Genomic DNA, 243,793 nt, shown 5'->3' with positions numbered 1-243,793 from the left:
GAATGTGCAAAGCGTGGACACAGGGACATGCAGGGTACAGGGCGAGTGTACGGAGGCACAGAGAGTACAGGACAATACAAGGCATGTACACGGGGGTGCGCTAGATACAGGATAGTGCAAGACGGGTACACAAGAGCACGTATGGAGTGCACCGACTAGCACGCCCGGGTGCGAGCAAAGCAGGACGCGTGCAAAGGAGCACGTCAGAGGACAGAATTAGGCAGCAGGTGTGCCGGGAGGCGTAACAGAGTACAGGATCGGAGTGTGTGCCAGGAGGCACAACTGAGCACAAGGCAGAGGACAGGATCAGAGCGTGTGCCAGGAGGCACAACTGACCACAAGGCAGAGGACCCGAATACAGTGCACAGCCAGCAAGGACAAGCAGACCAAGCCAGGAAGCACAACAATAATCAGGCACCTCCCATAGGAAGAGGTAGCCTGATATAGCACATGATCACTAGGACTTCCGGGTCAAGTCCTCCAATACCATAGAGAGGACAGGCCTGGAGACAGAGCAGAGAAGAGCGCATGTGCGCACAAAAAACATGGTGCAAACATGAACCTAAGTATGAGAGGTGCGTGTGCGCACCCGACGGGACCCCCGGAGCGTCCGCGGTTCCGGAAGAGGTGACGTCGGGCCCCCAGGTGAGAGTGACGTGACAGGCGGCGTGACATTAGGGATGAGTTAGAATTGAGGGGTTTCCACTATTTAGACACATCAGGGAGTCTCCAAATGCGACATGACGCCACCATTGATTCCAGCCAATTTTGCATTCAAAAAGTCAAACGGTGCTCCCTCCCTTCCGAGCCCCAACGTGTGCCCAAACAGTGGTTTACCCCCACATGAGGTATCGGCGTACTCAAGACAAATTGCACAACAACTTTCGGGGCCTAATTTCTCCTGTTACCTTTGGGAAAATAAAAAATTTGGGGCTAAATCTTTTTTTTGTGGAAAAAAATATTTTTTATTTTCATGGCTCTGTGTTATAAACTTCTGTGAAGCACCTAGGGGTTCAAAGTGCTCACCACACATCTAAATAAGCTCCTTGGGGGGTCTAGTTTCCAAAATGGGGTCATTTGGGGATTTCTACTGTTTAGGCACATCAGAGGCTCTGCAAACGCAACATGACCCTCGCAGACCATTCCATCAAAGTCTGCATTCCAAAACGGCACTCCTTCCCTTTCAAGCTCTGCCATGCGCCCAGTGGTTTACCCCAACATATGGGGCATCAGCGTACTCAGGACAAATTGCACAACAAATTTTGTGGTTCCTTTTTGTCTTTTTACACTTGTGAAAATAAAAACAAAATTGGTTCTGAAGTAAAATGTTTGTAAAAAAAAAAGTTAAATGTACGGTAATTTTTTTCCTTCCACATTGCTTCAGTTCCTGTGAAGCACGTAAAGGGTTAATACTCATTGAATGTGGTTTTGAGCACCTTGAGGGGTGCAGTTTTTAGAATGGTGTCACTTTTGGGTATTTTCTGTCATATTGACCCCTCAAAGTGACTTCAAATGTGATGTGGTCCCTAAAAAAAAAATGGTTTTGTAAATTTTGTTGCAAAAATTATTAATCGCTGGTCAACTCTTAACCCTTATAACTTCCTAACAAAAAAAAATTGTTTCCAAAATTGTGCTGATGTAAAGTAGACATGTGGGAAATGTTATTTATTAAGTATTTTGTGTGACATATCTCTCTGATTTAAGGGCATAAAAATTAAGTTTGAAAATTGCAAAATTTTTGCCATATTTGCATTTTTTTCATAAATAAACGCAAGTCATATCAAACAAGTTTTACGACTAACATGAAGTAAAATATGTCACTAAAAAACTTTCTCTGAATCAGCGGAATCCGTCAAAGCGTTCCAGAGTTATAACCTCATAAAGTGACAGTGGTCAGAATTGTAAAAATTGGCCTGGTCATTAAGCTGCAAATTGGCTCCGTCACTAAGGGGTTATATGTTCATTTATTATACCATCCTGTCTTTTTTTGTTGTTGTTTGTGTATACATTTGTGTTTCTTCAGAAACTTTGTTATACCATGCCTGAGCAAGGGACCTAAGAAGTTCCAAAAGCTTGCTTTGTATCATCATTTATTTTATTTTTGTTAGCCATTAAAATGTATCATAACTACAAGATTATCTTGTTTTCACACTGAGAGCATTATTTTTTCAACTGGCTAATAGGGGATCAAACCCCTTTTTTTCTTTTAGTTCCAACAGCACTTTTTTTCTTAGTGTATTTCTTAGTATCAGCCTCCTGGTGGCAGCAGCATACACTCATGATTTTCGTCTCCCAAAGAAGGCTATCTTTTCTCTTCCTAAAATAAGAAAATAAATATGGAATGACTGAATGGAAATGTGACGCAGCCTAATGACATATCATACACGGCAATTTCTGGCCCGCAGACCATATTTGGCCCGTAATGCCAGCATTGGTACCCTTCCCCCTGGCATCATACTCAGTTGTATGGCCATCCTGGATGCCCATACAGTTGAACGCAATGATGGGAAGAAGGAAGCCTTCCGCTCCCTCCCCCATTATTCTCCCTCTACATCTGACGTTTCAGCGCAGCGGACATGATGACGTTACTGTTTAGCACCCACTGTCCCGAGCAGTGGAGAGGATCAGAGTGCTTGCTGACAAGACCAAAGCAGCGACTTAAAGATTTTTTAATGTGGGTCCCTTTATTCTGTATGGAGGCCTATGTGGGGTCATTATTCTGTACGAAGGACTATGTGGGTCCCATTATTCTGTACGAAGGACTATGTTAGGCTGGAGTCTCACTAACCTGTGCAAAATACGGTATTTTACATGCGTAATACGGATCAATGACCACTAAATAGTGGTCCGTAGGTAATCCGTAAGCAAGGTGAGGTCGCGTATTTTGCGCATGTGTGTCTCCGTATGCAATCCGTATGGCGAGATTTTCTCGCAGCCTTGCAAAATGGACATTTAACGGTTTTGAGGCCTGCAAACAATTTAAATCATTAGCCTGCACCCTATTTAGACACTCAGAAACAGGTGGCTGCCTACATTCTGTACATTTCTCACCTTGCTTTCACGAGGTGTGTTGGTGTTCTTTGTGCAGCATGGCAGAGGGTCTGACATTCAATACAACCGAGCAGGTTCTCTTTACCTGGCTTTTGTCACGGCGCTTTGGCCAACCATATCCTGTGATAGTGGATCCGCGGAGGAGGAGACGCATGTGGGTACATCCACTTTTGAGGCAACGACTCACAAGAGGGCATTTTCACCGCCTCTATTCGTCTCTGCGGGAGCATCCGGACAAATTTTACCAGTACTGTCGAATGAGCATTTCCACATTTGATCGCCTCTTGGAGACAGTGCGCCCTGGGATCACCTTTCAGGACACTAGGATGCGCAAAGCCATATCTGCAGAGGAGCGACTTCTACTCACAATACGGTATGTACTCCACAACCACATTCTCTATGTTCATAATGTGTGTTAATTTATGTTTTTTGGCCTTCTTGGACAATGTTTAATACCCTCATCTTACTCAAAATATGTTTCACCTGACACACCAGAATGTTACATCTAAAATGTCCTGCATATCACTTAGTCATTGTGCCACCACATATGTGTGTGTTGTTCTCTCTCATTTCCTACCAAGTTTGGTCGGCTTGTAACTGATTTTTTTTTACTTTAGCCATTCTAACCTGTACTATTTCTGTTGTTCTACAGCTTCCTGTCCACTGGCCTGTCTTATGCCGCCCTCCACCATGAGTTTCTCATTGGAAAGTCCACCATTTCAGGCATAGTGAGGTCTACATGTGCAGAAATCTGGACAAGACTCCATCAGGTGGTCCTACCCGAGCCCAGGATGGAAGACTGGTTAAGGATTTCAAGGGACTTTGAGGAGGACTGCCAGTTTCCAAATTGTATTGGGGCCCTGGATGGCAAACATATCAGGGTGCGTAAGCCGCCGAACTCAGGGTCCCAATTCTTCAATTATAAGCAATACTTTTCTGTTGTATTGTTGGCTCTGGTAGACCCTCAATACAAGTTTATAATTGTTGACATTGGGGCCTATGGAAGGACGGGAGACTCTAGAGTCTTCAATACTTCCATAATGGGTCGGCGGCTACGCACCAACCAGTTGGATCTCCCACCACCACGCCAGCTACCAGGCTCCCCCGAACAATCAGTCCCTTATGTCCTTGTGGCAGATGAGGCCTTTCAGTTATCACGTAATGTCATGAGGCCATATCCCCGGCGCAACCTTGACCACAGGCGCAGAATTTTTAACTTGCGCCTATCACGTGCTAGGCGACTGGTGGAGTGTTCCTTTGGGATTCTTTGTGCCAAATGGCGGGTACTCCAGTCTGCCATTCAGTTGAGTGAGCAAAATGTGAATGAAGTTGTCAAAGCCTGTGTTGTTCTGCATAACTTCACCAGGATACATGATTGTTCCTCCTCTGATGGTGTTGTGCGTAGGCCGGACAATGTGCGCAGGGTGAGACCACCTATCATCCCTCAACGTAGACCGCTCTCTGGCCTCAAAGTGCGTGATATATTCACGAATTACTTTATCTCACCTGAGGGGGCAACGTCTTGGCAAGAGAATGCTGTGTCTATGTTATAATTTCTTTTTTTCAAAGTGTGTCTAAATATATATTACTCAAGCCTTTTTATGATTCTATGAGTGTTTCTTTGCATTGGTTGGTGTCTGTAAGTATGTTGTGATGGATTGTGAGAAATCACACAGAGACGTTAAGTAGAGTAGACAAATTTTTAGTTTTGCCTTTTTTTTGTTTGTTTTGCTTAAAGGCAAACATAATTTTGCCAGAACACAAATTTGGCAATGGCCAAAAAGACCTTTTGGGCCTTCTTTAACTTGGTGTAACATTAACATTACGGAAAAAAAATGCACCAAACATTATGCAATTACAACATTGCTGCATGCCTACATTAACCTTGATTAGGCAACAAAGGGTGAGCTCCATCACCAAAATAAAGTGAATAAGATAACACTCACATTTCCTCATAATGTTTTCCAATCATAGAAAGATTCCACCATGACAGGCAAGGCTACCTCACATCTTTCACACAGATATTACCTGTCTGTAGAACAGACAATATTTAAGCATGCTATACTGGAAAGGATGAAAATACAAAAATCACTTGTTAAGACATTGAGAGCGTGATATTGGGAATGCTGGTCGCCTCAAATTGGTTTACTAGAGAATGCTAATAACAAAGTTGACTACTTAACTAAAGGCAAGCACACCTTTCCTATGCATTAGCAAGTGATTAGTGTATTTTCATCTTTTCAGGTAAAACAGCATAGCGCATTTAAATATTCTTTTTTATACACACATGTAATATCTGTGTGAAAGGCGTGAGGTAGCGTTGCCTGTTATGATGGATTGTTTCATATGTTTGGAAAACATTGTTTAAAAATGTGAGTGTTAAATTATGTTCTAAATGTTGGTGAAGGAGAACACCTGTTTTTTTGTATAGATTAGAAGCACCAGTTACATGTCACTGGACATCTCCAAATTTTTGATTCATAAATCCTCATATGTAGGGGAAGGGGAACGTGGAGGAACAGCCTGTGGGTGCTGCTGGACATTGTGGCCAACATCGCCCTGTGTGGGGCCATACTGTTGCCCATGATGCTGTTGTTGTCCAGCCTCCTGGGCCTGTTGGTGATACTGCCCAGAGTAATAATGATGATGGTGAGGGGCTTCTTGTTGACTCTGGTAGGCCCGTGGCTCATACCCACCAAGATAGCCAGATCGTCCCCAACCAGGTTGGGACCAGCCTCCAACACTGGGTGGGTACAAGTGGCCATATTGGTGGGGTTGGCTTGATGAAGACATTTGGGGCTGCGGAATAGAAGGATGGGTAGGGGGAGGAAGGGGTTGAGGTGTTGGCCCACGTATTAGCGGCTGTTCAGACCCTGCTTGAGCAAGCATCTGTGTGGATGGTCTCATGCGCATTAAATTTCTTGGTGAGAGCTGCCACCTCTCCAGAAATTCAAACACCTCATATGGGGTATTGGGGGGGGTGCTTGCATCAAGCAGGATCTGAATACACCCCCTAATACGGAGCCTGACCTCACGGGTAAGGGCACGGAGATAAAGGGTGAGGCTACGTGCATAGGCCTCCTCACCATCATCTGTAGTGACTCTGGACAAGTAATTCAGCACCCCAGTGTCCACATGGGTCCGGCTCTCTTGAATGGCGACCTGGCGCCGCCTTCTTATTCGCCGTGATGCAAGAGCAGCCTGTGGGGAGGGCCTGATCTGGGCAGTTGGGCTGCTGCTCAAGTTGCCCATCTCTTCCAGGATGGGTGAGGTTGCAGCTGCAGACCGTCCTGGTGGTGTGTTGTGTCGGGCACCCATTGGGTGGTCTTGTGATGCCTCCTCTTCAGACATCCTTCTTGTAGGGGGAGAAGATGGGCCAGCCACCTCATCCCCTACAGGATCAATAATGGGCTCTGCCTCTGAGGCCGTTCCTCGATCCATAAGGTTGGATTGAGTTCTGTTATGAAATAGAACAGAGGCAAAAATACATCAATATTTTTGTCCCGGTAAAGTATTTGTGTAATGTTTTTGTGTCATGTGGTGTGAGGTATGTACTTACGGTCTCAGAGCCAGAATTGGGGCTAGGAAGTTCAGCCGGTCATAATATATATATTTCCGCTTGACATGGCCAGCATCCCCACTCCTGGACCGCTGCTGGCGTTCCCGGCGGTACTGGTCCCGGATGCTTCTCCACCGTTTCATCACATCTTCCACTGCAATGTGACAGGAAAGATTGTCAAAATCACATATTTGAGAGGTCACATTTTCAAACAGTAGTCTAGGCATGGGGCCTTCTGGGGTGTGCGTTCTACCCATGGTGGCATATGTATTTGGGCCGATACCCAGGGTCTCATTAGCTCCCCTGAAACTAATTTTAGTGGCTAGGAGGATGAGGAGCTTGTGGCCTAACCCCTAATTATGGCTGTGTGAAGCCACGTGTCACATCCTAATGTAACGGCCTCATGAGGCTAAAATTACATGCCCAGGAAGGGGGGGGGGGGCTGATTGCAGAGTCATTTTATAGCGCGCGCTAAGGTTGATGTTTTTATGGTTGCACTTACGAATTTTCTGCTGCTCATCACGTGGTCTGTCACCGAAGTCATGGTACATCTGGCGACAGATGCGCCTCCATGACGCCTCCTTTCTTGTGCGGTTCGCATAGTTTGCGTCGCGTGGGTCCCATATTTCTGGACGCTCCTGCACCAGCACAATGAGCATCTCCACATTTATGTAAGTGGACGCCATGCTGCTGCTGTACTCCGTGGAGGCTGACTTCCTGGATGTCTGGAGCGCTTTTTGAGCTCATTTGCATGTCTACGCTTCCTGATGATGGATTGGCCCATTTCCTGTTCACCAGCCAAAAGACCTGCGTATTGCTCGCAGGTCACACGCACCCATAGACTTGCATTGGCGTACTACGGGCGTAGTACGCTGACAATCGCAGCATGCTGCGAGTGGCACGGAGCGGAGGATACGGAGAAATATACGCCTGGTGCGAGTGACCCCATAGAGAATCATTGGTCCGTGTCTAATGCGTGCTTTTTGCGCCTCTCACGCACCCGTATTCCTCGCCAGTGTGACTCCGGCCTAAGGGCCATTATTTTGTACGGAAGACTATGTGCTGGCCATTATTCTGTATGGTGGACTATGTGGGGCCCATTATTCTGTATGGTGAACTATGTGTGGCTTATTATACTGTATAGAAGACTATGTGGGGCCCATTATATTATATGGATGACTATGTGGGGCCCATTATACTGTGGAGGGCTGTATGTGGGGATTACAGTTGGGGAATCACACTGTGTTGGAGTCACACTACCTTGCTGGGTGCATTGGGGAACAGTAGGGTCAGCATATTGTACGTTTGGAGGAATTCACTGTGGGGATATCATACCTTGTTTGGGGAGTCACTTTTATTGGCATCATGACTTACGGGGGCAACAAAAGGGCAATCTAGGTCTTTCAATAGGAGGAAAAATACTTTGTAAGGGCCAAAAAATTGTGAGAATATTTTGTGGGGTCACAGGTTTTTTTTTGTTTTTTTTTGGGGGGGAGGGGGGGGGGCAATTGGAACATCTACTATGGGGCCCCATAATTTATTGCTTCATATGTACACCCCTGCCTGTCAGGAAATACCCAATGCTCCAGTCCTGTGATCTCACTCTTAAAGTACATTTTAATTCTATAGATCTTGTTTGTGGAACAACCCCTTTTAAGTTTGTTTTCATATGAAATGCCTCATCGTTACATTTGATGATAAATATAAACTTCCTCAATTGTAGACATTTTTTAAATAAATATTAAGGTTGGCCTGTGACTTTGGCCAAGTTGTTAATTTTGGCCTCTGCGTATTTGAGTTTGACATCTCTGATTAGGTGGATACACGCCCGGATTCCATGCTCGTTGCAAAGTCATGTACAGTGGTGGCCAAACGTTTTGAGTCCGATACAAATTTTAGTTATCACTACGTTTGTAGATTGAGTGTATTTAGATCTTTTAGTCAGATGTTTCTAGGGTTTACTTAAGTACACATATAAGCTTATTTCACAAGACTGTCCAAAACAGTCTGAAGGAGGCTTCATCAAATAAAATAACTTTACTCAAGTCCTCTGCAGGCCAATCCCTGTACAGGGGTACTGCTATTTTCTCTGATGAAGCCCCCTTTTTACTGTTTAGAACATCAGGAATAATGATTGTCAAGAGAAGGAAAAGTGAGAGCTACCAGTAGTCCTGTGTCATACCAACAATAAAACATCCTGAGTCCATTTATGTGTGGGAGATTTTCACCCGAGGGAGTGCGCTCTTTCACTATTTTGTCATAGAACACTGCCATGAATAAAGAGTGGGATCTAAATATCCTCCAAGAGCAACTTCGGCCAACAACCCAGGAGTAATTTGGTGATGAACTATGCTTTTCCCAGCACGATGGAGACCATGTCACAAGGCAAAAGTGATAACCAAGTCGCCCAGTGAGAAAACATGGAAATTTTGGGTCCATGGCAATGTTATAAAAAATCTAAAAACACTGAAGAAGCAGACTTTGTAAAAATCAAAATTTGTCTCAGTCTCAAAACTTTTACCCGCGACTGTACAAATCCCTGAACAACAGCCGACGCTGCAGCTCTCTGGCTGAAAGAAACGTCCCACCAGCGGATACGGACCCATTCAGACCATTTTATTATTTACATACCTGATAAGGCAATCAAATTTCACAATTTTATTGTAAGAAAATAAAACAAAGTGTGTGAGTATAACAGGTTCCTGTCACAAGAGATATCCATTGCCACATTACCTACAGGAAGGGAATAGTGAGTTGCGCAAGATTGTATTTCATAAATGCCTCTTAGGGCAATAGAGAAACACTGGTGGTCCTACACGGAGATTGTGGTGTTGCATTGTGACATCCTAACCAATAGTTGTTAAAGGAGTCAAATTGTTGCCTGCGACACATCCATGACAAAAATCAACTTTGTTGGCTGTTTGGACAATCGACAATGCCCCAACAATTTTGATGTAAGTCATAGACAGGTTGCACATACGTTTCTGGTCACGAAACAAGTTGTAACCATAACCTAAAGGGAGTACCGAAAACATCATAAATGTGGCATATGCTGCAGTTGTATCAGAAATGTTTTACATTTTGCGCCAGATTGGCCGTGGATTTAAAATCCATACTGCAGGTCAAGCTACGCACAGACATCTGAGGATGAGGTCTTGGTATTTTAATACACTGCAGATTTACAACTTGAAAAATCTGCATCATATCTGTAACATGTGAACATATCCTTAGGATGCACAATGTGAGCTTAGACTTTCTTGGGTAACTGTCTTTTAAAAATAGGTATAAATCGTCATTCAGATGTCCATCCAATATTTTCGATGTACGGACTGCCGGCAGCAGGTCTCAAGACCTGGATTTAACAGCCTCAAACATTCCTACGAGTTCGGAACAGGAGACCCATTCTTAGTCCGTGCATCACGGTCCATGTTATACGGAGGCCTGAATGAAGCTTTAGCTGGATACATCATCAACCATATGCAGCAAGTAGACAATTTGGGCCCCTTCACATAGCTCTACACTGCAACCAGAGATTCACACATGATGGATCTGAGTCATCAAAGCTCGAAAGCTTCAAAAAGTCACAAAGATTTTGCGACTTTTGTCATTTTCTCACCAATTTGAATCAGCTTTGCGATTTGATATATTTGGAGCAGTAAGTTTACACCAACTATTACTTGGCTTACTTTGATGCACCAAGTTCCGGTGAATTATGGCACACTTTTTATGTCACACCCTTTCGTGCCCACTTTCCTTTAGGCAGCACCACCTTGTTAAGTATTTCAAAAAAACATTTCTTAAACATATAATAATTGTGGTGCAAAGAAAGAAACAGTTTTATTTTTTTTTGGAGGGGACAAATTAAGAGAGGTGTTCATAAGGAATAAACCTTTTTTTAAAGGCTGCAGCCAATCATAAGCCGCCGAACGGCTGCAGGAGTCACGTGACATAACAATCCTATGTGATTGCAGTGAGTGTCACCAATCCGGAAGGCAAATATACAATATTTTTTGTATTTTCTGCAACAGACTGCAGCGATTAAGAAATGGTTGTACATTAGTGCACAAAAACCTTAAGCCAGAATTCTGGAGCATGGAACATAGTCATTAATTTGTGTGAACTTTTCCCACATTTACGCTGATTGACTAACAACCAAGCTCAAGAAACCTGTTTTACAGCTAATACACATGGGTCATACAATGGCACCGATTAGCCATATGCATACTGCCAAGCACAATCCTGTTCAGATCTCCATTATCTGTGATATGCCATGTTTGCAAGCCAATAAATGGAATCTGACAGCAGCATGATGTACGGAAAGAGACCCTGATTCCAGCGATATGTCACTTAGCTTACTGATTGCAGCAGTTGGTATAGAATCTGTTTTTTTCTCCGCTGCAGATCTGGAATGCTGAGCCCTGAATAACCACGCCCACACCACTGATTGGAGGCAATCTGTGGTGGGGGCAGGGTTACACAGCAGTTGATTAGGAGGCATGAGACAGCTAGTCCTGTAGTAATAATCTCCTGCTAATAAAACACTGATTTTATGTACACAGCCTAATAAGTGACGTATCACTGGAATCAAGGTCTCCTTCGCTACATCATGCTGCTCTCAGATAACTTAGCAAAAACCTGCTGACAGATTCCCTTGAAGATTACAAATGGAGTCCACACTTTGTTGCATTAATGCTTCACAGCCGCTTGAGATGCAAGTGTGCCAGAATTAGGATCACATCTAAATCAGGGTAGCAGGATCTCCCCCAATATGCCTGGACCTGTACTGTAATGGCGCTCTTTATTGCTGTATGAGTGCACTTCCATTTCACTTTGTGACTGCAACACAGAATAAATAGAAACAAACACTTCTTTTACACACAAGTCAATGCTGGAGCCATGGTCAGTCGAAGGTGGCTGTCTCGCAGTCTAGAGTGATGAAAGCCACCCTTTATGAACTGGATAACCTGGATAAATAATGTAAAATGTGTGGGAATAAGCTGTTGCGAGTGATAAAATATAAAAACAGAGTTCAACTGGTTAACAACCAACGCTTACCAGGCCTAAAAATATAAAACGCCTAAAAATATAGATAGCTTTCCATATGGAAATTAAAAAAAACATACATGAAATAAGTCAATAAATGATGAATCTAATGTCCGGTATACAAAATTTGGCACCAACGTTTCGCATTGTCACCTGCAAAGTCTTAGCACCCACTTTGTGCGCAAGGAGTGAAGATTAGAACCTTGTAAGGGCCGAAGCCACTTATTCTGCAAATGTCTAGCAATCTTCTCCAGGTCGGCATTCATCCAGAGTTTAGTAATACTATGGACAATACATGATGGCATTCGGACATTAGAACTAACGGTAGAGTAATGGCTTGGCACCAACACCGAGAAGGTGGCTTATTCAGATGTTATCGTATATCTAGAAGAGGAGAAAGTGCTCATAAGTGTGAGATTTCTCCAGCAACCTATAGAAAGGAACACGTGAAAAAAGTGCGGAAAAACGCTTCATATTTCCTGTCCCCCAAAACGAGAAAACAATGGGGTCCGATGTAAGGTTCAAAAGCTAAGTGATTGCAGCCAATTCATTCCTACTTGGAAAGCCATGAGAAATGCTGCAGCGGGCTCTCAACTACTGGAGACCCTCTTTTTTATTCACTTTTCCGAATTAAAAAAAAAAGTAATCTTTTATTTGGAGCAATTTTACTCCATTAACTGCTCATTGCTATCATGAAGGTATTATAAAGCACAAATGGCTGGAGGCCACGGGACTGCCGTGAGTGATCGCTCGGATTGCTGGAGCAGTGCACAATCTCTAACACTGGTGGGAAATAACACACGCAGGCGTGGAGCTGTGGATCCAACGGCTGATTGCTTCAGATTTCCTTGTGCGATCACAGCCGCAGACAATCTGGGTAAAGTCAAACTTTTTTTTTTTTTTTTTTTGTGTCAATGAGACAGGAGCGAGCAGTATTTCTTCTTATACGTCCACTGGAGACGTAATCACTCTGCTTCCTTTACAACTTCCCCGCTACAATCAGAGCTATGGCTGCTGGGGATCGGCTTCAATCCTTCATCTGTACACATAAATGCAAAAAAAAAGAAAGAAGTTTTTATTAAGATTGTCTGAAGATTAAAATATGGAGATTGTAGGATCTTGGGGGATTTTTTCCCTACATGTATTTAGAATATATCCGGGATCAATTAAATGAAATGCACCCGTCCTAAAGGTATGGCAGATCACTAGGGGCGGCTGTGTAGGTGGTGAACGGTAAAGAGGACACTACACCATGCCCTTTATTCTCAGAAATGGCAGCACTTCACTATATGCCAGCACATTAGGAGATTGGAAAGCCCCTTTTAAAGGAATCTGTCTGCAGTTTTTTTTTAATGAAATCTGATAGCAGCACAATGTAGGGGCAGAGACTCTTATTCCAGCGATGTGTCACTTCTTGTTTTGAATGCTGTCATTTTGATACAATCACAGTTCAATTAGCAGAGCTCAGAATGCTGAGCTGCGTATAACCCTGCCCACACCACTGATTAGCACCTTGCTGTGTACACTGTGCATAGCCAGAAAGCTGCTAATCAGTGGTGGGGTTACACAGAGCAGTTGACTATGAGGCAGGAGACAACTAGTCCTGTAGCGATAATCTCCTGCTGATAAAATACTGATATTATTGAAAAAGCAACACATAGCCCAGTAAGTGACACATCACAGGAATCAGGGCCTCAGGCCCTACATCACGCTGCTCTCAGATTACTTAGTAAAAACACTGCAAATTTCCTTTAAATATCATGTTTCTCTATCCACTGTGGCAGCACTGGGGTTTATATGGGAGAGACAGACTTCCATGTTGGTGAAATTTCCAAAACTTTATTTAAAGCAGCTATCTTGGGTATTCTAGACTGCCCAGTCATCAGATGGTGGTCGGGGTGCTGACCAAAAGAATTTTCAGAATCCTATTTAGGACTCCCAGGCTTTTTATGTGTATAGACAACTTGTAAATAGCTCTTGGTATGGCGTTTAATATCAGAAGAGGATGGCTGCTCCACGGTGACTACAGTGGTAGGGAGATGTAGTCACTTCAGTTGGTGCAAATAGATTTACCAGACCCTGTCTACCGGCCACGTCAGTAATCTGTAACCTCTGAATGAGTGCCTTAAAGGGGTTTTCCCAAGAACAAGGCATTTTTTAATTAATAAATCTTGGAATAATAATCATTTCCACACTTGGATGTGATGAAAACAGGATTTTTGGGTTCGTACCGTAAAATCTGTTTCTCGGAGCCTTCATTGGGGGACACAGAAACCATGGGTGTATGCTGCTGCCACTAGGAGGCTGACACTATGTACGGAAAAAGGTTAGCTCCTCCTCCACAGTATACACCCCACCGACCGGCACTAATTTCGTCAGTTAGTGAGAAAGCAGTAGAGAAGTAACAAAACAGAGTGAAACAGGGGCATCACTATGTAGCGAGCAGGAGAAGACGCTGCTGGGAGAGATCCTCAGAATCCTGAGAAAACCTGGTATCTGGACCCTTTTTTGTGCGACTTACCTGTGGCCATTTGGACCTCCTGGACGTTGGGACCCCCCCTGGTGCCCCGCAGAGGATGTGAGGTGATTTCTGTAGACGGGCGGCTGGAGAGATTGGAGCGGGCGGCTGATCCTGCTCCTCCACGAGGCGGCGGCCATCTTGGGCACGCAGCTCTGCTGCTGAGAGCTGCAGCGCCGGTCCACACAGCTGCACCGCGGGCAGTGAAGATATCGGCAGACAGAGGGGACACGCGGTGAGTGCCCTGAAAAATTGGGCCCTGCGTGTCATTCCCCCTCCATTAACTCCTCACTGCGCCGGCTGGCGCCATTACTGAGGGAGGCTCTGAGCACCCTCCCCCACTGCTGCTGTCTCTGTGGGGCTCCCTCTCCCTCCCCTGGCCGCAAGGAACTCTCCTGGAATAGTGCTCACAATTGTATGCGGCCTCCCATCTGCAGCCTGAACTAGAATTATAACTATTAATAACCCTGCTGTGATTGTCCTCTGTGGTGGGAAGTGTCCGGGGCACACATTTCTGTCTGTCTCACTTGATCATATTGCAATCAGTCATGAGTCGATTTAAGGGGCCAGGAGCGGAAGAAAAACTAAAAGAGTTTGTAAGACCTGATCCCTCCGAAAGTGCACAACCCCATAGAAATACCTCCTCTCAAGTTCAACGCAAAAATCACCCTTCCGGGGGTGAGGAGGAGACGGAGCAGAAGTTGACCCTTAAACAGGCGTCTGAGCAATTGATGCAGGCTCTCTCTCTGACCAGGACATCCCTGACGGAGAAAATTGAGGATGTGTACACGGAGGTGGGGAGATTTCGTCAGGATATGCAAGTCATGAAGGGACGTATAACGGAGGTGGAGACGAGGGTGTCCAGGGTGGAGGATACCTTTACACCTATGGAGGCCAAGTTAACGAAGGTGGCGGGCTCCATGAATGCTTGGAAGCAAAAGGCGGATGACTTGGAAAATAGAAAGCGTAGGAATAATATCCGCATTATTGGTCTGCCTGAACGCTCGGAAGGTCAGCATCCTGAGCAGTTTCTGGAGGGCTGGCTTAAGACCTCCCTGAGAGATGAATTCTCTTCAGTGTTCGCTATTGAAAGAGCTCATAGGGTCCCTACAAAACCCCTGCCTCCGGGGGCTCCGCCTCGGCCTTTCCTGGCACGCCTGCTTAATTGTAAAGACAGAGACACCATTCTGCGTCTTGCGCGACTAAAAAGTCCCATCACGTTCAATAATGCTGTAATCTCAATCTTCCCGGACTTTTCCATGGGACTGCAGAAGCAGCGGGCACAATTCATCGAGGTCAAGAAACGGCTCAGGGACAGAAACATTGTGTACTCGATGATACCCCCGGCCTGGCTCCGGGTTGTTCACGGAGGTACCTCCGTGTTTTTCACGGATCCAGCAGAGGCGGCTGAGTGGCTGTGGTCCCATGGGGGGTCCCCTGCGAAGGAATCCTAATGTGAAGGCTGTTAATTTGGATCCTTTCAGTTACAGGTCTAATTGAAGCTCTTTCGGCGAGTATCCAGTTACCAACAATATCGGACGCTGTGTTCAGTGATGGTATCCCCTTATTTTTTGATGGGGGCGTGAGACTGTGCTCCTATATCACTAAGTTCTTGTTCTATTTTTTCTTTTTCCAAGGTTTTAGTTTTTATAGTTATTTAGGTAAATGCTGCAGCCGATGCCAACTTTGTTCTCTAGGTGATATCTCTGCATTCTGTTCGGGTACCACAGTGCAATATATCCAGATGGGCGGGAATGGGTTCTGAATTGATCTGTATGACCTGGAATGCAAGAGGCATAAACCCCCCCCCCCCCCCGAAAGAAAATTAAGGTGTTCTCACAAATTAGACAATATCGCCCTCATATTGTGGCTTTGGTTGAGACGCACCTGACCAGGGATACGGTTCGGTGGGTGCAAAAACCATGGGTACAGTGGTTTATACATGCTTTTCACACCAGCTATTCGAGGGGAGTCTCGCTGTTGATACATAGGGATGTTCGGTGGGAGACCAGGGAGGCCCGGAAAGATCCTGAAGGACGGTTTGAGTTTGTACATGCGCTAATTAACTCTCAGAAATATATTATTCTGTGTATCTACAACAGGGGCGTATCCAGGGGGGGGCAGCCGGGGCAGTTGCCCTGGGCGCAGCCAGCAGGGGGGCGCAGTCGGGCCGCCTAATGCAGCGGTCTGCAGTGTCTCCCCCTGGCGGCTGCGTTCTGCCGCCCCCCGTCCTGTGTGTCGGCTGTTCTCTGTGTCGGCTGTCAAGCTGACAGCCGACGCAGAGAAGGAGGCCGCGCCGGCTCCCAGGCAGCAATTGTACTGGCGTCTACATCGACGCCAGTACAATTGAAGCTCTGACCAGAGCGCCGGGTCAGAGCGACGTCAGCAGCGTGATCAGGTCATGTGATCACGCTGCTGACGTCACTCCCCGGCGCAAAGCGAACGCTGGTGCTAAGTATGCTCCTCTGTGGAGCTGAAGAACCACCAAAGATGGGGGGTGTTCATGAGTGGAGATGGGGGCTTAATGTGGGGATGGAGGTTAATGTGTGGGGATGGGGGTTAATGTGGGGATGGGGTAAATGAGTTGGGGGGTTAATGAGTGGGGATGGGGGTTAATGAGTGGAGGGGTTAATGAGTGGAGATGGGGGTTAATATGTGGGGGTTAATGAGTGGAGATGGGGGTTAATGTGGGGATGGGGGTTAATGAGTGGATGGGGGTTAATGAGTGGAGATGGAGTTAATGTGTGGGGGGTTAATGAGTGGAGATTGGGGTTAATGTGTGGGGGGTACATAATGTGTGGGGGGATTTGGGAGTAGGGACGGGGGTTATTGAGTGGGGATGGGGGATACTTAATGTGTGGGGGGATTTGGAGTGGGGATGGGGGGTTATTTATTGTGTGTGAGGGATTTGGAGTGGGGATGAGGGATTTAATGTGTGGGGGGATTTGGAGTGGGGATGGGGGTACTTAATGTGTGTGGCGGATTGGGGATGGGGGATTTGGAGTGGGGGGATTTAATGTGTGGGGAGATTTGAGGACACAATGAAGAATATGTATGTTTGAGGGCATGTATGAGGAAACAGTATTGGGGATGGGTACAGACAGGAAGGGGTGTGAATGGGTAAATGTATGTGGACACAGTATGAGTAGCGATGGGAAAATTGTATGTGGACACAGTATGGGGAGTGAGGGTGATGGGATGTGTGCAGACACAGTATGGGGAGTCAGGGGAATGTGTGAGCCGACAGTATAGAGAGTGTGGGGGTAAATATATGAGGAGACAGTATGGTGAACAGGTGGGATGTTAGAGGAGAAAGTATGAGGAGGGAGGGGAACAGTGTGAGGAGACAGTATATTGCAGATATTTTTATTTAGGAGCATTATAATGACACTTCTATCTTTAAGGGCATCGTGTGGAGATTTGCTGCAGAAGACCGGAGAAGATGGAAGTCTGCAGAGACGAGATGTGGATGAGAAAACGCATCATGGGGTCTGGACATAAAGAAGGAGGACGACTCCAGAGACGACGTCATCTATAAGGTACCTGGATGTAAATAATATTTGTGACACTGACTTATTCTCTTAATTTTTATTTATGTTAGGAACATTAAAGGGGTTGTCCAGGTCGGTGATGAGTCTGCAGTCATTCTATGTGACTGCAGACTTCTGAATACTCACAGTGCTCACTGAACGCTGTTAGGATTCTCTTGTGCTGGTAATATACATACATACGGTCACATGCTGACTAGACATGGCCTCACTCAATGAAAATGAACGGAGCGAGGCCGGACACGTCTAGTCAGAATGTGGCCAGAAGTATATAAATCACATACTTGTGCTGTGCTGACTGTACATCGGCAAAGGAGAATCCTAAAAGTGTGCAGTGCATTCGTTGTGAGAATTCAGAAGCCTGCAATGTCAGGATTCAGCTCTGCAGGTTCCAGTGTCATCACATGGACACTTCACTCATATGCGATTTTCATAGTTATGGTCTTGCGACAACGAGCTTCTCATCCTGCTTTCAGTTTTTTACTGAACATTGAGAGCATTAGGGAGAGCAGCTCGTGGGTACATGGCTAAGTGTGCAAGTCGCCGAAACAAATTCTTGCCCCGTGTGCCAAAAAGCCTAGATACGCCTCTGATCTACAACCCCCCTGGCTAATATGTCAATTATCCAGAAGGCATTGAGTTTTGCCCTGAATTACCCAGATGCTCACGTCATTTGTATGGGAGATTTTAATTTGGTAATGAATAATCATCTGGATAAGTTGAGACTAGGCGATGGAGTACAGAGTGGGACACCCCCTCGGTTGCATCCCAGCTGTCACAATTTATGGCGGGAAGCGGGTGGCTGGATCTATGGAGAATACGCCATCCTGAGACGAGGGAGTATACATGCCATTCCTCCACTAAACGCTCTCTGTCTCGCATAGACTACATTTTTGATCCAGCAGCCTGGCGACATGGATATATGTTACTGAACATGGCAGTAGGGGGATTTCAGACCATAGTCCGGTCGTTCTTAAACTTAAATACGGCCCATCGACCAATAGGATAACATGGAAATTGAACCCTTTTTGGCTGAAGTTGATAAAATCGCCTGATAGAACGATAGATCAGTTACGTTGCTTCATCTCGTCCCACCCTGACCCCGAAGTGTTAATTTATTTTGGGACGCTCTTAAAGCCTATCTGAGGGGTTGTTTGTCCTCTACGATCTCTTATATGAAACGGGTGACATAGGAGGAGGATGGCGAGATGGAGCGATCCTGAAAGATTCGGAGGCAGCCTATATATGTGACCAAACTAACAGTAATAGGGTGGAGTGGTTGACTGCTCAAAGTTACATACTCAATATATTGACACTAAAACTAAACGTAAACTATTTTTTACCAGACAATCTTATTTTGAGATGGGGAATCAGGCTAGTAAATTTTTGGCTTATTTGGTGCGACAGCATAATACAACTAACACAATTCTACAGGTTCGCAACTCGGATGATACTCTGGTTTCTTCAACTGAGGAAATACTGAAATGTTTTTCTGATTATTATAGTTCATTGTATAACTCTAAGACTGATGTAGATGGCTCGGGGTGTCTAAATTACCTGTTAGACAGAGCTTCCCACGCTGAGTCCTTCCCAGCAGGTCTTCATGGATGCTGAATTTACCCTGGAAGAGGTGGAGGATGCCATAAGGGAAATGGCCTCTGGGAAGGCCCCCGGGCCGGATGGATTCCCTGTCGAACTGTATAGGAAATACCAGGAGATACTGGCGCCTCTTTTGTTGACGGTGTTTCGTGGGATTTGGGAGGGGGGATGCATGCCGGAATCCTTCTATGAGGCTAATATAATAGTTCTTAAAAAGGAGGGGAAGGACCCTTTAGATTGTGGATCTTATCGGCCAATATCATTGGTAAATGTGGATTATAAGATTTTTACAAAAATCTTGGCCAAAAGGTTGAATTCAGGCATATTAGATCTCTCACACTCTGACCAAACCGGCTTTGTGCCTGGTAAGAGCACCTCCATCAATATTAGACGAGTCCAGTCAGTGGTCCAATATAGCTCTCTGGTGCCGGATAATGAATGGGCATTGGCATCGCTGGATGCGGCCAAGGCCTTTGACTCTCTTGAGTGGCCTTTTCTCCGTGCATGTTTGCAGAGGTATGGATTCGGTGATAGATTCCAAAAATGGGTCAGTATTTTATACATGAAGTCTAAGGCCCAGGTCATCGTAAATAATTCTATATCTGAGCCTTTTTCAGTACATAGGGGAACTTGTCAGGGGTGTCCCCTTTCCCCGGCCCTTTTTGCTCTTGCTATTGAGGCACTGGCTGTTTGTATAAGATCTTTCCCTAATATTGCTGGTATAGAGAAAGCGGGTCGGACAGACACCTTAGGCCTATATGCTGACGATATGGTGATATTTATGGACAAAGCAGGGGAAACCCTAACAAGAGTAATCACTATTATAAATAAATTCGGTAAATATTCTGGCCTATATATAAATTGCTTTCATGCCTCTTTCCCATGCTCCAATGCCACGGCTTGAGACTCTCTCCCTGCTACCCATTGTAACCAGTTTTAAGTACCTGGGTGTCCATATTTCTCAAGACAGTAAGTTTGATTTGAAACTTAATATATATCTGCTGCAGGAGATAGTTAAAGTCAAATTTGCAGTCTGGGGTAAACTTCCACTGTCTGTGGCCGGACGTATTAATTTAATTAAAATGGTATTACTCCCCAAGCTTAGCTACTTTCTCCAACATAGTGCTGTAGTGGTGCTCAGATCCTTTTTCGCTAATTTGAATTCCCAGATCACATCTTTTATATGCGGGAAAACTAGGCCCAAACTTAAACTAACCACTTTGCAGAGACCCAAAGGGGGAGGGGGGGGGCGGCGTTGCCCGATTTCTTTCTGTATTATTTGTCTGGGCAGGCCAAAGCCATAAGCACATAGATGTCCGGCGGTCACCTCCCTAATTCTGAAAACCATCTACTTCATGCCGCACAAACTAGTTGCCCGTTGGGATTTTTGGAAATGAGGAAAACAAATGTCTCGCGACTGTTGCTCCTGCTTTGTCTGGCACGATCAATATGGAAACAGATTAAAAGGGTGGTTGGATTTGAGGATATTGTAGCTGAAATGCCCCTATGGAATAATGGTTACCTTCCGGCGTTACTTTAACATCCATGTGCCGAGTTTTCGACTCAGTATAGTATTTCTACGATAGGTGATCTATATGATTATGGAACTTTGATCTCTCTGAACAATTACAAGTTAATCGCAGGGTCCCAAGGTCTCAGTTCTTTCGTTATTTACAGCTAAGGTCAGCGTTTCAATCACACATGAGAAGTATAGGTATAGATAACGCTATTTCATCTCTACCCTTGATAGGGATCCTTAAATCACAGGGCCCCCAGGGTCTCATCTCTTCTCTATATACATATATGTTGTCAGTAGGGACAGAGTCTACCATGAACTCCGTTAGGAGGAAGTGGGAGAGGCTCATCCCAGATACACGAGGAGAGGAATGGGAAGAAATTCTGGAGTCATTCTGGGGGCGACACGAAAGGGCCGCCAATTCCGACACGCGCCGGATGGAGGTGATGGCCACTAGAAAGGCTACTTTCCAGGAGAGAAGGGATAGGGAAAGTTCTCTGAGAGGTTCAAATGGTGAACCTTGTAGAGCGTCCAGGTCCAGATTGACATCCCATGGATCCACGGGAGCGCGGTACGGAGGAGCCGCATGAGCCACTCCCTGAAGAAAAGTCTTGACCTGCGGTCGGGAGGACGTCTTCTGGAAAAGAATGGAAAGCGCCGAGACTTGACCCTTTAAAGAGCTGAGGGCAAGGCCCGCATCTAGGCCTGCCTGGAGGAACGCCAGGATAGAAGGGAGAGAAAAGGACATGGGCGGAATGTCATTGGCCTCGCACCAAGTGAAAAAGGCCTTCCATGTACGATAATAAATTCTGGAAGACGATGGCTTTGGGGAGAAAGACCCTCGATCGACGGGTGTCGAACAACAAGCCTAGAAACACAAGACGTTGAGTCGGAACAAGGCAGGACTTCCTTTTGTTGACGAGCCACCCGAATCTGGACAGGGTGTCGAGAACGATGGTAAGACTTTGGAGAGCCTGGGGAAAAGACGGAGCTTTGATTAGAATGTCATCGAGGTACAGAAAGAGGACGAGACCTCTGATCCTCAACAGGGCCATCAACGCCGCCATGATTTTTGTAAACACTCTGGGCGCGGTGGCGAGACTGAACGGCAGGGTGACAAACTGGTAGTGGTCCTGATGAATAGCGAAGGAATTTCTGATGCCCGGGAAAGATGGGGACATGCAAATAGGCATCTTGAATGTCTATTGAGCACATGAATTCCCGCGCCTCCATGGAAGCGATTACTGAAAGGAGGGACTCCATCCTGAAATGTCGCAGGCGGACCCTTTTGTTCAGTAATTTGAGATCCAGAATGGGCCGGACCGCGCCGCCTTTTTTCAGCACTACAAACAGGTTTAAGTAAAACCCTGTGAATCGTTCTGTTTCGGGAACTGGCACAATCACCCCGGAACAGAGAAGAGAAACGATGGATGAAAAAAAAAACCCGGAACTAAGTCGGGGTCTTTTGGAGGTTGGGACTCGAAGAATCGATACCGGGGCCGAGAAACGAACTCTATCTTGTATCCTGAGGATACATCTTCCCTGATCCAAGCGTCTTCCACCGAGGCAAGCCAGATGTCTCTGAAGAAGAGGAGTCGGCCGCCCAGTTGGGACTGGGAACTTTGTTGATAGTCATGCCGATGTAGACCGTCCAGTTCTGGACCTGGAGGATCTGCCCTGGGAGGAGTGAGATCTCCAGGAGGGAGTGGGCCTAAAGGAGACCTTCTTCCTATCCTGGCGGGCTTGCGGCCTTTGTTGGTTGGAAAAAGGTTCTGTCGTTGCGATGCTGCGGAAAGACTGAAAGGGACGAAACCGACGCCTTGGAGGGGGTCTACGAGGCTTGGACTGGGGGAGAAGAGAGCTTGTGCCCCCAGTGGCGTCTTTAATGATCTGGTCCAGCTGGGATCCGAAGAGACGCGCTCCCTGAAAAGGCAGAATGGTAAGGGACTTTTTTGATGAGAAATCCGCCTGCCAAGCCTTAAGCCAAATTGTACGCCGGATTGCAACTACGTTGCTGGACGCTTGAGCTGCGCAAGACGTGGCATCTAACGAGACAGAGACCAAATATTCCCCTGCATGGGAGATCTGGTTGGCTAGCTCGGCCAGTCGCTCCGGTTGGGCTCCATCAAGAATGCCTTGGCGGAGTTCCTCCGCCCAAGTAGCTATGGCCTTTGCTACCCAAGTGGAAGCAAAAACCGGGCTTAGCAGCGTCGCAGCTACTTCGAATGCTGACTTTGCTAAGGATTCGATGATCCTGTCACTAGAATCCTTCAGAGATGCCACACCTGAGATCGGAAGGACCGTGTTGTTAGATAGTCTGGACACAGGAGCGTCTACAGAGGGGGAAGCCGATCAGTTGTCGGTGAGCTCTTGAGAAAATGGATACAGCACGCCGGACGTTTCCCTCTTTGAAAGCTCCTGGTAGGATTTTCTCTTTCCCTGGTAAGTAGCTTGTCAAACTCAGAGTGAGAAGCGAAGACTCTGGAAGGTGCTTCTGCCCGTCTGAACGAAACCTCCTGATCTGAGGGTTTCGCAGTGGAGTCTGTGATCTCGAAAGTGTGGTTGATCGCTGCAATGAGGTTCTGTACCGTAACCTTCATGTCCGCAACATGGTCCGAATCCAGCTCTAAAATCCCTTCGGATGGCGCATCCGAGAATGCTTCACCTGACTCGGGGGAGGAGGCACGGGAAGGAGACTGCTGGGAAGGATTATGTGGTGAGATGGGGCGAGGGGAGGATTCCGGCCAGAGATCCTGCCTGGGCCTTTTGCGGCTCACGCTGGATGGTTCAGATGGAGTCTCTTGTGACCTGCTGGATCCTGCAGAAGTGTCCAGGGGCAACTTATCAAGAACGGCCACTAGGGACTGAGACACCCTGATGAGATCCGCCACTGATTGTGATAAAGAAGAAGCCCACCCAGGAATGGGGGATTCACTCTCACGTGGAGCAATAGGGGGCTCCTGGGCGGCGGGCTCAATGGGATTGCTGCAGTCGAGGCAGAGGGGAGTGGACCGACCTGGGGGAAGTTTGCGTTTGCAAGAAGAACATGCAAAGTACTTGACTAAAGTGCAAGTGGAGGAAGCAGGAGGATGAGCACGATCAGGCTTAGAGTAAAGGGCATGTCACACTAAGCGATATCGCTAGCAATATCGCTATAACTTGTGACGTTATAGCGATATTGCTAGCGATATCGCTGTGTGTGATACTTACCTACAACCCGCTACCCCGCTGGTTATCGCTGATCGCGCGAGAACGTTCAGGACCGCTTCTCATCGTCAGCTTCCTGCTGTGACGACGAGCGACGCGTGGAGCCGGGCGGGAGGACGCAGGATCGCCTGGTGTGACAGGTAAGTAGCGACCCCCGTCCCCAGCGATGTCGCTGGTGAGATCTGCCTGTGTGGCAGCTCACTAGCGACCACTTAGCGATGTACCAGCGATCCTGACCGCGTCATATCACTGGTCGGGATCGCTGGTACATCGCTAAGTGTGACAGTACCTTTAGACATAATGAAGGAAAGTCACTGAAGCAGTGCTGGAAGGTTGGGGTCAGGAGGCAGAGGAGGGTGTCAGTCTGCAGTGCAGAGCTACTCACGGTCCGGTGTCCTGTAGATACTTCCAGCAAGCGATGCTGCACAGCTCGTCTGGACCTGCAGGGCCACAGATAGAGGAGACTGAGTCCGGCTGACAGGCTGAGAAAATGGAGGCAGCCTGAGAAGAGCAGGGTAGAAAAGCGCGCGCTTCCCTGCTGAGACCGAGGAAGAGGAAGGGCGGAGCTAACCGCAGTTAGGAGGCTGAAGATGGCGCTGCCCGCTGACAATAGGCAGGCTAGGAGTGGGTGGGCCGAGCGCCGCCTCAGGAGCGCAAGACACCAAGGGAGAGAGCGGTGGGTGGGCCTAAAACGGGCGGGAGAGAAGCCCGCCTAAGGAAGAAGGCGGGGGGCATGGCAGCGACACAGAGCAAGGCCCAAATTGAAGCCGGGGCCTGGAGTAAATGCAGCAAGCACGGGACGGCGCAGAGAGATATCGCTGCACTGCCGCGGCGACCGCTCCCGAATGGATCCCTGCCTGAAGCCCGGCTCCAGAGATGAAATAAGATAAGTGCAGCCCGGGGGGGTACAGAGAGGAAAGAGACTGTCACGGGGTGCTGAGAGGAGCCGTGATTCCTTGTGATATGCGACTCAGGGGCCCCATACTTACCCTCTACCTGTTCCTGTCTTCTGAGGAGCAAAAACCTGGGGGAGGAAGATGGTACCTTCATCATCCCGTGGCGTTCATGAATCCTGTAGAAGAATGTCCGCGTCTCTTCTAAACCGACAGGCTCTGATGGGCGGGTGGGTGGGAGACGGGGGACGAGGACCAGTCTGGATCGCCTGACACACATCCGTGTTAGGGGCTCTTGGTCCTGCTGTGGAGAGCTATGAGGATACTGGGTGGCAGTACACGCCATACTCATGGTCTCTTTGTGGGACTACATATGTGACCATTCACTCTGTATCCCTCCGGAAACCTGAAAAGAAACGACGCACACTGAGGTAGATATGGGTCTAATGAAAGACCCGTGTCCACCTCCTACTGACACTAAGCTAAACTGACGAAATTAGTGCCGGTCGGTGTGGTGTATACTGCGGAGGAGGAGCTAACCTTTTTCCATACATAGCGTCAGCCTCCTAGTGGCAGCAGCACACACCCATGGTTTCTGTGTACCCCAATGAAGCGATAGAGAAATAAAATGTTCCTGTGCTGAGATAATCTTATAACTGTGCCCCTGCTGTGTACTGTGTATAATCGCTTTAATCAACCAATACATAGTACCCGGCAGGGGAACATTTATAAGATTATCTCAGCACAGGAACATTTTATTTCATCACATCCAAGTGTGGAAATGATTATTATTCCAAGATCTACTGATTAAAATTAACTTTGTTCGTGGGAAAACCCATTTAAGAATCGCCTTTCTTACCAAATGGCAACCACAGCGTCCTGTGATCAGCCAGCCTCAGGCAATAGCAAATGTGCATCGTGCTACAACAATAACGTCACGCTAGGACGGCTAATCAAAGGAAGAGCCGCGGATGCCGTCAAGAGGCTGATCTCAGCGCTCCCGTCCTGCAGTCACAAATCACTGAAGAAGAAAACACCGTGTGCACTACTGTAGTGGTGCCAAGTTAGGTTCCCAAACCATATATGATAAAATGAAAACCTGGCACTCAACTTAATGCTTGGTGAGGCAGTTTATTGTAGTACCAGAAAACGTTTCGGTCAATATAGACCTTCATCCGTTACTACACTGTGAAAAAAATAAATAAACAAAAATAAATAAAGTATGTACAAAAATCTCATAGAATGCAATTCGGTCGTATACAATATTATACAAGAAATACTACAACAGAGACCAAAAAATATATCTTGGGTGCTCAGATTGAAGGAGAAAAGGATAAGACATACCGTGCTAGTATGTTTGAAAGTAGCTTGAAGGAGGGCGCTTTTTATGTTATGTTGACTTATTCAAATCCAACGCTCTTCTGTGGAAACGCTATATCGATGATGTCTTTTGCATATGGGGGGGCACGTTGGAGTCCCTTCTCTCCTTCTTTGATATACTCAATTCCTCCTGGCCAGGTATTTCTTTTACAATTAGTCACGATTCACACAAGATGAATTTTCTGGACACCATGATCATCAAGGATCCTAACGGCATACTGACCTATATACTAAGTCTACAGACCGTAACAGTTTGTTACATTATCAGAGTCTACACCCTTCATCCACAAAGAATGCGATTCCAAGATCACAATTTCATAGGGTGTCCAGGATTGTCTCTGATAATACTATCTGTTCAGTACGGCTTAATGAGATGTCTGCACGATTTTCAGAAAGGGGTTATCCCCCTTCAGTACTAGATGAAGCAAGGTCTGAAAGAACCTCCTCCCAAAATAGACCCACCAACCGGATCCCGTTTGTCCATTCCTTTCATCCTTTCTCCTTTATCATCCACAAGTCTATCAGGAAAAATTGGCATCTTCTCTCTACCGCCCACTCTGACATACCAGAATTCCAGCATCCTTTTCTACCCTGTTTTCGGAGAGCACCAAACATCAGAGACAGCCTAGTCAAAGCTGACATAAGCACTACCATTCACAAAACACAACGTTTTCTACAGAGACCAAAGACAGGTACTTTCCCCTGTCTGCATTGTATGCAGTGCAGCAACGTACTTAAAGGCAATAAATTCCATCATCCCCTTACAGGAAAAAGCTTCCCTATAAATGGATTTTTCACATGCGACACTTCATTTGTCGTGTACCTTATAAAGTGTCCGTGTGGACGACTATATGATGGCGAGACTACCCAGGCCATTCGGGATAGGATCTCAAAACATAAATCCACCATTCGTGCAAGAACCTTCTGCTTCCCATTCCTTCTCATTTCATCACCTTTGGCCATAATATCTCCCAGTTACAGTTCCACGTCATTGAACACGTCCCTTAACCCAGATGAGGTGGCAACAGGATCACCACTCTAAAACGCCATGAGGCCTTTTGGATACACACCCTTGAGACACTTGAACCTAAAGGTTTAAACCGAGATTATGATTTATTATCTTTTGTATAATAATTTTGTACCATTGTCTCATAAGAATGTTGACTATGATTACGTTTCAAACATGACTAACTTTTATCTCTTTTATAGAGTCACTTATATTGATGTGATCTGCACCTTGGCTCTGTTGTACTGCACCGATCTTATACTATATGCTTTCCATGGAAAATTCCATCTCTATTCTTGGATCCATCCTCAGTATCTTTGTTTGGTGTATTTATTTATTCATCCTCTTTCCCACTTGTTTCCATATGTAATAATGTCTCATGTATTCATGTACATATATTTTCTTCCCCCACATAGTGATACACAATCACCCATCATATGGATAAAAACAGTGTCACATAATTAATACATTCTGATGTATACACATTCCTCATAGTCTCCCCCCTATACCGCTATGAATTTCACACAGAAAAAAAGTGCATCCTGACTCTATAACCCTTTATTACATTACAATGCATCCTATTTTGCTTCTGTGCGCGCAGCCATCTTAGTTCAGCTGACGTCACCACCCAGCTCTCTCCCATTGGCCCTACCCTCCTGTCCGTCAAGGCCATAGACCCGCCCTTCCTCCTCTTAAGCTCAGCTCGCCTCTGTCTCTACTGACAAGTGGTGTTTACCCACGTCCAGGAGGAGCAGGCTGCGCTGATATTTTCAACTATTAAGGTAACTACCTCACCATTTATAGCGACACTCACAACTTTGAACTACAGCATACCTTACCGCTGTCTTATGTCATCCTACATGACGTTTACCTTACAGATTATCCTGCGTTACAGCAGCATTCTGACTATTTGATTACTGGTATGTACCATTCTGTAACACCACCTAATTGACCTTATGTATACACTTTAACAGCGCCAATCACTTCTTTTTAGGCGTTATCAGTGAATAACATAAAAAGCGCCCTCCTTCAAGCTACTTTCAAACATACTAGCACGGTATGTCTTATCCTTTTCTCCTTCAATCTGAGCACCCAAGATATATTTTTTGGTCTCTGTTGTAGTATTTCTTGTATAATATTGTATATATCCACGACCAAATTGCATTCTATGTGATTTTTGTACATAATTTATTTTTATTTTTGTTTATTTTTTTCTCACTGATGAAGGTCTATATTGACCGAAACGTTTTCTGGTACTACAATAAACTGCCTCACCAAGCATTAAGTTGAGTGCCAGGTTTTCATTTTAACAAATCACTGAAGTGGCTGATGTCCAGAGTCCTGCGAATCAATTAGTACCCACTCTAATAATCACATGTTCTAAACTTAATAAGCAATGGACAGCAAATCTCCAACATACGCAAACAGAAATACAAACAGAATCAATAGAGTTTCTTATAGAGGTATCTGTATCGTATACATCTAATATACAAATGATTTTTTATGAGATCCCGTGCATTGTGTATGTGAATATACTGCCGTACAAAAGATAGACATCTTCAGATAAAAGAAAAACAGGGATTTTTGTGAGTACTCACCGTAAAATCCTTTTCTCCGAGACGCTCATTGGGGGACACAGAGACTGTGGGTGTATGCTACTGCCGTCTGGAGTCCGACACTAAGTATACAAAAAAACAAGTTAGCTCCTCCTCCGCCGCATACACCCTCGCCCCGATAGCGGGCGGAAACCAGTTTAGTGCCAAAGCCGTCGGAAAAGCTGACAGCAATTTAGCTCTACCGCAGAAAATTATATGTCTGAAAAAAAAAGGACCAACCTACAAAATAAGGGTTTATACCCATCAAAAATAAACAAAAGCCAACTGGCTATCAGGGTGGGTGCTGTGTCCCCCAATGAGCTTCTCGGAGAAAAGGATTTTACGTTGAATACTCACAAAAATCCCTGTTTCTCCTTCGTCTCATTGGGGGACGCAGAGACTGTGGGACGTCCCAAAGCAGTCTCTGGGTGGGAGCAACTCATCAATCTACACCGCATGCCTACCTGTTCAAAGGTGTGCCACTGCTGCCTGGAGAATCTTTCTACCCAGGCTCGCATCCGACGAAGCCTGCGTATGTACGTTGTAATGTTTAGAGAACGTGTGCAGGCTTGACCACGTTGCCGCCTTGCATACCTGCTCTGCCGAAGCCTGATGCCGAAGCGCCCAAGAGGCGCCCACTGCCCGAGTCGAGTGCGCCCTTATTCCAGGTGGAACCGTCGTGCCTCTAATACGGTAAGCCTCTTGAATAGTAAGGCGAAGCCATCTCGCTATGGTCGACCGTGAGGCTGCGAGCCCCTTCCTGCGCCCTTCAGGGATCACAAACAACGAATCTGTCTGGCAAAAAGGCGCTGTCCTCGACACATACCTCCTGAGGGCCCTCACCAGGTCCAGCATGTGGAGCGCCTTCTCAACTCTGTGTACTGGAGCTGGACAAAATGAAGGCAAAACGATGTCCTCATTAATATGGAACGAGGACACCACCTTCGGCAGGAACGGCGGAGGTGGTCTCAAGACTACCTTATCCTTAAAAAAGGTCAGAAACGGTGCTCTACAGGATAGGGCTGCCAGCTCCGAGACCCGCCTAATAGAGGTTATCGCTACCAAAAACACGACCTTCCTGGTAAGGTATGGCAATCTGACCTCCTGCAATGGCTCAAAAGGAGCTTCCTGCAGGGCCCCCAGCACCAGATTAAAGTCCCAGGCGTCTAAGGGAGCTCTAAAGGGGGGCACTAGATGCGAGACTCCCTGAATGAAAGTTTTGACCTGCATAATGCTAGCGATCTTTCGCTGGAACAGAACAGACAAAGCCGAGATCTGTCTCCTCAGGGAACTCTGAGCCAACCCTGCGTCCAGGCCTGACTGCAGAAAGGCCAGAATGTTGGGAACCGAGAAGGACAAGGGCGCAACCCCGTGCTCTCGACACCAGAGAAAGAAAACCTTCCAAGTACCATGATAGATCCTCACCGAGGCCGGCTTCCTGGCGTTAATCATCATGGCTACCACCTCACGCCCAAACCCCGCCTGGGTCAGGACCCAGGACTCAACGGCCATGCCGTCAAACACAGGGCCCCTAAGTTCGGGTGGTAGATCGGCCCTTGGGACAGTAAGTCTGGCCGTTCCGGTAGACGCCATGGCACGTCTGCGAGGAGCTGTACCAGATCCGCGTACCAGGCTCGACGGGGCCAGTCTGGGGCCAGCAGAATTGCCGGAACCCTCTCCCTCTTGATCTTCCTGATTAGCCTCGGGAGAAGAGGCAGAGGGGGAAACAGGTACGGGAGCCGAAACTGGCTCCATGGAAGAACCAACGCATCCGCTGCAATCGCTCGCGGGTCCTGAGACCGGGCAACAAACCTGTCTACCTTGGCGTTCTCTCTGGAAGCCATCAGATCCACGTCCGGAGTTCCCCACCGTTGGCAAATCTGCTGGAAAACCTCGGGGTGTAGGGACCATTCTCCGGCCACGACCCCCTGCCGACTCAGGAAATCTGCTGCCCAATTTTCCATGCCTGGTATATGGACCGCTGAAATTACTGAGTGGTGCCTCTCGGCCCAACGGAGTACGTGTTCTATCTCGCGCATGGCTGCCCTGCTGCGCGTGCCTCCCTGGTGATTCACATACGCCACTGCCGTGGCGTTGTCTGACTGGACCCGGACTGGGCGACCCACTAGCCAGTGCTTAAAATGCTGCAACGCCAACCGCACTGCTCGAATCTCCAACAAGTTGATCGGCAGAAGGGCCTCCTGGGGAGACCACTGCCCCTGTGCTGTGTGATGACGAAACACTGCTCCCCATCCGATAAGACTCGCGTCGGTTGTAACCACCAGCCATTGATCTGGAGGAAAGGGTTTCCCCTGAAGGAGAGAGGAGTCGCGCGTCCACCATTGCAGTGCCCGCCGGACCTGAAGGGACAAACTGCACTGATGATCCAGGGAGAAAGGACTCCTGTCCCATGCTGCTAAAAGAGCATGCTGCAGGGGGCGAAGATGAAACTGCGCAAACGGGATTGCTTCTATTGCTGCTACCATCCTCCCTAGCACCCTCATCCCAAATCGAATCGTGTGAGGGCCTGGCCGCTGAAGACTCCGAACCCCCCGCCGGAGCGCCTGGGCCTTGTTTTGAGGGAGAATTACCAACCCTTGGGAAGTGTCGAAGATCATCCCTAGGAATGGAATCCTCTGAGCCGGGGTAAGACATGACTTCTTCCCATTGACTAACCATCCCAGGCGGGATAGGGTATCCAGCGTGATGCCGACATTCTCCTCGCATGCCTGAAAAGACGGTCCTTTCACTAACAGGTCGTCCAAGTATGGCAGCACTACTATGCCCCGAGAATGAAGAATGGCCATAACGACCGCCATCACCTTCGTGAAAACCCTGGGTGCCGTGGCCAACCCAAACGGCAGAGCCACAAACTGGAAATGCCGGCCATTTATCGCAAAACGAAGGAACTTCTGATGCGGAGGAAAAATAGGGATGTGCAGGTAGGCATCCTGAACATCGATTGAGGCCAAATACTCTCCCGGCTCCATGGCCGATATCACTGACCGGAGGGATTCCATCCGAAAGTGCCTGACCTTGATGAACCTGTTTAGGAGCTTTAGGTCCAAAACCGGTCTTACTGTTCCGTCCTTCTTGGGGACTGCGAACAGGTTGGAATAAAATCCCTGGGCCTCTTCGCCCTCTGGTACCGGGATAATGACCCTGTTGTACCGAAGAATCCTGATGGCCCCTAGCAATGCCTCTGCCCGGGATTGCAATTTGGGAAGACGGGATTGAAAAAAATCTCCTTGGAGGGTGTCCGATAAACTCTATTTTGTACCCGAATGACACCAATTCCGCCACCCATGCGTCGTGTGCCACCTTGACCCAGACGTGGCGGAACCTGACCAGCCGACCGCCTACTCTGCTGTCCTCGGGTACCTGATGCCTCAAGTCATTTTGTAGAGGGCCTTTGGGACCTAGCTCCCCTTGACCTGGGTGGACGGCCCCGCATCCTCCCCAGCGGGTTGGCTCTATACGTGACCTGGCGCTCTCTGTCTTGGTTGTGACGAGCCGGGGCAGTAGAACCGGCCGCTGACGCCCATCCTGGGGCGCGAAATGCTCGAAAGCGCGCCTGTGACTGACGAAAGGGCGGTCTGCTCTTCTGCTGTGGGAGAAAGCTACTCTTTCCCCCTGTGGCATCTGAAATAAGCTTGTCTAGCTTCTCTCCAAAAAGCCGATTACCCTGATAAGGCAGAGATGTTAACGACTTTTTAGAAATCGAATCGGCCCGCCATAGCCTTAGCCACAAGGCTCTCCTAATGGCGATAGCGTTTGCTGCGGCTAGCGCCGCGCAATTAGCCGCATCCAAGGATGCATTAATTAGATAGTCTCCTGCCATCGAGATCTGATTTGCTATCTCAGACACCTCTACCGGCAAGTCTCTGTCCTGCAGGACTTTGTTCAAAGACTCCTTCCACGACATCATGGCCTTGGCCACCCATGTTGCTGCGAACGAAGGCAAAAGCGCTGACCCCGATGCCTCATACACCGAGCGGGCTAGACCCTCTATGAGCAGATCCGTGGGGTCCTTAATGGAAGAACCACTAGGCACCGACAACAACGATCTTGAAGCCAGGCGTGACACTGGGGGATCCACAATCAGAGATTCTGCCCACTCTTTACAGAACTCTGGTGCAAACGGGTACCTTGTCTCTAGCGTTTTCTGTCCTGAAAAACGCTTGTCTGGGCGTTCCCTGTGCCGCTGCACCGTGTCCTCGAATTCTGGATGAGTGCTAAACACCCTATGAGGGCGCCTGGCCTTTTTAAAAGATATTTTATGCCCTGCGGTCAGGGAGACGTCCTCCTCAATACCAAGAGTCTGATTGACGGCCTCAATGAGACTGTCTACTGTCTCCCGACACCCGGGAATATCCAGATCGAAGGCTTCCTGCCTGTCCTCATCCGAACTCTGCTCGCTCTCAGACAATGGTGATGGAGGGCGAGACGCCGCACTCACAGATGCCGAAGCACCGGAGGGGCCCGGAGAGTCGGAGACGCCATATGGGTTCTTTCCCTGTACGTCTCCTTAGAGAGGGTACGGCCCCTGCAGGCCGGCGGCTCATGTGAGGTGGATGAACCTTCCCAAACTGGAGAGCCGTTGTCTCTACCCCTATCCGGGGCCTGAAGGGTCTCGATCGCCTTCGTAAGTGAAGCCATAGACCGAGACAGTCATAACGCCCATTCCAAGGGGGGCTCCGACCCCCTTGGCTCCGTTGGCGGGGAGGGCTCCTGGGCGCGTTCGGAACTACAGGCCTCACATATCTTAATAGTCTGCGCTCGCGTGAACACAGCCCCACAGGAAACGCATGCGGTATAAAGGAAGGTGTGTTTCTTCCCTTTTCCAGACATACTGCGGAACAAACGGCCATAAAAAAACCTTTTTCTATTTTTTTTTTTTTTTTTTTTTATGGCATCCAGGGGTATGAGGAGGAGGACAACCTGCCCTAGTGTGGCCAAGACAGGGTCGCACTTACCCAAGCTCCTGCTGTCTCCCCGTGCTCCTGTGCTGCTGCTCGCTCCCAGCTACTGGTCTCCCTGGGTAGGCTGCGATGCTTCCTGACCGCGGCCTACCCCATTCTGACGCCGGGGCCTCCATTTTATCCAGCACCCGCCCAGTATCCGGGGGCGGCGCTGGATCTGACGTCACGCTGGGGGGCGGGCCTTCCCCCTGCGTCCTAGGTCAAAGCTGCGGGCTAAATTTCGGACCTGCCCGCCGCACCAGGGGGCGGGCCTTCCCCACAGCCTAGGCCGAAGCCGCGGGCTAAATTTGAGCCCTCTTCCCCGCGGCCTACCTCGCCCCGGAACTGGCGCTCTAAACGGCACCTACTCAGCCACGCGCGCTCCTTCCCCAGCCCGGCCACTGCAGAGGGCCATGGCAAGGGAGAAGGGGAACACGCCGCTGCCCCTGCCGCGCCGAGGAAGTCCTCCTGCTCTGCCTGCAGGCAGGTTAGGGGAGCCGCTCCAGCCCCTGGAGAGTACGCCGCAGCCCTGGCCTGGAAACCTCCCGCTGCCCAGGAGCCCTGCTTACCCTGAGGTAACCCATATCTTCAGACGGTGCAGGCACCCTAGCTCCGTCCGCCTTGGCTGGGCGAGGAGAGGGACCGTCCGCCACCACGCAGTACCGCCACCTGGCGTTGATGTAGCCGTGGGGCCGCACAGACTAGTCTTGTGCCTCTGTGCAAGCCCATGGTTTCGCTACCTAGGGGTGGAGAGGGCTAAGTGTGGCCTATTGTCCCACGTCGCGGGAGAGAGAACGTGGAGGGACACTCGCACGTGGTCGCCCGTTGATGGTTTGGGGAAATCGCATCCTTTCAATAGGATGCGTTGCCCCTGTCATATCTTTTTTAAAAGAAAAAAGAAAAAATAGATGTCTGGGGAAAAGTCCCAGAGATGTCCCTCGGTGCGGGAAAGAATACGCGGAGGGATACTCGCGCGTGCTCGCCCGTTGATGTTTGGGGGAGATCGGACCCTTTCAATAGGGTCCGTCGCCCCTGTCTCCTCTTCATAGTAAGAAAATGTTAAAAAAAAAAAAAAGAAAAAAAAAAAAAAAAGAGTCTGGAGAGATCCAGACTGCGTGTGCCTCCATCAGACACTAAGCAAAAACTGGTTTCCGCCCGCTATCGGGGCGAGGGTGTATGCGGCGGAGGAGGAGCTAACTTGTTTTTTTTGTATACTTAGTGTCGGCCTCCAGACGGCAGTAGCACACACCCACAGTCTCTGTGTCCCCCAATGAGACGAAGGAGAAAAAATATATATTTACTCACCAATTTGAGTGCAGGTGGGTGGATACACCTCCTCCCACGTATATTCTGCAAGGTTGACAGGCTGCGTCACCCAAAGGTCCCTGAGGAGCTCATCCAGAGTCATACGCATCTCTGGATCACGGTGGAGAAGGCCAGAAATAAGATCATGTAATTCTGAAAGGCGAAATAATTACATATTAAAATATTTCTCTAGACAGCCACATTTCCAGTAGATTATATAGGACTCGGTCAATGTGATAAGACACTGGAATGGATTTACTACTAATATGATATTAATCAAAATAGAAAAAAAAAACTTAATAACAGTTTTGATAAATTCTGGAAAATCAGTCTGGAATGACCTGTAGACTGTGAGCCCTCGCGGGTAGGGTCCCCTCTCCTTATGTACTTGTGTGTCCCTTGTCTTACACATGTTTATTATACTTGTCTATATTTCCCCTTTTCACATGTAAAGCGCCATGGAATAAATGGCGCTATATAAATGAATAATAATAATAATAATAATAATAATAATAATAATAATGATGAGAAAAAAATGAATGCTATAAAAGTAGGGGTGTCTGCTGTGGGTACAGTTCTTTTCAGGCACTCCTGTCCTCAAGTTCGTATATTGCTTTAATTAGCATGAAAATAAGCAAGTTTGCAATTGACTTGCTTTTTCTAATCTGCTGTTATTCTCCTGCAATGAGAACCTTTATCTTTCATAGTGTATAGCTGGTTTCCATGGCGCTTGGCCACCAGAGCTTGTCCAGACCCTGGCTGAGAATGCACAGTAGTAACAATCCAGGAGATGTGTTAACTCTAAACATCCCAGTCAGCTCTCTTCAGTCTATGGATGTTTAGTTACATGCTTACCTCCCTCTCTCCTTCTGAAAAGATGCAGTTATAAATCACTAACCTGCAGATTTCACAGCAGGTCTCCTAATGTTCTCAATGTCTGGAGTGGTTTTCTCATACAAACGCCCTGTTATCTCTATGGGTAAATACAGTGATAGCTGTGTAGACTCAGAACAAACCATTGATAGCTGAATATGTTACATCAGAACTGTCACTGAAGGAGGAGAGCCCGGCCTGCTAGAAACCAGAAAGTGAAGAGACTGTGAGGAGACTGCATAGCGGGCAGCACGGTAGCTCAGTGGTTGGCACTGCAGCCTTGTAGTGCTGGGGTCCTGGGTTCAATTCCCACCAAGGACAACATCTGCAAGGAGTTTGTATGTTCTCCCCATGTTTGCGTGGGTTTCCTCCCAGATTCCAAAGACATACTGATAGGGAATTTAGATTGTGAGCCCCATCGGGCACAATGATGATAATGTGTGCAAACTGTAAAGTGCTGCGGAGTATGTTAGCGCTATATAAAAAAAAATAAAGATTATTATAGCTCTGAGCTGCTCAAGGCACAACTTCTGAATAACCATTTAAAAGTAGCAAACACATCTACAATACAGAATGAATAGTAATGGCTTCAAACCTTGCGAAACGGAGAATGGAGGATTCAGCTCTGCGTCCAGTATCTCTTCCACCTCACAAAAAGGATTCTCTCCAAATATCAATGTGTACAGAGTCACCCCAAGAGACCACATTTCCAGCTCTGGGCCTGGATACCTGAATGAATGTTCAGATTTGTACAGTAAATGTTAATAATAATAAAGAATAAAAGAAGATACAATAAACATACAGAAATTAGAAATGGCACATAGCAATAACAACATTTAGCCGTTACAATTGTATTAGATTCCACCACAACATTTTATTGGGTCCTGGTGTCTCAATTTAGTGTGATTGATTAATGAGCAGAGAGAGCCACAAAAAAAAACAAAAAAAAACAAAAACTTAGCCTTAACCTCCTATATATTCTGACCTAGCTAGGGGGAGCATTTATGCAGGGGTGGCATTTATGCACATGTAATCTAAGTACATGTATCAAAGTACTTCTGGCAGTTATAACATGGCAGTTAGACAGGGCAGGAGACAGGTAAGACATTTATATACATCTACTCTCTGTACATTTGGAGTACAACAAATATATACCATATGCATTTGTGTAATTTTTATCCTGGCCGCTGCATTCACACACATCCACCGCCCTGGCATTAACTCTCCACACTCCATCCATATTGGCCCCTCGCTTCTTTCCTCTCCTATGTATAGCACTCATGCTCTTTTCACATTGTTAAATTGCACAGATCCAGCCAGTCCCACCATTCAACACCAGAGACGCTCTCACAAATCACTATCTGCTCACTCTTTCTATCCTCCTTCTCCTAGTTGCAGGAGACATTGCTCCCAACCCTGGTCCCCCATGTTATAGAAAGTCAAACCCCCCACTGCTACACTCAGAAACCCCTCTAATCTTATTAATATTCCCTGCATGCCATCTGTCTCTCTTAATTGTGCACTTTGGAATTCTCGCTCAGTGTGTAACAAACTCTCCTTCATTCATGACTTCTTCCTTTCTAATTCTCTTAACCTTCTGGCTCTTACTGAAACCTGGATCCAGCAGTCAGATACTACCGCTGCTGCTGCTCTTTCATACGGGGGGCTACACTTCTCTCATACCCCAAGATCAGACAATAGAGCTGGTGGAGGCGTTGGTCTGCTCCTATCACCAAAATGTACCTTTCAGGTTATCCCTCAAGTACCCTCACTTGTCTTCCCTTCTTTTGAGGTCCATGCCGTCAGACTCTACACCCCCTTCTCCATGCGAGTGGCGGTGGTGTATCGTCCTCCCGGCCCCTCCCATCAGTTCCTGGATCATTTTGCCACTTGGCTTCCACATTTTCTCTCCTGTGACATCCCTACCCTCATCATGGGAGATTTCAACATCCCCATTGCGCTTCCCCTCTCCCCATCTGCTACTCACCTTTTATCTCTAACCTCCTCATTTGGCCTTTCGCAGCTTACTAATTCTCCAACGCATGAAGACGGAAACTCCCTCGACTTGGTCTTCTCTCGGCTTTGTGCAGTGGATGATTTTGCAAACTCCCCTCTCCCGCTCTCTGACCACAATCTTCTTTCATTCTCTATAAAGAACTGCCAGGCTGCTCAGGTCACCCCCACTGTCCAGACTTATAGAAACATACAGGCCATTAACACCCAGAAACTTCTGAAGAACTTGCAGTCTTCATTGGCCCCTATCTCCTCCCTCTCATGTCCTGATTCTGCATTGAAGCATTACAATGAAACACTTCAAACTGCCCTGGATGAATTTGCACCCCCTATAAATAGAACACCACAACGCAGACGGCGACAACCCTGGCACACAGTGCAAACACGTTTCCTGCAGCGGTGCTCCAGGTGCGCCGAACGTCTGTGGAGAAAATCCAATCTACACGAAGATTTCATCCATTTTAAGTTTATGCTTAGAACATACAACACTGCCCTTCACCTCTCCAAACAAACCTATTTCAACACCCTCATCATCTCACTGTCCAATAACCCGAAACGTCTCTGACACTTTTCATTCTCTACTCAATCCAAGAGTACAGGCCCCAACCACGGAGCTCCGAGCTGACGATCTGGCCAATTACTTCAAAGAAAAAATTGACCAGATCCGACAGGAAATTATCTCCAAATCCCCTCATACCATGCACTGTCCTCCCTCCCCCACTGCATCTAACTCACTCTCTGATTTTGAACCAGTCACAGAAGAAGTAAGCAGGCTCCTTGCATCTTCTCGTCCAACTACTTGCACCAGTGACCCATTTCCGTCACATCTCCTCCAGTCCCTTTCCCCTGCTGTCACCCCTCACCTAACTAAAATATTTAACCTCTCTCTCTCTTCTGGTATTTTTCCCTCCTCATTTAAGCATGCCATCATACATCCACTACTTAAAAAACCATCCCTCGACCAAAACTGTGCCGCTAACTATAGACCTGTCTCTAATCTTCCCTTCATCTCTAAACTCCTGGAACGCCTGGTCCACTCCCGTCTTATCCGCTATCTCTCAGAAAACTCTGTTCTCGACCCTCTCCAATCCGGTTTCCGCTCTTTACACTCCACTGAAACTGCCCTCACTAAAGTCTCTAATGATCTGCTAACAGCTAAATCAAATGGTCATTACTCCATGCTAATTCTCTTGGATCTCTCTGCAGCATTCGACACTGTGGATCATCAGCTCCTCCTCACTATGCTCCATTCCATTGGCCTCAAGGACACCGTTCTCTTCTGGTTCTCCTCCTATCTCTCCGACCGCTCCTTTACTGTTTCTTTTGCCGGTTCCTCCTCCTCTCACCTTCCCCTTACTGTTGGGGTTCCTCAAGGATCGGTTCTAGGCCCCCTCCTCTTCTCCTTGTACACTGCCCCTATTGGTCAAACAATCAGTAGATTTGGTTTCCAGTACCATCTCTATGCTGATGACACCCAATTATACGCTTCTTCTCCTGACATCACGCCAGCCTTTCTAGAAAACACTGGCGATTGTCTAAACGCTGTGTCTAATATCATGTCCTCACTATATCTGAAACTGAACCTGTCAAAGACTGAACTCCTTGTGTTTCCTCCCGCTACTAATGTACCTACACCCGACATTGCCATTTCCGTCTGTGGTTCCACTATTACTCCCCAGCAACATGCCCGCTGTCTTGGGGTCATACTTGATTCCGAGCTTTCCTTTGCCCCCCACATTCGATCACTGGCTCGCTCTTGTCATCTGCACCTCAAAAACATTTCTAGAATTCGACCTTTTCTTACTTTTGACTCTGCAAAAACTCTTACTGTTTCTCTTATTCATTCTCGTCTCGACTATTGTAACTCTCTTCTAATCGGTCTCCCTCTTACAAAACTCTCCCCTCTCCAATCTGTCTTGAATGCTGCAGCCAGGATCATATTCCTCACCAATCGTTACACCGATGCCTCTACCTTGTGCCAGTCATTACACTGGCTACCCATCCACTCCAGAATTCAGTATAAACTTATTACCCTCACCCACAAAGCCCTCCATGGCTCAGCACCACCCTACATCTCCTCCCTTGTTTCAGTATACCACCCTACCCGCGCCCTCCGTTCTGCTGATGACCTGAGGTTAGTATCCTCAATAGTCAGAACCTCCCACTCCCGTCTCCAAGACTTTACACGTGCCGCACCAATTCTTTGGAATGCACTTCCCAGGTCAATACGATTAGTCCCCAATCCCCACAATTTTAAGCGTGTCCTGAAAACGCATTTATTCAGACTGGCCTATCGCCTCAACACATTAACCTAACCTATCCCTGTGTGGCAGAGCCAAAAGTTTTACCATAACCAGGTTCCCAGCATCATGTTCCCACATGCTTTATGCATCCATTAGCCCTCTGTGTCTGTACTGTTACACACTTAACATTATGGCTGGTCCATACAATCAGGGCAACTGTTACCACCCAACTTTCGTGTCTACCTCTTTCCTCATAGACTGTAAGCTTGCGAGCAGGGCCCTCACTCCTCTTGGTATTTGTTATAATCTACTGTATGTGATTATTGTTATGCTGTAATGTCTATTGTCTGTACAAATCCCCTCTGAAATGTAAAGTGCTGCGGAATATGTCGGCGCTATAAAAATAAAATTTATTATTATTATTATTACTTACAATTGTAGAGTGACAATAACTACAGAGACAATATTAAGGGTAAGGCTAAAATCAGACATCTGTGAAACACGGTCCATGTGCAGATCGTGATTTATGGACCGGCTGCGGAATAATTGCTATATTCCTGCCTGATATTATACCAGATTATGCGAGTTTCTGCATAGAATATTAGTAAAAAATTAATTTGAGCAAAATGACAATAGAGGCCAATAAAATCTTATGCAAATGTAATTAAATTACACATAAAACAAAGGATTAGCCCTTGTTCAAAGTCAATATGTGTCCAAATGTACCATGGTTGGTGATGGCTATTCTGAGGACTATAAAAATATATGAATTTTCAATCACATTTTATTATAACACTTACATTGGATTTGTTAATGAGGAAAAAGCCAGAAAAGAATCTCGGCCTAAAGATATCATGAGATCATGGATTTCACTGGACTTTCCTTTTAACCAATAGTTACCCTTTTTACGGGTTTGCACCTTCAAGTTGCAGGTCCTCTAATAGATAACTGACAAGCGATGTTTGGTACATTATGTGACTTCACTTTATGCGAGGATTTAGAAATCATTTGGTTTTATGCACAAGAATCGTTTGTTCCGGCTCATTATTCTACTATGGGCAAACTTTTATGAAACGCTACAACAGGTAGGTGGGGTCCGCAACAATAGCAAGTGAATTACAGAAGCCAAACAGACGTACGGATTGCCGAGCAGCACTTCTGGAGCACAGTATTCAGTGGTGCCACAAAACGTGGAGAACAGCTTCCCTGGTTGCAAACGAGTTGCAGATCCAAAGTCCACCAGCTTTATTGTGAAGTCAGGAGCGATGATAATGTTTTCATCCTTAATGTCACGGTGCAAAATAGAGTGACTATGTAGGTAACCCACTGCCGACACCAGCTGCAAGCAAAACAAAAAATACAAGTTAGCACTTCAACTAAAAACAAAATAGACAACTTTTCACTGGGAGACACAGGAAATCACAGAAGGGCAGTGGACTTGTTTTTTTGAGCCAAGTCTTCGCTTCCACTTGGGCTGCCAATACTGTTACTAGCAGTACACAAGTGCCAAGGCATCCTATATCGGGCTCCTACAACGCGAGAAAAGAGACTTTACAGTAACAAAAGAGGGATTTTTGGTACTCACCGTAAAATCTCTTTCTTGGAGCCTTCATTGGGGGACACGGGTAACCATGGGTATATACAGCTGTCGCTAGGAGGCTGACACTATGCAAAAAAAGGAAAATAGCTCATCCTCAGCAGTATACACCCACCGACGGGCACCAAGTACCTCAGTTAGTGTAAAAGAAATAGGAGAAGCAACTAAAAAACATATGTACCAACCCAATAACAAAAGGCCGTAGACCCAAACGCGGGACAACCAGTTAGGGAGGGTGATGTGTCCCCCAATGAAGGCTCCAAGAAAGAGATTTTACGATGAGTACCAAAACTCCCTTTTTCTTTATCTCTTCATTGGGGACACAAGTAACCATGGGACGTCCTAAAGCAGTACCCCAACGGTGAGAAACAAAGAAAACACCTACAGCACCTTCCCTCCCAGACCTGCATCAGACTAGGCATGGATATGAACCCCATAAAACCTAACAACGGTATGCAAAGACGAACGGGTTGCGACCTTACAAATCTGCAAGGCTGAAGCCTGGTGACGAACCGCTCAGGAGGCTCCCACCTACTGGGTTGAGTGAGTCTTTACCCCCGGAGGAGGATGTTTGTCCTGAACGCGGTATGCCTCCAAAATTGCCGAATGAATCCAACGGGCAATGGTGGACTTAGAAGCTGGGAGCCCCTTACGACAACCTTAAGATGACAAAAAGGGAATCGGAATGGCGAAAGGAAGCAGTCCTTGAAAGGTAGACTCGAATAGCTCTGACCAAATCCAGTTTGTGGAGGGACTTCTCCAGGAGATGGACTGGAGAGGGACATAGAGAAGGAAGAACAATGTCTTCATTGATGTGAAATGAGGAAACCACCTTTGGGAGGAAGGAAGGAATGGGCCTGAGAACCACCTTGTCCTAATGTAGAATCAGGAACGGAGAACGGCAGGATAATGCCGCTAACTCAGAAACTCTCCTGATGGATGTAATTGCAACTAAGAAGGCCACTTTCCATGACAGGAGAGAAAAATAAATGTCTTGGATGGGCTCAAAAGGAGCGCGCTGAAGTGTTTCAAGGTAAAGATTAAGATCCTATGGGCCTATCGGACGACGATAAGGGGGTGCCAGGTGAAGAAAGGTCTTTACCTGAAACGGGAAGAAAGATCTCCCTGGAAAAGAATTGACAGAACGGAAACCTGACCTTTAAAAGTACTGAGAAATAGACCCGAGTCAAGACCCGCTTGAAGAAAACCAAGGATGGAAGGAAGGGAAAAGGACATCGGAAACAAATTGTTCTCCTCACACCACCAGAAGAAGACCTTCCAATATCTGTGGTAGATGCGTGAGGATGCTGGTTTTCTTGCCTAATCATGGTCTGAATGACCTGGTGAGAAAACCAGCCTCCCTCAGAACTGCGGCCTCAACGGCTATGCCGTTAAAATCAGAGACTGAGAATTCTGGTGGAAGAGGGGGCCTTATAAGAAAAGATCTGGACTGTCTGGAAGCCTCCAGGGATCATTCATTAGCATGTTCACCACCTCCGCGTACCAGGCCCGTCTTGGCCAATCCGTAGCTATTGGGACTACGGGAATTCCTTCTGCCTTTATCTTTTTCACGACCCTTGGAATCAAGGGGAGAGGCGGAAAAAGATAAGGCAGTTGGAATTAAGACCATGGAATTACTAGAGCATCGCAACCAATGGCCAGAGGGTCCTGAGACCTGGCTACGAACTGAGGGACCTTGTGGTTCATGCAAGACGCCATCAGATCGACGTACGGGGTGCCCCATCACTGCAAATCTGGTTGAAAATGGCAGGATTGAGAGACCACTCGCCTGATGCGAGACCCTGACAGCTCAGAAAAATCGGCAGCCCAATTTTCCACCCCCGGAATGTGAACGGCTGATATGGCAGGGACGTGACGCTGTGCCCATCGCAGGATCCTTGTCATCTCTGTTATAAACTGCTTGCTGTGAATCCCATCTTGGTGACTTATGTAAGCCACGGCCGTGGCCTTGTCCGATTGAATGCGGACCGGTTTGCCTGCAAGGAGGGACTGACAGTGGAGAAGGGCGAGAAAGATCGCCCTGCTCTCTAGAAGACTGAGGTGGAGATCGGCTTCCTGAGCGCTCCAGCGACCCTGCGCTGTGTGATGAAGGAAGACCGCTCTCCAACTGAGGAGACTGGTGTCGGTGGTGATGACCTGGGAAGGAAGGATCTCCCGCGCAGGACTTGGACAGATAGCGTCCACCAGGTCAGGGATTGCCTCACCTTGAGAGGCAGAAGGATGGCTCGGTCCAGGGAAACAGTTCTCTTGTCCCAAGCAGACAAGAGGGCCAGCTGAAGGGGATGGGTGTGGAACTTGGCAAAAGGCGCGGCTTCCATGGAGGCAACCATCTTTCCCAGAAGTCTCATGCAAGACCGCAAGGGGAGAGGAGCTGGTTGCTTTAGAGAGCGGATTCCCTGGTAGAGAGATGAAAACTTCTCCTTGGGAAGGAAGACACGGGCTTGGGCCATGTCGAACCTCATACCCAAAAACACCAGGTGCTGAGCTGGGGGTCAGGGAGGAATGCTCTCTGTTGATTATCCAACCGAGATGGACCAGCGTGATCTCAAGACTCTGGACGCAGTCTCGGTGGGACGGTTCCTTGATCGTCCAGGTAAGGGATTATGAGAATCCCCTTGGAGCGAAGAATGGCAATGACCACTGCCATGACCTTCATGAAAACTCTGGGGGCAGAGGTGAAGCCGAAGGTAAGAGCCGTAAACTGATAATGATCCTCCTGGATCGCAAACTGAAGGAATCTCTGATGCTGAACACAAACAGGAACGTGAAGATAAGCATCCTGAATGTCTACGGAACAAAGAAACTCTCCCGGTTCTATGGTGGTGATCACGGAGAATAAGAACTCCATCCTGAAGTGGCGGATCCTAATGTGGTGGTTCATCTGTTTGAGGTCCAGGATCTTTCTTTGGGACTACGAAAAGAATGGAGTAGAACCCTGAAAACCATTCGTTCCAGGGAATGGGTATGATTACTCCTGAGCGTAGAAGGGAGGAGAAGGCCTGAAGAACCCCTGGTTCCTGAGACGGGAGTCTTTGCGGGTGAGACAGAAAGAAACGTCTTCCTGAGAGGGAAGAAAAGTCGATTATGTAACTATCTCTCTGACCCAGGTGTCGTCGACCACCGACAACCTTGCGTCCTTGAAGAGAAGAAGCCGGCCTCCCACCCTGGAGAGATTCCCAGGTGGGGGTGACCTGTCACTTAGAAGAGAACCTGTGAGAGCGGTACCCAGAGAGCTTGGAGGAACGACCCTTTGGCCAAGAGTGAGGTGCAGGTTTGAAGGATGGTTTCTTCCTTTCCCCCAGGGCGGAAGAGTGGTCCTGCTGGGAGGAAGTACCTGAAGAAGAGAAGGGTTGAAAGGAATGAAAAGGCAGAGGCCTTTTCCTATTGAAAGTACGTTTAGGCCTGGACTGAGGAAGAGAAGTACCGTATATACTCGCGTATAAGCTGAGATTTTCAGTCCATTTTTGTGGGATGATAGTCTCTCTCTCTCTCTCTCCCCCCCCCCCCCCTCTCTCGGCTTATACGCGAGTCATATACGCCAGGGAGTCGGAGGGGGAGCGGGGGTGTCAGGTCATACTTAGCCCCCCTGATGTGGTCTCTGCAGCCCCCTGCTTCTCCCGGTCTCAGGCTCCTTCCTACAGCGGTCACGTGGTACCGCTCATTAAAGTCATGAATATGCGCACATTTATGACTTTAATGAGCGGTACCACGTGACCGCTGAAGGAAGGAGCCTGAGACCGGGAGAAGCAGGGGGCTGCAGGGACCGCGCCAGGAGGGGGTAAGTATAAGCTATATTCACCTGTTCCCGGTCCATCGCTGCACGCTGCTCTGTCCTCTCCGCCGCGTCCTCTGTCTATGATGCTCAGGTCAGAGGGCGCAGTGACGTAGTTAGTGCGTGCCGCGCCCTCTGCCTGAATGTCACTGACAGAGGGACCCAGCAGACAGATCGACGTGTAGCCATGGAGCGGGGATCGGTAAATATCGCCAGTGCCGGGGTCCTGAGCCAGCGGTGACACCGGCACCTGTCCCCGCCTGCTCAGGACACCGGCACCGGGCCCCCAGCAACAAGAGGTGAGTATGTCAATTTCTTTTTTTGCAGCGGCAGCAGCAGCATATGAGGGCCTAATCTATGGAGAAGCATATGGGGGCCTAATCTATGGAGAAGCATATGGGGGCATAAACTGTGAAGCATTTTATGGGGCAGCATATGGAAGCATAATCTATGGCGCAGCATATGGGCGCATAATCTATGAAGCATCTTAAGGGGGCATAATCTATGGGGCATAATCTATGGAGCATTTTATGGGTACAGCATATGGGGGCATAATCTATGGAGCATCTTATGAGGCAGCATCTATGGAATATCTTATGGGGCCATAACCATTATGGTGCAGCATATGGGGAATATTATTCTATGGAGCATCTTATGGGGGCATTATTAACCTTTGTGCAACATTATATGGGGTGTATTTTGTATGGAGCATCTTATGGGGCCATCAAGAACTGTATGGAGCATTATATGGGGCTACTGATTCAATATGGATATTCAAAAACATTTAACCTACTGATGTCTCAATTCATTTTACTTTTATTGATATCTATTTTTATTTTTGAAATTTACCAGTAGCTGCTGCATTTTCCACCCTAGACTTATACGCGATTCAATAAGTTTTCCCAGTTTTTTATGGCAAATTTACACGGGTCAGCTTATACACGAGTATATACGGTTCTTTTCTGCCCTCTAGCCTCCGAAATGATCTGATCCAGTTTGGACCAGAAAAGCCTAGAACCCTGAAAGGCCAGGTTAGTGACTTTTTTGAGGATGGATCTGCATTCCACGCCTTCAAATAGAGGATGCGGCGTATTGCAATGATGTTGCTGTTAGCCCTGGCGGAACAACCAACCGCATCCAAAGAGGCAGCCAGAAGATATTTGCCGGCATGGGCAATCTGGTCTGCCAAATCTGCCATCTCATCAGGAGGAGCTGCCGCCAGGATGCCCTGGCAGAGCATTTTGGCCCAGGCAGAGATGGACTTTGCCACCCAGGTGGAAGCGAAGCTGGAGCAGAGGGAGGCACCAGCCGCTTTAGCCAAAGACTCCATCTGCCTGTTCATAGCGTCCTTAAGAGACACACCATCCGGTAGAGACAGAACTGTCTTGGAAGACAGGCGAGAAACTGGCGGTTCCAGCTTAGGGGACTCTGCCCATTTACCGACAATGTCTGGGCTAAAGGGGTAAAGGATGTCTAGCTGCTTCCTTCCAAGGAAGCACATTTCAGGATTTCCCCAATGTTTAGCCATAGTCGCTTCAAACTCTCTGCGATTGGTAAAGGTCCTGGGAAGGACGTGTTACCCGTTTGAAGGAAATGGAGTGCTCCTGAGCGGGAACCTTGTCCTCTTAGTTTAAGAGTTTAGGTAATAGCCAAAATAAGGCTATCTATCATGTCCTGCATTTTTGAGGTCTGGTCTGAATCAGACTGGGAATCCACATCCGACCCAAAAGTCGCCTCCAAGGAGCCGGCATGGGGAGATGAAGGCATCCTGGATGATGCAGAAAGACCCAGGGAACTGGATGATGAGCTAGAGAGAGCCCGCTTCCTAGGCTCTGTACCCAATCTGCCCTTGCAAAGGTCGTGGTCAGGTGTCTGCGAATCACCGTGAGAGGCGTTCGGAGCACTGGTGGCAGCAGATAGATGTGGAAGATGCTCCAGAACCTGTTTCAGGGACTGTGATACTTTAGTCAGGTCAGAGAACGACTGTGACATAACAACAGCCAACTCCGGAGGGACGGGTGTGCTCTCATCCGGGGCGTTAGAGTGCTCCTGTGGGGCAGACATGGTGGAAGGGCTGCAGGATGGGCAGAAAGACCTGAAGACCACTTTCTTTAACAAAGAGTACAGGCGTAATGAACGGCTTAGAGGGACAACGAGAAGCCTCTGCAAGGTTGGGCATAAGTCGAGCCTTGGAAATACTGCTGAGGATGGCTATATAGGAAACGGAGATACAGGAGAGGGAAAAGGTAGAGCCTACCCGACGCCCGTGAAGGTAGCAGATGACTGCGAGGTTAGCTGTGTCCCCCTGACGCGGATGTTCTCAGGATGAATGCAGGACCGACGCTAAGAGAGGAAAAGACATTCTGGAGAAAGCAGTGTCTCAGATAGAATATCTGCTGAGGCACCAGAGACGATGAAGCATCGGCTACAGCCAGCACGATATAGAGTGGAGGGCGTGAAAAGGAAAGTAGGAATCTGATTGGCTGGCGCGCCAGGAGGCGTGACCAGCCAGGAGGATAAGCCGTCCGGCATGAAAAAGAAGGTGCCTCTCCGATTGGAGAATTGTGGGCGTGTCCCAGCAGAGACAGGGAGCTCCATGATAGGAGCAAAACCGTGCGGGGAAGATGAGCGCTGTGGATGGGGGGAGGGGGTCGTGACAGACTGCAGCCCGTCAAGCCTTACCATTGGCTGAAAAGGGCGTGCAGTTCAAAAACACCCTAGTGAGTGGCCGGAGGGGGTGTTGTGAAAGGGAGAGCGGCAAAAGGAAATGGCCGCCGCTATACAGGCATAAGATTAATAAAAGACCTGCCCCCTAACAGAGAAGTCATGGCCATCGCTATGCAGGGCGTTCAGAACTACAACAGCCCTGCTACCCGGGCCTAACGTGCTACGGGGAATGGGGTGGGGGATTCATACATATCCACGGGGCACTCTCCTGAACACAGACCACATCAAAATTGAATGTGCGAAGAAACAAAGACTATGAAAGGAAGAGGTGCAACATTTTGATGACAGCATTGAAAAAAGGAGATTTTTGTGTACTCACCGTAAAATCTCTCTCTTAGCCTCTAATTGGGGGACACAGAACCATGGGTGCTATGCTGCTGTCCACTAGGAGGCGACTATGCATAATCTGAAAAAGATTAACTTTGGCTCCTCCTCTGCAGTATACACCCTTAGACGGCGTCAGCCTTCTCTGGTTTTGTGCAAAAGCATTAGGAGGAACATAACAGAAAAAAACAACATAACCATGCCTGTAAGAAGGCTACTATGTACGAGCTCAAAGAACAATATGAGAACTCAACCATAACAACGGCCCGTAAGGGCAACAGGGTGGGAGCTGTGTCCCCCAATTAGAGGCTAAGAGAAAGAGATTTTATGGTGAGTACACAAAAATCTCCTTTACTCTGTCGCCTCATTGGGGGACACAGAACCATGGGACGTCCCAAAGCAGTCCCTGGGTGGGAAGCAATGGACGAATATTGTGCTAGCAGGACCCTAAACTTGGGGCACTGCCGCCTGCAGAACCCGTCTACCCAGGCTCGCGTCCGCTGAGGACTGGGTATGAACACTGTAGTGTTTCGTAAACGTGTGTAGGCTAGTCCAAGTAGCCGCTTTGCACACTTGTTGTGCCGAAGCCTGGTGCCGAATCGCCCAGGAGGCCCCTACTGCCCGTGTAGAGTGTGCCGTGATACAGGCCGGAAGAGGGGAACTGTTTAGTCGGTAGGCCTCGTGTATGGTGGACTTGATCCACCTGGCAAGGGTAGCCTTGGAAGCTGTCAGGCCCTTGCGACCGCCTTCTGGAAGAATGAAGAGGGAATCAGACTTCTGGAAGGGTGCAGTCCTGGACACGTAAATCCGCAATGCTCTGACGAGGTCAAACGTATGCAGAGCCTTCTCCACTCTATGAACCGGAACCGGACAAAGGGATGGCAGTGAGATTTCCTCATTCAGGTGGAAGGTGGACACAACCATCGGAAGGAAGGATGATACAGTACGGAGAACCACCTTGTCCTGGTGAAAAGCTAGGAAAGGCCGTCTGCAGGAAAGTGTTGATAATTCAGACACTCTGCGTAGAGAGGTGATTGCCACTAGAAAAAACACTTTCTGTGACAAAAAGCAGAATGGAACTTCTTTAAGGGGTTCGAAGGGTGGTGCCTGCAATGCTGTCAGGACCAGGTTGAGGTCCCACGTTTCCAGTGGACGTCTGTAGAGGGGAACCAATCGCGAAACTCCCTGGAGAAAAGTCCTTACTTGCGGTTTGGTAGCAATGCGCCTTTGAAAAAGGACTGAAAGCAGTGACACCCGACTCTTGAGCGAGCCTAGGGATAGCGTGGCGTCTAGGCCCGATTGAAGGAAACCTAGTAACTTCGGGAGGGAATAAGGGAGTGGGACTTGTCCATGAGAGTCGCACCAGGAAAAGAAAGCTCTCCAGGTACGATAGTAAACCTTGGCGGAGGCTGGTTTCCTTGCCATGATGATGGTCGCAATGACATCCGGAGAGAACCCTGCCTGGGTTAGAATCCAGGTTTCAAGGGCCATGCCGTCAAATTGAGAGCCCCTGAATTCTGATGGTAGAACGGACCTTGTGACAGAAGGTCGTGACGGTCGGGGAGACGCCAGGGGGCGTCTGCTGTAAGTTGTACGATGTCGGCGTACCATGTACGTCTGGGCCAGTCCGGCGTGATCAGGATGGTTGGAACTCTCTCTTGTTTGATCTTCCTCACGACCCTGGAGATCAGGGGGAGGGGTGGAAAAATGCACAGGAGCTGGAACTGGGTCCAGTCCTGGACCAGGGCATCCGCTCCGAGCGACCGCGGGTCGTGTGTCCTGGCCATGAATTTGGAGACCTTGGCATTGAGATGGGATGCCATTTGGTCCACATCCGCGGTTCCCCAGCGTTGACAGATCTGGTAAAAAATTTCGGGGAGGAGAGGATTTCCAGGATATTGATGGGCAAGGTCACTTCCATTGGTGACCACTTGCCTTGTGCCCTGTGATGGAGGTGCACCGCACCCCAACCTGTTAGGCTTGCATCGGTGGTCAGGACCTTCCATTGACCTGAGAGAAAGGGTTTTCCTCTTGCAAGCGAAGTTGGCTTGAGCCACCAATGTAGGGACCTCCTGGTTGACGATGTCAACTGGAACTCCCTGTCGAGGGAGAAGGGGTTCCTGTCCCAAGATCTGAGGATGGCTAGTTGAAGAGGCCTGAGGTGAAACTGGGCAAATGGCACTGCCTCTATTGCTGCTGCCATCCTGCCGAGGACTCTCATGGCAAACCGGAGAGATCATGGAGGATTGCGGAGGAGTGTGCAAACTCCCAGACGGAGGGCCAGTGTCTTGTCCTTGGGAAGGAGCACCAGACCCCTGGAGGTGTCGAATAACATCTCCAGGAAGGTTAGAGTCTGACTCGAGGTAGTCGATGACTTTTGTAGGTTGACTAACCATCCCAGACGACTCAGTGTGTCTATTGTGATTGAGCCACTGACCTCGCAGTCCTTGAAGGTGGAAGACTTGATGAGAAGGTCGTCCAGGTACGGAACGACTAGAATGCCTCTGGAGTGTAGAACTTCCATGGTGGCTGCCATGACCTTGGTAAATGTTCTTGGAGCCGTGGCGAGTCCGAACGGGAGAGCGACAAACTGGTAGTGGTTTTGGTTGATCGCGAACCTGAGAAACCTTTGATGGGCGGGAGCAATTGGTATGTGCAGATATGCGTCTTGTATGTCTATGGAGGCAAGGTATTCTCCCTGCTCCATGGATGTTATGATGGACCGGAGGGACTCCATGCGGAAATGACGGACCCGTACAAATTTGTTGAGCTGTTTTAGGTCTAGTAAGGGCCGGACGTTGCCTCATTTCTTGGGCACTACAAATAGATTGGAGTAGAACCCTCGGAATCTTTTGTTCGCGGGAATCAGCACTACGACTCCTGCTTGAAGGAGAGAGGAGACCGCTTGGTGGAAGGCACGAGCCTTGTCTGGTAGTGTTGGTGGAACAGAGAGGAAGAACCGGTTCGGTGGAGTGGAAGTGAACTCTATCTTGTATCCGGAAGAGACTATTTCCCTAACCCACCTGTCTTCTGTAATAGGCAGCCAGACTTGCAGAAAGAAGTCGCCCGCCTACTGGTGGGATGTCTTCCGGAGTTCGTGAGTCATGATGAAGCGAAGTTCTGAGGTTTTCCTCCCTTGGGTTTCGCTTGGCCTGCTTTCGACTGCCAAGTCCTGTCCGGTCTCTGCGCCGTCCGTGGGTTGTCCCTGCGTGGAGAGCGGTTACGATTTTGCGCTGGGCGCGAGACGGACCAGCCCGAAGAGTTCCGACAGGATCGGAATCGTGTTTGGTTTTTCCGTTTAAACGTGCGTTTAGGTTTCAGTTGAGGGAGAGAGGTACTCTTACCCCCAGTGGCATTGGATATCATTGTGTCCAACTTTTCGCCGAAAAGCATTCCACTAAGGTACGGAAGATGCGTGAGGGACTTCTTTGAAGCTGCATCCGCTTTCCATTCCCGCAGCCAGAGGATACGCCGAATCGTAATGGCGTTTGGTCCGAGAGCCCGGTATTTGAAGCTTGAAGACCCTCCTGCAGTTGTTTGGCCCAAGCCAGGATGGCCTTGGCCGCCCAAATGGAAGCGAACGCAGGGGCCAGGGAGGCCCCTGCCGCTTCGAAAATGGAACGAGCCATGCGTTCTACTTGTCGGTCTGCTGCGTCCCTGAGGGTTGAGCTATGTGGCAGTGAGAGTAGGGTCTGTGCTGGTAGTCTAGATACCGGGGGGGTCCACTTCGGGTGGATCTGTCCACTGCTTGGTGTCCTTCTGTGAGAAGGGGTACTTCGCTTCCAAATATTTGCGATTGGCAATTTTTTTCTCAGGTTGTGAAAACTGCTTAGTAAGTATAGTTTGAAACTCATGGTGATTAAGGAAGACCTTAGGTGGTTTCAGAACACTTTCGAAGCAAATCTTATGTTCTGGGGCTGGCTCTGAAATTTCCAGCACCCGATGGATGGCAGAGATTATGTCCTCAATTAGCGCTGTATTGCTAGGGGGACAAGGTACCACAGACCTCTCCGTTTCGTTGTCTGAGTCACAGATGCCTTCCGAATCCTGCGTATCGCTAAGGCGTTTCCTGGTGGGCGACCTGGGGCGGGGGTCTTCTGTGGTCAGGGATCGCTGTGGTGAACTGCATTGTCTGTCTCTGATAGGGGACTGTCTAGGTGACCTGGAATGACGGTGTCTCTCCCTGGAAGGGGATGACCGTGTGCTATAGGATGACACAGTTGACCGCGACCTGTGGGTCCGCTTACGTCGGTGAGTGTCGGAAACAGCATGTTCCTGAGACAAGCTGTCCTTTTGCTGGGTAACGTTCATAGCCGAGACATGACCCTGCAGAGCATGCAGCAATGTAGCAGTTAGGCTATCTATGGACTGTGTCATAGACTACGACATCTGAGTAGCCCATTCCGGCGTGGTATCTGACACTGAAGCATTGGTAGGGACTCCCTGGGGTTCTGACCCAGAGTTCTGGATGCAATCCCGACAGTGCGGATACGTGCTGCCACTGGGGAGAGTGGTTTTGCAGGCTGTGCAGAATGCATAAAAACACTCGTGCCTGGTTCTCTTTCTTGAGCCCGGCATAGTGGCTACACCGAGGAAACCCACAGAGAGCCTTATAGATAATATAGATTCACAGCTTGAGTAAAGAGGACCCAGCTGTGATCTTACCCCACCAGTGTGCCCCTAGGTCCAGCGCCGACAAATCACAGTTCTGTCCCCCCGGAGACTGCTGTGGCTCTCTTCCCTGCTGAAGGCGTCCATTGTCAGGTATGGCCTGCAGCCAGAAAAATGGCCACTGGGACGCTGAGGAGAAGAAGGAGGCGGAGAGCTGTAAAGGGCACGCAGGGCTATGTAAAAAACGCGCCTTGTCTCGATCCGCCCCTTCTATGACACTATAGAGTGTCATATTAATCATCTGAGGGGCGGGCCGGGGGGCAGGGAAAAAGGCGGCGGCTTCAGCTAGGCCGATGCCGCGGTCTCAATTAGAGACCTGATGCCCAGGAGGGCTCCAGGGCGGCGCGGTAGTTCGGGAGGGGGTCGGATCTGCACCAGACCCCCCGGAATGGGCGACTGGCTAGCGGTGGGGTCAGCAGGGGTAGCGGTGCCTGTATGGGGGGGTCCCCCTGAAGCGCTATGGAGCCGCTGCTGCTGCAGAGACAGGGGCGCAGAGAGCCCTGTCTCTGATGTGCCATGTCTGCCTGCACCTTCCCCCGGCCCCAGCGGGATTCCACAACTGGTCTGGGGTCCCTGTATGCTGCAGAATGCTGCCTGTTCTCCGACCCCACCTGAGGCGTCTCAACCTAATGCCCCCTGAGGGGGATTAGGGAGGGTGCATCTGTCACCGTCAGGGGTCTTCATCCTCGCTTCGACCTCAACCCAGACCCCAAAGGGGTTGGGGAAGGAGGGGGGTCTCAACTTCGGACCAGTACCCGAGGGACTGGGGAAGGAGCGTCATGGGGAACCGCCATCTCAACTTCAACTGGGCACCCCTAAAAAAGGGGGCCCAAGGAAGGAGCCATGCCGGGAGTCTCGCTGGAGACCCACTTTTCTTCATCTGTATTCCGGAAGAAAAAACGGAAAAAAATCCTTAGCTGTGCCTCCTTGCGACACTAAGCAAAAACTGAAGGCTGACGCCGTCCAAGGGTGTATACTGCAGAGGAGTAGCCAAAGTTAATCTTTTTCAGATTATGCATAGTGTCGCCTCCTAGTGGACAGCAGCATAACACCCATGGTTCTGTGTCCCCCAATGAGGCGACAGAGTAAAAATATATTATTTTTGGCACCAAATATGTGTATCTAAGTATGAATTCCATAATTATATGGGTTGTCCACCACTTTTTTTTTTTTTTTACAGTTATCTCCACTCAGTCTTCGGCTTTCCATGAAATCTTACACTATATTGCAATACTGCATTATAGGTAGGGATAAACTTTTTAAAAAGTGTAAGAAATCTGAGCGAGAACCCACAAATCCACCCTGACTAATGTCTTCTTCTACATCTTACCATAAATGAAGTCGCCTTAAAGGGGTTGTCCGGGCTTTTCACATAATCTCAGTGCATATCTGGGCTGCAGAATGGTGACAATAAGAAATTTACCTTCTGTCACCAGTTTGCAGGGTTTTCTAGATATCACTCTCTTGCTTCTGATCAGAACGTCCAAGGGGGGGGTGTGTTCTGGCATTGAAATGAGAACTGGTCGCTTACTCCTACTCTACTAAAAACCTACCCTCTATAGCAACAACCCCACCTGTTGTGAATTCATTTTCTGGTCTACCAGTTGTGAGTTCTCCTTCCGGGCTCCCTCTGGTGGTAACAGGAGGTAGTGAGGTTGATTTAATTAGTAGAGATCTGCCACCTGATGATGAGGCTAACGATTGGATCTCTGGAATCTCAAACTGGATTTAAGACAGCCGATGCCCTATTCTGGTGCTGGTGATTCCTTCTGGCTTTTCAGGTCTTGGTTTTCAGCTCTGTTCCAGTCATCTCAAGCTAAGTGTTTCTGCTAATGTTCACCCTTGATTTTGTTGGCTTATTCAGTTTTTTGTGTGGTCAGCCAGCCCCGGCTGGGGCTGTGCTGAATTTCCACTCTTATTTATCTGTATTTGCCAATTTGCTTTTTGTCCCTTATTAGATTGGCCTCTTTTTTGCTCTGTCTCAGAATATTTCAGAGTGCTGATATAGTGGGAGAAGTTTAGTGACTTCAGGGTTAATTTTGTTATCAGAAGTGTTGGACATTATTTTTGTAGGGTTTTTTGGGCAGATTGCAGACAGTGTCTTTCCTTTTCTATCCTTTCTAGTTAGTTTGGGCCCCATTGTTTGCTCAGCCTATTTTCCTGCCTGTGTTTGTGTTTTCATCTTGTTTCACCATCAATACATGTGTGGGGCCTGTCTATTCCTTTGGGGTCTGCTCTGGGGCAGTTAGTTTTCCCCTTTTCTTGCTTTAGGCTTATTTAGTCCTCCGGCTGTGACGAGGCATCTAGATTCATCGTAGGAACGCTCCATGGCTGCTGCTAGCTGTGTGGTTAGGATCAGGGGTCTGTAATCTGCATAGTTACCAACCTCTCTGGTTTTCTGTGACTTAGCTTGTTTAGTTTTCCTCCTCGGTGACCCATTCATAATAACCACCCTCAATAGCAACAGGCCCTCCCCGTCTTCATGAACAAGCCCTCCTCGCAGAGGAGCTTGGTGGAGCTTCACACATACACTGCACCAAATCTGCTGCTGTGTGAAGACATCAGTGACACAGAGCTGTCTCATTCACACAGCAGAGGCTTTGTCACAGAACAGATTACATCAGTGACTGCCATCCCCTGTGCAGATTAGAAGCTGCAGACCCCCATCACTGGCCATCACCCAGTCTGTTCTCACTGCTGCCAGCAGCCGAGCCCCATCATTACCAGCCCAAGCCCCATCACTGCCAGCAGCCTGGGACACTGAGGGAAGGAATCACTGATAATGAGTGAGTTATGTATTGTAATCACGGAGTGGCCCAGAATACAGGACGATTTTCCCTCCTCACTAGAGTTTCACTTTCCATAGATCACTGTTCAGTGTGTGTCTGGGGGAGGAGCAGCAGGGTGGTTCTGCTCTCTGCACTGAGGCTGCTAGAGGGGGAGGATTTGTTACTGTGTGAGGAGGGCTTGTTCATGTGGACAGGGAGGGTCTGTTGCTATGGAGGGTGGGGTTGTTGCTATAGAGGGCAGGTTTTTAGTAGAGTAGGAGGAAACGACCAGTTCTTATTTCAATGCCAGAACACCCCCCCCTGGATGTTCTGCACAGAAGCAAGAGAGTGATATCTAGAAAACCCTGCAAACTGGTGACAGAAGGTAAATTACTTATTGTCACCATTCTGCAGCCCAGATATGTACTGAGATTAAGTGAAAAGCCCGGACAACCCCTTTAATCATTTAGAACAGACTCTACAGAGGACCTCACCTGTCGAAAGATGTAACTGGCCAGAGGTTCATCCAAATTCGGCTGATTGTCAATGAAGTCAAAGAGGTCAAGTGCATCACCGTGGAGCTCCATCACAAGCTGAAAGAACTTGTCATTCTCAAACACGCCAAGGACCTGGGATGTAGTAATTATAGTGAAGAATTACTTACACTACACCGGAGGTGTTCTCAATGTATTGTGTCTGCACTAAACTGTTCTTTCTTTCCATCAAACAAGGATAGAAGAAACATTACATTGTGGCACAAGTTTTTTGACCTGAGGAAGGTCACATTACAGGTTGGACTTCCTCTGTCCAATGTTTTGCCAAGACCTCCCTGACAGGCGGCGGAAACCGCGTCACAGGACACTGAGCAGCGCTGCTGCCTTGTACGGCCATAAATGCGGTCACTGACCACCTATGCCTATCAGCATTAATAATAAGATTAACCTACTTGCAAATACCTTGTGAGATTTTCACATGTTCTCATATACTTAACCTAGTACACTGACGAAGGTCTACATTGACCGAAACGTTTGTATCTAGTGGCTACTGTATGTATTAAATTATTTTCACACACCTGCAATTCACGAGTGTGCCCAGTATTTGTTACAATGCTCCATAACTGACCGGTCATAAGAAGAGTCCTAATCCCAAAATGCCTTATTGGATCCTTATAACAAGCAAACATTAAAGGGATATTCTCATCTACAATATCCTAGTCCAATATGTAGTAGGTGTAATAATGATAATATTAGCAAATAACCCCAATTAGAAATGTAGAATAGTTCTTCTGATTCACTTTGTCACTCATCCCATGTGCAGGGCATTGCAGTAGCTTAGATATCCATGGTTAGGACCACTAACAAATCACTTTATGAGTGGTCATAACCATGGATATCTAAGGCTAATTTCACACTAGCGTTTTTTTTGCACTGCACTGCGTGCACAGTCCAAACGCATACAAAAAACGCATCAAACGTTTTGCATGCGTTTGCTTATTTTATGCGCATGCATTTTAACCAGTTTGTAGCCATACTGACTCCTAAAAACGCATGCGATTTTAAACGCTGACGTTCCCATAGACTGCAATGTGATTTTTTTGCCGTATTCCGTGCGCACGCGTTTTTTTGAGACAGGTCGGACGGACCAAAAATGCAACAGGTTGCGTCCGGCGCGCCTGGGCGCACACCACAAAAAACGCATGCGCACGAAAACGCATACGAACGCGTGCAAATGCTAGACCATGCGCCCCCATGTTAAAGATAGGGGATCAGGACACATGCACATGTACGCGCACGATGCGCTGCGCTAAAAAACGCTAGTGTGAGACCAGCCTAAGCTACTATTAATATTATATCTACTACATATTGGGATAGGATCTTGGAGACTGGACTACTCTTCTAATACTCACCATGATGATATTGGGGTGTTGTAATCTGGATAAAATAGCAATTTCTTGTGTAACTCTCCCAAGCTCAGGATCCTGAACCCAGCAATCATCCAGCACACGATCCTTACGGATAAACTTCACTACAACCTGTTGTAACAGAAAGACACTTTTGTAATTATATTATATAAGCTCAGCAGACAGGACGGGGTTCTGGGATCCCTAATTCAAGCAATGCCGTCCGCACACAAACCAGTCAATGCCTGCAACGCTGTCCAATAACTCCTTGAAATGTCACGCAATGTTCTCAGTGGAATACATACATAATGGATTTTAGAAGTCTACAGTTGTGGAGCGCACACTGTCTCTTCCTGGAATCCCGGCTACGTGCAGCGCACCATTTTCACTGTGTGTGTGTGTGTGTGTGTGTGTGTGGGGGGGGGGGGGGGGTCTCAACACGTTCTTCATCCATGTTCCAGAATGACAATGTCATGTCTGACCGATTCTTAGACTGTTTGCGATTTTTCTCTTACAACATAATGAAAGGTTACATGTTTCCTTAACCGCTTAAAGGGGTTGTTCGGCCATGGGCTACAAGTCTGTAGTTACTCTGTGTAACTGCAGACTTGTGAATCCTCACATAGTCCTGCGAGGATGCTCCAATGCCGCCACCAGAAATAAGGGGGATGTGTGACCGAAAGTATACGATTTGCATACATGTGGTGGCATGCGGACTAGACGTGAACAATTTCACTCAAAGCAAATGTATTGAGCGAGGCCAGGCAGGTCTAGTCGGAATGTGGCCGATATTATGCAAATCGCTTACTTGTGGTCACATGACCAACTGCTCCCAGCGCTGGCACCGTAGAATCATCACAGCACGTAGAGCATGCAATGTGAGGATTCACAAGTCTGCAGTCACATAGAGTGACTGCAGAGTTGTAGCCTGAGGCCGGACAACCCGTTCAACGATCCATGACAGATATATAAAACATGGAGTGTGTCAGGTTGTTGGGAGAAAGAGAAAAGAAAGCACTACCATAACATGCACACTACACCAATTTGTTTATTAATTGCTGTAGTGTGCATGTTATGGTAGTGCTTTCTTTTCTCTTTCTAGCATATATTTTTACTACCAATTTGCACCTCCCTCCATTTGCTACATCAATAGTGCGCCCTTCTTCTTATATATACACAGGTTGTTGGGAGAAGGCACAAGAGCTGAGCTCGTCCCACATAGGGCACATGCAGGAACCTGCCTTTAATCAGAACTATTGCTGATATTAACATCTTAAGTGCCACTGTTAATCACCAAAAAAACTGCGATACGGCCCTGGTGTTCGTCCGTTTGCCCAATGGCCATAACAGCTGGGTACCGGCTGAAGACTCCTGTTCCTGTCATGTTAATTCTCCTGTGATGTCCTTCAACAGGGGGAGCATCACAAGGGACTGTGATTTCTACTATATACAGCAATACAGGGCTATGGCTGTCTATAGTACAAGCCTTATGTATTGTGGGTTCAAGTCCCCTAAGGGAACTAAGTATTAAAGTAAAATATAAACTTTTAAAAATATTTAAAAACGGCATAAAAATGTAACTAAAGGTTGTAATGTTGCTTGCAAACAAAGAAATGTAACAAATAGAAAAACAAATATTTGATATCAGAATGTCCGTAAAAGTCTGATCTATCAAAATATAAAATTAATGAACCCAATCGGTAAACGCTGTAAAAAGGAAAAAGTATCAAAAACAACAAAGTTGCAATAAGAAGAGACCTAAATAGTATCAATAAAAACACCAGCTCGCCACACAAAGAACACAGGTTTTCACACTGGTCCATTGACATAAAAATAAAAAAGGCATGGGTTTTGAAAAATGGCGAGACAAACCAATTGTTTTTTTTTACAATGCTCAAAACTACAACCTGTACCGCAAAAAAGCAAGATCTTATATGTTGTTGGAAGAATAAAAAAGCAATTGTTATTTGAAAAAGGGAGGAAAAATTAGACCCACAAAAGCAAAAATTGGCAGCATTACTAGGGGTTAAAGATATTAATCATAAAATAGGGATTTTTGTGTACTCACCGTAAAATCCTTTTCTCCAAACCAATCATTGGGGGACACAGAGACAGTGGGTGTTATGCTGCTGGCCACCAGGAGGACACTAAGTAAACCAGAAAAAAAAGTTAGCTCCTCCCCTGCAGTATACATCCTCTCGCTGGCTGAGATTTCTCCAGTTCGGTGAAAAAAGCAGTAGGAGCATAAACAGTCAATAATAACCATAACTAAGTCAAAGCCTAAGAATGCTACAGTGAGCCAATAGGCTAAACAGGGTGGGTGCTGTGTCCCCCAATGATTGGCTCGGAGAAAAGGATTTTACGGTGAGTACACAAAAATCCCTAGTTCTCCTACGCCTTATTGGGGGACACAGACAGAGGGAAGTCCTAAAGCAGTCCCTGGGTGGGGAGCATACATCTGCTAATACCCCATGTACCACTGAGTCAACAGTGAAGTACTGCCGATTGCAGGCTGCATCCGCAGAGGCCTGAGAATTAATTAGGCAATGTTTGTAAAGGTATGCAGGCTGGATCAAGTCGCAGCCTTGTGGACAGGCCTGAGAATGAAATTGGCAATATTTTGTAAAAAGTATGCAGACTGGACAAAGTCGGAGCCTTGCAGACCTGCTCTGCCGAGGCCTGGTGCCGAATGGCCCAAGAGGCGTCCACTGACCAGGTAGAGTGCGCCTTAATCCCCAGTGGGACAGGTGCGTTCCTGATACAGTAGAACTACTGAATCGCCATGGGAATCCACCTGGCTAACGTTGCTTTGACACGGCTAGACCCTTCCTATGCCCCACTGGAAGCATGAACAGGGCATCTGACTTGTGGAAGGGAGCCGTCCGCGAGATGTACTGTCTCAGCGCCCTAACCACATCCAGGGTGTTGAGGGCCTTCTCAATGCGATGGACTGGCGCCGGACAAAAGGAAAGGCAAAACAATTTCCTCGTTGAGATGGAAAGAGGAGACGAAATTGGGCAGGAAGGATGGGGACGTCCTGAGAACTACTTTTTCCTGATGAAAAATTCAGGAACAGAGAACGGCAGGACAGAGCTGCCAATTCAAAAACTCGTCTGATTGACGTAATTGCCACTAGAAAAACCACCTTCCAAGAGAGGACGGACAGCGACACGTCCTGTGGCGGTTTGAAAGGAGCCTCCTGTAAGGCCCCCGAGAACTATGTTAAGGTCCCATGATTCTAATGGCCTTCTATAAGGAGGCGTCACATGGGAAATTCTCTGAATGAACGTCTTGACCTAAAGTTTGGTGGCAATTTTGTGTCGGAAAAGCACTGACAAGGGCAAAATTTGGCCCTTGAGCGAGCTAAGCAGGAGGCCTGATTTTAAACCAGATTGAAGGAATTCCAATATGGCCAGAATGGAAAAAACACCAGAGGTGATCGACCATGATCCTTGCACCACGAAAAGAAGGTTGTCCAGGTGCGGTGAAAGATACACATGGACACAGGCCTCCTAGCACTAATCATGGTGGAAATCATGTCGTGAGAGAACCCAGCCTGTGCTAAAATCCAGGATTCAACGGCCACGCCGTCAAAGACAGGGCCCCAGAGTTCTGGTGGTAAATCGGGCCCTGCGAGTGTAGATCCATGCAATCTGGAAGTCGCCAGGGGACGTCGGCAACTAGTTGTATTAGTTATGCATACCATGCTCGGCGTGGCCAATCAGGCGCGACAAGGATCACTGGTACCCCCTCCGCTCTGATCTTCTTAAAGACCCTCGGAAGCAAGGGAAGAGGAGGAAAGATTACGGGAGCCGGAACCGGTGCCATGGCAGAACTAGGGCGTCCACTCCGCACGGATAACGCGATCGGGAAATGAACCGAAGAACCTTGTTGTTTAGTCTTGAGGCCATGAGATCCACATCCGGAGTCCCCCAACGATGACAAATCTGTTGAAAGACTTCCGGATGAAGAGACCACTTCCCCGAGGCAATACCTTGGCGACTGAGAAAAAAACTGCCGGCCAATTTTCTACGCTCGGCCCAATGGAGGATTTGACTCGCTTTGTGCATGGCCATCCTGCTCCGGGTACCTCCCTGGCAGTTGATATACGCTACAGCCGTGGCGTTGTCGGATTGGATCCTGATGAGACCTGCGAGGAGGCAGTGGAAACTCCGTAGAGCTAATCTGATAGCTTGCATCTCCAAAATGTTGATGGGGAGGCTGACTCTCGGTTTGACAAATGACCCTGTGCCCTGTGGCGACGAAAGACCGCTCCACAGCCGAGGAGACTTCCGTCGGTGGTTACTACCAACCATCTTACTGGGAGAAAAGACATCCCTTGATTCAGGAAGGACCTCAGTGTCCACCACCTGAGGGATTGCCTGACCCGCAGGGACAGAGGGATCCAACGGTATAGGGAGAACGGGTACTTGTCCTAAGCTAACAGCAACGCGTGTTGTAAGGGACAGAGGTAGAACTGTGCAAATGGAACTGCTTCCATTGCTGACACCAACTTTCCTAGAACTCTCATGCCGAAACGAATGGAGTGAGAAAACAGTCGCGCTGCCTGTTGTAAGGCTTGGGTCTCTCCTGGAGGGAGAATGACCAACCCGCGGGAAGTGTCCAAGATCATCCCTAAAAGGGAAATCTGCTGAGCCGGTTTTGGGAAAGACTTTTCAAAGTTTATCTTCCACCCCAGGCGAGAAAGTGTATTTATTGTTATCCATGGATTCCTCGCAGGCTGGAAGGGATGGACCCTTGATGAGAAGGTCGTCCGGATACGGTAACACCACCACTCCTCGAGAGTGGAGAATGACCATGACAGCCGCCATGACCTTGGTAAAGACCCTGGGGGCGGTGGTGAGTCCGAAGGGCAAGACAACGAACTGACAGTGTGCCTTGTGAATTGCAAAACGCAGGAACTGCTGGAGGAACGGGCAGATCGGAATGTGAAGGTAAGCGTCCTTGATGTCGATGGATGCTAGGAACTCTCCTTTTTCCATGGAAGCGACAACTGATCGGAGAAATTCCATTCGGAATCGCCGTACCCTGACAAACTGATTTAACAGTTAGAGATCCAGAATGGGTCACATCATCCCGTCCTTTTTTGGAAACACAAAAAGGTTTGAATATAATCCTCTGAACCTTTCATGATGAGGGACCGGAATGATGACTCCGACCCTTAACAGAGCCTGAACAGACCGAAGGAAGGCTCGTCTTTCTCTTCGGGGGGGTTGGAAAAACCGAGTTGGAGAGGGAGAAGAAAATTCTAACTTGTATCCAGAGGACACCAGCTCCCTGACCCACTTGTCGTCATTGGGTAGATCTATGAGATCTGGTTCCCCTAGATCCAGAAGCCCTAGGCCTGGGTTTCCAAGAGCGGTTAGGTCTGTATGAGACCTGGGAGCCTGTGTCTCCACGCGGGGACCGACCTGATCTGGAAGAGAAGGTAGAAGAGGACCAACCGGAATTGTTGCGAGAAGATCGAAAACTCGTCGGCTGTTGATTGCGAAACGGCCGAACAGCCCCTATTGTTGAGGAAGGAATTTAGTTTTTCCCCCGGTAGTATCAGAAATGAGTTGGTCCAGTTTCTCTCCAAAACAATGACCCGTTTGAAAGGGGAGAGAAGACAACGATCTTTTAGGTGTGGCATCCGCCCGCCAGCCACGGAGCCATAGGGCTTTTCTAATGGAGATCACATTAGGGGCAGTTTGAGCCGCGCAATTGGCGGCATCAAAAGAAGCATCTACTACAAAGTCAGCTGTGTGAACTATCTGCCTGGCGACAGTGGTTGCCTCCGGAGGAAGATTGGTGCCTTGGAAGAAAGTGATCAGAACTTCTGCCCAAACATCCATTGCCTTAGTGACCCAAAATGCAGCGAAAGATGGAAAAAACTCTGCTCCTGAAGCTTCAAAAAACTGAACGGGCAAGGTAGACAATTAGACAATCGGAGGGGTTTCTGACTGAGGAACCCTCAGAAACAGATAGGAGCGTTTTAGAAGCAAGACGCGATACAGGAGGGTCCACCGGAGGGGACTGTAACCGATCGTACACTAGGTCTGGATGAAAAGGGTATTTAGCCCGAGTAGACTTTTGCCCTATGAACCGCTCATGTGGCCGATCCCTATGTTTCAGGACGGCTGGTAAATAACGTGCGCATCCACTAGGTTTTCTTAAATGAACTAGGGTGTGCTGGAGCGGGAATATATTCCTCATTCAACCTCAGAATCCTGTTGACTGATTCTATAAAAGAATCAAGCGACTCTTGATCAGTTGGGGGATTCTGAGCGGCTGATGTGTCAGATTCGAATTCAGAGCCGTGCTCGCTGTGAACCTCAGGAGAGGGCGAGCGAGAGACAGGGGTCGCCGATGCTGAGGCGCTGACTGTCCCTTGGACGAGTATGGCCCCTGCTGGGGGATGGTTCCTGGCCGACGCCAGAGACCTCCTCGGGAGGTAAGGACGCTGTCTGCCTGGATCAGAGACTCCACCGACCGTGACAGGGATGCAGCCCACTCAGGGTTATTAAACGCAGGAGGCCCGTCAGCAGCGGTGGCGAGGGACATTGGAGCGCAGGTCAGGGCGCAGTGCAGGTCGCAGTCCGAGCATAACGGATTAATCTGTGCACTGGGTAAGGCAGACTTGCAGGTGGTACACACGGTAAAAAACGCAGTGTGCTTTTTAACAGCCCGTTTAGCCTCCTTAGATTGATGCATAGCGCTCCTGAAAGGGTTAACGGCAGAGTCTGTCTGCAACTGCAGGGAATGTGCCGTGAAGGGGTTAAGCTTTAATCTGAGGGCAGATGCAGCTTACCTGGTCCTGTGCTGGGTCCCCCCGGGAGGAAAAAAAAAGGTGGCCTTGTGGTGTCACCCGGTATCCGGCTGTCCAGAGCAGGCATAGCGCTCATGAAAGGGTTTCCGGCCCAGTAGGCCGGAAACTAAATTTTTGGCCTACCCGCGGTAGGCGCTGGGGGCGGAGAGGGCCGTGCTAATGGGCGGCGCCATTCAAATTGCGGCCTAGCAGGCCGGAAAAGCCGGGGACTAAATTTTTGGCCTTCCCGAGCGCAGAGCGGGGTGGGGGGGGAAGCCGCGATGGAGCGCCGGTGCACTGCCGCTGACATTAGGTCAGCGTTGCTCCCGGGGGGGCAGGACCCGACCCCATACCTCCACTCCTGTGCTCAGGCAGGCCGTCACTGTCCGGGGTCTTCTTGTCTCATCCTCCGGGCGATATAGCAGAGCTGGAAGAGGTCTTAAAGGGGTATGCTCAATCGATCCACCCTGTGGTAGGGGGATGGAGAGCTCTGGGGCTGATTTAGGGCATCCGAAAAAGCGCTGCTCAAGTCCTTCTCCATGCACTCCGATGCTATGTCCTGTTGCGCTTTCCCTCGTATCCGTGGAGTACCGACCATAAGGGAACCATCGTCAGAGGAATCAGCCCCATTCGTCGCAGGAAAGTGTACGGGGAGGTATACTCCGCGTGCTTGCATGTTGTTGGTTCGGGGGAGAGCGGGCCGTAGAAAGGAACCGTCGCCCCCTTCAATCCATTAATTAAAAAATAAAAATTTACAGAAAATTCAAAAATGAAATAAAAACGATGGGGTCTGAAACAAGACCCATGTGACTCCTACAGACACTAAGCAAAGAACTGGAGAAATCTCAGCCAGCGAGAGGGTGTATACTGCAGGGGAGGAGACAACTTTTTTCTGGTTTACTTAGTGTCCTCCTAGTGGCCAGCAGCATAACACCCACTGCCTCCGTGTACCCCAATGATGCGTAGGAGAAATCGCATCAACATGAAGGAAAGCAAGGATTAATGGGTAATGGAAACGGTGGACCAAGTCACAAATCAAAATGGTTCATAAAGCTCTAAAATGAAAATAACAGTGAGTTTACACTAGGGAGAACGACTGCATGGAGACAATCACCTCCTTTGCGTCTTTCTGGTGTTTTGCAGACCAAACAAAGCCGAAGGCTCCTTTACCGAGAGGGAACAGTGTCTCATATTGCTCCTCGTACTGACCGTCACAGGCACCGAGCGTCTGGAGATCTTGGATTTCTGTGCAGTGTCCGGCTTCAGCATTGCTGCGGATCAGCTGCAATGAGAAACAGTAAAATGTTCTGACTATACAAGCAAAAGAGAACCTGTCTTCATCTAAAGGATAAACATCCACTGACTGATATTTAGATATATGGTGGCATGTAAACGTTTGGGCACCCCTGGTCAAAATTACTGTTATTGTGACCAGTTAAGAAAGTTAAAGGTGAAATGATCTCTTAAAATGGCTAAAGGTAAAGATGACACATATATATAGTCAAATTTTTACATTTTAAAAATGTACAAAAAGGAAAATAGGCTGATGCAAAAGTTTGGGCACCCTTGGAGATTTGTGTGCTCAGATAACTTTGACCAAGGTTTCAGACCTTAATTAGCCTTGGGTTATGGCTTGTTCAGTAATCATTGTTAGGAACGGCTAGGTGATGCAAGTTTCCCAGCTTTATAAAAACCCAGCCTCCTCTAACCTAAACAGCAGCCAAAAGACCTTCAGAAAGATTTTGCAGACTCTGGAATTGTTGTACATTGTTCTAGTGTTCAGAGAAACAGAAATATGGCCTTCATGGAAGAGTCATCAGAAGAAAAACTCTCCTGCATTCTTACCATAAAATACAGAGTCAAGATTATGCAAAAGTACATCAAAACAAGCCTGATACATTTTGGAAATGAGTCCTGTGAACCGATGGGGTTAAAACAGAACTCTTTGGTCACAATGATCAGAGGTATGTGTGGAGAAAAAAGGACACAGAATTTCAGGAAAAGAACATCTCGCCGACCATTAAGCATGGGGGTGGATGAATCAAGCTTTGGGGTTGTGTTGCAGCCAATGGCACGTGGAACATTTCAAGGGTAGAGGGAAGAATGGATTCAGTGAAATTTCAACAAGTTCTTGATGCAAACATAACACATCTGTAAAAATCTGAAGTTGAAAACAGGATAGCTTCTACAAATTAGTAATGTTCCTAAAAACAAGTCAAAATCCAGAATAGACTACCTCAAAAGAACCAAGCTGAAGGTTTTACAATGGCCCTCACAGTCCCCTGATCTGATCATCATTGAAAATCTGTGGCTAGACCTCACAACAGCAGTGCATGCAAGACGACCAAGGAATCTCACAGAACTGGAAGAATTTTCCAAGGAAGAATGGATGAAAATCACTCAAACAAGAATTAAAAGACTTTTGGCTGGCTACAAAAAACGTTTACAAGTTGTGATACTTGCAAAATGGAGTGCGACTAGGTACTATCTCAAACTTTTGCATTTGCCCAGTTTCCTTTTTGTAATTTTTAAAATGTAAAAGATGAAAATACTTTTATATTTTTGGCCTAAAATACAAAGGAAATGTGTCATCTTTAGCTTTAGGCCTTTCAGAGATCATTTCATCTTCAACTTGCTTAACTGGTCACAAAAACAGTAATCTTGACCAGGGGTGCCCAAACTTTTCCATGCCACTGTATATGTATATGGAGTGAGCTGCCTTATACAGGACTGCAGCAGTATATTATAATGGCCATATGTCATTGCACCCCTTCCCATCCAATGAGGACATGACTCTGCTGAACCGGTCGACGCAACAGCAAAGCTTAAAGCTATGAAAATTAGTAAATGTCAGCCTACTGTGTGCTCTCTAGGTCATCAGTAAGTTAGTTCAGAACGACGCCTTTAAGTTACCGTATTCCATAATTTAAAAAAAAAAAAAAGCATTAACATAGATAAATATCTGTACCTGCTGTGTATATTTTTATGAAGATACAGTGTCACCAAAAAAAAAAATATTTCCATGTAAAATCTGCGTCATGATTTCACTTCTTAAAATGTGACACAATGGGAGAGGTAATGAAAAACTGTCTAAGAGCAAAACTGACCTAAGTAAAATAAAAAACTAATTAATACAAATTAATGACTAAATAAGAATTGCAATGAAATACCCACAATAAAATCCTTGAATGTTAAGATTTTGTTGCTTCATTGATCTTAGAAAGATTTTTTTTTTGTCGGCACTGTATACACTTACAAAATGTTTTGCAACCAAATATGCACAAGAAGGAACCACATGTGAACAGTTGTCATAAACTACATAAACGGCAATAGTATATACTGTAGTGGTGACATGAAGATGTTGTCTCACCACTCGCTGTCACAGCCAAAGCATTACCCCAGTCACCAAACATGTGCAGGATAGTAGTGATGAGTGAGTATACTCGTTGCTCAGGTTTTCCTGAGCATGCTCGGGTGTTCTCCGAGTATTTTGGCGTGCTCGGAGATTTAGTTTTCGTCGTCTCAGCTGCATGATTTGTGACAGCTAGACAGCCTGAGTACATGTGAGGATTGCCTGTTCGGGAATCATGCAGCTACTTTTTGACAAAAACAATCTCCGAGCACGCCAAAATAATCGGAGAACACCCGAGCATGCTCAGGAAAACCCGAGCAACGAGTATACTCATTCATCACTACTGCAGGATGCTCGGCTGTGGTGGTAACGCTGCACAGGATTACTACTACACTAGTCACTTGGTTGGCATAGATGCGTGAATCATTGCAGACCTTGTCTTAGTCTGTAGATGGTTTCCTAAGTGTTGGCACCCACCTCTCCAAGACTGCGCTCAGATTGCTCCAGAAGGGACTGCGATGAACTAGCCAAACTGGAAAGCAGAAGCCGAGTTCTGGCAATGGCTTCTCTCTGTCCCTGCATCATATCTTTACAAACCCAAACATTGAATAATGGAAAGCCAGAGCAGCACGCAGCATGCACATCCAACTGAATATCTGCAGGTCACCAAAAAAAGAAAAGAAATTAAATAGGCATCATGTCTATTTTTTTTTTTCCATTTGACTTTTTAAAAATAATGCTGGAAAGTGAACCCTGGCCGGTTTCACATTAGCGCTTTTTAAGCGCACACACGGCCGGGGGTAGCTCCGCCCCCGAGCCGGCTCTCTGCCCGGCGTGCCCGCCCCTTGCTTGTAGCGCCGCCTCCTAGCGCACAGCGGCGCCTGCGATCGGCGCACCCTATCTTTAGCATAGGGTGCGCAGATCGTGCGCAGGCCGTGCGCTAGTTGCGCTTTGACCTCCGCTGCGCACTTTTGACGGTGCGCCATGCGCGCCAAAATCCGAAAAGTTTGATTTTGGCGCGCATGGCGCACCGTCAAAAGTGCGCAGCGCAGGTCAAAGCGCAACTAGCGCACGGCCTGCGCACGATCTGCGCACCCTATGCTAAAGATAGGGTGCGCCGATCGCAGGCGCCGCTGTGCGCTAGGAGGCGGCGCTACAAGCAAGGGGCGGGCACGCCGGGCAGAGAGCCGGCTCGGGGGCGGAGCTACCCCCGGCCGTGCGTGCGCTTAAAAAGCGCTAATGTGAAACCGGCCTAAGGCTGCGAACATCAGTAGAACATCTGTTCTCCAGCGATGGCTGATCAGTCGTACGTCGGATCCCACTGACTTACAACTGGGTCAATCAGGACTCTAGCATGTCTACGCCGAAGAACAGAGCTGGAGGCTTTTCTATTATTGCTGTTGTAAACTCAGACATCCCGACAAAAAGAACAAAAGCTGAACAGGGATTTTGATTTTTAAAGGGAATCTTTCATCACTGCAGCTTTTGTTGTGTAATCTGAGAGCAGCATGATGTAGGGGCAGAGAGCCTGACTCCAGCTATGTGTTACTTACTAGGCTAGGTGTTGCTCTTTCGATACAATATTACAGTACAATACAGTATTTTATCAGCAGGAGAGGATCACTACAAGACTAGGTGTCTCCTGCCTCCTCCCACCACTGATTAGCAGATTTCTGTCAATATACAGTATACACAGAAAGCTGACAGTAGTGTGGGCGGGGTTATACAGGGCTCAGCATTCCGAGCACTGCTAGATCTGCAGCACAGAAACTGTGATTGTATCAAAGTGACAGCATGCAGACCAGCAAGTGACACATTGAAATCAGCCTTTCTGCCCTTACATAATGGTGCTCTCAGATTAAAAAGAATCAGGTTTTGCTGTGTAAGGTGGAAGCCATAAAGCAACTTTACATTATAGGACGGCTCTGAATAATCAAAGCTTTTATTCAAAATTTCTGGCATAAAGAGTTGCAATATTTTTGTGCTATGCAAGGCTGAGCAAAAAAATATCAAGACCCTGGTGAAAGATTTGTGGCGAGCTGGATGCCACTTCACGCCTAACCTAATTCAGAGGCGCGAGTTTCTTAATCAGGCGCCTTGCACTCAACCCCAATCACCTCCTCAAGATCAGCGTGGAAAAAATATTTATTGTATTTACTATGAAATCCCTGTTTTGTAGCTTTCATTGGTGGACACAGGAAACCATGGCGTATGCTGCTGCCACCAAGAGGCTGGCACTAAGTATTACAACACAAAGAAAAACAAATGTTGGCTCCTCCTCAGCAGGTTACACCCGCCTACTGGCAACCAAGCTACTCAGAAAAAGAAAGAGGGATGTATACGGCACATTGACCAGTAGCTTAAAATCAAAAAAACTTTATTGAAGTGTCAAGCCATATTAAAAATTTGTTAAAAAAAAAAAAAAACACCTGACGCTTTTCAGGCGCAATAGTAGCGCCATTAGTCATGGGTTATAGAGAGAAGGCAAGGTATACACTTATATACACAAGAAAAAAAAGGAGATTTTTGTGCACTCACCGTAAAATCTCTTTCTCTTAGCCTCTAATTGGGGGACACAGAACCATGGGTGTTATGCTGCTGTCCACTAGGAGGCGACACTATGCATAATCTGAAAAAGAATAACTTTGGCTCCTCCTCTGCAGTATACACCCCTGGACGGCGTCAGCCTTCTCCAGTTTTGTGCAAAAGCATTAGGAGGAACATAACAGAAATAACATAACCATGCCTGTAAGAAGGCTACTATGTACGAGCTCAAAGAACAATATGAGAACTCAACCGTAACAATGGCCCGTAGGGGCAACAGGGTGGGCGCTGTGTCCCCCAATTAGAGGCTAAGAGATTTAACGGTGAGCACATAAAAATCTCCTTTACTCTGTCGCCTCATTGGGGGACACAGAACCATGGGACGTCCCAAAGCAGTCCCTGGGTGGGAAGCAATGGACGAATATTGTGCTAGCAGGCCCCTAAACCTGGGGCACTGCCGCCTGCAGAACCAGTCTACCCAGGCTCGCATCCGCTGAGGACTGGGTATGAACACTGTTTCGTAAACATGTGCAGGCTAGTCCAAGTGGCCGCTTTACACACTTGTGCCAAAGCCTGGTGCCGAACGGCCCAGGAGGCCCCTACTGCCCGTGTAGAGTGAGCCGTGATACCGGCCGGAAGAGGCGAATTGTTAAGTCGGTAAGCCTCTTGTATGGTGGACTTGATCCACCTGGCAAGGGTAGCTTTGGAAGTCGGCAGACCTTTGCGAACGTCTTCCGGAAGAAGGAAAAGGGAATCAGACTTCCGGAAGGGTGCAGTCCTAGACACGTATATACGCAATGCCCTGACGAGGTCAAGCGTATGCAGAGCCTTCTCCACTCTATGAACCGGAACCAGGCAAAGGGATGGCAGTGAAATTTCTTCATTGAGGTGGAAGGTGGACACAACCTTCGGAACGAAGGATGGTACTGTACGGAGAACCACCTTGTCCTGGTGAAAAGCTAGGAAAGGCCGTCTGCAGGAGAGTGCAGACAATTCAAACACACTGCGCAGTGAGGTGGTTGCCACCAGAAAAACCACTTTCTGTGACAGAATGCGGAGTGGGACTTCTTTAAGGGGTTCGAAAGGTGGTGCCTGCAACGCTGTCAGGACCAGGTTGAGGTCCCACGTTTCCAGTGGGCGTCTGTAGGGGGGAATCAATCGGGAAACTCCCTGGAGAAAAGTCCTTACTTGCGGCTTGTTAGCAATACGCCTTTGGAAAAGCACTGAAAGCGCTGACACCTGGCTCTTAAGCGAGCATAGGGATAGCCTGGCGTCCAGGCCCGATTGAAGAAAACCAAGTACCTTCGGGAGGGAATAAGGGAGTGGGACATGTCCACGAGATTCGCACCAGGTAAAGAAAGCTCTCCAGGTACGATAATAAATCTTGGCAGAGGCTGGCTTTCTTGCCCTGATCATGGTTGTAATGACGTCTGGTGAGAGCCCTGCTTGGGTTAGAACCCAGGTTTTAAGGGCCACGCCGTCAAATTGAGAGCCCCTGAGTTCTGATGGTAGAACGGACCTTGTGACAGAAGGTCGTGATGGTTGGGGAGACGCCAAGGAGCGTCTGCTGTAAGTTGCACGACGTCGGCGTACCATGTACGTCTGGGCCAGTCCGGCACGATCAGGATGGTTGGAACTCCCTCTTGTTTGATCTTCCTCACGACTTGGGAGATCAGGGGGAGGGGTGGAAGAATGTACAGAAGCTGGAAGTGGGTCCAGTCCTGCACTAGGGCATCCGCTCCGAGCGACCGCGGGTCGCGTGTCCTGGCCATTGAAATGGGATGCCATTAGGTTCATGTCCGGGGTCCCCCAGCGATGGCAGATCTGGTGAAAAATTTCGGGATGAAGAGACCACTCCCCCGCATCCATTCCTTGTCTGCTGAGGAAGTCGGCTTCCCAGCTGTCGACCCCGGAATGTGGACCGCTGAGAGTACCGACCTCGTCTCTTCCGCCCAGTGGAGGATATGTGCCACTTCTCTCATCGCCTGGGCACTGCGGGTCCCGCCTTGGTGATTCACATATGCCACCGCCGTGGCATTGTCCGACTGTATCCTTATGTGAGGCTGCCAGCAAGCTATGAAAGGCTCTCAGTGCCAGGAAGATGGCCCGAATTTCTAGAATATTGATGGGCAAGGTCGCTTCCGCTGGTGACCACTTGCCTTATGCCCTGTGATGTAGATGCACCGCACCCCAACCTGTCAGGCTTGCATAGGTGGTTAGGACCTTCCAGTGACCTGAGAGAAAGGATTTTCCCCTTGCAAGCGAAGTTGGCTTGAGCCACCAGTGTAGGGACCTCCTGGTTGATGATGTCAACCGGAATTCTCTGTCGAGGGAGAAGGGATTCCTGTCCCAAGACTTGAGGATGGCAAGTTGAAGAGGCCTGAGGAGAAACTGGGCAAATGGTACCGCCTCCATTGCTGCTGCCATCCTGCCGTGGACACTCATGGCAAACCAAAGGGATCGGGGAGGATTGCGGAGGAGTATGCGAACTCCCAGATGGAGAGCCAGTGTCTTGTCCATGGGGAGGAGCACCAGACCCCTGGAAGTGTTGAATAGCATCCCCAGGAAGGTCAGGGCCTGACTCGGGGTAGTCGATGACTTTTGTAGGTTGACTAACCAGCCCAGGCAACTCAGTGTCGATTGTAATTGAGACACTGTCCTCGCAGTCCTTGAAGGTGGAAGCCTTGATGAGAAGGTCGTCCAGGTATGGAACGACTACAATGCCTCTGGAGTGTAGAACGTCCATGGTAGCTGCCATGACCTTGGTAAACGTTCTTGGAGCCATGGCAAGTCCGATCGGGAGAGTCACGAACTGGTAGTGGTCCTGGTTGATCACGAACCTGAGAAACCGTTGATGGTCGAAAGCAATTGGTATGTGCAGGTATGCGTCTTGTATATCTATGGAGGCGAGATATTCTCCCTGCTCCATGGACGCAATGATGGACCGAAGGGACTCTATGCGAAAATGACGGACCCGTACATATTTGTTGAGCTGTTTCAGGTCTAGTATGGGCCGGACGCTGTCTCCTTTCTTGGGGACTACGAATAGATTGGAGTAGAACCCTCGGAAGCGTTCGATCACGGGAACCGTTACTACGACTCCTGCTTGAAGGAGAGAGGAGACCGCTTGGTGGAAGGTACGAGCCTTGTCTGGTGGTTTTGGTGGAACAGAGGGGAAGAACCGGTTCGGTGGACTGGAAGTGAACTCTATCTTGTATCTGGAAGACACTATTTCCCTGACCCACCTGTCTTCTGTAATAGGCAGCCAGACTTGCTGAAAGAGTAGAAGTCACCCGCCTACTGGTGGGGTGTCTTCCGGAGTTCGTGAGTCATGATGAAGAGAAGTTCTGAGGTTTTCCTCCCTTGGGTTTCGCTTGGCCTGCTTTCGACTGTCAGGTCCTGTCCGGCCTCTGTGCCGCCCGTGGGTTGTCCCTGCGTGGAGAGCGGTTATGATTTTGTGCTGGGCGCGAGACAGACCAGCCCGATGAATTCCGAAAGGATCGGAATCGTGTTTGGTTACGCCGTTTAAACGTGCGTTTAGGTTTCAGCTGAGGGAGAGAGGTACTCTTGCCCCCAGTGGCGTCGGATATCATTGTGTCCCACTTTTCACCAAAAAGCCGTCCATTAAGGTACGGGAGATGCGTGAGGGACTTCTTTGAGGCCGCATCCGCTTTCCATTCCCGCAGCCAGAGGATACGCCGGATCGTGATGGCGTTTGCTGCTATCCCCGCTACACCGCATGTAATCTGCTACCACTGCTATTTGAACCGCTTGGTCCAAAAGCCCGGGATTTGAAGCTTGAAGACCATCTTGCAATGCTTTGGCCCAAGCCAGAAAGGCCTTGGCCGCCCAAACTGAAGCGAACGCGGGGGCGAGGGAGGCCCCTGCCGCTTCGAAAACTGAACGAGCCATGAGTTCTACCTGCCGGTCTGCTGTGTCCCTGAGGGTTGAGCTATCTGGCAGTGAGAGTAGGGTCTGCGCTGATGGCCTAGAGACTGGGGGGTACACTTCGGGTGGGTCTGTCCACCCCTTGGTGTCCTTCTGTGGGAAGGGGTACCTTGCTTCCAAATATTTGCGATTGGCAAATTTCTTCTCAGGCTGCGAGAACTGCTTAGTAAGTATCGTCTGAAACTTCGGGTGATTAGGGAAGACCTTAGGTGGTTTCAGGACACTTTCAAAGCAAATTTTGTGTTCTGGGGCTTCCGGGGTTGGATCAAAAATTTCCAGCACCCGATGGATGGGATGGAAGAGACTATGTCCTCAACTAGCACTGTAGTGCTAAGGGGACAAGGTACCGCAGACCTCTCCGTTTTCTTGTCTGAGTTGGAGTCACAGATGCCTTCCGAATCCTGCGTGTCACTAAGGCGATCCCTGATGGGCGAACTGGGGTGGAGGTCTGCTGTGGTCGGAGATCGCTGTGGGGGATCTGCGTTGTCTGTCTCTGGTAGGGGACGGTCTAGGTGACCTGGAATCACGGTGTCTCTCCCTGGAGGGGGATGACCGTGTGCTATGGGATGACGCAGATGACCGCAACCTGTGGGTTCGCTTACGTCTGTGAGTGTGGGAAACGACATGTTCCCGAGACAAGCTATCCTTTTGCTGGGTAACGTTCATAGCAGAGACATGACCCTGCAGAACCTGCGGCAGCATGGAGGTTAGATTATCTATGGACTGTGTCATAGACTGCGACATCTGAGTAGCCCATTCCGGCGTGGTAGCCGACGCTGAAGCATTAGTAGGGGCTTCCTGGGGTTCTGACCCAGTGTTTTGGATGCAATCCCGGCAATGCGGGTACGTGCTACCACTGGGGAGAGTGGTTTTGCAGGCTGTGCAGAATGCATAAAAACAGTCCTGCCTGGTTCTCTTTCTTGAGCCTGGCATAGTGCACAGAGGCTGGCTATCAGGGACCCTACAGGGGTGGCTATGCAGAGGAAACCCACAGAGCCTTATAGATAATATAGATTCACAGCTTGAGTAAATAGAACCCAGCTGTGATCTTACCCCACCAGTTTGCCCCTAGGTCCAGCGTCGACAAATCACAGTCCTGTGCCCCCCAGAGACTGCTGATGTTGCTGTGGGCGTCCTATCAGAGATGGCTTGCGGCAAAGATGGCTACCGGGACGCTGAGGAGGAGAAGGGGGCGGAGAGCTGAAAAGGGTGCGCAGGGCTATGTTAAAACACGCCCTTTCTGCCTCGATCCGCCCCTTCTATGACACTAGAGAGTGTCATATTCGTCATCCAGGGGGCGGGCCGAAGCCGCGGTCTAGATTAGAGGCCTGATGCCCAGGAGGGCTCCAGTGCAGCGTGGATGTCCGGGAGGGGGTCAGATCTGAACCAGACCCCCCCCGGATTGAGAGACAGTAGCGGTGGGGCCAGCAGCGATAGCGGTGTCCGTATGGGGTCCCCCTGAGGCGCTATGGAGCCGGTGCTGCCGCAGAGACGTGGCGCAGGCAGCCCTGTCTCTGTATGTGCCATGTCTGCCTGCACTCTCCCCCGGCCCCAACAGGAGCCCGCAGCGGGGTTGGGGTCCCCGGCTGTTTAAGCTGCAGAATCCTGCCTTATATAGACCCTACCTGAGGCGTCTCAACTTAACGCCCCCAGAGGGGGATTAAGGAGGGTGTGTCTGTCACCATCAGGGGTCTTCATCCTCGCCTCGACCTCAACCCAGACTCCAAAGGGGTTGGGGAAGGAGGGGGGTCTCGACTTCGAACCAGTACCCGAGGGACTGGGGAAGGAGCGACATGGGGAATAACCATCTCCACTTCAACTGGGCATCCCATAATAGGGGGCCAAGGAGGGAGCCATGCCGGAAGTCTCGCTGGAGACCCACTTTTCTTCATCTGTGATCCGTCGAGAGAAAAAAAAAAAAACGGAGTAAAGAATAAAAAATCTTCAGGTGTGCCTCCTTGCGACACTAAGCAAAAACTGGAGAAGGCTGACGCCGTCCAGGGGTGTATACTGCAGAGGAGGAGCCAAAGTTAATCTTTTTCAGATTAAGCATAGTGTCGCCTCCTAGTGGACAGCAGCATAACACCCATGGTTCTGTGTCCCCCAATGAGGCGACAGAGTAAACAATAGGAAACCAGCAAGGTAAGAAAAGAAAATAATTCTTCCATGGTGGGAAGAATTATTTATTTTTACCAATTGCAATCCTTTCTATGATTCTATTTCTCTGAAAAAATAGACATGGCTGAGATCTGGCCTTTGAGGGACCAGAGGGTTAAACCAAACTGAAGATTCAACTGCAGGAAGGTGAGGAGAAACAGGACAGAAAAAGCCAAAAGGGGTGATCTCAAAAGATTTGCATCAGCAGAAGAAGGCTTTAAAAAAAAAAAGGACATGGGAAGAACCCAAGAGGGACTATGTCGGGCTAGCGAGGAGTGACTGCAGCAGAGGATGTGGGCCAGGAGTTAGCACTACACAGTGGGATATTGGATTAAGATCTACTCTTCTGCTGTCCTTTAGAGACTTGATCCAGTAGTCCAGGTCTTGACCTTGGTCTTCACACCATGCAACGCACCAGGCTGGGGGGGGCAGGCAGGAGACCAAGTGCAAGGACCGTTCGCAAAAGTATTTGAATGCCAACAGCGTTAGGAGAAGACAAGGTCCTGCCATTCAGATGTGAGAGTATACCGCATGACCCCTGGAAAACTGCACGCTCCATCTTTTTGGTCAAGACCACACACAGGTCATTCCCCTATATTTAAATATCTAAAGGAAAAAACAGGAACAAAATAGTAAACTACACTATTGGCAGAAACTGGTCTTGAGACTTCGGACCCATGTGTGCCTCCATCGTGACACTTAAGCTAATCAAAATAGCTTAATGCCAGTAGGCGAGTGCAGCCAGCTGAGGTGGAGCCAACATTTTTCTTTAGGTTGTAATTCTTAAGGCCCCTTTACATTTAGCGATGCACCAGCGATCCCGACCATGATACGACCCGGTCAGGATCACTGGTGCATCGCTAAATGGTCGCTAGTGAGCTGCCACACAGGCAGATCTCACCAGCGATGTAGCGATGCTCGGCGGTCGTACTTACCTTTCAGACAAAGCGATGACCGCAGTCTTCCGCCCGCGTCCATAGCTCGTTCGTCGGCGCCAGCAGGAAGCCGACGACGAGAAATGTACGTGGACGATCTCGCGCAATCAGCGATAGCCAGTCGGAGGTAAGTATCACACGTAGCGATATCGCTGCTGCATCACAAAATCGGTGACGCTTTAGTGATATCACTATGTGTAAAGCCCCCTTTAGTGTCAGCCTTTTGGTGTAGCGTACATCCGTGGTTCCCTATGTCCACAAATGTAGCGTCTGAGAAATACAGCTTTGCATGGCGACTATTCAAATAACCGGCCAACCATGCAATTCCTAACAGAATCTGGTCTGTAATATCAAGTTTAGCTCTTACATAGCAACTGTAATTTTTTTAGGGTAGTTTTGAAAAAGACAGCAGAACTCTAATTTACATCTACAGACAACAACACTATTCTTCCTCTCAAACAGTCTTGATACAAGAGGTCAAATACACCAACAATAGCTATGCACTCTAATAAGGGTGCACTTAGGCTGTGTGCCCACGTTGCATTTTTTAAGTGTTTCCGCAGCGGTTTGGCCGCTGTAGAAACGTTTAAAAAATGCTAACAAAACGCATCACATTGATTTTCAGTGCAATCCACAAATGCTGTGCCCATGCTGCAGATTTTTCTGCTGCGGAATCGCATTGCGGAAGAATCTGCAGCATGTCCATTAATTCTGCGGAATCGCGGTGATTCCGCCGCCGTAGGATTGCATTGAGACGCTCGCTTTACGCATGTGGCTATGCCCACCATGCGAAAAGTGAGCGTATCATGTGTGGAAGGTACCCAGGGTCTGGAGGAGAGGAGACTCCTCCATGCCCTGGGTACCATATTCCTGTAAAAAATAGAATTAAAATAAAAACATGGATTTTTGTGAGTACTCACCGTAAATTCCTTTTCTCCGAGACGCTCATTGGGGGACACAGATACTGTGGGTGTATGCTTCTGCCGCTAGGAGGCTGACACTAAGTGAAAAAAAGAGGTTAGCTCCTCCTCCGCAGTATACACCCTCGCCCCTATTGCGGGCGGAAATCAGTTTGGTGCCAAAGCAGTAGGAGGACAAAAAATCAGCCTTAATACAGGTACAACATGTCCAAAGGAAAACACCACCCTTATATCAAATAAGTAAACACATTCATTTAAACAAGAGCCAACTGGCTAATAGGGTGGGTGCTGTGTCCCCCAATGAGCGTCTCGGAGAAAAGGATTTTACGGTGAGTACTCACAAAAATGCATATTTCTCCTTCGTCTCATTGGGGGACACAGATACTGTGGGACGTCCTAAAGCAGTCCCTGGGTGGGAGATTGACTCACCGATCCAAGCTACATGCACCTCCTGTTTAAAGGTGCGCCACCGTTGCTTGGAGACTCCTTCTACCCAGGCTTGCATCCGCCGAGGCCCGAGTATGGATATTATGTTTGGCAAAGGTGTGCAGGCTGGACCAGGTTGCTGCCTGGCAAACCTGTTCTGTCGAAGCCTGGTGCCGAAGCGCCGACCGACCGGGTAGAGTGCGCTCTGATCCCTGCCGGAATCGGCGTGCCTCTAATGCAGTAGGACTCCTGAATAGTCCAACGAATCCATCTGGCTATGGTCGACTTTGCGGCACCGAGTCCCTTCCTGCGTTCTTCAGTGAGCACGAACAGCGTGCCCATCTGAGGAAAGGGTGCCATCCGTGACACGTACCTCCGGAGGGCTCTTACCAGGTCTAACGTGTGAAGAGCCTTCTTCCACACTGTGCACTGGAACTGGACAAAATGAAGGCAAAGCAACATCCTCATTGATGTGACAAAGAGGACACGACCTTCGGCAGAAAAAGAGGGGCTGGTCTGAGGACCACCTTATACCTATGGAAAGTGAGGAACGGAGCTCGGCAGGATAGAGCCGCCAGCTCTGAAACCCGCCTGATGGAAGTGATGGCCACTAGGGGAACAACTTTCCAGGAAAGGTACCTCAAAGAGATATCCTGAAGCGGTTCCAATGGAGCTTCCTGCAGAACACTTAGGACCATGTTAGGAACTCAGGCGTCCATCGGCGCCACATAGGGAGGTATCAAGTGGGACACTCCCCGGATGAAAAGTTTTTACCTGCAAATTGGTAGCAACCCTGCACTGGAACAGGACGGATAAGGCCGACATTTGCCTCCTGCGGAAACCTGGGGCAAAGCCCGAGTCTAATGCTCTACCGACTGAGCTATCCGGGCTCTCTGAGCCCGACTGGAGAAAAACCAAGATGTTGGAGATCGAGAATCTTAGCGGAGAAACACCGCGGCCTCGACATCAAGCAAAGAACATCTTCCAGGTGTGGTCGTAAATTCATGCTGAAGCAGGCCTCCGGGCGCTAATCGTTGTAGCGACCACCTTGCTCCCGAACCCTGCCTGGGTTAGAATCCAAGATTCAACGGCCCTGCTGTCAAACACAGGGTCCCTGAGTTCGGGTGGCAAATTAGCCCTTGAGACGGTAGATCTGGGCGCTCTAGCAGGCGCACAGGAACATCGGCGAGCAGCTGCCTTAGATCTGCGTACCACGCTCGACGGGGCCAGTCTGGGGAAAGTAGAATCGCCGGCCCCCCTTCCGTCTTGATCCCTTTGCTGACTCTCGAGAGTAGTGGCAGTGGGGAAAATAGATATGGGAGGCGATACTGGTTCCATGGTAGAACCAACGCGTCCACCGCGAATGCCTGCGGGTCCCTGGCCCGAGCGACATATGTGGGCACCTTGGCATTCACTCTGGAAACCATTAGGTCCACATCCGGAGCTCCCCACAGTTGACAAATCTGTTGAAGAACTTTGGGATGTAGAGACCACTCTCCGGATGCAAGACCCTGCCGGCTGAGGAAGTCTGCCGCCCAATTTTCCACGCCCCGGGATGAGGACAGCCGAAATCACCGAGTGGTTTGCTTCGGCCCACTGAAGACTGTGCTCCACCTCGCGCATGTTTGTTCTGCTACAGGTGCCCCCCTGACAAATTATGTAAACCACCGCCGTGGCGATGTCCGATGGAATCCGGACGGGGAGGCCTGCTAGAAAGTGATGAAACTTCAGCAGAGCCAGCCGAATTGCTCGTATCCCCAATAAGTTGATCGGGAGGCGTGCCTCCTGTGGCGACCACCGTTTCTGGGTTGTGTGGTGGCAAAACACCGCTCCCCAACCGAGGAGACTGACGTTGATTGTCATTATCAGCCCATGACATGGGGGGAAAGGTTTCCCCTAGGCAAGAGAAGAACTGGTTATCCACCATCCGAACGACTGCCTGACTTGAGAGAACAGTTTGCACCGCCGATCGAGCGTGAAAGGATTCTTGTCCCAGGCTGACAAGGCGTGCTGCAGGGGGTGAAGGATGGAACTGGACGAAAGTTATCGCTTCGATTGCTGCCACCATTTTCCCTAGGATCCATATCGCGGATCGGATGGTATGAGGGATTGGTTGGCGTAGTGTCCGGACTCCCTGCCGGAGACTAGCGCCCTTTCCTGAGGGAGAATTATCAACCTTCAGCAAGAGTCGAAGATCATTCCTAGGAAGGAGATCCTCTGAGCTGGCACAAGGGATGATTTCTTTGCATTGACCAACCATCTAAGCGGCAAGAATATCTAGCGTGATGTTGACACCTTCCTCACATGCCCGTATTGCCGGGCCCTTGACCAAGAGGTCGTCCAGATAAGGCAAGATGACTATGCCTCGAGAATGTAGTGTGGCCCTGACAATTGCCATAACCTTTGTGAACACTCTGGGAGCCGTGGCTAGCCCGAAGGGTAGCGCTACGAACTGCAAATGCTGAACGCTGATGGCGAAGCGTAGCCGCCTCTGATGAGGAGGAAAAAATGGGAATATGCAGAAATGCGTCCTGGCTGTCAATTGAGGCCAAGTATTCTCACTGCTCCATGACCGCTATGACTGAACGGAGACTCCATCCGGAAATGTCTGATCCTGATGAATTTGTTCAGAAGCTTCAGGTCCAAAAAACAGGCCTGACAGACCCGTCCTTTTTGGGAACCGCAAAAAGGTTGGAATGAAACCCCTGAGCTCTTCTGTGTTCCGGCACTGGAACAATGACTCCGTTGTGCAGGAGCGACTTGATGGCTCCCAATAGAGCCCTTACCTGGGTATCCACCCTGGGAAGCCGGGAAAGAAAAACCATCTTGGAGGGTATCTGACAAATTCTATTTTGTAACCGGAGGACACCAATTCTTTTACCCATGCGTCGTGAGCGATGTTGGCCCAGACGTGGTGAAAACAGAGTAGGCGGCCGCCCACTTTGCTGGTGTCATCTGGTAAAGACCTCGAGTCATTTGGCTGATGATCCTTAGGATCTGGGTCCCCTCGATCTGGCCTGTTGAGCACGCATTCTCCCCAATGGGTTGGCTCTATATGACCTGCCGCTCCCTATCCTGATTGGGGCAGCCTGAGGTGGCGGAATTGGGCCCCGTAGTCCCCCCGGAGTCCTTTAACGCATGACCCCGGACCGGTCTCCTATTCGGGTCCCGGACCAGGCTCAGGCTGCTTAGCGCCCACCACCTGACCAATGCCGTCACGCCCGGCCTAGAATGGCCAGTGGCACTGTGAAAGGCCCGAAAACGTGCCTGAACCGGGTGACGAAAAAACGATTTAACCTTCTGTTGAGGGAGAAACCCGCTCTTTCCTCCTGTGGAGTCGGAGATAAATTGATACAAAAATTGGCGGCCGCACTGATAAGGCAGGGAAGTCAAGGACTTCTTGGAAGTAGAATCGGCCCGCCATGTCCTCAACCACAGGGCTCTTCAGATAGAGATTGCATTAGCGGCAGCAAGTGCTGAGCAATTGGCCGCATCCAAAGACGCATTCAATACATAATCTCCGGCTATCGTCATCTGACATGTGACCTCCGAGATCTCTGCAGGTAGATCCTGCTCCTGCGCGACCTTGTTTAATGTTTCTGACTATGATATCATAGCCTTGGCTACCCAAGTTGCTGCGAACGAGGGAGCGAGTGCAGACCCTGACGCCTCATATACTGAACGACCTAGGCTCTCAATAAGGCAGTCCATGGGATCTTTAATCGAAGAAACCCTAGGGACAGATAACAGGGTCTTAGTGGCCAGGCGTGAAACCGGAGGATCCACTGTCGGGGATTCCATCCATTGTTTACGGAGGTCCGGAGCAAACGGATAACGTTTCGAGTGCCCTTTAACCCGAGAAAAAAGCAATTTTGGACGTTCTCAAAGTCAGGGTGAGAGGAAAAAATTCTGTGCTTCACCCGTTTACATGCCACTTTATGCCCCGTAGCCGCTGCAGTATCATCCTCAATCCCCAGGGACTGATTGATGGCTTCTATGAGGCTGTCCACTGCTTCACGTGACCCTGGAGTGTCCAGGTCCATGGGCTCGTCTGAGTCGCAATCTGAGGTCTGCTCGCTATCAACCACTGGTGACGGGGAGCGAGAAGCAGACCTTACGGATGCCGAAACACCGGATGAACTGGGCGACACCGTGTGGATTCGTTTCCCCCGGGTCTGCCTGGAGTGAGGGTGGCCCCTGCAGGCCGGAGGCTCCTGTGAAGTGCAGGTTCCTTCTAAAGGCGGCGAGACCCTGTCCCTGCCCCTATCTGGGGCTTGAAGGGATTCTATTGCTCTCGTAAGCGACGCCATGTACTGTGACAGTGATCGGGCCCACTCCGGGGCATTTGACACATTGGTCGCGGTCGCAGGGGAGGGCTCCTGGGCGCATTTGGATTCGCAGGCTTCGCATAAATGCTGCTCTGCACCCGCGGAAACGCAGCCCGACAAGAGATGCATGCCGCGTAAAAGAACGTGTGCGTCTTTGCTTTTGTTCGGACATGCTGTATTTGTCCGCTGCTGGGGATATGGGGAGGAGGTAGCCTCTCGGGCAGCACTTACCCCAGTCCTGCGCCCCCCGACCTGGATGCTACCTTTAAATCGCGCGCCGACATCTGTGGCGCGCACCAGCCTGGAAAAATCGCTCTAGGGGCTGTACTCCCACTTTGCGGCCTAGCCCGTGCTCCGAAGCCGGGGCCTCGATTTTTACCGCTGTCGAGTGCGGGGTGGGCTGCCGGAAGTGACACGCGGCCCCGAGGGCGGAACTTCCGGCCGCAGCCTAGCTCCGGCCGAAGCCTCAATTTTTCCCCTACCCGACGGGGGGGGGGCGCGGTACCAAAAGTGGCGCTACTGACCGGCGCAGTGTTCCTGTCCTGACGGATCCAGCCCTTCTCTTGCATGGCTAGTGGTCACCGCGAGGCGTGCTGCGGGCTCCAGCCACTAAATCTTCGCAGGAGCCCTCCCCGACCCTCTCCTCTACAATGGTCTTCTTCAGCCTGAGCGCAGGTATGTGAGGGGGTCTTTGATAAAAAATAGGACGGTGCAGGCACCCTAGCTCCATCTAACCCCTTCAGGGGGTGAGGAGAGGGACCGTCCGCCACCTTGCAGCACCGCCGTCTAGCGTTGGTGGAGCAGTGGGGGCCGCACAGACTAGTCTTGTGCATCTGTGCAAGCCCATGGTTTCAATACCTAGGGGTGGACAGGGCTAAGTCTGGCATAATGTCCCACGTCGCGGGAGAGGATACGTGGAGGGATACTCGCACGTGGTCGCCCGTTGATGGTTTGGGGAAATCGGATCCTTTCAATAGGATGCGTTGCCCCTGTCTTATCTTCATAAAATAAAAAAATAGATGTCTGGGGAAAAGTCCCAGAGATGTCCCTCGGTGCGGGAAAGGATACGCGGAGACGATACTCAACGCGTGCTCGCCCGTTGATGGTTTGGGGAGATCGGACCCTTTCAATAGGATCCGTCGCCCCTGTCTCATCTTCATAGTAAACTAGAAAAAAATAGTCTGGAGAGATCCAGACTGTGTGTGCCTCCATAGGACACAGTAAAAACTGATTGCCGCCCGCAATAGGGGCGAGGGTGTATACTGCGGAGGAGGAGCTAACCTCTTTTTTTCACTCAGTGTCAGCCTCCTAGCGGCAGAAGCATACACCCACAGTATCTGTGTCCCCCCATGAGACGAAGGAGAAAATAGGGATATACTTACCCTCTGTCGGCCCCCGGAGTCCTCAGGGGCGCTGCCAGCAAGTTCAGTTCACAGGGATGCATTGCGCGAATGACCTCTGCTGACGTCGCGCTTGCATGACCACTACGTCATAAGAGGTCATTCGCGCAATGCATCCCTGGGAACGGAACTTGCCAGCAACGATGCTGAGGGCTGGGAGGACTACGGGGGTCGACAGAGGGTAAGTATATCTCTATTTTTTTTTTTTTAATTATTTTATACATTCTATCTTTTGCTACTGATGCTGCATAGGCAGCATCAATAGTAAAAAGTTGGTCACACTTGACAAGCACTATGCTTGACAAGTGTGACCAACCTGTCAATCACTATTCCAAGCGATGCTTCAAATCTCTTGGAAAGCGCTAGCATTCTGCAAGCTAAAAACGCTTGTGTTTTGCGGGAAAACGCATGCGAATTCTGGATGTGTTTTACCAGAGGCGGGGAGTTGCGGAAATGCTGCGGACAATTCCACAGCATTTCTGCAACGTGAGCACATAGCCTTACACTGCATAACCATAGGGAACGAGCATTCGTTTCTCAATAATCAGGCAGTATAAACAGGCTGCCAATTTTCTGACTAATGAGCAAAACTTTTGTTTGTCGGTTGAAACGATCTATTGCCCGGCTTGTTCTCGACAGCACATTGTCCAATGTAAACATAACCTCTGTGCTGTCGAGAATAATAACAGCCTATACGACCCAGTGATCTATTACAGATTGTTGTGTGTGCAGGAGAGATCCGGTCTTCCTGCCATAATAGCCTATTTATATGATTGCTGGTTGCTTAATTGGCTGATCGTTTAACGTCACAGATCATGTGATCTAAACGAGCCCTAATTCTTAATTAAAGGCAGATTATGACATACCAGATAAATAACAATGCTTCTTACAAAGTCTGGAGCCGTCCCGGTGATAGCAGCTTCCAGTGAAAATTCCTTCCCTAATTTCCGAGTTTATGTATTGAGTTGAAAGCTCCTGAGCGTGGGTCTTATTGGCACATGGCGTCATCAGTGATTGGGTACTGCCATCTTTAACAGGTGTAGAGGTTGCATGGGAAAACTCCTTCCTTGGAGCCTGCACTTCTTCATCGTGGCCAGAAGCTTGTCCTGGACATATATTGGGCGAGTCATAAGGCTCTTGCTCTGAGTAAGAGTTCCCAGAAAGACACGGTCTCAAGACTGAGGAGTTGTCGGGCTCAGGCTCCATAGTATTGGATGGGACTTCATTACCAGCACATTCTTCATTATGGTCTGGATACACTACACTGACTAATGGGGATGGATTATGCCTTGGGGATGTATTTTGTGAAGAAGGTTGTGATTTCTCAGTGACTGGCCTGCTGTGACACAATGGAGGAGGACTTGAGATTACAAGTGACCTATCAAGCCTGGGTGCACAAGGTTCTGTGATGGCACAATTACAAGGTAGAGTGCTGCTTGTGCCATCTTCGTGGTTTTGGGCATTAATGGTGGGATCAGAGCATTTAGGAAGAGCAACAGCTGGGAATACTGGAGATGCAGGTGATGGAGCGACCTGTACTGTAACAGGTGAGGCATTGTCCACAGGAGGAGGCTGTGTTTTCTTCACGGTGGAGGCACAAGTAGAAGATAAAGTGGAGTTATTTGCACTAGCTGTTGCCTGCTCACTCCGGCTGCCTGTTAAGTTCATACTTTGCAGGCAGTGGGTAAGAGGTGCCAAGTCCAGCTCCATTCCCAATGTTGGAAGGAGGTCATGTAAGTTGCACTTTTCGGTCTCCTGACCTCGCTCCCACAGCTCATCTTGTCTAGGTGTCCCAGGTGAGAAGCAACATGTAGGCAAATTCATGGTACAAGGGTCTCCATAGCCAGATTTATGGTGGCCAGTAATTGTCCTAAGCAGGCAAAGGAGAAGGAGTCACAATGATGTCCATCACCACCATCTCACTCATCGTACACGACTTTCCCCCATACACTCTTATTTACATGCACAGAAAGAAAACTGCATGACAATAAACTAGATTCATTTTAAATGGAGAAGGATACACACTTGTAATTTTGCATAAGAGAGAGATGGTCAAATAGAAGAGACCTCAGGCTTTTGCCATCTTACCCTACTTACATAACTTCATCCTGGCCCTAACATGCACATTCGGTCGAGCTGAGCGTGCATGTGTGTGTTCAGTGGGGAGTAAGCCGCTGCCAGGCTCATCTGACTCGTCTCCAGGGAGAATGAAAAATAAAAAAAATAGTGTGTGGAATGTCATCATGCCAGATCCTCCTGAAGTCAGAAGGTGAGAATCTGACCTAGGAGATCACCATCGATACTGAAAAAAAAGGATGCTTGGTCCCCATTCCTAGCTCATAAGTGTTATTCTCTGTAAATCTAAACACCACCTATTAGTAACTGTGTAATTACAATAATTTCTGCGCTCCCTAGCTACAATTTTAAATTACCACGGTACACCCCCCCCCCACAAGAAAGATCGACTGGAAGATCATAAAAAAAGATTTAATAAAAGCCTGCGGTAATATTAGGAGAATATCCCAAGTGCAATAGTGGCTTGTAAATCACTGCTAAGACTGGCAGGCTTTTATTTATTCCTCCAGCTTTTATGACCTTACAGCCATCCAGCCATATATATTCTGATAAACTTCCATTATTTATTTGATTTTTGTTCCAATTTATTGGCACTTTATTACAGACAATGAATTATATATGTTATCAACTGCGTGTTCTCAAGCCCGATCATGTTCTTTGATCTTGTCGTTATTTCTACATGTTGGTATCTTCCTGCCTAATTTTTCATCAAGTTTTTTTTTCATATTAGTATTTATTTTATATACAGTAAGTATTTTTTTCATACTAATAAAATGATGGATAATATATGTATTTAGATTGTTTCCATAGTTTTTTTTTGGATACCAGGGTCATTAGTGGATTTGTTTTCATTCTGTATATCTAGGCATATTTTTGGGAATATTTTTTAATTCTCTGATATTAAGATAGGTAGGGGCAGGTTAAGTAGATGGCTGGAGAGACATCATTGGACTTGTCCGATGCTGGACTAGTCATGTTTCTCCTTATGGTCTGCAGCCGAATCTTCAAATTATGTATTCTTTGAAAATCTGGAGTGTTTCAGCGTTAGACATACTTGGCTGCCATAGAGCAACCAGGCTCTGATTTATGCAACCCTTGGATCGGGAAGCATGAAAGATTCCGTTTGAAATTAAATATGTGAGTAAGTTTTTTTGGCTACGTGATCTGAGAACAGAATGATGTAGATGAGACCCTGAATCCAGTGATGTGGCACTTACTAGGCTGTTTCAGTAAAATCAGTGTTTTATCAGCAGTAGATTATCACTATCTGACTAGCAGGCTTGTGCTTCCTAGTCCAGCCTCGCCCCCAGCACTCATTAGCAGCTTTTTGTCAATATATCCAAGTACAGAGAAAGCCAACACTCGGTGGCTCAGTATTTCAAGCTGTCCTAGATCAGCAACAGAGAAAACTGATTCTATCACTACTGCTGCTCCCAGTAAACTGATACATTGCTGGAATCAGGATCTCAGCTCCTACACTATGCTGCTGTCAGATTACATAGTAAAAATCTACTGACATATTCCCTTTAAAGAAGTCATAAGCTAACTAGTGTCAAACTGTCTAAAAACATTAGAATATTACAACACAAGACAAATGTAATCTGTAGTACCCAATTTCTCTGTTCTATATAAAAATATTACTAAAAGAGAAAAGGATACCTCGCAGATAAGGGAGAGGACGGGCTCAGTACTATAGAGCAAGCAGGGTGCTGGTATACCTCCCCAGTCGTCAGCAGATCCTCAGACTTGCATTTCTGGACAGATTTCTCTACAAGTCAGAGCACAAAAAAAAAAAAAAAAAAATGTAATATCATGGCAAGGAGCAGGCATCTGCTATTTAAGGGGTTGCCCTCTACTAGGACGACCCCTTCTCATTCCTCACGTTTGGTCTCGTTAAAATAAAAATACCTATACTCACCTCCCATGTCGTTCCAGCGGTGCCGGCACTCGCGTTATCGGGGCTCACGATAGGTTGTTACATCACATGAGCCCTGCAGCCAATCAGAGCTGGCGTCACTGTCCCTGCATCCGGACAAATTGAACATCAACAGGAAGCCATGGCTGCGGCTGCTCTCCGACTTCCTCTTGATGTCTGATTTGTCCGAAGGCGGAGACAGTGCCACCAGATCTTATTGGGCTCAGGAATCACGTGACATGTCGTCACATGAGCACCGGGAGAGCGAGTGCCGACACCGCTAAAACGGCGCTGATACCGGAGGCGAGTATAGGTGCTTTTACTTTAACGGAGCCAAACATGAGGAATGAGAAGGAGTTGTCCTAGTAGTGGGCAACCCCTTTAATTCTAGAAAAAAATTAGAAGTAGTACCTAACATTAATAATAAGTAGTAAAAAAAAAAAAAAGTAAATGTCCTTATTTTAAGACATCATTCTTACCGACAGCACCATTGCAAATAATATCACAAGATTTGCTTCTAACTTGTGCCTCTTCTGGTGGGGACAGAAAAGAAGCCTCGTCCTCAGCACTCCGCATATAATGGTAAAATCCAGGAATTAGAAAGGAAATGTTCTGTGAAAAAAGAGAGAGATTCTAAAGACAAATAGGACAAAACTTCCTTGCAGCTGATCACATGCAGTTCACTCAGGTGACCACTGCAGCCAATCACTGGTCTCAGCCGTGAGGGTCTCTGTAGGGCATCAGGATGCTAAAACTAGTGATTGGCTGCAGTGATGACATAAGCAGACGCTACACCTTTCCCGCAGATTCTCTAACACTAAACCTTTCAGAGCGTTTTTATATTTGGGGTCTTTGTGTGCAGCGTCCCCCAGAAAATCTACAACAGCTCTATAATGTAAACCACTAGAGAAATAAGGTATAAAGGCTCCAGTACAAGCAGCATTCTTACCTTTCCCAAAAGCTGCGTCCTGTCATATCCAAAGAGGGAACGTGAAAACGTTCCATTAATTCCCTGGATGATTCCATCCGGAGAAAGAGTGATCAGCCCGCTGATAGAGGACAGGACACTGAGGCTGGCGTAGTACTCGTCCACTGGCGTCACCTCATCAGGAAAGTCCTTTATTAGGGTCACACTCAGAGGGAACGTAGCTCCGTTACGGGTCACGCCAACCACTCGCTGCTGCTGAATGCTCTGGAAGAAAACAATCCACCGCTTCATGCATCACATTACTGCATCGTCTCCGCCAACGTTACAGAACCATTAGTGCAGCCGGAGGGGTGAGCCATCTGCGGCATTGGCAGGGCAGGAGAGGTGAGAACTTGCTGATCGGAGTGGCTCCGACCACTGGGACTCAAACTGATTGGCAGAAATGATATCCCCAGAGCGGCAGTAACATGTCCGACTGCTCTCCATTCATTCTCTATGGGGCTGCAGAGAATGTGTCGCCATTATGTGGTCATAGACTGAAACTCGTAGGAGCCATAGAGCAGGATGATCGAATGGCTTTTGTCCGGAAAAACTGAAGCCAGGCTCACTGTAAAGGAAAGCTGTGAAGATGATTTAACTACTAAAACTATTAGTATGGCTGTGTGGGTCTTAGAACAAGAAATAAAAATAACACCCGCTTTGTAGAGATCCGATGTGCCAGCGCTGAGAAATCAAGGTTTAAAGTCATATGCAAATGAGCCATAAAGTGCATTGGGGGCGTGTCACGACGCATACAAAGAAAAACAAGACAACCCCCAAGACATGACACATCCGTGGTGAAGCAAACAAAGTGTGGAGATGCAGTCAAGTGAACAGGGAGCCCTGGCCTGGCGGTGGCTTCCATGAAAGCAAAAGCAAGGCAAGGTCTTGGGGGTCGTCCATTTTTTTCTATGCAAACATTGTATCAAGCATGTGTCGCTTTTGCTTCATTGTAAGGGTGGGCTGGGTCAGCAGAATGGGGCACTTGTATAATGGAGCGGCAGTGAGCATGCTGACCCTCTGCTCCATTCATTCCATATGAGGCTTTCCAGGCAGCCCCATAGAGAATGAATGGAGCCGATTTCAGGGATCCAACCTGCTGCGTCATTTTGCAACTGGAAAAAAAATTCTCCATTCTGTTGACTGGTGCAAGTCCCCGCAGTCGGACCCCACAAAACAGAAAGCTATCACCTATCCACTGGATAGGTAAGAACTTATTTTAAGCAGACAACCCTTTTAACACCATTTTATGCTGTGATTCTAAACACACCGTAAGAGGCTTTCAGCACTAATAGTATTAACGCAATGACTGGAGCAGATTACACCTGCCATTTTCAAGGCGTGACTTTACATGAAAGCAGCGATCTGATAATTCCTCCCTCCTCACAAGCAAATTGACTCTTCAGAGAGGAAGAGCACTCGTACTCAATAGCGCCACCTGTTGGAAACAGCATCCTGACACATCAGAATCGACCCTTTAACTAGCCTTGCTAATATCACTTAGGGTAAAAACCAAATCAGAAACTCAATTTGCAGACACGGTGTTTCGGGGTACTGGCCCTTTTCAGTGCAAAGTATGAGAACCGACTTGGCTAGGTGAAAATCTTTGGACTGAGGACTAAGGGGTAACATTTCTCCTTGTGGGGAGTGACATACCGGCTCTGGCATGCCAATGTAAGGAGGCTTATTCACTCTGCAATGCTACTTTGTGAAATTTAATATGCAAATTGCCCCTTCAGAGAGGAAGAGGACTTGAACTCTAACGCCATCTATAGGAAGCAGCGATCCTACAAGTCACTATCGATCCTTTAATAAGTCTTGCAATATGACTTAGGAGAAAAGCCAAATCAGAATCTCCATTTGCAGAAACGGTGTTTTGGGGTATTGCCTGGAGAATAAGCCTCCTTACACTGGTATGCCAGAGCTGGTATGTCACTCTCCACAAGGAGAAACCTTACCCCTTAGAACTCAGTCCAGAGTCTCTCACCTAGCCAAATCAGATCTCATACTTTACACTGACGAGGGGCAATACCCCGAAACACCGTGTCTGCAAATCGAGATTCTGATTTGGATTTTCTCCTAAGTCATATTGCAAAACTCGTTAAATGGTCGACAATAACTTGTGGGATTGAGGTTAAGACAGGTGGCGCTACCGACATCAACTCCTCTTCCTCTCTAAATAGGCAATTTGCATATTAAATTTCACAGAGGAGCACTGCACGGTGAATAAGCCTCCTTACCTTGGTATGCCAGAGCAAGTATGTCACTCACCACAAGGAGAAATGTTACCCCTTATACCTCCCTCTCCACAGCAACTCATGTCGTGTATATATCTCAACTGATTATAGCAAAAATACTTGTGATGAAACCCAACAAGTTTGGCTTTGTGGACTTTGTAGTGTTGCGGTTGCAATGCGACCACATTGACTATTCTTGAGATTCTTGTCTTCTGATGGCACAGCCAGTCACTGTGTAGCCCTAACCTTACAGAGGGATCGTTGCAAGTACTTCAAGAGGGCACGACTCCCATATAACTGCACCAGAAAGAAACGAGGTGACGATCATACAAGCAGTTGGTGTGAATGCCTACTCAATGTAAACTAGCCAATATGCTACAACCTTGGTAAGAACAATCACAACTGCCCCCATGACTGCATTTAGCATCTAGCCTAGGGAAAGGTTTTTGACTAAAGGACCTCAATATATAAATCCTCTTTATCCTCTGGCTATTATGCATCTTTAAAAGCTGTTATCTATGAAGTAGGGTTCTTCTCATCTTCAAGTAATGGATATCATTGGATAGTGCATGTAAATACAAGTAATTTTGAAATTAACTGCTTGTGAAAATTTTCAACCGTTCTCCAGATATTAACACGTTTCTGTTTTTTCCCAGCTAGTTGTCTTGACAACCAACCACCTCTGCTACACAGCAGAATCTGCACAGCGCTCACAAATATGTTTCTATAGAGCTTGTAAGCACTACTTTGAAGCTGGTGGGATCACTGGGGGGTCACTATTACCTCCTAATCCCAGACAGTTTTAGTGAAGTGCTTACAAGCTAGACAACAGTGGTAGTCGGTCTCCTAGGCAACAAGTGGAAACCAAAAGATAAGTGTTAATATCACAAGAAAATCTACAAATCTTAATGAGCAGTAATCTACAAACACTATCCAACAATATCCATCTATGAAGATGGGGATAACCTTTTAACAGAACTAGCACCCCTCACCTTCAGGTGCCGCACTTATTTCCTACCAATAGGTTAAAATCTCAATGATACTTTAGCAGAAAAGGGATTATCACACAGGATTAAGAGAAAATCTGGGGGAAAAGATAATCGGATCAAGCGGCAGCCAAACATTACCTATCTTTACATGTCACATGCAAACATTCGGCTCTGTTATACAGGGTGTTCTGCACGAATGGGTCACAACGTCAGAATGTGCGAGAACTTGTACTGCTTTCTTTTATACTTATTACAACTTCCTAAAAAATGTTTGTGGAGAATACAGTATCTAGTTTTAATTAGCAAAAAATATATATATATGCAATACATTGCCTTTATGTGTCAGATTTAGCGTTTGTAGCTGCCTTCACGACCGTGGCACTAATGCTGAGGCTGCTTTCGTTAATTTATGTAGGTATATATGAGCACAATAAATTGTAATTGTTCACACAGACGCTTAAAGGGAAACTGTCATGTAAAACAACGTTATTAACCTGCAGATATGGGGTGAATATGTAGGTTAACGGCGTTCTGACAACATGTGGCACTGAGAGACCCGCTGCCAGGAGGAAATTAACTTTATTCATCCCGTCTTGCTCTTTCAGTCACCGCTCAATGCCTAGACAGCGACGGCTGTAAGTGCACCCCTGCAGTGTCCGACAGCCGGCCCTAATGCTGAACTGCTGTCAGTCACTGCTGAGGGTGTGGTTATAGCCGCCGCTCTGTATACACCAAGTGGTGACTGAAACCATGAAGGCGCCACCCCTGTGACTGAGAGCGAGCCTGCTCGGAGGAATCACTATATGTCATGTTATGTATATTGTTGGCTGGCTGGGGATACTCCTTACAGTACCTGTGACATCTCCTTTCTATGACGGGGGATATGAATCGTTGGCATTAAGTCTGTAATATGCTGACCCAAAAGCTCCTCTGGATCCATATAGCCATATAATTGTGCACAAGATGGATCACAAGACACAATCCTACCCTAGAAGACACAGAAAGGGTACATTATTAATAAAACTCTTGCGATGAGATAACAGAATATCTAAATCCTTATTTACACAGCATTATAGATCATGCAAAGATTATTTCTATTCTCATGATACATTTTTATTTGTTGCAAAGTATCTTTGTGTCACTCTGGATAAAAGAGATTCACTAAGCTTTACTCTAATGTAATAAAATACCATTAATCCCTGGGCCATTTCCACACTCCATCTTCCCAGAGCCATATTTTATTCTCTATCGCTTCATTGGGGGACACAGGACGCCATGGGTGTATGCTGCTGCCACAAGGAGGCTGACACAATGCACAAAAAAATTAGCATCTCCTCAGCAGTATACACCCCACCGACTGGCACTAAGTTAATCAGTTTAGCTTAATGTAGTGTCAGTAGGAGGTGGACACCGGTCTTTTACTAGACCCATATCTACCTCAGGTTTTGCCGTTTTTCAGTAACTTTTTCCCCTTTTCTTTTTCAGAAGGTTCTTCTCTTCTACCTCTGGAGGGATATAGTGTGAACAGTATCACTCACTAGTTTAGGCCTCGGCTTCGCTGTGGCCTAGCCGCGGCACTCTTAAAGGGAATCTGTCACCCCTTTTTTCAAATATGAGCTGCAGATACCGACATAAGGGGCTTCTGTAATGCTGTAGATAAGCCCCAGATGTAACCTGAAAGATAAGAAAAAAAGTTAGATTATACTCACCCCGGCGCTCATTTCGGTCCGATGGGTGTCGCGGTCCGGTCCAGGTCCTCCCATCTTCTAGCAATGACGTCCTCTTCTTTCCTTCCTGTCGTGGCTCCTTCGCAGGTGCACTGCTCTACCGTGTTGATGGCAGAGCAGAATACTGCAGTGCGCAGGTGCCGGGAAAGGGCAGAGCAGTGCACCTGCGAAGGAGCCACGACAGGAAGGAAAGAGGACGTCGTCATATGAAGATGGGAGGCACTGGACCGCGACACCGATTGGACCGAAACGGACGCCGGAGTGAGTATAATCTTTTTATATCAGGTAATTTTTTATTAAACATTTTCAAAAACTGAAAAACCAGGTAATTACATACAGGATAGTTCCCAAATAGTGTATTGCATAAACACAATAGAACCCCACAAAAATCCCTCCCATCTTACCCCCAGCCCTCACCCGACAAAAAAAAAACCTCTCTTCTCTCTCGATCCATTTGGTCTCTCACAGCCAGAGTTTTCCAGTTATATCCTCCTCAACGCTCTCATCCACGTTAATCTAGAAGGAGCCAACCCGGGTGTGTCTAACCAAGGCGCCCATATATCCTCTCATTTCTTAATTGTTCGTCTCTTTTGGTACACATATTTCTCCATATCTATATTATTATTAACTGCATCAGTAACTTCCGTGATTGTGGGTACACAAGATCCCTTCCAGTGAGCCGCCACTCTCTTACGAGCCTGATGTAATATTTGTGAGACTGACAGCTGATGTCCCTCCGAGAGCGGCAAATTCTCCACCCGACCCAGGAGAGTCATTTTGGAGTCTAGTACTAACAGGTCAAGGAAATTCTTATCCTCTCTTGCTGACAACTTTATCTTCCAAAAGGTAGGGGAGAAAACAAGGGGAACTGCTACCTTGGATCTAATCCTTATAAACAGGCAGGAAATGGTTGAGGAGGTAAAAGTGGCTGGGACCCTAGGAGGTAGCGACCATGCTATTTTAGAATTTTGGATAACTAGAGGAGGAAGACCTGTGAAGACTCCGACGTCAAGGTTAGATTTCAGAAAGGCAGATTTTAAGGGATTCAGAAAGAGAATTGGAGGGATCCAATGGCTGGATATCCTTAAAGACAAAAATGTCCAGGAAGGATGGGAAATCTTGAAAAATGAAGTTCTCAAAGCATAATTGTTAACAATTCCGAAAAGAGGGTAGAATAGGAAGCAATTAAGGAAACCAGGATGGATGAACACAGAACTTAAGCACATGCTAAAAAGGAAGAAATAAATGTTTATAAAATGGAAAGAGGGAGGCATATCTAAGGAAGAATATAATGCTGTCTGCAGAACCTGCAAGGCACAAATCAGATTATCTAAAGCTGAGAATGAATTGAGGCTTGCAAAAGATGTCAAAAGCAATAATAAAGGATTTTGGGGATATGTCAAAAGTAAAAGAAAAGTCAAAGATGCTATAGGATTTTTACAGGATGAAAATGATGAAATGGCAAGACAGGATGTTGAGAAGGCCGAACTTTTAAATTCCTATTTTGCATCTGTTTTCTCTCAGAAAGGAAATGTAACATCAACTGTTCTTCACTGTCCTATTAACGGAATAGAAGAATCCAGGATATCTATAAACAGAAAGATAGTGAGGAAACACTTAGCTAACCTAAATGAATTCAAGTCTCCAGGTCCAGATGAATTACACCCCAGAGTACTAAAGGAGAGAGCAGAAGAAATTTTTGAACCCCTCTCCATAATCTTTGAAAATTCTTGGAGAACAGGAGAAGTCCCAGAAGACTGGAGAAGAGCAAATGTTCCTATCTTCAAAAAGGGGAAGAAGGTGGACCCAGGCAACTATAGGCTGGTAAGTCTGACTTCTATACCAAGAAAGATCTTTGAACAAATTATTAAACAACATGTATGTAAGTACCTGGATAAGAATGAAGTGATTAAACAGTCAGCATGGGTTTGTAACTAACAAGTCATGTCAGACTAACTTAAATTCCTTCTATGACGGAATCACTGATTGGGTGGATCAAGGAAATGCTGTAGATATAGCATATCTTGACTTCAGCAAAGCATTTGACAAAGTATCTCATACAATCCTTATTGAAAAAATGACTAAGTATTGAATGGACAAGGCAACTGTTAGGTGGATTCATAACTGGCTTAGTGATCGGACCCAAAGAGTGGTCGTAAATGGCTGCACATCCAGTTGGAAGAATGTCTCAAGTGGGGTACCACAGGGCTCTGTCCTGGGCCCTGTATTGTTCAACATCTTTATCAACGATTTAGATGCAGGAATTGAGGGTAAACTGATTAAATTTGCTGATGACACAAAGCTAGGAGGGATAGCTAATACTAGAGAAGAGAGAGGATTCAAAAAGATATAAATAAACTGGAGCAGTGGGCAGCAACTAACAGAATGGTTTTTAACAGGGAAAAATGCAAAGTACTACATCTGGGCAATAAAAATGAAAAAAGTATATACAGAATGGGAGGAATAGGGCTAAGCAACAGCACATGTGAAAAAGACTTGAGTATACTAATAGATCACAGACGGAATATGAGTCAACAGTGTGATGCAGCAGCAAAAAAGGCAAATGCAATTCTAGGATGTATTAACAGAAGCATACAGTCTAGATCACGTGAAGTCATTATTGCCCTCTACTCCTCTTTGGTCAGACCTCATCTGGAATATCGTGTCCAGTTTTGGGCACCACATTTTAAAAAAGACATCAACAAACTGGAGCAAGTTCAGAAAAGAGCGACCAGAATGGTGACCGGTCTGCAAACCCTGTCTTATGAGGAAAGGTTGCAGGATTTGGGAATGTTTAGCTTGCAGAAGAGAAGACAGAGGCGACTTAATAGCTGTCTACAAATATCTAAAGGGCTGTCACATTGTAGAAGGATCATCTTTATTCTCATTTGCACAAGGAAAGCCTAGAAGCAATGGGATGAAACTGAATGGGAGGAGACACAGATTAGATATTAGAAAAAACTTTTGACAGAGTGATCAATGAGTGGAACAGGCTGCCACGAGAAGTGGCGAGTTCTGCTTCAATGGAAGTCTTCAAACAGAGGCTGGACAGACATCTGACTGGGATGATTTAGCGAATCCTGCTTTGAGCAGGGGGTTGGACCAGATGGCCCAGGAGGTCCCTTCCAACTCTACGATTCTATGACACTGATAGACAGTATTAAGTAAATCAGTCACATCCCCCCCCCCAAAACCTACGTAGTCGGGGACAGTTCCAGGTCATGTGTATCAGATCCGCATTGGGCGTTCCACATTTCCAACAATCTGCCTCTCTAGCCCATTTTCAACAGCCGTACAGGAGTTCGATAACCTCGATGAAGCAAATAAAGATGTGACACTCTCTGCACCTCGCTGAGACTTTTGTGACTTCATGCAATGCATCTTCCCATTCATCAGCTGTTACATCACCTACATCAACTTGCCACTTATTCTTCAGTGTCTCCAAGCTTGCCACTCTCTTTTCCAACATTGTTGCATATATCATATATATAATACCTCTTGATCCTCCTCCCATCACTACTCTATCCAACAGCGGAGTTTTAGCTGGGTTACCTAGTGGAATGAGTCGCCGTGGTGTTTCACAAGCATGTCTCAGCTGGAGATATTGAAAAAATCTTACATTAGGAATGGAAAACGTCTGTTTAAGATCCTCAAAAGATCGAAACTCCCCTTCCGAATAAAGCTGTGATATTAGTTTAAGCCCTTTCCTCTCCCATAGCTCAAAACCCTCCAAATTATTTAGCTCTGGAGATGTCAAGTTTCTCCAGATCAGGGCATGACCCATGACTCCCTGTATACCCAATATTTCTTTGGCCATGTTCCATACCTTGTCCATGCACTTCATTGTCGGACTATTGATAGCTCGACCCTGACGGAACCGCCCCGAGTACAGGGCCTCCACCAGTAAGTCCTTTCCCACTACACATGTAAGCATACACCCCGAGGAACTTCGCATGATGGAATCCTCCTTCCCCCATCCTCTAAAATGCTGCAACTGCGCTGCAAGATAATACAGATACGGGTGGGGTGAGTATAATCTAACTTTTTTCTTATCTTTCAGGTTACATCAGGGGCTTATCTAGAGCATTACAGAATGCTGTAGATAAGCCCCTGATGTCGCTACTGGCAGCTCATATTCGAAAAAAGGGGTGACAGATTCCCTTTAACAACGCCCCTTCCTCCTTGTCGCACAGGCTGCTACTGCCTTTTTTTTTTTTTTCGCACCCAGTGCAGAGACACCCCCTTTCCTCCCTTAGTGTTGCCGGGACACCAAGCCTTCATCCTTCACATGAGGCCCGCATCTTAACCCTGCTGCACCATTTTCCAGCATCCGGACTAGGACAGATTGTGCACTACTTCAGAAGCCTCTCCAAGATGGCCTTTCCAAGCCCTCAGCACCGCAGAACCCTGGTCAGCTTGCTGTTCCTCAGCTGTCCTGTGGGTAATAATCTTTATTTTTTTAATAATAACCTTTATTTTTATATAGCGCTAACATATTCCACAGCACTTTACAGTTTGCACACATTATCATCACTGTCCCAATGGGGCTCACAATCTAATTTCCCTATCAGTATGTCTTTTGGAGTGTGGGAGGAAACCGGAGAAAACACAGGGAGAACATACAAATTCCTTGTACATGTTGTCCTTGGACTCCAGCACTGCAAGGCTGCATTGCTAACCACTGAGGGTAAGCTCTTCTCTGCAGACTGACACTCTTCTCAGCAATTCTTCATTTATGTCCCCTAACCTCTGGAATTAGTTAGCGATTCTGCCTTTGTCTGTCATGTCTAATTCTAAATGACAGCGCTCTTGTCCTCCTGTCCCTACTATCCTAGTAAAGCACTTTGTCTGTTCTTCCTATAAGTGAAGACTACCCTCAGGTAAGTCCTCTTCCCTCTGTCAGGATTGTAGCAATGCCTCTGTCCTTACCACCTAGGAGTCCGTCACCGCTTCTGGAGACAGTGGCCCCCTTATCCCAGCGTGAGCAAACTCTCTGTCTCAATCCGTTGCGGAGCTTACCAAGGTGTCTCAGACATTGGTGTCTGTGCTGTACAAATTGCCTATCCCATTCCCTACATGCTGCTTCTTCTCAGTCGTCATCCTCAGATTCGCTGGGGGAACTGGACTCGGACAGGAGTTCTGAAGCTGATTCGGACCTGTACCCTGACTAGGCCTCTAATATGAGAGACATGGTTGAGAGTCTCATTGTGGCGGTCAACCAGACCTTTAATATCAAGGATGCTCCTATGGAGCCCTCGATGCAGGCAGAGTACTTCAGGCAGACAAGACAAACTCCTAGAGTTTTTACCGCTATATGGAATTTGAGGGGGTACTCTCCAGAGAGCGGGAAAACCCGATTAGACGCTTCCAAAGAGGAAAGCTGCTTGGTATCCTGTACCCTTTCACTTCAGATCTCACATAAATTTGGACTGTTTCTCTGACTGTGGACTCCCCGGTCTCAAGACTAGCAACAAATGGGGTCCTCCCCTTACAAACGGGGCATCACTCAAGGGCCCCAATGACAGACTCATGGAGTCCTTTGCGATGTCAGCCTTTGAAGCGGCAGGTTTCACTATATGCCTTGCCTTTGCCACCACATGGGTGTAAAAGTCTATATCTGCATGGGCTAATCAACTCCATTAGGGCACCCTTTTGGGAGCCACGTCTGATGAATTAGCTGACTTAGCGGACCAGATCTCACAAGCGGGAAAATACTTAGTGGCCACCTCCTTGGACACCACCTCCTGTTCAACGCAAGCATCCAATAATATAGTAGCCATCCACAGGACCATCTAGTTAAAGGTGTGGCAAGCGGACTTGTCTTCCAAGAAGTCTCTGACTAGTCTTCCCTTCCAGGCATCACGACTGTTTGGAAGCAGGCTGGACCAGATTATAATGATGGCCACTGGTGGGAAAAGCCCTCTTCTTCCTCAGGATAAACCTTGGCATCCCCCCTCCCTCACCCCAAGCGAAAACTTCGGACCTTTTTGCTCTTCTCTTAGACCTAGTAGTTTCTCCTACGCATGGCTCTACACCGTCTCCCTAGGAGTTTCCCAGGGCGGGCGCCCGTCTCCTATTCCTCAGGGACTCTTGGCTCGCCTCTGTCGAGGTTGCCAGGGTCAGAGAGGTGGTATCTTCAGGATACAAAATAGAATTTATTTTGCGACCACAAGATCGTTTTTTTTCCACATCTCGCCCACCAAGGGACCCCTCCCTGGCCCCGTTTTTTTTTTCCAGTTATAGCCTCTCTCCTCCGAACAGGCGTCATCGTTCCCATCCCACCTCAGGAACATTTTTCAGGTTCCTATTCAAACCTCTGTGGTTCCAAAGAAGGACAGGTCTGTTCAACCTATCCAGGATCAGATCTCAAGTTTCTGAACAGGAGATTCCGCCTACGTCATTTCAGGATGGAATCCCTTCGTTCAGTAATAGCTTCCCTGGAATCACAGAAGTTCCTGTGTTAGGTGGATATCCAAGAGGCCTATCTCCATGTCCCGATTTTTCCGGGTCATCAGAGATTCCTTCGGTTTGTGGTACAGCAAGACCACTTTCAACTAGCTGCTCTCGCTTTCGAGATGGTAACAGCACCCAGAGTCTTTACAAAGATAATGGCAATGAGAGCGGTGATTGCCATCTTATGGACCTGTTATGCGAGGCTTAGGTCGAAGGAGGCTGACAAAACCCGGGCCCCTGCGGAGTCCCTCAAACTAGGGAAAACCCTGTCTGACCCTCAACCCAGGGTTTTTGCTAAAGGTGCAAATGCCTGAGCCTCCAGCCTCTCCTTATCTCCTGCTCAGCCCTAAGCTGAACCCTCCACCCTCCACCCAGTGAGTTGTCAAACCACCAAAACCCACACAGTAATGACAGACAGGGAGAACTCAAACCACACCGCAACCACACAGGACAATACTATAATGTGAACAGGGCAAAACAAAGCACAAATATAGGAAGACGAAAAGGTAACAACGGATCATACGACACCAGCTATGAATTTCTCTCTCCAACACCTCCACTCCAGACAGGAACCACTTGGCACAAAACACAAGCTATAATCGTCGACGCCCACAGGCCAGCACGACTATTTAAAGACCGTGGGCGTGACCAAACATCCCACCTGATTTCCAGCTAGATTAACCCCAGATAACCTGAGTAAAATCAAGCCGGCGCCACTGAGGCTATAGTGGACGGAGATGGAACTACCGCTGCCTGCCGGACGCTGTGGTGTGAACAGCGTCCGACATGACAGGACCATGGGTCTGGTGGTCATACTCTAACTCAATAACATCTTTGTAAAAGCTCCGTCCTTCTCCCTAGCCCAGTAAAGCCTGTCCATCATTCTCGACACCCTGTCTTAGCTAGGTTGGATTGTCAACACGTCAAAGTCTTGTCAAGTTCCAACCCAGTGTTCATTTTCCTGAGAATGATTTTCAGCACCCTCCAGGCAAGGGTCTTTCTCCTCAAAAAAAGAGAATAGCTCTCCATCGGGGGTTCGCTCTCTTCATGCCCCGCAATCTCCATTCTTCTGCTTGGCCATAGCGGTTCTGGGCAGGATGGCAATACCCTTCGCCGTTTCGCACCAGGTCGCTTAAGCAGACAATCCTGTCCCAATGGAACCAGTCCATTCTTTCCCTGGATTGTCCTGTCCGGATGTCGTCTTGAGTCAGGGTGTCCCTAACTTGGTGGCTGCCCTCCCCCCTCATTCAGCAGGGTCGATCCTTCCTTCCTATTCACTGGCAAGTGGTTACAATGGATGCCAGTCTCCACGGCTGGAGAGATGTCTTCCGCAACCTCAAAGTCCAGGGCTACTGGTCGCCGTCATAGACCTTACTGCCAATCAACGCTCTCAAGATCAGAGCCATTCTTCTGTCCCTTCTCCACTGGCAGGACATTCTCAGGGCCTACCAGTGTGAGTCCAGAAGGACAATGCCACGGCGGTGTCATATGTCAACCACTAGGGAGGAACTCGGAGTCCTTTTAGCCATGAATGAAGTCTCCTAGAAAACATAGTTCCGGCATTTTCAGCAGTGCACACTCCCGGCGTAGACAATTGGGCTGCCGACTTTCTCAGTCGCGAGGGTCGCATGGCGGGAGAATGGTCTGCATCAGTATGCCTTCCATCAGATTTGTCTACAATGGGGATGAACAGAAAGTTCCCACAATTCATCTCCAGGTCCCGCAATCCCATTGCCGCGGGCATCGACGCATTGGCAATACCCTGATCACAGTTTGCTTTTCTCTCTTTGCCTCTTCTCTGTTGGAAGGTGTTTTTTCTTGTGGCCATCACTTCCATTAGGCGGGTTTCGGAGCGGTCAGCTCTTTCATGTCGCTGAACCTTCCTTATTCTGCACCAGGATAAGGTGGTTTTGCAGCCTGTTCCTTTCTTTCTTGCCAAGGTAGTCTCTGCTTTTCACAATAATGATGAAACCATCCTCCCCTCTTTCTGTCCATCTCCGGTACACCCTTTAGAGCAATCTTTGAACAGGTTGGACCTTTCTAGGACCGCCCTCTTCCGGAGGGCAGATTCTCTCTTTATGATCCCTGATGGCCCTCGAAGATGCCTTCTGGCGTCCAAGACTACAATGAAATCAGCTGTCATGTGCCAGAAAAGATGCGTGCTCAGTGTCAGAGCCCGCATCAAGGGGAGAGACAAGACACACACATACATAATACACATACATATATATATATATATATATATATATATATATATATATATATATATATATATATATACACACATACATATATATATATATATATATATACACACACGCACACACATACACACGTCGTGAAGGGGTTAAAGAGTTTGTGCAAAACTCAATAACCAAATTGCCCCAAGTAAAATAAAAACAGCCTGTACTCTCCTCCAGTACTGCTCTAGTGAAGTCAGCACTGAGGCTTCGGTGATGGTATTCTGTCACGGCCGCCCTGCAGAAAATCAGTGCTCGCTAATGGTTCACTTTATAATCCCTTCCTTCAGACAAAACTTACATGTGGAGAAAGCGAGAACTACTGTTGCTGTTGTACATCCTCTGGATGAAGTTTCGTCTGACAGAAGGGAGTGTGAAGCTGCCCATTAGTGATCACCGATTAGCTGCAGGGCTCACATGACATAAGATGGTCAGGCAAGCACTAGGAGACCTGGTTCAGGCATCACTGGAGAGGTCCAGCACTAGAGGGGAGTACAGGCTTTTTTATTTCCAGAGTGAAATACAGTAATTGAATAAGAGGGTGTCCAAGTAGCAGACAACCCCTTCAAAGGTGGTTTTCCAGTGAAGATAAGTGATCAACTGTCCATAAAATAGGCGATAACACATTGATCGGTGGGGATCTAACAATGGGTTTGGCAGAACGGGGAACTCTTATCCCCGATAGAATGGAGCAAAAGTGCACGTTCAACCAACCACATCTCCATTCATTCCCTTTGGGTCTCAGCTTTCTACGGCAACCCCATAGAGAATAAATGGAGAGGTGGTCAAGAGTCTGACCTGACGCTCCATTTTGTAACGGAGATAAAAGCATTCATTGGGGACAAAAATTCACTTTTCTGACAATCAGTGAGGGTCCCAGCGGTAGGACCTCCCCCACACTGATCAGTCAGTTTGTTTTCACTTGGCAATGCCTTTAAATAATAAAGTATCTGTCTTCGGCAATATTCACCACATTTCTAATAGGCTATGCCAGAAGTGCACCAGTCTTAATGTGGCGGCATGTTCCTACGCACCATTATTCTTGTCAAAGTACCGAATACAACAGATAGACAATGTTCCAACCTAGACCGTCTTAGCAAAGACCACATCCACTAAACTATTTCATTCCCAATTTGTTTCATATGTGGTGACCACTTTGCACATCTGCTCACCCAAGATAAAAGGAGTAATAAACTTTTTTTTTTTTTTTTAATCATTAGCACAGACTAGTTTATATTGAAATGTGACAATTTAGGGGACTGTGGTTGTTTACACACCTAATAAAAAAAAATTAGGAGATATACAAAATCTGGCAAAATGTGAGGCATTTTCCATCTAGAGAGGGATATGTCCCACATACGTCTCAAGAACGGAGGAGCTATGATAATAGTGCACCGTAGTGGTCCAAAAAAAAGCTAGAGAGACTCACATCCTGCTGAAAAGATAGAACTGTGCTGATGATCTGTACTGTATCCAAAAACAGCAGGCATTGGCTTTTTACTTTTCGTATCCAGAGACATAACACTATCACCTCTCCGTCATGTCGCACTGCTTCAACCTGTGCAGAGGAAGGAAAAAAATATGTTGGGATCAAAAGCACATTTTCTCAAAACAAAGCAAAGGTAAAAGTGTATGCTTTGAACGCCTAAACTGATAACAAACCAATTTGTTGCTAGGATCTTCAACATGCAGCTCTTAATTGTGCACCAAGTGTGCAATTCTAATAGAATACCACTGCAATGAAAATAAAGGGGTTGTCCCGGCTTGGGGCTTAAGTCATTTTATGTGACCGTAGACTTGTGAATCCTCACAATGTCAGGATTCTCCAGGTGCTGGGAGCAGACGGTATGCCATTTGCATACTTAATTAACGACCACACTCACTTCACTTGTATTGAGCGAGCCGGCACACGTCTAGTCCGCATGTATGCATATCGCACCTCTCCCTGCGCCAGAGAATCCGGACAGCGCACAGTGTGAGGATTCACGAGCCTGCAGTTACACAGAGTGACTGCTGACCTGAGCCCCAAGCCTGGACAACCCCTTTAATCATTAAAAAAATGGTCATGAAATAAGACGCACTTTTTTCCCAAAAAATTTTTGGGGAAAATGAGAGTGTGTCTTATAGTCGCAATATACTTACAAATCCTGTTGCAGCGGTCCCGTGGCGGCGGTCCCAATGCAGCCTCCCTGTGCTCTGTGGTGCGGTGGTGTCGGCGCTCTGTAGTGTGGCTGCAGCGGGGCTCTGCCGGCATTTCGTTAAAGCCTGAAAGCCCCCCGCAGCGAAGTTGCTGCAACACGGTGGTCTTCAGAAAGATGGTCGCCGGGAGCGGCGCATACTCAAATTCAAATCTCGGCAATGAGATCTCGCGACAAGATCTCGTTGCGGAGATCTGAAACTGAGCAGCGGCCATCTTTCCGGAGGCCCCTGGCGGCCATCTGTCCGGAGGCCTCCGCGTCGCAGCAGCAGAGCTGCGGGGGGCTTTCAGGCTTTAACGAACTGCAGAGCCCCAACACCACCGCACCACAGAGCAAAGGGAGGCTGCATTGGGACCACCACCACGGGACCGCCGCAACAAGATTTGTAAGTATATTGTGACCAGAGCACAGCCACCCCACAGAGCACAGCCACCCCACAGAGCACCCCTGCAACACAGAGCACCACCACCGCACCAGCATGGACCACCGAACGACCCCTGTGACCACTCCTCTACCTGTGCTGATCCCTTCGCTGATAAGCTGAATTCAGACTGTAAGACAGACCCCCATTTGACACATTTTTTTCCCCCCCAAAATTTGGGGTGCGTCTTATGGTCCAGTGCGTCTTATAGTCCGAAAAATATGGTACTCTTTTTTTCTGAAATTGGCAACTATTTAAATATCACTTACCACTTCTCCAGGTACTCGGGAAATCCCATCCGCCTCAATCAGCTCTTCTTCCAGAGTCTCAGAAATTCTGTGGCTGGAAGCAGGGATCAACATGGGCAGGCTCATGCCAATTAACTCAAGACTACTGTACCCAAACATTCTGCAGGCTTTATCATTTGCCATTAAAACCTTAAATAAACAAAAAAAAAAAAAAACACAAAAAACATCCTAAAATGCATAAAGAAACTATGTATCGTGCTAATAAAAGAAACACAAATATACCAATTTATGAATAAATGCTGGAACAAATAAACATATGGATGAATAAGAGAAGTCTTATGAAAACTACAAAACAAGGGAAACGGATGAAGGAACACTTGAAAATGAAAACAATCCCTAATCATTCATTTTTTTTATGAAGAACAGACACAGATGAGAAAGTAATTAATGTGGTTCACCTGTGGATTTTAGTGGGTTATTCAACTGAAAATCCAAAACTAAAAAACATTAAAAATATGGGGTTTAACAAAACTCTATGACCCTTTGATGATATTGGTGCCCCTGCATCAGTTTTCACGTGCACTGCTTAGTTTTGTTATCAGTGTAGCCTTTAAAAAAAATCATAGGGATACAACAGTTTCCACCTGAATTTTCTTAAGTGCTACGTTGCTACAAATCGCGGAATTTAGTCATTAAGCTGATTTCCACTTGTTTGCATTTAATATTTAAGCTGGTAAAAGGTGTTTTACCGATAAATTAACTTATCAATAATCTATGACACAAACAGCAGAACATTTAGCTACATGAAGGAGTGGCACAGACTCTACAACCGCAAAAAGGAAACTTGTTTAATACTGCAATTAAAAAGCTAATTTTAAACAAATCTGTGCAAAAGTGTTATTAGTAGAGTCCTAGGAAATAAGCCTGTTTTATACTCATTTTGGATTCCCACACTGACATACGTAATCCACATCAAAAGTCTTTAATAATCCTTGCTTAATCAGTGTGCTCTGCTTCATCAGTTGATGCGGTGCTAACAAGTGAACTCAACTGGGAATCAAATTTTCTACTGGACTGCAAAGAAAATGAGCTGCCTGGAGTGTTGTGTGCATATTCAGATAACAAGTACCGCCAGTCCCATGTTAGGGTACCGTTACACATAGCGATGCACCAGCGATCCCGACAACGATATGGATCGCTGGTGCATCGCTAAGTGGTCGCTAGTGAGCTGCCACACAGGCAGATCTCACCAGCGACATCGCTGGGGTCGGGGGTCGCTACCTACCTGTCAGACGCGGCGATCCTGACGTCCTCCTGCCCGCATCCACGCGTCGCTCGTCGGCGCCATAGAAAGTCCAGCAGGAAGCGCCCGACGAGAAATGGTCCAGGAGCTTCTCGCGCGACCAACGATGAGCAGCGGGGGAGCCGGTCAGAGGTAAGTATCACATGCAGCAATATCGCTGCAACGTCACAAAATCGGTGACTTTACAGCAATATTGCTAGCGATATCGCAGTGTGTAACGGGGGCTTAACACCATCAGGAGACATACCAAGATATGTGTTAATTGTCTCTCCAAAAAGGAAAAGGACTAAAACCCTAGCACCACCTATTGGAAGCAGCAATCCTAAAAGTCAATATCGACGCTCTAACAAGCCTTGCCACATGACTCAGGATAAAAGCCAAATCTCAGTTTGCAGACACTGTGTTTCAGGGTACTGTAACTCATCAGTGCGAAGTGTGAGATCTGGTTTGGTTATGTGATAGGCGTCTGATTGGGATCCAAAGGTTAATGTTTCTCCTTGCTGAAATTGACATGTCAAGCCTGACATGCCAAGGTCAATATTGACTTTTAGGATTGCTACTTCCAATAGGTGGCACTAGAGCTCTACTCCTCTTCCTCTCTGGAGAGACAATTTGTTATTTCCCAGAGAATTGCAAGGCTTAAAAGTCATGTCAGGCTTGACATGCCAGTCTCCGCAAGGAGAAACATTACCCCTTGGATCCTAGATATGTGCTGTAATACCTGTGTGGTCTTGGTGTTCACAGTCAGTACAGCTCTGCTTGAGCTGCGTACACATGATGGTAGAGAGTGGATGGTGTCGTCTGGGGTAGGTAGACCGCTGGGTGAGCGCAAAAGATTGTTGCTAGTAGTTGAAGAGAGACTGTAAGAGCTCCAGTCTTCCCCTGTGAACATAATATATAACATAATGAGATTCCACAAGCAGAAACTTGCTAGGATGGCAATGTAAATGGTATCTGCTGACTAGAAATTCAGTTTAGACCTTGTTTGCAGTCACAATTCAATGTAAGGCTGGAGTCACACATAGCGACTCACCAGCGATCCTGACAACGATATCAATGTGTCAGGATCGCTGGTGAATCGCTATGTGATCGCTGGTGAGCTGTCAGACAGACAACTTCCCCAGCAATCAGTACAGCGACGCCCAGCGTCGCTGTGTTCGTTAGCAACCAGCGCGCTGATGCAGGAAGCTGGTAACTAACGTACACATCGGGTATCCAAGGGAAGTGCGTCCCTAGATACCCGATGTGTACATTAGTTACCAGCAGATCGCTGGTCTCCCGCCTGTCACACGCAGCGATGCGTGGTGGCCAGCGGGAGACCAGTGACCAAAAAAAAGTCCTAGCCTTTCCTGCAGCAATCAGCGATACCGGCAGGGGGGCTGGTCGGTGATCGCTTTCACACACAGCGATCTCCCTGGTGAGATCGCTGTTGTGTCACAAAAATTGTGACTCAGCAGCGATCTCGCTGGCGAGATCGCTATGTGTGACGGGGCCTTAAGTGTCACTTGGTCTGTAAGTATACACACCTTATCTGAATGGCCACAGAGGCTGCCACACCATTAAGCAAGAGGCACCACTAACCAAACACCATCATGAAGACCAAAGAGATCTCCAAACACGTCAGGGACAAAGCTGTTGAGAAGCACAAGTCAGGGATGGGTTATAAATGAATATCCCAATCTGTGATGATCCCCCGGAGCACCATCAAACGTAATATCAAATGTAAAGAACATGGTGCATAACAAACCTGCCAAGAGAGGGCCACCCACCAAAACTCTCAGCCCAAGCAAAGGAGGACATTAATCAGAGAGGCAGTACAGAGACCAAAGATAACCCTGAAGGAGCTGCAGAGTTCCCAAGCAGAGACTGGAGTATATGTCCATACGACCAAAATAAGCCATACACACCATAACGGTGACCTTTATGGAAGAGTGGGCAGAATCAAAACTTACTTACCCGCAAAAATTCTAAGGTTCATTTTGCGTTTGCCAAAAGACATATGGGAGACTGCCCAAATGTATGGAGGAAGGTGTTGTGGCCAGATGAGACCAAAATGTAACTATTTGTCCGCCAAGGTAAACGCTGCGTCTGATGCCAAACCAACACAGTTCATCACCCCAAGAACATCATCCCCACAGTGAAACATGGTGGTGGCAGCATTATACTGTGAGGATGTTTTTCGCCAGCCGGAACAGGGAAAATGGTGAGAAGAAGGATGGTGCAAAATACAGGGATAATCTTGAGCAAAACCTGCTCCAGTCTGTAAATGGTTTTTGAGACTGGGACGGAGGTTCACTTTCCAACAAAACAATGACCATGCGCTTAGTTACCCGCTGTTTACCTTGGATACCAGCTCCCAGCGCGAGCACGCTGGTATCCAAGGTACACAGTGGGTAACTAAGGGACATGCGCACTTAGTTACCCGCTATTTACCCTGGTTACAAGCATCCTCGCTGGTCCAGATCGCTGGTGAAGCTGCCTGTTGGAGAGCTCACCAGCGATCATGTAGCGACGCACCAGCGATCCTGACCAGGTCGTATCGTTGTCGGGATCGCTGGTGCGTCGTTTAGTGTCCAAAGTGACTTGCGGCTGTAATTGCCACAAATGATGAATACTTTATAAAAGCCGCTGTAGTTGATAAGAGCCACTGCATGAGAACATACAGGCTCCGAATCATCAAGCAGTTTTCACCATTTTATTGGCATCAAGCCGAATAAAATGTTGCAAAATGCCAGTCATAATGAATCGGTCCCATAGTACCTAAACTTTACCTGTGGGTGACATAAGGCCCAGACACCCATCAGGAAAAGTAAGAAAAAGACAAACTGATAGGGAATTTACATTGTGAGCTCCAATGGGGACAGTGATGACAATATCTGTAAAGCGCTTTGGTATTAGTGGCACTATATAAGTGAGAAAAATAAATCAAATCAAGTAAGATAAGAGAGGGAAATCTGAATCGTTTGCAACAGTTTCTCTTCACGCTTCAAACAGGAAAAAGGGATATTGATATTATGTGGTAGATCTAGGAGTTTTCTAGCATTATGTATGGTCGTGTTGACCTGCTCAGAGAAACCATGTGCTCTCCATACGAAGAGAGAAGAATTTCCCAGAGGGGAAGATGCCGAGAGTGCTGACCAGTGATGAAAACCAGTTGCACATACTAGGCATTCTGGAGTACTGAAAATCACTCCTGCCTGCATCTTCTTGAGAACCCAGGGCAGGAGCAGAAGAGGTGACTAGAACAGAAGAATGGTTCCAAGGGAAGACCGGATCATCTACTGACAATGCTAGGGGAGCAGCCGACGTGGGGAGCAGCTGATCGGCGGGATTGTCAAGAATTACATTCTCGCCCATTAGATATTGTTGATCTATATGTGACCCATCCTAAGGATAGGTCATCAATATAAAATTTCTAGAAAACCCTTTAACTATTCCTATATTGTATGCATTAGTATTAAAGAGGTTGTCCGATGCAGATCAGTAATTCTACAGTCACTCTCTGTGACTGCAGACTTAGGAATCCCCCCAGCGCATGCACTGTGCGCTGCGGGGATTTGCCAGATTCTGACCTGGGAATGGAGGGTATAAGTTATACATACCCCTGGCCAGTGGGCGCAGCTTTGCTTGCACACAGTTGTATGGCGCGACACCACACCCACTAGATGGGCCCTGGCCGGGAGCATGTATAACTCATACACACTCTCTGGTCCTGGGTCATTAACCTTCAAATCCTCGGAGCACACAGTGAATGCGCTGGGGGAATTCATAAGTCTGCAGTCACATAGTAACTGCAGACTGATCGATTTGTGTCGGACAACCCCTTTAAGACCAGTGGTGAGCGTTACCTGTCAGGCTGGCTGTATTCCAGTGGCTTCTTGCTCGCCCACCATGTCTTCTTCTTCTTGGGCTGGGGAGCTGGGGAAAGGACTTGCTCAGCAGTGCAACACTATGCAGTGGAGAATTGGGGGATTGTGGTACCACTGAAGCTGCCATCTTTAAAAATAATGCGGTCCCTAGACAGAAAAATAACATTATAGGTGAAAATAATCAATAAATAACCAAAATAATCTGAGACAGAATAAAGAAAACAAAATGTTCCCATAACAGATGAGCACAGTACCAAGTCATGGAATATTTGTCGCACGTATCACAGCTCCTGATAAAATTACTTTATCACGCTATTCACAGAATTGCTGAGATGCTTTTAAAGCAGATCTGTCACCAGAGTTCACAATTCAATCTGCAGACATTATTAACTAGCTCTTGTAAACCTGATGAGGCTAATGTACTTACTGTGAAAATCCATATCAGCATGGCTGTATAATTCTATATAGGTCCAGTGAGCAAAACCAGGCTTGTCAGACACCTTGTCACATATCAGTGATTCACCTTCTTAAGTATTTGTTAAGTTGTGAGGACTAACCTCCAGGACACGTCACCCTTAGGTATCCTGATGCTCCAAATCCAAACTGCTCAAGACTGATTTTCTTGAGGCGTCTGAGCTTTCCTGCACTGATCTACATAATTAATAGAAGAAAGGGACCAGTCCAAACTGAGAAATGATCTGCGCCTGATGACAGAAGGTGAAGAATTAGTATCCTGGCGTGTGTCTTCCCACACAGCCAAAGTGAGAAGCCAAGCGTGATGCAGGCTAGAAGAAAGCAGCGCCGTCACGTGCGCGCACAGCTGTCACCGCGCGATGTGTCAGCCGGGTGTCGACAGATCTTACTAGTATGTAAGAACGCACTGACAATACGGAGTGGAGGGCAATACGCTCTATGTGAATATCAAGAAACACAGGGTTTACATGTCGTTATGTCATAGAATGACCACAACAACCAGACGTCTGGAATAAGCCGCTCACAATCTAATATATGGCGGGGACTGCGCAAATACTATTTTTCATTACATAAAAATGTCTATGCTGCGTGTTTAGAGAATTGCACCCCACGACTGTAAGAAAAGTAGAGCTCAGGTTGGTCCATGTCGGAGTGACACTGGTTTCTGTTCCACTACCGCATGATGCTACATTCTTATTATGGAGGTTGTGCCTTACAGTACAAGTCTGCGGTTACAGTAGTAGAGGCGGGAGATGATGAGGGCATTCACTAACATTTTAGTAGATTTGGAGGTTGAGAAAAGGATGAATTCTGGAAATATTTTTGGAGCTGGAGGCAGAAGGTTACGGTAAGAGCTTGGATGTAGGGTTTGAAGGACAGGGTAGAGTTGAGGGTTACTCTGAGGCAGCGAACTTCCTGTACAGGGGATAGAATTGTGTCATTTATATTGGTAGATAGGTCTGGTAGGGGGCCTGATTGTGATGGAGGAAAGATGATGAGTTCAGTTTTTGTCCACATTGAGATTTAGGAACCATGATGAGAAGAAAGATGAGGCTGAAAGACACTATGGGATTCTGGAGGGTAGAGAGGTGACGTCTGGGCCAGAGTGGTAGATCTGAGTGTCACTAGAGTATAGGTGGTACTGGAAGTCATGGGACTTTATAAGATGTCCCAGGCTAAAGGTACAGTGGGTACGGAAAGAATTCAGACCCCTTTCAATTTTTCACTATTTCATTGCAGCCATTTGGTAAACTCAAAAAAGTTCATTTTTCGCATTAATGTACACTCTGCACCCCATCTTGACTGAAAAAATAGAAATGTAGATATTTTTGCAAATTAAAAAAGAAAAACTGAAATATCACATGGTCATAAGTATTCAGACCCTTTGCTCAGACACCCATATTTAAGTCACATGCTGTCCATTTCCTTGTGATCCTCCTTGAGATGGTTCTACTCCTTCATTGGAGCCCAGCTGTGTTTAACCCCTTAGCGACAGAGCCAGTTTGCAGCTTAATGACCAGGCCAATTTTTACAATTCTGACCACTGTCCCTTTATGAGGTTATAACTCTGGAACGCTTTAATGGATCCTGCTGATTCTAAGACTGTTTTTTCGTAACATATTGTACTTCATATTAGTGGTAAAATTTCTTCGATAAGTCTTGTGTTTATTTATGAAAAATATGGAAATATGGCGAAAATTTTGAAAATTTTGCAATTTTAAAACTTTAAATTTTTATGCCCTCAAATCAGAGAGATGTGTCACACAAATTTCTTAATAAATAACATTTCCCACATGTCTACTTTACATCAGCACAATTTTGGAAGCAAAATTTTTTTTTGTTAGGAAGTTATAAGGGTTAAAAGTTGACCAGCGATTTCTCATTTTTACAACAAAATTTACAAAACCATTTTTTTTTAGGGACCACATCATATTTAAAGTCATTTTGAGGGGTGTACATGACAGAAAATACCCAAAAGTGGCACCATTCTAAACACTAGACCCCTCAAGGTGCTCAAAACCACATTCAAGAAGTTTATTAACCCTTTAAGTGCTTCACAGGAACTAAAGCAATGTGGAAGGAAAAAATTAATATTTAACTTTTTTTTGCAAAAAATTTACTTCAGAACCAATTTTTTTTATTTTCACAAGTGTTAAAAGAGAAAATCAACCACAAAATTTGTTGTACAATTTCTCCTGAATACGCCGATACCCTATATGTGGGGGTAAACCACTATTTCAGCACACGGCAGAGCTCGCAAGGAATGGAGCGCCTTTGACTTTTTCAACGCAGAATTGGCTGGAATTGAGATCGGATGCCATGTTGCGTTCGGAGAGCCCTTAATGTGCCTAAACAGTGGAAACCTCCAACAAGTGACCCCATTTTGGAAACTAGACCCATTAAGGAACTTATCTAGATGTGTGGTGAGCACTTTGAACCCCCAAGGGCTTCACAGAAGTTTATAACGTAGAGCCGTGAAAATAAGAAATCTATTTTTTTCCACAAAGATGATCTTTTCGCCCCCAAATTTTTATTTTTTACAAGGGTAACAGGAGAAATCATACCCGCACAGTTATTAGGCGATTTGTCCTGAGTACGCCGATACCCCATATGTGGGGGGGAACCACTGTTTGGGCGCATGGGAGAGCTCGGAAGGGAAGGAGTGCCATTTTGGAATGCAGACTTTGATGGAATGGTCTGCGGACATCATGTTGCGCTTGCAGAGCCCCTGATGGGCCTAAACAGTGGAAACCCCCCACAAGTGACCCCATTTTGGAAACTAGACCCATTAAGGAACTTATCTAGATGTGTGGTGAGCACTTTGAACCTTCAAGTGCTTCACAGAAGTTTATAACGTAGAGCCGTGAAAATAAAAAATCCATTTTTTTTCCACAAAAATGATCTTTTCGCCCCCAAATTTTTATTTTTACAAGGGTAACAGGAGAAATCATACCCGCACAGTTGTTATGCGATTTGTCCTGAGTACGCCGATACCCCATATGTGGGGGGGAACCACTGTTTGGGCGCATGGGAGAGCTCGGAAGGGAAGGAGTGCCATTTTGGAATGCAGACTTTGATGGAATGGTCTGCGGGCATCATGTTGCGCTTGCAGAGCCCCTGAAGGGCCTAAACAGTGGAAACCCCCCACAAGTGACCCCATTTTGGAAACTAGACCCATTAAGGAACTTATCTAGATGTGTGGTGAGCACTTTGAACCCCCAAGCGCTTCACAAAAGTTTATAAACGCAGAGCCGTGAAAATAAAGTCTTTTTTTATTTCCACAAGTGATTTTTTAGACCCCAATTTTTAGACCCCCAAAGTTGGCAAATAGTGGAAACCCCTCAATTCTTGCTCCAACCCTAACCCCAACACACCCCTAACCCTAATCCCAACCCTAACCCTAATCCTAGTTCGCCCTAACCCTAATTCTAACCCTAGTCGTGACCCGAGCCCTAACCCTAACCCTAGCCCAACCCTAACCCTACCCCTACCTTAACCCTAACCCTACCCTAACACTGAAAAAAAAATTATTTTCTTTATTTCATTATATTGGCCTATATAAGGGAGTGATAAACGGGGGGGTTATGTACTATTTTTTTATTTTGATCACTATGATCGTTTATCATAGTGATCAAAATAATGAATGGAATCTGCCAGCTGGAGCTGGCAGATTCCCGGCGGGCGCACTGCGCATGCGCCCGCCATTTTCAAGATGGCGGCGCCCATCGGAGGATGCCGGCGGGACGTGGGACCACCGGGAGGGGACGGAGGGCCACGGAGAGGTACCAGGGGGGGGATAGGGGACCCTATTTCTCTCTCCTCTCATGTGCGATCACATCAGAGGAGAGAGAAATTAAATGTAAAATCGCGGCTTTTTTTTTTGCGGTCGCCGTTATAGGGTTAATAACGTCGATCGCAAAAGCGGGGGTCGGTAAAAACTGACCGATTCATGTTCTCTGGGGTCTCGGCTACCCCTGGCAGCCGAGACCTCGGAGAAAATCCAACACTGGGGGGCGCTATTCACTTAAATCACAGCGCCGTGAATTAACAGCGCTGTGGTTTTAGTACCCTTAATTACCGCCGTTAAAAGGCGTATCGGCGGTCGTTAAGGGGTTAATTAAACTGATAGGACTTGATTTGTAAAGACACACACATGTCTATATAAGACCTCACAGCTCACAGTGTATGCCAGATCAAATGAGAATCATGAGGTCAAAGAATCTGGCCAAGGAGCTCACAGACAGAATTGTGGCAAGGCACAGATGTGGCCAAGGTTACAAAAGAATTTCTTCAGTACTCAAGGTTCCTAAGAGCACAGTGGCCTCCATAATCCTTAAATGGAAGAAGTTTGAGACCACCAGAAGTCTTCCTAGACCTGGCCTTCCAGCCAATTTGAGCAATCGTGGGAGAAGAGCCTTGGTGACAGAGGTAAAGAAGAACCCCAAGATCTCCTGAGAACTTGGTGCCGAGATTTCCACCTGCACATGCGCCGCCTCCCAGCGGCCATTTTCCTGGAGTCCACCGCACAGGAAAGCATGGACGAACTGCTGGGGCTCTGGCCTTTCACAAAATGTCAGCAGAGCCCCCCCCGCAGCACCGGACAGAGCGCGGCGGCAGCACCAGACATATGCACCCCTATTTTCCTCCCCAAATTTTGGGGGATAAAAGTGCGTCTTATAATCCTAAAAATACGGTAAAAGCTGTGGGTAAGGCAAAATTTGGGAGACAGAGTATCGCCTGGTATGGGGGCAGTGGAACTACCGGCCCCGGGTTGGGATCTTGTGGACTGGGGGGCACTGCATTGTGGCCATCTCCCCAAATTGTTGTAAGTTCATAGATGTAAGTAATAAAAATAGCCGAATGGTTATTACAACCCAAAACCTCAGATCTTCACACCCTCGCTATACTGCTTGAGGGAGGGTGGGTTACCATAATAATAGCTCATAACAAAGTGAAGGAAAGGTGGTAGAACACATAATTCAATGAAGTATCAAAATGGATGGAAACTGCAGCAGAAGTGACGAAAATGATGCCAAATCCAGAACTTGTCTCATCTTACTAAACTCGAGTGCCTTTTCTCTGCATTTGGCCCTTACATAGTTGGTGTCAAGTAAAAATGACTTGTCACCAGGTCATAAGTGTCCAGTTCTTGCTCTTATTTTATTCCCGCTGTTCCCTGGAGTATTCTGGCTTTAAATCCACCATACAGTCCCAGATACATGGGGAATCGTTATTTAGGGCCAGTTTTCATGGTCTTTATAAAGGAGCGTGGCTGAGATTAATTATGCAAAGCAATACAAACCACACGCCCCCAGAGAATCTTGTGAGCCACATCCCCTTAGAAAAGAAGGTAATATTTTGTCATCCCGATTTGGTAAGAGAAACAATTGCAGCGTGATACGAGTGCATCCGAGAATTGGACCATGCACCCATACAAGTCTATGAAAGCGTGTGAAACATTGGACTGCACTCAGAGGTCATCAGAGTGCAATCCGACATCTGCGGACTCAGTCAATGGAGAAATTAAGTTCTCTGTCTTCTCCTCACCTGTACTACAATTCTTGCTTGCAAGGGAATCGGATCAGACTCAGATATAACACTCGGATCAGACTCTGACAGAGTTTGAGAAAAGTGTCATCAGCATAAATGGTCCGATTCTCTCGCATGAGAAAATCTACGCCAGTGTGAGCGAGACCTAAGAACCAGCACTAAATGAAAAGTACCATATCTCTGAAACCATATGACGGATTTAAAAAAAAAAAAAACATACAAAAACAATACACAGAGAGCAGTAGGAATAAAATAAGAGCAGACATGTCCTCTTCTAACCTGGTGCCAGGTCCTCTTTACAGGCGTCATCTCAGGTCTGCATCAGGGAAAGGCAGTGGCGATGTGCATGGTCGGCAGATATGTGGGGTTGTAACATCAGCACCGCTCACCTCCAATGCACATGTGCCAAATAAGCCTTTTAAGTTTTATCATTTAAATTATATTGCGGTAATTTTGCAAATACTCTTCCCTTTAAATCTGTCAGCAGGTTTTTGTTATATAATCTGAAGACACCAGGAGATAGGGGCTTAAAAACAGAATTCAGGGATGTGTCACTTAGCAAACTCTGTTCTATAGATAACTGTGAAGGATTTATCACTAAGAGATTAACATTGCTGACTACACTAGTCCGGCAACACCCCCTCCTGTGATAAGCAGCTCACTGTCTATGAACTTTGTACATACAGATCCTGGTGTGGGCGGGGCAGCTTTCTCAGCTCTGCTTCATGTTAAATTTAAAAGCTCTGTGTAAGAACGGCTGCACCCAGTAATCTAAGTCATACATCCTTGGATTCAGCTTCACTTTGCCTACATCATGCTGTTCTCAGTTGGGGTATCAAAAACCTTCTGACAGATTCCCTTTAAAGCACCACTCCAGTGTTTTTCTTTAGTGCACCGCTGGAGTGGTGCTTGAAATGTAATTCCCCAGCCCCCTGTCTGATACTCAACTGCCGCCTTGGATTTCCAGAGTTGCTCCCCGGTGAAGTGACCTGCCGGCAGCTCCAGTGCTTCATGGAGCGGCGCAGGTCACTTTTCAATGCAAGTCTATGAGAGCCTTGCTCTGACTCTCATAGCCTTGCATTGAGAACTTGTGTCGTTGCTTCTGACTTCCGGACAGTCAGAAGCTGTGCTCACAAAATGGTGCCACAGGATCGGAGCAGTTTTGAAAGCTTGTGAAGAAGCCGGAGGGTGAGTATACGGCTGGGGGAAGCGGGCTTACATTTGAAGCTTCACTCCAGCAAAAATAAACATTGGAGTGGTGCTTTAAGGCCATGTCCCCACAATGAGCTTTTGGTGCGCTGTATGTGACTCTGCACGCTTTTGCTGTGTCTTACAGTTCCAGCAAATGGATGGGATTTAGAGAGATCTCCTGGCTCCTGTGCTTCTTTCTACTCTGCAGAAACTGACCTGCGGTGCGAGTCTCATATTACAAGGGAATATAAAACATAACGTTTAATGAAAATAGTTTAAAAGGGACTAACAACGAGCAGACACCACACTTAAAAGTGCAATCTGAGTTCACCCTGTGAGAAGCGCCCTAAACTCAACACCTGCCTACCAGTAGAGGTTGGCACCCCAAGTGATACTGCCCACAATAGGCACCCCTGTTCCCAGGCGGCTATCCCTCTCTGCCTGGCACACCCTATAAATAAGTGATGGCAAGCGTACACTTCACCTTCCAACAAGACAATGACCCCAAGCACACAGCTAAAGTAACAGAGGAGTGGCTTCAGAACAACTCTGTGACCATTCTAGACTGGCCCAGCCAGAGCCCTGACCTAAACCCAATTGAGCATCTCTGGAGAGACCTGAAAATGGCTGTCCACCAACATTCACCATACAACCTGATGGAAGTAGAGAGGATCCGCAAGAAAGAATGGCAGAGGATCCCCAAATCCAGGTGTGGAAACACTTGTTGCATCGTTCCCGACGTCTGACCCTGGGAGTCCCTGATGTTGATATCTTGTCCCAGGGGCAAAGAGCCGCTGAGTAAAGGCAACAACATATAGCCTCACTTAAAATCAGCAGGTGGATCCCCCAATGATCTAGTGTAGATCCGTCCCCCGTCTATGAAAAGATGGGTACAAGTGATCAAGCGATAATTAGGAAACAGACAAAAACCTTCGCATGTTATCCGGTATCATTTAGGTGCCAATCTCCACTGGTAGGCAGGTGTGGGGGGCGATTATCACCAGATGAACTCAGACTGCACTTTTCATTGTGGGGTCTATGTTCATTGGTCATTGTTTGTCCCTTTTAATGTATTTTCATTAAAAGATATCTTATATTTCCTTGAGGTTCCTTCAAGTTAACTGTTCTTTAATTGAACCTCCTTAATACAGCATTTCATTTGCGAGTTTCATATCCGCAGCATATCACTCTCTCCTGCAGTTACGCTGATTTTTCGGTGCGGGAACACAGCCAAAGGCATTTCCCATAATATAAAAAAGTCGAGCTCAGCGGCCCATAGAGAATGAATAGCGCGGTGGTCGGGCATGTGCTCTACCGCTCCAGTCTACCGATTGGGGTCTGAGCCAGGGACCCTGCACAATCAGCGGTCTGACTTTGCACAATGATCAGCGGCCCCTTATACCAATCATGCAGGGTCCCAGGGTCAGACCCCAATGATCAGCAGCCCCTTTTACTGATTGGGGTCTGACCCCGGGACCCTGCACAACGACCAGCGGCCCCTTCATCGGCCCCTTCTACTGATTGCGGTCTGACCCCGGGACCCTGCACAATGAGCAGCGGCCCCTTTTACTGATTGCGGTCTGACCCCGGGACCCTGCACAATGAGCAGCAGCCCCTTTTACTGATTGCGGTCTGCCCCCGGGACCCTGCACAATGAGCAGCGGCCCCTTCTACTGATTGCGGTCTGACCCCGGGACCCTGCACAATGAGGCTGTGTGCACACACTGCGGATTTTGCTGCGGTTCCGCAGCGGTTTCGGCCGCTGCGAACCCGCAGCAGTTTCTACTGCGGTGTACAGTACCATGATTCCCTATGGGAATCAAAAACCGCAATGCAGACGGTGCGGAATTTTCCGCGCGGATTATCTGCGGTTTTCAATCCGCAGAAAGAATTGACATGTCAATTCTTTCTGCGGATTCTCCTGCGGTTTGCCATCTCCTCTATTGAGGAGATGAAAACCCGCAGGGCAAAACCGCAGAGCAATCCGCAGGTAAAACCGCAGGTCTTTTGACCTGCGGTTTCACCTGTGGAATTTACAAAATCCGCGCGGATGAATCCGCACCACAATCCACAGCGTGTGCACACAGCCTGAGCAGCGGCCCCTTCTACTGATTGGGGTCTGACCCCGGGACCCTGCACAATGACCAGCGGCCCCTTCTACTGATTGGGGTCTGAGCCAGGGACAGACCCCAATGATCAGCGGCCCCCTCTACCCACTGTGCAGGGTCCCGGGGTCAGACCCCAATGATCAGCAAGTTGTTATCCTGAGGTCACATGACAACTGTACTGATGGGGACATGATGTGACCACATAAAAAGATGTTGGCACAGAGACTACTACTCTTAGCATGCCCTCACAGCTGTATGCTGGGGGTTGTAGTCCCCATACAATGGACTCGCCGTCTGCTGTCAGCTCCGACCCTGCACCACTCACAAAGAGCCAGGCGGCAGCGGAGCAGTGTGACGGGCACAGCCGTGTGTGCTGCGAGGGTCAGTGCCCAGCCCGGGGGGAGCTCGCCCGGATGGCCGCGCCACTGATGATGCAGCACATAGGTGTCCCCTGGCCCCTCCGCGCGGCGCACTACTCACACGATCACACCTCTTATGTCATCCTTCCCAGGGATAGCGTTCAGTTCAGTGATGTGTCGTTCGTGAACGATCCGATACAAAGAGCCGACTCCCTGCTGTGAACGAAATGAGCCGGCTCTGCAGGGTGAAGAAGCCGTTTGTTTTTTTCTGGCGCCTGGAAGTAGTGAATCCTGACTGTGACTCATCTGGGGGGAGGAGGAGATGTGAATAAATGCACGAGAGTTAACCCTTCAGTCCCAAATATATCCTGCCAGTTCCTCCATGGCATATATAGTGTGTGACTGTGTGTAAGAGGGGGGACGCAGCACATTGTCATCATCATCATCTGCAATGGCCTGTGCATTACCTTTGGCTGTGTGCACACACTGCGGACCTGCAGCAGTTTTTGCTGCGGTGTACAGTACCATGATTCCCTATGGGAATCAAAAACCGCAGTGCAGACGGTGCAGAATTTTCCGTGCGGATTATCTGCGGTTTTCAATCCGCAGAAAGAATTGACATGTCAATTCTTTCTGCGGATTCTGCTGCGGTTTGCCATCTCCTCCATTGAGGAGATTAAAAACCGCAGAGCAATCCGCAGGTAAAACCGCAGGTATTTTGACCTGCAGATTTTACAAAATCCGCACCTAATCCGCAGCGTGTGCACACAGCCTTAGTCCCAAATAAAGCTCCACTTTCCTGGCCCCTCCTCCCTGGCGCATACATACAGTATATGGTGTGTAGGAGGAGAGGCTCCGCACATTGTTAGGTATATCATCATCTCAGTGTTAGGCCGGGTTCACATTGCGTTTCTGGCCCTGCGTTCTACCGGATCGTTACATAGCGGCACTAACGCTGTAACGGATGAGGTAACGCCCCCATTGGCCGCAATACTACTAACGCATCCACAATCGGCCTGATGCGTTACTTCATCACGCCCCTGGAACGCGGTCTGCAGCATTTGTGGGTGCGTCATGAAGTAACGCATCAGGCCGATTTTGGATGCGTTAGTAGCATTGCGGCCAATGGGGGCGTTACCTCATCCGTTACAGCGTTAGTGCCGCTATGTAACGATCCCGCTGATCGCAGGGCCAGGAGGATTCAGGACACTACAGGGAGGAGGACAGATGGCGGCAGGTGTTGCTGCTAACGGCTTACACTCACTTGTGAGAGACGCACGTGATTCTCGTGCAAGTCTCATGCATGAAAACCCGGCACTGCCACCAGCACTCGGACCGGAGCGTGTGGTTACATGTACTTCTATGCAGCCGCACGCTCCAGTCCCAGCGCCAGGTTTTCATGCGTGAGACTCGCACAAGAATCGTCCGAGTCTCTCGCTAGTGAGTATGAGCCCTAAGGGGAGGGGAAGATAAAGTGATTTTAGGTAAAACCTGTGGAGAGATCTTGGGCCAGCCCCAATCATTATATAGGGTTAAGCTGGTGTCACACTCGCATATTTTGGCTGCACACAGATTCGTTTTCGTCTCCATTGACTTTCAGTGGTGACAGATGGGACTTGCGTGTGCATCCAGTTATCTCCGTTTTCCCACAGATCCGCATGTCTGCATATTTTATCAGATGCACAAAAACACAACTTGTTGCAGTTTTGTGTCATCTGAAAAACACGCAGGCACAGGGAGACGCACGGATCCGCAGCTACACGTCTGGAATTAAAATGGAGTTCTATGGAGCACGGATCCAGGACAACATGGATCTATGTGCTTCCGTGTGCAGGGATCTGTTTTGCGGCACTGAGCGTGCTCGGAAGCGAGGGATGTGCTGTATGGGACCAGTCTGCAGACATAATATAGACTATGCCCGCATGCTGCTCTGTCATACAGTGATCTTTCCTGCCTCACTAAAAGGGCTTGTGCACTGTGCTATAGTGTGGTAATGATAATAAAATGTATTGGGAGCATGTATGGGGGCTCCTGGTTAGGGGCTGCATGAGTGGGGCTGCGTTCACACTAGTGCAGGGGACGACATAGACTGTAGTGGGCCCCTGTGCAAGAAATTTTTGCCCCCCCCCCCTTCATAGGGCAACAAAGTTATTTGTTATCTAATATTGAGTCTATGCAGGGCTGGATATAATATCTGTATAGAATATAATGTAACCCCCCATAGAATATAATGCAGTCCCGCCCATATAGTATAATGCAGCCCCTCCATAGAATATATGGCAACCCCCTCATAGGATATAATGCAGCCCCTTATATAGTATAATGTAGCCCCTCCATAGAATATAATGCAGCCCCCATAGAAAATAATAAATATAATACAGCCCCCCTATAGAATATAATGTAGCCCCAAATAGAATATAATACAGCCCACCTCCCCATAGAATATAATGTAGCCCCTCCATATTATATAACACAGCCTCCCCTTATAGAATATAATGTAAAATGTACCCCCATGGTATATAACACAGCCGCATAGTGTATAGCCCAGCAACACATGGTATACAACCCACCATGGTATATTGCCCCCCCCAGAATGGTATAATACAACCCAGCATGGTATAATACAGCCCAGCATGCTATATAGTCCCCCCGAGCATGGTATAATACAGCCCAGCATAGTATATAGCCCCCCCAGAATGGTACAATACAGCCCAGCATGGTATATAGCCCCTCCAGCATGGTATAATACAGCCCAGCATGGTATATAGCCCTCCAGCATGTTTATACTAGTATTGTCCAGACAAAATGTTATTCTAGCACTTCAAAGACATATGAAATCAACAAAAAACCTACCGGACTAGCATAATACCAATTGCCGGAATAATGAAGAGATCCAGAAAAAATGAATAAAAATAATCATTTATTAATAATACACAAAAACATAAAAAACATGAAAAAAATGAAAAAATGCCCAAAAGAAGGCGCAACTAGCCCTATATCAATCAGATGTGAACAGGCATAATAATGAGGCACAGAAAATCACATATAAAGGTAGAGAATGAGCACTCAAGAGGTAAAAAGTGCAAAAAAGCCTTCAAAATACACTGCTGTATATAAATAGTTAAATATCTAAATGTATCAAAAATATCCTGGACAGCATAATATATATGAAGGATAAATGTACCGGCAACATGACATAATTGTCTAAGTCCACAAATAAATCAGCCTAGGATAAACCGCTAAAAACTAGACCCAAAATGATCTACTATAGGTGTCTTATTATATAACCTTAAATGGCATAATACATGTAGCAGTTAAATATGGAAACAGCATGACGCTAACGTCTAAGTCCTCATGCAGATCTATCTAAGCTGACCACTATAAAGTATGTAATAAGGCCAGAAAAATATACTATAAAAATACCTGATCACAGTGGACTCAATAAAACATGGGCACCGCAGCCTCCTCCACCCCAACGCGCGTTTCACAGCAAGCTTCTTCCGGGGGCGTGTTCAGGTAACGGGCGGGCTGTGTTAAATAGCACCAAGAACCAATCACCAAGCGCCGAGTGAATGTGAAGTGACTGACGTATCATCTCTCTCTGATATTGGCGGCGCATGCGTGGTCAGACACCTCCGTATGAAACTCACTTCCAGGGACGCGCTCATCAGACCGCCGGCTGAGTTAGCCCGTGGTCCAAGTACCAGAGCACTCTCGGAACTGAACGGCAGTTAACAGATCTCGCAGGCGCACAATCAGAAGAGAGATCAAATACAATAATAAACAAAAATAAATGTTAGTGAATAACATATATAAATATATTTATATAAGTGAATAATTAATTATCCAATAATCCACATATATATACAATACAAAAAAGTGAATAGATTATATATAAAATTATATTTAAACAAAGTGAAAAAATCCCAATTATCCACTAATGAATAAAATGTGAAAAAGTGAATAATGTTATAATATATCTAAAAAAGATAATAAGTTTATCTTAGAAATATGAAAAATTCCAAGGACTAACAAGTTGAAGTGCAAAAGTGCATTAGTGCAAATATACGTCAAATACAAAGAGGCGCTAATTTTATCGCAGAGATCCATTCCATCATACCCAAAATTCTAATTGGAACCTCCAGTCTCATATATATAGTCACAAAAATACATAAACTAATACCAGAAAAAACTCTCTATAAAAAATAATATAAAGAAAAAACAGAAAAGCACAAAAAGTAGAGAGGTATCCTGAGGGAAACAAATGAACATATCCATGCATTTTTATCTATCGAAGACAAAAGTCCATCAATTCAAGAAATATCTTGCACGAATTTCGGAAAGATGGTCCACACAGGTGCAGAATGGATCCCGCGATTAGAAAGCCATACATCACCAAACGGCACAATCTAAAGAAATTACAAAAAAAGAACAAATAAGTAAAAATTAAAAACACCAACCCACCCCTAAAAAGGCCACAGAATAGACCAAATAAATGACCAACCAATAATTATAAAAAAGAAACAAACCCAAAACTCTCATTGAGACCTAAATCGCTTTTAATCAAATTAAGACAACCTTTGCACATGCCGCATGGAAAAAAACCCAGTTTACCTGAATTTTTGATCATTTTCCTCTTATTGTCACTAGATACATAGTGACTATGCACCAAGATGTCCTTCAAATTTTAAGATCGTTTAGCCACAAATGTGGGGACAGCTGGAAGTATCTTCTTCAAAGTTGATTCCACTGATTTTGATACTGATAAGATCTATAAATGGCAATTTAAAAAACGTCTACCACAGACACATAGAACTAGGGAATTCTCTGAGACATCTGCTTCAGGTGCGGAGAGTAATACCTCATTCAGTGATGGTGAACATAGAAGAGATTTTTCATTAAGAAGTACTAATCAGAGGAAGAAGTTCCCGAATATGTTCAATAAACCCCAACGTGGACATAGAGGAAAGGATCACTTTAAGGTAGTTAATCTATCTCAACATATTTTGTCTCCAATTCAATTGAATGTTTTAGAAAAAGGTTTAACCTTCTCACCCTCTTCAAATGTTGATTCATTTACAGCGGTAAAAGATACACACTTATTCTCCAGAAAATTGATATTGAAAAAACTTCATTTTAATAATCAAAATTGTGATACTTTGACCACTAAAGAGGAAATTGAGGCCTTGGAGATTCTTGAATCTCTGGAAGGAGAAAATTCTACTAAACGTGTAAGTATGATTCCCAGCCATTTATTTGACAAATCTAAAAAATTTCCAGCGTTAGGGATTTGTCCTACTATTGATATATTTACACAATTAGTAACTAGTGATATTGAGGCATTGTGTAAATCTAAACACAACGAATCAAACCTGACCTTGAAAGAAAAAATGGCTATAGAGGACTTTAACCCCTTCCTGACATGAGACGTACTATCCCGTCCACGGTACCCGGGCCCGTATGACCGGGGACGGGATAGTACGTCTACCGCGATCAGCGGCGCCCACGTGGTGAGCGCCGCTGATCGCGGCCGGGTGTCAGCTGATTATCACAGCTGACACCCGGCACAATGTGTCAGGGGCGGTCACGGACCGCCCCCGACACATTAACCCCTTGCACACCGCGATCAAACGCGATCGCGGTGTACCGGGAGTTAAAGGGAAGCATCGGCAGGGAGGGGGCTCCCTCCGTGCTTCCCTGAGCCCCCCACGGCAGCGCAATGTGCAGCGCTGCTGCGGGGGACTCCTATCCTCCAGGCCCCCGAATCCAAGATGGCGACGGGGGCCTTCGGGGGCCTGGGGAAGCTGGCTTCCTCAGTGCCTGCAAAGCGCAGGCATGAGGAAGCCTTGTGCACTGCCTGTGACAGATTGCTGATCTGTCACAGTGATCTGTGATGTGACAGATCAGCGATCTGTCACAGGACAGTGATGTCCCACCTGGGACTATGTAATAAAGTAAAAAAAAATTTAAAAAAAAGTGTAAAAATAAATTAAAAAAAATCGCCAAATAAATTAGTAAAAAAAAAAAAAAATATTCCCCAATAAATTCATTTTTTTAAAATAATAAAAAAAAAAAACAATAAATGTACACATATTAGGTATCGCCGCGTCCGTAACGACCTGCCCTATAAAACTGTCCCATTAGTTAACCCCTTTAGCGAACCCCTTAAAAAATAAAAATAAAAAACGAAGCAAAAAATAATGATTTATTATCATACCGCCAAACAAAAAGTGCAATAACGCGAGATCAAAAAGACGCATATAAATATCCATGGTACCGCTGAAAACGTCATCTTGTCCCGCAAAAAACAAGCCGCCACACAGCATCATCAGCAAAAAAATAAAAAAGTTATAACTCGCAGAATAAAGCGATGCAAAAATAATTATTTTTTATATAAAATAGTTTTCATTGCATAAAACCGACAAAAACATAAAAAAACGACCTAAATGAGGTATCGCTGTAACCGTACTGACCCGAAGAATAAAAGCGCTTTATCAATTTTACCGCACGCGGAACGGTGTAAACGCACCCCCCCCAAAAGAAATTCATGAAACGCTGGTTTTTGTTCATTCTGCGTCCCAAAAATCGGAATAAAAAGCGATCAAAAAATTTCACGTGCCCGAAAATGGTACCAATAAAAACGTCAACTCGTCCCGCAAAAAATAAGACCTCACATGACTCGGTGGGTCAAAATACGGAAAAATTATAGCTCTCAATATGTGGTGATGCAAAAACTATTTTTACAATAAAAAGCGTCTTTTAGCGTGCGACAGCCGCCAAACATAAAAACCGCCATAAATAGTAAATCAAACCCCCCGTTATCACCCCTTTAGTTAGGGAAAAATAATAAAATAAAAAAAATGTATTTATTTCCATTTTTCCATTAGGGTTAGGGCTAGGGTTAGGGCTAGGGGTGTGTTGGGGTAGGGTTAGGTTAGGGTTAGGGCTAGGGTTAGGGTTAGGGCTAGGGTTAGGGTTAGGGCTAGGGCTAGGGCTAGGGTTAGGGCTAGGGTTAGGGCTAGGGTTAGGGCTAGGGTTAGGGCTAGGGTTAGGGGCGTGTTGGGGTTCGGGTTGGAGTTAGAATTGGGGGTTTCCACTGTTTGGGCACATCAGGGGCTCTCCAAATGCAACATGGCGTCTGATCTCAATTCCAGCCAATTCTGAGTTGAAAAAGTCAAATGGTGCTCCTTCCCTTCCAAGCTCTGCTATGCGCCCAAACAGTGTTTTACCCCCTCATGTAGGGTATCAGCCTACTCAGGACAAATTGCAAAACAATTTTTGGGGTCCAATTTCTCCTGTTACCCTTAGGAAAATAAAAAATTGGGGGCAAAAATATCATTTTTGTGGAAAAAAAATGATTTTTTTATTTTCACGTCCGAGTGTTATAAACTTCTGTGAAGCACTTGGGGGTTCAAAGTGCTCACCACACATCTAGATAAGTTCCGTGGGGGGTCTAGTGTCCAAAATGGGGTCACTTGTGGGGAGTTTCAATAGTTTAGGTACATCAGGGGCTCTCCAAACGCACATGACAACCGCAGACCATTCCATCAAAGTCTGCGTTCCAAAACGTCACTGCTTCCCTTCCGAGCCCCGACGTGTGTCCATACAGTAGTTTTCTCCCACATATGGGGTGTCAGCGTACTCAGGACAAATTGGACAACAACTTTTGGGGTCCAATTTCTCCTGGTACCCTTGGGAAAATAAAAAAAATGGTGACTAAAAGATCATGTTTGTGGAAAAAATACGAATTTTTTATTTTCACGCCCGGGCGTTGTAAACTTCTGTGAAGCACTGGGGGGGTCAAAGTGCTCACCACACATCTAGATAAGTTCCTTGGGGGGTCTAGTTTACAAAATGGTGTCATTTGTGGGGGGTTTCCACTGTTTAGGTACATTAGGGGCTCTCCAAAGGCAACATGACACCCGCAGACCATTCCATCAAAGTCTGCATTCCAAAACGTCACTACTTCCCTTCCGAGCCCTGACGTGTGCCCATACAGTAGTTTTCTCCCACATATGGGGTAGCAGCGTACTCAGGACAAATTGGAAAACAACTTTTGGGGTCCAATTTCTCCTGGTACCCTTGGGAAAATAAAAAAAATGGTGACTAAAAGATCATGTTTGTGGAAAAAATACGAATTTTTTATTTTCACGCCCGGGCGTTGTAAACTTCTGTGAAGCACTGGGGGGGTCAAAGTGCTCACCACACATCTAGATAAGTTCCTTGGGGGGTCTAGTTTACAAAATGGTGTCATTTGTGGGGGGTTTCCACTGTTTAGGTACATTAGGGGCTCTCCAAAGGCAACATGACACCCGCAGACCATTCCATCAAAGTCTGCATTCCAAAACGTCACTACTTCCCTTCCGAGCCCTGACGTGTGCCCATACAGTAGTTTTCTCCCACATATGGGGTAGCAGCGTACTCAGGACAAATTGGAAAACAACTTTTGGGGTCCAATTTCTCCTGGTACCCTTGGGAAAATAAAAAAATGGTGACTAAAAGATCATGTTTGTGGAAAAAATACGAATTTTTTATTTTCACGCCCGGGCGTTGTAAACTTCTGTGAAGCACTGGGGGGGTCAAAGTGCTCACCACACATCTAGATAAGTTCCTTGGGGGGTCTAGTTTACAAAATGGTGTCATTTGTGGGGGGTTTCCACTGTTTAGGTACATTAGGGGCTCTCCAAAGGCAATATCACACCCGCAGACCATTCCATCAAAGTCTGCATTCCAAAACGTCACTACTTCCCTTCCGAGCCCCGACGTGTGCCCATACAGTAGTTTTCTCCCACATATGGGGTATCAGCATACTCAGGACAAATTGGACAACAACTTTTGGGGTCCAATTTCTCCTGGTACCCTTGGGAAAATAAAAAAAATGGTGACTAAAAGATCATGTTTGTGGAAAAAATACGAATTTTTTATTTTCACGCCCGGGCGTTGTAAACTTCTGTGAAGCACTGGGGGGGTCAAAGTGCTCACCACACATCTAGATAAGTTCCTTGGGGGGTCTAGTTTACAAAATGGTGTCATTTGTGGGGGGTTTCCACTGTTTAGGTACATTAGGGGCTCTCCAAAGGCAATATCACACCCGCAGACCATTCCATCAAAGTCTGCATTCCAAAACGTCACTACTTCCCTTCCGAGCCCCGACGTGTGCCCATACAGTAGTTTTCTCCCACATATGGGGTATCAGCATACTCAGGACAAATTGGACAACAACTTTTGGGGTCCAATTTCTCCTGGTACCCTTGGGAAAATAAAAAAATGGTGACTAAAAGATCATGTTTGTGGAAAGAATACGAATTTTTTATTTTCACGCCCGGGCGTTGTAAACTTCTGTGAAGCACTGGGGGGGTCAAAGTGCTCACCACACATCTAGATAAGTTCCTTAGGGGGTCTAGTTTCCAAAATGGTGTCATTTGTGGGGGGTTCCACTGTTTTGGTACATCAGGAGTTTTCCAAACGCGACATGGTGTCCGATCTCAATTCCAGCCAAAAACGTCAAATGGCGCTGCTTCCCTTCCGAGCTCTGCCATGCCCCCAAATAGTGGTTTACCCCCACATGTGGGGTATCAGCGTACTCAGGACAAATTGCACAATAACTTTTAGGGTCCTGTTACCCTTGGAAAAATAAGAATTGAGGGTGAAAAGATCATTTTTGTGGAAAAAATATGATTTTTTAATTGTATGGCTTTATGTTATAAACTTCTGTGAAGCCCATGGGGGTTCAAAGTTCTCACCACACATCTAGATAAGTTCCTTAGGGTGTCTAGTTTCCTAAATGGTGTCATTTGTGGGGGGTTTCCACTGTTTTGGTACATCAGGGGTTTTCCAAACGCGACATGGTGTCCGATCTCAATTCCAGCCAAAAACGTCAAATGGCGCTGCTTCCCTTCCGAGCTCTGCCATGCGCCCAAATAGTGGTTTACCCCCACATGTGGGGTATCAGCGTACTCAGGACAAATTGCACAATAACTTTTAGGGTCCTGTTACCCTTGGGAAAATAAAAATTGGGGTGAAAAGATCATTTTTGTGGAAAAAATATGATTTTTTAATTGTACCGCTGTACGTTATAAACTTCTGTAAAGCCCTTGTGGGTTCAAAGTTCTCACCACATATCTAGATAAGTTCCTTGGGGGGTCTAGTTTCCAAAATGGGGTCACTTGTAGGGGGTTTCCACTGTTTAGGTACATCAGGGACTCTCCAAACGTGACATGGCGTCCAATCTGAATTCCAGCCAATTTTGCATTGAAAAAGTCAAACGGCGCTCCTTCCATTCTGAGCTCTGCAATGCGCCGAAACAGTCGTTCCCCCCCACATATCAGGTATCTGCGTACTCAGGACAAATTGCACAATAACTTTTGCAGTTCAATTTCTCCTGTTACCCTTGGTAAAATAAAAAAAATTGAACCTGAAGTATTTTTTTTATGAAAAAAAGTTAATGTTCATTTTTTTTTAAATATTCAAAAAAATTCCTGTGACGCACCTAAAGGGTTAATAAACTTCTTGAATGTGGTTTTGAGCACCTTAAGGGGTGCAGTTTTTAGAATGGTGTCACTTTTGTGTATTTTCTATCATATAGACCCCTCAAAGTGGCTTCAAATGTGATGTGGTCCTAAAAATAAAATGGTGTTGTAAAAATGAGAAATCGCTGGTCAACTTTTAACCCTTATAACTTCCTAACAAAAAAAAATTTTGGTTCCAAAATTGTGCTGATGTAAAGTAAACATGTGGGAAATGTTAGTTATCAAGTTTTTTGTGTGCCTTATCTCTGTGATTTAAGGGCATAAAAATTCAAAGTTGGAAAATTGCGAAATTTTCAAAATTTTCGCCAAATTTCCGTTTTTCTCACAAATAAACGCAAGTTATTTGAATGAAATTTTACCACTAACATGAAGTACAATATGTCACGAGAAAACAATGTCAGAATCACCGGGATCCATGGAAGCGTTCGAGAGTTATGACCTCATAAAGGTACAGTGGTCAGAATTGTAAAAATTGGCCCGGTCATGAACGTGCAAACCACCCTTGGGGGTGAAGGGGTTAAAACATGGGATGATGTCGTTTTTAAAGCGGCTAATAAAGGAGGTAATTTAGTTATCTGGCCAGTCGAATTATATGAAAAACAGGCCAATTCAACTCCTTAACGATAAAAGATGTTATCGGAAACTAACCCATAATCCAATATCCTCTTTTCAGGCTAAATTAGTTGATATTCTTGAAGATGCATTTTCTCAGGGAATTATTTCAAAGAAACTACTGGACAATGTACGGAGTTTTCACCCGAGATTGGCTACTTTTTATTTGATCCCTAAATTGCACAAAGATCCTCTGGACCCTCCTGGGCGCCCCATTGTGGCAGGTAACTCCAGTCTATGTGAAATTATTTCTGGTATCGTTGATTTTTTTCCTTAAACCATTGGCCGCAGAACTACCATCATTCGTGAGAGACACCACATCTGCATTACAGAGAATTGATCAGATTCAGTTAGACCGTGACATGGTCCTAGTGACTGCAGATGTGGAGTCTCTATACACGTCTATTAGACATCAAGATGGATTGGCTGCGGTCAAACTTTTTTTGAGCTCCAGTAATATTGATCACTCCATTGCTGATTTAATCCTGGTGTTTTTGGAATTCCTCCTTTATCATAATGTTTTTACATTTAATGGAGGTATTTTTTTACAGTTACAGGGTACAGCAATGGGGGCTTCCTGCGCCCCGGCTTAAGCTAATTTGTTTCTAGGTGCATGGGAACGGAGCATTTTTCAGGGTGATCTCATTCCAGGTATGGACAATGTCCATAACTGGATGAGATATATTGACGATATCCTATTCATATGGGACGGATCCAGTGATGATCTATGTGCTCTCATTGACAGGCTCAATCAAAATGACATCAATGTGAAACTCACCTTCAAATATGGACGTAGTTTGGAATTCTTGGATATTTTCATATCTGCTTCTCCGGATGGTCATCTATCTACAGATGTATTCCGCAAGCCCACGGCTACTAATGCCTTTCTGTTGGCGCAGTCATCACATCCAAGATCTATGATCAATGGAATACCTATTGGTCAGTTTCTTCGTATTAAAAGAATCTGTTCTGATACTCAGACTTTTGAGAAACAAGCAGTGGACCTTTCCAGGAGATTTATTGAGAGAGGTTATAGTAAAAAATCCATCAGACGTGGATATTTGAGAGCTTCCAAGTCTAATAGAAACCAATTACTCTATGGCTCTTTGAAGAAACAGGAGGAATCCACCAATTCTAATACCGTATGATTTATATCTACGTTTAATAATCAATGGCAAAATCTTACTGATATTGTACGGAAACATTGGAATGTACTTTTGGTTGATCCAACTTTGAAGAAGATACTTCCAGCTGTCCCCACATTTGTGACTAAACGATCTAAAAATTTGAAGGACATCTTGGTGCATAGTCACTATGTATCTAGTGACAATAAGAGGAAAATGATCAAAAATTCAGGTAAACCGGGTTTTTTTCCATGCGGCATGTGCAAAGGTTGTCTTAATTTGATTAAAAGCGATTCGTTCTCTAGTCAGGATGGGACTAGGATTTTTGAAATTAGGAAACATATCAGTTGTTCGTCACATGGTGTAATTTATTATGCCCAATGTCCGTGTGATAAGATATACATTGGTCTTACCACGCGTGAACTTAAAATCAGAGTTCGTGAACATGTGAGGGACATTGAGAAAGCCATCTATGTAGAGGATGATTCCAGTCTTAAAACTTTACCTAGACACTTCAAACGTTATCATCAGTGTAATGCTAGGGGACTAGCCATTAGGGGGATAGATTTGGTTTCTCTTGATATCAGGGGTGGGGATTTGAGCAGGATTCTTGCTCAAAAGGAAAGTCAATGGATTTACCGCTTGGGCACTAAGAGCCCTTTAGGTCTCAATGAGAGTTTTGGGTTTGTTTCTTTTTTATAATTATTGGTTGGTCATTTATGTGGTCTATTCTGTGGCCTTTTTAGGGGTGGGTTGGTGTTTTTAATTTTTACTTATTTGTTCTTTTTTTGTAATTTCTTTAGATTGTGCCGTTTGGTGATGTATGGCTTTCTAATCGCGGGATCCATTCTGCACCTGTGTGGACCATCTTTCCGAAATTCGTGCAAGATATTTCTTGAATTGATGGTCTTTTGTCTTCGATAGATAAAAATGCATGGATATGTTCATTTGTTTCCCTCAGGATACCTCTCTACTTTTTGTGCTTTTCTGTTTTTTCTTTATATTATTTTTTATAGAGAGTTTTTTCTGGTATTAGTTTATGTATTTTTGTGACTATATGTATGAGACTGGAGGTTCCAATTAGAATTTTGGGTATGATGGAATGGATCTCTGCGATAAAATTAGCGCCTCTTTGTATTTGACGTATATTTGCACTAATGCACTTTTGCACTTCAACTTGTTAGTCCTTGGAATTTTTCATATTTCTAAGATAAACTTATTATCTTTTTTAGATATATTATAACATTATTCACTTTTTCACATTTTATTCATTAGTGGATAATTGGGATTTTTTCACTTTGTTTAAATATAATTTTATATATAATCTATTCACTTTTTTGTATTGTATATATATGTGGATTATTGGATAATTAATTATTCACTTATATAAATATATTTATATATGTTATTCACTAACATTTATTTTTGTTTATTATTGTATTTGATCTCTCTTCTGATTGTGCGCCTGCGAGATCTGTTAACTGCCGTTCAGTTCCGAGAGTGCTCTGGTACTTGGACCACGGGCTAACTCAGCCGGCGGTCTGATGGGCGCGTCCCTGGAAGTGAGTTTCATACGGCGGTGTCTGACCACGCATGCGCCGCCAATATCAGAGAGAGATGATACGTCAGTCACTTCATATTCACTTGGCGCTTGGTGATTGGTTCTTGGTGCTATTTAACACAGCCCGCCCGTTACCTGAACACGCCCCCGGAAGAAGCTTGCTGTGAAACGCGCGTTGGGGTGGAGGAGGCTGCGGTGCCCATGTTTTATTGAGTCCACTGTGATCAGGTATTTTTATAGTATATTTTTCTGGCCTTATTACATACTTTATAGTGGTCAGCTTAGATAGATCTGCATGAGGACTTAGATGTTAGCGTCATGCTGTTTCCATATTTAACTGCTACATGTATTATGCCATTTAAGGTTATATAATAAGACACCTATAGTAGATCATTTTGGGTCTAGTTTTTAGCGGTTTATCCTAGGCTGATTTATTTGTGGACTTAGACAATTATGTCATGTTGCCGGTACATTTATCCTTCATATATATTATGCTGTCCAGGATATTTTTGATACATTTAGATATTTAACTATTTATATACAGCAGTGTATTTTGAAGGCTTTTTTGCACTTTTTGCCTCTTGAGTGCTCATTCTCTACCTTTATATGTGATTTTCTGTGCCTCATTATTATGCCTGTTCACATCTGATTGATATAGGGCTAGTTGCGCATTCTTTTGGGCATTTTTTCATATTTTTCATGTTTTTTGTAAATGATTATTTTTATACATTTTTTCTGGATCTCTTCATTATTCCGGCAATTGGTATTATGCTAGTATGGTATGTTTTTTGTTGATTTCAGCCCTCCAGCATGGTATAATACAGCCCAGCATGGTATATAGCCCCCCAGCATGGTATAATACAGCCCAGCATGGTATATAGCCCCCCAGCATGGTATAATTCAGCCCAGCATGGTATGATACAGCCCAGCATGGTATATAGCCCCCCCCAGCATGGTATGATACAGCCCAGCATGGTATATAGCCCCCCCGCAGCATGGTATAATACAGCCCAGCATGGTATATAGCCCCCCAGCATGGTATAATACAGCCCAGCATGGTATGTAGCCCCCCCAGCATGGTATAATACAGCCCAGCATGGTATATAGCCCCCCAGTATGGTATAATACAGCCCAGCATGGTATATAGCCCCCCAGCATGGTATAATACAGCCCAGCATGGTATATAGCCCCCCCAGCATGGTATAATACAGCCCAGCATGGTATATAGCCCCCCCAGCATGGTATAATACAGCCCAGCATGGTATATAGCCCCCCAGCATGGTATGATACAGCCCAACATGGTATATAGCCCCCCCAGCATGGTATAATACAGCCCAGCATGGTATATAGCTCCCCAGCATGGTATAATACAGCCCAGCATGGTATATAGCTCCCCAGCATGGTATATAGCCTCCCAGCATGGTATAATACAGCCCAGCATGGTATATAGCCCCACAGCATGGTATAACACAGCCCAGCATGGCATATAGCCCCCCAGCATGGTATAATACAGCCCAGCATGGTATATAGCTCTCCAGCTTGGTATTTAGCCCTCATCATTGTATATAGCCCCCCCAGCATGATATATAGCCCCCCCAGCATGGTATACTACAGCACAGTTTGGTATATAGCTCCCCAGCTTGGTATATAGCCCCCCAGCTTGGTATATAGCCCCCCAGCATGGTATGATACAGCACAGCTTGGTATATAGCCCCCCAGCATGGTATATAGCCCCCCCAGCATGGTATAATACAGCACAGCTTGGTATATAGCTGTGCAGCTTGGTATATAGCCCCCATCATTGTATATAGCCCCCCAGCTTGGTATATAGCCCCCCAGCATGGTATGATACAGCACAGCTTGGTATATAACCCCCCAGCATGGTATAATACAGCACAGCTTGGTATATAGCTCTCCAGCTTGGTATATAGCCCCCATCATTGTATATAGCCCCCCCCAGCATGATATATAGCCCCCCCAGCATGGTATACTACAGCACAGTTTGGTATATAGCTCACCAGCTTGGTATATAGCCCTCCATCATTGTATATAGCCCTCCATCATTGTATATAGCCCCCCAGCTTGGTATATAGCCCCCCAGCATGGTATGATACAGCACAGCTTGGTATATAACCCCCCAGCATGGTATATAGCCCCCCAGCATGGTATAATACAGCCCAGCATGGTATATAGCCCCACAGCATGGTATAATACAGCCCAGCATGGTATATAGTCCCCCAGCATGGTATAATACAGCCCAGCATGGTATATAGCCCCCCCAGCATGGTATAATACAGCACAGCTTGGTATATAGCCCCCATCATTGTATATAGCCCCCCCCCCAGCATGATATATAGCCCCCCCAGCATGGTATACTACAGCACAGTTTGGTATATAGCTCACCAGCTTGGTATATAGCCCTCCATCATTGTATATAGCCCTCCATCATTGTATATAGCCCCCCAGCTTGGTATATAGCCCCCCAGCATGGTATGATACAGCACAGCTTGGTATATAACCCCCCAGCATAGTATATAGCCCCCCAGCATGGTATAATACAGCCCAGCATGGTATATAGCCCCACAGCATGGTATAATACAGCCCAGCATGGTATATAGCCCCCCAGCATGGTATAATACAGCCCAGCATGGTATATAGCCCCCCCAGCATGGTATAATACAGCACAGCTTGGTATATAGCCCCCATCATTGTATATAGCCCCCCCCCAGCATGATATATAGCCCCCCCAGCATGGTATACTACAGCACAGTTTGGTATATAGCTCCCCAGCTTGGTATATAGCCCCCCATCATTGTATATAGCCCCCCAGCATGGTGTAATACAGCCCAGCATGGTATATAGCCCCCCCAGCATGGTATGATACAGCACAGCTTGGTATATAGCCCCCCTATCATTGTATATAGCCCCCCCAGCATGGTATAATACAGCCCAGCATGGTATATAGCCCCCCCAGCATGGTATGATACAGCACAGCTTGGTATATAACCCCCCAGCATGGTATATAGCCCCCCCAGCATGGTATAATACAGCCCAGCATGGTAGGATACAGCCCACTAGTGTTGTGGTACGGTGCGTTGTGATGTGTAGCAATCCTGATGCATCCTGATCCAGATTAGATCCCTATACTTAACATAGGGATGCAGGGACCTGCGTTTGCATCAGGATCAGGAGGCATCAGGTGCACCAACACATATCACAGCACTTACTAATTCTCAGAGGACATTAACAAAAAATGCCACAATACATGGTAAGACTACAACCGAGGAGGAGCCGGGGCCTGATCACAAGAGCTGACAATCTGAGGAAGCAGCAATGCTGAATAACAGTCTACACTGCGTCATACGGGGAGAATGAGGCCCTCACTTCACAGGCAAAGACCTAGAACGAGCACTGTGGAAAACGGATTTCTGTTTAAAAAAAGAGCCGTTTAAAGAGCCAAAAGAGCCGGCTCTTTATGGTGAGCGGAGCCGAATGAGCCGGATCACCAAAAAGAGCCGAACTTCCCATCACTAGTTCAGTTCAGCGGAAAAGGCGGGACTAACAGGTTTGAACGCGTCATCCAATCAAAACGCGTTGTCATATGATCGCCAGATGTACTGACCAATCGGCGTGCAGAAAATGTTGCCAGGCGGCGGGGCTATGCCTTCAGCCTTCCAGAAAAGAGCGGGCGAGCGGTTGCTAGGGACGCGCTCTGTAGATTAGTTTACAGGGACGGTTCCTATCTGCTAAAGTGTGGGCGGGATCTGAGGACCGAAGTCCCTCCCCCAGACGGATTACAGTAACATCGGCCGACCCCGCCTGTTGATCTGAAGAGTCTCCACTGCGGCGGGGCTTACCCTGCTTCATGGGTGGGAGAGCTGAGGCCTGGGCAGCTGTGTGAATGGCGCTGTCACTGAGAGTCTCCAGGAAACTGGCGACCATCGCTGAGATCAGATCGGAGGCGATCACAGGAGCTGCTCCCAGTAACTCCGGGCTGCAGTCTCCTCACTGCCAATCACAGTCACGACTGACAGTAATGCTGGAACACGTGACAGTTAATAAAAACTATATATACAGATTTGTTAACTTAATTATTTTTATGGAGCTGCAACTTTTCTGCATTTTTCAATCACTTTTGTAACATAAAAATTACACAAAACTCATTGAAGTCCGTCTGTCACCGTGACACTGGGCTCTGCGGCCAGGCTGCGGCACAGCGGGAGGGATGAGCAGATTCCTGGACACTTGTGGGGAAAGATTCACTAAAACTATGAGTCACTATGAGTCCAGTGGGCGGTCCTACTAATGAGTGACAGTCTTCCCTGTGTGACTGCATGGAGATGTAAATCACTGGTAGGACCACCCTCTGGCTGTAATGATCCCAGAGGGGGCAACTGGACCAGTGCTGGACGCCCCCCGCCGTCACCATCGCTTATTTCAGCTGGATGTGCGTCTGAGGATGCACAGTCAGGTGAAACGCATTGCGGCGCAGAAACCCGCCGACTCCCTGCATCTCAAATATCATATACAGTTGTGGCCAAAAGTATTGACACCCCTGCAATTCTGTCAGATAATACTCAGTTTCTTCCTGAAAATGATTGCAAACACAAATTCTTTGCTATTATTATCTTCATTTAATGTTTTAACCCCTTAGTGACAGAGCCAGTTTGCAGCTTAATGACCGGGCCAATTTTTACAATTCTGACCACTGTCCCTTTATGAGGTTATAACTCTGGGACGCTTTAATGGATCCCGCTGATTCTGAGACTGTTTTTTCGTGACATATTGTACTTCATGTTAGTGGTAACATTTCTTCGATAAGTCTTGTGTTTATTTATGAAAAAAATGGAAATCTGGTGAAAATTTAGAAAATGTTGCAATTTTAAAACTTTAAATTTTTATGCCCTTAAATCAGAGAGATGTGTCACACAAATTTCTTAATAAATAACATTTCCCACATGTGTACTTTACATCAGCACAATTTTGGAACCAACATTTTTTTTGTTAGGAAGTTATATGGGTTAAAAGTTGACCAGCGATTTCTCATTTTTACAACAAAATTTACAAAACCATTTTTTTAGGGACCACATCATAAAGTCATTTTGAGGGGTGTACATGACAGAAAATACCCAAAAGTGGCACCATTCTAAAAACTAGACCCCTCAAGGTGCTCAAAACCACATTCAAGAAGTTTATTAACCCTTTAAGTGCTTCACAGAAACTAAAGCAATGTGGAAGGAAAAAATTAACATTTAACTTAACAGTTAACTTTTTTTTGCAAAAAAATTACTTTAGAACCAATTTTTTTTATTTTCACAAGTGTTAAAAGAGAAAATCAACCACAAAATTTGTTGTACAATTTCTCCTGAATACGCCGATACCCCATATGTGGGGGTAAACCTTTTTCAGCACACGGCAGAGCTCGCAAGGGATGGAGCGCCGTTTGACTTTTTCACTTTTTGGCTGGATTGGAATCGGATGCCATGTTGCGTTCGGAGAGCCCTTAATGTGCCTAAACAGTGGCAAACTCCAACAAGTGACCCCATTTTGGAAACTAGACCCATTAACCCCTTCACCCCCAAGGGTGGTTTGCACGTTCATGACCGGGCCAATTTTTACAATTCTGACCACTGTACCTTTATGAGGTCATAACTCTGGAACGCTTCCATGGATCCCGGTGATTCTGACATTGTTTTCTCGTGACATATTGTACTTCATGTTAGTGGTAAAATTTCATTCAAATAACTTGCGTTTATTTGTGAGAAAAACGGAAATTTGGCGAAAATTTTGAAAATTTCGCAATTTTCCAACTTTGATTTTTTTTGCCCTTAAATCACAGAGATACGGCACACAAAAAACTTGTTAACTAACATTTCCCACATGTTTACTTTACATCAGCACAATTTTGGAACCAACATTTTTTTTCGTTAGGAAGTTATAAGGGTTAAAAGTTGACCAGCGATTTCTCATTTTTACAACACCATTTTATTTTTAGGACCACATCACATTTGAAGCCACTTTGAGGGGTCTATATGATAGAAAATACCCAAGAGTGACACCATTCTAAAAACTGCACCCCTTAAGGTGCTCAAAACCACTTTCAAGAAGTTTATTAACCCTTTAGGTGCGTCACAGGAATTTTTTTGAATATTTAAAAAAAAATGAACATTAACTTTTTTTCATAAAAAAAATACTTCAGGTTCAATTTTTTTTATTTTACCAAGGGTAACAGGAGAAATTGAACTGCAAAAGTTATTGTGCAATTTGTTCTGAGTACGCAGATACCTGATATGTGGGGGGGAACGACTGTTTCGGCGCATGGCAGAGCTCAGAATGGAAGGAGCGCCGTTTGACTTTTTCAATGCAAAATTGTCTGGAATTCAGATTGGACGCCATGTCACGTTTGGAGAGTCCCTGATGTACCTAAACAGTGGAAACCCCCTACAAGTGACCCCATTTTGGAAACTAGACCCCCCAAGGAACTTATCTAGATATGTGGTGAGAACTTTGAACCCACAAGGGCTTTACAGAAGTTTATAACGTACAGCGGTACAATTAAAAAATCATATTTTTTCCACAAAAATGATCTTTTCACCCCAATTTTTATTTTCCCAAGGGTAACAGGACCCTAAAAGTTATTGTGCAATTTGTCCTGAGTACGCTGATACCCCACATGTGGGGGTAAACCACTATTTGGGCGCATGGCAGAGCTCGGAAGGGAAGCAGCGCCATTTGACGTTTTTGGCTGGAATTGAGATCGCGTTTGGAAAACTCCTGATGCACCAAAACAGTGGAAACCCCCCACAAATGACACCATTTTGGAAACTAGACCCCCTAAGGAACTTATCTAGATGTGTGGTGAGAACTTTGAACCCCCATGGGCTTCACAGAAGTTTACAACGCCCGGGCGTGAAAATAAAAAATTCGTATTTTTTCCACAAACATGATCTTTTAGTCACCATTTTTTTATTTTCCCAAGGGTACCAGGAGAAATTGGACACCAAAAGTTGTTGTCCAATTTGTCCTGAGTATGCTGACACCCCATATGTGGGAGAAAACTACTGTATGGACACACGTCGGGGCTCGGAAGGGAAGTAGTGACGTTTTGGAATGCAGACTTTGATGGAATGGTCTGCGGGTGTCATGTTGCCTTTGGAGAGCCCCTAATGTACCTAAACAGTGGAAACCCCCCACAAATGACACCATTTTGTAAACTAGACCCCCCAAGGAACTTATCTAGATGTGTGGTGAGCACTTTGAACCCCCCAGTGCTTCACAGAAGTTTACAACGCCCGGGCGTGAAAATAAAAAATTCGTATTTTTTCCACAAACATGATCTTTTAGTCACCATTTTTTTATTTTCCCAAGGGTACCAGGAGAAATTGGACCCCAAAAGTTGTTGTCCAATTTGTCCTGAGTACGCTGACACCCCATATGTGGGAGAAAACTACTGTATGGACACACGTCGGGGCTCGGAAGGGAAGCAGTGACGTTTTGGAATGCAGACTTTGATGGAATGGTCTGCGGGTGTCATGTGCGTTTGGAGAGCCCCTGATGTACCTAAACTATTGAAACTCCCCACAAGTGACCCCATTTTGGACACTAGACCCCCCACGGAACTTATCTAGATGTGTGGTGAGCACTTTGAACCCCCAAGTGCTTCACAGAAGTTTATAACACTCGGACGTGAAAATAAAAAAATCATTTTTTTCCACAAAAATGATATTTTTGCCCCCAATTTTTTATTTTCCTAAGGGTAACAGGAGAAATTGGACCCCAAAAATTGTTTTGCAATTTGTCCTGAGTAGGCTGATACCCTACATGTGGGGGTAAAACACTGTTTGGGCGCATAGCAGAGCTTGGAAGGGAAGGAGCACCATTTGACTTTTTCAACTCAGAATTGGCTGGAATTGAGATCAGACGCCATGTTGCATTTGGAGAGCCCCTGATGTGCCCAAACAGTGGAAACCCCCAATTCTAACTCGAACCCGAACCCCAACCCGCCCCTAACCCTAGCCCTAACCCTACCCCAACACACCCCTAGCCCTAACCCTAACCCTAATGGAAATAAATACATTTTTTTTATTTTATTATTTTTCCCTAACTAAGGGGGTGATAACGGGGGGTTTGATTTACTATTTATGGCGGTTTTTATGTTTGGCAGCTGTCGCACGCTAAAAGACGCTTTTTATTGTAAAAATAGTTTTTGCATCACCACATATTGAGAGCTATAATTTTTCCGTATTTTGACCCACCGAGTCATGTGAGGTCTTATTTTTTGCGGGACGAGTTGACGTTTTTATTGGTACCATTTTCGGGCACGTGGAATTTTTTGATCGCTTTTTATTCCGATTTTTGGGACGCAGAATGCACAAAAACCAGCGTTTCATGAATTTCTTTTGGGGGGGGGTGCGTTTACACCGTTCCGCGTGCGGTAAAATTGATAAAGAGGTTTTATTCTTCACGTCAGTACGGTTACAGCGATACCTCATTTAGGTCTTTTTTTATGTTTTTGTCGGTTTTATGCAATGAAAACTATTTTATGTAAAAAATAATTATTTTTGCATTGCTTTATTCAGCGAGCTATAACTTTTTTATTTTTTCGCTGATGATGCTGTGTGGCAGCTCGTTTTTTGCGGGACAAGATGACGTTTTCAGCGGTACCATGGATATTTATATGCGTCTTTTTGATCGCGCGTTATTACACTTTTTGTTTGGCGGTATGATAATAAATCATTATTTTTTGCTTCGTTTTTTATTTTTATTTTTTAAGGGGTTCGCTAAAGGGGTTAACTAATGGGACAGTTTTATAGGGCGGGTCGTTACGGACGCGGCGATACCTAATATGTGTACTTTTATTGTTTTTTTTTTATTATTTCCAAAAAATGGATTTATTTTGGGAATTTTTTTTTTTTTTTCCAATATATTTGGCGATTTTTTTTAAATTATTTTGACACTTTTTTTATTTATTTTTTTACTTTATTAAATAGTCCCAGGTGGGACATCACTGTCCTGTGACAGATCGCTGATCTGTCACATCACAGATCACTGTGACAGATCAGCGATCTGACACAGGCACTGCAGAAGGCTTCCTCATGCCTGCGCTTTGCAGGCACTGAGGAAGCCAGCTTCCTCAGGCCCCCGAAGCCATCTTGGATTCGGGGGCCTGGAGGAAAGGAGCCACCCGCAGCAGCGCTGCACATTGCGCTGCCGTGGGGGGCTCAGGGAAGCACGGAGGGAGCCCCCTCCCTGCCGATGCTTCCCTTTAACCCCCGATACACCGCGATCGTGTTTGATCGCGGTGTGCAAGGGGTTAACGTGTCGGGGGCGGTCCGTGACCGCCCCTGACACATTGTGCCGGGTGTCAGCAGTGATAATCAGCTGACACCCGGCCGCGATCAGCGGCGCTCACCACGTGGGCGCCGCTGATCGCGGTAGACGTACTATCCCGTCCACGGTCATACGGGCCCGGGTACCGTGGACGGGATAGTACGTCGGATGTCAGGAAGGGGTTAAGGAACTTATCTAGATGTGTGGTGAGCACTTTGAACCTTCAAGTGCTTCACAGAAGTTTATAACGTAGAGCCGTGAAAATAAGAAATCTATTTTTTTTCCACAAAAATGATCTTTTCGCCCCCAAATTTTTATTTTTACAACGGTAACAGGAGAAATCATACCCCCAGAGTTATTGTGCAATTTGTCCTGAGTACGCTGATACCCCTTATGTGGGGGGGGAACCACTGTTTGGGCGCATGGGAGAGTTTGGAAGGGAAGGAGTGACATTTTGGAATGCAGACTTTTATGGAATGGTCTGCGGGCATCATGTTGCGTTTTGCAGAGCCCCTGATGGGCCTAAACAGTGGAAACCCCCCACAAGTGACCCCATTTTGGAAATTAGACCCTCTAAGGAACTTATCTAGATGTGTGGTGAGCACTTTGAACCCCCAAGCGCTTCACAAAAGTTTATAAACGCAGAGCCGTGAAAATAAAAAGTCTTTTTTATTTCCACAAAAGTGATTTTTTAGACCCCCAAAGTTGGTAAATAGTGGAAACCCCTCAATTCTTGCTCCAACCCTAACCCCAACACACCCCTAACCCTAATCCCAACCCTAATCCCAACCCTAATCCCTAATCCTAATTCTAACCCTAATCCTAGTTCGCCCTAACCCTAATTCTAACCCTAGCCGTGACCCGAGCCCTAACCCTAGCCCTAACCCTAGCCTAACCCTAGCCCAACCCTAACCCTAGCCCAACCCTAACCCTAGCCCAACCCTAACCCTAGCCCAACCCTAGCCCTAACCCTACCCCAACCCTAACCCTAGCCCTAGCCCTAACCCAACCCTAACCCTAATGGAAAACTGAAAAAAAAAATATTTTCTTTATTTCATTATATTTGCCTATATAAGGGGGTGATAAACGGGGGGGTTATGTACTATTTTTTCATTTTGATCACTATGATCGTTTATCATAGTGATCAAAATAATGAATGGAATCTGCCAGCCGGAGCCGGCAGATTCCCGGCGGGAGCACTGCGCATGCGCCCTCCATTTTCAAGATGGCGGCGCCCATCGGAGGACGCCGGCGGGACGTGGGACCACCGAGAGGGGACGGAGGGCCACGGAGAGGTACCGGGGGGGATCGGGGACCCTATTTCTCTCTCCTCTGATGTGCGGTCACATCAGAGGAGAGAGAAATTAAATGTAAAATCGCTTTTTTTTTTTTGCGGTCGCCGTTATAGGGTTAATAACGGCGATCGCAAAAGCGGGGTCGGTAAAAACCGACAGATTCAAGTTCTCTGGGGTCTCGGCTACCCCTGGCAGCCGAGACCCCGGAGAAAATCCGACACTGGGGGCGCTATTCACTTAAATCACAGCGCCGTGAATTAACGGCGCTGTGGTTTTAGTACCCTTAACTACAGCCGTTAAAAGGCGTATCGGCGGTCGTTAACCCCTTCACCCCCAAGGGTGGTTTGCACGTTCATGACCGAGCCAATTTTTACAATTCTGACCACTGTCCCTTTATGAGGTTATAACTCTGGAACGCTTCAACGGATCTAGGCGATTCTGAGATTGTTTTCTCGTGACATATTGTACTTCACTTTAGTGGTTAAAATTTTTCGCTATAACTTGCGTTTATTTATGAAAAAAACAGAAATATGGCAAAAATTTTGAAAATTTTGCAATTTTCAAACTTTGAATTTGTATGCCCTTAAAACAGAGAAATATGTGACACAAAATAGTTACTAAATAACATTTCCCACATGTCTACTTTACATCAGCACAATTTGGGAAACATTTTTTTGTTAGGAAGTTATAAGGGTTAAAATTTGACCAGCGATTTCTAATTTTTAAAACAAAACTTACAAAACCATTTTTTTTAGGGACCACCTCACATTTGAAGTCACTTTGAGGGGTCTATATGTCAGAAAATACCCAAAATTGACACCATTCTAAAAAGTGCACCCCTGAAGCTACTCAAAATGACATTCAAGAAGATTAATAACCCTTCAGGTGCTTCACAGGAGCAGAAGCAACGTGGAAGGAAAAAATGAACATTTAACTTTTTAGTCACAAAAATAATATTTTAGCAACAATTTTTTTATTTTCCCAAGGGTAACAGGAGAAATTGGACCCCAAAGGTTGTTGTCAAATTTGCCCTGAGTACGCTGATACCCAATATGTGGGGGGGACCACTGATTGGGCACAAGGCAGGGCTCAGAAGGGAAGGAGCCCCGTTTGACTTTTTCAACCTAAAATTGGCTGGAATTGAGATCGGATGCCATGTCGCGTTTGACGAGCGTCTGATGTGCCTAAACATTGGAAACCCCCCACAAGTGACCCCATTTTGGAAACTAGACCCCCTAAGGAACTTATCTAGATGTGTGGTGACCACTTTGAAGCCCCAAGGGCTTCACAGAAGTTTATAACACCCGGGCGTGAAAATAAAAAATCATATTTTTTCCACAAACATGATAATTTAGTCCCCAATATTTTGTTTTCCCAAGGGTAACAGGAGAAATTGGACTCCAAATGTTGTTGTCAAATTTGTCCTGAGTACGCTGATACCCAATATGTGGGGGGAACCACTGTTTGAGCACATGGCAGGGCTCAGAAGGGAAGGAGCCCCGTTTGACTTTTTCAACCTAAAATTGGCTGGAATTGAGATCGGACGCCATGTCGCGTTTGGCGAGCGTCTGATGTGCCTAAACAGTGGAAACCCCCCACAAGTGACACCATTTTGGAAACTAGACCCCCTAAGGAACTTATCTAGATGTGTGGTGACCACTTTGAACCCCCAAGGGCTTCACAGAAGTTTATAACGCCTGGGCGTGAAAATAAAAAATCATATTTTTTCCACAAACATGATCATTTAGTCCCCAATATTTTGTTTTCCCAAGGGTAACACGAGAAATTGGACCCCAAAGGTTGTTGTCAAATTTGTCCTGAGTACGCTGATACCCAATATGTGGGGGGGAACCACTGTTTGGGCACATGGCAGGGCTCAGAAGAGAAGGAGCCCCGTTTGACTTTTTCAACCTAAAATTGGCTGGAATTGAGATCGGACGCCATGTCGCGTTTGACGAGCGTCTGATGTGCCTAAACAGTGGAAACCCCCCTCAAGTGACCCCATTTTGGAAACTAGACCCCCTAAGGAACTTATCTAGATGTGTGGTGACCACTTTGAACCCCCAAGGGCTTCACAGAAGTTTATAACGCCTGGGCGTGAAAATAAAAAATCATATTTTTTCCACAAACATGATCATTTAGTCCCCAATATTTTGTTTTCCCAAGGGTAACAAGAGAAGTTGGACCCCAAAGGTTGTTGTCAAATTTGTCCTGAGTACGCTGATACCCAATAGGTGGGGGGGAACCACTGTTTGGGCACATGGCAGGGCTCAGAAGGGAAGGAGCCCCGTTTGACTTTTTCAACCTAAAATTGGCTGGAATTGAGATTGGACGCCATGTCGCGTTTGGCGAGCGTCTGATGTGCCTAAACAGTGGAAACCCCCCACAAGTGACCCCATTTTGGAAACTAGACCCCCTAAGGAACTTATTTAGATGTGTGGTGACCACTTTGAACCCCCAAGGGCTTCACAGAAGTTTATAACGCCTGGGCGTGAAAATAAAAAATCATATTTTTTCCACAAACATGATCATTTAGTCCCCAATATTTTGTTTTCCCAAGGGTAACAGGAGAAATTGGACCCCAAAGGTTGTTGTCAAATTTGTCCTGAGTACGCTGATACCCAATATGTGGGGGGGAACCACTGTTTGGGCACATGGCAGGGCTCAGAAGGGAAGGAGCCCCGTTTGACTTTTTCAACCTAAAATTGGCTGGAATTGAGATCGGACGCCATGTCGCGTTTGACGAGCGTCTGATGTGCCTAAACAGTGGAAACCCCCCTCAAGTGACCCCATTTTGGAAACTAGACCCCCTAAGGAACTTATCTAGATGTGTGGTGACCACTTTGAACCCCCAAGGGCTTCACAGAAGTTTATAACGCCTGGGCGTGAAAATAAAAAATCATATTTTTTCCACAAACATGATCATTTAGTCCCCAATATTTTGTTTTCCCAAGGGTAACAAGAGAAGTTGGACCCCAAAGGTTGTTGTCAAATTTGTCCTGAGTACGCTGATACCCAATATGTGGGGGGAACCACTGTTTGGGTACATGGCAGGGCTCAGAAGGGAAGGAGCCCTGTTTGACTTTTTCAACCTAAAATTGGCTGGAATTGAGATCGGACGCCATGTCACGTTTGACGAGCGTCTGATGTGCCTAAACAGTGGAAACCCCCCCTCAAGTGACCCCATTTTGGAAACTAGACCCCCTAAGGAACTTATCTAGATGTGTGGTGACCACTTTGAACCCCCAAGGGCTTCACAGAAGTTTATAACGCCTGGGCGTGAAAATAAAAAATCATATTTTTTCCACAAACATGATCATTTAGTCCCCAATATTTTGTTTTCCCAAGGGTAACAGGAGAAATTGGACCCCAAAGGTTGTTGTCAAATTTGTCCGGAGTACGCTGATACCCAATATGTGGGGGGGAACCACTGTTTGGGCACATGGCAGGGCTCAGAAGGGAAGGAGCCCCGTTTGACTTTTTCAACCTAAAATTGGCTGGAATTGAGATCGGACGCCATGTCGCGTTTGACGAGCGTCTGATGTGCCTAAACAGTGGAAACCCCCCACAAGTGACCCCATTTTGGAAACTAGACCCCCTAATGAACTTATCTCGATGTGTGGTGACCACTTTGAACCCCCAACGGCTTCACAGAAGTTTATAACACCCGGGCGTGAAAATAAAAAATCATATTTTTTCCACAAACATGATCATTTAGTCCCCAATATTTTGCTTTCCCAAGGGTAACAGGAGAAATTGGACCCCAAAGGTTGTTGTCAAATTTGTCCTGAGTACGCTGATACCCAATATGTGGGGGGGAACCACTGTTTGGGCACATGGCAGGGCTCAGAAGGGAAGGAGCCCCGTTTGACTTTTTCAACCTAAAATTGGCTGGAATTGAGATCGGACGCCATGTCGCGTTTGACGAGCGTCTGATGTGCCTATACAGTGGAAACCCCCCACAAGTGACCCCATTTTGGAAACTAGACCCCCTAAGGAACTTATCTAGATGTGTGGTGACCACTTTGACCCCCAAGGGCTTCACAGAAGTTTATAACGCCTGGGCGTGAAAATAAAAAATCATATTTTTTCCACAAACATGATCATTTAGTCCCCAATATTTTGTTTTCCCAAGGGTAACAGGAGAAGTTGGACCCCAAAGGTTGTTGTCAAATTTGTCCTTAGTACGCTGATACCCAATATGTGGGGGGGAACCACTGTTTGGGCACATGGCAGGGCTCAGAAGGGAAGGAGCCCGGTTTGACTTTTTCAACCTAAAATTGGCTGGAATTGAGATCGGACGCCATGTCACGTTTGACGAGAGTCTGATGTGCCTAAACAGTGGAAACCCCCCACAAGTGACCCCATTATGCAAACTAGACCCCCTAAGGAACTTATCTAGATGTGTGGTGAGCACTTTGAACCCCCAAGTGTTTCACTAAAGATTATAATGCCCAGGCGTGAAAATATAAAATCCTGTTTTGTTCCCACATAAATTATCATTTAGTCCCCAATTTTTAATTTTCCCAAGAGTAACAGGAGAAATTGGACCCCAAAAGTTGCTGTCCAATTTGTCCTGAGTACCCTGATACCCCACATGTGGGAGAAAACTACTGTTTGGGCACACGTCAGGGCTCGAAAGGGAAGTAATGACGTTTTGGAAAGCAGACTTTGATGGAATGGTCTGCGGGCGTCATGTTCCATTTGCAGAGCCCTTGATGTTCCTAAACAGTAGAAACCCCCCATAAGTGACCCCATTTTGGAAAATAGACCCCCTAAGGAACTTATCTAGATGTGTGATGAGCACTTTGAACCCCCAAGTGTTTCACTAAAGATTATAATGCCCTGGCGTGAAAATATAAAATCCTGTTTTGTTTCCACATAAATGATCATTTAGTCCCCAATTTTTAATTTTCCCAAGAGTAACAGGAGAAATTGGACGCCAAAAGTTGTTGTCCAATTTGTCCTGAGTACCCTGATACCCCACATGTGGGAGAAAGCTACTGTTTGGGCACACGTCAGGGCTCGAAAGGGAAGTAATGACGTTTTGGAAAGCAGACTTTGATGGAATGGTCTGCGGGCGTCATGTTCCATTTGCAGAGCCCTTGATGTTCCTAAACAGTAGAAACCCCCCATAAGTGACCCCATTTTGGAACCTAGACCCCCTAAGGAACTTATCTAGATGTGTGGTGAGCACTTTGAACCCCCAAGTGTTTCACTAAAGATTATAATGCCCAGGCGTGAAAATATAAAATCCTGTTTTGTTCCCACATAAATGATCATTTAGTCCCTAATTTTTAATTTTCCCAAGAGTAACAGGAGAAATTGGACCCCAAAAGTCGTTGTCCAATTTGTCCTGGGTACTCTGGTACCCCACATGTGGGAAAAAACTGTTTAGGCACACGTCGGGGCTCGAAAGGGAAGTAGTGTTGTTTTGGAATGCAGACTTTGATGGTCTGCTGGCGTCATGTTCCATTTGCAGAGTCCCTGATGTCCCTAAACTGGAAAAAAATCCACATATGACATCATTTTGGATACTAGACCCCCAAAGAACAAATCTAGATGTGCCCCCAACTAATCTAATGTAAATTAGTAGTGCATGGAGGTGTGGTACAATTTGAAGCAATCCTTCATGCACAGGCCAGGTTTTTCGGGGCAGGTGTCGCATTGATAAGTGGTGTCCCTGCGTATTCCTTTTTTGTAACACACTCGACACCTTTTTTGCGGCTTACCTTTTCTTGGGGTTGGCGGGACCACCCCCGGAAAATGCTGACCTGGGACTATACGAGCATCTTCAGTTCCTGAAGTACTGGGGCCCGCTCCTTCCTGAGCGCCAAACATCAGGGCCTTAACCACTACCTCCTGGAACTGAAGTTACGACGTATCGCTGGGGCATGCACATTGTGACAGCAGGAATGCGTTGAGCATTGCCATTTGGACGATGTGCACGGCCAGCTTTTTGTACCACGCCTTGGCCTTCCTCAATGCATTGTACGGTTGGAGGAGTTGATCGGAGAGATCAACTCGCCCCATGTTTTTGTTGTACCCCACTACACATGTCGGTTTGAAGACCTGTGTAGAGGTACCCCGTACAGTGCAGAGGGTACTGCCATCACCGTGTATGGTGGTCAAGAGATGGACATCTCTCTTGTCCTTGTACTTGACCACCAGCAGGTGGTCGCTACATTGGGCTCTGCTCTCACCTTTTCGGAGCATCTGCCCAAGTAGCGTCTTCGGGAGGCCTCTCTGATTTTTGAGGACGGTACCGCAGGCTGCGGTACGTCGCTCAGAGAGGGATTTGTAGAGTGGGATGCTGGTATAAAAGTTATCAGTGTAGAGGTGATAGCCTTTATCCAGCAGTGGGTGCACCAAATCCCACACAATTTTCCCACTCACTCCCAGGAAAGGAGGACACTCAGGGGGTTCAATCCGGGTGTCCTTCCCTTCGTAAACTCTAAACTTGTGGGTGTACCCTGAGGTACTCTCGCACAACTTATAGAGTTTGATTCCGTACCTGGCCCTCTTACTGGGCAGGTATTGACGGAATCGCAGCCTTCCCTTGTAGTGAACCAAGGACTCATCCACGCAGATGTCCCTTTGGGGCACGTACGCTTCAGCAAACTTTTTGTTGAAGTGTTCGATGACCGGCCGAACTTTGAACAGACGGTCAAAGTTGGCGTCATCTCGTGCGGGACACTCTGCATCATCAGTATAATGTAGAAACTTGTAGATGGCCTCAAAACGCGTCCGGGCCATGACCATTCGGAACACTGGAGTGTTGTATAAAATATCAACACGCCAATATTGCCGAATTTCCAGCTTCTTCAGTATCCCCATATGGAGGACCAGGCCCCAAAACTGCGTCATTTCAACTGCGTCTACAGGAGACCAGTTTGAAAATGTTGAACGCGGGTTTTGCTCCAAAAATTGACGAGCGTACAAATTAGATTGCTCCACCATGAGGTTAACAAAATCCTCAGAGAAAAAGACTTTGAAAAAGTCAATTTCTGTGAGGCCGGTGGTGTCAAACTTGATTCCTGATTCTGCCACAAAATCAGGAATCAGTGGCTCGTAATTTTCGGGGGCGAGGTCCATACGGGGAGCACTAGGTCAGCTGCGGGCATGGTGGGCGCTGCCTCATCTTCTGTCCTGGAGCATCTGCGTGGCGGTTCCGCAGGACCCGAGGAGGAAGATGAGAAGGGGGAAGAGGAAGAAGAAGAGGATGAAGAATCCGAAAAATAAAGAAAAGTCGGATCGTCATCCAAATCGCTATCAGTGTCGGAGGCAAGTATAGCATATGCCTCCTCCACTGAATAGCACTGTTGGGATGAATTTGATGACATTTTTGTGTAAATATGGTGCTTGGGTGTACACTTTATTGAAAACTGTATGTGTACGTGAGGGGGGGGGGAGTGATTGGTCTAAACTTTCTGTAAAGAAAATGCTGTGGAAAAAAGTCTAAAACAGCAGGCCCTAGCTGATAAGTGTCACTTATCAAAACTAGGCTGCTGGATGTGCGCACGGGGTGGCGCAAGGGGGGGGTGGAAAAAAAAAAAGGAAAACGGCAGGCACAAACTCTGATAAGTGAACTGTGTCACTTATCCAAGTTTCGCAGCTGCGGGATGTGTGTACGGAGGGGCTAAGGAAAAAAAAGCGAGCTCGAGTGTTGATCGGTGAACTGCGTCACAAATCAACGCTCGGCGGCTGCGCACGGAGGTGGCGCAAAAGTGGGGTGGAGGGGGTAAAAATAGGGAGAAGGGGGATGGGGGGATTGGGGTGGATGAAGAGAGATTGGGCAGGGATCAACAGTTAGGGTTGTAGTTAGGTGGCACAAAGGGGGGTGAAAAAAATGAAAAACGGCAGGCACAAGCTTGGATAAGTGACGTGTGTCACTTATCCAACTTTTGCGGCTGCGGGATGTGTGTACGGAAGTGGCGCAAAGGGGGATAAGGAAAAAAAAGCGAGCTCGAGTGTTGATCGGTGAACTGCGTCACCAATCAACGCTCGGCGGCTGCGCACGGAGGTGGCGCAAAAGTGGGGTGGAGGGGGTAAAAGGGGGGTGAAGGGGGGTAAGAGGGGGAGATGAAGATAGATTAGGGGGGTGAAGATAGATTGGGCAGGGGATCAGGGATCAATTAACACTTACTGTTGTAGTTTTCTTTCTTCTTTCTTCTGCAGGGATTGTGATGTTACAAGCTGTGGCACCACAATACCCAGCACAGGAGCTCTTGCTGCGTCCGACCTCTCTGCAGGAATCCTCAGCTAGAGTGAGGACCCCTGCAGACAGGTCAGAGGCAGGTCAGGGGGCAGGTCACAGAGCGGTCACATCGCTGCTGTGACCTGTCATTGGTGAGATCGAATGATTAAATCGATCGCACCAATCCCTGATCTGCCTGGTGACCATGGCAACTGCCTAGAATCGGAGCTCACAGCTCCGATTACTAGGCAGGTCATGCCCAGGTCACCAGCAGGGCACAGAGCGGTCACATGGTGACCGCAGCTGTGCCCTGTGGTTAGCGCGATCGCCGATCTAATCGATCGCGCCAGCCAACTCCTGCAGGCCCTGCTGGGCCTGCATCAGGCTCCAGCCTAGAATCGGTGCTAATATAGCACCGATCCTGGCCGGTACTGGCAGGGCAGAGCGGCGATATAGCGCCGCTGTGCACTGCGATTGGCGCGATCGATCACATCGGCGATCGCACCAATCCGGGTGCGCTTTGCCAGGCACCGGCTCTAGGATCAAGTACATCAGTACTCGATCCCAGCCTAGGACATCATTGTTTCAGCCAAGCTGATTGGCTGAAACAATGAGAAACGCTGCGATTGGCTGTTCAGAATTGAACAGCCAATCACAGCGCTCTGGATGCCGGGGGGGCGGGATCGCAGCCCGGGATGCCGACGCCATCTTTTGTAAGGTGAGATGGCGTCGGAATTTTAATGCGATCACCGCGACTTTAGTCGCGGTATCGCATTAAAGGGCCCGACGTACTATCCCGTCCACGGTCATATGGGCCCGGGTACCGTGGACAGGATAGTACGTCGGATGTCAGGAACGGGTTAAGGGGTTAAATGAAAAAACACAAAAAGAATTGTCCTAAAGCCAAATTGGATATAATTCCACACCAAACATAAAAAAGAGGGTGGACAAAAGTATTGGCACTGTTCGAAAAATCATGTGATGCTTCCCTAATTTGTGTAATTAACAGCACCTGTAACTTACCTGTGGAACCTAACAGGTGTTGGCAATAACTAAATCACACTTGCAGCCAGTTGACATGGATTAAAGTTGACTCAACCTCTGTCCTGTGTCCTTCTGTGTACCACATTGAGCATGGAGAAAAGAAAGAAGACCAAAGAACTGTCTGAGGACTTGAGAAACCAAATTGTGAGGAAGCATGAGCAATCTCAAGGCTACAAGTATATCTCCAAAGACCTGAATGTTCCTGTGTCTACCGTGCGCAGTGTCATCAAGAAGTTTAAAGCCCATGGCACTGTGACTAACCTCCCTAGATGTGGACGGAAAAGAAAAATTGACAAGAGATTTCAACGCAAGATTGTGCGGATGTTGGATAAAGAACCTCGACTAACATCCAAACAAGTTCAAGCTGCCCTGCAGTCCGAGGGTACATCAGTGTCAACCCGTACTATCCGTCGGCGTCTGAATGAAAAGGGACTGTATGGTAGGAGACCCAGGAAGTCCCCACTTCTTACCCCGAGACATAAAAAAGCCAGGCTGGAGTTTGCCAAAACTTACCTGAAAAAGCCTAAAACGTTTTGGAAGAATGTTCTCTGGTCAGATGAGACAAAAGTAGAGCTTTTTGGGCAAAGGCATGAACATAGAGTTTACAGGAGAAAAAAAGAGGCATTCAAAGAAAAGAACACGGTCCCTACAGTCAAACATGGCGGAGGTTCCCTGATGTTTTGGGGTTGCTTTGCTGCCTCTGGCACTGGACTGCTTGACCGTGTGCATGGCTTTATGAAGTCTGAAGACTACCAACAAATTTTGCAGCATAATGTAGGGCCCAGTGTGAGAAAGCTGGGTCTCCCTCAGAGGTCATGGGTCTTCCAGCAGGACAATGACCCAAAACACACTTCAAAAAGCACTAGAAAATGGTTTGATAGAAAGCACTGGAGACTTCTAAGGTGGCCAGCAATGAGTCCAGACCTGAATCCCATAGAACACCTGTGGAGAGATCTAAAAATGGCAGTTTGGAGAAGGCACCCTTCAAATATCAGGGACCTGGAGCAGTTTGCCAAAGAAGAATTATCTAAAATTCCAGCAGAGCATTGTAAGAAACTCATTGATGGTTACTGGAAGCGGTTGGTCGCAGTTATTTTGGCTAAAGGTTGTGCAACCAAGTATTAGGCTGAGGGTGCCAATACTTTTGTCTGGCCCATTTTTGGAGTTTTGTGTGATATGATCAATGTTTTGCCTTTTGCTTCATTCTCTTTTGTGTTTTTTCATTTAAGACAAATTAAATGAAGATAATAATACCAAAGAATTTGTGCTTGCAATCATTTTCAGGAAGAAACTGAGTATTAGCTGACAGAATTGCAGGGGTGTCAATACTTTTGGCCACAATTGCATACTGCCAGCCAATCAGAGGCCAGCAGCAGATGGTGCCTCCTGTGGTAAGCAAAACAAAATCTGCTGACGGCCTCTACTGCCGCTATGGAAGAGGATGCCGCTTGTCATGGGAGTGGTACAAGGTAAGAAGATTTTTTTTAAATGTGTTGGACAGGACCAGCCAAACTGGGGACATTATCACTGGAAGGGGCCCAGGATGGAGAACATTATACCAGGACGAGGGACAGTATTACTGGAAGGGGCCCAGGATTGGGAACATTATACCAGGACGAGGGACAGTATTACTGGAAGGGGCCCAGGATTGGGAACATTATACCAGGAAGGGGGACAGTATTACTGGAAGGGGCCCAGGATGGAGAACATTATACCAGGACGAGGGACAGTATTACTGGAAGGGGCCCAGGATTGGGGACATTATACCAGGACGAGGGACAGTATTACTGGAAGGGGCCCAGGATTGGGAACATTATACCAGGACGAGGGACAGTATTACTGGAAGGGGCCCAGGATTGGGAACATTATACCAGGAAGGGGGACAGTATTACTGGAAGGGGCCCAGGATGGAGAACATTATACCAGGACGAGGGACAGTATTACTGGAAGGGGCCCAGGATTGGGAACATTATACCAGGAAGGGGGGCAGTATTACTGGAAGGGGCCCAGGATTGGGAACATTATACCAGGAAGGGGGACAGTATTACTGGAAGGGGCCCAGGATTTGGGACATTATACCAGGATGGGGGACAGTATTACTGGAAGGGGCCCAGGATTTGGGACATTATACCAGGAAGGGGGACAGTATTACTGGAAGGGGCCCAGGATTGGGAACATTATACCAGGAAGGGGGACAGTATTACTGGAAGGGGCCCAGGATGGAGAACATTATACCAGGATGGGGGACAGTATTACTGGAAAGGGCCCAGGATTGGGGACATTATACCAGGAAGGAGGACAGTATTACTTTGTATTAGTATTGTATTTGTATTTGTAGTATTGTATTAGTATTTGTATTTGTATTAATACTTTGTATTAGTTTGTAACTAATAAGTCATGTCAGACTAACTTAATTTCCTTCTATGACGGTATCACTGATTGGGTGGATCAAGGAAATGCTGTAGATATAGTATATCTTGACTTCAGCAAAGCATTTGACAAAGTCTCTCATACAATCCTTATTGAAAAAATGACTAAGTATGGAATGGACAAGGCAACTGTTAGGTGGATTCATAACTGGCTTAGTGATCGGACCCAAAGAGTGGTCGTAAATGGCTGCACATCCAGTTGGAAGAATGTCTCAAGTGGGGTACCACAGGGCTCTGTCCTGGGCCCTGTATTGTTCAACATCTTTATCAATGATTTAGATGAAGGAATTGAGGGTAAACTGATTAAATTTGCTGATGACACAAAGCTAGGAGGGATAGCTAATACTAGAGAAGAGAGAGAGAGGATTCAAAAAGATTTAAATAAACTGGAGAAGTGGGCAGCAACTAACAGAATGGTTTTTAACAGGGAGAAATGCAAAGTACTACATCTGGGCAATAAAAATGAAAAAAGCATATATAGAATGGGAGGAATAGGGCTAAGTGACAGCACATGTGAAAAAGACTTGGGTATACTAATAGATCACAGACTGAATATGAGTCAACAGTGTGATGCAGCAGCAAAAAAGGCAAATGCAATTCTAGGATGTATTAACAGAAGCATACAGTCTAGATCACGTGAAGTCATTATTTCCCTCTACTCCTCTTTGGTCAGACCTCATCTGGAATATTGTGTCCAGTTTTGGGCACCACATTTTAAAAAAGACATCAACAAACTGGAGCAAGTTCAGAAAAGAGCGACCAGAATGGTGACCGGTCTGCAAACCCTGTCTTATGAGGAAAGGTTGCAGGATTTGGGAATGTTTAGTTTGCAAAAGAGAAGACTGAGAGGAGACTTAATAGCTGTCTACAAATATCTAAAGGGCTGTCACATTGTAGAAGGATCAACTTTATTCTCATTTGCACAAGGAAAGACTAGAAGCAATGGGATGAAACTGAATGGGAAGAGACACAGATTAGATATTAGAAAAAACTTTTTGACAGTTAGAGTGATCAATGAGTGGAACAGGCTGCCACGAGAAGTGGTGAGTTCTCCTTCAATGGAAGTCTTCAAACAGAGGCTGGACAGACATCTGACTGGGATGATTTAGCGAATCCTGCTTTGAGCAGGGGGTTGGACCAGATGGCCCAGGAGGTCCCTTCCAACTCTACGATTCTATGATTCTATGATTCTACTGGAAGGGGCCCACGATTGACGATATTATACCAGGAAGGGGAACAGTATTACTGGAAGGGGCCTAGGATTTTGAATATTATTAATGGAAAGGGCCAAGAGCGAGCTACATTATTATATTAAGAGATCCAGGATGGGGGACATCGTACCAGGATGGCGGACATTATTACTGTTAGGGGCCCAGGGTGGGCTAACATTATTACAGGAAGGGGGCAGGATGGAGGACAATATACCGTGAAAGGGGCCAGGATGGGCACGTTATTAAAGGAAGGAGCCAAGGATAGGTGACATTATTTCTGGATAGGGCCAAAGATGGGTGACATTATTACATTAAAAGGTCCAGCACAGGGCACGTTATAGCAGGAAAGGGCCCAGGACAGGGGACATTATTACAGGAAGGGGCCCAGGACCAAGGATGTGGGACATTATTATAGAATTGGGGACATTATTAATGTACATAGGGAGTGAATATGTTTTTCTTGATAGGATCTAGACTGCTACAAGAGCCCATACATCTGACTAACATGCAGGTGCAGCCCAGGTCCAAATTTTACATCAGGGCCCATTGGACTTTATTGACACCACAGGTTATACTGCCTCTTTTACAACAAACCTATACATCAATGTGCTCAGCTTGTCCATACCATGGCGTCCACAGATCTTGATGTACAACATCACAGATTCCCTTTTAAACAGATTTGCTAGAATTCGACTTTAGGAATTTTTATGCCAGTCACAGCCAGCTCTGCCAACATTTTGAAAAGGGACATTTTTGGAGTTTCACAGGAAAGGGCATGGCCGAGCGCAGATAGCAAAGTCCTTGTAATTTAAATGAATAATTTGCCGTTCATGACAAATGGCATGACGCATGTTCCTTCTGCCTCCTCTACCATGTTACATGAAAAAGCACGCCCCTCAGTTTACAGCTGCCTCCTCAATATATCACTCCTCTCACCTCCTTTATAAACAGCCCATCCTGCATTGCATCACTCCTTTCTTCCCCTCTATATACAGCCCATCCTGCAGTACAATACACCTCTTTGCCCCTCTATAATACAGCCCCATCCTGTAGGACATCACTCTGCTCCTTTATATTTGAATACCCTATTATATTGATAACTGGACCTTACAATACAAGCACTTTTTACCATCCACCTTTGTGCCTCCTCTATTTCCTCATAGATTATATGCTTGTAAGCAGGACCCTCAGTCCTCTTGGTATTTTTTGGATTATGCGTACTGTGTAATGTCTTTTTTGTCTGTACAGATCCTCTCTGAATTGTAAAGAACAGCGGAATATGTTGGAGCCATACTGCAGCATATCACTCTTCTCTTCTTTACATCTCTATGTAAAATGTGCAGTACATCGCTCCTCTTAACCCCTTTATATACAGTCCCCTCTCGTATTACATTAGTTCTCTCAGCCACCTATATATATAACCCCACTGTGCAGTACATGAGTCCTCAGCCCCCTATATATACAACCCCACTGTGCAGTACACGAGTTCTCAGCCCCCTATATATACAACCCCACTGTGCAGTACACGAGTTCTCAGCCCCCTATATATACAACCCCACTGTGCAGTACACAAGTTCTCAGCCCCCTATATATACAACCCCACTGTGCAGTACACGAGTTCTCAGCCCCCTATATATACAACCCCACTGTGCAGTACGAGTTCTCAGCCCCCTATATATACAACCCCACTGTGCAGTACACGAGTTCTCAGCCCCCTATATATACAACCCCACTGTGCCGTACATGAGTTCTCAGTACCCTATATATACAACCCCACTGTGCAGTACACGAGTTCTCAGCCCTCTATATACAACCCCACTGTGCAGTACACGAGTTAGCAGCCCCCTATATATATAACCCCACTGTGCAGTACATGAGTTCTCAGCCCCCTATATATACAACCCCACTGTGCAGTACACGAGTTAGCAGCCCCCTATATATACAACCCCACTGTGCAGTACATGAGTTCTCAGCCCCCTATATATACAACCCCACTGTGCAGTACATGAGTTCTCAGCCCCCTATATATACAACCCCACTGTGCAGTACGAGTTCTCAGCCCCCTATATATACAACCCCACTGTGCAGTACACGAGTTCTCAGCCCCCTATATATACAACCCCACTGTGCAGTACGAGTTCTCAGCCCCCTATATATACAACCCCACTGTGCAGTACACGAGTTCTCAGCCCCCTATATATACAACCCCACTGTGCAGTACATGAGTTCTCAGCCCCCTATATATACAACCCCACTGTGCAGTACGAGTTCTCAGCCCCCTATATATACAACCCCACTGTGCAGTACACGAGTTCTCAGCCCCCTATATATACAACCCCACTGTGCAGTACGAGTTCTCAGCCCCCTATATATACAACCCCACTGTGCAGTACACGAGTTCTCAGCCCCCTATATATACAACCCCACTGTGCAGTACATGAGTTCTCAGCCCCCTATATATACAACCCCACTGTGCCGTACATGAGTTCTCAGTACCCTATATATACAACCCCACTGTGCAGTAAACGAGTTCTCAGCCCTCCATATATACAACCCCACTGTGCAGTACACGAGTTCTCAGCCCTCTATATACAACCCCACTGTGCAGTACACGAGTAGGCAGCCCCCTATATATATAACCCCACTGTGCAGTACATGAGTTCTCAGCCCCCTATATATACAACCCCACTGTGCAGTACACGAGTTAGCAGCCCCCTATATATACAACCCCACTGTGCAGTACATGAGTTCTCAGCCCCCTATATATACAACCCCACTGTGCAGTACATGAGTTCTCAGCCCCCTATATATACAACCCCACTGTGCAGTACACGAGTTCTCAGCCCTCTATATATATACAACCCCACTGTGTAGTACACAAGTTCTCAGCCCCCTATATATACAACCCCACTGTGCAGTACGAGTTCTCAGCCCTCTATATATATACAACCCCACTGTGCAGTACGAGTTCTCAGCCCCCTATATATACAACCCCACTGTGCAGTACGAGTTCTCAGCCCCCTATATATACAACCCCACTGTGCAGTACACGAGTTCACAGCCCCTATATATACAACCCCACTGTGCAGTACATGAGTTCTCAGCCCCCTATATATACAACCCCACTGTGCAGTACACGAGTTCTCAGCCCCTATATATACAACCCCATTGTGCAGTACACGAGTTCTCAGCCACCTATATATATACAACCCCATTGTGCAGTACACGAGTTCTCAGCCCCTATATATACAACCACACTGTGCAGTACACGAGTTCTCAGCCCCATATATACAACGCCCTTGTGCAGTACGAGTTCTCAGCCCCCTATATATACAACCCCACTGTGCAGTACACAAGTTCTCAGCCCCTATATATACAACCCCACTGTGCAGTACACAAGTTCTCAGCCCCTATATATACAACCCCACTGTGCAGTACACGAGTTCTCAGCCCCCTATATATACAACCCCACTGTGCAGTACACGAGTTCTCAGCCCCCTATATATACAACCCCACTGTGCAGTACATGAGTTCTCAGCCCCCTATATATACAACCCCACTGTGCAGTACGAGTTCTCAGCCCCCTATATATACAACCCCACTGTGCAGTACATGAGTTCTCAGCCCCCTATATATACAACCCCACTGTGCAGTACGAGTTCTCAGCCCCCTATATATACAACCCCACTGTGCAGTACATGAGTTCTCAGCCCCCTATATATACAACCCCACTGTGCAGTACACAAGTTCTCAGCCCCCTATATATACAACCCCACTGAGCAGTACACAAGTTCTCAGCCCCCTATATATACAACCCCACTGTGCAGTACACGAGTTCTCAGCCCCCTATATATGCAACCCCACTGTGCAGTACACGAGTTCTCAGCCTCCTACATATACAACCCCACTGTGCAGTACATGAGTTCTCAGCCCCCTATATATACAACCCCACTGTGCAGTACGAGTTCTCAGCCCCCTATATATACAACCCCACTGTGCAGTACACAAGTTCTCAGCCCCCTATATATACAACCCCACTGAGCAGTACACAAGTTCTCAGTACCCTATATATACAACCCCACTGTGCAGTACATGAGTTCTCAGCCCCCTATATATACAACCCCACTGTGCAGTACGAGTTCTCAGCCCCCTATATATACAACCCCACTGTGCAGTACATGAGTTCTCAGCCCCCTATATATACAACCCCACTGTGCAGTACATGAGTTCTCAGCCCCCTATATATACAACCCCACTGTGCAGTACATGAGTTCTCAGCCCCCTATATATACAACCCCACTGTGCACTACAGAAGTTCTCAGCCCCCTATATATACAACCCCACTGAGCAGTACACGAGTTCTCAGCCCCCTATATATACAACCCCACTGTGAAGTACATGAGTTCTCAGCTCCCTATATATACAACCCCACTGTGCAGTACACGAGTTCTCAGCCCCCTATATATACAACCCCACTGTGCAGTACACGAGTTCTCAGCCCCCTATATATACAACCCCACTGTGCAGTACGAGTTCTCAGCCCCCTATATATACAACCCCACTGTGCAGTACATGAGTTCTCAGTCCCCTATATATACAACCCCACTGTGCAGTACACGAGTTCTCAGCCCCCTATATATACAACCCCACTGTGCAGTACATGAGTTCTCAGCCCTCTATATATACAACCCCACTGTGCAGTACACGAGTTCTCAGCCCCCTATATATACAACCCCACTGTGCAGTACATGAGTTCTCAGCCCTCTATATATACAACCCCACTGTGCAGTACACGAGTTCTCAGCCCCCTATATATACAACCCCACTGTGCAGTACATGAGTTCTCAGCCCCCTATATATACAACCCCACTGTGCAGTACACGAGTTCTCAGCCCCCTATATATACAACCCCACTGTGCAGTACACGAGTTCTCAGCCTCCTACATATACAACCCCACTGTGCAGTACATGAGTTCTCAGCCCCCTATATATACAACCCCACTGTGCAGTACACGAGTTCTCAGCCCCCTATATATACAACCCCACTGTGCAGTACACGAGTTCTCAGCCTCCTACATATACAACCCCACTGTGCAGTACACGAGTTCTCAGCCCCCTATATATACAACCCCACTGTGCAGTACACGAGTTCTCAGCCCCCTATATATACAACCCCACTGTGCAGTACATGAGTTCTCAGCCTCCTACATATACAACCCCACTGTGCAGTACATGAGTTCTCAGTACCCTATATATACAACCCCACTGTGCAGTACATGAGTTCTCAGCCCCCTATATATACAACCCCACTGTGCAGTACGAGTTCTCAGCCCCCTATATATACAACCCCACTGTGCAGTACATGAGTTCTCAGCCCCCTATACAGTATATACAACCCCACTGTGCAGTACACGAGTTCTCAGCCCCCTATATATACAACCCCACTGTGCAGTACATGAGTTCTCAGCCTCCTATATATACAACCCCACTGTGCAGTACGAGTTCTCAGCCCCCTATATATACAACCCCACTGTGCAGTACGAGTTCTCAGCCCCCTATATATACAACCCCACTGTGCAGTACATGAGTTCTCAGCCCCCTATATATACAACCCCACTGTGCAGTACGAGTTCTCAGCCCCCTATATATACAACCCCACTGTGCAGTACATGAGTTCTCAGCCCCCTATATATACAACCCCACTGTGCAGTACACAAGTTCTCAGCCCCCTATATATACAACCCCACTGAGCAGTACACAAGTTCTCAGCCCCCTATATATACAACCCCACTGTGCAGTACACGAGTTCTCAGCCCCCTATATATACAACCCCACTGTGCAGTACACGAGTTCTCAGCCTCCTACATATACAACCCCACTGTGCAGTACATGAGTTCTCAGTACCCTATATATACAACCCCACTGTGCAGTACATGAGTTCTCAGCCCCCTATATATACAACCCCACTGTGCAGTACGAGTTCTCAGCCCCCTATATATACAACCCCACTGTGCAGTACATGAGTTCTCAGCCCCCTATATATACAACCCCACTGTGCAGTACGAGTTCTCAGCCCCCTATATATACAACCCCACTGTGCAGTACACGAGTTCTCAGCCCCCTATATATACAACCCCGCTGTGCAGTACACGAGTTCTCAGCCCCCTATATATACAACCCCACTGTGCAGTACATGAGTTCTCAGCCCTCTATATATACAACCCCACTGTGCAGTACACGAGTTCTCAGCCCCCTATATATACAACCCCACTGTGCAGTACACGAGTTCTCAGCCTCCTACATATACAACCCCACTGTGCAGTACATGAGTTCTCAGCCCCCTATATATAGAACCCCACTGTGCAGTACACGAGTTCTCAGCCCCCTATATATACAACCCCACTGTGCAGTACACGAGTTCTCAGCCCCCTATATATACAACCCCACTGTGCAGTACACGAGTTCTCAGCCCCCTATATATATACAACCCCACTGTGCAGTACATGAGTTCTCAGCCCCTATATATACAACCCCACTGTGCAGTACACAAGTTCTCAGCCCCTATATATACAACCCCACTGTGCAGTACACGAGTTCTCAGCCCCCTATATATACAACCCCACTGTGCAGTACACGAGTTCTCAGCCCCCTATATATACAACCCCACTGTGCAGTACATGAGTTCTCAGCCCCCTATATATACAACCCCACTGTGCAGTACGAGTTCTCAGCCCCCTATATATACAACCCCACTGTGCAGTACATGAGTTCTCAGCCCCCTATATATACAACCCCACTGTGCAGTACGAGTTCTCAGCCCCCTATATATACAACCCCACTGTGCAGTACATGAGTTCTCAGCCCCCTATATATACAACCCCACTGTGCAGTACACAAGTTCTCAGCCCCCTATATATACAACCCCACTGAGCAGTACACAAGTTCTCAGCCCCCTATATATACAACCCCACTGTGCAGTACACGAGTTCTCAGCCCCCTATATATGCAACCCCACTGTGCAGTACACGAGTTCTCAGCCTCCTACATATACAACCCCACTGTGCAGTACATGAGTTCTCAGCCCCCTATATATACAACCCCACTGTGCAGTACGAGTTCTCAGCCCCCTATATATACAACCCCACTGTGCAGTACACAAGTTCTCAGCCCCCTATATATACAACCCCACTGAGCAGTACACAAGTTCTCAGTACCCTATATATACAACCCCACTGTGCAGTACATGAGTTCTCAGCCCCCTATATATACAACCCCACTGTGCAGTACGAGTTCTCAGCCCCCTATATATACAACCCCACTGTGCAGTACATGAGTTCTCAGCCCCCTATATATACAACCCCACTGTGCAGTACGAGTTCTCAGCCCCCTATATATACAACCCCACTGTGCAGTACATGAGTTCTCAGCCCCCTATATATACAACCCCACTGTGCACTACAGAAGTTCTCAGCCCCCTATATATACAACCCCACTGAGCAGTACACGAGTTCTCAGCCCCCTATATATACAACCCCACTGTGAAGTACATGAGTTCTCAGCTCCCTATATATACAACCCCACTGTGCAGTACACGAGTTCTCAGCCCCCTATATATACAACCCCACTGTGCAGTACACGAGTTCTCAGCCCCCTATATATACAACCCCACTGTGCAGTACGAGTTCTCAGCCCCCTATATATACAACCCCACTGTGCAGTACATGAGTTCTCAGTCCCCTATATATACAACCCCACTGTGCAGTACACGAGTTCTCAGCCCCCTATATATACAACCCCACTGTGCAGTACATGAGTTCTCAGCCCTCTATATATACAACCCCACTGTGCAGTACACGAGTTCTCAGCCCCCTATATATACAACCCCACTGTGCAGTACATGAGTTCTCAGCCCTCTATATATACAACCCCACTGTGCAGTACACGAGTTCTCAGCCCCCTATATATACAACCCCACTGTGCAGTACATGAGTTCTCAGCCCCCTATATATACAACCCCACTGTGCAGTACACGAGTTCTCAGCCCCCTATATATACAACCCCACTGTGCAGTACACGAGTTCTCAGCCTCCTACATATACAACCCCACTGTGCAGTACATGAGTTCTCAGCCCCCTATATATACAACCCCACTGTGCAGTACACGAGTTCTCAGCCCCCTATATATACAACCCCACTGTGCAGTACACGAGTTCTCAGCCTCCTACATATACAACCCCACTGTGCAGTACACGAGTTCTCAGCCCCCTATATATACAACCCCACTGTGCAGTACACGAGTTCTCAGCCCCCTATATATACAACCCCACTGTGCAGTACATGAGTTCTCAGCCTCCTACATATACAACCCCACTGTGCAGTACATGAGTTCTCAGTACCCTATATATACAACCCCACTGTGCAGTACATGAGTTCTCAGCCCCCTATATATACAACCCCACTGTGCAGTACGAGTTCTCAGCCCCCTATATATACAACCCCACTGTGCAGTACATGAGTTCTCAGCCCCCTATACAGTATATACAACCCCACTGTGCAGTACACGAGTTCTCAGCCCCCTATATATACAACCCCACTGTGCAGTACATGAGTTCTCAGCCTCCTATATATACAACCCCACTGTGCAGTACGAGTTCTCAGCCCCCTATATATACAACCCCACTGTGCAGTACGAGTTCTCAGCCCCCTATATATACAACCCCACTGTGCAGTACATGAGTTCTCAGCCCCCTATATATACAACCCCACTGTGCAGTACGAGTTCTCAGCCCCCTATATATACAACCCCACTGTGCAGTACATGAGTTCTCAGCCCCCTATATATACAACCCCACTGTGCAGTACACAAGTTCTCAGCCCCCTATATATACAACCCCACTGAGCAGTACACAAGTTCTCAGCCCCCTATATATACAACCCCACTGTGCAGTACACGAGTTCTCAGCCCCCTATATATACAACCCCACTGTGCAGTACACGAGTTCTCAGCCTCCTACATATACAACCCCACTGTGCAGTACATGAGTTCTCAGTACCCTATATATACAACCCCACTGTGCAGTACATGAGTTCTCAGCCCCCTATATATACAACCCCACTGTGCAGTACGAGTTCTCAGCCCCCTATATATACAACCCCACTGTGCAGTACATGAGTTCTCAGCCCCCTATATATACAACCCCACTGTGCAGTACGAGTTCTCAGCCCCCTATATATACAACCCCACTGTGCAGTACACGAGTTCTCAGCCCCCTATATATACAACCCCGCTGTGCAGTACACGAGTTCTCAGCCCCCTATATATACAACCCCACTGTGCAGTACATGAGTTCTCAGCCCTCTATATATACAACCCCACTGTGCAGTACACGAGTTCTCAGCCCCCTATATATACAACCCCACTGTGCAGTACACGAGTTCTCAGCCTCCTACATATACAACCCCACTGTGCAGTACATGAGTTCTCAGCCCCCTATATATAGAACCCCACTGTGCAGTACACGAGTTCTCAGCCCCCTATATATACAACCCCACTGTGCAGTACACGAGTTCTCAGCCCCCTATATATACAACCCCACTGTGCAGTACACGAGTTCTCAGCCCCCTATATATATACAACCCCACTGTGCAGTACATGAGTTCTCAGCCCCCTATATATACAACCCCACTGTGCAGTACACGAGTTCTCAGCCCCCTATATATACAACCCCGCTGTGCAGTACACGAGTTCTCAGCCCCCTATATATACAACCCCACTGTGCAGTACACGAGTTCTCAGCCCCCTATATATACAACCCCACTGTGCAGTACATGAGTTCTCAGCCCTCTATATATACAACCCCACTGTGCAGTACACGAGTTCTCAGCCCCCTATATATACAACCCCACTGTGCAGTACACGAGTTCTCAGCCCTCTATATATACAACTCCACTGTGCAGTACAAAAGTTCTCAGCCCCCTATATATATACAACCCCACTGTGCAGTACACGAGTTCTCAGCCCCCTATATATACAACCCCGCTGTGCAGTACACGAGTTCTCAGCCCCCTATATATACAACCCCACTGTGCAGTACATGAGTTCTCAGCCCCCTATATATACAACCCCACTGTGCAGTACATGAGTTCTCAGCCCTCTATATATACAACCCCACTGTGCAGTACACGAGTTCTCAGCCCCCTATATATACAACCCCACTGTGCAGTACACGAGTTCTCAGCCCCCTATATATACAACTCCACTGTGCAGTACAAAAGTTCTCAGCCCCCTATATATATACAACCCCACTGTGCAGTACAAGAGTTCTCAGCCCCCTCTATATACAACCCCACTGTGCAGTACACGAGTTCTCAGCCCCCTATATATACAACCCCACTGTGCAGTACACGAGTTCTCAGCCCCCTATATATACAACCCCACTGTGCAGTAGAAGTTCTCAGCCCTCTATATACAACCCCACTGTGCATTACACGAGTTCTCAGCCCCCTATATATACAACCCCACTGTGCAGTACAAGAGTTCTCAGCCCCCTCTATATACAACCCCACTGTGCAGTACACGAGTTATCAGCCCCCTCTATATACAACCCCACTGTGCAGTACACGAGTTCTCAGCCCCCTATATATACAACCCCACTGTGCAGTACACAAGTTCTCAGCCCCCTACATATACAACCCCACTGTGCAGTACACGAGTTCTCAGCCCTCTATATATATACAACCCCACTGTGCAGTACACGAGTTCTCAGCCCTCTATATATATACAACCCCACTGTGCAGTACACGAGTTCTCAGCCCCCTATATATACAACCCCACTGTGCAGTACATGAGTTCTCAGCCTCCTACATACAGCCCCATCTGACATCACATCACTTATCTCTGCATTCTCCACCTGCACACAGTGCATCACTTCTCTTAGCTTTTCTTTATGCAGCCCCATCCTTCAGTACATCACACCGTCGGCTGACTCTATATCTGGGGTGCACAACCTTTCTTAGTCTAGGGGCCGCATTGTCATCTTTTTCTACTTTAAAGGGCCACAGTATAATTGAAGCTGCTTTGCGTCGTACTAAGGTGGCACAACCTACCAGTTCAAGATGGGGTGATTGCTTAGTATTAAAAGAGCACACGAAAAAGGCTTGTATAGGGCGCTAGTCACACACAGGTGGTGCACAGTGTCTGGCTTACATCCTACTAGTGACTCCCATACTGGTAGATTTGGTGGGCAGAACACCACTATCTAAGTGAGCCGCATAAGGACAGAAAACCTAGTTTCTAACTATTTCCTAAATGTTGATCCTTCGGCTCAAGAAGGCTTCTTTGGACAGACTTGGAACAAAACATTTGATATCATCTGATTCCAAAGGAACCCTGTCCTACACCCTTGAACTGCAATACGGGGATAGTTTCATAGTTTTAAGGTTGAAAGACACAAGTCCATCAAGTTCAACCTAAAAGCTAATGTGTTGATCCTGAAGAAGGCAAAAACCCCATGAGGCAGATACTAATTGCCCCCATTATTAAGGAAAAAATGCCTCCGTGACTGCACATATGGCAATCTGACTAGTTCCCTATATCAACGTCCCATAGCAAAATCTAGTACCAATAATCTGCAATACTATATTATTCAAGAAAGGCACACCGAACATTTTTTTTTTAAAGAATTAAGGATTACAAGATTATGTGGCAGAGAGTTCCATAACCTCATTGCTCACACAAAAAAAATTATGAGTTTGATGCTAGAGTGGTTGAATTAACTGAATAAACCCAAACTGAAATAACCTAACTAAATCTTTTTTTTCTGAAAGGTTAGGAACTGTCAAAACCCATCAGCTTAAAAAGGCTTCCTCGGACAGACTGGGCGCAAACTACTCCATTCTGCAGGTCCCAAAGGAACCCTGGCCTTTACCATTACCACCCTGTACAGGGATAGTCTTACCTCAGGCCCAGCGTCGCATCTACAGTGTAGCTGCTGGCCGGAGGAGCGAGCTTGAGGCTATAATGATAGATTCAACTCTAACTAAAGCTTTTTTTTCTAAATGTTAGGATCTGCCTAAGGGGCCTGTCACACTAAGCGATATCGCTAGCAATATCGCTATAACTTGTGACGTTATAGCGATATTGCTAGCGATATCGCTGTGTCTGATACTTACCTCCGACCGGCTCCCCCGCTGGTTATCGCTGATCCCGCGAGAACGTCCTGGACCGTTTCTCGTCGTCAGCTTCCTGCTGGGCTTCCTGTGGCGCCGACGAGCGACGTGTGGACGCGGGCGGGAGGACGTCAGGATCGCCTCGTCTGACAGGTAAGTAACGACCCCCGACCCCTGCGATGTCGCTGGTGAGATCTGCCTGTGTGGCAGCTCACTAGCGACCACTTAGCGATGTACCAGCGATCCTGACCGCGTCATATCGCTGGTCGGGATCGCTGGTGCATCGCTAAGTGTGACAGTACCTTTAAGCCATCAGCTCAAAAAGACTTCCTCGGACAGACTTGGTGCAAGCTACTCCATTATGCAAGTCCCAAAGGAACTCTGGCTTTTACTATTACACCCCTGTACAGACTTACCTCAGGCTCAGGGTTGTAGAGGCTCAGCAAGATGGCGCCGCCTGCGCAGTAGCAGCTATCGGCGATCCAATAGCAGCTACTGGTGCGGCCGGCGCCATTATCAGACTGATTTTTTTTAAATAGGGGGTAGCTCACCAAGGGATCAGTGACCTGTTAGAAGCCATAAGTATGAATACCTAATCAGAGCACCACATGAAGACTCCCACAGGCCGTCCCAGAACACGAGCATATCATTATCTCAAAACTGAAAATATTAAACATCAACCACAAGACGGATTTCACCAACCAAGGTATCATTGTAATCAGTATAACGGCGCCGACCTGACACTGTCTGTAGGTTACTGTGCACAATCCTGCTGACAGGTTCCCTTTAAGGTTGACAGACACAAGTCCATCAAGTTCATCCTAAGGCTATGTGCACAGGCTGCGGATTGGTCTGCGGATTTGTATCTGCGGAACCGCAGGTAAAATGACCTGTGGTTTTACCTGCGGATTGGCCAGCGGTTTTCCCCTGCGGTTTGACACCTGGACAATGGAATAGGTGGCAAACCGCAGCGGAATCCGCAGAAAGAATTGACATGTCAATTCTTTCTGCGGGTTCCAAACCTCAGCTTTTCCGCAGTTAAAAATCCGCAGCATGTGCACTGCGGATTGTAAGTCACATAGACTTACATGGTACTGTACACTGTCTGCAGATCTGCAGCAAAAACTGCAGCGTGTGCACATAGCCTAAAAGTTGATTCCCACAACCCATTTGGGCCAGGCTGGAGTGACCTGAATTTGATGCGGGCATCACTATGCATGTAATGGTGGTGTGAAATCAGTGGCCCAAAGTATTTTAACCCTTTCCATAGCGCCTTTCAGTGCCCACTTTGATGTCAGTTTTATAACTTTTGTAGCTGCTTTTAAGCGTATTCACATCAGGGCACTTTGCTGCATTGTACGCTATTATTCTAAAAAACAGAAAAAGGAAATTGCCGAATAAGGCTACGTGCCCACAATCAGGAATAGTAGTGTTTGCGCTGCATCCAAACGCCACAGTCTACATTACAAGCACAGCGGATGGGATTTATAGAAATCCCATGCCCACTGTGCTTCTATTTAAAGCTGCGTAAACTCATCCGCAGTGCAGGTTTACAAGCCTCAGGATGTCAGTTTCTGTAGTGGAGACGCTAGTATCCGCTGCACATTTTGACCAGTTGAATGTCATTACATGCGGTGAATCCACATGTACTGACAAACAAATGTGGTAATAGAACCCAGCATTTTGGAGGTAGCGAAAATATGGTATGTCCAAAACGCTACTATTCCTGATCGTGTGCACGCAGCCTTAGAAACCAACTTCAGCATAGTTCTACTGCAGTACATCTCTCCTCTCAGCACTACCTGCAGTACATCTCTCCTCTCACACTACCTGCAGTACATCTCTCCTCTCACACTACCTGCAGTACATCTCTCCTCTCAGCACTACCTGCAGTACATCTCTCCTCTCAGCACTACCTGCAGTACATCTCTCCTCTCACACTACCTGCAGTACATCTCTCCTCTCACACTACCTGCAGTACATCTCTCCTCTCAGCACTACCTGCAGTACATCTCTCCTCTCAGCACTACCTGCAGTACATCTCTCCTCTCAGCACTGCCTGCAGTACATCTCTCCTCTCAGCACTGCCTGCAGTACATCTCTCCTCTCAGCACTGCCTGCAGTACATCTCTCCTCTCAGCACTGCCTAAAGTACATCTCCCCTCTCAGCACTACATCTCACTGCCTAATCCTCCCCTCCTGCAGTACATCGCACTCCTACCTACACCTTCACCTCCTGCAGCACATCTCTCCCTTGCCTAATCCCCATTTACATTACATAGCACCAAGCCTATCCTCCTCCTACAGCACATCGCTCCCCTGCCTATCCTCCGCCTCCTCTACAGCACATCCCTCTCCTGCTGCACATCGCTCCCCTGATTTCCTCCTGCAGGACATCTCTCCTATCAGTGAGAAGTACCCGTTGTCTCCTATGAGCAGAGCAGACCAAAGCAACACATCAAACACTGTAGTTCTAGGAGACATACTGACACGGCGCCTGCGCGGTGGATTTCAGCTGTCACTAGTCACGAGGTTGAGCAACTGTCGCTGATTGGTGGAGACGAGCACTTCCGGGAGCGAGAGGAACAGACGCACAATGTAGTGATGGGAAGTTCGGCTCTTTTTGGTGATCCGGCTCATTCGGCTCCGCTCACCATAAAGAGCCGGCTCTTTTGGCTCTTTAAACGGCTCTTTTTTTAAACAGAAATCCGTTTTCCACAGTGCTCGTTCTAGGTCTTTGCCTGTGAAGTGAGGGCCTCATTCTCCCCGTATGACGCAGTGTAGACTGTTATTCAGCATTGCTGCTTCCTCAGATTGTCAGCTCTTGTGATCAGGCCCCGACTCCTCCTCGGTTGTAGTCTTACCATGTATTGTGGCATTTTTTGTTAATGTCCTTTGAGAATTAGTAAGTGCTGTGATATGTGTTGGTGCACCTGATGCCTCCTGATCCTGATGCAAGCGCAGGTCCCTGCGTCCCTATGTTAAGTATAGGGATCTAATCTGGATCAGGATGCATCAGGATTGCTACACATCACAACGCACCGTACCACAACACTAGTGGGCTGTATCCTACCATGCTGGGGGGCTATATACAATGATGGGGGGGCTATATACCATGCTGGGCTGTATTATACCATGCTGGGGGGCTATATACAATGATGGGGGGCTATATACCAAGCTGGGCTGTATCATACCATGCTGGGGGGGCTATATACCATGCTGGGCTGTATTATACCATTCTGGGGGGGCTATATACAATGATGGGGGGCTATATACCAAGCTGTGCTGTATCATACCAAGCTGGGGGGCTATATACCATGCTGGGCTGTATCATACCATGCTGGGGGGCTATATACCATGCTGGGGGGCTATATACAATGATGGGGGGCTATATACCAAGCTGGGCTGTATCATACCATGCTGGGGGGGCTATATACCATGCTGGGCTGTATTATACCATGCTGGGGGGGCTATATACAATGATGGGGGGCTATATACCAAGCTGGGCTGTATCATACCATGCTGGGGGGGCTATATACCAAGCTGGGCTGTATCATACCATGCTGGGGGGGCTATATACCATGCTGGGGGGCTATATACAATGATGGGGGGCTATATACCAAGCTGGGCTGTATCATACCATGCTGGGGGGGCTATATACCATGCTGGGCTGTATTATACCATGCTGGGGGGGCTATATACAATGATGGGGGGCTATATACCAAGCTGGGCTGTATCATACCAAGCTGGGGGGCTATATACCATGCTGGGCTGTATCATACCATGCTGGGGGGCTATATACCATGCTGGGGGGCTATATACAATGATGGGGGGCTATATACCAAGCTGGGCTGTATCATACCATGCTGGGGGGGCTATATACCATGCTGGGCTGTATTATACCATGCTGGGGGGGCTATATACAATGATGGGGGGCTATATACCAAGCTGGGCTGTATCATACCATGCTGGGGGGGCTATATACCATGCTGGGCTGTATTATACCATGCTGGGGGGGCTATATACAATGATGGGGGGCTATATACCAAGCTGGGCTGTATCATACCATGCTGGGGGGGCTATATACCATGCTGGGCTGTATTATACCATGCTGGGGGGGCTATATACAATGATGGGGGGCTATATACCAAGCTGGGCTGTATCATACCAAGCTGGGGGGCTATATACCATGCTGGGCTGTATCATACCATGCTGGGGGGCTATATACCATGCTGGGGGGCTATATACAATGATGGGGGGCTATATACCAAGCTGGGCTGTATCATACCATGCTGGGGGGGCTATATACCATGCTGGGCTGTATTATACCATGCTGGGGGGGCTATATACAATGATGGGGGGCTATATACCAAGCTGGGCTGTATCATACCATGCTGGGGGGGCTATATACCATGCTGGGCTGTATTATACCATGCTGGGGGGCTATATACAATGATGGGGGGCTATATACCAAGCTGGGCTGTATCATACCATGCTGGGGGGGCTATATACCAAGCTGGGCTGTATCATACCATGCTGGGGGGGCTATATACCATGCTGGGGGGCTATATACCATGCTGGGCTGTATCATACCATGCTGGGGGGGGCTATATACCAAGCTGGGCTGTATCATACCATGCTGGGGGGGCTATATACCATGCTGGGGGGCTATATACCAAGCTGGGCTGTATCATACCATGCTGGGGGGCTATATACCATGCTGGGGGCTATATACCATGCTGGGCTGTATTATACCATGCTGGGGGGCTATATACCATGCTGGGGGGCTATATACCATGCTGGGGGGGCTATATACAATGATGGGGGGGCTATATACCATGCTGGGGGGGCTATATACCATGCTGGGGGGGCTATGTACAATGATGGGGGGGCTAAGCTGGGCTGTATCATACCATGCTGGGGAGCTATATACCAAGCTGGGCTGTATCATACCATGCTGGGGGGGCTATATACCAAGCTGGGCTGTATCATACCATGCTGGGTGGCTATATACCATGCTGGGGGGGCTATATACAATGATGGGGGGCTATATACCATGCTGGGGGGGCTATATACAATGATGGGGGCTATATACCATGCTGGGGGCTATATACCATACTGGGGGGGCTATATACCATGATGGGGGGGCTATATACAATGATGGGGGGCTATATACCAAGCTGGGCTGTATCATACCATGCTGGGGGGCTATATACCAAGCTGGGCTGTATCATACCATGCTGGGGGGGCTATATACCAAGCTGGGCTGTATCATACCATGCTGGGGGGGGCTATATACCAAGCTGGGCTGTATCATACCATGCTGGGGGGGGCTATATACCATGCTGGGGGGGCTATATACCATGCTGGGCTGTATTATACCATGCTGGGGGGGCTATATACCATGCTGGGCTGTATTATGCCATGCTGGGTTGTATTATACCATTCTGGGGGGCCATATACCATGCTGGGCTGTATTATACCATGGTGGGCTATATACCATGGTGGGCTATATACCGTGCTGGGCTGTATTATACCATTCTGGGGGGCTATATACCATGCTGGGCTGTATTATACCATTCTGGGGGGGCTATATACCATGCTGGGCTGTATTATACCATGCTGGGGGGCTATATACCATGCTGGGCTGTATTATACCATGCTGGGGGGCTATATACCATACTGAACTGTATTGTACCATGCTGGGGGGGTTATATACCATGCTGGGCTGTATTATACCATGCTGGGGGGGGCTATATACCATGCTGGGCTGTATTATGCCATGCTGGGTTGTATTATACCATTCTGGGGGGCCATATACCATGCAGGGCTGTATTATACCATTCTGGGGGGGCTATATACCATGCTGGGCTGTATTATACCATGCTGGGGGGCTATATACCATGCTGGGCTGTATTATACCATGCTGGGGGGCTATATACCATACTGAACTGTATTGTACCATGCTGGGGGGGTTATATACCATGCTGGGCTGTATTATACCATGCTGGGGGGGCTATATACCATGCTGGGCTGTATTATGCCATGCTGGGTTGTATTATACCATTCTGGGGGGCCATATACCATGCTGGGCTGTATTATACCATGGTGGGCTATATACCATGGTGGGTTGTGTACCATGTGTTGCTGGGCTATACACTATGTGGATGTGTTATATACCATGGGGGGTACATTTTACATTATATTCTATAAGCGGAGGCTGTGTTATATAATATGGGGGGCTACATTATATTCTATGGGGAGGTGGGCTGTATTATATTCTATTTGGGGCTACATTATATTCTATAGGGGGGCTGCATTATAGTCTATGGAGGGGCTACATTATATCCTATGAGGGGGTTGCCATATATTCTATGGAGGGGCTGCATTATACTATATGGGGGGGACTGCATTATATTCTATGGGGGGTTACATTATATTCTATACAGATATTATATCCAGCCCTGCATAGACTCAATATTAGATAACAAATAACTTTGTTGCCCTATGAAGGGGGGGGGGGGGGGGGGCGAAAAATTTCTTGCACAGGGGCCCACTACAGTCTATGTCCGCCCCAGCATTAGTGTGAACGCAGCCCCACTCATGCAGCCCCTAACCAGGAGCCCCCATACATGCTCCCAATACATTGTATTATCATTAACACAGCACAGGGCACAAGCCCTTCTAGTGAGGCAGGAAAGATCACTGTATGACAGAGCAGCATGCGGGCATAGTCTATATTATGTCTGCAGTCTGGTCCCGTACAGCACATCCGTGTGCAGCCAAAATATGCAAGTGTGAGACCAGCTTAACCCTATATAATGATTGGGGCTGGCCCGAGATCTCGCCACAGGTTTGACCTAAAATCACTTTATCTTCCCCTCCCCTTAGGGCTCATACTCACTAGCGAGAGACTCGGAAGATTCTTGTGCGAGTCTCTTGCATGGAAACCTGGTGCTGCCGCCGGCACTCGGACTGGAGCGTGCGGCTGCATAGAAGTACATGTAACCACACGCTCCGGTCCGAGTGCTGGTGGCAGTGCCGGGTTTTCATGCGTGAGACTTGCACGAGAATCACGTGCGTCTCTCACAAGTGTAACCGTTAGCAGCAACACCTGCCGCCGTCTCTCCTCCTCCCTGTAGTGTTGTCCTGAATCCTCCTGGCCCTGCGTTCAACGGGATCGTTACATAGCGGCACTAACGCTGTAACGGATGAGGTAACGCCCCCATTGGCCGCAATGCTACTAACGCATCCACAATCGGCCTGATGCGTTACTTCATGACGCCCCCACAAATGCTGCAGACCGCGTTCCAGGGGCGTGATGAAGTAACGCATCAGGCCGATTGTGGATGCGTTAGTAGTATTGCGGCCAATGGGGGCGTTACCTCATCCGTTACAGCGTTAGTGCCGCTATGTAACGATCCGGTAGAACGCAGGGCCAGAAACGCAATGTGAACCCGGCCTAACACTGAGATGATGATATACCTAACAATGTGCGGAGCCTCTCCTCCTACACACCATATACTGTATGTATGCGCCAGGGAGGAGGGGCCAGGAAAGTGGAGCTTTATTTGGGACTAAGGCTGTGTGCACACGCTGCGGATTCTGCTGCGGTGTACAGTACCATTATTCCCTATGGAAATACAAAACCGTAGTGCAGACGGTGCGGATTTTTCCGTGCGGTTTTGAAATCGCAGAAAGAATTGACATGTCATTTCTTTCTGCGGATTCCGCTGCGGTTTGCCATCTCCTTCATTCTGGAGATGAAAAACCGCAGAGCAATCCGCAGATAATACCGCAGGTTTTTTGACCTGCAGATTTACCTGTGGTTTTTACAAAATCCGTGCGGATGAATCCGCACCCCAATCCGCAGCGTGTGCACGGAGCCTAAAGGTAACGCACAGGCCATTGCAGATGATGATGATGACAATGTGCTGCGTCTCTCCTCTTACACATAGTCACACCCTATATATGCCATGGAGGAACCGGCAGGATAGATTTGGTACTGAAGGGTTAACTCTCGTGCATTTATCCACATCTCCTCCTCTCCTGACCGCTCCTCCCCCCAGAAGAGTCACAGTCAGGATTCACTACTTCCAGGCGCCAGAAAAAGAAAAAAACGGCTTGTTCACCCTGCAGAGCCGGCTCATTTCGTTCACAGCAGGGAGCCGGCTCTTTGTATCGGATCGTTCACGAACGACACATCACTAGCACAATGGCGACGGCGAGTGGCGGGGGTGAAGTGCAGGACATGGAAGGTAGGGATGGCGGGCAGCTCGGGGCGGCCGTGGCGCGGACCTGTGTGGGAATTATAGGACTTGTATTTATGGTCGGTTTAGTGTTTAAATGTGGAACTCCAAGTTCCAGTGTGAGCTGTCAGTGATGGAGGAGCAGGTGAGACGTGGAAGATGTGCTGTGCAGGTGAATGGTGGCTATTATTCTCTGGTATCATCAGGATCACTGTAGAAGGATTTGTGACCGGTCCCTGCCCCCAGTATCTCTGACAGCCCCCAGACACACATGCAGACTGCTGGCTGTGGTTGTCAGGGGCACTGCCTCCCTCAGGTGACAGAGAGGTCACTGGGGCAACTGCCTGACACCCACAGGTGCAAGCGGAGCCCAGTCCTCATTTGGTGTCAGCTGGTTGCCTTGGCAACTGTACCATCTAGCCGAAGAGGAGCCTCTCCCCATCTGATGTCAGATACCTGGACATCCCCTTTACTTGAGCGTGCATGGTTATGGTGCAGTATGAAGCAGCCATTGGCCAAACAATTATTACTGGTGTTGGCTCTGATATTTGTGTCACAGGGTGGATGTCATCCTGCGTGCGGAGTGCCAGCTCCTGACAGGTCTGCTGTTATCAGTCAGGATCCAATCATTGTAGAAACCTTGGTAATTGGCTATTGATTCCTGTGATGCTGATTTCTAACCCATTAGTATCAGTAAGGAATCTCAACTCTTCCCATGTGGTGTTATTTGGTGTGATCCTAATGCGCCCCCCCCTGCTGTATTAGGGAAATGTAACCGCTAATAGTGAGAGGGTAACGCTCCCCACCCATTATTGGTGGGGACATGGCTGGTTCTGTTGTAACTTTTAATGACACCTTACTTTTTACCATGCGATGTACTGGAAAACTGGGCAAAAATTACAAGTGCAGGAAACGTAGTAATAAACACCCCAGTAAGTGTTTTTCATGTTTTTGGTGGTGGTTTTTAACACAAAATGAACGTGATAATCTGATTCTCCAGCTCAGTACATTTACGATGATACCAACCTTGGTTACATAGGTTGAAAAAAGACTGCGGTCCATCAAGCTCAGCCTTTTTCCACCAATTATAAATTTTGTCACTAAATTAGCTATAACCCATTTCCTATTTAGCGGCCAGAATCGCCATTCTTCCACCCATAATGCATGCCCCTTAGTATGATCTTAGGAAGGAATAAGTCATCTGTCAGTGTTTTGTACTGGCCACACATATATTTATACATGTAAGGCTAGTTTCACACTAGCGTTTATTCCCTGCAGCGCACGGCGCCGCTAAGCCCCGCCCCATCCGGTCATCGCCGCCTACTATCGCACACGGCTGCATGCGATCTGTGCACCCTATCTTTAGCAGAGGGTGCGCAGATCGTGCGCTGCGCACTTTTGAAGGTGCGCCGGTGTGCGCCAAAAGCAGCATGTTGCATTTTAGCGCGCACGGCGCACCTTCAAAGGTGCGCAGCGCATGCTAAAATCCTACTAGCGCACGACCAGCGCACGATCTGCGCACCCTATGCTAAAGATAGGGTGCGCAGATCACATGCAGCCGTGTGCGATAGTAGGCGGCAGGGGGCGGGGCTTAGCGGCGCCGTGCACTACAGGGAATAAACGCTAGTGTGAAACTAGCCTAAATGAGATCTCCTCTGAGGCGTTTTTTTTTTTTTTTTTTTTTTCTTAGCTAAACAAGCCCAACTTTCCAACCTTTCATCATATGAGAGGTCTTCCATCCCTTGTAATAATCTAGTTGCCGCCTTTGACTTTAATTTCTGAATGTTCTTTTTTAAATGTGGAGCCCAAAACTGGATCCTATATTCTAGATGTGGCTTCACCAGTGATCTATAAAGGGGTAACATTACGTTGGATTTTATCTCTTTTTTTTTTTATACATCCTAAAATCCTGTTTGCTTTTCCAGCAGTAGTATTACTCTACATTCAGCCTCATTTGCCTAGTGTTTGCCCATTCAGTTATCTTATCCTGATCATTTTGCCATACTGTAATGTCGAGGTCTGATTTTAGTATCCTGCATAGTTTGGTGTTGTCAGCAAAGACTGACACTTTACTCTCAATCCCATCCAACAGGTCATTAATAAAGAGCTTAAAAAGTATCGGTCCTAGCACAGATCCCTGCCACACCCCACTGCTGACTATATCCCAACTAGAGAACATACCATTTATGACGACTCTTTGTTTCCTCTCCTTTAGCCAGTTCCTTACCCATCTGCATATAGTTTCCCCCAGGCCTCTGTAGCTTCAGTATAAGGCTTACATGGTACAGTATCAAATCACATCAGCTTTCATACCAACATCCAGATTTGCACTTGCCTCCTCACAGAAACCCAACATTCCAAGACATGGAAGTTATTTTTTATATTTTCTGGTCCGTGGAGCTGTGTGACGGCTTGTGGCCTTATTTGTGAGACGAGCTCATGTTTATAATAGCAATTTGGGGTAGATACAAAATTGCGGGGTTTTTTTTTGCTTTACAACAGTGGGAAAAAATGATTTAAATATATATATAAAATTGTCATCCCCTCCCCCCTCTTTCCTACATATAAAAATGCACTAACAGTAAACATGTAGTATTGCTGCATCTATAAAGTCTGATCAGTCAAAACCACAAAAAGGAAAAAAATAGACATGGCAGAATTGCGGGGGTTTTTTTTCAGTCCCCTCCCTTAGTGAACTCAAACCTATATATTGTAATGCACGGTCTCCGATGTACGCCAGCCATTGGAGCACCGTCATGACATGCACAGGGGTCTTCAGGCGACCCCCAGCTGTCATTGCAATCTATGCTTGTCGTCAAAAGCACCGCTCAGTTAGAAAGGCAGCAGCGCTGGGCAACCCCTTTAAATATAAAATTGCTCTTAAAGATGTCCTTATACTTTAAAGGGAAGCAGTCGGCAAAAAAACACCTGTATTCCTCTGTTAGTAAATGCCGTTCTAAACATATGCAGGTGTCTAATGGGAGGAGTGGCTAAAGGGAGAAAATGAGGTTCTATTCTCCCTGCCAGTCATCGGGGGCTGTGGACAGTTTGTCATCTCTCTACACTGAGCACAATGTAATCACGTCCACCGTTCCTTGACATCTGCCGTGTGTGTGTGCAGTGTGACTGTGAAGTGTGTGCGCCCAGTGCGGAGCAGTGTGAAGTGTGTGTGCGCCCAGTGCGGAGCAGTGTGAAGTGTGTGTGCGCCCAGTGCGGAGCAGTGTGAAGTGTGTGTGCGCGCCCCCAGTGCGGAGCAGTGTGAAGTGTGTGTGCGCGCGCCCAGTGCGGAGCAGTGTGAAGTGTGTGTGCGCGCGCCCAGTGCGGAGCAGTGTGAAGTGTGTGTGCGCGCGCCCAGTGCGGAGCAGTGTGAAGTGTGTGTGCGCGCGCCCAGTGCGGAGCAGTGTGAAGTGTGTGTGCGCGCGCCCAGTGCGGAGCAGTGTGAAGTGTGTGTGCGCGCGCCCAGTGCGGAGCAGTGTGAAGTGTGTGTGCGCGCGCCCAGTGCGGAGCAGTGTGAAGTGTGTGTGCGCGCGCCCAGTGCGGAGCAGTGTGAAGTGTGTGTGCGCGCGCCCAGTGCGGAGCAGTGTGAAGTGTGTGTGCGCGCGCCCAGTGCGGAGCAGTGTGAAGTGTGTGTGCGCGCGCCCAGTGCGGAGCAGTGTGAAGTGTGTGTGCGCGCGCCCAGTGCGGAGCAGTGTGAAGTGTGTGTGCGCGCGCCCAGTGCGGAGCAGTGTGAAGTGTGTGTGCGCGCGCCCAGTGCGGAGCAGTGTGAAGTGTGTGTGCGCGCGCCCAGTGCGGAGCAGTGTGAAGTGTGTGTGCGCGCGCCCAGTGCGGAGCAGTGTGAAGTGTGTGTGCGCGCGCCCAGTGCGGAGCAGTGTGAAGTGTGTGTGCGCGCGCCCAGTGCGGAGCAGTGTGAAGTGTGTGTGCGCGCGCCCAGTGCGGAGCAGTGTGAAGTGTGTGTGCGCGCGCCCAGTGCGGAGCAGTGTGAAGTGTGTGTGCGCGCGCCCAGTGCGGAGCAGTGTGAAGTGTGTGTGCGCGCGCCCAGTGCGGAGCAGTGTGAAGTGTGTGTGCGCGCGCCCAGTGCGGAGCAGTGTGAAGTGTGTGTGCGCGCGCCCAGTGCGGAGCAGTGTGAAGTGTGTGTGTGCGCGCGCCCAGTGCGGAGCAGTGTGAAGTGTGTGTGTGCGCGCGCCCAGTGCGGAGCAGTGTGAAGTGTGTGTGTGCGCGCGCCCAGTGCGGAGCAGTGTGAAGTGTGTGTGTGCGCGCGCCCAGTGCGGAGCAGTGTGAAGTGTGTGTGTGCGCGCGCCCAGTGCGGAGCAGTGTGAAGTGTGAGTGTGCGCGCGCCCAGTGCGGAGCAGTGTGAAGTGTGTGTGTGCGCGCGCCCAGTGCGGAGCAGTGTGAAGTGTGTGTGTGCGCGCGCCCAGTGCGGAGCAGTGTGAAGTGTGTGTGTGCGCGCGCCCAGTGCGGAGCAGTGTGAAGTGTGTGTGTGCGCGCGCCCAGTGCGGAGCAGTGTGAAGTGTGTGTGTGCGCGCGCCCAGTGCGGAGCAGTGTGAAGTGTGTGTGTGCGCGCGCCCAGTGCGGAGCAGTGTGAAGTGTGTGTGTGCGCGCGCCCAGTGCGGAGCAGTGTGAAGTGTGTGTGTGCGCGCGCCCAGTGCGGAGCAGTGTGAAGTGTGTGTGTGTGCGCGCGCCCAGTGCGGAGCAGTGTGAAGTGTGTGTGTGTGCGCGCGCCCAGTGCGGAGCAGTGTGAAGTGTGTGTGTGTGCGCGCGCCCAGTGCGGAGCAGTGTGAAGTGTGTGTGTGCGCGCGCCCAGTGCGGAGCAGTGTGAAGTGTGTGTGTGCGCGCGCCCAGTGCGGAGCAGTGTGAAGTGTGTGTGTGCGCGCGCCCAGTGCGGAGCAGTGTGAAGTGTGTGCGCTGCTGTGAGATACACATGTACTAATTGTATATTTAGGTAATTGATGCCCAGAAGGGAGCAGGGGTAAGGGGGTGGACAATATTGGTTCATTTGTATCTGTTAAAATGTTTTTTTTAATTTTTTTTTTTTTAATCTGATTTAAAAATAAAAAGTGAATGGGGTCACATTGTGACAACTACACGACCACTTCATGCATAGAGTTTTATTTATTTTTTACAATTTGCTTCTACATAATACTAACTTTTGCTTCTCAGTTGATAAACGGGCAGAGTCTGAGGAGTCTACAGATGATGACATTAAGGAGAAGCGGGCGCCCCCAGATGGCGACGTGCAGAATGGTGACCAGCCTGCAGGTACCAGCCTTATTCACTCCAGAGTCTTTGCCTTTTATACAAGATGTCATGTTTGTCAGATTATGGTAAAATAAACCCGACGGCAGACTCGTGCTGCGCTGACTGCCGGTCACTGCGCTGTTGACGCCATGTATGTTTTACTATGAAACAGATGAGTGGTCCGAGGCAAGCGGCTTCTCCCCACGCGGTACTCCTGGACTGACAAGTGTTGTCCTATGTATGTGTATAAGAAGAGACCTGTCAGATAAGGGCAACAGGGATAAGTGAAGGTTTGGCCAACAACTGTCTCGTGTATGGCCATCTTAAAGAAGCGCTTCCATTAAAATTGTGATAATGTACATGTAGTGTAATTGTTCTAATGTTCTCACCGATCGTCGTCTTCTCCAGTTTTCAACCCTGTTCCAGTCCTTTTTCTGAACCACGTGACTATTCCAACTTGCCGGCTTGCTCTGCGCCATGTGTGAGATCTGGAAGTCTTGCATCGTAACACTCGGCACTGCCGCCGGCACTCGGAGCGGAGCGTTCAGCGGCATAGAAATACACGCAGCCACACACGCCGGTCCCTAGTGTCTGTGACAATGCCGGGTGTTGAGGTGCGAGACTCCTGCAAGTTTCTCACCAGTCTGACCCCGGCCTCGCATTGTAAGACTATTCAGCCTCGCTCTGATGTTGTAAAGGCGACTTCCATCCCGCACACAAAGCGCAGAGTGATCAGAGTCTGAACTTTAGTAATGTGACGTAGAAGAGGAGCGGAGCAGTGCTAGAAACTGGAGAAGATGGCGATCGGTGAGAATATCATGCACTACACAACATGTGCATTGACACAGGTCTGGCCCTAATGGCGGTGCTCTAAGATGCAGCTGTCACCATGGAGTGAAATGCTGCCTATGTATTTTAAAGGAACAGTGTGGAGAACTGGATGTGCAATGGTTAAAGGGGCTTCATGATTAGAGATGAGCGAATTTGTTCTGGTTCCCGGCTGATCGGCACCACAGCTGCGTGTGTGTTAGGCTCTCCATGCATGTGCTGTGACAGTGACACAGCCGCGACGTATGCAGCTGCGGCGCCGACCAGCTATCCTGCCGGTGCGATCCAGGAAGCCAGGTTCCCTCTGCAGCATAAGAGGGGAACCCAAACATATTCGCTCATCTCTACTCATGATTTCTTCAGGTCAGATTCACACATCCATGTTTCATGGTTAGCGTATGGACCACGACATGCGGATCATCCGCCAGAGACACATCTGTTATCAGTCCCCATGTCCTGGACCTCTGCTTTAACGCCCATCGTGGCTGTACTCGAGTGGATATTCGGGGTCTTGGCTTTTCTTGTACCATTCCACATCCTGGTACTTTATAGTGCTCCATTTGGTGACCGCTTCCAATACACCCAATTAGGGCTTTGTGAGTGAAACTAGGGCCTCCGCTATGAGCCGTTACTTCTCTGAAGGGATGCCAAAAATTGATAGAAATCCGCATAAGCCCACTGTGATCTATTAGCCGCATGGAGAGTGAGGACTTGTATGAGTGCGGCTCCCGGACCAGTGTGATCAGCTTCTCTCTGGGGAATCTGCCATCCAAACATTGGAAAGCATTATCCCATTCTGCAGTAATGAGTTGTAAATGTGTGTAATAAAGCCTCATTATTGTAGCTTTGCCAGCGGGTGACGTCAGCAGGGTCTCTAGATTGGCTGTAACATATCACATTAGTTGGCAGGAACCAGATGGAAGTAAATAGAGAAGTATTGTGCACATTAGCTCCACGGATTCACTACCAGCAGATACATGGGGCCTTTTCATAAAAACAGGTAGAAAAGTAAAATTGTAGGCTTCCCCGTGGCAATCAATCACATTCGATCCGTCAGTGCAAGCCAGAAATTGCATGGCAAGTCTGACATCATTATATTTTCAAAAAGATTTAAATAAACTGGAGAAGTGGGCAGCAACTAACAGAATGGTTTTTAACAGGGAGAAATGCAAAGTACTACATCTGGGCAATAAAAATGAAAAAAGCATATATAGAATGGGAGGAATAGGGCTAAGTGACAGCACATGTGAAAAAGACTTGGGTATACTAATAGATCACAGACTGAATATGAGTCAACAGTGTGATGCAGCAGCAAAAAAGGCAAATGCTATTCTAGGATGTATTAACAGAAGCATACAGTCTAGATCACGTGAAGTCATTATTTCCCTCTACTCCTCTTTGGTCAGACCTCATCTGGAATATTGTGTCCAGTTTTGGGCACCACATTTTAAAAAAGACATCAACAAACTGGAGCAAGTTCAGAAAAGAGCGACCAGAATGGTGACCGGTCTGCAAACCCTGTCTTATGAGGAAAGGTTGCAGGATTTGGGAATGTTTAGTTTGCAAAAGAGAAGACTGAGAGGAGACTTAATAGCTGTCTACAAATATCTAAAGGGCTGTCACATTGTAGAAGGATCAACTTTATTCTCATTTGCACAAGGAAAGACTAGAAGCAATGGGATGAAACTGAATGGGAAGAGACACAGATTAGATATTAGAAAAAACTTTTTGACAGTTAGAGTGATCAATGAGTGGAACAGGCTGCCACGAGAAGTGGTGAGTTCTCCTTCAATGGAAGTCTTCAAACAGAGGCTGGACAGACATCTGACTGGGATGATTTAGCGAATCCTGCTTTGAGCAGGGGGTTGGACCAGATGGCCCAGGAGGTCCCTTCCAACTCTACGATTCTATGATTCTATGATATTTCTGTGAATGTCCACCAGTGTTTCAGCAGTAATGGTCATTCTGTTCAGCCGTCAGTCTTTTCCCTAGATACCTGTGCTGGAGCCAAGTACTATGCATTACTTAGTGGAAGTGCGGTCAGCGCTCAGATCAGTCACTGCGAGAGTTAGGGTACCGTTACACATAGCGATTCACCAGCGATCCCGACAATGATATGGATCACTGGTACATCGCTAAGTGGCCACTAGTGAGCTGCCACATAGGCAGATCTCACCAGCGACATAGCAGCAGTCGGCGGTTGCAACTTACCTGTCAGATGCGGCGATCCTGACGTCCTCCCGCCCGCGTCCACGCGTTGCTCGTCGGCGCCACAGGAGGCCCAGCAGGAAGCTGACGACGAGAAACAGTCCAGGACGTGCTTGCGCGACCAGCGATGAACAGCGGGGGAGCCGGTCGGAGGTAAGTATCAGACATAGCGATATCGCTAGCAATATCGCTGCTGCGTCACAAAATCAGTGACGTTACAACGATATTGCTAGTGATATCGCTATGTGTAACGGGCCCCTAAGTAACTAATCATTAGCGTATGCGCACAAGACTGATGCCATTTCTGAAGCTGACCCTCAGATCGGGGGTTTGCACTGCCGTGGATCCATACATGGATCAACTCCATTCAGTGGGATTAATCTTTTATGCTCCTGTTTGAAATCTGTAGAAAATTTCCACTAATATCATGGGTGATTTTTTTTTTTTTTTTTTTTTTTCTATTGTGATACCAAAATTTTCCATCAAGATACTAGGGGTGCAGATGAGGAGTTAAATTCAATGTGTTATTAGAAAATTAGCTCTTGGTTAAATTAAAGGTTAATGTTTTAATTTCCTGTATTATCTATATTAAAGGGAATTTGTCACAATTTTTTTTTTTTTTTTTTTTACCACGTAATCTGAGAAGAACATAATTTAGGAGCAGAGACCCTGATTCCAGCAATGTGGTCACTTGCTAGGCTGTTTTGCTGTTTCAGTACAACTAGCTTGACCTGTGCGAAATTTTCGCACGTTGGTCGTCGGGGGCGCAGGCAATTTCAGAAAAAGCAAGCTGGTCAAATGTAAATGTATTTCATGAGCTGATGAACACAGACAGGTATTTATATATGTAGATTGGTAATACAATAAATTGGTTTGATGAGTAGAGGCCAAAAAATGTCTTCCGGTGGAGGTGCCAACCTGCAGGTCATTTGTTTCTTTCTGCAGGTTTATGAAAATTAATGTTTAAACTGTATTTAGTGATAAAATCGTGGATGTGTGGTTTGTTTGGTGATTTTCTCGCTGAAGGGGGCAAGTTTACCTTTCAAATGGTGTATCATTTGTGTGTGTGGGTGCAGTATGAACGGAGATACAAAGTAATCACCAAAAAACAGTGTTTAGAAATAATAGAATAGATTTAGGATTTATCAGCAGCAGATTATTACTGCAGGACAACCTGCCTCCTAGTCCAACCACACCTTTAGCACTGATTGGCAACTTCTCAAGCACACTGTATGGTGACAAAGCTGCCAGTCGGTGGGGTTAAGGCCCCGTCACACATAGCGATCTCGCTAGCGAGATCGCTGCTGAGTCACAAGTTTTGTGACACAACAGCGATCTCACCAGCGAGATCGCTGTGTGTGACAGCGATCAGCGACCGGCCCCCCTGCCGGTATCGCTGATCGCTCTGGGAAATCTCTGGACATTTCTCTCGTCGCTGATCTTCCGCTGGCCAGCACGCATCACTGTGTGTGACAGGCGGGAGACCAGCGATCAGCGATAAAATAATTAAAAAAAAAAAAAATATTGTTGTTCTCACCTTCCTACGTCCCGCGCAGCATTCCCGCCTCTCTCCACGCTCCGGTCCCAGTAATCCTTTGCAAGAATGACCGCGAGAATGGACGTCATCGCGGTAATTCTTGCAGAGGATTACTGGGACCGGAGCGTGGAGAGAGGCGGGAATACTGTGCGGGATGTTGGAAGGTGAGAATAACTATTTTTTATTTTAATTCTATTTTTGACATGAATCAGCGCTGAACACAGTGATGCCGCATGCGCTTCGTCGCTGTGCTAATCGCTGGTGAAGCTGTCTGTTTGACAGCTCACCAGCGATCACATAGCGATTCACCAGCGATCCTGACCTGTTGCTATCATTGTCGGGATCGCTGGTAAGTCGCTATGTGTGACGGGGCCTTTATACAGGGCTCAGCATTCCCGAGCTCTGCTAGATCTGCAGCAGATTCAGTCACAACTGCTGCACCCAGTACACTAAGTCATACATAGCTGAAATCAAGGTCTCTGCCCCTACATCATGCTGCTGTTGGATTGCATAATAAAACCTGCTGATGTATTTCATTTAAAGGGAATCTGTCACATCATTAGTCGATACTAAACTGCCCCCAGTGTCTTAGTAGTGATGCAATGTGCATCACTAACACTATTCTCAAGCAAAACTTCTCAGTATTTATGTAAAAAAACACTTTTTATCATTAGGCAACAGCATAGCAGACCTTGTCTTTCAGTCATATTGGTGTCGCTTTTGATCGTTCCGCTCACGGTCCTCATAATCGCGCCAAAGCCCAACGCAGTCTGATTGGCTGGTCTGCCCTGACATCATGACAATCGCCAACTAAATCCCACCCTTGTGCACTGGCAATCATTCTTCAGAGTCACTGAGCCAGTGGCTATGGCTACGTGACGTGTATATTGTGAGCGCGCCATTCGCATCAGGAATAGAGTGGAGCAAATGGTGACAGGACTCACACTTCCGTGTTCTATACAAATTACTTTTCAGAAGTTTTATGATCACAGACAGGAATACATTGACAGATAACACAGGATCCACCATTCACAATAGGTGATGTCACAGCTCACTTCCTCCTCCTCTCTTCACAGTTGCCTTTCCCTAGATTAGAGCATGCTCAATACATGTTTCAGTACAGTTAAATAAGGTACGAATTGATCTATTGCATCCAAAAACCATGTACAGGACAAGAATTAGGAGTCTAATATTGCAACTAGTATACAGTGGGAGAATGTGCATGTATGTAATATATATAAAATATATTATACCGTATTTTTCTGACTATAAGACGCATCGGACCATAAGACACACCCCAAATTTTCAGAAGGAAAATAGGGTAAAAAATGTGTCAAATGGGGGTCTGTCAATGTCATACAGTCCGTATTCAGCTTACCAGGAGGGGGATTGGCACAGGTGGAGGTGTTTTCACAGGGATTGTTCGGTGTTCCAGGCTGGTGTGGAGGCCTCCGGGAAATCCCATCCCAGGCTGGTGCGGCGGTGGTCTCCGCTGGCATTTTGCGACAGGTTTGGCGGTGGTGGTGCTCTGTGGTGTGGCAGGGCTCTGCCGGCATTTTGCGACAGGTGGGGTGGTGGTGGTGCTCCTTGGTGCTCCTCTGTGGGGCGGTGGTGGTGCCTCTGTGGGACTGCGGGGGTCTGCCGGCATTTTGTGAAATCCCGGAAGCCCCCACAGATCCAGTGCTGCGATGCGGTGGCCTCCGGGATAATGGGCGACCCATGCTCAGATTCAGTTCTCGTCAACGAGATCTTGTTGCTGAGATCTGAATCTGAGCATGCGGTGGCCTCTGAGAAAATGGCTGCCGGGGGCGGCGCATGCTCAGAATCGGATCTCGTCCCGAGATCTCGTCGCCAAGATCTGAATCTGAGCATGTGCCGCCCCTGGCAGCCATTTTCCTAGAGGCCACCGCATCGCAGCACTGGATCTGCGGGGGTCTCCGGCATTTCACGAAATGCCGGCAGAGCCCCGCCGCCCCACAGAGGAGGAGCACCACCGCCATTTTCCCTCAATTTTGGGGGGGGGGGGGGAAAGTGAATCTTATGGTCTGAAAAATATGGTTTATATATAATATAGTATTTAGGCAATGACAAAAAAAAAGTTTAATATAAAAATCTGATTTAAACAAAAATGTTCTTTTAAGCATTGCATCTACACCTAAATCGCCATCCATAATGTGAACATGTCCTGTCAGAACCTCTTGGCTTAAAGGGAATCTGTAAGCAGGTTTTTGCGCCCTCATCTGAGAGCAGCATAATGTTCAAAGAGACCCTGATCGCAGCGACTTAGATTACTTGGTGTAGCCGTTCTGACCCAGAGTTGAGATTTAGAAATGCAGCAGAGCTGGGAAAGCTGCCCCTGCCCACACCAGGCTCTGTGTGTACATTGTCTATAGACGGTGAACTGCTTATCACAGGAGGGGCGGAGTCAGACCAGGGCACAGGCTCCTATCGTTCAAGCAATGATAAGCCTGGACTGGTGCTCAATCGTTGCAAGCAATGTGCTTGATAAGAGAGGTATCCCTGAAATCTGTGTATTAATCCCTACAGCATGCTGTCTTCATATTACATAGGAAAAACCTGCTAAAAGATTCGCTTTTAAGATATAGTCTGAAACGACTATCTTGTTCTCACCCTGCTTCATCATCATTAGTATTACAAGAGTTTACAATAAGGGGTTGCAGATAAAGTGCTCCCACTCAAAAAGGAGAAAACAATTCTTACATACAGTATATTCCTTTTGCAAACCATGATGTCTGAATCCAATGCCTTCTAGATAATGACATATTTGCCTGTACATATCTGAACTGCTCCTTAGCGCCCCTCTATGCATGCCTGGGGCGATGACAGCTGATCCCACCAGAGTCTGTTTCTCAGCATAGGACATCAGTTGAGCAGCCAGGACTTGGATAACAGAGTTAGGCCACGGTCAGCATTTGGTCAGTATTTTCCCTCAGTATTTGTAAGCCAAAACCAGGAGTGGAACAATCAGAGGAAAAGTAGAAAGCAGTCACCACTTCTGTATTTATCCCCCACTCCTGGTTTGGCTTACACATACTGAGGTAAAATACTGACCGTGTGCCTGCAGCATTAAAGTCTGATATATTTTCAGAATACAAATAGCATACATTACTAAATAAAATTAAAATGAACTTTTACCCTGTAGCCAAACTATTAAAATGTTGGTATTAATATCAGGATGAAGGTGCGCGCACACAGCGTCACATACAGGCAGATTCTGCGTGACATCCACCTGAAAAGTAGTTTTTAAACCGCATCTGTCTTTGACAGTTGTGAAGCAGCAAAAGGAAGTGACCTGACCATTCTTTGAATAAAAAAAAAAAAGCCACAGTCTGCAAGAATGCTGCAAAAAATGATCACAGAAAAGAGTTACCAACACCCAGTCATATTAGCGGCATGCAGACCCTCATGATACGGGTGTGCACACGTTGCGGATTTTTCTGCAACGTGTGCACATAAAACAACCAGATTTTGTGCGTCTTTACATCTGCGGATTCCTATAATGGAATAGGTGTAAAAATGCTGCAGATTCCGCACAAACAACTGACATGCTGAAGAAAATAAACCGCTGCGTTTCTGCGCAGAATTTTCCACAGCATGTGCACAGCTGTTTTTGTTTTCCATAGGTTTACATGGTACTGTACACCGCATGGAAAACTGCTGCGGATTCGCAGGGCCAAATCTGCAACATGTGCACATACCCAAAGGGTGAGGGCAACACTAGACCCAAAAAACAACCCAAAAGACAATTCGGGGGAAAAAACCATTGACATCAACTTAAGGGTTACGTGCACACGCTGCGGATTGATCTGCGTGGATTTTTCAAAATCCGCAGGTCAAAAGACCTGCGGATTGCTAACGGTTTTGCCCTGCGGTTTTTCATCTCCACAATGGAGGAGATGGCAAACCGCAGCGGAATCCGCAGAATTGACATGTCAATTCTTTCTGCGGTTTTGAAACCACAGCAAATCCGCATGGAAAATTCCGCAGCGTTTGCACAGCGTTTTTTTTTTCCCATAGGTTGTAAAGGTACTGTACAATGCAGCAGAAACTGCTGTGGACTCGCAGGGCCAAATCCGCAGCAGAATCCACAGCGTGTGCACACACCCTAAGTGTTTTCTGCTTCAAAAACGGCTTTGTTGGTGTCCAAAAGATGTGTGCACCATACACGTATTGTATCATTCTGACATAGTCATGGCCAAAAGTTTAGAGAATGACACAAATATTATATTTTCACATGATCTGCTGCCCTCTGGTTTTTATGTGTGTTTGTCAGATGTTTTTATCACATACAGAAATATAATTGCAATCATATTATGAGTAACAAAAGGTTATATTGACAGTTAGAATGAGTTAATGCAGCAAGTCAATATTTGCATTGTTGACCCTTCTTCTTCAGGACCTCAGCAATTCTCCCTGGCATGCTCTCAATCAACTTCTGGATCAAATCCTGACTGATCGCAGTCCATTCTTGCAAAATCAATGCTTTTATTTTGTCTGAATTTGAAGGTTTTTGTTTGTCCACCCGTTTCTTGATGATTGACCACAAGTTCTCAATGGGATTAAGATCTGGGGAGTTTCCAGGCCATGGTCCCAAAATCTCTGTTTTGTTCCCTGAGCCATTTAGTTATCACCTTTGCTTTATGGCGAGGTGCTCCATCATGTTGAAAAAGGCATTGTTGATCGCCAAACTGCTCTTGGACGGTTGGGAGAAGTTGCTCTAGGAGGACATTCTGGTACCATTCTTTATTCATGGCTGTGTTTTTAGGCAAGACTGAGAGAGAGCCCATTCCATTGGCTGAGAAGCAACCCCACACATGAATGGTTTCAGGATGCTTGACAGTTGGCATGAGACAAGACTGGTGGTAGCGCTCACCTGGTCTTCTCCGAATAAGCCGTTTTCCAGATGTCCCAAACAATCGAAAAGGGGATTCATCAGAGAAAATGACTTTACCCCAGTCCTCAGCAGTCCACTCCCTGTACCTCTTGCAGAATATCAGTCTGTCCATGATGTTTTTTCTGGAGAGAAGTGGCTTCTTTGCTGCCCTCCTTGAGACCAGGCCTTGCTCCAAGAGTCTCCGCCTCACAGTGCGTGCAGATGCACTCACACCTGCCTGCTGCCATTCCTGAGCAAGCTCTGCACTGCTGGTAGCCCGATCCCGCAGCTGAAACACTTTTAAGAGACGGTCCTGGAGCTTGCTGGTCTTTCTTGGGCGCCCTGGAGCCTTTTTGGCAACAAGGGAACCTCTCTCCTTGAAGTTCTTGATGATGCGATAGATTGTTGACTGAGGTGCAATCTTTCTAGCTGCGATACGCTTCCCTGTTAGGCCATTTTTGTGCAGTGCAATGATGACTGCACGTGTTTCTTTAGAGATAACCATGGTTAACAGAAGAGAAACAATGATGCCAAGCACCAGCCTCCTTTTAAAGTGTCCAGTGGTGTCATTCTTATTTAATCATGACAGATTGATCTCCAGCCCTGTCTTCATCAACACCCACACCTGTGTTAATGGAGCAATCACTGAAACGATGTTAGCTGGTCCTTTTAAGGCAGGGCTGCAATGATGTTGAAAATGTGTTTTGGGGGATAAAGTTAATTTTCTAGGCAAATATTGACTTTGCAAGTAATTGCTGTTAAGCTGATCACTCTTTATAACATTCTGGAGTATATGCAAATTGCCATTAGAAAAAATGAAGCAGTAGACTTTGTAAAAATTAATATTTGTGTCATTCTCTAAACTTTTGGCCATGACTGTAGATAATCAAAGTAAGCACACCAGCTACACCGTGTCTAAGAGATCTTTTTAATGGCTGCAGTTTGTATTGAGATCCACTTTAAATATTATAAGATCATTCTGCAAATTCTTATTTATTTATTTTTTCCCCAAAAGACTCGGAAACGCCAGTGAGCTTGGAAACGATTATCCTGGATCCTGAAGCTGAGGTAATGAAAAATTTGCTTTATTATTCAGTGGAAGTTCATTAAAGGGAACTTGTCACCATGATTTATCACTATGAAGTAAAGGTATAGCCAAAATAGTGCTATTACACTGCTTACATTGATACTATTGTTGAAGGAATCCGATCAGTGGTCCTTTTTTAATCAGGGTTTTACGTTCTCTTCTGACGTCTTCTGCTTAGCCTGCCACACCTGCCTCATGTGTTTCTACAGATCACTGACTATTCAGTGATGGCCGCCATCGTTGGCATGGGCGCCATGTGCGCAGTGTGAGATTCCGCCACTGGTTTTAAACAAAATGGCGCCGAAGTCGGCACATGCTTATATCTGAGCAGAGTTGCCACAATTGAAAAATGGGATATGGGTGGGTAGCACTGCCAAATGTCAGTGACGTTGTGGATGGTTTTTACAGTGTTATGAGAAAATGCCATTGTTTAGTCTGAAAACCAAGTGTACCGCCCAAATCGTGGACATGTGGACTTCATAAAGGGCGCCGTAGTAGAATACTAAAAAGGTCAAAGACTCGCTAGTTTCTGAATATCAAATCAAGCAAAATGAGGTGCAGGTAGAAGTGGGTCTCTGGTTCCCCTTTTTTCCCGGAGAAAAAGTTAAAGCACCACTACAGCGTTAGATAGATATATATATATATATATATATATATCTATCTATCTATATCTCTCTATATCTATATATCTATATCTCTCTCAACGCTGGTGTAATGCCACTAAGGCTAGTTTCACATTTGCGGACTTCCTCCATGAAGCCCCGCCGCACCATTTCCGGTTAGCTCCGCCTATTTCTGCATGCGGCCTGCGTACCCAGTGTTAAAGATGGGTACGTGCCGCAGTATGTGCATGCCGCCACATGCGTCGTTTTGACGGTGTGGTAACCCACGTGGAACGCATCCTGTTGGAATTTTATGCGAGCGCCGCATTGTCAAAATGACACATGCGGCAGCATCCGCATACCGCGGCACGGCCTGCATACCAAATGTTAAAGAGAGGCCGCATGCAGAAATAGATGGAGTTAACTGGAGGAGACGGGGCTTCATGGAGGAAGTCCGCAGCCCTCCATCCGCAAATGTGAAACTAGCCTTACATATGTTCACTGCCCCTAGTCTTGTACTTACAAGCCGCCGTCCTCGGCAGTTCTCAGCACCTTGTCGACGGTGGGACGGCTTTTGTTCTATATTTGATCGGATACAGTATTACTGAGAACTCTGAATTGCTTAAATGCACTTTTGTTTTTTTGGTTACAGCAGGGTTTTTCTCATTTTGTCTTTTGTAGGTTTTGTAGCCGCCATCCTCTGCAGTTCTCAGCGCCGCTTCAGTCCCGCGTCACCATCTTGTGACCAGAAGTAACGGTCACAAGCTCTCGGTGTAAGTCTATAAGACCTTGTTCCAGTCTCGTTGTGGTTCTCGTAGACTTGCATTAAGAAGCGAGTTCCAGTCCACCCAGCAAACAATGGAGTGATCCTCAGGTCACAACCAACAGAACAGGACCGGAGTGGCGCCGAGAACAGAAGATGGCGGCTGGTGAGTATAATATTATGTGCAGAGAACATACATTAGCGGCACCACTCCGGTGGTGAAATAATAAAATGGCTGTGGTGGTGCTTTACGTCTATTGGTATTTCTTGCTGTATGAAGAGTGACAGGTTCCATATACTACTTATTTGAATGCGTCCCAGAGCAATAGGGGACCGGCATAAGACACTAGTAGTTTGGCAGTGTACTGCACAGGTGATTATTTTATGGTGGTCACTCAGTATTGTCAATGCTGAGCTTATGGAGATGATTATTGCTCCAGTTCTGATCTTCATTGTAATGTGCGGGAATAGTGGTTTCTAGAATACACGGCTTAACGCCTGCATGTGTCTCGCTCTTCCTTCTATGCCTGTTTCCTTATCCATCCACAATGCGAGGCTCGTCTCGGTTCTAATTCACTTTATACCATAAATTTACCACAGGAAGTGGACTTGAACCACATGCGAATAGGAGCCATTCAGGGATTTGAGGTGCTCAAGAAAGTTCAGGTAGGTAAATGTTGTGCTTCCAGCCTTGTGCATGCTGGAGATTGTCTTCTGTCAGTTGCCTGGCGTCACTTTTCTTGCAGTATGAAACCTATCTTGTATTATCATGTAATTTATATTGGATACTTCTGTTCATTGCCTCGTTACCTGTCTTTGCCCCCTGTACTGACCCCTTACCTGCCTGTCCCTTATGTCATCACTATTTCTCCTCTAACCTACCCTCTCTCATTGAATCTGCCCCTGTAGACCCTGTGCCTGCGTCAAAATCTCATAAAGGTGATTGAGAACTTGGAGCAGTTGGTGACATTGAATGAATTGGACCTGTATGACAATCAGATTCGTGTTATCCAGAACCTGGAGAACCTGAGTCAACTCCAGTGAGTGTCTTCAGACAGGGTGGCTCCTCTTCTTGTCATGTATTCATTTACAGCCGATCCTCCTCCACTAGGAATATATATATGCACATACTATGGCGTGATGGCATGTGTTCAGGCACCTGAAAAAGACAGATTATTTTAAGGTTCACTGCACCATCTACAGTTGCAATCAAAATTTCTTAGAGAAAAATAGACTTGTCTGCTGTTTGCAATAAACCTATGAAACATGCAATTTATATAGCCGAACTACTACTATATCAAGTGGCTTATCCATATTCAACACAAAATGCCACTTTACAGTCTTGGAATTAATCATCCCCTTCTTGACAAGCATCTTTGGTACTTATAGAGCTCCTTTTGGCTGTTATCACCTGCAGAAAGCATGAGACTTTTTTTTTTTTCTAACCCCGATATCAACAACTCTCAAGCTTATGTATGATGCTGATGGATGGGTCAAAGAATATCCAATCTCGTTAAAGGACAGCATATCCCTTAAATATGCCATCACTTAAAGGGAACAAAAATCGAAAGAGATGATCAGGAATATAAGCTGGTATGCATGCACCGTGTAGGCACATGTTCACATTGACCACTAAACAGACAAAACCTAAGATGGAAACATCATGAGCAAATAGCAATAGTGTTTGAAAATAACACAGGTACTTGGTTAGCATAATTTTGATCAAAAAGCATAAAAGCTATCCCAACGTGTCAAGGTGTCCCTATTTGGGTCGGTCCTAACCTTTAGTATTAAAACCTTACCACATGTTGAATGATGTGAATAAGGGCCGAGCAGGACGGTGACCCCAACTAATGGACACCCAGCCATGGGAAGCTATATTATTATTTATTTTATTTTTTTTTTTAAATCAGATACATTTTTATTTAACCAAATTCAGGTACAAAACAATAGAACAAAAATCACAATGAAAACATTAACAATGGTCATTAGCTTCAGAAATTCCCTTCCCCTCTCCCCATTACATACAAGAGCAGCAAATAATGCATGGTGTAACCTAAGTTCAGGGTCATCTTCTCTCCACCCAAGGTGTCCAGTGTCTCTAAATATCTTTTTCCATATTCCCAATATAGTCAGACTGTCTGAAAAATTCGCTCAGTGTCGGCGGATCTTCATTTATCCAGTATCTGGCGATCAGTTTTCATGCAATATATAATAATCCAGCTATAGCCACGTTATATTTATGTACCTGGACCTCCTCCACATATCCCAGTATACACACCACAGGATCCCTCTCAATCCTACAACCATACGCACCTCCTATGGCATTAAGCACCGCCGTCCAATATGGACACTGCCATAACATATGGAGAATTCCAGCCCCCTCCGTTCGGCACCGAGGTCACTCAGAAGTCTGTCTCAGACCTGCTCTATACAGCCGTTCAGGAGTCCTATATACTCTATGGAGTACATATATCTGCGAGAGTCTGCCTGGTTCACTCAGCGATAATTGGGGTATATATTCCATAATCACTTCCCATTTATTATTATTATTATTATTATTATTTATTGTTATAGCGCCATTTATTCCATGGCGCTTTAAATGTAGGGAGGGGTATACATAAAAACAAGTACAATAATGTTAAACAATACAAGTCATAACTGGTACAGGAGGAGAGAGGACCCTGCCTGCGAAGGCTCACAATCTACAAGTTTATCTTCCTCTATCCTACCCAACTCCTCCCATTTCCCCTGTGCTCTAATAGGGTAATTATTTAAAAAAGTATGGATTAGATCCTTATAAATGCCCGACACTACCCCTTTTGTTCCCCCCTCGGCACAGACATAATCAGTATATCCTTGTGAATCTCCATATTCATTGTCCTACTCTGCGTAACATAAGCATGCCTAAACTGCCCATACTGAAATCTGCAGACCTCCGGTAGCCCATAATCTTCCTGCAACTTTCCAAAGGGCACCAGTCCCTGCGCGTCCCGTACCTGAACCATGTACTGTATTCCCAGTCTCATCCAATTTTTAAATTCTCCCATTTTAACAAATTCCGGTAGTCTCGTTTTGCCATATCGGGGAAAAATTTGTCAAGTGTTCCAAATCCCTAATCTTTTTAATTGCCTCCCAGACTTTATGTATCAGCGCTAAAGTAGGATACATCAAACCTAACTTCATAAAACTACCTGCCTCCAACCCCTGAACCAAGACCCTTTGTGTTGATCCAGCCCCAGACACATCCCTCCACCCCCTCATCTGTTGGCCCTGAGCAGCTAAGTAGTAAATCCAAGGGTTCGGAAGCGCCAGTCCCCCTCCATCCTTGGGCCTCTGCAATATCTCAAGTCTGATCCTTGGCTGCTTTTTTTCCCCCACACAAGATCCCTAAATATAGAGTCAATAGTACGAAACCACCGCCTAGGGAACCAGACAGGGGCATTGTGCAAGACGTATAGCAGTTGGGGCATCAAAATCATCTTAATCAGATTCATTCTTCCCACTACTGAAAGATACAGTTTACACCACGCCCCTACTTTACTCCTAAACTTACTCAGCCGTGGAATCAGATTCAAATCTGCATAGCTCGAAATCGGAAGTGCCACCTGATTGCCCAGGTATTTAAACTGTCGTACCACTGCCAACCTACTACCCTCCCCCGACACTGGCAAATCAACACAATCATCTACAGCCATGACAGTGGATTTTTCCCAGTTAATTTATAATCCCGATATAGACCCAGATGTTTTAATTTCCATTGCTCTCAACAGCGACTCTCCGGAGTCCTCCAAATAAAGCAACACATCATCTGCATACAGTGATACTTTTTCTTGTACCAAGCCATATCTGAACCCTTTAACCGAAGCCGTCCTCCTAATTGTCTGCGCCAGGGGCTCCACTGCCAAAGCAAAAAGTAGCGGGGACAGCGGACACCCCTGCCTAGTCCAAACCCCCCCCCCCCCCCTATGAAGCGCAAAACTCCCAGACATTTGCCGGTTAACTCTGACCCTAGCGGTTGGGAAAGTTTTATAGCAACCGTATCCATGAAATAAAGGTCGGCCCAAAACCAAAGCGTTCCAATACCCTCCATAGATACTGCCACTCAACACTATCAAACGCTTTACGCGCATCCAATGAAACCACAACCCTACTGCCCCTATTGTCCGACGGCAGCTGCAAATTCAGAAAAAGTCTACGCAAATTAATCGTCGTAGACTTATTTGGCATAAATCCGGATTGGTCCGTATGGACAAGATCCTGAACCACACCCGCCAAATCGTTAGCCAAAATCTTTACAACCACCGTCAGCAACAAGATGGACCTATAAGATTCTGCCAACCCCGGATTTCTTCCCGCTTTCGGAATGACCACCGCCTCCCTCATGGACGCCGGTAATTCACCCGGAGAGCCTCTTCAAAAACCTTTTGAAGTCTGGGTGTTACCATCTCAAATAATTGTTTGTAAATTTCTCTCGGGATACCTTCTGCCCCCGGGGCCCTATTATTAGCCATAGATGTAATAGCCATTTCAATCTCTTCTTTTGTTATGGGCACCTCCAGTCTCCCCCTATCACTGTCTTTAATCCTCGGGAGCCCTGCTTCCTGAAGAAAACCCTCTATGTCCCCTAATGAATTCCCCGATCCTGAAGAATATATCTGATCGTCTAAATTCCTCCAAAATACACTGTCCCCCCACCTCCCTTCCCTCATCAGTCTTCAATTTATATACATAAGACGATTCCCTCTACGCCGCTACCACCACTGACAACTAGAGTTGAGCGACTTTTGGTTTTTTAGGGTCGCGTTTCGTTTCGTGAAACCCGACTTTTCCAAAAGTCGGGTCGAGCAAGATCGTCCGATTATAGGGAAAAGTCGGGGTCGTCACGAAACCCAATGTAAGTCAATGGGGAATAAAAGTCGGCAATGAGAGGAGGACAGGAAACACACCTACAGTGCCCATTTGAATGCCAAAAGCATCAATTCTTCTTACTTAAGCTTGTCAACCTTAATTAACTTCATAATACAAGTTACGCACTGAAAAATGGGGGATATTTGGCTAAAGTTGTGGGGGGGGGGAGGGCTGGCTGCAGGTTTTCATGTGCCCTGGGCGAAAGAGCGCCCCTTTAACACATGCCACAACTCATCATGCTCCGATACGGCAGATAAATAGCGGTATAGTACAATGAAAAATACCTCACTTTTTACATCTCATGACGAGGCCCATCTATTTCTCCATACAGAATCATTGGTCCCATATAATGTTTGAAACAGTATATGATGAGCTCCACATAATGCTACAGTATATGTTGGTCCCCATGGATGAAGCTCCACTGTCTTATGGGCCCAAATAATGCTCCAAACATAATGGGCCCCATTTCTAATGCTCTAGTGTATAATGGGCCCTGTAAATGCTGCTCCAGTGTCTGATGTCCACCTTTGGAATGTTCCAGTGTATGGTGGGCCCCATCTATCATTCTCCAGAGTATAGTGCTCCCCAAAAATTGCTGTCCCAACATTGAAAGCAATCAAATAAGTCTCCTCGCTAGGGAATCCCTGTACTTGTCTGGACAGGTGCTGTAGCTTGCTTAACAGCTCGCCAGCCGTTCTCACGCCCAGTATGGATTGCACGTGATTGCACAAAGGTTAGAAAGGGTACCGTATCCCTGGATAACATGTATGGATAGCGTACACATTCAAAATATATGTCTCAGGAGGCAGGCTCAGACGGTGTCAGGCCCAGTATGGATTGCACGTGATTGCACAAAGGTTAGAAAGGGTACCGTATCCCTGGATAACATGTATGGATAGCGTACACATTCAAAATATGTCTCAGGAGGCAGGCTCAGACGGTGTCAGGCACAGTATGGATTGCACGTGATTGCACAAAGGTTAGAAAGGGTACCGTATCCCTGGATAACATGTATGGATAGCGTACACATTCAAAATATGTCTCAGGAGGCAGGCTCAGACGGTGTTAGGCCCAGTATGGATTGCACGTGATTGCACAAAGGTTAGAAAGGGTACCGTATCCCCGGATAACATGTATGGATAGCGTACACATTCAAAATATATGTCTCAGGAGGCAGGCTCAGACGGTGTTAGGCCCAGTATGGATTGCACGTGATTGCACAAAGGTTAGAAAGGGTACCGTATCCCTGGATAACATGTATGGATAGCGTACACATTCAAAATATATGTCTCAGGAGGCTGGCTCAGACGGTGTTAGGCCCAGTATGGATTGCACGTGATTGCACAAAGGTTAGAAAGGGTACCGTATCCCCGGATAACATGTATGGATAGCGTACACATTCAAAATATATGTCTCAGGAGGCAGGCTCAGACGGTGTTAGGCCCAGTATGGATTGCACGTGATTGCACAAAGGTTAGAAAGGGTACCGTATCCCCGGATAACATGTATGGATAGCGTACACATTCAAAATATATGTCTCAGGAGGCAGGCTCAGACGGTGTTAGGCCCAGTATGGATTGCACGTGATTGCACAAAGGTTAGAAAGGGTACCGTATCCCCGGATAACATGTATGGATAGCGTACACATTCAAAATATATGTCTCAGGAGGCAGGCTCAGACGGTGTTAGGCCCAGTATGGATTGCACGTGATTGCACAAAGGTTAGAAAGGGTACCGTATCCCCGGATAACATGTATGGATAGCGTACACATTCAAAATATATGTCTCAGGAGGCAGGCTCAGACAGTGTTAGGCCCAGTATGGATTGCACGTGATTGCACAAAGGTTAGAAAGGGTACCGTATCCCCGGATAACATGTATGGATAGCGTACACATTCAAAATATATGTCTCAGGAGGCAGGCTCAGACGGTGTCAGGCACAGTATGGATTTGACGGCCCAGATTACACAGCGGAGGAGCAGGGAGAGGTAAAGATTGCAAATGCTGGGGCCCTGCCCAAGCAAGGGGGGCCCACTCGTGGGCGTCGGTACTGGCACTGGGCTCCTCATAGTACAGCGGTGTGTCTGACGGCGGGTGTGCACCACCGCCGTCAGAGACACTTGATTGCACTATGAGGGACCCTGTGCCAGTGCCCGCGCCCAAGAGTCGGCCTACCCACCTGTCCAGGGCAACGGCACTCGCACGGTGTCGTGCGGTAGGTGGTGACCCCGGCCATGGGGGGGGAGGCAGCACAGTTAGGGAGTTTTAGAAAGTGGCATATGTTGATGTTGGACATTCAGCTGATGCAAAAGGCGAAATAGGTGAAGTACCAGGAAGAGGTGGACCAAAGCAAGCCATTTTTCTGTCACCCTATGTGTCATCAGGGGAAGGTGGGACAAAATCCTTGGAAACCCATGCGTGGTTCATTTTAATGAAGGTTAGATCATCCACATTTGGGGTTGACAGACGGGTCCTTTTTTCTGTCAGGATTGATCCAGCTGCACTGAAGACTCTTTCCGATAACACACTTGCAGCTGGGCAAGCGAGCTCCTGTAAGGCATATTGGGCCAATTCAGGCCAGGTGTCCATTTTAGCGGCCCAATAGTCAAAGGGGAATGACCTGTGTGGGAGAACATCGATATGGGAGGAAAAGTAGTTTGTAACCATAGTTGACAACTGCTGTCTCCTGTCACTTTCCATCGATGCAGTATTACCAGTTGTGTGAGCGGTATTTGAAAAATCAGTCCACAACATTGTCATGAAACCCCTGTCTCCAACGCCACTTCTGCTGTGTGCACCACGAACACCTCTGCCAATCTGCCCCCGGCCCGTACGGCTCGTGTGAGAACCATCACCGCTGCTGTGTGCTGGGAATGCCTCAAGCAACCGATTTACCAGAGTTGCTTGTTTATTAGCCAATATTAGGTCAAGGTTCTCCTGTGGCATGATGTTTTGTAATTTGCCTTTATAGCGTGGATCCAGGATGCTGGCCAACCAGTAGTCGTCATCGTTCATCATTTTGGCAATGCGGGGGTCCCTTTTTAGGATCCGCAAGGCATAATCTGACATGTGGGCCAATGTTCCCGGTGTCAATGATGCACTGCGAGTGCTGGGTGGAGGAGCACTTTCTGGCAAATCCACATCCCTCCAGTCACGCACAAACCCTGTACCAGACCTTGCCACGCCAACATTTTCACTTGCCCCACGAGATGCATCCTCCTCCCCTAAGTAATCATCCCCATCATCCTCCTCCTCCTCCTCTTCTTCCTCCACCTCGTCCAGGAGAGGTCCCTGAGCAGACAATGGCTGAATGTCATCAAGGATTCCCTCCTCCTCTTCCTCCTCATCAACATTGGCTGCAGACGCCTGCTCCTTAAGGTGCGTCAAAGTTTGCATGAGCAGACGCATAAGTGGGATGCTCATGCTTAGGATGGCGTCGTCTGCGCTTACCAGCCGTGTGCATTCCTCAAAACACTGAAGGACTTTACAAAGGTCTTTCAGCTTCGACCACTGCACGCCTGTCAACTTCATGTTTGCTCTCAAAGTGCCTGGCCGTGTATCCTCCCACAAATGCATTATGGCCTGCCTCTGCTCGCACAGCCGCTCCACCATGTGCAGGGTGGAGTTCCACCTTGTTGCAATGTCGATAATGAGACGGTGGTTGGGAAGGTGGAGCAATCGCTGCAGCTTCTGCATACAAACGGAGTGTACAGGCGACCGGCGGATGTGCGCGCACAGTCTTCGCACCTTCTGGAGCAGGGCTGTTAACTCCGGATAATTTTTGAGGAAGCACTGCACCACCAGGTTCAAGGTGTGAGCCAAGCAAGGTATGTGGCTGAGTTTTGAAAGGGCTATGGCTGCCACAAAATTACGCCCGTTATCACTAACTACCTTGCCTGCCTCAAGATGTACACTGCCCAGCCATGACTCAGTTTGTCGCTTCAAGTACTCGGCCAGCACCTCGGCGGTGTGTCTGTCGCCCAAACACATCATCTGCAACACAGCCTGCTGACGCTTTCCACTAGCTGCTCGATAGGGGGACACATCGTGTGCAACAGTGGCAGCTGCAGATGGAGTGCTCGTACGACTGCGCTCTGGACGAGCTTTCTCTTCTGGAGGAGGAGGAGGGTCGAACGCCTACAGCCAACTGTTTCCTATACCGTGGGCTAGGCAGCACTGTCCCACCACCGCTGTCCCCTGTGGACCCTGCATCCACCACATTAACCCAATGCGCAGTGATGGACACGTAACGGCCCTGGCCATGCCATGCATCAGTTGTGAGGTGCACCTTTCCGCTCACTGACTGCTTGAGTGCATGGACAATGCGGTCTTTCACATGATGGTGGAGGGCTGGGATGGCTTTGCGAGAGAAGAAGTGGCGACTGGGTAGGTCATAGCGTGGTACTGCATAGGCCATGAGTTCGCGGAAAGCTGTGCTTTCCACCAACCGAAAGGGCATCATCTCAAACGAGATTAGTTTGGCAATGTGGGCGTTCAAACCCAGTGTACGCGGATGAGAGACTGAGTACTTTCTTGACCTACTCATAGTGTCTGGGAGGGTGAGCTGGACTTGAGAGCTGCATATGGTGGAAGTAGCGGTGGACAGGGCGGACTGAGAGAGGGTTGATGATGGTGATGGAGTTGGTGTTCTTTCTGATGGCCTAGAATCAGTCTTTCGTTGATATAACAGTGGGATTCCCTGACTGCTGTGGTCTTGCAACGACACCTCAACATTTGCTGCTGTGCTAACCGGTGGGCTTACAGTGGGGGAAACAATGTAGCGTTGCTGACTACCTTCGTTGTGATCAGTTGCACATGTGGCACTTGAGGTTTGGTGTTGTGTCCACGCTTGCAAGTGCATGCTGGTTAAATGTCTAAGCATGCAACTGGTATTCAAATTTTTCAGATTTTTCCCTCGGCTAAAGGTCTTTGCGCACTTCTTACAGATAACCTTGGCCTGATCATGAGGATTTTGTTCAAAAAAGTGCCACACTGCACTCTTCCTACTTTGGCAGACATTTTGCGGCCTAGCACGCTGTGATCTTTTGACCCTCTGGACAAGCTGTCCAGCAACTCTTTTGATGTTTGGAACCTGTCTTTGGAGTGCCCCGGGCCTGCCAGATAACAGCTGTTGCGATGTCGATGTCTGCTGTGGATGCTCCTCATCTGAGCTATTGGAAGCAGCACCCTCTTCCCCCAATGGATGCCAATCTGGGTCAACAACTGGGTCATCCATCACCTCCTCTTCTATGTCATGTGCACCTTTCTCTGTGTCACCGTGTATGGTGGTATAGTGTGCGGGAAGGGGCACCGGAGTCTCATCAGGGTCAAAATCTGGCTCTGTACACTGCGAGGACAATGTAGTGCTCTGAGTGAATGTACCAGCAGAATCATCCATCAGCGGCTGTGCATCAGTGCACTCCATGTCAGATTCATCTTGGCCTGGGTAATTAACCATTTCACTTGATAATCCAGGCATGGTATGTGAAAACAGCTCCATGGAGTAATCAGTAGTATGGCCTGCGTCATCCTTCAATCTTGGTTGGGGTGAAGGACACAAGGAAAGGTGTGGTTCCTGAACATGAGCCTCCAATGACAACTCAGTGCTTTTACTTTTTACAACTGAAGAAGAGGAGGTGATAGAGCTGGAGGCTGAGTCAGCAATGTAAGACAAAACTTTTTCCTGATGCTCTGCCTTTAAAAGCGGTTTGCCAACTCCTAGAAAACTAAGCGTTCGAGGCCTTATGTAGCCAGACGATGACGCAGGGTCAGCACCTCCTGCATTCGGTCCTATTTTGCTCTTGCCACTACCATCAGATCCACCACCAACACCATCATTACCAGCTGCCAACCCCCGCCCAATTCCACGGCCTCTTCCACCAGCCTTCCTCATTTTTGGTAGAAATGTAGACAAAATCCAACAAACTATATAGTAATGTAAATCAAGGTACAAGGTGTCTATAGGACAGGGGAGATTTAGAATTTCTGCACACACTTGTGGACAGTGGACACTTGTGGATTGTGTGAGGCCCACTGATATCTGAGCGCTATGTGACAGGCTCGATGGCACAGCTGCCTGTGACCAAAGTGACGAGAGGATAATGGAGATTTTGAATCTCTGCGCACACTTTTGGACACTGGACACTTGTGGATTGTGTGAGGCCCACTGATATCTGAGCGCTATGTGACACGCTCGATGGCACAGCTGCCTGTGACCAAAGTGACGAGAGGATAATGGAGATTTTGAATCTCTGCGCACACTTTTGGACACTGGACACTAGTGGATTGTGTGAGGCCCACTGATATCTGAGCGCTATGTGACACGATCGATGGCACAGCTGCATGTGACCAAAGTGACGAGAGGATAATGGAGATTTTGAATCTCTGCGCACACTTTTGGACACTGGACACTTGTGGATTGTGTGAGGCCCACTGATATCTGAGCGCTATGTAACAGGCTCGATGGCACAGCTGTGACAAAAGTGACTAGAGGATAAGGGAGATTGGATTGCTTTTTAAAAAGCAGTTTGCGGAGCAGTGGGTAAACAGCAATGCCAGCGTGTCAGGAAGCCTTAAAAGGCAGCCCAACAACCAACACCACTGATACACCACAATATAGCCTCCCCTTGCACTGCACACACAGTGACTTGTGTGTTGTGCAGGCCAAATCGCTAGCAGCAGAAGCAGTTTTTTTGTCTTCTTCCCTGCCTAACGCTCTCCCTACAGAATCAGCAGCAACCTCTCCCTATACTAAGATCGGCAGAAGTAAGATGGCGGTCGGCGTGCACGCCCTTTTATACCCCCTGTGACGCCCACCAAAGCAAGCCAATCACTTGCATGCCCTTCTGAAAGATGGTGGTGACCCGTGCCTAGGTCATCACGTTGCCCACAGTGTCCGTGGATCCTGATTGGCTGAAAAAGCGCAAAACAAACTTTTGAAACGCGACTTTGGCGCGTAAGTCGCTGACCTCGTGGCCGACCTCATCCTAGGGTCGGGTTTCGTTTCATGAAACCCGACTTTGCCAAAAGTCGGCGACTTTTGAATTTTTTTCGACCCGTTTAGCTCAACTCTACTGACAACAGATGTCCCACTTTTTCACCTTCATCATAAAATTTCGCTTTCTGGAAGGCCCTCCTCCTCTCTGCTTTCCTCAAATACACCTTATTAACCTCTTCCTGTGCACCCCTTAGCCTACTCTGATTTTCTGCTGACGGGTCCAGTACCATATCCCTCTCTACCCTCTCTAAGGCTTCTATTTTCCTGTCTTCTAGCTGAGATTTCGACCTACACCTGGAAATCTCTCGAAACAAAAGACCCCTTAGGACCGTTTTCATAGCGTCCCACACCACCTGACTATCAGCACTCCCTTCATTAATCCGCCAATACTCCTCCAATTCTTCCTTGATAATATTCACATCAATATATTCCAGCCACACTGGGTTCAACTTCCCCCCCCCCCCCAATCCGTCTAATGGACAATTCTATATGCTTATGGTCCGAAATCACCCTTCGGAGGTATTCCACTCCACAGACCAGTTAGTTCATTCCCCAGTGCCATATCTATTCGTGAGAGAGACCCAAGCGTCGCAAAATAGCAAGAGTAGCACACCACGTTCTCATTTTTCACCCTCCACAGGTCCATCATTCCAATCTCTTTAATATAATTCCCAAATGCCGTCAATTTCCTAATGCTTTTACCTGCACTCTGTTTATGTCTATCCCACCCCTCATCTATAACATTATTGAAATCACCAATGATAAGTAATGGTAGTCCTGTACCCCACTTAAATCCATAACCTCACATAACTTTTTCCCGCTGTATGGCGGTGGTATGTACATAGCTACTATACATAGTGATTGCCCATAGATTTTACAAACAACAAAAATATACTGTCCTTCACTATCAACATGACTTTCAATTTCTTCAAATGGCGTAGACGCTCCTATTAATAAAGAGTCCCTCTAGCATATGAAGAATATGTGGAATGATATGCTCTTCCAATCCACCTCCTCTTCAACACCTCCACCTTTTCCCGTAGTAAATGAGTCTCCTGGAGGCATAGAATGTCCGGCCTCCTCTTCCTAGCATATTCCATGATCACCGTTCTTCGTGTTCCCTCTTAAAGTCCTCTTACATTCCAACTAAGGATTTTAAGTCTATCACCCATCATACAATTCTATACATACAAGTTCCCAACCCTTGAAAATATCTTGCAGCTCTCTGTATGCAATAAAACTCTTCCCTAAACAATTAACCCCTCTCCTCCCCCCCCCCATATACAGTAACCCAGCAAACCATGACAGTTCTCCCGTTGTATTTTTCCCTCTCTTACCAGAGAGTGGCTACTCAAACATCTAGCTCCCCTATAAACGTTACCTCTGAACCACGATCTACCTAAAACTCTCCCACACCTCCTCCGCATATGCATATTATAGACATTATTATTACAATCAGTCCCTCCATAGTTCAAATCAGTTAATATGCAGGAACCAGAAACCTCCATATAACAGCACCGTCTTTTAGTTTCTTCTTGTCAAAAAACGACATGACACAGCGCGGCATTTCACTCCACTCACATCCCTCCGTCCTTATCCGCCTGGAGCCGCTTGTTTGTCAAGCCATTTCACAGCGTCCTCCGGTGTTTGGAAAAAATGCACTGTCCCCAGGGCCACAACCCTGAGCTTTGCGGATATAAGGTCGAGTAAGCAAAGTCTCCGTCTTTTCTTCACTGCACCATATTGCATCCTCTGCTTTTGCACCTCGGCTGAGTAATCAGGATAAATGGAAATCTTTTGGCCATTAAAGCACAGATCTTTGGCCGTTCTTGCTTTCCTTAGTATAATATCTCTGTCTCTATAATTAAGGATCCTAGTAAGGATAGTACGGGGGGGATCCCGGCGGGAGGGGTCTCATGGGAACGCAGTGCGCTCTCCACCGCATTAAGTCTTGTCAAGTTACCGGCGCCAATTTTAGTGCGGAGCCAGTCCTCAATAAATGCTGTAGGATCAGTTTCTTCTGCCTTCTCGGTGATGCCCACTAATCTCACATTATTCCGCCTTGAGCGGTTTTCTAAAGCCCCCGTTACACACTGCAATATCGCTAGCAATATCGCTGTAAAGTCACCGATTTTGTGACGTTACAGCGATATTACTAGCGATATCGCTGCATGTGATACTTACCTCCGACCGGCTCCCCCGCTGGTTATCGCTGATCGCGCGAGAAGCTGCTGGATCATTTCTCGTCGTCCACTTCCTGCGGCGCTTCCTGCTGTGACGACGAGCGACGCGTGGAGCCGGGCGGGAGGACGCAGGATCGCCGTGTCTGACAGGTAAGTAGCGATCCCCGTCCCCTGCGATGTCGCTGGTGAGATCTGCCTGAGTGGCAGCTCACTAGCGACCACCCAGCGATTCACCAGCGATCCTGACCGCGTCATATCGCTGGTCGGGATCGCTGGTGAGTCGCTAGGTGTAACGGTACCCTTAGCCATCATTTTTATCAGCCAAGGCAGCACATCTCTGCAAACATTGAATTTGAGACTTCTGCATTTTAGCCAGTTGATCTGCCCCCACCCTGGCATCAGCTTTATTTATGGCTGTCTTCATGCTGGACATTTAACCCCATCAACTCTCTGTGTAAGGGTTGTTGGTGCAGCATTACAGAATCTACCCAAGTCATATACATCCTTCAATGTGGGTTCCCCTATGACAGGCTCCACAATGTCTTCCTGCTCCACACTCTCCTTTTCCTTCTGTTCATCCTCACCCATTAACCCCTCCTGTACCGAATCAGCGTCTGAATGTTCCTTCTCTTTCTCCTCGGTCTCCCCTTCTCCCCCTTCAAACATCACCTTTGCTGTTCCTTCCAACCTTGCAAACTTCTCCAATTTAGCTGCTATCTCGAGTCTCCGTGCATAGGAGGCATTTGCTTCATTTGCCCTTCCAGCAGCCTCCAGGCTGTCGGCCGCAGCCTCAGCCCTGCTCCCAGCTCCTGTCCTTGCATCTTGCGCTGCAGTCTTTTTTCCCATGGCCTCGGGTCACCACGACACAGCCTGTGTCAGGATCTGCCTTCACTCTCCTCCACCAGCTGGGATCCTTATCAGCACTCCAGTGAGACTTTGAACAGGATAAATGAAGATCTACAGCAGAGAGGTCACAGGAGCCGTCTGCTCACATCGAGTGCTAGGCCACGCGCCCCACATTTGGATATGGGGCGCTATATTTACTTACTGTCCAGCTCAAAGAAAAGGGAGGCCACACTCTTATTTTCACAGAGTGCGAAAACTTACAGAGCTGAACACGACTATAAGTTGGTATGCATGCAACCTGTAGGAGCGGATTCACACCAGCCACTAAACAGACAAGTCCTAAGATAAAATCAAATTGAGCAAATAAATTGCACCTTGATGTGATGGGATTTGTTTTACTTAATTTTGATTTAAAAAAAAAAAAAAAAAAGTACACTGTTAGTTTCATGCACTATTGCAATTTATTTTAATATGGAAATGAGCTGTTAAGATCTATGAGCTGGACATAGATCTCACTGAGACTCTGCCTCCAGAGCTTATTTTAAGTTAAAGGCGACATTACCAGTGTGAGACATGTAATGACTGACTGTCTGCTCTCCTGATCTACACGTCTCACACTGGTAACACCACTTTAATTTACAATATACCCTGGAAGCAGATTCTCAGGGAGAAATATGTCCGGTCCATAGCGCTTAACAGCTCATTTCCATATTAAAAAAAAAAAAAAAAAAGGATTTCTCTGGAATAAGACATCGGATCACTGATGGCATGGTAGCCTTTTATTCAGCTTCCTATGACCTTCATGCCCATATAGATGGCCAGGAGGGTTGTTCCTACTGACAGATTCCTTTTATTTGTGCTCTGTTTTATTGTGAAACCTTTAGACAGATGAGCTTTAACAATAAAAAGACTGAAAATGTAGTTTGCATGACACTTTAATATAAAAATAAACAGATGAAGTGCGTTCTTACAAGAAAAAGAGAACTCTGTAAAGAGACACTGGAAGTGTCTGATAAATCCAAGGCTCTCGGGGAGACCAAATTGCCTAATGGAGTCGGAGTGATCCCTGGAGTTTTGGCTGGTGGTTTTTAATACATTCCTCTATCATAAGGTTAATTCTTGCTCAAACCGCCAGAAGATTAAACTTGGCTGCCCCGATGCAGTAACACATCAATCTATGTGACGTATTATTAGTACTTGGAAGTTTAATCACCAGGGTTTCTTTCTGTTGGATGTTCTGCCTTGTGGTGCTCCTAGCTATCTGGGCATTGGACCGGACTGAGTCTGTAGATAAGCCCTGATAGGCAGTGGCCGCATCTTATAGCGGCCAAAAGAGGGACAGGTTCCCTTTAAGAGACAAAAAAAATCAATTCAGTTTTTGTTGTAATGAGTGAATAAAGGTTATATCTTTACAATTGTGGATATATTTTTCCACTGGAAAGTAAAATAAATCTCTCAGCAGATCCCCCCAGCCCATTGTTTTTGCGGCATGTTTTACACCTTTATAATTACTTTATAGTCCCAATCTGGTAAAAATCCTGTGTTTTCAGAATCCTTGATCTGTCTTTCAACCTTCTGAAGCGCATTGAGGGCTTGGACTCCTTGTCGCAGCTGAAGCGTCTGTACCTGGTGAACAACAAGATCAGCCGCATTGAGAGCCTCGGCTCTATGACGCAGCTCCGTCTGCTGGAACTAGGCTCAAATCGTATACGGGTAAGAACATGGAGTGCGAATAGTATGACATTACACTAGGTGTTCTGAATAATGTGCTGCAGACATTTCGGGAAACCAAATCTATATATTTTATTGTGACCTTTTGTGTTTATTGCTATTCTTCCTTCTAGTTCTGTTGGTATCTACGTTCCAGGCCATTATTCTCTACCGTCAGTAAACCCTGCAACATGCAATAGTCGTGTATGTGCTTGTGTTTTTTTTTTTTTCAGTGGACTGAGATCGGACAACCATATAAAGGATAGGTGTCTGTCTGACATACATGGGGGAAGAGGGATGTTTTTTGTCTATTTAAATGTACACCTCAAACTGCATTAAATACGGGGTACAAGTGACCTTTATGGTACAGCTCCGAGTATTATCTTATCCCCCCCTCCCCGTTAAACTACTGTATAAGCCACTATGAATTGTTACACTAAGTGGGCAAAAGTATTGGGATCCCTACACATTACGCTGCAGCATCTATTATGATCTCCCATTGTACATACATAGATTTTAATATGAAGTTGTGCCCCCTTTTTGCAGCTGTAACAACTTGCACTCTTATGGGAAGGCCTTCTACAAGATTTTGGAGGTGTCTGTGGGAATTTTTGCCCATTCATCCAGAGGTACATTTGTAGGGTCAGACGCTGATGTTGGAAGAGGAGTCCTGGCTTTACTGTCTGTTCTAGTCATCCCAAAGGCTTACGATGGAGTTTGGTCGCACAGAACCAGGATCTAATCAAGTTCTTCCATCCGTGCCTTTATATGGACCTCGCTTTGTGCACTGGGGCACAATCATGGGGGACAGAAAAGGGCCTTGCCCTAACTTTTTACGCAAAGTTGGAAGCTACAGTTGTCCAAAATGTCATGTGCTGAAATATTAAGATTTTCATTCACTTGAACTAAGGAACTTAGGCCGACACATGAGAAGCGACCTGATGTCTGTAACTGCAGAGTCCATATATGCTAGTATTGAGTCAGAAGAGGATTGGCGACTTTTTATGTACAACATGAAGAATTTAGTTGCTGCGGTTCCTTCTGCTTTTCTATGGTGCCACTCATAGTTGATAGTGGAATATTTTGGAGGGAAGACATTTCACGAGCTGACTTGGTACATCGGTGGCATCCTGTAGTTTGTGTTTTCATGGTTGTAGTCATTAGGTGCCAGTCCTCTGGTTCATCGAATATGAATGAGCATTAGACGTAGATATGATATACACAAAGGAAATTAATATGGTTTCTCATTTAAATGCATTGATTAAAATTGCTGTACACAAGCGTGATCAAAATTGTTCGTTGCAGGAGATAGAAAATCTGGATATGTTAAGAGACTTGGACAGTTTGTTTCTTGGGAAGAACAAGATCACCAAGCTGCAGAACATGGAGACGCTGAGTAATCTGACAGTGCTGAGCGTGCAGGTAACCTGTGCCGTGGTTACAGGAGTTGGGAGATGGACATTGATGTCCGATTCTTGGGATTTCACTGTACAATTACAATAGTGCAATCTTTTACTTTGCTATTGTCTAGTAATGCCAAGACATTTTAGGTGAATTCTTCAGGGCCAAGTTAATTTACTCTTTAAATCTTGTGTATTTAGTAAATGCACTAATTCTGTGAACCCTCCTCTCCAGAGTAATCGCCTCCTGAAAATTGAAGGTCTCCAAAGTCTGGTGAACCTGCGTGAGCTGTACCTGAGCGACAATGGCATCCAAGTCTTGGAGGGTCTGGAGAACAATGTAAGCTTCGCAAAGGAGGTGGTTTTTAAGGAATCCTAAATAACGTCAGATTATGGAGCTATTTTCTTGACTTTAAACACTTTGAATCATTTTCCTGCTGATGTAAATGGCGGCTCATGTTCAGAAATGGGTTTTCCACTGCCCAGGAAGTCTGGAGAAGACTTTAACCAGGGTTACTTTCCTGTAAAGTCTGTCACCATGCCAAGCCCTTCCTTGCTCCTATCAGTTTTGGATCAAGTAGATTAAGCGGGCAGTTGAAGCATTTCTCATGTTGTAGGTCTTGAGCCTGCTGAGAGTTGTTGTGTTTCTTCATACTGATCCTATTTGATCTAAAACAGCACGGAATGGGAAGTACACATTGTGGTGATGGCAGATCCTAAAGTGTCCTCTGCTTATCCCATCAGTCAACTGTTATATTTGGGGTGATGGCTGACAATAAGGATTTTATTTTATTGTGGCACCACTGCTGGGCAAATGTAAAGAGCCTGTCACCAGGTTTTTCCTACAAAAGCTGCGGTCACCACGTTCTCCAGCCTCCTATTACATTCCCCCAGGCAGTGCTATAGACGTTATAAGAAGTTTTGACGTTGTCCAGCACTCCATTCTAATGCATCAGGCGGTCTGATGGACATCTCTGGACTGTGTCCAGCGCCCATCCTCTGTTTTGTAATGCTGCCCCTCCACCTATCATTGATATACACAACATGCCCTGACTGAGTCCATGCTGGTGTTGTAGATGCAGTAGAAGACATCAGACATGTCATTTTATGGTATATGGCACTGCTTGAGAGATCCAGTGAGTGCGCTTACAGGAAAATGGATCGAAAAGCCAGATAACATGTGGACGTCCTCCAACACAAGAGCTGGTATTGGTAACCACTGTCCACTTTGGCCAAGAGATGAGGGTCTAATGCAAAGCAGCTGAAGTAACTCAGAACTAATGGGGCATATAACTATAAAACATGTTTTCTAAACGTGACAATCCCTTTACGTTGAATACATATTTGCTTTTGTTTATCCTGAAATTCTGTCGCATCTTGATGATGCACATTTCTGAATATCCCCTGACAAATTTGTCATTTTAGACACACATTTTTACGTTTGAATTTTTCTTTGAAATTCTGTCAACCAGATCCAGGAATCTCTTCTGCTGTGGAGTAATGATGTGGATTACCCATCACAAAGTTTTTAAGTCTGACCTTCTATGATGAACCATTAACTATAGTATATGTAGGCTCTCTCCACATTACATTTAATCTAGATGTCAAAGTTTTAATACAGCCAAACGTGTGTAAAAATAAATAAAATACAAATAAAATACAAAATAACTTTTGGTTACTTTTATATTTATTTTTTTCAAGTGAACGCAATTGAAAGTGTGAAGTATACCGATGCGTTTTTCTGTGTCTTTCAGACAAAACTCACAACGTTGGATGTTGCTTCTAATAGAATAAAGAAAATTCAGAATATTCGACATCTAACAGAACTTCAGGAATTTTGGGTAAAGTCATTATTTATTCACTCCCTATCTGATTCACCTCTACTTTATGCTCATGCTTAATCTTTACAGAGATTTGACCAAATTACCCCTGTCATGACCAGGCCCTTTTTTTCTTTTTCTTTTTTTTTTTTTAATCTTTAACTGCTCCAAAGGTTTATTTCTCCTACGCCTCATTGGGGCACACACAGACTGTGGGTGTTATGCTGCTGGCTGCTAGGAGGACACTAAGTAAACCAGAAAAAAAAGTTAACTCCTCCCCTGCAGTATACACCCTCTCGCTGGATGAGATTTCTCCAGTTCTTAGTTAGTGTCTATAGGAGGCACTTGGGTTTGGTTTCCGACCCCATCGTTTTTATTTGATTTTTGATTTTTCTGTTAACTTTTATTTTTTAATTAACGGAGTACGGAGTGAAGGGGGCGACGGTTCCTTTCTACTGCCCGCTCTCCCTCGAACCAACAACAGGCAAGCACGCAGAGTATACCTCCCCCCCCCCCCGTACACTTTCCTGTGACGATTGGGGCTGATTCCTCTGGCGATGATCTTTACGGTCCGGTAATCCACGGATGCGAGGGCTAGCGCATGGAGGGAGAAGACTGGAACAGCGCTTCCGAATGCCCTGAATCAGCACCATAGCTCTCCATCCACCCTGCCATAGGGAGGATCGATTGAGCATTCCCCTTTAAGAACTCCTCCAGCTCTGCTTCATCAGTCAGGAGGATGAGAAGACCTGCATGAATGGCCCTGGACAGCACGGCCTGCCGAGCACTGGAGTTGAGGTATGGGGTCGGGTCCTGGCCCCCGGGAGAAGCGCTGACTTGGCATCTGCGGCGGTGCACCGGTGCCCCATCGCGCTCTCGGCGCTCGGGTAGGACAAAAATTTAGTCCCCGGCTTTTCTGGCCTATTAGGCTGCAATTTGAATGGCGCCTACCGCGGGTAGACCAAAAATTTAGTCCCCAGCTTTTCCGGCCTACTAGGCCGCAATTTAAATAGCGCCGCCCGCGCTAACGTAGCCGCCCCCTCTTCTTGGCGCCTCTCATTACTTGCGAGACGCGCAATCCTAATCTCGGGGGCCATGTCTTTTACCTCAGCCTGCTCTGGACACGAGCTGTGAGGCATGCAGGATACCGGGTGACACCACAGGGCCACTGCTTTCCTCCCAGGGAACACAGCACAGGACCGTGGGTAAGCTGCATCTGCCCTCAGATTAAAGCTTTACCCCTTCCCGGCACATTCCCTGCAGCTGCAGACAGACTCTGCCGTTAACCCTTTCAGGAGCACTATGTCTCAATCTAAGGAGGCTAAACGGGCTGCCAAGAAGCACACTGCGTTTTTTACCGTGTGTACCACTTGCAAGTCTGCCTTACCCAGTGCACAAACTAATCCGTTATGCACGGACTGAGCCCCTGCCTGCGCCCCGACCTGTGCTCAAAGCCCCTCGCCGCTGCTGCTGACGGGCCTCCTGCGTTTAGTACCCCTGAGTGGGCTGCGTCCCTGTCGCGGTCGGTGGAGTCTCTGACCCAGTCTATATTCTCCCTCCGGGAGGACTCTTTAAGTCAGAAAGCGTCCTTACCTCCCGAGGAGGGCTCTAGCGTCGGCCGAGAACCGTCCACCAGCAGGGGCCGTACTCGTTCAAGGGATGGTCAGGTCGCTAGAAAGCGGACCCATGACACGTCACCTAGTCACGGTCTCACCTCAGCATCTGCGTCTCCTGTCTCTCGCTCTCCCTCTCCTGAGGTTCACAGCGAGCACAACTCTGAATTCGAATCTGACACGTCAGCCCCTCAGAATCCCCCAACTGACCAAGAGTCGCTTGATTCTCTTATAGAATCAGTCAACAGGATTCTGAAGTTGGATGAGGAAAATATTCCCGCTCCAGCACATCCTGTCTCACTTAAGAAAACCAAGCGTGTGCGCAGGTTATTTACCAACCTTCTGTACTTTAAGGAAATTGTCCAGAAACATAGGGATCGTCCACATAAGCGGTTCACAGGGCAAAAGTCTACTCAGGATAAATACCCTTTTGATCCAGACCTAATGAAGGATTGGTTACAGTCCCCTCCGATGGACCCTCCTGTATCGCGTCTTGCTTCTAAAACGCTCCTATCCGTTTCTGAGGGCTCCTCAATCAGAAACGCCTCCGATCGTCAAATTGACTACCTTGCCCGTTCAGTTTCTGAAGCTTCAGGAGCAGCGCTTTTTCCATCTTTTGCGGCAATTTGGGTCACTAAGGCAATGGCCGCTTGGGCAGAAGTCTTGAATACTTCCTTCCAGGGCACCGATCTTCCTCTGGAGGCAACCACTGTCACCAGGCAGATAATTCACGCAGCGGACTTTGTAGTGGACGCCTCTTTTGATGCCGCCAATTACGCTGCTCAAACTGCCGCTAATGCGATCTCCATTAAAAGAGCCCTATGGCTCCGCGACTAACGGGCGGCTGCCACACCTAAAAGATCGTTGACTTCTCTCCCCTTTCAAACGGGTCGTCTTTTTGGAGAGAAACTGGACCAGCTCATTTCTGATGCTACCGGGGGAAAAGGTAAATTCCTTCCTCAACAAAAGGCTGTTCGGCCGTTTCGCAACCAACAGCCGACGCGTTTTCGATCTCTTCGCAACAATTCCGGTTGGTCCTTCTCTTCCGGATCAGGTCGGTCCCTGCGCGGAGACAGAGGCTCCCAGGTCTCATACAGACCTAACCGCTCTTGGAAACCCAGGCCTAGGGCTTCTGGATCTAGGGGAGCCAGATCTCATAGATCTACCCAATGACATGTTGCGGTATCTGGCGGACACTGACAAAGTAGGCGGTCGCCTACTTTCCTTCAGCCACACTTGGCTCGCGGTCGTCCACGACAAGTGGGTCAGGGAGCTGGTGTCCTCCGGATACAAGATAGAATTTTCTTCTTCCCCTCCAACTCGCTTTTTCCTTTCCTCTCCGCCCAAGGGAAAGACAAGAGCCTTCCTTCGGGCTGTTCAGGCTCTGCTAAGGGACGGAGTCATCATTCCGGTCCCTCTTCACGAGAGGTTCAGAGGATTTTATTCAAACCTTTTTGTAGTTCCAAAGAAGAACGAGACGATGCGACCCATTCTGGATCTCCAACTGTTTAAATCAGTTTGTCAGGGTACGGCGATTCTGAATGGAATCTCTCCGATCAGTTGTCACTTCCATGGAAAAAGGAGAGTTCCTAACGTCCATCGACATCAAGGACGCTTACCTTCACATTCTTATCTTTCCGTCCCACCAGCAGTTCCTGCGTTTTGCAGTTCACGAGGAACACTTCCAGTTCGTTGCCTTGCCCTTCAGACTCGCCACCGCCTCCAGGGTCTTTACCCAGGTCATGGTGGCTGTCATGGCCATTCTCCACTCTTTGGGAGTAGTGGTGTTACCGTATCTGGACGACCTCCTCATCAAGCGTCCGTCCCTTCCAGCCTGCGAGGAATCCATGGATATAACAGTAAATACACTTTCGCGCCTGGGGTGGAAGATAAACTTCGAAAAGTCTTTCCCGAAACCGGCTCAGCAGATTTCCTTTTTAGGAATGATCTTGGACACTTCCCGCGGGTTGGTCATTCTCCCTCCAGAAAAGACCCAAGCCTTACAGGCAGCGCGGACTCTTTCCCGACCAGCTTCTCACTCCATTCGTTTCGGCATGAGAGTTCTCGGAAAGATGGTGGCTGCGATGGAAGCGGTTCCATTTGCACAGTTCCATCTCCGTCCCTTACAGCATGCGTTGCTGTTAGCTTGGGACAAGAACCCGTTCTCCCTGGACCGTCGGATCCTTCTGTCCCTGCGGGTCAGGCAAGCCTTCAGGTGGTGGACACTGAAGTCCTCCCTGAATCAAGGGAGGTCTTTTCTCCCAGTAAGATGGTTGGTAGTAACCACCGATGCAAGTCTTCTCGGCTGGGGTGCGGTCTTTAATCACCACACAGCACAGGGTCGTTGGTCAACCCGAGAGTCACGTCTCCCCATCAACATTTTGGAGATACGAGCGATCAGATTAGCTCTATGGAGTTTCCACCATCTCCTTGCAGGTCACCCCATCAGGATCCAATCCGACAACGCCACGGCTGTAGCGTATATCAACTGCCAGGGAGGTACCCGGAGCAGGATGGCCATGCAGAAAGTGAGTCACATCGTCCATTGGGCCAAGACCAACCATTTGCCCATCTCAGCAATCCACATCCCGGGCGTAGAAAATTGGGCGGTAGATCTTCTCCGTCACCAAGGCATTGCCTTGGGAGAGTGGTCTCTTCATCCGGAAATCTTTCAACAGATTTGTCATCGTTGGGGGACTCCAGATGTGGATCTCATGGCCTCAAGACTAAACAACAAGGTGTCTCGGTTCATTGCCCGATCGCGTGATCCATGAGCCATCTGAGCGAACGCCCTAGTTCTGCCATAGCTCCGGCTCCCGTACATCTTTCCCCCTCTTCCCTTGCTTCCGAGGGTCATATCAAGAAGATCAGAGCGGAGGGAGTACCAGTGATCCTAGTCGCGCCAGATTGGCCACGCCGAGCATGGTATGCAGAACTAATACAACTAGTCGCCGACGTCCCCTGGCGACTTATAGATCGCATGGATCTGCTCTCACAGGGCCCGATTTACCACCAGAACTCCAGGGCCCTGTCTTTGACAGCTTGGCCGTTGAATCCTGGTTTTTAGCACAGGCTGGGTTCTCACAACGTGATTTCCACCATGATTAGTGCCAGGAAGCGTGTGTCCAGGCGCATCCTATCTCTGCCCCTGGAAAACCTTCTTTTCGTGGTGCAAGGATCATGGTCGATCACCTCTGGTGTCTTCCATTCCGGCCATATTGGAATTCCTTCAATCCAGATTAAAATCAGGCCTCGCGCTTGGCTCGCTCATGGGCCAAATTTCGGTCTTGTCAGTGCTTTTCCAACGCAAAATTGCCACCAAACTTCAGGTCAAGACGTTCATTCAGGGAGTTTTCCATGTGGCGCCTCCTTATAGAAGGCCATTGGAATCATGGGACCTTAACCTGGTTCTCTGGGCCTTACAGGAAGCTCCTTTCGAACCGCTGCAGGACGTGTCACTGACCGTCCTCTTGGAAAGTGGTCTTTCTTGTGGCAATTACGTCAATCAGACGCGTTTTGGAATTGGCAGCCCTGTCCTGCCGTTCTCAGTTACTGAATTTTCATCAGGACAAGGTAGTTCTCAGGACGTCCCTGTCCTTCCTGCCCAAGGTTGTCTCCTCTTTCCATCTCAATGAGGAAATTGTTTTGCCTTCCTTTTGTCCAGCGCCAGTCCATCGCATTGAGAAGGCCCTCCACACCCTGGATGCGGTTAGGGCGCTGAGACGGTACATCTCGCGGACGGCTCCCTTCTGCAAGTCAGATGCCCTGTTCATACTTCCAGAGGGGCATAGGAAGGGTCTAGCCGCTTCAAAAGCAACCCTAGCCAGGTGGATTCGCTTAGCGATTCAGGAATCCTACCGTGTCAGGAACACGCCAGTCCCAGTGGGGATTAAGGCGCACTCTACCCGGTCAGTGGGCGCCTCTTGGGCCATTTGGCACCAGGCCTCGGCAGAACAGGTCTGCAAGGCTGCGACTTGGTCCAGTCTGCATACTTTTACAAAACATTACCAAATTCATTCTCAGGCCTCTGCGGATGCAGCTCTCGGCAGACGCATCCTGCAAGCGGCAGTACCTTAGTGTTGACTCAGTGGTACATGTGGAATTAGCAGATGTATGCTCCCCACCCAGGGACTGCTTTAAGACGTCCCATTGTCTGTGTCCCCCAATGAGGCGAAGGAGAAATAGGGATTTTTGTGTACTCACCGTAAAATCCTTTTCTCCGAGCCATTCATTGGGGGACACAGCACCCACCCTGTTTAGCCTACTGGCTCATTGTAGCATTCTTAGGTTTTGACATAGTTATGGTTATTATTGACTGTTTAAGCTCCTACTGCTTTTTTCACCGAACTGGAGAAATCTCATCCAGCGAGAGGGTGTATACTGCAGGGGAGGAGCTAACTTTTTTTCTGGTTTACTTAGTGTCCTCCTAGTGGCAAGCAGCATAACACCAACTGCCTGTGTGTCCCCCAAAGAATGGCTCGGAGAAAAGGATTTTAGGGTGAGTACACAAAAATCCCTTTTTTTTTTTTCTTCAAATATTTACACAATGTTTGTGATAATTCCTAATTTTGATATTCAGATTTATTTTTCTTTGTTCACCTGATATCATGTCAAGGTGGTGAGAAAATAAGAAAAATTCTTCATTTTTTTTTTTATCTCAAAAATATATACAGTTGTGGCCAAAAGTATTGACACCCCTGCAATTCTGTCAGATAATACTCAGTTTCTTCCTCAAAATGATTGCAAACACAAATTCTTTGGTATTATTATCTTCATTTAATTTGTCTTAAATGAAAAAACACAAAGAATTGTCCTAAAGCCAAATTGGATATAATTCCACACCAAACATAAGAGGGTGGACAAAAGTATTGGCACTGTTCGAAAAATCATGTGATGCTTCTCTAATTTGTGTAATTAACAGCACCTGTAACTTACCTGTGGCACCTAACGGGTGTTGGCAATAACTAAATCACACTTGCAGCCAGTTGACATGGATTAAAGTTGACTCAACCTCTGTCCTGTGTCCTTGTGTGTACCACATTGAGCATGGAGAAAAGAAAGAAGACCAAAGAACTGTCTGAGGACTTGAGGAAGCATGAGCAATCTCAAGGCTACAAGTCCATCTCCAAAGACCTGAATGTTCCTGTGTCTACCGTGCGCAGTGTCATCAAGAAGTTTAAAGCCCATGGCACTGTGGCTAACCTCCCTAGATGTGGACGGAAAAGAAAAATTGACAAGAGATTTCAACGCAAGATTGTGTGGATGTTGGATAAAGAACCTCGACTAACATCCAAACAAGTTCAAGCTGCCCTGCAGTCCGAGGGTACAACAGTGTCAACCCGTACTATCCGTCGGCGTCTGAATGAAAAGGGACTGTATGGTAGGAGACCCAGGACGACCCCACTTCTTACCCCGAGACATAAAAAAGCCAGGCTGGAGTTTGCCAAAACTTACCTGAAAAAGCCTAAAACGTTTTGGAAGAATATTCTCTGGTCAGATGAGACAAAAGTAGAGCTTTTTGGGCAAAGGCATCAACATAGAGTTTACAGGAGGAAAAAAAGAGGCATTCAAAGAAAAGAACACGGTCCCTACAGTCAAACATGGCGGAGGTTCCCTGATGTTTTGGGGTTGCTTTGCTGCCTCTGGCACTGGACTGCTTGACCGTGTGCATGGCATTATGAAGTCTGAAGACTACCAACAAATTTTGCAGCATAATGTGTGAAATGATCAATGTTTTGCTTTTTGCTTCATTCTCTTTTGTGTTTTTTCATTTAAGACAAATTAAATGAAGATAATAATACCAAAGAATTTGTGTTTGCAATCATTTTCAGGAAGAAACTGAGTATTATCTGACAGAATTGCAGGGGTGTCAATACTTTTGGCCACAAATGTATTTTACTTACACACATTTGAGAATCTCTCTGCCCATGCGCTCACCCACCTATCTACTCTCTCTACCCCATGTGCTATCCCCCTTGTCTGCTGTCTCTCTCCTTCCTGTGCTGTCCTGTTTGAGCTGTCTCCCCCCTGTGTCTGACCGTGTACAGAACATACCACAGCTCCTGGGCAGGGGAGGAAGCAAAACACAATACTGACATTACAGCAGGGGATCACAGAGGATACATTTTGTGAGGTAAAGTATTGTTTAAAAACAGTCAGTGAAATATTTTACTTGAACCAACTACACTTGCTCCACATCGACAACATGAGTTAGAAGTACCTGGGAACAATTTGTGCAAAACCGAAGGAACCTGATAACACCTAGAAATGTTTTATTTGTCTCTTAGAAATCTCTCAATATCCCCTCAGAGAGCTGCTGTGCAGGATGATGAGCATTATTTGCCTTTTTTTCCCCATTATGAAGAGCAGATTGTTGGGTTTTTATGTGATATATATACACTTGCTTCAGTAGTCTCTGTAGGAGACTTGAAGTTGCAATTATCCAATCAGTGTAGCAGAAATCATTTCCTATGAATGCTGGTTAGGGGCTGGCGTTCAAAGGAAATCTGCAATAACCAGCATGGGGTTCATCTACAGTCCCCTGCTGTCATGGCATCCCATCAGCACAGTTTGACAGCGGCATTTAATATGTTAATAGCCACGGGTGAATCGCAATTTCACCTATGACTGTTAGGGGCACGTTTCCATGTGTCAGGAAAGGTGCAGGTTCAGCGCTGGAGCCTGCATCAAAGAGCGGGGGCATGACCTATGACATACCTATAGGTCTTGAAGGGTTTAAACCAAATAGTGATATCACACAAAATGGTTAATAAATGACAATTACCACAGGTCCAAAAATATGCTTATGTAAATTAAACTTTTTGTTTGTTAGAACATTAAAAGTTGATCATCAATTTCTCAAACTTCCAACAAAATTTGCAAAACCAATTATCGAAGGGACTACAAGAAATTTGAAGTGACTTTGAGAGGCCTATATGACAGAAAATACCCAAAAGTGACACCATTTTAAAAACTGCACCCTTCAAAGTGCTGAAAACCACGTTCAAGAAGTTTATTAACCCTTCAGCTTCACAGCAAATAAAGCAATGTGGAAGGAAAAAAAAATGAAAATTTTACTTTTTCCCCTCAAATGTTGATTTGGCCCCAGATTTTGCAGTTTCTCAAGTGCAACAGGAGAAAATGGACCATACAGTTTGGTATGCCATGTCTCCCGAGTACGCTGATATCATTATGTGGTGGAACACTACTGTTTGGGGATACAACAGGGCTTGGAAAGGAAGGAGCACCACTGACTTTTCTTTATCGCCTTATTGGGGGACACAGATTACCATGGGTGTATGCTGCTGCTGCTAGGAGGCTGACACTATGCAAAACAATAAAAATTAGCTCCTCCCCGGCAGTATACACCCACCGACAGGCACCAAGCACCTCAGTTTGTGCTTAGTGTCTGTAGGAGGCGGACCGGGATCTCCCCAGATCCGCAGTTAATAATCCATTTTTTTCTTTTAGGGTTTAGTTCGAACTTTTTAATCCTTTCTCTTTTATTTTTCAGGTTTTTCCGTCGGGAAACAGGGTATAGTTATCACCCTGATTTCCTATATCATGCGGCTGAGCGAGCAGTGTGGTGTCACCCACATCGCAACTCTCAGTACCGCAGGCAGGACTTTTTCCCTATCACCTTCCGGTGATAAGGGTTGTGGACAGGTGGCTGGTCCTTGCCGAATCCCCCTCCTCACCCCTTTCTCGGGACAGGGCTGAGAGGAAGACGGCGATCGCAAGAGGTTCAAGCCGTCTTCTGCAGGATGCGGGTACAGAGGACCCCCCCCCCAGCGGCCTGCCTGTTCTCCGTGGGCCCCTGTGGTCATCCTCTTCAGGTACGTCAGGTAAGTGCCTGTACGTTCCCTCCGGCCCTGCATAAGCCTCCGTGAATGGGAGAAGTTGGACCTTGGTGATTACAGGTCCTCAGTTATTTGAATCTCACAGCCACTTGCGTCTCGCCCTCCTCCACTAGTCAGGGAGACACTGGGGATCCCCCCCTCCACTCACCACAGCAGCGTCACAAGCAGCAGGGCCACTGTCAGTTCGGCACCGTTATGTCGGCGTTTCCTTCACAATTACTAGGCATGGGGCTGCGGCGTCTTACTTTCACTTTCCCTCAGCGTGCTCCCTCCTCCCTTCCTGAGCGCGCTCTTTTCAGCGCGCCTTTTCTAGCCCATCACAGGGCTCCTTTTCTTTTGATATGCCAGCCTCCCCCTTCGGCCATGCCCTCTCCGTCGCTGTTAGCCAGTCACGGCGCAGCCGCTAAGCTCCGCCCCCAGCCTCCAGCACAAGGATTTCCTGGATTTTCACTCCTCCTGCGCTGCTTGGGGGACACTTCGGCGTTTTCTGCTGCTTGCCAGAATCTCGGTAGGCTCTGCTCTGAGGCAAAGATTAGCTCTCCTCGGCAGTTCTTCCCTAATTCCTGTGGCCATTCAGTGCAGTTTACCTATGCCCAACCCTTCAGGGGATCTCTGCTTCAGGCCCACCGTTACCTATTATGCCTGTGCGCGCTGTAAAAAGTGGGCATCGGGTCGGTTGTCCCCATTCTGCCCCCCCCCTGCAGTCCTTCAAATATGTCAGCATCTCAGGAGCGCACAGAGTCCCGGGCTGAGAACACTCTCCCTTCCCCCCTCCCCCCGGAGTGGGCCGTTGTAATGTCTCAGTCAGTATCTGACTTGACAAAAGTATCACGGTCGCTGGTCCAGGTCTTAGAACGATTACCTCAGCTATCTACAGCCACCTGTGCCCCGACTGCCTCTCAGGGTGAGTCGTCCGCACCTGACCGCGACCTTCAGAGAGACAGACAGGGCAGGAGTTCTAGGAAGCGGGCTCTGTCTACTTCGTCCTCTAGCTCGCAGGGCCCTTCTGCTTCTCCCAGGTTTCCTTCTCCTTCCTCGGATGACAACCTTCAGTCAGGCGATGACTCTCAATCGGAAGCTAGTTCAGAAGGGAACAGCGTGTCTAAAACACGGGACATGGTCGATAGTCTTATTTCAGCTATCTTCCAAACACTTAAATTTAAGCAGGATAAGACTCCCCCTCAGGAATGCTCTGTTCTCCTTAAACGAGCAAGACCTCCATCTCGAACCTTTCCCAATCACAAAGATTTCGATACTACCTTATCCAAACACTGGGAGCGCCCAGAGCAACGTTTCTCAGGCCGCAAGTACTTAGACGTACTGTACCCCTTTGATGCAGACCTGCTCACAAAGTGGTCCAAGGCTCCCGAGGTGGATCCTCCAGTTTCCCGGATAGCCTCAAAAACGGTGCTTTCTCTGCCAGATGGGGCATCGCTTAAAGATCCTACTGACAGGCAGATTGAATCTCTGGCTAAGTCTATCTTTGAGGCATCCGGTGCCTCTCTCGGCCCTATTTTCGCATCCGCCTGGGTGGCGAAAGTCATTTCCGCTTGGGCAAAAATTCTTCACAGGGGCATCTTAGCGTCAGCTCCTCAAGACGAGTTGGCGGATCTTGCAGATCAGGTTAACCATGCGGGAAAATACCTTTTGGCCGCCTCCTTGGACGCGGCCGGCTGTGTAGCAAGGGCTAACAGCAACATAGTAGCTGTACGCCGAGTCCTCTGGCTAAAGTCATGGAACGCGGACACTACTTCAAAAAAGTCGCTTACCAATCTGCCATTCCATGGCTCTAGATTCTTTGGAGCCAAGCTGGATCAGATAATTTCCGATGCCACTGGTGGTAAAAGCACTTCGCTTCCCCAGTCTCGACCGAAACGTTTTTTCAACAGAAAGGGTTTTCGACCATTCAGGCCCTTTCGTCCCTTCTCTGCCACGAAGAGATCTGCTCAACAAGATCGGCCGCCCTCCACCAGGGAGCGGGATCAGAGGAAACCTTCCTACAAACCCGCTCTTCGCTGGAGATCTAGAGGACAATACTCCAGATCTTCAGGCGCCAATTCAGGCAGATTTTCTTCTAAGTGACGGGTCACCCCCACCTGGAATTTCTTCCAGGGTGGGAGGCAGACTTTCCTTTTTCGTGGATGCTTGGCTGTCTGTTGTCGACGACGCTTGGGTCAGAGAAATCGTCGCATCCGGATACAAGAACGAATTTGCTTCCCCCCCCCCCGAACAGACGTTTTTTCCGGTCTCGGCCTCCGCGACAGCGGTCCCAGACTCCGGGTTTTCTGCAGGCCATTTCCTCCCTTCTTTCCGCCGGAGTCATTGTTCCCGTTCCCTCAAACGAACGGTTTTCCGGGTTCTACTCCAATCTCTTTGTAGTCCCGAAGAAAGACGGCTCCCTTCGTCCAATTCTGGACCTCAAATTGCTCAATCGCCACGTGAAGATTCTTCATTTCAAAATGGAGTCTCTTCGGTCGGTGATTGCTTCCATGGAACCCGGGGAATTTCTCTGCTCGGTGGACATTCAGGATGCCTATCTGCACATTCCGGTTTGTGTGCAACATCAGAAGTATCTTCGATTTGCGATTCAGGGAGACCACTTTCAGTTCACGGCTCTTCCTTTCGGCCTAGCTTCAGCGCCCCGTGTCTTCACGAAGGTGATGTCGACCGTCATGGCCATCCTTCGCTCCAGAGGGATCCTCATCATCCCTTATCTGGACGATCTTTTGATCAAGGGATCGTCTCGCCAGGACTGTCTTCAGATAACCCTGGACACTCTCGGCCGCCTCGGTTGGCTAGTCAACAAAGAGAAGTCCATTCTGACCCCCACCCAGCGTCTGACCTTTCTGGGCATGGAATTCGACACGAATCTAGCCCGTGTTCTACTCCCATTCCCATTCGGTCCTGCATGAAGGTCCTGGGGAAGATGGTGGCTTCCATGGAAGCAGTACCCTTTGCGCAGTTTCATCTTCGCCCCCTCCAGCTGTCTCTGCTTTCAGCCTGGGACAAGACCACGATGTCCTTGGACCGTCCTATTCTGTTCCCTCTCAGAGTGAGGCAATCTCTCACTTGGTGGCTACGGCCGGCGTCAGTTCTCCAAGGGAGGTCCTTCCTTCCGCCTCAGTGGCAAGTCATCACCACCGATGCGAGCCTTCTAGGATGGGGAGCCGTGTTCCATCAGAAAGCGGCCCAAGGATGCTGGAATCCACAGGAGTCTCTCCTCCCAATCAATCTTCTGGAGATCAGAGCAATCTTCCTGGCCCTTCACTGGCAGCCTCTCCTCTCCGGCAAGCTGGTCCGTATTCAGTCGGACAACGCCACGGCCGTGGCGTACATAAACCATCGGGGGCACGCGCAGCAAGCAAGTAATGTCAGAAGTGGCCAAGATATTCCGCTGGGCAGAACGTTACGTTCCGGCAATCTCCGCCGTTCATATTCCAGGGGTGGAAAATTTGGCAGCCGACTTTGAGTCGCCAGGGCCTAGCGTCCGGCGAATGGTCCCTGCACCCCAGTCTTCAATCAGATATGCCACCGTTGGGGCACCCCGGATGTCGACCTCATGGCATCTCGGATGAACCACAAGGTGCCACAGTTTGTAGCCAGGTCCAGGGACCCTCTAGCCGTCGCATGCGACGCGCTGGTGACTCCGTGGTCCCAGTTTCAACTTCCTTATCTGTTCCCGCCTCTGGCCTTGATCCCACGAGTGGTCAAAAAGATAAAATCGGAAGGCGTACCAGTGACTCTAGTCGCTCCAGATTGGCCAAGACGGCCTTGGTACGCGGAACTGGTCAACATGCTCGCGGACGTCCCCTGGAGGCTTCCAGACCGTCCAGACCTTCTGTCGCAAGGCCCCCTTTACCACGAGAATTCTCAGTCTCTGAGTTTGACGGCATGGCCGTTGAGACCGCAATCCTGAAGGAATTAGGTCTGTCCAGTCAGGTTGTTCAAACTGTGATCAGAGCCAGGAAACCAGCCTCTTCCCGCATTTACCATAGGTACTGGAAGGCTTTTTTCCGTTGCGATGATAAAAAAGTCTTCCCAATGTGCCTTTCTATCCCATCTATCCTTGGGTTTCTTCAGTCTGGTTTAGAAGCGGGTCTGTCCCTCAGTACGCTCAAGGGACAAGTTTCCGCTCTCTCTATCCTCTTCCAAAGAGATCTAGCTTCTCTACCACAGGTCAAAACCTTTCTCCAAGGGGTCTCCCATGTGGCTCCTCCTCATCATTCGCCAATAGACCCGTGGGATCTCAACCTCGTTCTTAGCGCTCTCCAGAAGGCGCCGTTCGAGCCTCTCCAGGACATTCCTTTGTCCCTTCTCTCGTGGAAGGTCACATTTCTGATCGCCATTACATCCATCAGAAGAGTTTCTGAATTGGCGGCCTTGTCATGTCGTTCCCCTTACCTGATTTTTCATCAGGACAAAGCCGTCCTCAGGCCTGTTCCTTCTTTTCTTCCAAAGGTGGTTTCCTCTTTCCATATCAATGAGGATATCGTTCTTCCTTCTTTTTGTCCGGCTCCCTCTCATCCACTTGAGAAGTCTCTCCACAAACTGGACGTAGTTAGAGCCCTGCGTTTCTATCTCGCCAGGACATCTTCCTTTCGTCTGTCCGATTCCTTGCTGGTCATCTCTGAAGGTCGCCAGAAGGGCCTTCCGGCTTCCAAATCCACGATCGCTCGCTGGATTCGTTCTACCATTCTGGAAGCGTATCGTCTTCAGGAAAAACGACCCCCTCCGGGAGTAAGAGCTCATTCCACCCGGGCTGTGGCGGCTTCGTGGGCTGTTCGTCACCAGGCTTCGGCCATGCAAATTTGCAAGGCCGCAACCTGGTCGTCTTTGCACACCTTTACAAGGTTCTACAGGGTTCATACCCAGGCCTCGTCTGATGCTGTTGGGAGGAAGGTTCTGCAGGCGGCGGTGGCTCACCGGCCGACCTAAGCCTTTCCGTTACTTTCGTTCCTTATTGCTGTTCCCACCCTTAGGACTGCTTTGGAACGTCCCATGGTAATCTGTGTCCCCCAATAAGGCGATAAAGAAAGATGGATTTTTGGTTCTTACCGTAAAATCTTTCTTGGAGCCTTCATTGGGGGACACAGCACCCTCCCTGTTTAAGTTGTACCGTGTTGGGTCTTAGAGTCCCTTGTTGGGTTGGTACATATGTTTAGAGTTTTCTCTCTTGCTTCTCCTACTGCTTTTTCACCAACTGAGGTGCTTGGTGCCTGTCGGTGGGTTTATACTGCCGGGGAGGAGCTAATTTTTATTGTTTTGCATAGTGTCAGCCTCCTAGCAGCAGCAGCATACACCCATGGTAATCTGTGTCCCCCAATGAAGGCTCCAAGAAAGAGATTTTACGGTAAGAACCAAAAATCCATCTTTTGAATTAAAATTGTCTGGAATTGATAGCTGATATCCTACTGTCTTTGCAGAACCCCTGATGTGTCTGAACAGTGGGGCCCCACCCCCTCCCCCCTTCCCACAAAAGTGGCCTTATTTTGAAAAATGCACCCCTCAAAGAACTTATCTAGATCCCTGCAAGTTTTGCTGCTGGCGAACAGCTGTGACACATGTGGGTGCAGGGCTTCGAACATTATTCGAAAACGCTGAAGTCACTCAGCACACGAGCATGCTTGGAGAACACATTATCTGAGCACGTTTGCTCATCACGAATTACCATAAATTTTACATTTTCACAAGGGGAAATGGTAAAAATGGCACCAAAATTTGTCACACAATTTCTGCTGAACGTGGCAATACTCAATTTCTCCTACGCCTCATTGGGGGACACAGACAGTGGGAGTTATGCTGCTTGCCACTAGGAGGACACTAAGTAAACACAGAAAAAAGTTATCTCCTCCCCTGCAGTATACACCCTCTCGCTGGCTGGGAATTCTCCAGTTCTTGCTTAGTGTCTGTAGGAGGCACTTGGGTCTGGCTTCAGACACCACCGTTTTTATTTTATTTTTGAATTTTCTGTAAATTTTTATTTTTTAATTAACGGAGTGAAGGGGGCGACTGTTCCTTTCTACGGCCCGTTCTCCCCCGAACCAACAACAGGCAAGCACGCGGAGTATGCCTCCCCGTACACTTTCCTGCGACGAATGGGGATAATTCCTCTGGCGATGGATCCTTTACGGTCTCGGTACCCCACACGGATACAAGGGCGAACGCACGGAGAAGACTTGACCAACTCTTTCGGATGCCCTGAATCAGCCCCATAGCTCTCCGTCCCCCTGCCCATAGGGTGGACCAATTGAGCAATACCCTTGTAACAACCTCTCTGGCTCTGCTACATCGCCCGGGAGCTTTTTTACCTCGGAATCTGAGATGGGATGAAACACACTGCAGGCTCCTGGACAGCGCAGATGACGCGAGCACCGGATTGGAGGTATGGGGTCGGGTCCTGGTCCCTGGGAGAAGCGCTGACCGAGTCTCAACGGCGGCATACCGGTGCACCGTACCAGCCCCCCCTTCACACGGCGATCGCCGCGGTCAGGCCCAAAAATTTAGTCCCCGGCTTTTCGGCCTACTAGGCCACAGTTTACATAGCGCCTACCACCCGACGCTCGCCGCCGGGCAGGCCCAAAAATTGAGTCCCCGGCTTTTCGGCCTACTAGGCCGCAATTTACATAGCTGCCGCCCACGTCTTTGGCGCCTCTCCCTCTGTAGGAGACGCGCCCTGCTAGTCCCGTGGGCCATATCCTTAACCCCTTCTCTGCCCCTCGGGCTCTGGGACGGCTGCAGGGGGTGCACGTATGGATGGCAACACCTAGTGACGCTACAGGGCCACTGATATTCATCCCAGGGACACTGCGTCAGGACCACAGATAAGCTGCATCTACTTCAGAGCAAAGCTTAACCCTTCGCTCTAGATTCTCTGCAGCTGCAGCCCAGGCTCTGCTTGTAACCCTTTCACTGGCACTGTCTCAGTCTAAGGAGGAAAAAAGGGGGCTAATGAGAAGCGCACTGCGTTCTTTGTCGCTGGTACCTCTTGCAAGACTACCTTGCCTAGTACCCAGACTAATCCGCTATGCACGGATTGCGACCCGGCTTGTGCTAAAATGCCATCCGCCGTCGCTGCAAGCTACTCCCTGCGTTTAGTCCCTCTGTGTGGGCCGCGTCCTTGTCACTGTCTGTGGAGTCACTGACCAAGGCTATAGACTCCTCCGGGAATCCTCTTTTTAAGTCAGAACACGTCTTTACCACCCGAGGAGGGCTTTGGCGACGGCGGGGAACTGTCCGCCTGCAGGGACCGTGCTCGTTCAAGGGATCCTCAGGTCTCTAAAAAGCGGACCCATGACGCGTCCCCTAGTCACGCTCGCGATTCAGCATCTGCGAGTTCTGTCTCGCTCTCCCTCTCTAATGTTCGCAGAGAACATGTCTCTGAATTTGAGTCTGACACGTCAGTCCCTCAGAATTCCCCAAAATGTCCATGAATCACTTGATTCTCTGACAGTCAGTCAACAAGTTTCTGACGTTGGACAAGGAGAATATTCCTGCTCCGGAACACGTTATCTCCTTTAAGAGGACTAAACGTGAACGCAGGGTATTTGCCAGCTGTCCGGAGTTGATGGACATTGTCTAGAAATGTAGGAACCAACCACATAAGCGGTTCACAGGGCACAAGCCTATCGAGGCTGAATACCTCCTTTACTCCATATCTGCTGAAGAATTGGTTACAGTACCCCTCGGTGGATTCTCCTGTATTGTGCCTTGCTCCTAAAATGCTTCGATCTGTTTCTGAGGGCTCTTCAGTCAGAAACCCATCCGATCGTCAAATTGGCTACCTCACCAGTTCCATTTTTTTTTTTTTTGGAGCATCAGGAGCGGCTTTTTTCCCATCTTTCGCGGCGACTTGAGTGGCTAAGGCATGGCCACTTGGGCATAAGTCTTAATTACTGCCTTCCAAGCAGATAATTCACGCAGGGGATTTTGCAGTAGACGTCTCTTTAGATGCCGTTAATTGCGCTGCTAGGGCAACCTCTAATGCAGTCTTCATCAGAGAGCCCTATGGCTACGTGACTGGCGGGCAGATTCCACCTCCAAGAGATTAAAGACTTCTCTGCCGTATCAAACTGGTCACCTGTTTAGTCAAGAAACTTGACCAGCTCTTTTCTGACACTTCCGGGAGGTAAGAGTAGGTTTCTTCCCCAACAAGGGGCTGCCCGGCGGTTTTCGGAATCAACAGACTAGTTTTTCAATCTTTTTTCGCAACAGCTCCAGCTGGTCCTCCACAACCTTATCTTCCGGATCAGTGGAGGTTCCCAGGTCTCTCACAAAACCTAACCGCTGTTGGAAACCCAGGCCGACAGCATGTGGATCTAAAGAAGCAGATCTCATAGATCCTCTACTCAATGACTTGTTGTGGTATCCGGCCGACACCGACAAAGTAGGCGTCTGTCTGCTGTCATTCAGAATAGTTCAGCGTTTTTTTATTAAAAACCTTTCTTTGTGGTTCCAAAGAAAGAAGGAACAATGTGGTCCATACTGGACCTCACGCTGTTAAATCAGTTTGTCAAAGTACGGCGATTCCGAATGGAATTCCTCCGGTCGGTGTCGCTTCCATGCAAAAGGGGAGAGCCCCTATCATCCAGCAGTTCCTGCATTTTGCAATTCGAGAAGAACACTTCTAGTTCTTTGTCTTGCCCTTCGGTCACGCCACCGCCCCCAGGGCCTATACCAAGGACATGGCGGATGTCATGGCCATTCTTAACGCTCGGGGAGTGGTGGTACTGCCGTATCTGGACGACTTGTTAATCAAGGGTCCATCTCTTCCAGCCTGCGAGAAATCCATGGATATCACAGTAAATACACTTTCTTGCCTGGGTCTGAAGATAAACTTCGAAAAGTCTTCCCCAACACCGGTCCAGCAGATTTCCCTTTTGGGAATGGTCTTGGACACCCCGCGGGTTGGTCATTCTCCCTCCAGAGAAGGCCCGAGCTTTGCAACAGGCAGCGCGGACCGAGCTTTGCAACAGGCAGCGCGGACTCTTTCCCGTCCGGTCTCTCATTCTATTCGTTTCAGCATGAGAGTTCTCGGAAAGGTGGTGGCAGCAATGAAAGCGGTGCCATTCGCACAATTCCATCTGTCTTTTGCAACAAGCCTTGCTGTTCACTTGGGACAAGAACCCGTCTTCCCTGGACTGTCGGTGCCTTCTGTCCCCGCGGATCAGACAAGCCCTCAAGTGGTGGACATTGAAATCCTCCGTGAGTCAAGGGAGGTCTTTTCTCCAAGTACGATGGTTGGTGGTGACCACCGACGCAAGTCTTCTGTGGTGCGGTGTTTTGTCACCACACGGCACAGGGTCGTTGGTCAATTCGGGAGTCACGTCTCCCCATCAACGTCTTGGAGATACGAGTGATCAAATTAGCCCTATTGAGTTTCCACTTTCTCCTCGCATGTCTCCCCATCAGGATCCAATCCGACAGCGCCACAGCTGTAGCGTATATCAACCATCAAGGGGGTATTCGGAGCAGGATGGCCATGCACGAAGTGAGTCACATCCTCCATTGGGCCGAGACCAACCATTCGCCCATCTCAGCGATCCACATCCCGGGCGTAGAGAATTGGGCGGCAGACTTTCTCAGTCGCCAAGCCCTTGCCTCGGGAGAGTGGTCTCTTCATCCAGAAGGTTTTCAGCAGATTTGCCGTTGTTGGGGCACTCCGGATGTGGATCTCATGGCTTCAAGCCTAAACAACAAGATTCTTAGATTCGTTGCCCGATCGCCATCGGAGCGGACGCCCTAGTTCTGCCGTGGCACCAGTTCTGGTTCCCGTACATCTTTCCCCCTCGCCCTTTGCTCCCGAGGGTCATCAAGAAGATCAGAGCAGAGAACGTATCAGTGATCCTAGTCGCGCCAGATTGGCCGGGCATGGTACGCAGAACTAGTACAACTAGTCGCCGACGTCCCTTGGCGACTTCCAGATCGCATGGATCTACTCTATCAGGGTCTGATTTACCACCGGAACTCCGGGGCCCTGTCTTTGACGGCATGGCCGTTGAATCCTGGATTTTAGCACAGGCTGGATTTTCTCATGACGTGATTTCCACCATGATTAGTGCTAGGAAGTTCGTGTCCATGCGCATTTATCAGCGCACCTGGAAAACCTTCTTTTCGTGGTGCAAGGATCATGGTCGATCCCCTCTAATGGTTTCCATTCCTGCCATATTGGAATTCCTTCAGTCAGCTTAGCTCGCTCAAGGGCCAAATTTCAGTCTTGTCAGTGCTATTCCAATGCAAAATTGCCACAAAACTTCAGGTCAAGACGTTCATTCAGGGAGTTTCTCATGTAGCACCTCCCTATAAAGGGCCATTTGAATCATGGGGCCTTAACTTGGTTCTCGGGACCTACAGGAGGCTCCTTTCGAACCGTTGCAGGACGTACCACTACCTAGTCTCTCTTGGAAAGTGGTCTTTCTAGTGGCAAGTATGTCAATCAGACGAGTTTCGGAAATGGCGGCCCTGTCCTGCCGTCATCCGTTCCTGAATTTTCATCAGCACAAGGCAGTTCTCAGGACATCCCCGTCCGTCCTGCCCAAAGTCGTATCCTCTTTCCATCTCTATCTGGAAATTGTTTTGCCCTCCATTTGTCTGGCACCGGTCCATCGCATTGAGAAGGCCCTCCACACCCTTGATGTGGTTAGGGCTCTGAGACGGTACATCTCGCGGACGGCTCCCTTCCGCAAGTCAGTTGCCCTGTTCATACTTCCAGAGGGGCTTAGGAAAGGTCTAGCCACTTCAAAACCACGCTAGCCAGGTGGATTTGCTTGGCTATTCAGGAATCCTACCGTGTCCAGGACACACCTGTCCCAGCAAGGACTAAGGCGCATTCTATCCACTCAGTGGGCGCCTCTTAGGCCATTCGGCTCCACGCGTCGGCAGAACAGGTCTTAGTCCAGCCTACATACCTTTACAAAACATTTTCAAATTCATTCTCAGGCCTGTCCGCAAGGCTGCGATTTGGTCCAGCCTGCATATCTTTACAAACATTGACTAATTTCATTCTCAGGCCTCTGCGGATGCAGCTCTTGGCAGACGCATCCTGCAATCGGTAGTACCACAGTGTTGACTCAGTGGTACATGGGGTATTAGCAGATGTATGCTTCCCACCCTGGGACTGCTTTAGGATGTCCCATTGTCTGTGTCCCCCAATGAGGCGTAGGAGAAATAGGGATTTTTGTGTACTCACCGTAAAGTTGTTTTCTCCGAGCTAATCATTTGGGGGACACAGCACCAACCCTGTTTGGCCTATTGGCTCACTGTAGCATCATTGGGTTTTGACAGAGTTATGATTGTCATTCGTTTAATGCTCCTACTGCGTTTTTCACCGAACTGGGGAATTCCCAGCCAGCGAGAGGGTGTATACTGCAGGGGAGGAGTTAACTTTTTTCTGAGTTTACTTAGTGTCGTCCTAGTGGCAAGCAGCATAACACCCACTGTCTCTGTGTCCCCAATGATTGGCTCGGAGAAAAGGATTTTACGGTGAGTACACAAAAATCCCTATTTCTGGCCATACAGTACTGCTAGCCACACAATGCCAATCTGGTGCTAAGGGGCACTATTTGTGACTCTTGGAGAACTAATTTTTGTGAACTAGTTTGCAGACTCCATATACAGAGCCCTTGAGTGCCAGAAGAGCAGAATCTCCTCTCTAGTGACCACATTTTGGAGATTACACTCCTCTAGCAATTTATCTACCAGTGTAGTGGTGATTGCCAATCTGCCATTGTAGTGCCCAGTACATTATGCCCAGCTCATGCTTCTGGGGGGGGGGGGGGGGGGGGGGGTTGCACAGCGTTTGATTTTACTTTAAATATTTTTACACTTCCAGACTTCAGACAGTCATTGCCTACAAAGGATTCTCTACAAAGTATCATAAGTCCTTTGCACAGTTCTGACATGTTTCACTTCGGGTGAGAAGTTAATGACTGCCACAATAAACACTATGATGACATGTTTGCAAATGTTTTGTGAAGCCCCCATCATTAATGGGGGGAAAATGGTGTAGTTGTCCTGGAGGTCATAACTTTTATATGTTTGTCAAGCCGAACCTGTGCAAACGTTTCAAATTTTGCAAATATTTATTGTAATATTTAGTGAGGATTTTAACTGGCCCTCCTTGGAGATCTTCATATATATATATATATATATATTTTGTTTATCACAGATGAATGACAACTTGGTGGAGAACTGGGCTGACTTGGAAGAGCTGAGTGGGGCCAAAAGTTTGCAGACAGTATATCTGGAAAGGAATCCTTTACAGAAAGATAACCAATACAGGCGCAAGATCATGCTGGCTCTGCCGTCGGTCCGTCAGATTGATGCAACGTTTGTCAGATTCTGATCCATGGCATTATGCCTTTCTCCCTTCTACTGTAGCAGCACAGTACAACGCCAACCTCTTAACATAGAAATAGTTTGTGTTATCCCATCACATTTCTTCCCCACACTGCATGATATTCTCATATCACACTGATTAACTGCTCATTCCATAGACTCTTCTGCTTGTCACAGGACCGTCTTTCCTAGACTCTGCTCTAGAGAATGAATTGAAATAACTCCACTTGCTGGTGGTGTCCAATACAGTGTTTTATTTCTGGACAATAGTCCTCTAGTTAATAAAGATTTTTGTTTTGTTTTTTTTTTAACCTTAGCCAATGGCCATTACATGTAATTTCGTGTGACTTCTGGCCGAGTTGTCATTCCATCACCTTACATGTCACAGCACCAATGGATCCGGTAATAATCCTCTTAGTTGCATTATTTTGGATTGTTTTTGTTTATAGTTTTTGTTTACAAGAGTTGATTTTCCAACTGCAACTTTGGACACTTTTTGTTTGTTTTCAGAGTGCACCCTTGTAAGCTTGTACCTCCAAAAAAAAAAACCACAACACCCTAAAAGGTTTACAATTAAACTGTCAGGTTTTTACTTTGTAATCTGAAAGCAGCATAAGGTAGAGGCTGAGAGCCTGATTCTAATAATGTATCACTATGCTATGTGTTACTGTTTCAATAAAATCAGTGTTTTTATCTGCAGGAGATTACTACATGGCAAGGTGATCTGGTGCCTACTAATCAACTGCTCTGTGTAACCCATGCCCATCCACTGATTGGCAGCGTTCTGTGTACATTGTGCATAGGCAGAAAGCTGCTAATCAGTGGTGTGGGTGGAGTTACACAGAGCTCAGCATTCTGAGCACTGCTAGATTAGCAGCAGAGAAAACAGTGATATGAAAAAAACAGCAAGCCGACCAGCAAGTGACACATTGCTGGAATCAGTGTCTCAGCCTCTATCTCATGCTGCTGTCAAATTACAATGCACAAATTTGCTGCCTTTAAGAGCTTTCAGAGGGATGCATCAGACATCTTTGCCTTGTGCTTGCCTGTGTCAAAAAAATAGCAGTGGTTCTAAGTCCCCTTTATCTTAATTTTTATTAAAGGAATGTTACAAAGTTACTAACTACATAGAATAAATTAAAGGAGCATTCCAATAAAGAATATTTATTGTATAAGCAAAGGTTATATGACTTCCAATCTGTAAAATAACTAGGGAAGGTTCTGCAAGCACAATTTTATATTCTTGGTCTGAATAATTGTTTCTTTTTTGAACATACTTGCCTGGCAGTGCAAGGATCAATGTGATACATTATGACCTTGAAAGGATATGATAACTAGTTTAACACAGTAACATACTTAGCAAGGCTGAAAAAAAAGCCTATATTCTGCCAGAATAAATCCCCAGATCTACGTCCTTCTAAAGAACCTAATCTTTGTAAGATACAATATTGTTACGCTCCAGGAAGACATCCAGGCCTCTCTTAAACCCCTCGCCTGAGTTCGCCATCACCACCTCCTCAGGCAGGGAATTCCAGATTCTCACTGTCCTAACAGTAAAAAATCCTTTTCTATGTTGGTGGAAAAACCTTATCTCCTCCAGATGCAGAGAATGCCCCCTTGTGACCGTCGCCTTCCTTGGTATAAACAGATCCTCAGAGATATTTGTATTGTCCCCTTATATACTTAGACATGGTTATTAGATTGCCCCTCCGTTGTTTGTTTGTTTTTGTTCTAGACTAAAGGTATTGTAGTTCTCCCATCCCCTTTTATTAATTTTGTTGCCCTCCTTTGTACTCGCTCTTGTTCCATTGTATCCTTCCTGAGCATCGGTGCCCAAATCTGTACACAGTACTCTATGTGCAGTCTAACCAGGGATTTGTACAGAGGCAGTATAATGCTCTCATCATGTGTATCCAGACCTCTTTTAATGCACCCCATGATCCTGTTTGCCTTGGCAGCCGCTGCCTGGCACTGGCTGCTCCAGGTAAGTTTATCATTAACTAGGATCCCCAAGTCCTTCTCCATGTCAGATTTCCCCAGTGGTTCCCCGTTCAGTGTGTAATGGTGATATTGATTCCGTCTTCCCACGTGTATAACCTTACATTTATCATTGTTAAACCGCATCTGCCACCTTTCAGCCCAAGTTTCCAACTTATCCAGATCCATCTGTAGCAGAATACGATCTTCTCTTGTATTGACTGCTTTACATAGTTTTGTATGATCTGCAAATGTCAATTTTACTGTGTAAGGCTAGTTTCACACTAGCGTTTATTCCACGCAGCGCACGGCGCCGCTAAGCCCCGCCCCATCCATTGATCGCCGCCTACTATTGCACATGGACGCTTGCGATCTGCGCACCCTATCTTTAGCATAGGGTGCGCAGATTTTTGAAGGTGCGCCGAAATGCAACATGCTGCGTTCGGCGCACACGGGCGCACTTTCAAAAGTGCGCAGCGCATGCCAAAATCCTACTAGCGCACCATCTGCGCACCTTATGCTAAAGATAGGGTGCGCAGATCGCAAACGTCCATGTGCGATAGTAGGCGGCGATGAACGGATGGGGCGGGCAGGGAGCGGGGCTTAGCGGCACCGTGCGCTGCGTGGAATAAACGCTAGTGTGAAACTAGCCTAAACCTTCTACCAGATCGTTAATAAATATGTTGAAGATAATAGGTCCCAACACCGACCCAGTTAGAGAATATACCATTTATAACCTCTGCTTTCTATCACTAAGCCAGTTACTTACCCATTTACACACATTTTCCCCCAGACCCAGCATTCTCATTTTGTGTACCATCCTCTTGTGTGGCACAGTATCAAACGCTTTGGAAAAATCAAGATATACCACGTCCAATGACTCACCTTGGTCCAGTCTATAGCTTACCTATTCATAAAAGCTGATTAGATTGGTTTGACAGGAGCGATTCCTCATAAACCAATGCTGATATGGAGTTACACAGTTATTCTCATTGAGATAATCCAGAATAACATCCCTCAGAAACCCTTCAAGTATTTTACCAACAATAGAGGTTACACTTACTGGCCTATAATTTCCAGGTTCACTTTTAGAGCCCTTTTTGAAGATTGGTACCACATTTGCTATGCGCCAGTCCTGTGGAACAGACCCAGTCGCTATACAGTCCCTAAATATAAAAAAAATAAAGGCTTGACTATTACATTACTCTTTAGTACTCGTGGGTGTATGCCATCCGGACACGGAGATTTATCTATTAAAGTCTTATTCAGCCGGTTTCTCACTTCTTCTTGGGGTTAGATTGGTGACCCTTAGGGTTTTCTTTGTCTCTCGGCATTTCACCTAGCATTTCAATTTCCAATGTGAATACCGTAGAGAAGAAGGTGTTTAATATATTAGCTTATAAGGGCTAGAATTTAAAGGGAACCCATCATGTCCGTTGTAGCATATAATGTTTCCCCGCTGCATTGTTAGTGATGCAATGTGCATCACTAAAACACTTTTTCCATTAAAATTGCTGCTGTAATCCTTCTTAAAAAAATACTTTTATATAGTTATATCTTACCTGTGTTGAGGTAGGGCTAAATTAACCCTTCACGGTTGAGCCAGTGATTTCCAAATTAGTTCACAGGACATTGCTAGCAACTCAAATGACCACACGGAGACTGGGGTCTCTGTACGGGAGGATCGAGGCAGATCACTAAGCCCCTTTATTTTAGTCACATCTTTTATAATCTTTTGCTTAATTATGCAAGGTTCTCAAGTACCAATAGCATCATTTCACTTTATAAGCCAATAATATTGCAAGAAAACCGGAAACTACATATATGTCCGTACCTAAACAGCGTAGAAAGTAGTATAATGGCATATTCTTCAGAGTTTTACACCCCCGCCTCCCTTATCTTATACAGATGGGAACAGTCTGGTTTCATGACAGCCCATGCTAATTACAAAAAATTATCTTACAACAACAAAAATTAAGAAACGAAACCTTCAGAGAATGGATAAAACGAAACTTCAATTCTGATTTTAGTATTAACCCTTCACACCTGCTCGTTTAGTCATAGGGATGTTCTCCATCATGTTGAGTCCGTGTGCGTGCACACTGAAGCTGGTTTTAATTCACAACTTCACTGATTTGAGTGCGCACATCGCCGATGGACAATGTGCAAGCGCAGTGCCAGCATACACACTACGCAAATGCGAGATATAGTGACGTCAGAGCAACCCCATGCACAATTCAAATTGTGTCAGCGGAGACAACTGAAAAGAGAATTTTTGGATTTAACGTAAAAATCTGTTTCTTATAGCCTTCATTGGGGGGGCATAGGAAACCATGGGTGTATGCTAAGAATTACAACCTTGAGAGTTTGCTCCTACCAGCAATTAAGCTATTCACTTAGAGGGAGGAAGCTGCAGAAGCGCAAAATAAAGTGTGATCGTGTCCCACTACTTAAAGCAATGATAAAAGGATTTTACAGTAAGTACAAAAATCCTCTTTTCTCAGTCACTTAAGGTAATTGATGGTCACAGGAAACCATAGAATGTCTAAAGCAGTTCCTAGGGCAGTCAAAATCTAAGAATGAGTAAGATAAATCCCTCAGGTAGTAACGCAAGCGATGTCCGCTTGCAGCAGCATTCTGCCTCAGGTCACATCTGCCAAAAGTGTGAGCCTTGTAGAATCTTGAGAGAGGTCCCACTAGCAGACTTACAAACCTGCAAGGTCGAGGCCTGATGGAAGATGAGCAGTAAAGGCTTCCTGGGCTGTGGCATGAGCCTTGGTCCTCCCCGTTGGCGCATTTTGTTCTTGGCTCAATAAGCTTCCAGAATGGCAGACCGAATTCAGCGGGCAATGTTTACCTTGGTGCAGAGACCACAACTAGGTCCTTCTAGAATAACTAATTAGAAGCTGTCGCCTTCAGGTAGTGACTAGGAAGCCGAACAAATTCCCTCATCGCTCCTTATTCAAATAAGCTGCAGAGGGAACCCGGATACATGGAGCGCTCCCGATAACCAGCTGTGGTGCCAGACAGCTGCATTTGTTGCAACACATGCAGGGAGAACTTGTTTGTTGGGCTCTCCATGCATGTGTTGTGACAGTGACTCAGCCGCGCAACATGCAGCTGCGGTGCCGGACAGCTGATCAGCAGGCATGATCCAGTCAGCCAGGTTCCCTCTGCAGCTTATTTGGTAAGCGCTAGAGCTAGCCTAATTAGGAGGAAGCCAAACAAATTCACTCATCTCTACTAGTGACGCACAGCTCTGACCAAACTCCCAACAGTGCAACGATTTCAGTGCTGGATTAGAAACAATAAGGAAGAATGATCTTTTCGTTAATGTGGAAGGAGCAAAGGTACAGGATGCAAAACCAACTTGTCCAGGTGAAGGACAAGAAAAGGAGAGCAGTAGAACAGAGGCATGAGTTCAGATACTCACCTTATGAAAGTTATTGTAATCAGGAACACTAGATTCCAGGAAAGTCAGAGTTAGGAAATTTCTGTTGATTAGTTCAAAGTGAGGACTTTAAGCTCCCAGGAATCCAAGACAAGACCCAACTGCAGGAATGAGAAGAGAGATGGTAGTGGAAAAATAAACATGGGAGGTAAACTTGTGAGAGTCGCACCAGTAGCAGAAGGCTTTCTAGGTACAATAGTAGATGCGAGAGGTAGATGTCTTTCTTGACCTGGATAATGGTATACACAACCTGATCAGAAAATCATGAGGATTCTAGAACTGTTGCTTCACTAACCATGCCACTAAATTAAAAAACTGAGAATTTGGGTGGAAGAGAGTACTTTGGGCAATAGGTCTATTTGAACCAGAAGTCTTCAAGGATCAGCTGTGAGGAAGTTGACCACTTGCACGCACCATGATCTTCTGGGCCAGTCTAGGGCTACGAGGATGTCTGGGAATTAGTCTGACTTTATTTTCTTGAGCAACTTGGGTAGCAGTGGTCTCAAATTTTCGTTCCTGTATCTGTTCCCAAGGAATCAGTAGTGTCGGATGCAATT

General features: G+C 47.1%; 2 protein-coding genes and 1 long non-coding RNA gene across 9 annotated transcripts; 1 reads left to right on the top strand and 2 right to left on the bottom strand.

Annotated features, from left to right (window-relative positions):
- Nucleotides 1-2,106: 2,106 nt before the first annotated feature.
- PASK (PAS domain containing serine/threonine kinase) lies at nucleotides 2,107-121,560 on the bottom strand. Of its 5 annotated transcripts, none has more exons than XM_073581203.1 (18): nucleotides 121,365-121,560; nucleotides 111,531-111,698; nucleotides 108,404-108,564; nucleotides 106,401-106,568; nucleotides 104,942-105,070; nucleotides 93,946-94,080; nucleotides 89,849-90,091; nucleotides 89,379-89,511; nucleotides 88,644-88,752; nucleotides 85,775-86,778; nucleotides 68,728-68,906; nucleotides 66,013-66,180; nucleotides 58,097-58,222; nucleotides 56,685-56,819; nucleotides 41,450-41,649; nucleotides 36,650-36,783; nucleotides 35,182-35,334; nucleotides 2,107-2,317 (listed from the first exon to the last, which is right to left on the bottom strand). In XM_073581203.1, the coding sequence occupies exons 1-18, from the start codon at nucleotides 121,537-121,539 to the stop codon at nucleotides 2,277-2,279; spliced, it is 3,561 nt and encodes a 1,186-aa protein (XP_073437304.1). In that variant the 5' UTR covers nucleotides 121,540-121,560; the 3' UTR covers nucleotides 2,107-2,276. The 5 variants fall into 5 exon arrangements, with proteins under 5 accessions (XP_073437304.1, XP_073437302.1, XP_073437303.1 ...); XM_073581201.1 differs by lacking the exon at nucleotides 2,107-2,317 and adding an exon at nucleotides 10,423-12,692; XM_073581202.1 differs by lacking the exon at nucleotides 2,107-2,317 and adding an exon at nucleotides 10,423-12,692 and having other exon boundaries at nucleotides 85,799-86,778.
- Nucleotides 121,561-124,163: 2,603 nt separating this feature from the next.
- LOC141095365 (uncharacterized) lies at nucleotides 124,164-173,312 on the bottom strand. 2 transcript variants are annotated; one of them, XR_012233365.1, is made up of 3 exons: nucleotides 173,224-173,312; nucleotides 133,153-133,289; nucleotides 124,164-125,642 (listed from the first exon to the last, which is right to left on the bottom strand). It is a non-coding gene; the product is annotated as an uncharacterized lncRNA (long non-coding RNA). The 2 variants fall into 2 exon arrangements; XR_012233364.1 differs by having other exon boundaries at nucleotides 173,220-173,306.
- A 5,475-nt stretch (nucleotides 173,313-178,787) lies between these two features.
- PPP1R7 (protein phosphatase 1 regulatory subunit 7) lies at nucleotides 178,788-238,988 on the top strand. Of its 2 annotated transcripts, none has more exons than XM_073581199.1 (10): nucleotides 178,788-178,991; nucleotides 184,140-184,238; nucleotides 194,700-194,752; nucleotides 196,737-196,802; nucleotides 197,046-197,176; nucleotides 212,624-212,786; nucleotides 214,089-214,205; nucleotides 214,419-214,523; nucleotides 215,938-216,024; nucleotides 237,639-238,988. In XM_073581199.1, exons 1-10 carry the CDS (start codon nucleotides 178,949-178,951, stop codon nucleotides 237,813-237,815), a joined length of 1,041 nt encoding a protein of 346 aa, XP_073437300.1. In that variant the 5' UTR covers nucleotides 178,788-178,948; the 3' UTR covers nucleotides 237,816-238,988. The 2 variants fall into 2 exon arrangements, with proteins under 2 accessions (XP_073437300.1, XP_073437301.1); XM_073581200.1 differs by lacking the exon at nucleotides 178,788-178,991 and adding an exon at nucleotides 179,127-179,154.
- Nucleotides 238,989-243,793: the final 4,805 nt, after the last annotated feature.

This window comes from Dendrobates tinctorius, unplaced genomic scaffold, assembly GCF_039654945.1.
Source record: "Dendrobates tinctorius isolate UK_male_01 unplaced genomic scaffold, ASM3965494v1 ptg000069l, whole genome shotgun sequence".
NCBI classification, from domain to species: Eukaryota; Metazoa; Chordata; class Amphibia; order Anura; family Dendrobatidae; genus Dendrobates; species Dendrobates tinctorius.
This window is presented reverse-complemented; position numbering and strand designations above follow the sequence as displayed.

Excerpts from the sequence above, each read along its gene's own strand:
- PASK (XM_073581201.1), bottom strand. The coding sequence starts at position 121,539 with ATGAGTCACAGTCAGGATTCACTACTTCCAGGCGCCAGAAAAAAACAA. Across the intron at positions 106,569-108,403 it reads TGAACACCAAGACCACACAG|GTTTTAATGGCAAATGATAA; the intron begins GTATTACAGCAC and ends TGTTTATTTAAG. Across the intron at positions 105,071-106,400 it reads CCCGAGTACCTGGAGAAGTG|GTTGAAGCAGTGCGACATGA; the intron begins GTAAGTGATATT and ends TCCTCTGCACAG.
- PPP1R7 (XM_073581199.1), top strand. The coding sequence starts at position 178,949 with ATGGCGACGGCGAGTGGCGGGGGTGAAGTGCAGGACATGGAAG. Across the intron at positions 196,803-197,045 it reads AGGTGCTCAAGAAAGTTCAG|ACCCTGTGCCTGCGTCAAAA; the intron begins GTAGGTAAATGT and ends CTGCCCCTGTAG. Across the intron at positions 214,206-214,418 it reads TGACAGTGCTGAGCGTGCAG|AGTAATCGCCTCCTGAAAAT; the intron begins GTAACCTGTGCC and ends CCTCCTCTCCAG.